The 258,304-nt window shown below is 47.5% G+C and overlaps 5 protein-coding genes across 14 annotated transcripts; 1 reads left to right on the plus strand and 4 right to left on the minus strand.

Annotated features, from left to right (window-relative positions):
- Positions 1-6,204: 6,204 nt before the first annotated feature.
- On the minus strand, positions 6,205-25,229 carry STIP1 (stress induced phosphoprotein 1). The gene is made up of 14 exons (XM_081968196.1): positions 25,080-25,229; positions 18,986-19,195; positions 17,463-17,604; positions 15,890-16,031; positions 15,206-15,374; positions 14,458-14,584; positions 13,432-13,534; positions 12,642-12,762; positions 11,818-11,914; positions 10,788-10,912; positions 9,972-10,008; positions 9,611-9,714; positions 8,310-8,482; positions 6,205-6,765 (listed from the first exon to the last, which is right to left on the minus strand). Exons 1-14 carry the CDS (start codon positions 25,086-25,088, stop codon positions 6,693-6,695), a joined length of 1,632 nt encoding a protein of 543 aa, XP_081824322.1. The 5' UTR covers positions 25,089-25,229; the 3' UTR covers positions 6,205-6,692.
- Positions 25,230-27,083: 1,854 nt separating this feature from the next.
- MACROD1 (mono-ADP ribosylhydrolase 1) lies at positions 27,084-209,765 on the plus strand. Of its 3 annotated transcripts, none has more exons than XM_081968252.1 (11): positions 27,084-27,170; positions 27,427-27,514; positions 30,373-30,474; positions 30,591-30,710; positions 160,606-160,635; positions 196,624-196,740; positions 203,845-203,966; positions 205,600-205,630; positions 205,714-205,787; positions 206,714-206,795; positions 209,599-209,765. In XM_081968252.1, exons 2-11 carry the CDS (start codon positions 27,463-27,465, stop codon positions 209,631-209,633), a joined length of 765 nt encoding a protein of 254 aa, XP_081824378.1. In that variant the 5' UTR covers positions 27,084-27,170; positions 27,427-27,462; the 3' UTR covers positions 209,634-209,765. The 3 variants fall into 3 exon arrangements, with proteins under 3 accessions (XP_081824378.1, XP_081824377.1, XP_081824376.1); XM_081968251.1 differs by lacking the exon at positions 27,084-27,170 and adding an exon at positions 207,520-207,551 and having other exon boundaries at positions 27,177-27,514; XM_081968250.1 differs by lacking the exon at positions 27,084-27,170 and having other exon boundaries at positions 27,177-27,514.
- On the minus strand, positions 48,012-73,475 carry FLRT1 (fibronectin leucine rich transmembrane protein 1). Of its 3 annotated transcripts, XM_081968178.1 has the most exons (5): positions 73,224-73,475; positions 69,744-70,169; positions 66,704-67,097; positions 56,929-57,278; positions 48,012-55,909 (listed from the first exon to the last, which is right to left on the minus strand). In XM_081968178.1, exons 4-5 carry the CDS (start codon positions 57,232-57,234, stop codon positions 54,227-54,229), a joined length of 1,989 nt encoding a protein of 662 aa, XP_081824304.1. In that variant the 5' UTR covers positions 57,235-57,278; positions 66,704-67,097; positions 69,744-70,169; positions 73,224-73,475; the 3' UTR covers positions 48,012-54,226. The 3 variants fall into 3 exon arrangements, with proteins under 3 accessions (XP_081824304.1, XP_081824302.1, XP_081824303.1); XM_081968176.1 differs by lacking the exons at positions 66,704-67,097; positions 69,744-70,169; XM_081968177.1 differs by lacking the exons at positions 69,744-70,169; positions 73,224-73,475 and having other exon boundaries at positions 66,704-67,438.
- Positions 209,766-212,337: 2,572 nt separating the features above from the next.
- On the minus strand, positions 212,338-223,177 carry OTUB1 (OTU deubiquitinase, ubiquitin aldehyde binding 1). The gene is made up of 7 exons (XM_081968255.1): positions 222,981-223,177; positions 216,339-216,400; positions 215,188-215,286; positions 214,419-214,537; positions 214,244-214,328; positions 213,333-213,527; positions 212,338-212,845 (listed from the first exon to the last, which is right to left on the minus strand). The coding sequence occupies exons 1-7, from the start codon at positions 223,120-223,122 to the stop codon at positions 212,648-212,650; spliced, it is 900 nt and encodes a 299-aa protein (XP_081824381.1). The 5' UTR covers positions 223,123-223,177; the 3' UTR covers positions 212,338-212,647.
- A 1,622-nt stretch (positions 223,178-224,799) lies between these two features.
- Positions 224,800-241,271, minus strand: NAA40 (N-alpha-acetyltransferase 40, NatD catalytic subunit). 6 transcript variants are annotated; one of them, XM_081968278.1, is made up of 9 exons: positions 241,253-241,271; positions 236,937-237,032; positions 235,348-235,400; positions 234,637-234,732; positions 233,672-233,830; positions 232,123-232,206; positions 231,140-231,217; positions 230,191-230,849; positions 224,800-230,160 (listed from the first exon to the last, which is right to left on the minus strand). In XM_081968278.1, the coding sequence occupies exons 2-8, from the start codon at positions 236,973-236,975 to the stop codon at positions 230,708-230,710; spliced, it is 651 nt and encodes a 216-aa protein (XP_081824404.1). In that variant the 5' UTR covers positions 236,976-237,032; positions 241,253-241,271; the 3' UTR covers positions 224,800-230,160; positions 230,191-230,707. The 6 variants fall into 6 exon arrangements, with proteins under 6 accessions (XP_081824404.1, XP_081824403.1, XP_081824401.1 ...); XM_081968277.1 differs by having other exon boundaries at positions 236,937-237,055; XM_081968275.1 differs by lacking the exon at positions 241,253-241,271 and adding an exon at positions 240,831-241,003.
- Between the last annotated feature and the right edge of the window lie 17,033 nt (positions 241,272-258,304).

The raw sequence follows: 258,304 nt of genomic DNA on the forward strand, positions 1-258,304 counted from the left end.
GTTTGGAGGTTCAGTGGCACTGGAAAAAAACGGACTTATGACCTGTCCTTGCACTTACAACTGGTTCTCGCACTTACAACCATCATAGGCGATCAAAATCCAAACAATTTGTTTCGTGCCCGTTCAAACTTACAACGGCACTTAGGATAGTTTTTCACACTTACGACCGTTGCGCCATCCCTACGTTCAGGCACTTGGCAACTGACTCATATTTATGACGGTCGCAGTGTCCCCCGGGGGGGGTCACGTGATTTCCTTTTTGCGACCTTCCGGCAAGCGAAGTCAACAGGGAAGCAGGATTCCCTTAACGACCGTGTGTCTTTTTTTTTTTTAAATTGAAAAAGTTTTATACAGACAGATTTTCCCCCTTTTTACCCCCCCCCGCCATATAATGTAAATCACATACAAATACTGTACCCCCTCCCCTCCCCCCATCTTAAAATAGACTTCTCATTCAAATATTGTGCCCCCTCCCCTCCCAACAATCATAGTATAAGTTTCTCTTAAAGTAACAATAGCCCAATAACCCCATCATCTAAATTAATTAAACATATATAAATCATAATATAGGTTTCTCTTAAAGTAGCAATATCACATTAATCCCATCTTCTAAATTTATTGTGCATATATTGTGTCTATCTTAACGTCTGCAAGGATTCACTCCGCAACTGCGACGAGAAAGGTTGTAAAACGGGGGCCGAACTCACTTGGCAAATGTCTCGCTTAGCCACCTACGTGTTGGGCTCGATTGGGGTCGCTAAGTCGAGGACTTGTACTGCTTTGTATCCTCTGCAGTCTAGGTTAAAAAAGGAAGCTTTTCAGGAGATTGTCAGAAAGAGATCGACTTCCGAATTTGTTCAGAGGAGGGGGAAAAAATAGCTCATGGTTTTCACCTCCTCTGACACGTCATTTTGCCTTCCGTTCTCCCAGCCCTCCTCAGCCTTTTTCATCTAAACAGCGGTAGAAACCACCTATTTATTTAAAGGTAAAGGTTCCCCTTGCACATATGTGCTAGCAGTTCCTGACTCTAGGGGGCGGTGTTCATCTCCGTTTCAAAGCCGAAGAGCCAGCGCTGTCCAAAGACGTCTCCGGGGTCATGTGGCCGGCATGACTCAACGCCGAAGGCGCATGGAACGCTGTTCCCTTCCCACCAAAGGTGGTTCCTATTTTTCTCCTTGCATTTTTTACCTGCTTTCGAACTGCTAGGTTGGCAGAAGCTGGGACAAGTAACAGGAGCTCACTCCATTACGCGGTGCTAGGGATTCAAACTGCCCAGTTGCCGACCTTTCTGATCGACAAGCTCAGCGTCTTAGCCACTGAGCCACCATGTCCCTATTATTTATTTATTTTCCCCTTTTTTGCATATAGCAAAAGCGAAACACAACCGAGTTAGCTTTGGATGTGCGATAGGATGCCGAAGTTTGAAAAAAAACCCACAAGATAAACAGAGCTGGAAGGGACCTTGTAGGTCATCTAGTCCAACCCCCTGTCCAAGCAGGAGATCCTTCACCATTTCTGACAGAGGGCAGTCAAATCTCTTCTTGAAAGCCTCCAGGGATGAAGCTCCCACAACTTCCAAAGTCAACTTCTGTTCCATGGGTTGATTGTTCTCCCTGTCAGGAAATTTCTCCTTATTTCCAGGTTGAATCTCTCCTTGGTCAGTTTCCATCCATTATTCCTTGTCTGGCCTTCGGGTGCTTTGGAGAATAGCTTGACCCCCTTCCTCCTCTCTGTGGAAGCCCCTCAAATATTGGAAGATGCTCTCCTGTCTCCCCGGGTCCTTCTCTTCGCTAGACTAGCCAGGCCCAGTTCCTGCAACCGTCCATTGTCTGTTTTAGTCTCCAGTCCCCTAATCCTCTTTGTTGCTCTTCTCTGCACTCTTTCTAGAGTCTCTGCATCTTTTCTACATCACCAAGCTATACTTGAAAGGCCCAGGAGAAACACGATGTATTCCTTGACTTATGGCCACCATTGACGTGGCTAAGTGAAACGTTGGGCCAAGTGAGTTTTTTTTGCCTCATTTCACGACCTTTCCTGGCACAGTTGTTAAGCGAATCGCTACAGCTGTTAATCTAGTGACACGGTTGTTCAGTGAATCCAACTTCCCGATTGACTTGGCTTGTCGGAAGGTCACAAAAGGGGGATCACTTGATCCCCGGGGCAACCGTCATAAATAGGAACCGGTGGCCAAACGCCTGAATTTGAAATCCTGTGTGACTATGGTGATGGTCGTTAAGTTGTGAGAAACAGTGCTGCGTCACTTTTTTTCAGGGCCGTTGCAACTTTGAACGGTCACTAAATGAACTCTTGTGTGCCACTTTTAAGAAAGGAGGACTTCATTTCCCAGAATTCCCCAGCTACTACGGAGTTCGAACGGCACCATTCTTTAAAAAACATGCTGGCTTGGGGGGATTCTGGGAGTTGAAGTCCACCCTTCTTAAAGCTGCCAAGCAGTTCGTGCCATCATGGTCCTAGAGACTAAGAAGTCCCAAATAGTCACATACTGTATAAAAATGGGCTCCTTTGTGTTACAGATTCGTGCAATTCCTTTTGCACAAATCCTTTTGCACGGATCCTTTTGCAATCCGTTTCATGTGTCTGTCATAGGTCACCCGGTCCTCTACTTCTGTGCTGCAAGGGAGGGGGTCCAAGTATGAATTGGCACCGTCGGTCTTTGTGTGGGCTGTGTGTTCCCTCGCTCGACTTCCTTCTTTTCAAACACAAAAACATTTTGACTATTTACAAGTTTAGTTCGTTCCCCGAGACCCTGGATAGGAATATATATATATATATATATAGGCTAGCTGATGAGAGCTAAATAGCTTGAAATAGATCTATACTAGTCTCCCTTTATTTATATATATATATATATATATATATATATATATATATATATATATATATATATATATATATATATATATATATATATATATATATATATATATATATATATATATATATATATATATATATATATATAAATATATCCAAATTTTTCCTCCATCTCTAGCGCCCTAGTCTTTTCCTTAAATTAAACCAAGACCTGTAGCTTGTTCCCTCTATCCCTGTTACTTTTAGCCTTTTGATTATATCTTTGTAACTTAGCCAGCATTGTTAGTTCACTCCTACTGAAAGCGGGCAAAGATGGGTTGAACTTTGTTTGAGCCAACTTCTCTTGACAAAGTTCACACGTCCGAGTTTTGGATAGGTTTCTTTTGCTCCTCCTCAAAAGTTTTCTGTACAAAAACAACGTTTTTTGAGTTAAAAACGTTGAACCCCGTCCACCGAACTACCGGTTTATAATGTGAGTAAGCTAGACGGTTTTCTTCCGTTTCCTCTTTTTTTAGGAGGGGGGGGGGAGGAAAAGGGTCACACAGTTGCTGCATGCTCGCTCGGTCACAGGATGGGTGGATCTGGCCCTCGCCTTCACCCGCCCTGTCGCAACTGGGATTTCTTTGTGGCGGGAGGAGTGGGAGATAGAAGTGGTGCAAAAAAAAAAGAGAGAGTGTCTATAAATGCTTCTGACGGGAGCGTGGGTAGACGTGGAACATGTGAACTTTCCTGGGTCAAGATTGCCCCATTTCGGTTGTGTCAGCCAGGCGCCTCTCCCTCGCCCTGGCCTCGTGTAGTGCAAGGAAAAATATTTCTTAAGAGGGGAGACGTGCGACAGCAAAATGAGCCCAGTTTGGTCTAGCAGCTAATAAGGCACGAGGTTGGAAACTGGGCACCAGTGAGTTCTAGTTCCGCGTTTGCCATGAAACCCGGCGGGGCGACTTTGGGCCAATCACCAGGAGACGGTGAAATCTAGTCCCGCCTTAGGTATGAAACCCGTCTGGGTGACTTTGGGCCAACCACCGGGTGATGGCGAGTTCTAGTCCTGCCTTAGACATGAAAGCCAATTGGTTGACTTTGAGCTGATCAGGAGGAGACGGTGAGTTCTAGTCCCACTTTAGGCATAAAAGCCAATGGGTGACTTTGCCCCAACCACCAGGAGACGGTGAATTCTAGTCCTTTCTTAGTCATGAAAGCCAATAGGAAACTTTGGGCCAATCACCAGGAGACGGTGAATTCTAGTCGCCTTAGACATGAAAGCCAGCTGGGTGACTTTGAGCCAATCACCAGGAGTTTGTGAGTTCTAGTCCTGCCTTTGGCACAAAAATCCACTTGGGTGACTTTGGGCCAGTTCCTCTCTCTCAGCCCAACCCACCTCACAGGATCGTTGTGGGGAAAATAGGAAGAGGTCTTATGTTCAAGTGATCAAAATTCAGACGCTCGGCAACTGACTTGTATTTATGACGGCGGCAGTGTCCCGAGGTCCACTTCGGCGACCTCCTGACAAGCAGGGAAGCCACGTTCACTTAACAGCCAGGTTACTAAACTTAACACCTGCAGCGATTCCCTTAACAGCAGCGGCAAGAAACGTCGTAAAATGTGGCCAAACTCACTTGACAAATGTTTCGCTTAGCCACACAAATGTTGGGCTCCATTGTGGTCATAAGGGCGAGTAGGCGGCGATATAAATTCAATCTCTCTCTATAATAATGGCTCTGTGTGTGTGTGTGTGTGTACCAGCATAACTCTGGAACGCCTGGCGCAATTTCAACTAAACTTGGTACACAGAGGATTTTACTCTCTGGAAACAAATACGGTGGGGGGTAAGACACCCCTAACACCCCTCGGGGTGTGTGTTCTGTTAAGATACAGCCTGTTGTGCCTTAAAATGGCTTCTATTGTACTGCCATAAAATGGCTTCTACTGTGCAGCGCAGTGAAGTTGCCATGGTAATGGCTTCACAGTACTCCACAAGGGGGCTCCCTCTGGTAAGGGGGAAAATCCAGAAATTACGCTTGGTCCGGATATTTCCCCCTATAAATAAATAATAAACCAGGCGATGCCAGGTTATCGGCTAGTAAATAAAATAAAATAAAATAAATAAATAAGGACTGCCTGTATTTCACTCTCCAGCCAAAAATGGCTCAGTGCAAATGAAACCAGGACTGTTATCAGCCACTGTCAGAAAAAAAGCAAATCTCCCAATTTATTGATTTCAAACCGTTGGCCGAGAATCAAGGATGCGAGAGAAACAAACAAACAAACAGGGCGGGGGGGGGGGATAAAAAAAATAAACAAAATCTGATTTAAGCAGCCTGAAAAACCAAGCCGCCATCTGAACCTACAAAGCCTTACCTCAAAAGGGCAAGAAACTCAAGCTGTTCAAGAGAGGAATATAAAATTGTGACATCTTGGCTGCAAATTCCCCAGAAATGGAAGATGTTCCTCGGTGCGTCAAGATTGCGCCAATCCGGAAAAATCTGATGCAACGTTTCCAGATTGCACAATTCCTCCCCAAACTCTTTTTTTTTTTAAAAATCACCCTCTGACGAAGCCTTAGGAACTTTTTAAAAAGATGATTAAAATCTTCCAGGAGTCCAGCGGGACAGAAAGGCTTCAGAATAATGGCAGTTGTTTTCACATAAAGCAGATGAGCAGGGGGGCGGGGCGGGGGGATGTGCTTTGCTCACACATGCGGCGTACACATACGCGCCTGGGTGCAAAAAGTCCCTAAATAGGACAACATAGAGCCTGGGCAGGTGGGCCGTCCCACCTGCAATTTCTAAACTGGCTGAATCCCTCTGATCCCTGCAACTTTTTTCTGAACGTGCCGATTTTTCAGCCCACCTTAGCGGGATTTTGATCCTTTAGACCCCACCCAAAACTTTTCCTTTCTCAAGGTGCTATTCGGGTAGTCCTCAAGTTACGGCAACTTGTTCAGTAACCGTTCGAAGTTACGACGGCATGGAAAAAGAGTGACCCGTGGCCGTTTTTCAGAGTTATGACCGTGGTTCACGCCATCAAAATCCAGACGCTTAGCAACTCATATTTATGACGGTTGCAGCGTCCTGCGGGGGGGTGGGGGGTGTCACGTGATCCCCTTGTGCGACCGTCTGCTCCAAGCAAACTCACACGGGGAAGATGGATTCGTTTAACAACCCGGGTGATTCTTTGAAACGACCGCGGCAGGAAAGGCCGTAAAATGGGGCAAAAACTCAACGGCCTCGCTTAGCGATGGACATTTGGGGCTCCGCTGCGGTCGACTTAAGTCGAGGACTACATGTAACAAACCGGCCTGATCTGTTTATTCGTCTGCCGAACAGAAGGAAGGAAACTTCCGCTGAAAAGAGGAGACTTGGAAAGACTTAATTTTGCTCCTTTCTGCTTTTTTATTGGATGCGCTGGAGACCAAGGTGAACCGCAGCCTCACGGCCAAACGAAAGAAACCGGAAAAACAATTGACGAGGATCGCCGGGGCCACAAGTTGCTGGCCGAGAGAATTGAAAACCGCAAAAGTGGGGGTGGAAGAGGAGGGGAACAATCCCACCCCCCGCTACCCCAAAAAAGGAAAAAATGGCAGCTCACAACAAGGGGTATAATAACCGAGACAGAGCAACAGGCCGGGACGATGGAGAAAGCCCCTTTTTTTTTCGGTGCCGAAACAGGTTGGATGGTTGGTGACAAGCACGCATAAATGTGCAAGAGGCCGACATGTGTCTCAAATGTGTGAGTCTCTGCCTTGTGCCGAGGAGATGGCCTCGAGGCTGGACCCATTTCATGGAGAAAGACCCATCAAGGCTGGCTTTTTTTTTTTCTTCAACTGGGGGAATTTCTTTGTGAAGGATGGGTCAGAATTATCACCGGATGGCAATCAAGCCAACATCCATGAGCTTCTGGATCTTCTGAGCAATGACAGGATTTTTCAAGTGTCTGTGGGGGAAAAGAGAGGGAATGCGGTCAGGAAGATCCCTAAAAATATTTTGTAACCCATGTTTGGCCAACATTTAGCATTATTGTGGCCCGGTGAGGAAGTTGGGGAGGAGGAACCTGGGCCAGTCCTGGAGTGTGGGGAAGGCTCGGATGAGGGCTCTGTGTCGGAGGCAGAGAGGGGGCCAGGGCCGTCCGACAGTTATCAACTGCCTTCGGAGTCGGAGATCAGTGGGGCAGAAGAACAGCTGGAGCCTGTTCCCAGTGTGCGCATGGGCAGAGTTACCAGAAGAAAAGAACATCAAAGAAACTAGGGTCGACGTGGAACTAAAGCCACAGGTGGACGGTGAATGGCCCCTCCCACAGGACATAAAAGAGGAGCGAAAGGGGACGGGGCTTTTGCAGGAAACAATTCCTTCGTTCGTTCGTTCGTTTCAGGAGTGTGAAGATCTGTCTGTGAATCTCAGAGATTCTGTGCCCAGAGTCTTTCCTTGCACAGCACCTCATTTGGGAAAATATTGACATGGCCGCTTTCCAAGATAGATAAAGGGGTCTGTGGTCATAAATACACCTTTGAAAGACTGTTTGACAGGCATGAATATGAATGAGAGCAATTCACATTCGCTTAATAAAAGGGGTTTTGTCGGGACCAGGACTCTGCCCCATGTTTTTTGGGGAAGCCTCGGTCAGAACAAGCACATCTCAAAGGCTTCAAAAACTCCAAAGCTTAATCTAGAAGGCATTGTTCAACAATTATATCTAAATAAAAAAAAAACCATGTTGGAGAATGGATCATTTTAACAGCCTCTAAGCTCAGGGTTTCTCAACTTGACAATGTGCGAGTTTCAACTCCCAGAATTCTCCACCACGCATTGCTTTGCTTGTCATGGTCGACTGGGGAATTCTGGGAGTTGAAATCCACGCATTGTCCATATGGCCCAGCATGAGAAACACTGCTGTTAACTCACACGTGGGCGTTTTATGGGCCTTTGGCCACATCTGTCCCCGTCTGGCCCACGTGAGGTTGATTGGGAATTAAAAAAAAAAAATCAAACATAAGTTAAGTCTGTGCCCTGCATGCAATACAACTGCAATGCTTTCATTTCGAAGGTGACTCCTTTTTCTTCAGTATGTGCATTTTATGAGCGGAGTGGTGGCCTAGAGGTGGCGCTCTCATCTCACAATCCGGAGGCTGTATGTTTGACCCTAGGTAGAGGCAGATATTTCTCTCTCTGGGCACGATGAGAATGTATCTGCTAAACAAAACTCCGCTCTGGTGACAGGGACGGCATCAGGCCAGTAAACACTCAGCTCCGTTCAGCTGCCCAGACTCCACCCCCGCAAGGGATTATGGGCTCATTAAACGACTATATATATATATATGCGCCTTCCCAGCCCTATTGGCTTGGCCTCTACAACAGTGGCCAAGGGAAAATGAATTGCCCAACCCTGCTCTAGCTACACCCCTTAAGAGAACAACGAGGTGATGACCAAGTCTCAAGGTCATCTAACTTTATCTCTTACGCATTCCCCCAGCCCTGACTCACTCGCTTAGCGCCTGTGGATCTTTCTGCATCTGTTCCAGGATCAGCCGCATGGCTGGATCACTCATGATCTGCTGCACCTCGGGATCGGCCATGGCCCGGCGCTTCACGTCCTCGGGGTTGTCATTGCGATTGTACTGGGACATCAGGCAGCGCTGGTAACCTTCGGCAGCCTCCTGTAGTATTGGCACCCGGGAGAAAAAAAAAGGACAATCGTTGTACGAGGCTCGTTGGAAGACGTAACTTTCCCCAATTAATGGCCTTTAATTATCATTTCTTCCCGTAGTTTCGGTGTGTTGGGGCACATACAAGTAATCCTCGACTTTCGACCACCACGTCTCCGTGGCTTAAGCGAGACGTTTGTTGAGTTTTGCCCCGTTTAATGACCTTTCTCGTTCCAGTTGGTTCGGTGAATCACGGGCGGTTGTTAAAAATTAATAACCCTTGTTCAGATTAGAAACAGACGCTAAGCGAATTCGGCCTCCCCCATCGACTTTGCTTGTCAGATGGTTGCAAAACCGGGTCATGTGACACACATACACACATCTCAGGGACACTGCAACCATCAAAAATACAAGTCAGTTGCCAAGCGTCCAAATTTTGATCACGGGGATGTGGCAACGGTTGTTAAGTGTGAAAACGGTTCTGTCACTTTTTTCAGTACTGTTGTAACTTTGAAGTCACTAAATGAACTGTTGTACATCAAGGACTACCTGTAAATGCTTATCCTTTGGGACTACAGAGGATAAACAGGCCACCCCTTGCCCCGCAATCTCTGCCCTCCTCCTCCCTGCCAGGGGAGTTGTTGTGGCCTGTCGGCCACTGGCCCCGCCAACAGCCGAATTAGAGGAGGAGGGGGCGGAGGCGTGGGAGTCAGGGGATGGGGAAGAAGGAATGGAGCTGGCAGAGAGAGAGAGACCCAGAGGAGGAGCCTGGGCCGTCCATCAGCCGTCAGACGGAGAATCAACAGCCCCCAAGTCTGGAGATGGCTGATGAGGAAGAGGAGGAACAGCTGGGTTCAGTGCCTGACACATGGATTCACAGAAAGGAGAGGAGAGCAGTGGAAATCTATGGGCCGGTCCTTGGGACTGAAGAGCCACCGCTGCTAGCGAAGCCCCACCCTAACTCTGGGGATAAAAGATAGGGGGCGGAGATGAATAGACAACGAGTCATCTCCCTGCCGGATGGACTTCTTAGCCTGCGGCGAGAGAGAATGCCGGGGCTGCAGGCATTCCTAAAGGAATCTCAAGAGGGTTTGTGGTGAACAGCTGGGTCAGAACAGGTGTGCCTGGCCGAGTCCTCACCTTGCAATTTGAGTCCAGCTCCAGCGCTTTCTGATAGACGTCCATCGCTTTGGTGTAATCCTTCATGGCTTCTAAAGCCGCCGCTTTGCGCGTGTAACCTTTGACTGCAAAAGCGAAGAGGAACTCCCATCAGCTTCAGAAAGCGGGACGGCACTGGCTCCAGATTTTGCTTCCCCCCTCCAACCCACCCACCCCCTTTCGTTCAAGAGTTTTTCTCAAGGGAAGAGGGGCCTTACGAACTCAGTGGAGGCTTCTGAACCTTGGCGGAGTTGGGAGATGGGTGGACTTCAACTCCCAGAATTCCCCAGCCAGCCCCCACAGATAACCCAGAGTGTGGAGAGGTTCAAATCCATCTACTTACTGAACGCGGGTTCTAAACGGATGCATTCTTCGCAGTCCTGCGGAACGAAGAAAGCGTCTTAAGGTCACTTTCTCAGAAATAAAACACCTTTTCCTTCCTCTTGGTTCAGCCTTTCACTAATCTACCTCATTCGACCTCGCTAGCCCAATCTTGGGAAGAGCCCGTTTTGACTACCGTATTTTGCAGAGTATAAGACACACTTCCCCCCCCCCCCTAAAAGAGGGTGAAAATTTGGGTGCGTCTTATACACCGAATGTACCACCCCCCTCTCACCCTTCGGCCTCTGCATGCCCCGGTTTTGGCCTCTGCACGGCGTGTTTTCAGGTGCCGATCGGCGCCGATGTGCTTTGGCGATCCCGGCAGCCTTGAACGGGTCTCAAATGGAGCGTTCGGAGGCTGGAAACACGAGTCGCAGAGGCCAAAATGGCAACCCGGAACAGCTGCTGCCTTGTCTCGACCGGTTCCACGATTCGCCTGCTCTACTCCCTGGCGCGCCCTGCGACAATCAACTGCGTTTCTGAAGGTCGGTATGAGCCCCAACGTGCGCGTGCTCACAACCAGCGAACTTCCTAACAGGGAGGACAATCAGCTAATGGAACGGGCTTGCCTTAAGAAGTTGTGGGAGCTCCGTCATTGGAGGTTTTTAAGAAGACTGTCTGAAATGCTAGAGTCTCCTGCTTGAGCAGGGGCTGGACTAGAAGACCTCCAAGGTCCCTTCCAGCTCTATTCTATTCTACATCTCCTGAGTCTTCTTGGCATGCTGATTTCAAAAGACACCAGAGGTCGTTACGGCTTCTCTACAGGCGAGAGGCTCACCTTAAGCGCCAACGGGAACTCCAAGAGCTTGGTGTAGCAGGCTGCTCGGTTGCTGTACAGTTTGGCATCGCTGGGGTTGCGTTTGATCGCTTCCGTGTAGTGCTTCATGGCTTGCGGATAAGCCCCTGGGGGAGACAAAGACGGTCACTGGGCGGACGGAGCTTCCCGATTCCAAGGCAGTATATCTCCGAATAACGAATGCCGGGGACAAAAAATAATTTGGGATTTTCTGACTGCGCCTGCAGGCTTCCTGAAGGAAGCAGATTGGAGAAAAGAACTGGATTCGGGGCGTAATTCAGACATGTTTGTTTCTCCAGCAATGAATCACTCCACTGTTAGAAACGGCATCTGCTCACAGTGTGGTAAGTATAAAGGTAAAGGTTCCCTTCACACGTATGTGCTAGTCGTTCCTGACTCTGGGGGGCGGTGCTCATCTGTGTTTCAAAGCCGAAGAGCCAGCGCTGTCCGAAGACGTCTCCGTGGTCATGTGACCGGCATGACTCAACGCTGAAGGCGCACAGAACGCTGTTCCCTTCCCACCAAAAGTGGTCCCTATTTTCCTACTTGCATTTTTTACGTGCTTTCGAACTGCTTAGTTGGCAGAAGCTGGGACAAGTCATAAGAGCTCACTCTGTTACGTGGCGCTTGGGATTCGAACTGCCAAATGCCGACCTTTCTGAACGACAAGCTCAGCGTTTTAGCCACTGAGCCACCATGTCCCACAGCGTGGAGGGAAGCCCAATTCTGCCCGGCTTCTGCAGAAGCCGCAGTTTTAAGCTGCTGGCAAGGAAGCATGTGGCCGAATGCAGCGTTAGCAGTGTGGACTTCAACTCCCAGAATTCCCCAGCCGGCATGGGAGCTGAAATCCAAGCAGCTTAGAAGTTGCTGTGCTTGAAAAACACTGGCCTAAGGGGGCCAGTTGTGGGGAGCGCTGTTCCTCCAGTGGGGAGACATGGAAGGAGGTCCAGTAAGGTTTTTACCCTGACGCGGCATGCAAACAACCACCAAACCCAAGTGCAAACCCATTCACCTTTCTGGAAACATTCGTTGCCCTTGTTCTTCTCTTCCAAAGCCAGCTCAGGATTGATGTAGGCCTCTCTCTCTTGTTCTTTTAAGATCTTCTCAGCCTGGGGAGAAAGGAAGTTTAAACGTTATCCACGCAGGAAGAAGCTCCGGTGTGAAGAAGCAACGGGACGGTGAGTTCTAGTCTCGCCTTAGGCATGAAAGATGGCTGGGTGACTTTGAGCCAATCACCAGGAGACGGTGAGTTCTAGTCCCGCCTTAGACATGAAAGATGGCTGGGTGACTTTGAGCCAATCACCAGGAGACGGTGAGTTCTAGTCCCGCCTTAGACATGAAAGATGGCTGGGTGACTTTGAGCCAATCACCAGGAGACGGTGAGTTCTAGTCCCGCCTTAGACATGAAAGATGGCTGGGTGACTCTGAGCCAATCACCAGGAGACGGTGAGTTCTAGTCCCGCCTTAGACATGAAAGATGGCTGGGTGACTTTGAGCCAACCACCAGGAGACGGTGATTTCTAGTCCCACCTTAGACATAATGAAGGCTGGGTGATTCAGGGCCAATCACCAGGAGACAGTGAGTTCTAGTCTCGCCTTAAGCATGAAAAGATGGCTAGGTGACTTTGGGCTAGGAGACGGTGAGTTCTAGTCCCACCTTAGACATGAAAGACAGCTGGGTGACTTTGGGCCAATCACCAGGAGACGGTGAGTTCTAGTTCAAACTTAGGCCCCCTCTGGACCACTTCCTCTCTCAGTCCAACCCACTCCATGGGGTAGTTGTTATTGTGGAGAAAAGAAAGCACCCTTCCCATCAAAACTCTCGGAGTTCCTTGCCTGCTGACACTTCTTCAGCACTTCCGGAGTCCGGTGTTCAGCCAGGGACTTGTTGAAAAACTGAATGGCTTCCTTGTACTTTTCTTCCTTGAAGTAGGAGTTCCCAATTCTGGCGTAAGCTCTAGACGCAACGACAATCACAACAACAACAGTCATCACACAGCTATCGAGGACCGAGTGCAGAGAAAGTCCTCGGGCAAGCGAATAAGGCCTGCCCGATCTGCTGAGGGACAGGCCTGGAAGGCAGCATTATGGATGGCCAATTCCATTACGTGCTTTCAAACTGCTAGGTTGGCAGAAGCTGGGACAAGTCACGGGAGCTCACTCCGTTACGTGGCGCTAGGGATTCGAGCCGCCGAACTGCCAACCTTTCTGATCAACAAGCTCAGCGTCTTACCCACTGAGCCCCCGCGTCCCTCTTCTTTCCAGTTTAGGCAAAAACAACAACAACAAAACACTGCAATGGATTCCCTTATTGACGTTCAATTGAGAACCACTGGAAAAAAGTTACTCGCTTAACAACTGCTGCAAAAGAAAAAAAAAAAGACCAAAAAGTCAGCTGGGGTCATCGATTTAATGACTGGCATGACTTCTTATGACTGTAATTCCAGGCTCAACCCTGTCGTAAATCGAGGCAGATTGTGATGTAAATTTTCAAAGCCCATATATCTTTTCATCCCAAAATGGCAACTAAGCCAATTCTGGTGCAAATCCAACTAAGATGAAAAAGAACAAAAATCAAACTGTGATCCCTCCTGAGAAAACCATCCCAGGAATGTTGGCCACCTACTTGGCAATTTGTCGGTAATCTTCCCGGTTCTCACGCCCCACCTCGATGGCTCGTTCACAGAGTTCTCGGCACTCGTTGTACTCCGCTTTTTCAAAATGCACCGCTGAAAGCCAAGGGAGAATCACACAGACACACACGAAGACAGGTGTGTGAGAACTGCAGATGCCTTCCCCACCCAGTTGGTAAACAAAAGTGTTGTCTTCTCTCCGCTAGCTGGATAAGGCTGATGGGCTTTGTTGTGGCCCGCCAGCAGCCAGTGAAGCTGGCAGTAGATTCAGAGAGTGAGGAGGTCGGGGAGGAAGATGGGCCAATCCTGGAGTCTGGGGAAGGCTCTGGGGAGGGCTCTGTGTCGGAGGCAGAGAGGGGGTCAGTGCCATATGCCAGTTATCAGCTGCCTTCGGAGTCAGACATCAGTGAGGCAGAAGAACAGCTGGAGCCTGTTCCCAGTGTGCGCATGCACAGAGCTGCCAGATGAAGGGAACAGCTAAAGAACAGGGGTCGACTTGGGAGTAAGGCCACAGGTGGACGGTGAATGGCTCCTCCCAGGGGAAATAAAAGAGGAGCAACAGGGGAGTGGAGCTTGCAGGAGACCATTAGTTGGTTTGTGATTCTCCGATCGACAAGCTCAGTGTCTTAAGCCACTGGGCCACACCACGTCTGCAAAAATAGGCCTACCTAGAAACAAGCAAAGCCCAGATTATTCAATTTTAATAAATTCCAGGGCTCAGCTCCTCTTTCCTTGGTTTTCAACAGCTTAAACCGTGTATTACGCAAACTGTTTCATTTTGTAAAGGGACAGAGCAGAATTCCCTAACTTCCCCCCGTTTGTGCTGTTTTAAACCTACGGAAGAGAATATTTGTAGCTCAGGAACCGTGGAGTCCTCGGAATTGGGTTTTTTTCCTTGCAGACGTTCCATGACCCAACTAGGGAACATCACCAGTGCTAGAAGGGCATGGGGAGTTTGGTCTCTTTTTAAGCCTGTAGGCTTGCCCCCCCCCCCCCCACTCTTCCGCCGCCCACCTCACCTGCTTGATTAGTAATGTAAGTCATGTTGGTAGGATCCAAATCTTTGGCTTTGTTGTAATGCTCCAGGGCTCTTTCGAAGTCTTTCTTCTTATAGGCCTCATTGCCCAATTCCTTCTCCTTCAGGGCCTGAAAATCAGCAGATCCACCTTGATTAGGGAGATTTTAAGGCTGCCTTCGCAGCAGATCCAACACAAATTGTTCGGCCCAGTAAGGATTTGTCAGCTTATCCTGTTGGCCACCCACTGTTTTAAGAATCAGAATAGATACACCTGAAAGCTTTCCTTCCTTCCTTCCCTTTCATTTCTTCTTTTTCCTTCCCTTCCTCTCTAATTTTCCTCGTTGCTTCTTTCCTTCCTCTAATTTTCTTCCCTTTCATTTGATTTCTTCTCTTTCCTTCCCTTCCTAATTTTCCTCGTTGTCTTCTTCCTCTAATTTTCTTCCTTCCCTTCCCTTCCCTTCATTTCTTTCCTTTGATTACTTCTTCCCTCCCTAATTTTCCTCACTGTTTCCTTCCTTACTCCATCCAATCTTCTTCCCTTCCCTGCATTTCTCTTCCCTTCCTAATTGTCCTTCCTTCCTTCCTTCCTCTAATTTTCTTCCTTTCCTTTTCTCACTAAATTTCTTCCTTCTTCCCTTCCCTTTCTCTCTAATTTTCCTCGTTGCTTCCTTCTTTCCTTCCTCTAATTTTCATCCTTTTCTTTTCTTTTCTTCCCTTCCCTATGCTACCAAATTGCCAGAGTCTAATACCTGCTTCTTGTTTTCTGGCAAGTCTTCCTCCATGGGTTCTGCCTTGGGCTCTTTCTTGGGGGGCGGAGGAGGCGGGGGAGACATGGCTTCGTCGTCATCATCAGTGCCGGCTAAGTCGACTCCGAGCAGCACCCCAAGTGTCGTCATCACCCGGGGGTCCTTCAGTTTTCTGTCACAGACCAGGGAGGCAAGCAGGTGAGAAGGCCAGCCTAAGCACCTCAGATACACCTCTTTGGTAGGCTGACCCAGTGCAGGAAGCTAAGGTTTAACTCCACTCCCCGTTCACTGTCCTCCTGTGGCCTTATTCCCAAGTCGACCCCTGTTCCTTAGCTGTTCCCTTCGTGTTTAGTCACTTTGCACACTGGGAACAGGCTCCAGCTGTTCCTCTGCCTCACTAATGTCTGACTCTGAAGGCAGCTGATAACTGGCATACAGCTCTGGCCCCCTCTCTGCCTCCGACACAGAGCCCTCCTCAGAGCCTTCCCCAGACTCCAGGACTGGCCCAGGTTCCTCCTTAACCTCCGCACTGTCTGAATCGGCTGCCAGCTCCATTGGCCGCTGGTGGGCCACAACGGATTCCTGAGCTAGGAGACTCTGGCTCTGGTCGAGGAAGGGTACAACCTTGACTGGGAGGGATCAGCCCCCCCCCCCCCCCATTCTGCAATACCCATCGAGGACACTCACGTTCCCAGCTCCGACGGTTTGTTGCGGAGTTGCTCAATCAGCTCTCTGTAACTCGGATCGCTGAGGAGGTTTCTGGTGCGGGGATCACTCTCCAGCTTCTGGTAGAGGTTGGGCATGTTGAAAGGATTCATGAGATTCCGTTCTGGAAGAGGGGGGAGGAGGAGGAGAGAAGAGAGAGAGGAGTCATGGTCTTAAGGGGATTTCCTTTGGGGTGGGGGGCTGCAAAACTCCTGCCGTTTTCAGCTTTAACTTCTCACCCATCTGACTCCTATTGTTCGGACTCAGCTCCCCAAGCACAACAAACCCTCAGAAACACAGTGGCTCTTCCGTCCCAAGGACCAGCCCATAGATTTCCACTGCTCTCCTCTCCTCTGCCTTCTGTGCAGCCGCGTGTCAGGCACTGGACCCAGCCGTTCCTCCTCTTCCTCATCAGCCACCACCAGACCTGGGAGCTGTGGACTCTCTGTCTGAGGGCTGACGGACGGCCCAGGCTCCGCCTCTGTCTCTCTCTCTCTTTGCCAGCTCCATTCCCTCTTCCCCCTCAGAGCTCCCAGGTTGCCCAGATGCTGACCCTGACTCTCACGCTGCCTCCTTCTCTGATTGGGTTGCTGGAGGGGCCAGCGGCTGATGGCCATATCTATTTATGAGGGTCGCAGGGTCCTGGGATGGTGGGATCTCCTTTGGCGACCACTTGACAAGCAAAGTCAACACTTAGCAACCGTGTTACAGACCGTAACTGTACTTTACTGTAACGAAGTTACAACCGCCCCGAAAGTGACTTACGACCTTTTTTCCCCCACACTCACAACCAAATGCAACACAACCACGTGGTCAAAATTCAGATGCTTGGCAACTGACTCGTATTTACGACGGTTACAGTGTCCTGGGATCACGTCCTCCCTTTCTGCCACGCGAAGTCGGTAAGAAGCCAGGTTCGCTTAACAACCATGTTACTAACTGAACGACTGCAGCAATTCCCTTAACAACGGTGGCAAGAAAGGTCGTAAAATGGGGCAAAGCTCACACTTAAAACTTCACAGAAATTTTGGGCTCAATTGTGGTCGTAAGTCGAGCACTTCCATGTACCAGATCTTTCCATAACTATCTACCACATCATCCTTATCATTTAACAACCCCATAATCCCTTGTGGGGGTGGAGTTGGGGCAACTGAACGGAACTGAGTGCTTACTGGCCGGATGCCATACCTGTTGCCAGGGCGGAGTTTCGTTCAGCAGGTCTATTCTCAATGTGCCCAGAGAGAGAAATATCTGCCTCTACCTAGGATCAAACTCACAGCCTCCTGATTGTGAGGCGAGAGCTCCACCTCTAGGCCACCGCACCAACCATGGCTATTTCCCACGTGGTTTTTTTTATTCAATCCTTTACGTGGACCCCAGACAGTTTTGGGGATCAATAATGTGTACCCCCCTCCTTCCTTCTTCATGGAAAGGTTGCACGGCCCTCAGTTTGGCCTGCTTTTCAGAGACAGGCGCTATCTATTCCAGATTGCTGCAACGGAAGCGTAACACTACCCAAGTCAGGGGGAAAACCCTCCTCCCCCCTTCCCCTCACCTGCTAGCCTGGACTCCATATTTTGCAGGCCTTCCTTCAGCTGGGCGTTACCCGGCTCGTGTTTCAGCCCTTCCGCGTACGTCTTCTTCGCTTCCTCAAAACGGTTCAGGAATTCCAAGGCAGCTGCTTTCCGGGAGTAGCCCTGCAAAGAGAACCAACAACGGATCAGAGATAGACGACACCCTCCACCCCCCCGGTCGTTAAAACGAATCCACAGCTGTGGTGCAAACATAAAGTATTCTTTAACCCCGGGGACTTTTGGCTAGCATCGGAAATAAATGCCGCTTCGCAGCAAAAATTACATTGTAAATGTACTTAAGTGCAGTTGTGTGACCAAAGGTGTGTGTGTGTGTGTCAGAACTTTAGACTTGGGTTGTAAGTACAGGTAGTCCTTGACTTATGACTGCTATCGAGCCCAATGTTTTTTTTGTTGCTAAGTGAGACGAGTTTTGCCCAGTCTATCAAGTTTCCCCGAAAATAAGACAGCGTCTTATTTTCCTTTTTTTTCCTCCTTTACATTTTCTTTTATGCAGAAAAGAGGCTGAAAATTTGGGTGCGTCTTATACACTGACTACAGCATATACAATACAATATACAATACAATAGCAGAGTTGGAAGGGACCTTGGAGGCCTTCTAGTCCAACCCCCTGCTTAGGCAGGAAACCCTACACCGCTTCAGACAAATGGTTATCCAATCTCTTCTTAGAAACTCCCAGTGTTGGAACATTCACAACTTCCCGGAGGTAATTTCTCCAGTGATTAATTGTTCTCATTATCAGGAAATGTCTCCTTAGTTTTAAGTTGCTTCTCTCCTTGATTAGTTTCCACCCATTGCTTCTTGTTCTACCCTCAGGTGCCTTGGAGAATAGTTTGACTCCCTCTTCTTTGTGGCAGCCCCTGAGATATTGGAAGACTGCATTCATTTTACATCATATTTTCATTTTACATTTCAGTCATCTTATTTTCGTTCCATATTCTTCCGCTTATTTTTAATTTGTTCTTAATATATAAAGAATATCATTATTTGCCTCTCTAAGCAAATCAAATTTAACGTATTATTCTGTTTTACTATTAATAAAATATATCCTCAAATTTAATTTTATATAGCAAACATTTCATTTAATTATCTACAAGTAATACTATTAATCTATTTCCACCACATTATACTGAATATATACTGTTGGCTATATTTACCAAATTTCATTCTAGTCCACTAGTAAATCCTTTTCTTTCTTTCCTCCTTTCAACCATTTAGTCTCTCAGGAACTTCACTTCTTTCATATTCTCTTCTCTCCACCCGTTTACCTAGTTTTTTTCCCCGTTTTCTTGATCTTAACATTTCTCTCTCTTTTCTTTTCCATCTTTTTTCTGCCTTTTGAATTCTGGTGCTTTAGTATCTCTCCTCAGTTTTTTCCCCTTCATCTTTCCCCATTCATCCCACCTTGGCTATTTAACTTTCCCTTTTTGGGGGGTGAAAGGGAAGAGGCTTCGAAAGCACCTGGCGACCCTCTGTATTTTCTCACCTTGCCCCATTCGGGCTTCAGTTCGATGGTCTTGCAAGCGTCTTCAAGGGCCTTGTGGTACTCCCCCTTTTTGGCATAGGCAGCAGAGCGGTTGCTGTAAAGCACATGGTTGGTGGAGTCCAATTTGATGGCCTCGGAGTAGTGCTTGATGGCTTCGGCGGTGTTGCCGGAGCTGAGAGCCTTGTTACCTTTCTCCTTCAGTTCGTTCACCTGGAGAGAGAGAGAGAGAGAGAGAGAAAGAAGAGCAGTGAGACATTAAATCTGGGGGGGGGGGGGGGGAGTCCAGTTGCTTCCTGCAAAAAAGCACCTTTCAACCATGGCTCGAATAACGGAGAATCTCTACAGACTTCTAGCTATACAATTTGGGATGGTGTGTTCCAACATAACAACTGGCAACTGACTCGTATTTACGACGTTCGCAGCGCCCTGGGGTCAGGCGACCACCTCTTTAAGGGCCTTCCGACAAACCAAGTCCATGGGGAAGCCAGATTCGCTTAACAACCGTGTGACTAATTTAACAGCTGCGGGGATTCGCTTAACAACGGTGCCAAGAAAGGTGGTCAAATGGGAGGGAGGGGGGGCTTAACAATTGTCTCACCTAGCAGCATAAAGTTTGGGCTCCATTTTGGGTCGCAAGTCAAGGACAACCTTGACTAGCTAATTTCTCTCCTGCCGTTTTGTGTGTGTTTGTGTTCCAGTGTAACTCTGGAACACCTCGAGCAATTTCAACCAAACCTGGAACACAGATGACTTGCCCTCTGGAAACAAATACTGTGGGGGTAAGACACCCCTAACACCCCTCGGGGTGTGTGTTCTGTTAAGATACAGCCTGTTGTGCCTTAAAATGGCCCTAGGACTACTTTCCACACTTATGACCGTTGCAACATCATCATCTTCTTTTAATGACCCCATGATCCCTTGTGGGGTGGAGTCTGGGCAACTGAATGAAGCTGGCAGAGTGTTTACTGGCCGGATGCCTTTCGTGTCGCCAGTGTGGAGTTTTGTTCAGCAGATACATTTTCATCGTGCCCAGAGAAATATCTGCCTCTACCTAGGATTGAACTCACAGCCTCCGGATTGTGAGGCGAGAGCTACACTTGTAGGCCACCGCACCACTCCTATGACCATTGCAACATCCCGTGATCAAAATTCAGACGCTTGGCAACTGGCTCATATTTACAACGGTTGCAGCCCTCCCGGGGTCATGTTGACCCCCCTTTTGCAACCTTCTGACAAACAAAGTCCACGGGGAAAGCCAGATTCACTTAACAACCTTGCAACCATCTTAACAACTGCAGCGACTCCCTTAAACACTGTGGTAAGAAGGGCTGTAAAACAAGGCAAAATTCACTGAACCGTCTCATTTAACAATAGAAACATGGCTCAATTGTGGTCGTAAGCCGAGGACTACTGTTAATGGAAGAAAAATGACATTCCGGTATCCGTATGCTCTGACCGATGGTTCCTGAGAGCATGAAGCCAACTCCTTGTTGTCCCGACAAAAAACCCTTTTCTTAACTGACTGTGGATTCTGCTCCTTCACATCCAGCAAAGTCTTTCAAGGGAGGATTTATGGTCACAGACCTTATCTGGCTTGGAGAGCTGCCAGGCTGATCTCTGCAGAACTTGGCCAGGAGTCTCGGAGAGTCATGAACCAATTAAGCGAACTAATTGTCTCCTGCAAACTCCACTCCCCTTTCGCTCCTCTTTTATGTCCTCTGGGAGGGGCCATTCATCATCCACCTGTGGCCTTCCTCCCAAGTCGACCCGTTCTTTAGCTGTTCCCTTCGTCTGGCAACTCTGTGCCTGCGCACACTGGGAACAGGCTCCAGCTGTTCTTCTGCCTCACTGATGTCTGACTCTGAAGGCAGCTGATAACTGGCATACGGCCCTGGCCCCCTCTCTACCTTCGAAACAGAGCCTTCCTCAGACTCCAGGACTGGCCCAGGTTCCTCCCCAACCCTCCTCACTCTCCGAATCTGCTGCTACCTCTGCTGGCGGGCCACAACACTTTATCTATGTGCAATAGTCACGTTCATTTCTTCCCTCCAGGAAGAGAACCCAGGGAGATGGAAGGGCCAACCTGCACCCAACTCGGGGTGCCCGTCCATCACCTTGTTCACGGACACCAAAGGACCCCGAAAGCGAGCATCTGCAGCTCACCTGTGTCCGGAACAACCGTGACGTTAAGTCATAGGACGAGGTCCCCACCACATTCTCACCTTCTTCCCCAGAGGAAACGGCAAACCAGAGGTCGCTTCCTCTGAGTCACAGCTCCCGGGGACCAGCAGCTGAAATTACAGATGGCCAAGAATAACCATCCTTTTCGAGCGGCGACAAAATGTCACCGAGGCTCTTTCTGGAACAATCCCCGGTGGTGTTTCACCTCCGCGCTTCAGCTATGCGGGAAAACGAGTTTATTTTTTTTTTCATCCATAAAAGCGAAGGAGGGCAAGACGATACAAGCGTCACCCCGGCGGCCCGTTTGGGATGGCAGGAACAAAAAAAAAAAAAAAAGGCCGAAAGCCTCAGCCATGGAAGTTGGAGCCCGGCCAGGTTGCTATGGTGTAAAAACCCTGACACAATCTCACACCCACCCGGGCTGCCTTACATTACAGGTCTGTTCTGGTTCCCCCCCCCCCTTCCTTTTTCTGCTCGCTCCCGGTTTCTGGCACCTTGATTTAAAAAGGCCAACTGGCTTCCTCCGTTCATTTTCACACCCGGGCAACAAGTGCCATTAGGATGATGGGTGGCAGGAAAGTTTTAATTAGTGGCCAAAGGTCAGAGTGGGGAGGGGGAGGGCACAGCTCTGAGTCAAGCTTGAGCCCCCCAAAAGGGAGACACTTTTTTTTTTTTTGCAGGAGGCCAAAGGTCTACAGGATTAGACATGTGTCTTTCAATAGGGGGGAATCCCTGCAGAAAGAGCGACCCGCTGTTTTCAATGTCCCTGGTTCGCGCACGGTGCTGAGTCAGAGTTTAAAAAGAATAAACCGCGGCTGGCTTAGTGCACCACAAACTAGGATGATGAAGTGATAGTTGCTTCTGTCATTTGAAGGGGAATATTTGTAGCTCAGGGTTGAAATGAGGGGTCCTTATTTTTCTTGCAAACGTTTCGTGACCCAACTAGGTAACATCATCAGTGCTAGTAGAGTGTGGGTTTGTTCTCATTTTATATTCTAATCTAGTGGCTTGCCCTGTCAGTGTTGGGGGTGGCCAACAGCCCAAGCAAAAGAACCTCTTAAGACCACCCTCCCCCAATACTGGCAGGGCAAGCCAGTAGAATATAAAATGAGAGCAAACCCCACTCCCTTTCTAGAGCTGATGATATTACCTAGTTGGGTCATGAAATGCCTGCAAGAAAACAACCAAGTTCAGAGAGCGCCAAGGAGCCCTCATTTCAACCCTGAGCTACAAATATTCTATCCAATTCACTTGTATATAAACAGAGAAAAAGTCACACTCCCTTCTAGCACTGATGAGGTTACCAAGCTGGATCATGAAACGTCTGCAAGAAAACCACCAAGTTCAGAGAGCACCAAGGACTCTACATTCCTCTTCCTCCTCCTCCATTCCACAATCCCCACTCCCTTCTAGCACTGATGATGTGACCTAGCTGGATCATGAAACGTCTGCGAGAAAGCAATCAAGCTCAGAGGGCACCAAGGACCCCGCAGTCCTCCTCTTCCTCCTCCTCCCCACTCCCTTCTAGCACTGATGTTCCCTAGCTGGGTCACCAATCGTCTGCAAGAAACCCACCAAGCTCAGAGCGCGCCAAGGACCCCTCACTTAGGCTACTGTTAAACCCAAGCCAGATGTGCAAACCCAACACATCTATTGGAGGGTCGCTTGGGGAAAGGTCTCTGCACATTTCCGGAAGCAGCCCTACCAAAATAATCCAGAGCAGTGAGAGGCCACGTGTGCCTCCCAAACAGCTGAAGACGAAATCCTTATCCCTGATCCAGGAAGAGTTAGACAGCAAGGTCTTCCCTCCATCGATGCGAACATGCTGCGACGTGCAAAGTTAGGCTTGGCCCCTCTTCTTCTTTTCGTAAACAGCTTCAAAGAGCCGAGAGGTTGCGCTAAGCTCTGTTCAAGCGGCTTCCAGTGCTTTGCTGGAGAGGCAGCATTTACATGCAAAGGCACCTTCGTGTCCAAATGGCACCAGCTCCCACAAGCCGTCTTTGCAGATCAGCAAAGCGATAGCGTAGCGAGACGGGAACTGTGACGTGTGGCAGAAAACTGCTTTGGATGGCATCAGTGTGCCTAAAAGCAATCCATGTCCCTAATATTATCAATATTATGACTATATATAAAGGTAAAGGTTCCCCTCGCACATATGTGCTAGTTGTTCCTGACTCTAGGGAGCGGTGCTCATCTCCGTTTCAAAGCCGAAGAGCCAGCGCTGTCCGAAGACGTCTCCGTGGTCATGTGGCCGGCATGACTCAACGCCGAAGGCGCACGGAACGCAGTTCCCTTCCCACCAAAGGTGGTTCCTATTTTTCTACTTGCATTTTTTACATGCTTTTGAACGGCTCAATTGGCAGAAGCAGGGACAAGGAACGGGAGCTCACTCCGTTACGCGGCGCTGGGGATTCGAACCGCCTACCTTTCTGATCGACAAGCTCAGTGTCTTAGCCACTGAGCCACCACGTCCCATATACATACATGTATGTATGTATGTTCCTAAAAGTATCCTATTGACTTGAAAAAATTGGAAAGTTCCCGCAAAAAAGGTAGGCTCCCAGAATAGAGAGGACTCCCATTAATCTGAGCAAATTTGTCCACTCTGAGATGCCGTCAGCGCAGTAAACATCCCCCAAGCAGAATCAATTCACACACAATTTGTCTTCATTCAGAACCCACAACATCCATAGGTCAAAGGCCCCAGCAATGATAAAGCAAATCACCTGTAAACACACTACTCGTAAAACTAAACCTGTTCTAGGACAGCTCCTGCAGCCAATCTGGGGCTTGTGCCTGCCCTCAAGTCTGAGAATAGCCCGGCAGGGGATGATTGGAGCTGTAGCCCGGTCTACAAAAGCATGGCTGGCTCCCCCTGGACCTCAGCTCAACATTGTGGTTGCCGAGCTCTTAAGAGCAGACAAGATAAAAGCCATGGAAATCCCTAAGAAGGATCAAAAGTGATTCTTCTCTGTATCAACACAATTAGTAGTGTTAATAACAACGGTTAATAAGTTCTCAACACCCATTAGTGTGGACAGCTGGGAAGCCACGTGGCCTGGGGATGATGGGTAAGGTCATTCCTGTGAAGGGGGCAAGTGGGCCATGCAGGCTGGGGATGATGGGTAAAGGTTATTATTTTGAAGGAGGCAGGTGGGCCATGCAGGCTGGGGATGATGGATAAGGGTATTATTTGGAAGGAGGTGGGTGAGTCATGCAGGCTGGGGATGATGGGTATGGTCATTACTTTGAAGGAGGCAGGTGGACCTTGCAGGCTGTGTATGATGGGTAAGGCCATCACTTTGAAGGAGGCAGGCTGGGGATGATGGGTATAGCAATTACTTTGAAGGAAGTCGGTTGTACAGGCAGGGGATGATGGGTATGGTCATTACTTTGAAGGAGGCAGGTGGACCTTGCAGGCTTTGTATGATGGGTAAGCCCATCACTTTGAAGGAGGCAGGTGGGCCATGCAGGATGGGGATGATGGGTATAGCAATTACTTTGAAGGAAGTCGGTTATACAGGCAGGGGATGATGGGTAAGGCCATTACTTTGAAGGAAGCAGGTGAACCACACAGGCTGGGGATGATGGGAACCCACCCCATCCAAGGGCAGCACGTGGGGGGGGGGAGACTGTCGGTCCCCTTCCCTCCCTTCCCAAGATGCACTGCGAGCTCCCCCTTCCTTCCTTCCTTCCCCACGAGGCTTCCTCCCCCCCCCCCACTCAGCCTTGGACTCCTCTCCTTTCCCTCCCCATGGTGCACACCCATGGAGCCTCCCCCCCAAGATCCTGGGGACGAGCCCCTCCCCCCTTCAACGTGCATTTCCCAGAATCCTTTGCAAAAGGAACAGCCCTCCCTCCCCAGGTTGAACCCCCCAGCCCTTTCCCTTCCCACCCCCCCCAGCCCTCCCACCTTCTCCATGGCGCCGGGGAAATCTCAGTTCCTCCGCTCGCCTCTCCTTCGGCTTTTTCCCGTCTGGCTCTCCGGCTCCTTCCTGCGCCCGCCTTTCCCTTTTCCCACCCCGCCTTCTGGAACCTGCTAGAATGCTCCCGCCCCGCCCCCGGGGCCCGATTGGCTCCCGCTCGCGCGCGTGGGCCCGACCCCCCACCGCGCCTCGTTGGTGGAAAGCTAAAATGAGGGCGGGCTTTCCCCCTCTCCGCCTTTCTCCCTCCCCACCTCCCCCTGCGACGCGCGGATTGGTTCGCCGCCGCGGGCTGCCGTCCGACTATTGGCCGTTTGACAGGCTTATGGAGAAAGAGGGGGCGGGGTTTTGGGAAAGTCCTCTCTCGGCTTCCATTGGGACGGAATCCAGACGTCATCGGAGCTCCTGACCAATAGCTAGAGGCTTTGATTTTTCTCCCCTCCCTCCTTCCTTTGATGATTCTTATTGGTTTTCCGGGTTTCTCCCTGCCTAACCGCTTTAAATGGCTTTTCAAGGGTGACGTCATTTCCGCTTTTTCCTTTTATTGGGAAAGCCGGAAGTTTCCCCCCCCGTCCTCTAGTTTGGGAAGTTTTGATTTATTGCATTGCAGTTTTGACATTTATTTCTTTTCTCCCTGTTTTAAATTTTAATTTAATCTTAAACCCCCCCCCCCTCCAAGCTTTGTAAAACATTTTCTTCCTTTACAGTCTTTTTTCAGATTGCATATGTAAATTTGTATACATTCCTATCTGGTATATGTGTAATATCACAAAATATGTAATAATTTCACCAACAGCTGCAAAGACGTCACTAAAAAAGTCGAATCCTTTCCTGGCTTTTCTCAAACGACTCTCCTCTAAAAATTTAAATGTAACGCAGATCCTGCTTCCCCCATTGACTTTGCTTGTTGGAAGCCAGATGGGAAGGTCACAAATGGTGACCATAGGATGCTGGAACTGTCATAAATATATGCGCCTGGATTTTGATCACATCACTGTGGGGACGCTGATCAATTAATGTAGAAAGGCTGGAAAGACAACAGGAAGCTGGAAAAACATCAGGAAGCTGAAAGATTTAAATGAAATTAACCTTTTCTTTTCTAATATCTTTTGAATCTTATTTCAATATAGCACATTGCAATTTATTGGTGGGGTGGGGTGGGGGGTTACAAAGCAACACTGGCCAAATTGATGCTGCTCCGAGCATCGTGTAGACTAGAGAGAAAGCAGCATGATTAGTTTTTCAGCTATATTTAGAAGCTTAGCTTCTGTCAACATCCTTTCTAAAATTAGCTGCCAACAAATGGAAACTCAGCCCAGCAGGGAATAGGCAATGCTATATCTCTTTTCTCAAAGCATTATTTTGGAGTAAGACTGGCAAACTGGGTCTGCTCTCTACCATCTTCTACACCACTGTTTCTCAAACTTGGCCACTTGAAGATGGGTGGACTTCAATGCTCTCAATTCCCTATCCAGCTGAGGAATTCTGGGCGTTGAAGTCCACCCACTGCCCCCACCCCAATTTTGCCTGGAAGGCCTCCTGAACCAACTTGGAAACCCAAAATTGCCAAAGGGGGGAGGGGGCAAGCGCATGCATGTAGGGGGGAGGCGGGAAACACAGGGGTCACAGGTGCATGAATGTGGGGTGGGGCACATGTGCGGGGCCAGGGTGTCACACAGGCATTGCATTATGGGTGTTGGAGTAGGGGCCTGCTTTCAGCACGCAACGACGGAAAGGTTAGCCATCACTGATACAGTGCAATACTGGGTTTTCAATTTCAACTGTACAGAATGTGAAGGATGCGTTTTTGTGTTTTTATTTTTATTGTTATAATGTACACTGACGATGGCACTTAATCCCGTTGTGCAATGACAATAAAGTTAGCTAAATTCCCAGAATCCTCAGCAAGAGCTGAAGAAGTCTGGAAGTGGTTAGGGAGCGTGGCAAAGACTACATTTCCCAGGAGCCCTTGGATCCGAGCGCGGGGGGCGGGGCCTCGGAGGCTGGGCTCGTGCGTTGAGCAGCAGCAGCTGCTGTTCTTGCAACTCGCTTGATTCCGCTGCTTGCCCAAGGAGGACCAGGTGTTTTATATATAGAAGGGAGAAAAATCCCTTTGCCCTTTCCCGGGACCAACCAGAGCGGCCCGTTGGAGCCTTTGCAACCATGCCAGGCGCTTTTCTGCCCCTCCAGCAGCAGAGGTTGCTTGGCAGTCTAGGGAGGCTGTGGAGGGAGTGGGGCGGTCTCCCCATCGCTGTCCAGGCGGGTAGAGGGAGGCAAGGGGACGGGGCCAGGCTCCCCTCGTTTGGCAAAGCTGTTAGCCGCTGGGTGTTTGCACAGGGCATCCGGAGCTTGGTTGTAGCTGCCCCCTTTGCCATGGCTGCTAAGGTGGATTTGACCACGTCCACTGACTGGAAGGAGGCTAAATGTAAGTGAGTAAGGGCAGAGTGTGTAGTTGTGAGTGTGTGTCTTTGCAAGCCCTTGCCCTTCCAGGAGTCCCTCGCTAAGCTCCTGCAAGCCTCTCCGTCCTTCGCTGGCTTGCAACTGGGCACCCCCTTTAATTTCCCGCCTCCTCTTCCAACCTCCCACGCTTGATCTTAACTTCAATAGACTATATAGTTTGTTTAACTTTTAAGGCAACTTAGTGGGACTTCCACAAGAAAGGCTGCTGAGAACTTTGCTTCACATCCTCCGATGTAGTTTGCACTCCCTTGAGATCCTGCCCTGAAGTTAAGGAACCTTAAAGTGGGACAGTTTAGTATTATTTTTTAAAATGATGCTTCAGAGGAAAAGGGGTGTTGAGTCCGGATATCTCCACTTGGAAGTTTGATGCTTCTGCAAGAGGTTTTCTGCAGTTAACTGTAACTGCATTGCATTCCGGGAACCTTCCTAAGGCTGCTTGCTTGCAGATAAATATCTTGCAAAACATGGTAGGAAATTGGAAGGATATCCTAGGAAGTCAGCTGCAAGCCGTAGTTTCTCCCCCCACCCCCACCCCCCATGCATAGGCCAACCTGTGTGAATTTATTTTCCAACATGTGTATACAACACTTTTTAGATGAAGTTGGGGGCTTTGATGAGATGCTGATGGGAACATTGATCCAGAGGTCTCAAAAGAGAAATTGCAGCTTTTGCAAGAGGCGTGTTGTACTGCTGCTTGATCAAAAAGAACACTTTATTTTGTACTTTAAAATACAACATCAACCAGAATGAACCCGGAACCATTTCTTCAGTCCTTGTTTATGTATTTCTGGCTTTGGTAAATTCTGCAGAATGGGACTTTTCTTCCTTTTAACATACCTGCCAGTTCTTCTCGGTCGTGGGAAAGCAAGTTTCCGCCCCCTTTTTATTAAATTTCCAAAGTTCTGTTGTAACTTTGGTCCCTAAATGAACATTTGTAAGTTTTAGGACTGCCTGCACTTAATTTCTATTTAATGTTTGCGCCTCTCCTTTATGAAGTTTGTAAGCCACCCAAAGTCACTGAGCTGACAGAGTCGCTAAGAGAGTATTAAATTTAATTAATAAATAAAAGAGGTTTAAATTTGCAGTGAGCAGGCAATGGAGTGGTCAGGGCCTCGGTTGCCTAGCAACCGGCCTGGGCCGGTCCCTTCTCCTGGACTAGGCCTGCATCCATCCTTTAAGGAAAATGTCCTCAAGAGATATCTTTTTTGGGGTTTTTTTTGGCAAAAAGCGGGGCTTTTCAAAAACCTTGAAACTAGGGTTTGAGGATCAGCAGTTGAGAAGGACCCCCAGACTCTGAAGGGCCTTGGGAGAGGGCTTCGTTTGCCTCCCCGCTGAGGAAAAACGGCTCCCTCAGAGCAATGGCGGCCGGCCTAAGAAAATAGGCCCCTCTCCAAGGCTGTTTTTTCTTCCCCGAAGGAGACTTTTCTGTCTGTTTCTGAGCTGATTAGGGACTCAGAAATGGCCCTGGCTCTGGGGACAAGGCACAGGGATATCCCTGGGGGAGGTCTGGAAGGGGTTTGGTGCCCAAGGTTGGCCTTGAGGAAGGGGTTTGGAAGTAAGCCCCTGAATTGCAATTTCCAATTTCTGACAAGAGTTGATTAAAATCAGTTCAGTGGGTGACACACTGCAGTGAGATATGCGCACTGAGCAAGTTAACTCCTCAGTTCTTGCACGTCCATGTTGCAAAACCTCTCTGCTTAGGTTAGCATAAGAATTATTCCCTTATTTAATTCCTCCTCGTTCCTGAAACTTGGATGTGTTGTATTGTACTAGCTGTCTAAGAGGTATTATTACATTTTCTTTTTCTTTCTTTCTTTCTTTCTTTCTTTCTTTCTTTCTTTCTTTCTTTCTTTCTTTCTCTCTCTCTCTCTCTCTCTCTCTCTCTCTCTCTCTCTCTTCCTTCCTTCCCTCCCTCCCTTCTTCCTTTACTTCTTCCTTTCTTTCCTTCCCTTTCCTTCTCTTCCCTTTCCTTTCCTTTCTTTTTAAGAAAGGAAATTAAGAAGATAAAACTTTACAAAACCTATACACAATAGCAACTAAATAATACAATAGATAACACACAATCCTAACCTGTTTTTTTTTTAAGTTTATAGGTAACTATAACATGAACTTCATAGTACTATTCCCTTATTTAATTCCTCCTCATTCCTGAAACTTGGATGTGTTGTATTGTACTGGCTGTGTAAGGATATTATTACATTTTTTTCTTACAAAAGCTACCTCTGGGCAGTTTACAAAATTAAGCAGATAAAACTTTACAAAACCTATACACAATAGGAACTAAATAATACAATAGATAACACACAATCCTAATTGGTTTTTTTTTAGTTTATAGGTAATTATAATGTGAACGTCATAGTATAAAAACGATAAAGGGTATTCTTTAATTCATAGGTACCTCAAGGAGGTGAACATATATAATATTCCTTTTTCCTCTTGATTTCCCCACAACAACAGCCCTGTGAGGTAGGTTGGGTTGAGAGAGAGGGACTGGGCCAAAGTCACCAGCTGACTTTCATGGCTAAGGTGAGACTAGAACTCACCGCCACCCACTTTCTAGGCTGGCACCTTAACCACTACACCAAACTGGCTCTACCTACCATTGGTAGTCCTCATTCAGTGACTGCCTTCTTTAGTTCACGCCGTTCTAGCTAAAATGAAAACATTTTCTCTTTTGAAGGTGCAATACAGTTGCTTAAAAGTGATTCTTTTTTTTTTAATATACAGTAAAATGTTGCAGATTCCTTCTCCCCCCCCCCCCTTCCTGCAATTTGGATCACTAACCATTCCTTTCTTTCTCCTTTGCTTTATCTTCCCATTCAGCATTTCTGAAAGGACTGAACAATAAGCAGAGGCGTGCCCATTACTTCACCAAAGATTTCGTCAAACTGAAGCAGATCCCAACATGGAAAGAAATGGCCAAAAGTGAGTTGTCTTTAAAAAAGAAAAAGCTGTTTTGAAGTTAATGACAAAGAAATACCTCCTCCCCCCTCCATCATTTTCATCTCTTTCCCACCCACCCCTCACCCCGATTACACCAGGCACTCGGATCCAGCAACCCGAAGAAAACAATTACCCCAAGGATAATAATCTGAACGGGAAAATCTCCCTCTTCCGAGGAGACATTACCAAGCTAGAGGTCGACGCGATCGTCAATGCTGGTGAGTGAACGGCGGACTGGATCCCCTTTGGCTTTGTGTGGATCGTGGCAGATGTGATTTTTGCATTCCTCATTTGGGTTTAAGAACGGAAGAAAAGGAACGGACGTGCTGCTGGCCAGGGGTCTCCAAACTTGGCAACTTTAAGGCTTGTGGACTTTAACTCCTAGAATTTTCCAGCCAGAATTGAAGTCCGTAAGTCTTAAAGTTGCCAAGTTTGAAGACCTGCTCTTGAAAAGCTTTTTGCAATTTCCACAGTATTTGATTCTTATTAAAAAGTCAAGTAGTGGATACATCTGTATAGTATGCATCTGTACATGTTGTAGGAAAAAAACTTTACAGTGTCTTGAAGTAGTTAGATCTGTTTCCCACCCTTGGCAATGTTAAGATGTGTGGCCTTGAATTCCCAGAATTCTCTCATCAGTGGCTGGGGAATTCTGGGAGTTGAAGTTCACCTAGCTAGAAATTGCTGTGGCTGGGAATTGATAAATTACACAACGTCCGAAGAGGTCAAAATCAGTCTGCTTGAAAATGTATATACGTACAGTAGAAACTTTTGAAGCCTTTAGAAGACAGAATATCTATAGAAAAGAAGCTAAGAGGATAAAGAAGTGGGGAAAAATGTAGTCATAAATAACAGGAAAAAAATACATGTGATTGCATTGTCTCCTTCCCAAAGTTAATAAATAAATGACCAATTTTGAATTCTTCTATTCTTCGGAATTGGATGGTCGAGCCAAAAGGTAAGTGACCAGGTTTTTTAATTCAATGTGGTGGATTGGTTTGTATTTTAAACAGGGGCATTTTAAAAATTGATCTATCTATTTTTTTCGTGCTTCAGACTCTTTAAAAAAAAACAGATTTGCTGTGCTGGGTTGTATGCCTTAAAATTTGGGTGATTGGCGTCAAAGGTCAAGGTGCAGTGAGATTATCGTGAAACTTGGAAGTTCTGCAAAAAATTGATAAATGTTTGGGGAATTGGATTATGGCAAGACTAATATTTCTCCATCTTCAGGAGCACCACCTTTGAGTGAGTGTCAATATTTGTGTCAATAGTTTGGAAATAGACAATGAAACAATGGTGTGTATGTTAGAGGCATTTCTTTAAAACGAACTCTGCTTATACGGATGGCCAATATCCAGCCCATATGAAGAACAGCAGCGTGTGGGGAGAGGAGATGGAAAAATAATTGATTCTATTAGTGCCCCAAGAGTATCTCTCTCGCACATTTTCTGAAAGAGCAGTCAACGAAGCCTTTGCGACTGCCTTGTTTAACGGCCATTCGCGGCCACAACAGTGAGGACAAAGTAACTTTGCAGCCAGGCCTCACATTTACGACCTTTGCAGGTCTGAAAAGCAAAAGAAAGCCGAAGGAAGATTTGCAAGCACAGTTGTGGTTTAAGTAGGAAAAAAAAAACATGCGTAGTTCTTATCAGCCTCAGGTTTTACCACTGATTTTTAATTTCTGCCTGAAATAACGATAAACAGCTGTTGACTCAGCAACACCTGTGGCCATTGCTTGCCGCGAACACTGGAGGGCGCCGAAGAATCAGAATTCAGCATTGGATTCTGGTTTGAATTTCACCCTAGCAAATAAATCAGTCCGTTTTATTAGCCTTGTTTATACGTCTTTGCGGATACTTCAACACTCTTTCCTTGTACATCATAATGTCCATATGTCCTTAATTCAGTTGAATGTCAATTAAGGTTACCGACGATCCGATTTTATTCCTAGCTGTAAAAAAACAACAACAACCTACCAGCAAAAGTGATGTATTTCCTGGCTTTGATGCAATCCAATTTGTAGGTTTGCAGGAGACTCATCATGCAGGGTGGCCCGTGGCAGCTTAAGCAAGCAGGGTGTTTATTTCCTCTTGAGCCTTGTCTCCATGACAGAAATCTAACACAATCACGGTCTCAAAGCTCTTACAGATACCAGATGTGTTGTTAACACCTCCCGAGGTGCCAGTATCTATAGCCAGCAACGCCACCCAAATGCTTCAATATTATACTTCTAAAAATTGTAAATAATATTTTTATTTCTACAGTATGGATGATTAAAAGAAAACATATAGGGGAGCAATTGGAAAGTTTTGCGCACAGGTTTTGTTGTTAATTGTGTCTAACCCATCGCGACCCCTTGGACGACGTTCCTCCAGGCCTTCCTGTCCTCTCCCATCCTCTTGAGTCCATTGAAGCTCAGGCCGACTGCTTCGGTGACTGCATCCAGCCACCTCCTTCTCTGCCGTCCCCTTCTTCTTCTGCCCTCCATCGTTGTTCCCAGCATGAGGCTCTTCTCCAGGAAGTCCTTCTTCCTTCTCCTTAGGTTGAAATTGAATTGAAATTGAATTTGTTAGCCGCACCCTCTCCAAACGGACTCGGGGCGGCGTACAATAAAACACATACAATATACATATACAATACATATACAAATACAAATAAACACATACACATAAATGTACCTGGAGGAGGTAACACTCATAAAATATATATAAAAATACAATTAAAATAGCTATTTAAAACATCCTCAGTTAAATTACAAAATTTAAAAAACCCGTCAGGTGGCCAAAGTCTTTGAGTTTCCTCTTCAGGATCTAACCTCCTAAAGAGCAGTCAGGGTAGACTGACCAGTTGGATGGCCTTGCTCTCCTTCTCTTCCTTAGACTGGACACACGGTACCTAGCTCCCTCAACTCTTCATTGATGGTCTAGCCTCCAGATTGCAAGACCAGGACTGGAATTCTGCTTGGTGCTTCTCCATTCATCCCCTGGCATCTTTGTTATTGGGTCACCTGAGTAGCTTTTAACCTGATGTGGTCCTTGTAGGACCAGCCATCTCTCTCTCCCTCTCCCTCCCTCCCTCCCTCCCCCCCCCTCTCTCTCTCTCAACCTGATGTGGTCCTTGTTGGAGTAGTCATCTCTCTCTTTCTCTCTCTCTCTCTCTCTCCCTCTCTTAACCTGATGTAGTTCTGGTAGGACTAGTCATCCCTCTCTCTCTTTCTCTCTCTCTCTCTCTCTCAACTTCAACAGCGAAGGCGCTGTGGGAGACCGGCTGGTGGGAAGATTGGCGCCATGTTCTCCCAGCTGGGTGTTTTATGGAGAGATGGATGGATTGAGTGCCTGCGTTACTTTGGCATTGCCAATCGCCCGGCCACGGTGATCAGCCTGCCAAGTGCGGGAGGCAAAAGCTCCAGGCAGCTATTAGAGTGGCAAATTGTCAACACAAATCGACGCGTCTGTCACTCCAGCGGTCCAATTGCTGGCGGATGTTTGCCGCCAGCGGAATCGTCGGAGGAGCTGGAGAAACAGACCCAGCTGCTGCTTAGGAGGCAGCCCTGGGTGGGCTGGCCTTGTTTGGTTTCCCTGACCCCTCTTTCCAGCAGCTGGCCTCACACGAAAAAAGGCTAGTCTCTTACAAGGGGAACTTCTCGACGGGCTTCGTGCGTCGCCCTAAAAAACCCTGGTTTGTTTATCGCTGGTCAGTTGACAACCCTGTAGTCGGCAGGATTCGGAGAACTGGCGGAGCAGAGAGCCTTTGATTGGCGGCTTCCCCTGAATTTCTTTTGAGATGGAGCCACCTGTAATTACCGTGGCTGAAAACTGGAAGGCTGCTTCCCTGCATTTGGCAAAAGGGAGCGATGGCAATGCATTGGCTTTAAGGGAGGAGAAAGAAAAGAGGGAGGGAGAGAGAAAGAAAAGAAAAAGAAAGAAGGAAAGAAAGAAAGAAAAGGGGGAGGGAAGGGAGGGAAGGATTAGAGGGAAGGGAAAGGGAAGGAAGCAAGGAAGGAAAAGGGGAGAGAAGGGATTGAGGGAAGGATTAGAGGGAAGGGATGGAAGGAAGGCAGGAAGGAGAAAGAGGGAGAGAGAGAAAGGGAAAAAAGAAGGAAGGAAGGAAAAGGGGAGAGAAGGGAGGGAGGCTGGGAAGGATTAGAGGGAAGGGAAGGGGATGGAAGGAAGGAAAGGAAGGGAGGGAGAAAGGAGGGAGGGGGAGAGAGAAAGGAAGAAAGGAAAGAAAAAGAAAGAAAAGAAAGAAAGAAAGAAAGAAAGAAAAGGGGAGAGAAGCAAGGGAAGGATTAGAGGGAAGGGAAGGGGAAGGAAGGAAGGAAAGAGAAAAAAAATCTGGGATTTGAGAAAGAATTTTGTAATCTCATTGCTCAGTAATTTCCACGGAGAACTGTTTCTTTATAGCCTGTTGTTGTTATTATTATTATTATAAATAACTCAAGGTGACAATCATACCAAATATTTTATTTTGTACAATGACAATAAAGACTATACTATAAAATACTCCTCCCTCCCTTCTATTTTCCCCACAACCTCATGAAGGAGTTTCGGCTGAGGGAGAGGGGACGGTCTCAAAGTCATCCGGCTGGCTTTCATGCCTACGGCGGGACTAGAACTCCTCACCTCCTGGTGATTAACTCAAGGTCACCCAGCCGATTTCCTTGCCTTAAATCACCCAAATCCGGAATTCCCCATCCTGACTCCTGACACGCAACCCCCCCCCCAAAAAAAAACCCCCCGGAGAAGTCGATTCTGCCTCCGTGGCTTTTGGTGCAGGGAGCCAATTTCCACCGGTCCAAGGACTGACAGAATGAAATAGGGCTTAATTACCTGACATTAATTAACTGCCTAATGAATCGCAGGGCCTGATTAACCTCCAGAATTCGTCCCAGGGAATGTCCCAGCGATACGGTCGCTGGAGCGGAGAGGCAATTGGCCAAGTCCGTGGAGACAGCGAGGTCTCCGGTAGCTAATGTGGTTATTCTTAGAAGCAAAAAAAAATAAAAATAAAAATGAACCTGTTTGGAGGAAGAGTTTGAGACTTTCGCTGTTGCTGCAGAAGAGATCACGTCAGATCTCAGAGGTGTCTTCTTCCTTGCCGGTTGTTGCATCAGAACCCCCCTCCCCAAAAAAGGGGTGGGGAGAAAAGATGAGAGATGCCACCCATCTTTTGCTGAGGTCCATCCTCCAGTCAGTTCCCCCCAAAGACGGATCAGCAGGGAATAACCCTTGAGTTGATTTATCTCGGTTGCCTTACGGTAACCACTTAACTCTGGTGGTTAAGGCACCAGGATAAAAACCAGGAGACGGTGAGTTCTAGTCCACTCTTAGGCATGAAAGTTGGCTGGGTGGTTTTGGGCCAATCACCAGGAGACAGTGAGTTCTAGTCCCACTTTAGGCATGAAAGTCGGTTGAGTGACTTTGGACCAATCACCAGGAGACGGTGAATTCTAGTCCCACCTTAGGCATGAAAGTTGGCTGAGTGACTTTGGACCAATCACCAGGAGACAGTGAGTTCTAGTCCCAATTTAGGCATGAAAGTTGCTGGGTGACTTTGGGCCAATCACCAGGAGACGGTGAGTTCTAGTCCCACCTTAGACATGAAAGCCGGCTGGGTGACTTTGGGCCAATCACCAGGCGACGGTGAGTTCTAGTCCTGCTTTAGCTGTGAATGCTGGTTGGGTGAATTTGAGGCCACTCCTTCTCTCTCAGCCCAATTCACCTCACAGCTTTGTAGTTGTGAAGAAAACAGGAAGAGGAAGATGTTCACCACCTTAAGTTACTTGCAAAAAAACAATAAAAGGGACACTAATTTATAGATAGATAGATGGATAGCTCCTTCTTCCCCTCAAAGAGAGCTCCTGCAATGGCCATAAACGGCCCTTTTTTAGAGCAATAAGTGTGAGTTATTCCTTCTTTCTTTTCTCCCCCCCCCACCTCCCCTCTTCCCCTCCCCTCTTGTCTCGTTCCACCTTTTGGTCTATAAAAATCGCCATAAAAAGAGAGATTTGCAGCAGCCTTAAATGGGGAGCGCTTCCCCAATCAGACGGCTCCTGTCTCTGCTCTGTTTTTACGGTCGCTGCCAGGCGATATTTCACAGGGAGGTTGGGAGTGCATTAAGCAACCCTCACAAGGCAGGTTTTTTTGGGGGGGGAGCAAGGGGGGGCAGGCCCCGCTAATGGGGCCTGAGGATTGGAGGTACTGATCATGCAGTTACCAAATTTACATGCTATTTACATGTAAATAGCAATAGCCTTTAGGATTACATACCGCTTTACAGTGCTTTTATAGCCCTCTAAGAGGTTTACAGAGTCAGCATATTGCCCCCCCAACAATCTGGGTCCTCATTTTGCTTCATCTTATCAGCTGCCTTCAGAGTCAGGCAGCAGTGAGGCAGAGGAACAGCTGGAGCCTGTTCCCAGGGTGCGCCTGCGCAGAGCTGCCAGAATAAAAGAACAACTCAGAAATCCCAAGGGTCGCCTTGGGAGTAAAGCCACAGGTGGACGGTGAACGGCCCCTCCCATAGGACGTAAAAGAGGAGCAAAAGGGGAGTGGGCTTTTGCAGGAAACGATTCGTTCATTCGTTCGTTTCAGGAGTGTGAAGATCTGTCCCTGAATCCCAGAAACTCTGTGCCCAGAGTCTTTCCTTGCATTTGGGCAATATTGACATGGCAGCTTTCCAAGCTAGATAAGGTTTGTGGTCATAAATACGCCTTTGAAAGACTGTTGGCCAGGCCTTGGCTGAATGTGAATGAGAGAATTTCACCTTTGTTTCATAAAAGGGGTTTTGTAGGGACCAGGACTCTGCCTCGGGCTTTTTTGGGGAACCTAGGTAAGAAGAGCCCTCTAAATCTTCTCATTGATTAAATCAAATTTTGCAAGATTTCTGGGGAGCTGCAAGTCATGTATGTGGGGGCCACAGGCAACCTGGAGCCCCCCCCTGGAGGCTTTAGCTCTACCAGCATATTAACTCCCTGCCCCCCCCCCCGCTCCTTCCACACACTTTTCCCCCCCAAGGGATGGCTCTGATGTGAATTTAACGTAATGTCTCCCTCTGTTCCCGGCTGGGTGTTTTTGGGGGGGCTTCCCCGAGGCAAAGAAATAAGTGATAGCCTCCCTAAATCAAGGCCTGTGTTCCCTAAGGCGAGAGGAATTATTTTGACCCCTGGGGCAGAAAATCCAACCGACGGCAGTGAAAGTGCAGCCGCCGCACATTAAGTGGATATGTGCTGATAACCCTCTTTCCGGGCTGCCCACATCTATTATGGGTTGTTGTTTTTTGAGATTGCTAGCTACAGCGGTTGGCAAGATTTCTCCGGTGTTTTCTTGTCCCATCCAGGTTTTTTCCTCTCTTGCCATCAACTCCTCCTCCTCCTTCTCCCCTTCTCCTTCTTTTTTCTTCTTCCTCCTCCTCCTCCAATTCTCCTTCTTTCCTTCCTCCTTCTCCTCCTCCTCTCCTCCTCCTCCTCTTCTCCTTCTTCTCCTTTCCTTTCCTTTTTCTTCTTTCTCCTCCTCCTCCCATTCTCTTTTCCTTCCTCCTCCTCCTCTCCTCCTCTTCTCCTTCTCGTTCTTCTCCTTTTCTTTTTCTTCTTCCTCCTCCCCCATTCTCCTTCTTTCCTTCCTCCTTCTCCTCCCCCTCTTCTCCTCCTCCTTCTCCCCTTCTCCTCTTCTCCTTTTTCTCGTTCTTCGCCTTCTTTTCTTTTTCTTCTTCCTCCTCCTTCTCCCCTTCTCCTTCTTCTTTTTTCTCCTTCTTCTTCCTCCCCTTCCTCCTCCTCCTCCTCCTCCTCCTCCTCCTCCTCCTCCTCCTCCTCCTCCTCCTCCTCCTTTGTTTATTTTCCTGTAGCTGGGGGCTCCGCAGCGTATTTTAAGGGCCATCGCGGAGAAGATGATCATCCAAACAATTAGATTACTCAGTTAGTTCTAGACTTGGGACCCCCATTGAGGCCAAAATTTTATGTCGTTAAGTGAGACATTTGTTAAGTGAGTTTTGCCCCCTTTTACGACCTTCCTTGCCACAGCCGTTAAACGAACCACCGCAAGTATTCAGTTAGCAACATACGGTCGTTAAGTGAACCTGGCTTCCCCGTGGATTTTCCTTGTCAGAAGGTCCCAAAAGAGATCACGTGGCAACCCCCACACACCCCCGGGACATGACTGCGACCGTCACAACTATGAGTCAGTTCCCAAGCGCCTGAATTTTGATCCCTGAATGTTGATGTTGTTGCACGGGCCCGTAAGTTACGACCCAAGTCACTTTTCCCCCCCTTGCTGTGTTGCAACTTTGGTCGCTAAACGAATGGTTGCAAGTCGAGGACCACCAGTACGCAGACCATAGCTTACCTTTAAGCTGCCCAGAACCTGACTGATAAACAGGGTTTGTTGGCAAATAACCAGTTCCTTGAATTGCATCCAGAGAAAATGGGGCTAACCAACAAGGCTCCTGTAATAATGCAGGATAATGTATGATGCCTTAATTATAGGGGGTTTTCTCCTTCCCTTTACAAGGGGCAGCCGATTCAGGAGCAGCTGTCCTCAGAATCTGCTCGTCTCTTCAAATGCCTGCTTGGTTTATTTGGCATTATATTATTATAGGATTTGCACGCTGCCTAATTGGGGGGGGGGGGACCGACTTTATTGGCCAGCCTGGAAATAAGATTCTAGCTGGACTGGGCCCCCAAAGTCTGCCATTTCCTTATATTTATCCATTTAGCTCCCCCGGAGAATGCAAGGACTACCTGATCGGATTTGCGGAAAGAGTTCAAGCAGATATGGAAGACTCTTAAAAAAACCAGACGTGTTTTTATTTCCCTCCCACCCCCCCAAAATCCCACCCGTTTGGAAAGCTTCGTGTAGCCTGTTTTACAGGGTTATACGATTGCCTGTTCGCCCACCGGCTCTGGGCCTCTAACAACATCCAACAACGGTTTAAACACGCGCCCCTAATCAAAATCCAGTACAGTCGCATACGGTATATATTACCCACCCTAACACCGATAGCGTTGAGCCCAGTAATTCACACGAGATTAATCGATGCTTACCGACACCTCGCCCTAGGGGCCAAAGGGATATATCCAGCCAGATCGGGCAGGTTTACTTCCTCTGCTTTTCCATGGTTTAATTCCTTAATTTTTCTCCCTCTCTTGCCACGAATGCCTGGGTTATAAGGGGGGGGAAAGTTCTGTGCGCGCGCACAGTGCAATATTTGTATTTTTAGCATACTTTTTTGTATTTAGAGTTATATGTATTATGTTTGTATTATTTGTATGTGAAATAAAATAATATATATATGAGCTGTGAGGGCACAGTGGTTAAAGTGCAGTATTGCAGGCTTCCCCCTCTCCGTGGAAGCCCCTCAAGTATTAGAAGATGCTCTCCTGTCTCCCCTGCTCCTTCTCTTCCCTAGACTAGCCAGGCCCAGAATTGAGGGAAGGCCTTTTTCCCCCAGCTGCTTTCTTTTTCTTTTCTTTTTTAAACCAACGCTTCCTCCTGACGGATATCGTCCAAGGCAGGCACCATATGCAAAGAGCAGCAGGGGTCCCTCTCCATTGCTGCCAGCAAACGTGTTGGGCCTGCTCTGGCAGTGCTAAACGGAGCCACTCCTGACAGCTGTTGTAGCAGGGTGCGAACCCCACTTAGCAAGTCTTGGTTTGTAGCTGGTGGCTGCAGCAGCCTTTGCCACTGCAGGCACCTCCCGGCCATAAAGAGACCGGGTGACGATGGTGCCAGCATTACCGATGTTAGGCAAGGGTGCTTTAAGATGGGTGGACTTCAACTCCCAGAATCCCTCAGCCAGCATGCTTTAAGATGGGTGGACTTTAATTCCCAGAATCCCTCAGTCAGCATGCTTTAAGATGGTGGACTTCAACTCCCAGAATCCCCCAGCCTCCATGCTTTAAGATGGGTGGACTTCAACTCCAAGAATTCCCCAGCCTCCATGCTTGAAGATGGGTGGACTTCAACTCCCAGAATCCCTCAGTCAGCATGCTTTAAGTTGGGTGGACTTCATCTCCCAGAATCCCTCAGTCCCCATGCTTTAAGATGGGTGGACTTCAACTCCCAGAATCCCTCAGTCAGCATGCTTTAAGTTGGGTGGACTTCATCTCCCAGAATCCCTCAGTCCCCATGCTTTAAGATGGGTGGACTTCAACTCCCAGAATCCCTCAGTCCCCATGCTTTAAGATGGGTGGGCTTCAAACCCGAGAATCCCCCACCAGACATGGCACGGCGTGTTACTTTATTAGGACCCCTTGGTTTAAAACGATGAAAATCTCTGGTTCTGGTTAGTCCGTTTCGTTTTTCCTATGTTTGTGCTTTTAGGATTGTTACTTTCTTTAAAATAAAAACGCAAAACAGCTCCATGCACCCTCTCCCCCTTTTAAGAAACACTTTGTTATTTAAAAAAAAAACAACCTGTCACCTTTTTGGCAATTTGACGCAGCGCTGGCCGAGCGGCACATAAAAACCTCACCCTTGATCCGTGCTGAATGCTCAGCCATATGCTCAACATATGGCCGGTGTCCTCCCTGGAGCCAGAGCTGGGTTGTAGGCTGTGCGCCATGCTTCATGTTTTCAGCCATGGGGCTGAAAGGAAGCCAGGATTTGGGCCTCTTTTATTATTATTATTATCATTATATTTTCTTTGAAAGAAAGGGGGAGACCAGAGGCGGTTGAAATACTCGGGGGGGGGCTCCTCCTCCCGCCGTCGAGATCTGATAATGTGGCTTTACCGCTGTGATTAAAGAGCAGAGCTGTGCTATCCGTCAAATTCTGCTTCAGAACGGGATTAGCGGCACAAATCCTGAATTAGCCTCCCTTCGGTACACCGTCCTCGGTTTACAATTCCTTTCGCGAGCGTCGGAAGTTGCGACGTCACTGAAAAGAGTGGCCTAGCTGAGCTGTAGTCCCCCCCGCCCTCTTCAAGTACCCCAAGGTTGAGGAGACCCCCCCCCCCATGCCAGAGAGGAACCCCGTCTCACTTTGCCGCCTGCTCCCAAGCGCCGCCTCCCGCCTCCATCTGGGTCAGGCCATGAGATGTTTTAGCAGCCCTGGTTTAACTAGGGATGTTTTGTGCTCCCTGAGCAGAGCATGAATTAGGGCTCTTAAGAAGATGCGCTTGCCGTCCATTTGGGGGCCGTGGGAGGCCCAGGAGCATTTTTTTTCCAGCTGTGCCTCACGGTATGAGGCGCCTGTCTTCTCTCCGCGCTGGCACTCTGGGTTATTAATAGAGCCAGGCCTCCCGACTGCCTTTGCCTTCTCCTGTTAAATCAAAAGTCCAAATCTAACCCAGGAAGGCGTCGGTTTTTTGGGGGGGTTGTTCTCTAAATCTGGTGCACACCCCCTCCTCCCCAATCTCTACGTTTTCCCTCTTGCTCCCCTTGACCTCTTTCCCAAATTAATATCCATCTTTCTTCCTCCTTCCCTCCCTCTCTCTCTCTATCTCTCCCCTCCCTCCCAATTTTTCTGTCCTTGGGTTTTATTTTTAAGATTTAAAAATAAAAGAAGAAGGCGGCAGCTCTCCATCTCTCCCCCTTCAACCCCGGGAAGAGTTGATGTAGGTCAATAAATGGGGGCTTAGAGAAGAATAAAAGCAGCGTTTATAAAAAGCAAATGGTAAGATGCCCTCCGGTAAGGAGAAGAAAAAATGGTTAAAAAAAAAAACGGAAGAAGAGAGAGACTCAGGTCCTGATGGATTCGGGTGGGGTGGGGTGGAAGTTGGCCAGGGTTTGGCCTGGCGTGAAAACAAGGTGCAATGATGCATTTGGTGTTAAACTGCAATGCTACACTAGGCTTTGGAACAAGCTGCAGTGTTGCATTGGGCGTTAAAACAAGCTGCAGTGTTGCATTGGGCATTAAAACAAGCTGCAGTGTCGTATTGGGTGTTTAAAAGAAGCTGCAGTGTTGCATTGGGCGTTAAAACAAGCTGCAGTGTTGCATTGGGTGTTAAAACAAGCTACAATTTTGCATTGGGCATTTAGAAGAAGCTGCAACGTTGCATTGGGCATTAAAACAAGCTGCAGTGTTGCATGGATGTTAGAACAAGCTGCAATGTTGCATTGGGCGTTACAACAAGCTGCAATGTTGCGTTGGGAGTTAAAAGAAGCTGCAGTGTTGCATTGGGCTTAAAATGAGCTGCGTTGTTGCACGAGGTATGTTCATGTGGACAAACACACCGACTAACTCGGATGTTGCATAACACACTGTCGCTGAGATGCAGGTTGTGTTTGACGAATTATTTTTGTAACACACTTCCCCCCCCCCCCCGGAGCAAAATGCGGAGGATTAAAAAGCTCGCCATTGGTTTCAGAGCCTCAACCTATTTTATGCGCATGCACATACGGTGTTCGTTTTGGGGTTGGAGGGAGGATTCTGTGCCCCCCCCCCCCCGGCCCTAATTCTCCAACTTCTCCTATTGCTCTAAGCAGCCACAAAATTCGTTTCGGTTTGGGATGTCAATCAACCCTGGCACAGATGTCCAAGCTGTAACCTCACATCTCTAGGGGGTTGCTTCCCAAATATTGGTGTGTGTGTGTGTGTGTGTGTGTCTCCCAACCCCTTCAAAAGTTATGCCTATATTATTGTGTTTTTTTGACATGGTAGGACCCTCAACCACAGGAAACTAGAAGGGTCATTTCAGATCTGGACTTTAAACTGATCCAGGTTACTTGATAGTTAACGCTGGCTGGTTTTTATGGGGGAGGGGGAAATTCTGCAAGTTGCAGGAACTGGGTATGTCTCGTTTGAGGAAAAGAAGGACTAGGGGAGACAGGATAGCAGGGTTCCAATATCTCAGGGGTTGCCCCAAAGAAGAAGGAGTCAAGCTGTTCTCCAAAGCACCTGAAGGTAAAACAAGAAGCAATGGGTGGAAATTAATCAAGGAGAGAAGCAACTTAGAACTAAGAAGAAATTTCCTGACAGTGAGAACAATCAGTGGAACAACTTGCCTCCAGAAGTTGTGAATGCACCAACATTGGAGGATTTAAAGACGATGTTGGATAACCCTTTGTCTGAAGTGGTGTAGGGTCTCCTGCCTAAGCAGGGGGCTGGACTAGAAGACCTCCAAAGTCCCTCCCAACTCTGTTATTCTATTCTATTCTGTTCTGTTCTAAGTTTTGGGCCAGGAATCTGAGAGGCAGCCGTATGTTTTAGGAGCCCACCAAAGATCTAGTTTTTCATCCAGTCCTTTTGCGTGTCAACTTATCTGAATTTCCCTTTTCTTTCTGCGTCTTTTTCCAATTAATGGTTGTGTATTGTTTAAATATAAGGCGATGTCATCATGCTTTCCATAAACCAGCACACAAGCAGCTTGTAGAGCATGGAGAATTTTTTTTTTTAAAGAAAGCCTTAACATTCTCCAGGGGATACGGATGATTTTTGTTTTGCTGTTGTCTTCTTGTTGGCTTAGTGCCTTCACCCCCCAACTTAGCACCCCCCCTCACCCCCTCCCAAAGACCTCCATCTCCACAGGAGTGGCATCACCCTTTGCCCTGCTTGCTGTCGCTTCCCGCTGAAAAATAGCACTTTCCATCCCCCGGAGAAATCCATTAACCTGCGGGCAAATCCTGGAGCCCGTTTAATGCCGAAGTAATGAACTCTTGAGTTTTATGTTAAATTTAGCAGAAACCCACCATTACAAAGTGACAGAAAATAATTTCCCCCCCGGGGGATATTACAGTCCAAGAGGCAGGCTGGAGAAGTCAAGTTTTGTCTCCTCTGGGGCTCCGTGACTGGAGATCCTGGTTCCAATCCTCCCTCTGTCACGTTTAAAATAAAAATAATAATTCAGCTGTTCAACATCCTGAAAATGGGGACTCAGCCCAAATGACAAGAAAATAATCGGAGCATGAGGCTTGTCAGTGACTAAGGTCGGAGTTTAAAAAGACACGGAAAGGACCAGGGTAGATTTTTTTTTCCTGGTTCTTGCTGACATAAGCAATCGTCGTACAGTAGCGCCCAAAATTGTGGAAACCTTTTGGGGAAAGTGTCTTTTTGAGGTTTGATGGCTAATAACACCACTTTGTTTTGAAATAGCACCCTAAAATTATATATCGATGGAGAGATAATTTAATCAAGAAGGTAATGCCATAAAGCCCGTTCAATTATCTGTATTCTGTGAAAAGCTATAGCCAAATAACCAGAAAAAGAAAGCACAATGTACTTAGGTTGATCTCAGGTAGCTTTCCTTCATTTTCTTCAGATTATAACAGCTGCAGAACTAAAAGACTTGGTTCACTCCATGGGAAGACGTCGTAAGGCCCGTAATTCATTCTAAAGGTTAATAGAATAGAATAAGGAATAGAATAGAATAGAATAACAGAGTTGGAAGGGACCTTGGAGGTCTTCTAGTCCAACCCCCTGCTTAGGCAGGAACCAAGGCAATATGATTTACAGATTCAAGTTTGTGGCTTAGCGTATTGTGTCATCCCAACCAATCGTGGCTTACATAACAAATCTTGATGGACGGGCTGTTTTGATGTGATCCCTGTCTAAAATAATCACGGATGAATCTAGCAAAATTTGGGTGCTTACAATTCCCACTCAAAAAAACCCCACCTGAGTTTGTATCGTGAAGCTGGCTATCGAAATTAAACATTTTCCTCCGTTTTATCCCCTCCTACTACCCCACCGGCCAAATGAGGAAAAAAAAACTCTTTGCTTTTTTTTTTGTTTTGTTTCTTTATTTTTAATAATTAATTTTTTAAACTTGTACTTTTTTTTTTCTATGAAAAACGGAGGGGAGGAAAAAAGGACTAAGAGAATTTTGCGAGACATTCATTATTATTATTTTTTTAAACATTTGAAAATTTTCAAGGCACCTAAAACGAGGAGGAGGAGGAGGAGGAGGAGGAGGCCAAAGGTTGCGCCAAAGAGAGCACTTTGGTTTCTCTGAAGTCAAGAAAAGAGAAAGGGTGTGTGGGGGGGGGAAGGATTCCAAAATAAAAATAAAACAAAATAAACACCCTTAGTTTTGGCTGTAGACAGTTCAAGATGGAGACTCAGCTTGGAAACTGGTGCGAGAAGAACTGGACTGAGAGGCAGTGGTGAGCGGGACGAGGCTTCTGCGTCCCCAAATTGTCTTTTTTTTAAAAAATGAGGCTAGCCACTGTGATCCCGGACAGTTTTTCAGAAGGCTATTTTTTTTAAAAAAAACACCTTTTGATTAAATCCCATGTGGCCATCAATGTCCTCTCCCTTTTCAACAGCAGTTCCTCATTATCGCCGTTTCCCACCGCTCCTTGGGGCCAAGTCTCCCCTTTTTGCCGAAAACCTTTAGCTGTTCTCAAATCAGGGATGATGAATGGGGAAAAGACGGTTCTCTTTTTCCCAGTTTCTTGGAAGTTAGGGCCCCTGCCTTGACTCCCGTCAGTTTCATTCCATCAGGAGGAACCGAAAGTCGCGACTCGCTGCATCTCATCCTCAGAACGTTCTTCGTTTGGCTTCCGAAGGCTCATCTGTGGTTTCTAGGGAAGGACTGATGGCCCAAGGAACCTCCGTTTGGGCAAGGATTTTCACCAGCCAGAACGTGCCGCGGGGTGTGTGTGCATGCACCGTTCACCGTGTTGTCTAGGGTGGATGAGGAGACGGCTGAAGATATTAAGGTGGAGATTGCCCCTTTGGAGTTGAGGCCCTATCCAGAGAATTCTTTGAGCGGTCCTCTCTCGGGGACGTTGGTTTTCGGCCACCGTCCAATAACCTCCCAGAAGGGTGGATAGAATTCAGCAAACCAGCAACCGGGAGTGTCCTGTGCAGATATTCTGGACAAAACTGAGTAGCGTTGGAGAACATCTCCAGCTGTTGATGTTCCTCAGCATTCTCCCCCCCCCTCCTTTTTTTTTTTCTCAACCTGACCCTGGAGCTCTGGGAACGGAGGTCCCACCCAACGGAAGGTCAGCTTTTGGCTTGACAGATGACATCAACCACGCCTGGATGGGCCCCTATGTGGTCAAGAGAAGTTGCTTTGAAGTGGAAGCCAAAGATCTGCAACACATCAACCTTGGCTTCCCCACCATATCACTGGTCCCTTCACCTGTAACCCCCCCATGTTGGCTGTTGGCTTTGCATGGTTGCTCCCTCGGAAGGTGGTTTCCATCCTCAGAGGCACCAAGATGGACCCCTGGTCTGAGTCACACAGGTCAGCCTGACCTTTTGAATCTCCTCAATTATCCAGGAGCGTCCTGGGGGAAGATCCTGCTACGGGGAACAGTAAGGGAGGCTTGGACATTCTGAACCTGATGAACTTGGGGAGAGGTTATTCCATCAAACCAGATGACCGCAGGCTAAATGGGAGGGTTGATCTATACAACATGTTATACGTGCTACAAGACAAGACTCCAGTGTTTCTCAATTTTGCAAAACTTTTTAAGATCGGCGGGTTTCAACTCCCAGAATTCCCCAGCTGGTATGCTTCAGTAGGTCTGGACTTCAACTCCCAGAATTCCACAACCAGCAATGGTGCCTGGGGAATTCTGGGAGTTGGCCCACCCATCTTAAAAGTTCCCAAGGTTGAGAAACGCTGGGCTTAGAAGCTTGTGTCCATCCAGATGTGACCACTTCCAATAAATCCATCAAGGAAGGCCCATAGAGAGGGATGCTGGGAACTGTAGTTCACTCACAGTGGAAAGGACACGCCTCCCCTTCCCGCCTGGCCAAATCAAAACTCAGCCATCCTAATGGAACATTGTAGGGCGGCAAGACCGAATTTCGCTACCTGCCACGCTTCGTGCAAGGATTGGAGACTGGCAGCAGCGTTCCTATGCGTCTCTGCGCCTTTTTCTAGACAGGTTTCTAGTCCTGTGGGTCGCAGCCCTTGCTATTTTAAGAACTCGCCCTTCCTGCTTTTCCCTGATCGGCAAATGCCACCTTTGTGCTCCTCCTGAACCTCAAAAAATAAATTAACAATTGCAAACAGCTCCTGAATTCTCTTTCGTGTCTGGAGGTAAGCTGACTGGAGCCCTTGCTTGCCAAGAAGGATGTGCTGGAAAAGCCAAAAGTGGCATTTTGTTTTATATATATATAAATATATAAATATATAAATAAAGGCCATTTGTCAAGCAGACCATCCACCCCGTGCCAAAGGCTGATGCCGCAGGACTTGAAACCCCATTTGAACAAAGACATTTTAGCCTGCCTGTCGAGTACCGATAAGACCCTTGCCAAGGACGAACCGAAGCGCATCGGAGGCTGGGACGGGCTTTCCCCAACCTGTGGCCCTCCAGCGACTGGAGTCTAGTTTCCATAATCCCCAGCCGTCAGAGGGTGTTTGGGAGGATCGCAAACTGAGCTGACCTAAATTATTATTATTATTATTTAATTGGCAAGTCATCAATCACAACCTAACTCGTCACCATCCATCAGGGATCACATTATTGGATTATAGTGTGTGTGTGTGTGTGTGTGTGTGTGTGTGTGTGTGTGTGTGTGTGTGTATTGAGGTATTGAATAATGAAAGAAAGAAAGGATGGAACTTTAAACAGATGCGAAGAGCTAAATAATGGAAACACGAATAACAAAACAGACGGAGGATGGGAAGCAGAAAAGAAATGTTATTATCACGTCTTTGAACATAACGGCGATCTGAGGGTCAAAATCAATTTAAGCTTAAAAAGTTAAAATAGAGTTAGAAATAAAAGGGGAAATATAGCATATGTATATCAATATATTAAAATATGTGAAAGAGTAAGGAGGAGGTCCAGAACTGACGGGCGGTAATAAAAGACATGGGTAAATAATATGAAATAATGAAAATGAAATGGAATAACTATGAGTAATAATACTATGGCTACTTGTATTGAAATGTATGATACTCAGGTATCACACCATTCATGCAGCGATATGTACAGTATAAACAATATAAAATAAAAAACTTGATTTTATATATATATATATGTGTGTTTGTGTGGGTGTGTGGGTGTTTCCATACATACAGACATATATATATACTGTATGTATGTATGTATGTATGTATGTATGTATATACTGTATATATATGTGTGTGTTGTATTTGTGCTGATAAATAAATGAAGGGAGACTAGTATAGATCTATTTCAAGCTATTTAGCTCTCATCAGCTAGCCATACCATTACTGGGATTCAAACCCAGTAAGAGAGCTGATGAGAGCTAAATAGCTTGAAATAGATCTCCCTTCATTTATTTATCAGCACAAATACAACACAAATATAAAAAGGCAACATTAAAAATATGGTTTTCTGCCTGGATGGTCTCCTGTAGTGAGCCGATAGACAGAAAGGGGGAGTGCTGTCCTATTTTTGGAGCATCGACAGTCCTTGGGTGGAATGACATTGCGGGGAAGGTGGGGGAGTGCGTTTATAGCTATGAGCTGGACCCTCAATGTCCTTTTAAAACTTCCAGAAGGGATTTGGGGTGCTGTCCAAGAAGATGGAAGAGAGCGGGGAAGCGAATTGCTTGGGCGCAGAAGTCCGAATGGAAGGCGGGGGGGGGGAAGCGAAACGGGAGGCGTTTCCCAGCTTTGTCTCTTCCCAAAAAATGTTATCTTAGACAAGCAGGTGGAAAGAGAGCCCATTGTACGCCCTTTCCCTCCCCCTCCCCAACTAAGCCAACAGGAAGCCCGAAACGGCTGCTCACGTTGATGGGGACGGACAGGGCAAATGGTGAGCGTCAGCCAGCGTTAACTGGGGATTTTGGAAATATTCAGATTGCAAAAAAAAAAAGGGGGGGACTTTTTAATAAGGACACCCCCCCTCCCATCCTACTGCCCTCCCTCTCCTTTGGCTTTCCTGCCTCCCCGTCTGGGTCCTCCCAACCCCGCTATGAAACCACTAGTTCAGTTTTGCTTCTCGACTTAGGACCACAACTGAGCCCAAAGTTCCTGTCGCTAAGCAAGACAGTTGTTTGGCGAGTTTCCTCCCCCTCCCACCCATTTTACGAACTTTCTTGCCACGGTTGTTAAGTGAATCCCTGCAACTGTTAAGTTAACAACACACGGTTGTTAAGCGAATCTGTCTTCCCCTATTTGACTTTGCTTGTCGGAAGGTCGCAAAAGGGGATCGCGTGACCCTCCGGGACAATGCGACTGTCATAACTATGGGCCGGTTGCCGAGCGTCTGAATTTTGATCACATTGACAGGCACGGAGATGCTGCAACGGTCATAAGTGTGGGAAACGGCTATAAGTCACTTTTTTTGTTTTAGTGCTGTTGTAACTAAACGAATAGTTGTAAGTTAAGGACCACCGGTATCTTGCTCAGCCATTTAAAGTCCTGAAATAAGGAACCATTGCATATTTTGCCTGATCTGTGACCCCCTCCCAATTTCGGCTCCAGCTAACTTAGCCAATGAACAAGGATGCTGGGAGCAGTAGTCCTGATAAATTGGTTGACAAATAATGTCAACATCTTAATGCAACTGATCCCTGAAAGGTTGGGCACAAAGGCACGTTTTCATTCCTCTGGGTGCCCCAGGCCTCTTTCTCTCGCTTGCTTTGTTTTCAAAACAAAATAAATCAAAACCTTCTTCTAAAATACAAACTTAGAATAAGAGAGTTGGAAGGGACCTTGGAGGTCTTCTAGTCCAACCCCTGCTTAGGCAGGGAACCCTATACCGTTTCAGACAGATGGCTATCCAACATCTTCTTAAAGACTTCCAGTGTTGGGGCATTCACAACTTCCGGAGGCAACTTCTGTTCCACTGATTAATTGTTCTCACTGTCAGGAAATTCCTCCTCAGTTCTAAGTTGCTTCTCTCTTTGATTAGTTTCCACCCATTGCTTCTTGTTCTACCCTCAGGTGTCCTGGAGAATAGTTTGACTCCCTCTTCTTTGTGGCAACCCCTGAGATATTGGAAGACTGCTACCCTGTCTCCCCTAGTCCTTCTTTCTATTAAACTAGACATCCCCAGTTCCTGCAACCGTTCTTCATATGTTTTAGCCTCCAGTCCCCTAATCCTCTTGGTTGCTCTTCTCTGCACTCTTTCCAGAGTCTCCACATCTTTTTTTATATCGTGGTAACCAAAACTGGATGTAGTATTCCATCTATGGCCTTACCAAGGCATTACAAGCCGAGTTGCAAATCGCTTGTGAAGACCAACGCCAGCATATACCGGCACCCGTCAAATCACCTGAATTAATGATAAGGAGTGGCATTATTTCGGGGGTGGGGGTGGGGTGGAGGGGAGCATGGGTTGTGTGTTGTTGTTGTTGTTTTTTTAAAAAAATTATTTCGACTTTGCCTTGTGCTAAACGCCAGCTCCCCGAGAGCCTGCTCACATTATCTCGGTCTGTGAAGTGCTGGGTACGGGAGCTAAGCACTGATTAAAATTACACTTTGCAGGAGGTGAGAGCAGCACCTTGGGTCCCAGGCCCTGATTATGCAAAGCGCTGTTTAGCGGAAAAATATTAGCTAGCCTGCAGCCATTTCTTCTCCCTTCCTCCTCCTCCCAGCTTATCTGTGTGTTTTCCTCACTGTTTAAAGCAAGGCGCGCGTCAACCGAGCCTCCTCTCGTCTTCCGATAGACCTCCCTGGATTCCCTCCTCTTCACCCACATTATCTTGGGGTGCTGCTTACATCTTGAAAACCAAAATCGTGGGCTTGGCAAGGAAGGCAGCGAATGGACACCTGTCTTCAGAGCAGTATTTCTCAAACCTTCCCCCCCCCCTAAGATGGGTGGACTTCAATCCCCAGAATTCCCCAGCCAGAGGAATTCTGGGAGTTGAAGTCCACATGAAGCAACGGGTGGAAACTAACCCAGGAGAGAAGCAACTTAGAGCTAAGGAGGAATTTCCTGACGGTGAAACAATTAATCAATGGAACAACTTTCCTCCAGAAGTTGTGAATGCTCCAACGCTGGAAGTTTTTAAGAAGAGGTTGGATAACCATTTGTCTGAAGTGGTGTAGGGTTTCCTGCCTAAGCGGGGGTTGGACTAGAAGACCTCCAAGGTCCCTTCCAACTCTGTTATTCTATTCTATTCTAAGTCTTTAAAGTGGACAAGTTTGGAGGCCGCCCCTCCTGATTCAGGTCAAAGGTGCTTTTACCAAAAGGCAACTGAACTTTCTTGGGGTTTTTTTCTCCTTTGAAAACATTCGTCTTCTCATCCAAGATTGCAGTCATCGCGTCATTCGCACGCCAAAGGTTGATGGATAAGCTCCCTGGGAGCTAACAAGAGCTAACGACCAAAGATGAGATGACTGCCAAGAATATACATCCTTCCGTTTCCCACCAGCCGGTTAGAACTGAAGGAGCTTCTTGGATGAGAAGCGAAATATTTTCAATATTTGTGACTCAGACCAGCAGTCCATCGGCCAGTTTCAGCCTTGGCTTTCCATGCGCTTCTTCATTGTCCGCCAACTGAAAATCTTCCCCAGCGATGCTGGAAGACCAAACTCAAGAAACTGGCACATGGCGCGCAGCCCATTCTCGGAGGTCAGCCCGTCAACGGTGCACAAAATCTCAACAGGTCGAGCCCTGTGTTCAAGTACATTGTCCTACTTCAGTGGCCCACTTTGTCTGAAGTGGCCTAGGGTTTCCTGCTCGAGCAGGGGAAATTGGCCGAGAAGACCTCCAAGGTCCCTTCCGTTGAGCGTTGATGGACAGCCCTGAATCTTAGATTGTTCTCTAATCAATTGCTCTCAACTCCAGTAATTTCAGCCTGATCCTCCTCACTGCAACCACGTTATAAAGCCATCCGTCCCCCTCCCCAAAGATAACCAGTTGTTTTGCATCTAACCGGCTTTTCAACCTCCTGTTTTTTTTTTGCTACAGTAAATCCTGCATTTTTTTTTTTTTTGAGCCTCTGGATTCGCTCTGGAGAAAAACAAGCCCCTGCCCTGCATCCACGAGAGGTCCAAACTGGGGGTGGCACAATTGAAAAGATGGCAGCCGCATGTGGGTTGCCCCAGGGGTGAAATCCAGCAGGTTCTGATAGGTTCTGGAGAACCGGTAGAAGAAATTTTGAGCAGTTCGGAGAACTGGCAAATGCCACCTCTGGCTGGCCCTAGAGTGGGGGGGGGTGGGAATGGAGATTTTGCAGTATCTTTCCCCCAGGAATGGGGTTTTTGCAGTATCCTCCCCATTCCTGGGGAATGGAGATTTTGCACTTTCCTTCCCCCAAGAGTAGGGAGGATTTTGTAGTATCCTTCCCCTGCCACACCCACCAAGCCACGCCCGCAGAACCGGTAGTAAAAAAAAAAATCACCACTGGGTAAGCCCCTTGCTCGAAGCTCATCTTTCTAAGGTGAGAACCTCCAAGCCAGGAAGTCCTTCAATGAGTCCCAAATTGGATTGAAGAGACCCTTGCCGTTGAGGTGGCCTGGATATCACGGCCCCTCTGGGGATCCCTAGATCTACAATTAGGACTTTTTTTAAAAAACAAATTCTCCCCAAGTTAGCGAATACTGAGGTTAAGAGAGGGATAGATCTTTTGAGCTGATGCCAAAGGCTTTGGACTACAAAAAAAAAAAAACCCATCCTTTCTCTTCTCCTCCCTTAACATCTTAAAAACCATTCACCTGTGAACCTGAGATTCGTTGGGGAAAATTCAGAGCCCCTCCTCCCCTCCCCCCCCAACCATGGAAGGTTTGATTATCTTGCTGGTTGGAAGACGCTGCTGGAACTGTTCCATCTTCACACACCTTTCTTTCTTTCTTTCTTTCTTTCTTTCTTTCTTTCTTTCTTTCTTTCTTTCTTTCTTTCTTTCTTTCTTTCTTTTTTGCTAAAAACTCAAGAGCTACACGGTGAGTTTATCCCTACGAAGGGAATCGTCTGGAGTGACTGTCCCGAGAGATAGCTGGGTGAGAAGGTGGCGATGATGGAGAGAAGATTCTCTCATCAGCGAGAAGATTCTCCCGTGGTGACAAAGAGCGACTTTTCAGGACACCCCCCCCCAAAGAAAAGGGGGTGGGGGACAGAGAACCTCCCCCGAACCGTATATTGTTTCTCGATTTTGCACAACAAATCCAGAACCTGTAAGGAAAGCAGAATTATGGGGTGCAAAAACAAAGAATGATCTTTCCCACGCATCCTCTAAGACAGTTGACTGTTTAGCCATCACGACAAGAGTGTCGATTTCTCTTTCTTTTCTTATTTTTTTTTTATAATCTAACCCCTGAACAAAATAGAAGATTTATACAGGAAGAAAGATAAACAGGTAGCATTTCCCCCCCCGTTTTTGATCCTCAAGTGTCATTTCTGCCTTCCTCCAATTCTTCCCCTCTTCTACCCCCCCTCGCAGGGGGGAAAAAAAGCCCACCGCAAACCCCCATAAAACCCGAAAGTTCGTTCACGATTGTTCCTCCCGATCGCTCCTTTTTTCGTTTTTTTTTTTTAAATCTGGCATATTAAATATAAATTAGGTCTTTTTGTCCCCTCCGTATCTACTTTTCAAAACTTGCTTTTGTGTATGCTGTGTGTGGGTTTTGTTTTTTTTTTACTTCCCCTCTCCCCTACAAAATAAGGTCGGTTTGTAAAATTCGCTTCCCTTCCCCTCCCCTTTCGGTTCCAGCGGGTTTTGCTCGGGAAAATATAAGTCCGCGTTTCGCTGTTTTTCTTTTTTTCCTTCTCGGCAAAAATAATAATAATAATAACATGAAAATGAAACCACCCAACCGAAAAACCGATCCAAGCTCAAACCTGTGTGCGTGTGCATCTGTGTGTGTGTGAGAGAGAGAGAGAGAGAGATTGGGGAAGGGGTAAAAACGGGGGAGTGTGGGCGCGGGGTGGGGGAGGCGACACGATGCATCTGGAAGGAGGGAGGGGAAAACCTCTGCATCATGTATAGGCGTAGTCTACATCTGGGATGCCCCCTTCTCTGTATCCCCGAGTTGTGCCGTAGCCAATTGTGTGGGTACTTTTGTAAAGGCTGGTTCCGTTGGAAGGGAATATGGTGTGGATGACGTACTCTTCCTTCGCCCGGTGAGGGTTGATGGGGATCATTTGCAAGCCGGGCCCTCGGATCTCCAAGATGGAGTTGTCTTTCTTGGTGCCCGACTCCATGTAATCGTCCTTCTTCCGGTTGCCTCGCTCGCGCGTCAGCAGCTCCCCGGTCCGGTGGACGTACCAGCAAATGGCAGCCATGACCAGGAAGAGAAAAACCAAGGCCACCGCCCCGCCGATGATCCCCGCCAGGGGCAGCCCAGCCATGGGGTCCAGGTTTTGTTCATGGTTGAGGGTGGTGGTGGGACTGTACATGTCGGCGGTCTCGGCTTTGGCGCACACGGGACTCTCATCGGGTATGTAGGTGTTGCCCGTCTCCATGGTGACCATGCAGATGATGTAGGTGGACTTGGGCTCCAGGGCGGTCAGGAGGTACTCGGTCTTGTCGCCTTGCACCAGCGTCTCAGTGATGGAGCCGACGGCCGGGCTGTGGCCCAGGCGCAACCAGCTGAGGCGGAAGGAGGCCGCCGGGAGGGATGCCTTCCAGCTGATGCGGATGCTGTCGGCGGTCAGCGGCTTAACGTTCAGCACCAGCGTTTTGGCTCCTGACCCCGTGGCCATCGGATAGTCGATGTTGGAATCGGGCAGCTGGATGCCCGGCCGTTTGGCTTTGAGGGTGAAGAGGGAGCCCTGCGGGGTGGTGATGGCAGCGTTGCTGGCTGTTGTTTTGGCTGCCACTGCTGCCGCGTTGCTCTGCTGGCCGGCTTCAAAGCACTCGTCCATCTCATTGGTGATGTCTTTGATGGCCATCCCTCTGACCCGGTCAGGCCCTTGACACATCAGTCCTCTGACGTTAACCACCGCTGCTCGGGCCTTGACCCAGTCCCTCAGCCACATGAGGTTACAGCTGCAGTACCACGGGTTGTTCCTCAGCAAGAGCTGGGAGAGGCTGTCCAGATCGTCAAAGAGACCCTTGGGCAGGGTGGTCAGGTTGTTGTTGGACAGGTCCAGCTTCTCCAGCTCCCTCATCTTGGACAGGGTGTTGTATGGGATGTGGCTGATGGCATTGTCCTGCAGGTACAGCTTCTGCAGGTGGGTGCTGGGCAGGTTGAGCGGCGGGGCTGCCAGGGAGTTGCGCACCAGCGAGAGCTCACTCAGGTTCTGCAGGCGGCTGAACGTGTCGTCCGCGATACGCTGGTTGGCGAGCAGGTTGCCGTCCAGCACCAAGCGCCGCAAGCTGTTGAGGCCTTTAAAGGCGTGGAGGGGAATGGTGGAGATGCGGTTGTCGTCCAAGCGGAGTTCCTCTAGAGTGCGCGGCAGCCCGGAAGGGATGCTGCTGAGGTGGTTGCGGGAGAGGAAGAGCAGCTTGAGGCGGGTGCTGTCGGCGAAGGCGTCGTCTTCGATGCTGACGGTGGAGACCGAATTGTCGTCCAAGTGCAGCTTCTCCAGCAGAGGGATCCTAGCCAGGGAGTCCCGGGCGATAGTCCTCACGTTGTTGTCCTGCAGGTGGAGCTCCTTCAGCGAGCGGGGCAGATTGATGGGGAACTCGTCCAGATCATTTTCGTAGAGGTAGATGACCTGCCGGGAATCAGAGGAATCGGACAGTCAGCATGCAGAGAGGGAGAAGATTATATATACGGTACCCAATTGAGAAAACTTGACTGTAGTGTTCCTGAGCTAGAAATAAGCAGGATTCTAGACCGTCCTAAGCTAACCTTGTTTTTAGAAGTAAAATCTGCGGAAGGACGGAGCGGAGGGACTCTAGCGTTTTGTCTAGCTATGGATAGATAATTGATAATGATATAATGTATACATAGGTATTGGTTTGACAAGAGAAAATTTGGCATCAATTTTTAAATGATGACCATGAAAGGAAGTTTAGACATTTTGTTATGTATGAAAGCCTATAATATCGAAATTGGATTGATCATGGATACACTTAGATAAATAATTGATAATGATATAATGTATACATATATATTGGTTCGACAAGAGGAAATTTGGTATAAATTTTAAATGGTGACCAGGAAAGGAAGTTTTGAACCTTAGTTATGTACGAAAGCCTACAATATTGCAATTGGATATAAACTGTAAACCGTGGTTAAGAAAGGAGGTTTAGAAACTTTTGTTATCATGCATAATTAATTTTTATTTAGAACGTTTCACAAAGATAGAATGTTGTTGGGTGATATTGAAAATAGACAATGGAATGCCGTTATGTGGTTTTGCTTTGAATTTTGGAATATTTGTCATAAAGGGATGTTAAAACAACTATAGTCATATGAAGGATGATGATAGTAATATATATAAGTATATTTGATGTAAAATATATAATTTGATATGGATTATAGGTGGTGACTGTGGAAGGGATGCATGAAAGTTCTTTGCAACCAATTGACACACTTTTTATAATTTGTCATGGAATATGTTTTTATGGTGTTTGTTGTGTCTTGTTTGTGTCTATTCAAAAAATAAACATTAAAAATTAAAAAAAGAAAAAACCACCAAGCTCAGAGAGCACCAGCGCCATCTCAGAAACTGAACCATGATTGCCCCCCCACCTCCTTCTCCATTTCGTCCCCCCTCGTCCGTCTCACCTGAACGTTGAGTTTCTTCTTCAAACTAGAAGGGATGCCCGCGTTATTGATCTGGTTATTCTGCAGATAGAGGGTGGTGGCATCGTCTGGGATGTCAGCCGGGATGGAGGTGAGACCCCGGTCGTTGCAGTAGATGAAACCGTTGTCGCACCGGCAGACGGAGGGGCAGGTCGTGCTGTCGATCACCTCGCTCAAAAAGGCCACCAGCCCGTAGCAGAGGAAGATCCAGTCGCGCAAGTCCATGGCGGCCGCCGTGGTCACCACGGTGGCGGTCACCACGGCGGCTGTTGGCGACGCCGTCGCCATGGCGCCCGGTGACTTTGGCCGTCCCAGGGTGAAGCCTTTTGGACCTGCGGGAAGAGTCAAGTTTCTATGTTTAGCCTAGATCAGTGGTGGGCAACCTTTTTTTCCAACTGAGCCAAATCTCGCCAAAACCACGATTGAAATTTATTTTGAGAGCCACATTTTTAAAACCGAAAATACATAGGATGGTACACTGTTTTTAGTTTCAATAAACTCTGGCATTTGAAGCACGCAAGTCTTAAAGCTGTCAAGTTACAAGATCCTTGCATCCCTAACCCTTTAGGAAAAAAACCCCAAGGGGGTCTTCAAACCTGACAGCTTGAAGACTTGTGGACTTCAACTCCCAGAATTCTGAGAATTGAAGTCCACCAAGGGCATCAATCATATTAGCCCAGGGATCTGCAAAATTGGCTCTTAAGACTGGTGGACTTCAACTCCCAGAATTCTGAGAATTGAAGTCCACCAGTCTTAAAACAGCCAACTTTGCAGACCTCTGTGTTAGCCCAAAGCCTGGCGCTGGGCGGGCCTTGCTCCCCCATTGGTGGAGGCCCAAGAAGCGAGGAGGGAGAAAAAGAGACGGAGGCCAAGGAGCTTCTCCCCCCCCCCCCGCAAAAATCTTATCAGCTGCGGCCGAACCGGTAGTGGAATTTAGGTCTGGGTCGCACAACCGGCTTAAAGAGCTTCCTGTCGCTTTAACGCCTTGAACGCAGCTCCAGTGGCCTCTTGATACCCTTGTAGTTTATATTAGGGAGTTTATGTAGCCGATCAAATTAAGACCAGTAAATGCGTCTGGTTTTATGGCCCGGTTTTATTCTCGAACACGAAGAGAAGGCGACGAAGGAACGAGCTGTAGGTCCTGGCTGATGAGAGCGGGGAAATGGAAAGGAAGAAAGTCTTTTTTGGAAGGACACATTGCCATTTTCCTCTCCGGAAAAGCAGCCCAAACTTCCAGATTTCTATTTTTCTACTTGCATTTTTTTTTTACGTGCTCTGGAACTGCTCGGTTGGCAGAAGCTGGCACGTCCCTTTTTCATAGGATTTAAGGTTGCCTAATTCTCCCATTCTATCACCTATAAGTCTTTTCCAAATCCCCCATCCCCCGTCCCTCTTTTTTCTTAAAAATCTGGATGCCAGGGCAGGAAAAAAAAAAACCACCACCCTTCATTGGTGCCACTTTTTTTTTTGCAAGTTCAAAACCCCAAATGCAAGAAGCAGGAGCCCCCCGAGCAGCTGTCAGGCCCCGGGCACAAGTTTCTAAGCATTAAAAAAAATCCATCGGTCACCTTGGCTCGCCCCATCTGGCTGACTGCACCCCAGAGGGGGGACAGGGCTTGGTGCCCAAACAGCTGGACGTCCTTCAAATATTCTTGAGGGTCTTTGGTTCACAAATATTAGGGCAGGTGGCATTTGATGGAAACCAAAAAAAAAAGCAAGTTTTTTTCTTTAAACCTTAGGAACTTAAAAAAAAAAAAAGTCTGGACTTCAGCTGCCAAAATTCCCCAGCCAGCAGAGAATTCTGGGAGTCGAAGTCCACAAAGTTGCGTTAACACTTGATAGTTCTGTATTGGGTGTTTTAACAAACACGCAAGGAGCCAGGTCATCATGCCTAGAATGAAGGCTTCTTCTCCCCTCTTCTAACCAAGATCTTAACAATGTTGGTTTAATGGGAAAAACAACCGGAAGTAGCCTTACGCCATCCAAGGAAGCGGTTTGTTGTTTTATCGCACCTCTTTTGCACCTTTCTCCCACCTCCGTGGGGCTAATAAGCTGTTGATTGTGACTTTTGATCCCGTAACCACAAGGTTTAAGGAATGAATACCGGCGTCTTAAAAATGTCTCTCCCAGTGAGAAATGCAGAATGAAATCTCCCAGCCTTCTCTGGTTCTAGCTCCTTGGGATCAGATTCATAAGCAGCAGCTTTGCTAGGATAGTCCTCGGCTTACGACCACCATTGAGTCCAACATTTCTGTTGCTAAGCAAGACAGTTGTTGTGCAAGCTTTGCCCCATTTCGCAACCTTGCTTGCCCCCGTCATGAAGGGAAATCCTTGCCGTACTTAATCACACGCTTGTTAAGTGGCTTCCCCATCGCTGGTCAGAAGGTCACAAGGTCACGTAATCCCGAGATGCTGCAACGGACATAAGCATGAATCCGCTGCCAAGCGCCCGAATTTTGATCGCACGACCGTGGGGATGCTGCAACGGTTGTAAGTGTGGGAAACGGCCCTAAGTCACTTTCTTCAGTGCCTTGGTAATTTCGAACGGTCGCTAAACCAACTGTTGTAAGCCGAGAACTACCTGCATTTAGAGTTTTACCCTCGTTCCTTAATTTCAGCCGTTTTCCCAAGCTTTTCTCTGCTTCATCCTCCCAGCGTTAACAGGGGCGGCGGTGCTCATCTCCGTTTCAAAGCCGAAGAGCCAGCGCTGTCCGAAGACGTCTTCGTGGTCATGTGGCCGGCATGACTCAACCCCGAAGGCGCACGGAACGCTGTTCCCTTCCCACCAAAGGTGGTTCCTATTTTTCTACTTGCATTTTTTACCTGCTTTCGAACTGCTAGGTTGGCAGAAGCTGGGACAAGTCACGGGAGCTCACTCCGTTACGCGGTGCTAGGGATTCGAACCGCCGACCTTTCTGATCGACAAGCTCACCGTCTTAGCGGTTTTTTAAAAAAGTGGTGGTGGGAGGCGAGCGACTTTATCCATCCCTACAAATTCTTTTAGGGCACAATGTTTTGCAACGTCCGATGGAAAAAAAAGGGAGCCAACCGAGACACGGTTTGTTCCATCTCTGCGTAAGCATCTCTGCGGCGTATCTGCCAACAATCAGCCCCCCTGCGAGATCACAGCGCCTGCTTCAAAACTTCCCAAATTGCCGCAAATCAGTCTTGTTTCCCCCCCTCCCTCCATTTTTTTAAAAAAATGCACAGCCGTTCCAATGGCATCTTCCAGAGAACGTCAGATGCTCAGGAGAGTCTGACAGGCCTCAGTTCCCCAGGCAGGTTGAGAATGATTGCAATTATTCAGGGATTGTCAGGTTGAATAATAAATATGGAAGCAGGCTGCATTCGACATTAAACACCCCCTCCCCAATCCTCTGTTTCAACCCCAACCACTTTAAAACTAACCCAGCTTTGCATATCGTTCGCAACGGCGCTTCTTAAGTCTTGCGACTGACCTCGTTTAGAGTGATGTACGAACGGCGCTTCTTTGGGGGTTTCTATGTGGAGCGTTTTCCCAAAGTCAAAGCCGAGGCGCTTTTAAATCACTATTTTAAATTTTAAATTCCCCTGCCGCGCTCCCTGTTTTTTTTCACCTCAAAACAACGGGCTCTCCACAATTGTACGCAGGTCGTTTACTGATGCACAGAGTTGGAAGGGACCTTGGAGGTCATCTAGTCCAACCTCCCCCCCCCCAAGCAGGAGACCCTACGCCATATCTGACCGAGGGCAAATCCAATGTCTTCTTGAACCACCTCCAAACGCCAGACTGGCTGTAAGTTTCTTTTTTCCCCCGGTGCCGCTGTAATTTCGAACAGGCCTACCTGTTCAAGATAGTTATCTGTTTAAAGAAAATAATACAGGTAGTCCTCGACTTACGTCAGGAAATTTCTCCTCAGTTCTAAGTTGCTTCTCTCCTTGATTAATTTCCACCCATTGCTTCTTGTTCTACCCTCAGGTGCCTTGGAGAATAGCTTGACTCCCTCTTCTTTGGGGCAGCCCCTGAAGATAATCTGAACACATCTATCCTGTCTCCCCTAGTCCTTCTTTTCATTGAAGTAGACCTACCCAGTTCCTGCAACCGTTCTTCGTATGTTTTAGTCTCCAGTCCCCTAATCATCTTTGTTGCTCTTCTCTGCCCTCTTTCCAGAGTCTCCACATCCGTTTTTTACATCGTGGCGATTAAAATTATTAAAGAGGGAATGGAAGGGGAAAACGCGTGCACTCCACCGCTCTCACCCCCGTGCCCCTCCATCCACCTCTGGGGAATTAATCGGTACTAGCTTCTCTTCCACGCGGGCGCCAATTATGCAGCGAGAGTTTTCGAGATGATTAAAACTAGCAAACTGCCTGTTGCTAAGGCGGTGGGGGGAAATGTGTGATGGCAGCCCGCAGCCCGCACGAGAGATGTGTCTTCGGTTGTAGCCGCTTTCGGGGGGGGGCGCTAACATCTCAGGTGTGGCCCTTGAAGCGCCTCAGTTGCGCCTCTGAATGTGATCTCCCCCCATCAAAGGGTCCCGAATCCAATCCATGGACCTGTAAGCTATAAAACCTGAGTGCACAGGAATGACCAGTCAAATGCAAAAAGGTCTCCCAAATAGTGTTTATTTAGGACACTGTTTCTCAACCTGGCCAATTGCAGGTGGGTGGACTTCAACTCCCCCTGGCTGGGGAATTGTGGGAGTTGAGGTCCACCCACCTTCAAGTGGCCAGTGCTAAGAGACATGGATTTAGCATGACTTTCCCACTGTGGCCCCTTTCAGTTGTCTTGGGTAAAAGACCCCATCGCTCCAGGATCTGTGCCCCCCCCCTGAAACCAAACGCAATTGCTGGTTGGATAACTCAGCGCATTAAGCCTTGGTTTAACCGTGGTTAAATGAGATGGCACGCCCAGCTTTGTTGTTGTTAGTTGCAAAGTCGTGTCCGACCCATCGCGACCCCATGGACCACGTTCCTCCAGGCCTTCCTATCCTCTACCGTCCTCTGGAGTCCATTGAAGCTCAGGCCGACTGCTTTGGTGACTCCATCCAGCCCCCTCCTTCTCTGCCGTCCCCTTCTTCTTCTTTTGCCCTCCATCCTTCCCAGCATGAGGCTCTTCTCCAGGGAGTCCTTCTTCCTTCTCCTTAGGTGGCCAAAGTCTTTGAGTCTCCCCTTCAGGATCTGGCCTTCTAAAGAGCAGTCAGGGTGGATCTCCTCTAGGACTGACCGGTTGGATGGCCTTGCAGTCCAAGGGACTCAATGCAGGAGTCTTCTTCTCCAGCACCATCATTCAAAGGCCTCCATTCTTTGGCCCTCAGCCTTCCTTAGGGTCCAACCTTCACAGCCATCCATTGCAACTGGGAAAACCATCGCCTTGACTAGACGCCCTTTTGTAAACCATACAAAAACGACCATGGTTTGCCTTGGTGCAAGATCCTCCCTTCAGCCTTCCCTTCTTCCCTTTTTTGCTCGCCTGATCTGAAAAACAGCCCGATTTCAATTCCGTGTTTGCTTCCCCTCATCACGGCAGCCAGCGTTGAGTCAGATCTGGCATCTCCCGAAATGCAAGGCAGGCTACCCACTTTGCAAGTCAAATCATCATCAAAACGTAGCTGGAGCCATTCGGCTCCAACTGAGCTCCTAAGCTAGCAGGTGCGAGGGGCGGGGGGGGGGGGGAACAAAAAAAAGCCCTGATGCACGAATCTGGTTTATTCCAAATTTATTGACAGGGTAAGGGGCTCCAGTGTGAGAACCGGCTGTCCCGCCCCTCTCATCTGCATATCCCCGCCCCTTTGCATTCTGCCTCGGTGGGGTGATGTCAGACGTGTGATTGGCACCCAATTCGGTGGGGAGCAGGAGGGTGGGGGCGAAGGGGCGGCGGCGAAGAGACGGGATTTATTTCAGATGAGTCTATTCTGAATGTTTAAAATAACACATTTCTGGCAAGTTATTCCTTTGGGTCTCAATTGGTATGCATTAATTCACTTCTGTCTACTATCGTTGCCTGCTCCTGTTATCTGATCCTCGACTTTGGCTGGCTCACAACGCCAAAATTAGAAATGCGTGGCGCGTCCCGGCTTCGGTGGGTTGCTACCGATCGGTCCCCTTTTCAATTCCCTTTGCCCCGTTGATTCCCTCTTCTCCGCCCCGCAACACCGGGTTTTCCTTTGGAAGCTAGCTTGATAAAACTTACCCTGTTTCCCTGAAAATAAGACCTATCCAGATAATACGCTTTTGAGCACATGGGCTAAAATAAGCCCTTCCCCAAAAATAGGCCCTCCCCCAAAATATTGCAACACTGCACCAGCCACGAGGTGACCACGCTTGCTGCCTCCTGCACCCCAAAAGTAATAAGACCTCCCCGAAAATAAGGCCAAGCGCTTATTTCGGGGGTCAAAAGATAATAAGGCCCTGTCTTATTTTCGGGGAAACATGGTAGAAAGCTGTGCCTAATAGAATTAAAAATGCCATTCAAAACAGGTTACTTACAACCCCTTTAGTGACCGTCTGAAATTGCAACGGCACAGAAAAAGCGCCGCTTGACTCAAGAGAACACTTGTTGCTCAGGGTTGAAGGTTTGCAGACGTTTCACGACCCAACTAGGCAACATCATCCATGCTAGAAGGGAGGGGGGGTTTGCTCTCTGTTTATATGTGGCGATTGCCCTCTCAGGGCTGAATCTGGAAGCTGTAAACAAGGAACGACCAACTTAGACATGCAATAAAAGAGAAACGGCCTAATCCAGGAACCCCCAACACAGATAGGGCAAGCCACTAGTCCAGGGGTGTCAAATTGGATTTCATTTGTTACGTCTGCAACAAAACCACCAAGCTCAGAGAGCACCAAGGACCCCACATTCCTCCTCCTCCTCCTCTACTCTGCAAATCCTACTCCCTTCTAGCACTGAGGATGTTCCCTAGTTGGGTCATGAAATGTCTCCAAGAAGACCACCAAGCTCAGAGAGCTCCAAGGACCCCACATTATTATTATTCCTCCTCCTCCTCCTCCTCCTCCTCCTCCTCCTCCTCCTCCTCCTCCTCCTCCTCCTTTCTGCAAATCCTACTCCCTTCTAGCACTGAGGATGTTCCCTAGTTGGGTCATGAAATGTCTCCAAGAAGACCACCAAGCTCAGAGAGCTCCAAAGACCCCACATTATTCTTCCGGGGCCAGAACACCCGAAGGCAGGGCAAGAAACAACGGATGGAAATTAACCGAGGAGAGAAGCAACCTGGAATTAAGGAGAAACTTCCTAACAGTAAGGACATTTAACCGCGGAACAGCTTGCCACCAGAAGTTGTGAGTGCTCCCTCACCGGAGGCTTTTAAAAAGAGTCTGGACAGCTATTTGTCTGAGATGGTATAAGGTCTCCTGCTTGAAGAGGGTGTTGGACTAGAAGACCTCCATGGTCCCTTCCAGCTTTATTCTGTATTCTATTCTGTGTTTGTTAGCAGCAGAGGCCGTCTGTGATTTTGGAAAGCGGTTTTAGGGAAGGCTCAAACTTCTGATTAGGGGACGAGAGAGTAAAACATATGAAGAACGGTTGCAGGAATTGGGCCTGGCTGGTCTAGTGAAGAGAAGGACCAGGGGAGACAGGAGAGCATCTTCCAATATTTGAGGGGCTTCCACAGAGAGGAGGGGGGGACACAAGCTATTCTCCAAAGCCACTGAAGGCCAGACAAGGAAGAATGGATGGAAACTGAACAAGGAGAGATTCAACCTGGAAATAAGGAGGAATTTTCTGAACAATCAACCCATGGAACTTGCCTTCGGAGGTTGTGGGAGCTTCATCACTTGAGACTTTCAAGAAGAGACTGGACTGCCCTCTGTCAGAAACGGTGTAGGGTCTCCTTATTGGGTGGGTGGTTGGGTGGTTGGACTAGATGACCTACAAGATCCCTTCCAACTCTCTTCATCGAATATTCCCATGAACGTATCCACGGCTGGACCAAAGAGAGATTCCACCCCATGCTCTGGAAGCCACATTTTTGTGGCTGCTGCTCTGTGCGCAAAGAGGAGGATCACTACCTCTGGCAACAAGACAGGCAGGCCAGATGTGCGCAGAGGCACGGCTGTTTAGCTGGACCAATCAGGCCCTCCAATGAGCAAAGATGGATGTCATCCCAGGGATGCATCTGACAGCCTCCGAGCCTTGGCATTGCCATGCGAGGGCGGGGGGGTGGGAAACGATACCCAAGGGTGAGAGGCCCCAGCGAGAACAGGCAAATCCTGGCGTGATGTAAGATCTTTCACCATCTTTCATCATTAGCCCAGCTGGCTGAAGGACACCCGCCAGGGCCTGGCATCCTTTCTCTCCCTCCCCTTGTTTGGCCTGCTTCTTGTGCCGTACAGATGCGAGCGGAAGATCCCCAGCGTGCGTGGATTGCATCAGGAGGGGGGGAAGGGGCTGGATTTTGGCCTTAAAAGCATTGGCAGGGGAGCCTAAGAGTTGGCAACAACTGCCAGGCAGCCGGGAGGTCTCCGATAAACGTGCAGGCAGGGCACAGGTGTGCTGGTCTCGCACGAGGCTCAGAGGCCGACCAGAAATGGCCAGGAGAGCAGAGAAGACGGTCGTCCAAATTTTGCACTCTCTGGTTTGGGCTCACATTAGCAGTGGGCAACTGAATAACCTTGGAGGTCTTCTAGACCAACCCCCTGCTTCAGCAGGAGACCCTATAATTATTCTGGACAAATGGCTGCCCAATCTCTTCTTAAAAGTCTCCAGTGTCGGAGTACCCACAACTTCTGAAGGCAAAACCATTCCATGGATATATTTTTGTCATTGTCAGGAAATTTCTCCTTAGTTCCAGGTTGCTTCTCTCCTTGATTAATTTCCACCCATTGCTTCTTGTTCTGCCCTCAGGTGCTTTGGAGAATTGCTTGACTCCCTCTTCTTTGGGGCAACCCCTGAGATATTGAAACACTGCTATCATGTCTCCTCTGGTCCTTCTTTTCATTAAACTAGACATACCCAGTTCCTGCAACCGTTCTTCCTATGTTTTAGCCTCCAGTCCCCTAATCCTCTCTGTTGCTCTTCTCTGCACTCTTTCTAGAGTCTCTGCATCTTTTCTACATTGTGGCGAACAAAACTGGACGCTGTATTCCAAGTGTGTTTTGGAAAGCAAAAACAGTCTTATAGAGCTGCCTGTTTTTTGAACTATTCAGGCAGGGAATTCAGGCACCGTGAAGGGGCAGGAGACGCAACCTGGCACGAAGGGGGAATTTCCCGCCTAAGCAGAGGGTTGGACTAGAAGACCTCCAAGGTCCCTTCCAACTCTGTATTTTCTGTATTTCTGACACTGAGAAACCAAACTGAATAAAAAGATGTAATAGGCCCAGCCCTGAAGCAACCCCATTTTCCACCTGCACGTGTACACAAGCAGTCCTTGATATACGATGTTTCATTTTAGCGACCGTTTGAAGTTATGACAGCACTGAAAAAAAGTGACTTACGGGCATTTTTTCACACTGACAACGGTCGCGGCATCCCCATGGTCACTGGATCAAATTGGGACAACTTGACAGCTGATTTGTATTAAAGATGGCCGCATGGTCCCCCGGGGGGGGGTGTAACGTGATCCCCTTTTGCGATTTTCTGAGCAGCAAAGTTAACAGCGGAAGCCAGATTCGTTTAACGACCACGTGACTAACTTGGCAACTGCAGTGATTCACTTAAGGGGGGCAAGAAAGGTGGTAAAAGTGGGGCAAAGCTCACTGAACAACTGCCTCGCTTAGCAGCAGAAACTTTGGTCTCAATTGTGGTCGTAAGTTGAGGACTAACCTGTATAAGATTGGGCGGTGTTTTCTCTTTCTTTCTTTCCTTCTTTCCTTGTCTTTCTTTTTCTTTCTTTCTTTCTTTCTTTCTTTCTTTCTTTTTTTCTTTCTTCTTTTTCTTCCTTCCTTCCCCTTCCTTCCTTCCTTCCTTCCTTCCTTTTCTTTTAAACACTCTTAAAAAAAAACAAGGGGTGATGAAATCTCCCTCTCTAGCAATTCCTTTTTCTTTCTTTTTCTTTCATCCTGGGAAAACGGGCGTTGCGCTGATGCCCAGCTGTTGCCACTGCAAAAGAGGCCCGATCGGTTGTAAACGACTAATGTTATTTTTCCCATAAGGAATCGCCTTCCATCTGCTTCCAGGAGTGGCAGTGAACTGCGGGTGTCATTGTTGGTGTTTGCTTCTGTGCAGAGAGCCAAACAAACGGCCCATCCTCTGGTTAGTTTTTTCCTTTTTCAAAAAAATTGCCCCATTTCCCATCCAGATTTTGCTAATCCCTCTGCCCCCCCCCCCTTGGATTCCAGAGTGCAATAAGGCCATTTAATTAAGATATTTGACAGCATGGCATCAAACGGGCCAAGGACGCATGGAATTAATACGACGGGGGAAACCCCTTGACACATGATCTGGCCCCTTAGCTGGAGGGAAAAGGCCTGGGTTATGTTTAGACAGATGCTATTCATCGGGCAATCTGACACAGAGCAAGTGTAGGAAGATCGCCTACCCCCCTACCCTCCCCCCCGACTCCACAGTCTTACGGACAGTGAATTTAATGAGGACTAGCTCTGCTGGATCTCAGCAAAGCAGATTGATGGCTGAGAAAAGCCGTTGATTGAGTGATCATCTTGGATGGATGGCGACCATTAGCGTCTTTTAAAACGTGGCTGCTTTAAGAGGGGGGGTGGACTTCAACTCCCAGAATTCCCCAGCCAGCATGGGTGGCTGGGGAATTCTGGGAGTTGAAGTCCTCCCCCCCTCTTAAAGCAGCCACGTTTTAAAAAAAACAGACCTAGGTAGACTGATTTAAGGGGGCAACTTGTACCTATCTATCCTTGGCTTATCAGACTATTTATCTATCTTCTATCCTTGGGCTGTCAGACTCTTAAACACAACCACAATCACTCCATGCACAAGCGGAAACATATGACTAGTTTTTTCTTTTCTTTTTCCTTTTCCCCTAATCACTTGCATTGGGATTATTCTTTATACTATCTATGTTGTTTGTATTTGTTGTCATGAATTGCACCAATGGGCATGAATTGTTGTCATTTTGTACAATGACAATAAGGGCTCTACTCCTCCTCTACTCTACTTCTACTCTACTCTAATTCTACTCCTACTCTACTCTGCTCTAATTCTACTCTACTCTACTTCTACTCTACTCTACTTCTATTCTACTTCTACATTACTTCTACTTCTACTCTACTCTAATTCTACTCCTACTCTACTCTATTCCTACTCTACTCCTACTCTACTCTAATTCTACTCCTACTCTATTCTAATTCTACTCTACTCTAATTCTACTCCTACTCTACTCTACTCTAATTCTACTCTACTCTAATTCTACTCTACTCTAATTCTACTCCTACTCTACTCTAATTCTACTCCTACTCTACTTCTACTCTACTCAAATTCTACTCCTACTCCTACTCTACTCTAATTCTACTCTATTTCTACTCTACTCTAATTCTACTCCTACACTACTTCTACTCTACTCTAATTCTACTCTACTCTACTCTACTCTACTCTACTCTACCTCCTCCTGCAGGAGAAGTCTACCTGTAGTGATGGTAGAGCAGGACTTGGTATAGCTCCAGGTATTTGTGGCGAAAGCACCCAAAAAAAGCAATTAAAGTTACTGTTTTCCTACCCAATAACAACAGCTTACAAGAATTACGGAGGGGCCTGGACGGATCTTTGGATAGACAGATGGAGCAAAGTATATTTTGGCTTTCTGAGGACCCTGTTTACAACCCCCCCCCCTCCCAAATACATAAATAGCTCACAAAAAACAGGCCGGCAAAATTCAGCCGGCTCCAATGCTCGAAGGAGTAATTTAGCAATGCTAGGGAAGCGAAGCAAACTGAACTTCTTCAATCTATCCTCCCTTAACAAAATCTTGGCCACGCTCTTTAATCTGGCCAATAAATTCATAACGCTGTATCCACAGCCCCCTCCCCCCCATTGTTAAACTGGGAAGGGGGAGAAACTGAACTGGGAGACTCTAGTCCTGCCTTAGCCAGCTGGGTGACTTTGGACCACTCGTTCTCTCTCTCTCTCTCTCTCTCTCTCTCTCCCTCTCTCCCTCTCTCTCTCCCTCTCTCCCTCTCTCTCTCTGCCCAACCCACCTCACAGGGTTATTGTGGGGAAAATAGGAGGAGGAAGAAGGCATGTTGGGCATATTCCCCACCTTGAATTCTCTGTAAAAATAATAAAGGTGACATGCAAATAAATAAAAAATTAATTTATGGCTGGCTGGGAAATTCTGGGAGTTGAAGTCCATCCTACCAAACGTTGCTGATATTGAGATATGCTACTTTTGGAAGCTCCAGGGCCAATCGTCACAACACCGTAGGGAATTCTGGGGTAGGGAACGTGAGATTAAAAACCCCGCCTAATCAGCAGGATGCCAAGTTCAGTTCCCTCCCTCCCCGCAAGCTGGATGGCCCCGAGTGCGAGAGCAAAACTGACCTTCAGCGCAACTCTGCGTAACCGCTCTCTGCAAAACGGGGGAGTGCAATTGTTTTTAAATTTATCTGTGCTCAGCGGCTGGCCTTAAAACTGCTGTGGTAGAAAAGCAGGGATATAAATAACGGCCCTTTTTTCACCCCTTGGGGATCCCACCTGCTTTGCATGCTAAAGGTTCCACCTCTTCCTAATATGACCTCAGCCATCCTTAAGGATTGTTGTTGTTGTTAGCTGTGAAGTCATGTCCGATCCATCGCAACCCCATGGACAACGTTCCTCCAGGCCTTCCTGTCCTCTACCATCCCCTGGAGTCCACTGAAGCTCAGGCCGGCTGCTTCAGTGACTCCATCCAGCCACCTACTTCTCTGCCGTCCCCTTCTTCTTCTTTTGCCCTCCATCGTTCCCAGCATGAGGCTCTTCTCCAGGGAGTCCTTCTTCCTTCTCATCAGGTGGCCAAAGTCTTTGAGTTTCCTCTTCAGGATCCGGCCTTCTAAACAGCAGCCAGGGTTGATCTCCTCTAGGACTGACCGGTTGGATGGCCTTGCAGTCCAAGGGACTCACAGGAGTCTTCTCCAGCACCAGAGTTCAAAGGCCTCCGTTCTTTGGCACTCAGCCTTCCTTATGGTCCAACCTTCACAGCCATCCATGGCAACTGGGAAAACCACCGCCTTGACTAGACGCACTTTTGATTGGCAGGGGGATGTCTCTGCTTTTTAGGACGCTCTCTAGATTTGCCATAGCGGTTGTCGCCCAACCACCAATTCCAATTCTATAAAATGGACCTGTCCTTTGGCCCAAAGCAACATGGATTAGATTAGTCAAGTCAAAACAAATAATGCTTGCAGCCACAACAGACAATCGAAGCATTAACGTTACAAGAGATAATCATCAACACCTTTGATAGCAACACCTTTGATTACTTAAGAACAAGGCAATGGCACACTTTCACAACAACCGCAAACTCGGGTGTGTGCGTGGACACAAAGCCGTTGCATTAATAGAATAGGCACCATACAATATACATAATGACTGCATAAAGATGGATGTCATATACATCGCTTGGGGGAGGGAGGGGGGGGCTAAAAGATAAAAAGTAAATCTACCAAAGAAACTTAACAGAATGCCAGAGTTGGGAAGGGACCTTGGAGGTCTTCTAGCCCAACCCCTTGCTCAAGCAGGAAATGTGTGTGCCAGCTTTGCTGGGTGGTTTGCTTATATCAGGGGTGTCCAAACTTGGGAACTTTAAGACTTGTGGACTTCAACTCCCAGAATTCCCCAGCCAGCATGGCTTGTGGACTTCAACTCCCAGAATTCCCCAGCCAGCCATGCTGGCTAGGGAATTCTGGGAGTTGAAGTCCACAAGTCTTAAAGTTCCCAAGTTTGGACACCCCTGGCTTATATAATCGAACAGTAAAAATATAAGAATTTCTAGTCATTCTGAGCATCCTTTTCATTAAAAGGGGCCCGTCTTTGTTCAGCTGAATAAACGCGCAATCTTAAAAGGCAATCTCTGGGGGTTTTTTCTGTGTTTTTATCAAGCCATCCCTATAATCCGGCATAACATAACCCTATACCCATGGTGAACGAGCACGTCGTCGAGGTAGCATTGGGGACGGATCGGAGGTGAGCTGCCAATGCTGCCAGGACCTTCGTGTGAAGGTGCGAGGGGCTTAGGCTAGGCCGAATGGGAGGGTTTTGATACTGAAGCCTGTTGTGAGAGAACCTGCGATGGGAGTGCAGAATTGGGATGTGGAGGTAGGCCTTCATTAAGTCCACTGATGCCAGTGGCATGACCCCCTGGAGTATGGACCTGAGGGAGGACTCTCTGTGGGCACATGTGCCGTTGCCAGCTGATCTTCATGCGCAATGACCGGCTGGTCTTCACAGCCTGAAAACAGCCCCCAAAACGGCCGTTTTCCAGGCTGTTTTGGGATTGTTTTTCAGGCCTGAAAAATGACCGAAAACACCCCGGAAAATGTCCCGAAAAATGTCCTGAAAAGCAGCCAAAAAAGAAGCATGCGCGCACTGGCCATTTGGTCTTCAGTTTTCTGGTGCTCCGGCGTGCAGATATGCTCGTGTGTTTCGGTTTGGCCACTCGGCGCTGAAAAGGTTCGCCATCCCTTCCCGATACCATTCTGGACAAATGGCAGTCCAATCTTTTCTTAAAAAGCACCCACGACTTTTGGTGGCAAGTCGTTCCACTGATTAATCAGTCTCACTGTCAGGAAATTTCTCCTCAGTTCCAGGTTGCTTCTCTCCTTCATTAGTTTCCACCCATTGCTTCTTGTCCTTCCCTCAGGTGCCTTGGGGAATAGCTTGACTCCCTCTTCTTTGGGGCAACCCCTGAGTTATTGGAAGACTGCTATCCTGTCTCCCCTAGTCCTTCTTTTTCATTAAACTAGACATAACCCAACTTAAGTTTCTCCAACCTTGGGGCAGGCTTCTGAAATCCAGCTTTCTCCAGATGGCTCAGGATTAGGGAAAAACGTGGCTTGGCAAGGCCTCCTAGAACAAGTTTGCAAATGAAAGACCTGTTGCAACTAGAAGAGGAGCCTTCTTTGTTTAAATATATATATATATAGTTATTTGAATTCATGCCGGGGGAAGATGTCAAAAACTTCAGGTTCGTTCTAGCAAAATGCTCCCCAAAGGATAAACATGGACGTTCTCTTCGCATTCTCAGTTCTCTGGTTATGCACACTTCCCCTTTTGGCAGCATTCGGTCAGGAATTCCTAAAAATCCCCTTTTACACACTTTCCTATGTTGTGTCACACAAGATCCCCGAATCCTCACCCCCCCAAACCCCACTCCACAAGGGTGTCTGAATGGACACCTGTTCTTTTCACAGAAGTCCAACCCCCCCCCCCCATATCCCCTTCCAAAAGGGACTACTGTAAAATGGAGTTTGGTCCCCCCCCCCCCAACTTAGACACCTTTGTTTTCCCTATATGCTAAATTAGGTGGAGTAATATTGTTATTGCCAAGAAAGAAAGGGGGGGGGGAGTGGTATGTTATTGCCAAGAAACCTGGAGACACTCAGCCCTCCCCCCAAATGGAATTCCTGCCTGCTCTCCCAATCAGAAGAAAGTTTGGGTGGAGGGTTTTTGTTTTGGATTCTTTTTTCCTTCTTCTTCTTCCAAGCAAGATGTGAATCACCTTTTCTTGAAATGCGCCCAAAGGATTTCTCCCGACCTCGTTTTTTTTGGGAAACAGTCCCAGGTGTGTCTTCGGCCAAGGCGTTTGCAAACCTGCCCCTTTTTCTCCCTCTTGCAACCTCCCCACCTGCCCTCCCTCCCCCCTCAAAACGGCTCGATCCCCATCCACAACCGGGCAGGGACCCTGACCACCCCCCAATCACTTCCCTCTTCTTTCCCTCTCTCCTAACTCAAATGATGGAGAAGCCCTGTGCTGCTCTCCCGGGAACAATCCAAGCACCTGATTCAAGAGCCCTTTTTTGAAGAGGTAGACTGCCTCCAGCTGAGGAAGCTCTCTCTCTCTCTCAATTTCTCTCCCTCTCATTCTCTCTCTCTCTTCCTCTCCCTCCCTCTCCTCCTCTCGTCTAGTTCTAGCAAAAGAAGGAGCCAAGTGCCCCAAACCTCCCCCCACCCCCTTGCCTTGAGTTAAGCCTTCAATCGGCGGTCCAGCCTGCTCCAAGGTTGGATGCCCCGTGTCTGTGGATGGAGGGGGGGGACGGGTCCCGGGTGGGAGCCCAAGGCCTGGAACCCCTGCGCCCCATCCTCTGCCTTGCCTTGCAAACTTTCCCCCCCTCCTGGCCTTACGGAGCATTGCGTCACAGCATCTCTCCCGGGGAGGGGGGGGCGGCGGGTATGTGTGACTTACCCCGCTTGGGCATCGCCGCCTCCGGCTCCCCGGGACGGCCCAGCGCTTGCCCGGAGCTCGCTTGTCCAGCGCCCGGCGGCAGGGGCCGCGGTGGTCGTCTTCCTTCCCTCTCTGCCTCCGGGCTCCAGGGCCGAGAAGAGACAGCCAAGCAGGCGGCGAACGATGCGCTCCGATCTCCCCTAGCGCCGTTTCCCCGGGCATGGCCAGGCCATTCCTCCTCCTCCTCCTCTTCCTCCTCCCTCCTGGCCGCTGCTTCGGATTCGCCCCTTCTCACCGGGAGGGGCCGCGGCGCAACGGGGGTCGGCGGAGCAGCGAGGGCTGCGCGCACGCCGTGCAAAAAAAAAACACACACACACACAAAACGGGCGGAGGGCAGCAGCGGCGGGGCTGGAGGAGGAGGAGGAGGAGGAGGAAGAGGAGGAGGAGGCGCTACCGAGCAACCCCTGGCGGCGGGGGAGCGCCTCTTTCTCCACTCCCCCCCCCCCCTTTCCCCAAAGTCTTTAAGTCTTGCGGTGCTGGTACGATCCTAAGTTGGTGGTTGAGGTTTATCCGACAGGAAACCTCTTAGACACTGGGGTTGGCTTGATTTGGGACATAAGGGTAGGACGCTAAATTGTCTGTTACAACAATCCTACCTGTCAAGGACTACTTCAGCTTCAACGGGGCAAACAATAAGATGCAAACTCAAGGTTAACCGCTCCAAACTCTCCTTGCAGAAAATATGACTTCAGCGGGAGTGGTCAACGCCTTGAATGCTCTACCTGACAGCCTCAAACCCCCTTAAACTGTCCAGCATGGAGCTCACCCCATTCCTAAGAGGTCCCTAAACCATCCCTGTCCTACTGTCCCCATTTATTCGTACCCATTTCCTGTGTCCATGTCCATGTTTATACTTATACCTGTCGTCTTGTACATGTTTGATAAACTAAGCAAACAAGCAAGCAAATAAATAAATAAACCTTGCCCAAGAGAAATCTCCGAATCCATCCTAAATGGTTCTGCAAGATCCCGGGCCTATCAACAGGTAATCCCCCCTGAAGATGGCACATATTCGCTTGATTTTCCCTACTCACAAGTAAGGCTGAAATCTGCCCCTCCTCCTCCCCTCACTTTTAAAGTTTTGACCTCCAATTCTGCATCCCAAATGGGAAAAGCACATTTTTTTCAAGTCCCAAAGGCTGCTTTTTCAAGAGGCAACTGGACGCTTCTTGGATGAGAAGCGAAAGGTCTTCAGAGACAAGCCGGAAAGTCCAGTTAACAGATGAACAGAGTTGGAAGGGACCTTGGAGGTCATCTAGTCCAAAGCAGGAGACCCTACGCCATTTCTGACAGAGGGCAGTCCAGTCTCTTCTTGAAAGCTTCCAGGGATGAAGCTCCCACAACTTCTGAAGGCAACTTCTATTCCATGGGTTGACGGTTCTCACTGTTAGAAGATTTCTCCTTATTTCCAGGTTGAATCTCTCCTTGGTTAGTTTCCATCCATTATTCCTAGCCTGGCCTTCAGTTGCCTCTTGAAAAAACACCATTGGGACAACCATGCCCTGGATTCCTGAGAATGTCCATCGATATATTTTTCAAGCCAACTCAAGGTCCTAGCTTGTAAATTCTCAGGAAGACTTGGGTAGGAAGACTGGCACTCACAATCTCCTGGTTTCTAGCTTTTCGCCTTCACCGCTTACAGCTCCCCTAATCCTCAACCAAGGTGGCCAACGGCAGCATGAAGCCATGCTGCTTCAATTGCAATTTTAGATCAATTGAAGTTATTTGCAGCAGGTGTGTCCAACCTTGGCAACTTCCAAGACCTGTGGACTTCAACTCCCAGAATTCCCCAGCCAGCATGGCTGCCTGGGGAATTCTGAGAGTTGAGGTCCACAGATATTAAAGTCGCCAAGGTTGGAAACCCCTGATTTAAGAGTGTATATGCAGGCTCTATGGGAATGTTTTTTGCAAATAAAGTTAAAAACATACAGTGGCTACAATGACAAACAGCGAAGTATAAACATACACAATGCTACATTTGCTCACAGTTTATCTTGGCATTGCAACAGCCTTCTCTCTTCAGGCTTGGCTCTTCTTCTGCATCGTGGCTTGCAAATCTCAGTGACTTGGGAAGATCTAACCAAATTATGGCTTAGCTCAATAGATGAATCAAGTAGGAACCACATTTAAGCCACCTTCCTTTCCAACACTAACCTGCTCTAGAAAAGTTGATTTTCGGGTGTGGGTGTGATCAAACCTATCATTTCTCTGCCCGCAGTCTTGAATTTTCAGTGGGGGGGAAAAAGTTTCAAAGGCTCAAAAGAAGATTTCAGGCCTCTGCTTGAACTGAAAATGGAAAACTTAGCTTTAAATATATATATATATATTGTAAAGGTACAAAGCAACGCATGCTAAGCTTTTTTTTAAAAAAAGCCTTTACGACAGTCTCTTTAAAATTATTATTATTATTATTAAAAAGAATGACAAATAGGGAGGTGTTTAATTTACAGGGGCTGGGCCGTATTTATGATGGCTCTCCCCTTTTTTTAATTTCCAAAGGAATTAATAGCTGGCATCCCAAGACAAACCTGGCTGAAAATCTATTTGTTTTTGCCTCCCCTCCGAGGCAAGATACGGTGATAGGATCAGCCATCTGTCAGATCTGTGCGTTGTCCCAAACAGCAGACACCGGGGAGGCAGCTGTGTGGAGCCAGGCTGAGTGGGTGGCACCTCACAGCCCCTGGCACAATCCGAAAAGGAGTAGTTACTTCCTTAATTTCCTGGCAATGGAGAAAAGTATCATCCCTCCCCTCCTTTTTTTTTTTTTTAATTAAAACCTGCCTGCTCGGTGCGCTAAGGGGCCTTAAAATGAGATGAACAGACGTGTTAGAAGAGGGAGCTCTGCCCCCCCGTCGGAGGAGGCACAGCGGCGGGACTGGGGTGGGGGTGGGAGTTTGCTTAGTTTGATTTCCCAAATCGGTATGCTACCCCGACTGCCGTGGGGAAGTGCTGGCACCCTGGCCTTTTGGGATCCGCGTGCCTTTTGGGCCTGTTCGAGAGATAAGAGCCCCCTCCTTCTCTCCTGCTTTCCCACAGTTGCAGAAGGGGGGGGGATGTGTGCGAGACGATGGTTTTATGAGTAAGGGATACTGGCAATCTCTCTCACAGTAGGCATCGGGCTTGGATGGATGCCCAGTTTGTTTTCCACCACAAAGCGGTCGGCGTGGTTTTGTGTCTTAATTCAGCTGGCCGCGGTTGGGGCTGGTGCTTGGACTCAACCTGGCTTTAGCTGAGCGTGTGAATCCGACATTTTGAGCTTTATAGGTTGAGGATTCTGAGAGTTTTTTTCCCCTTGAGTTTGCAAACTTAGTAGTAGCCACTTGCTTCCCAACAAGCTGATGGTGATTCTGGATCACATCCATAGAAACATCTCCATCATTTTTTCAGCAATAAGATGGAAGTTTTCCTTCCTTCCTTCCTTCCTTCCTTCCTTCCTTCCTTCCTTCCTTCCTTCCTCCCCCTTCGTTCCTCCTTCCTTCCTTCCCTTCTTTCCTTCCCACTCCCTTCTTCCCAAACATTCGGTTCTTGGATTTCCCATCCAACTGCTAATCATTTTGGCTGTGCAGAGGTTCAAATTGATAAAATTAAATGGTTGCAGGAACTGGGCATGGCTAGACTAGTGAAGAGAAGGACCAGGGGAGACAGGAGAGCATCTTCCAATATTTGAGGGGCTGCCCCAGAGAGGAGGAAGGGGGTCAAGCTATTCTCCAAAGCACCCGAAGGCCAGAGAAGGAAGAATGGATGGAAACTGAACAAGGAGAAATTCAACTCGGAAATAAGGAGACATTTTCTAACAGTGAGAACAATCAACAGAAGTTGCCTTTGGAAGTTGTGGGAGCTTCATCCCTGGAGGCTTTCAAGAAGAGACTGGACTGCCCTCTGTCAGAAATGGTGTCGAGTCTCCTGCTTGGGTGGGGGGTTGGACTAGATGACCTTCAAGGTCCCTTTCCAACTCTATTAATCTGTTAACAAACATCTATAGATACAATGCTCTGTCTTTTTCTGGGCCATGCAACTCATGTTGCATTTTGCCCTTCAAATCTGGATTGCTTAAACCAGGTCAGGTTTTGCATAGCTTTTCTGAGATCAGGCAAGACTTCACTAGGGGCTCTACAGACACACACACACATATACACACACACACACACGCACACATATGCACGAAGCCCAGTTTGGCAGTTTCTAGGTCAATGTTTCAACTTTGGCCGCTTTAAGTTCTGTGGACTTCAACTCCCAGAATTCCCTAGCTAGCTATTGTGTGTTCTGTATCTTTTATCTTCTTATCTATTCTGTATCTATATATAAAAGCCAAATGCCATTCACTCATCACAAAATATCCAGAACTGTAAAGGCAACAAACTTGAAATTGGGCACATACGTTCCTCTTGGCTTCTAGGTGCTCGCTAAAAAGGATTTTTTTCAAAACGCCCATCAGTATTTCTTATACAGTAATTAACACGCATCAATGCTAAGGAGTTAGATGTTCTACTCCCCCTCCCCACCTGAAAGGAACTCTGTTCCAACTGCCAGTTGCCTTATATGAGCGTGGCCAGCGCGTGACTCGTCTGGCCTAAGGGGCTGGCCCGATCACATGGTTTCATAGTGAAGCACAGCTGGTATATTACAAACCACCGTATTGATCGTCATTTCCATCATGTCTTCCACACTATAGGAGGAGATTTAGGCTAGTGTACAAAACGTTGGTTAGGGGCTCTACAGTATACACACCACACTGTACTACACACTACATACAGTGGTGGGATTCAGCCGGTTTGTACCACTTCAAGAGAAGCGGTTGTTAACTTTCTGGGCAGCTTGGTGAACTGGTTGTCGGAAGAAATCATTCCACCGGTTGTTAAATTATTTGAATCCCACCACTGATTACATATATGCAGTACACATATGTACATTTCATATACATATGCCTATACACTACGCTAAAACCTAACCTCTTATTCCCCACCCCCCTAATTAAAATCACCCCCACCATTTCTAAAATCTCAAATAAACCTCTTATAAAAAGAGCTTATTTTCTCTCTCTCTCTCTCTCTCTCTCTCTCTTTTTTGGAGACAAGTTCTTCTTTTTCTCCTCTTCCAAAATGCTGAGAATTCGGGAAAGTACGTCGTCATTTCCACCACCCCCGCCCCTCTGCCTTTAGCAGAAGTACCAGACTTCCAATCAAATTAATACCAGTGGAGCTGTTCTAAGTAAATAATAATAATATTTTTCCTTGGGGGTGGTAGGGAGTCTGCCCTTTTTGTCTCTCCAGAACAGGTCAGATGGCAGATCATAATTATCCGCTTGCTTGGGGCTTTTATACCGGAGCTGTTATTAAAAGGATCCACTGACTTTCGGAAGGGGGGGGAAAAACAAAACCATTGTTGTGCTGAGTCTTCTTTTAATCCAGAAACTCAAAATGCCCCTTAGTCTCTTCTCTTTTTTTTCCTGCTGGGCTCAGCAGTCTTCTCGTCTGAGAGCACGGCTCGGCGGATGGGTCAGTGAATTCAATTCAGCTGTTTATCCTCCACTCCGCCACCTTATCTTTAAAAAAAAATCAAGTTTCTAGGCCTCATGGACCCCCTTACCTAGGTAGCATTAACCTGACGACGTAAGGTGTGTTGTTTGTGCTTGTGACTTGAGCTTTTGAAATAGGGGCGTGCATAAGCGCACCAGCGTGCCTAACGCCCCTGTCCTACTGTCCCCCATTTCTCTGTCCCCGTTTCCCGCGTTCTTACCCATGTTTATTCTTGTTCCTCTTATCTTGTACATGAGTGGCAAGCCAAGCAACGAAATAAATACAAATAAATAAATAAAGGTAGCAAAAGGACGGTCGCCTGACACCGGGACAGATGCAACATCACACATGCCGGTTGCCGAGAGCCCCGAAGGTTTTGACCACGTTAACCGTGGGGGATGCTGCGACGGTCATAAGCGCAAGGACCAATCGCAGGTCACTTTTTCCCAGTGCCTTTGTAAATTTGGTTGCTAAACAAACGGCTGTAAGTTGAGGACTGCCTGTACAGAGGTTTTAAAGAGGTTTCAGGACTTTAAGGTGTGTGTGTGTGTGTGTTTGTGTGTGTGTGTTTGTGTGGGCGTGCGCACGCACGTGGTTCCTAATTCTGCACGCAGCGAAACAGGATTTTTGCATTGTTTTGGAAACCTGCATGATCTCTTTGGCCATGGGAGTTTCCATGGAGGTCTCTTCTGTTATTGTGTCCCTTTGGAGGGCCTTAACCTGACCGCCTTCAGTCCTCCGGACCAGGGGTCACCAACCTTTCGGACTTCAGGGACCACTAAATTCATCATTTTAAATCCCGCGGACCACTAATACGATCTGCCTAAGGATCGGTTGGGTGGGCGTGGCTAGGCGGTCATGTGACTGAGTGGGCGTGGCCAGCTCAATGTCACTCACGATGGCCTCTATTCACCCCTCCTCTCCCAGCCCCTCCTCGCCTTCCCTCCCGGGCTCCTTAGTGACCCAACAGGAGGCAGTTGTTGGAGCTAAGCAGCCCCCATGAGAAAGAGTTGGCAAAAGAGCTCAGTTCAAATTGGGTTTGACCGAGAAGGAGGCTCAGCAGAAGCACCTCACTGAGGACTAGGAGCATAGGCTTTCCAAGCAGAGTGGGAGTGCAAGGCCAGGTCCCGGCGCCTGGAGGCTCAGTGGGCTGAGATGGTCAGCCAGTTCCAGGCCAGGAAGCAGTCCCATTGGAACGAGGCCCTCCGGCTCTTGGCCACCAGTGGCCCTTCCCTCCAGCCTTCACCCAAAGCCCCCCACCAGGAGGCTGAAGCAGACCCTGAGTCAGAATTTCTGCTCCCTTCCGACCCCCACAAAAAGACCCCGAAGGGGGAGACTCTCTGCAGCAACACAAGCGTTCATTGCACTGTATCCGTCCCAGGGGACGTAGTTTGAGGACCCCTGATTGAGTGCAATATAAAAAATGCAAATAATTTTTCTGGGGACCAGCAGCTTTTTCTCGTGCACCACCAGTGGTCCAAGGACCACCAATTGGTGACAAAGTTTACTGAACAAAGCCACAAACCGGGGTTTATACCAGCCCTTGTGAAGCCCAAATCAAACAAATCACGTTATCCCCTTAGCAGACGGAGCATTCCAAGTTCATTCTGGGACATTTAGCCAGGAAACGCCTCTCCGCTCTACGCTCCGAAATCATTCATTAATAATTAAATCGCTATCGACATCTACCTTATTTATTATTAATTAAATTATTAATTAACATCGGAAAACAACAGTCCAGGCCCTCCAGCCTGGCAAACAAGCTGGGCATGGCAGATATTGTACTCTTTAGAAAAGCACTAATCTCATTGTATCCTCTGAATTGACAAGCCCAGAATGGCGATGATAAAGAAGAGGAGGGAGGAGACATAAAACATAGAAATAACGATGGAGGCGGGGGGGGGGGGGTAATGGAAGGAGGACCTTGGTTGGAAAGCTATTTCAGTCTCCCTTGGATTTAGTTATTTTTAATTCCAATTTCTGCCTCTCCCTTAAACAAACATTTGTGTGTGTGTGTGTGTGGGGAGCAGAAAAGTGATGAATCGACCACAATAATTTAGGGGACTTAGTGACCAATGTTAGATAACAGGTTATCCTCAACTTCATAGGCTGGCTCCGGGGCTAAGATGCTGAGCTTGTCGATCAAAAGGTCGGCAGTTTGGCGGTTCGAATCCCCAGCGCCACGTAACGGAGTGAGCTCCCATTCCTTGTCCCAGCTTCTGCCAACCTAGCAGTTCGAGAGCAATGTGTCGGACTTCACAAATAACAACAAACCAAATCTGGACTGCAAATCTCCAGATCACCACTAGGAGGCGCCTGGAGGACATTTTAAAACATCTACTTACTGCCATCTTGTGGTCGTTTAGAGCAGGGGCTCCCCAACTACCAGGCTGTGGTCTATTTGGAATCGAGCTGCGCAAGGGGCTGGTTGAAGCGGGTGGACGTGCAACTCAACTTGCGTGCGCGGCGGGGCCGGTGGGCACATGCCTGTTGAGCTGCCACTCGCTCACTTGTGCACGGGCTGTGTGAAGACGCATGTGAGTGTGCACCATCAGTTTCCCCTCTCCCTCCCCCATTGGGAATCTGGTTCGTTCCAAGAATGCGTGCGTGGTAGTGATTTCAAAGCCACACACTTCCATCATCCACACCTCCAACTTCCCTGATTTGGACGCGGCGGTGCTTACGCAGGGCGGCATTGTCTTTGTGGTGGGTGAGGCTTAGCCCCGGGCGCGTGGTGTGTGTCAGGGCGTGTGCGGGCAGGGAAAAGTTGAGTGTAGACAAAGCAGGGAAATGAGTCCAGAGTAAAAACAAACAGAAAACCTGAATCTTAATTTCATTGCTTTCCGATTCTCCCATCCATCCTTTTCTACGTTATCGATTCCTCAAAGAATAATTTTAATGTATGCGGTGAAAATTGGCAGCCGCTCTGGAGGGAGCTGGGGGACCACAGTGTGGGAGGACGTGATATGCACCCACCCCTGTAATAATTGAGGAGCTCAAGGCAATGAAACATGTTTGGCTAGTTTGTCCATCACCGGCTCCAGAATCCTTAGCTACGTGGAATTCTGGGAGTCCAATGTCTGCGCATCTATGGCATCTATGGGTTGGGAACGGGCGTGCTAGGATTCCACCCCTCTCTTTTTGTTGCAAGGGGAGAGGAGATGCTTAGGAAGCAGGCTGCATTATCTGCAGTGATTTCCCACTAAATTCAACCTAGGTTAGCCATCGTCTGTATGCTTCTAAAACGCTTGTTCCTGTAACCTTTAACTGGGCGAAACGGTGCATCGTAGAGCAACAATTCTTGAACCAAGGTACCTCAAATGGGCTAACTTACAGAACGCATCCAAAATCGGGGTCTCCTGACTCCCCTGACATTTGGGGGCATTGTGGCTGTTTCAGCACTATTGGCTGCTCTTCATTTTTGACCTTCCGTGAAAGTTTCCCAGCCACTCTTGCAATCCCTCGCTCCATCCTCCACCCAGCAGAGCTTACTTATCTGCTTGCTGGGAAGGGGAAGGGAAGGAAGGGAGGTTTTTAATCCTTCCAGCCCGATTCTCCCATGGAAACTCAATGGGGAAGCCAGCGGGAAGTCGAAAATCTGGGCAAAAAGCTCCCACTGGGTGTTTTTTTGTTTTTTTGCCCATCTTTGCCCGTTCTATTTCTCCGTTTAGGGAAGGAAATATCTCTGAAACGATGATACAGGCTGTCTGGTGCTTGTTAAAAGCAGGGTGTTTGCTGAAATACGAGCTGTAATCCCAGATCAACCTGCTCCCATGAGGTCACCGTGATTCAGCCGGCTCCTCTGATGGAGACCTGGGCTAGTCCAAAGCCAGGCACTGCTTTCCCACACTGCTTCAGCTGGTTGTAAGGACGACAAAGGGAAAAAACACCTGCAGTAGAACCTCTGGTCAAGACCATAATTCATTCCATAACTTTGGTCGGAAACTGATTTTGATCGTGACCGCAAACCTAATTTTGGAAATTTGGCACTTATGCAAAAAAATATATAAAATGGTGCAGAAGGGGAAATTGGATGAGGAAAAAAAGCACCTTAAAAAAATCAGATTTGGTCGTGGTCAGAAACGTTCGCGACCAGAGGTTCTACTGGATCACCCTTCTGGATCACCTTCTTGACATATCTTCAGGACAGACATGAAATCTATATATATATATATATATAAACATGGCCGTGTGTGTATGTGTGTATTCCGGCATAACTCTGGAACGCCTGGAGCAATTTCAACCAAACTTGGTTACACAGCTGACTTGCCCTCTGGAGACAAATAATGTGGGGGGTAAGACACCCCTAAGACCTCTCATGGTGTGTGTGTTCTGTTAAGATACAGCCTGTTGTGCCTTTAAATGGCTTCTACCGTACTGCCGTAAAATGGCTTCTACTGTACGGCACAGTGGAGTTGCCATGGTAACGGCTTCGCAGTACTCCACAAGGGGGCTCCCTCTGGTAAGGGGGGAAAATCCAACATTAGAAATTACATTTGGTCCGGACATTTCCCCCCGATAAATAAATACCCGGGCAACGCCATGTTATCAGCTAATAGATCAATAAATAGGATTGTATCCCAATCTGGATGACCCTGGGTTGCTGCTGCCCTTTAAGGTGTCCTTTAAGTCAGCTTTCCCAAACTCAGGGAACACCAGAGGTGTTGCGACACCATGTGCCATCACAGGCAGAGGCAATCCTCGACTTACAGCCATTCATTTAGTGAAAGTTACGATGGCGCTGCATAAGTGTCTTGTGACCGTTTCTCACGCGGATGACCGTCGCAACATCCCCGCAGTCACCTGATCAAAATTTGGACGCTTGGCCACCGGCTCCAATCGCAGTGTCCCGAGATCGTGCGACGACCTCTTGGCGACCTCCTTAGCAGCAAAATCAAGGGGGATTTTGCTAACTTTAACAACGGCAGCGACGTTAACCAACGTGACCAGAAATGTCACACAAGGGGTCAAAACTCTCTTCGCCCTTGTCTCGTTCAGCAACGGAAATTTTGTGGGTCGTGAGTCGCGGACTACCTGTAATACACATTCAGCAGCTTGGCATTTAAAAAAAACAAAAAACCACTAGCCAGAAACGAACATGGGTGGCATTATACGAAAACTGGGACGGGCAGACCGGTTGCGCCTAGGAACAGGCTTGTGTGCGTTTGATCGTTTTAGCGCCTTCTCGGAACCTGGCTTGTTTCGTTAGCCTGCGGCGTGTGTGCAAAATGTGCGTGCCAGCGAGAGGGGAGGGAAGTTAGTTAATAAACTGGTAATCAATGGTGGGAGGGGCAAGGGGGCGGAGTAGGTACATCGCTGGCCAATTTATTACCGTGCCCGCAAATGAAACCTTCTGATTAATAAGGCTTTTGATTTATCGGCGTGTTCAGCCAGGAGCATTATTCACGACATCGCAATTGACAAGAGCTCGGTTCTCCCACCTACCCCTTATCCATGCAAAGGCAGGGTGGGGAGGGGGATTATTGAGGAGGGGCAGCAGATGCCAGGACCAGTCTGGATGAAGCCCTAAAGACCTGCTTTGTCGAAGCATTAATGGCTTTGATGCAGGCCCCACGGCTGTGCGAGGTTCCCTCCGGACGGAGGTAATTGTTATTGATTATGAAAGCAGATAAATCCAGCAGGAGGCAAAGCCGCTGCCGCCGCCGCTGGCAAGGAAGCCTGCTTGCTGGTCCTGCAACTCGGCTTTAGTCCCACGTGCCGGTTTAACCCAGGGGGTCCTCGATCTGCGACCGTTTATTTAGTGACCGTGTGACGTTACGACGGCAGTGAAAAACAGGACCTAGGGCAGTGATGGCTAACCTTTTTGTGGTCGCGTGCTTAAAGTGTGCGCACAATCCAGTGGTGGGTTCCGGGCAGGCTCCGATATGCCCAGCCTCTCAGCTTCTCCAGCTCGTCGAAAGACGCAACAGAGGGGGGGAAACCCTAATCGTTATTTTGACGTTTTGGGACAGCTAAATTATAGTTACTTCCTGGAATTCTCTGCTGAAATGAAGAGCAATGACTCAGTGTCAGTCTTGCATTTATTCTTAGAAAGAGTTTGCCCTGCTCAAAACTCCCTTTTGCAGCGAAGAGAAATGAGGAGAAACTCCTTTTCTTTGAAAGAGAAGATAAAGACGGGTGGGGAAATCCGGGAAGTTAAAAGTTACAGCTGGGGCCCATCATAACAATTTGCAAATTATTGCTCGACATCAAATTGTGATGGGTGTCTAAATCTTTATGCTTGCCTTTAGCGTAGCAGGCTCCGAAATGCCCACAGCTGAGCACTGGGCGCATGATGCCTTTTTTGGTACACTGAATATTGTGCCTTAGGCGAAATGGGCGGCCTTCAACTTGGACTAATAAATAAAACAATGGCTGCAAATTGGCTCATGGGCACCAAGGGCAGATTGCAACCTGCCTTGTGTTAGCAAAGTAGGCCTTTAAAGAAAAATGGAGTTTCCTGATTCTTAACTGCCAACCTAGCAGTTCGAAAGCACGTAAAAATGCAAGTAGAAAAATAGGAACCACCTCTGAAGCGAATTAATGGTCTCCTGCAAACTCCACTCCCCTTTTGCTCCTCTTTTATTTCCTCTGGGAGGGGCCATTCACGGTCCACTTTTGGCCTCACTCCCAAGTTGACCCCTGTTCTTTAGCTGTTCCCTTCATCTGGCAACTCCGCAAATGAGCACACTGGGAACAGGCTCCAGCTGTTCTTCTGCCCCACTGAAGGCAGCTGATAATTGTCAGATGGCCCTGGCCCCCTCTCTGCCTCCGACACAGACCCCTCCTCAGAGCCTTCCCCAGACTCCAGGACTGGCCCAGGTTCCTCCCCAACCCTCCTCACTCTCCGACTCTGCTGCCAGCTCTGCTGGCCTCTGGCGGGCCACAACACTGCATGCATCAGAGAAGCGACGGAGGTGTAGCGCGAGCTACATTTCAGGTAGGGGTTTCTAAGGATTGGCCATGACTTTGGCTGCCTGGCTCTTGTTATCAGATTCATTTTTCAGGGATGAAGATGTGGCCTCATTTGAAAGCCGAGGTTTACCGCCCTTCATACAACCAGGAGCGGAAACAGTGAAATATCTGGCCTGGGTTGGTCATGTGATTTCCCTTTCCCGCGAAGCAAGCAAGCGTTATTGTAAGTCTTGTCTATACGCAGCAAGGAAGCAAACCTTCTCAAGCCCTCTCCACTAGCCACACAGTTACAACCAAAACACAACCCAGAAAAAGCTTTAAGCACACACACACACACACACACACACACACACACACACCGAAATCAAAGTTTCTCCCTCCTCAGCCCTCCCGTTTTACAGGTAATCCTTGACTTACGACCAGAGTGGAGGCCAAAGTTCTCCCACTTGCTAAACGAGATGGGGGAGTTAAGTGAGCTTTGCCCCATTCCGTCCCCTTTCTTGCCGCCGTTGTTAAGCGGATCGCTGCAATGATTAAGCTAGTCACACAGTCGTGACGTGACGCTGGCTGTCCCCATTGACTTGGCCGGTCGGAAGGTCGCCCAGAGGGGTCAGGGTGTGTGTGTGTGTGTCACGCGACCTCCAGTGCAACCGTCATAAATATGAGCCAGTGGCCAAGCGCCTGAATTTTAATCACATGATTAATGCTTCAACCGTCAGTGGTTCATAAATCCTCTTTTTTTCAGTGCCAGTTTAACGGCTTTAACAGATGAACGGAGTTGGAAGGGACCTTATAGGCCATCTAGTCCAAACCCCCCTCTCCCCCCCCCGCTCAAGAAGGAAGCCCTCACCATTTCTGACAAACGGCAGTCCAATCTCTTCTTGAAAGTCTCACATGATGAAGCCTTCAATTATAAAACTTTGGATGGTTCCCTAAATGAACGGTTGTAAGTCGAGGAGTACCAATGTTGTTCTTTCCCCTGCCTTGCCCAAGCACCGTTTCTCCTTTTCTCCTGTTGCCCCCCCCCCTTTTTTATAGAAAAGGTAGAATTCTACCCCGTAGCTGGAGCGCAAAGGCAGCCCGTTCGTTTGAGACGATGGGCCCAGCCGTTTTTACAGTACCTGTGTCTCAGGTGCAGAAAAAGAGAGGCCGACAGGTGGAGGTGAGGCTCCCTCCTCCTCCTCTTCCTCCAATCCGGCTGATTCTTTCACGGGCCTGTCTGTCTCCTCTCCTTCCTCTGGATCATCCAGGACAGCTCGACCTCCTTTCGCCGAAGCCTCAAACCATCCGCTTTCCTATGCTCCAAAGTGCCACCAACCTCCTGGCCGGGGGGTTAAACTCCAAATCTCCCCCTGGGGGCGCCACCCTAAAGACGGGTCGAGAAGGGGGCAGTGGGGTGACACCCTCAACAGTCTCTCTCTCTCTCTCTGCTGCCTTCTCTGTCGCCGGGATCTGCTTTCAGAGCTCTCGATCCGAGCAGGAAGGCCGCTTTGCTCCCATCTTAGCTAAACGTCCTCGGCCACCATCCTGCGGCATCGAGCAGCAGCGTAAGCCCAGATGCAAACAGATCCTGGTTTGATCTCGGCCAGGCCCTTCGTTTCTCCCTCCCTGCCTTTTCCTCCCCAAAGGCTTCAGCACTTTCATCCGGCAGGGGATTAGCAACAGTCGGCCACTTCCAAACGAGCTTTGAAAAGATCCCAGAGAGGCCTTTCCTTTGCCTCCGTTTTCATCCAAGAGGTTGGGCAAAGTCCGCAAAGGCCCTCCAAGAACCCCCTCCCCAGAGCTGGCTTGTCAAGGCTGGGTGGGCCTGTTGTTCACGGCGGGCGATGAAAAGAAAATGTCTTTCTCCTTTTTTTATAAAAAAATTCTCACCCACCAAACTGATCCATCGAACGATCAAAGGATTCCCTCTGGGTGCCGGCTGTAGGATAGATCCTTTCTCGCGGCTTCGACGTCGGAAACCTGCAAAAGCCATTGGGACAAAGTGGTTAGAGGCGAAGGGAGGGGTTGGTAGAAGCAGGGGTGAGATTCAGCAGGTTCTGACAGGTTCTGGAGAACCGGTAGAGGAAATGTTAAGTAGTTTGGAGAACCAGCAAATGCCACCTCTGGGCTGGCCCCAGATTGGGGTGGGAAGGGAGATTTTGCAATTTTGCACTTTCCTACATGAGACTTAACACGGCTTTCTCTGATTTAGTAACCACTCTATGATGCTTAAGAGGGAGGCAGTGGCTCAGTGGCTAAGATGCTGAGCTTGTCGATCAGAAAGGTTGGCAGTTCAGCAGTTCGAATCCCTAGCGCCGCGTAACAGAGTGAGTTCCCGTTACTTGTCCCAGCTTCTGCCAACCTAGCAGTTCGAAAGCAGGTAAAAAATGCAAGTAGAAAAATAGGAACCACCTTTGATGGGAAGGGAACAGCGTTCCGTGCGCCTTTGGCATTGAGTCATGCCGGCCACATGACCACGGAGACGTCTTCGGACAGCGCTGGCTCTTCGGCTGTGAAATGGAGATGAGCACCGTCCCCTAGAGTCGGGAACAACTAGCACATATATGCGAGTGGAACCTTTACCTTACCTATGGTGCTCAAACAGGGGGAGGTTTCTCCACCAAAAGATACAGGGCAATCTGCCTCTTTGGGGACTCTCAATCCCACCTCCCCTATTCCAGCTTTCAGGGGGTGACTTGTCCCCAGAACATCAGAAAACCTCCTTATCTCTCTTTCTTACGCATGAAAAATACCTTGATGCTGACCCTCAGTTCTGGGTGCACCTTGATGGGTCTTAGTTGGAATCCTGAATGTGTGTAGCACCATGTGTGTGTAGGGCTGGTGTGTCAGGGGAATGTAACTCTGACGCAGAGCTATGTGTGAACTGAGCTTCTGCAAACCGCTGCACATTCTCCTTTTCTGGGGTTGAGCGTCTGGTACCATTTGAGCGATACGGGGGTCTAACAGGTAGCGAGTGAGCTTGTGAATAATAGATGGAAAGAAGCGAAGAGAACGCAAGACCAGCATTTTTATCAGCAACCCCTTGTCCTTGGTTAATAGCTAAGTTTGTTCCCGGATGCTTCACTTAGAAGCCAGCAGGAGGGGGAGGCAAAAAAGGGAGAATTTAACACCCACATTGCTCTCGTCATTCATTTTTTTGTAGGAGAAAAGGAGGCAGAGCTGGGGAGGGCGGGGTTAAGCACGTCACCAGCTTAGAATTGTTGCGTTGCAACAAACAGCCCAAGTCCAACCCCTCTTAACCCTTATATGGACTAGAAGAGTCGTGGTGAACCTGGAATGCACATGCCTGGTTTTTGGCTGTTTCAGGCTGGTTTTCGGCCCCCAAAATGGCCTGAAAAACAGTCCGAAAAACGGCCTGGAAAAAACAGATTGGTTTTTGCCGATTTTCAGGCCATTTTCCAGTACACCCGCAAAGACCAGTGTGCCAGAAACCAGAACAGCAGCTGGCGACGGCGTCCTGTGAGATGCATGCCATGGCTTTGCCATCGCGGGACTAGAAGACCTCCAAGGTCCCTTCCAACTCTGTTATTCTGTACAGGTAGCCCTCTACTTAACGACCGTCGTAAATACAGACATACATTTTGATCAGGTGACCGTGGGGAATGCAGCGACGGTCGTTCCGTTTGTAAGTCAGTAATTTTGAGTGGTCTCTAAACGAAGGCTCGCCCGTCGAGAACTTCCCCCTATTCTCCTTCTGAGCGGGATCCTGGCTGCCTCTGCGTTGCTCACAATTTGTTGCGTCATCAAATTGGGGAGAGGTTTTCCAGATAAGTTGGCAGGATGACCTTAGTCCCATTTTTTAAAAAAAAAACAATTTCTGGGAGCATTTACCCATCTCTGGTTTCTAAGAATCTCTTGCTGATCTATAATTCTTGCTCGCCTACGAAGGAAAGTCACAAGCATGGCAGCAACTTCTTTTCACAGCCCGAAGCCCAATTCCGGTCAAGCGTGAGCGTGCGTGCACATATTGGCAGTGCGCGCGCAACCCAGCTCTCGCGTCCGCCACCGAAACAATTGGAAGCAGGCCTTCCATTAATTACGAACGGTCTACAAGAACTTCCCCGCTGCTTGCAAATTAGCTGTGTTCACTCCCCTCCCCTCCTTTTCATCCTTCCTTTCCTTTCCCTTTCTTTCCAAAAGGGGCTTTTGAGAAACGAGGCCAGGCAGGGAGGGGAAGCTGCATGCTTTTTCTCCGTGCCTGGAAAAGAGAGAGACGCACAAATAAGAGGTGCAGATAAGGAGCTGTTGCTGAGATAGCGTTCTGCCTCTGGGGGGACATGGGAAGATTGCAGCGAGTTGCTCAGAAAATGAGAGGGTCTCGGTGGGCTTATCTTGCTGGAGCTAAGCAATGCAGGCTGTCTCGGCTTGGGAAATTTCTAGACGGGTTGTGATATATCTGAAAAGGGTCAAGCTGAGCTCGCGGCGTGAGATAGCAGCAAAAATGGCTGATACGATCGCCTAAACTAGCAGTGGGGAACCTTGGTCATTATGACTTGGAGACTTCAACTCCCAGAATCCCTGAGCCAGCCAGCACAACGAAGTCCACAAGTGGTATAAGAATCATCATTTCCCACCCACCTCGGCCTAAGCTATGTATGATATACATGCATCCAGTTTTGGTCACCACACTATAAAAAAGATGTGGAGACTCTAGAAAGAGTGCAGAGAAGAGCAAGAAAGAGGATGAGGGGGACTGGAGGTTAAAACATGTGAAGAACGGTTGCAAGAACTGGGTTTGTCTAGTTTTATGAAAAGAAGGACATGGGGAGACATGATAGCAGTCTTCCGATATCTCAGGGGTTGCCCCAAAGAAGAGGGAGTCAAGCTATTCTCCAAGGCACCTGAGGGTAGAACAAGAAGCAATGGGTGGAAACTAATCAAGGAGAGAAGCAACTTAGAACTAAGGAGGAATTTCCTGACAGTTAGAACAATTAACCAGTGGAACAGAAATTGCCTCCTGAAGTTATGAATGCCCCAACATTGGAAGTTTTTAAGAAGAGACTGGATAACCATTTGTCTGAAGTGGTGTAGGGTTTCCTGCCTGAGCAGGGGGTTGGACTAGAAGACCTCCAAGGTTCCTTCCAACTCTGTTATTCTATTCTATTCTATCCTATCCTATCCTATCCTATCCTATCCTATCCTATCCTATCCTATCCTATCCTATCCTATCCTATGGACCTGTGACTGATAGGTCTGTTTTTACCTCAATTGCTGTTTCTATGCGAGCTTTTGGGTTTGTCTACATTTTTCTTTTCTTTTTTTTCTATATTTTTATCGCTTTGACATTTTCTTTGAGCGGCCGCCCAGGGTCACGGATTCGAGACGGGCGGCCACATACATCTAATTAAGGAATTAATTTTGCACTTGCCTCGGTAAGAATCCCAGTTTCCAAATCAGAAATGATGGGTAATAGCCGTTCTGTGTTAGTTCGATCTCAGAGGTAAGACTCTGACCCAAATCACACCATCAGATGGCCAGTTTCAAATGATCATCCTGAATTCCTCCCCCCCCCCCCCCAATTGGAAGAAGGTCCGGCACCTTTGATCATCAGCAGATTGTAACAAATGGACTTTTCGCCCAACCCATGAAAAAGAATTCAAAGACCCCCAAGAGAATCTACCTTGACGCACACACTAATAAAGGAGAGATGCAGAATTCCTGCCTCAAATTCTGCTCCTGTTTGTGAATCTTGCTTCCTCCACTGTGCGCTCGCTCTCTCGCTCTCTCTCCCTCCCTCCCTCCCTCCCTCCCTCCCTCTCTCTCTCTCTCTCTCTCTCTCTCTAGGATGCACCTATTTGGCTTCCCGCATTGAGATGGGACTAGTCCCCAACATTTCAGACCTCGGGGACCACTAAATTCATCATTTGAAATCCCGCGGACCACTAATAAGATCTGCCTAATGACCGGCTGGGTGGGCGTGGCCCAGTGATCATGTGACTGGGTGGGCGTGGCCAACTCAATGTCCCTCACGTCGAGGGGCGCCTCGCCAGCCTCTACTTGCTATTCCTCGCCTGCCCGCCTGGGCTCCTTAGGGCCCCAACAGGAAGCAGTTGCTGGAGCTAAGCAGCTGCCAGGAGAAAGAGTTGGCAAAACAGCTCAGTTCAAATTGGATCTGACCGAGAAGGAGGCTCAGCAGAGGCACCTCACTGAGGACTAGGAGCATGGGCTTTCCAAGCAGAGGGAAGACCTGCGGGAGTGCAAGGCCAGGGACCGGCGCCTGGAGGCTCAGAGGGCTGAGATGGTCAGCCAGTTCCAGGCCATGATGCAGTCCCACTGGAACGAGGCCCTCTGGCTCTTCCCCACCAGCGGCGCTTCCCTCCAGCCTTCGCCCAAAGCCCCCCACCAGGAGGCTGAAGCAGACCCCAAATCAGAATTTCTGCCCCCCTCCGACCCCCACAAAGAGACCCCGAAGGGGGAGACTCTCTGCAGCAACACAAGCGTTCATTGCACTGTATCCATCCCAGGGGCCGTAGTTTGAGGACCCCTGATTGAGTGCAATATAAAAAAGGCAAATAATTTTTCTGCAGACCACCAACATTTTCTTGCGGATGTGACCGCTGCTCTAGGGGACTCTCCCTGCTGTAGCATTCGGTGAAACGCTAGAGGACTTTTGCATCATGCATCCTGGCTAAAACGATGCTCCAGGGATTTGATTCTCCTCTGGGACTCCAGCATGAACTGACCTACTCCGATCCTCTCAGATTAACGCTAAGGACGCAAATGAATTCACCCTCCAGATTTTGCCTTTTCTCGGTGCTTTGCAAGACTGATTGAAACCAGCCAACACCGACCAAAATAAACGGAACCTTCCATGCGAACCTCCGTAGATAAATCGACGTCGAAATGTGCACGGCGCAAGAAACCATATTTTCGCCGAAAACAAGCCTGTGCAAACATCGTTTTTTTCATCTCCGGGTAGACACTTCTGAACGTTAGCATTTATAAGGCAGCGGTGCCTAATTGCATCGGAGAGAGCACGCATCCCCCAATATGGATTTAAACGCGTATTAATACACATGGATTTTTCATGCAATGGAAATAACCCAGCAACACATAAATAATGAAGGCGGCAGAGGAAACAAGCATCTGTAACTTTCAGCAAGGGGGCGGAAGGCTCAGCAATCTGCAAGCTGGCAGAGAGGAGCCAATGAGAGGCGATCTAAACATCTCGGGACCATCAGGCTGGAACTGCACCGCAGCTCCATCCCTGCAGGTGGGACGGCACGTGAGCAGAACTTGAGATGAGGGGCAGGCGATCCTCGACTTACAACCACAATTGAGGCCAACATTTCGGTGGTTGCGAGGCATTCGTCAAGTAAGCTTTGCCCTGTTTTATGACCATTCTCGTCAAGCAAATCACTGCCGTTGTTAACGTTAGTCACACAGTTGTTAAATGACTCTGGCTTCCCGGTTGACTTTGCTGGTCAGAAGTTCGCAAAAGAGGATCACATGACTCCCTGGACAATGCAATAGCACTTTTAGACTTATATACCGCTTCTCTGTGCTTTTCCAGCCCTCTCTAAGCGGTTTACAGAGTCGGTCTCTTGTCCCCCAACAATCTGGGTCCTCCTTTGACCCACCTCGGAAGGATGGAAGGCTGAGTCAACCTTGAGCCTGGTGAGTTTCAAACTGACAAATTGTAGGCAGCTGGCAGGGAGCAGAAGTAGCCTGAAGTACTTCATTCTAACCACTGCACATCATGGAAGGAAGGAAGGAAGGAAGGAAGGAAGGAAGGAAGGAAGGAAGGAAGGAAGGAAGGAAGGAAGGAAGGAAGGAGAGAGAAGAGGAACAATAGCAGTAGCACTTAGACTTATATACCACTTCTCTGTGCTTTTACAGTCCTCTCTAAATGGTTTACAGAGTCAGCCTCTTGCCCCCAACAATCTGGGTCCTCCTTTGACCCACCTCGGAAGGATGGAAGGCTGAGTCAACCTTGAGCCTGGTGAGTTTCAAACTGACAAATTGTAGGCAGCTGGCAGGGAGCAGAAGTAGCCTGAAGTACTTCATTCTAACCACTGCACATCATGGAAGGAAGGAAGGAAGGAAGGAAGGAAGGAAGGAAGGAAGGAAGGAAGGAAGGAAGGAAGGAAGGAAGGAAGGAAGGAAGGAAGGAGAGAGAAGAGGAACAATAGCAGTAGCACTTAGACTTATATACCACTTCTCTGTGCTTTTACAGTCCTCTCTAAATGGTTTACAGAGTCAGCCTCTTGCCCCCAACAATCTGGGTCCTCCTTTGACCCACCTCGGAAGGATGGAAGGCTGAGTCAACCTTGAGCCTGGTGAGATTCGAACTGCCAAATTTCAGGCAGCTGGCACAGAGGAGAAGTCGCCTGCAGTACTTTATTCTAACCACTGCACACCATGGAAGGAAGGAAGGAAAGAAAGGAAGGAAGGAAGATAGCAATAGCACTTAGACATATCCCACTACACAATGTTTCACAGCCCTTTCTAAGCAGTTTACAGAGTCAGCCTCTTGCCCCCAACCATCTGGGTCCAGGCCTTTTACAATAGCAGCAGTCGACAAATCTTTTCCCTTTCACAATGCTGGTTTGGGAATTCTGGGAGCTGAAGTCCACCGTGCTTAAAGTTGTTGAGCTGGACAAACGCCGTCCTAGAGCATGCCCAGTGGGCGCAGGGTCAAACCTGTGTGTGCTTTTGGCCGGAAGAACTTTCTAACCATCTTCCTGGGCAGCCGGAGAGAAGAAACAATTGGTCGATTGGCCTTTGGAACTGTCCAAGGTCCTGAATTGGGCCTAGGACCACAAAGAGGAGCCAGCCTCTAGCAAAGCCTCTCCAAGCAAGCAATCTTTGCGCCGGCGTGCAGAGCAGGGCGCCTGGTTAATTTCATGCACAGAATACTCCCCCTCCATTGTTAGCTCGCTACAGTGGCCAATCCATGTCCCCAAATGTCTGTGGAGATTCTAAGTCAACCAAGTCTCCCAAAAGTTCTTCCAGGGGGCGGGGGGCGGGGGGTGTTAGCCCCAGGTCGCTTGGACAGAAAGCGGACAAGGTTTTCAACCTCCTGATTAAACTTTTCCTCTCGCCCCTCCAGAGAGTGCCAAGCAGGCAATAAATCCACTTTGTGCCACTGCAGCGAAGAGCTTGAGATAATTGCATCGGTGCAATAAAGCAAGCAGCTGCATATTTTGGTGTCCTCACCTTTACACCTCTTCCCCTCCCCAAATATCCCTTAGGACCCACCATTCCCTTAGGACCACCAATGCACCATCCTTCCTTCCTTCCTTCCTTCCTCTGTCCTCTTCTTCCTTCCTTCCCCCTCTCTCCTTTCCCTTCCTTCCTTCACTCCCTCCATTCTTCCCTCCTGTCTCCTCCCTTCTTTCCTTCCTCCTTTCCTCTTTTCTCCTTCCTTCCTTCTCCATCTCTCCTTCCTTCCTTTCTTTCCCCCTCTCTCATTCATTCCCTCCTGTATCCTTCCTTCCTGCTTTCTTTCTTTCCTCCTTTCCTCTTTCTCCCTTCCTCTTCTCTCCTTCCTTTCCCCTCCTTCCTTCCTTCCTTCCTTCCTTCCTTCCTTCCTTCCTTCCTCTGTCCTCTTCTTCCTTCCTTCCCCCTCTCTCCTTTCCCTTCCTTCCTTCACTCCCTCCATTCTTCCCTCCTGTCTCCTCCCTTCTTTCCTTCCTCCTTTCCTCTTTTCTCCTTCCTTCCTTCTCCATCTCTCCTTCCTTCCTTTCTTTCCCCCTCTCTCATTCATTCCCTCCTGTATCCTTCCTTCCTGCTTTCTTTCTTTCCTCCTTTCCTCTTTCTCCCTTCCTCTTCTCTCCTTCCTTTCCCCTCCTTCCTTCCTTCCTTCCTTCCTTCCTTCCTTCCTTCCTTCGTCCTCTTCTCTCCTTCCTTCCTTCCTTCCCTCCCTACTACCTTCCTTCCTTCCTTCCTTCCTTCCCTCCCTCCCTCCCTCCCTCCCAGTGGCTAGAATGCAACATTGCAGGCTAACTGACTGCTCACTGTCAGGAGTTCAATCCTGACAGGCTCAAGGTTGACTCAGCCTTCCGTCCTTCCGAGGTGGGTCAAATGAAGAGCCAAATTGTTGGGAACAATATGCTGACTCTGTAAACCGCTTAGAGACGGCTGCAAAGCACTGTGAAGCAGTATGAAAGTCTAAGAGTGCGATTGCTATTTCATGTTCTTACCTTTAGGCAAGCCAGAATCTCAAATCTAGTGCGATTTTCCCCCCTCTGCTTTTCCTACACGCACAGAGGAAGGGCAGCTGAGAATTGCCCTCCGCCTGTTCCCGGCTGCTGTAGTTACGTCTTTGATGGATCCCCAAATACGCCATCCCCCCTCCCCCCAAGCCAAATAGTTAACGTTGCAATTGAGTCGTTTTGAGCAACCGTCCCCAATTTGGCCTCTTAAACGAACTTTCGGTCCTGTCCTCCGGAAAAACCACCATTCATCCTGCCTTCTTCCACCTTTCAAGCATCAGACAGCCATTTGATTAGGACAGGGGTCAGCAACCCGCAGCTCTGGGGCCGCTTGTGGCTCTTTCATCTCTCTGCTGCGGCTCCCTGTCATTCAAAACACGCCTCACAACCACCAGCGTGCGACACCCACGAGCACGAGATTATGTGAGCGTTTCAACCCCCCTGTAGGCCAACCACAGATAAATCCAAGAAAAATTTCAGAAGAAAACAGAACGTTTAATTCAACTACATAGGCTAGTACTGTGGCCGCTCAGGAAATAGTCAGGCACCCGGTGTTTTCTTTTGCGTGGGAAATGGGTCCAAAATGATCATCAAATCAGGCATGGTTCATTTGACAACCGCCTCGCTTAAGCCCTGGGCATTGTGCTCTCGATTGTGGCCGTAAGCCGAGGACTCCTTGTGCAGCTGTGCCCGCGGCTGCCCTCTCCCTTGTCAAAGCTCAACGCCTTTGAGTCGGAGGCAGGAATTATACACGGAGCCCGTGCGTAAAACGAGATCCGAGAGGCTTAAGTTAAATCAAAGAGGATTTTTATGGCCTGGTGGGTGACTGGCCAGCTTCCAACAGCTGCAGTTGGCGTTGCTGTCAAAATGCAAATGTGGCCTCGGATCTTTAACGGCCAGAATAATTTATTTTAATGCCTCGGTGGGTAGGTATTGTTTCTGCCACCACTCTCTCTTTTTCCCCATTAAAAACCAGCCTTGTGCCATCACAGACTAATCGTGTGCCACCAGCTGGGGGGAGGGCCCCCATCGGGGCGGGGCATGGCCGGACGGCCACTTTTGGCAGGTGGATGGAAGGGGGGGAAAATCCTAATAAATCCCTCTTAATGAAGGGAGGCGGTGGCTCAGTGGCTAAGACGCTGAGCTTGTCGATCAGAAAGGTCGGCAGTTTGGCGGTTCGAATCCCTAGCACCGCGTAAGGGAGTGAGCTCCAGTGACTTGTCCCAGTTTCTGCCAACCTAGCAGTTCGAAAGTTCGTAAAAAATGCAAGTAGAAAAATAGGAACCACCTTTGATGGGAAGGGAACAGCGTTCCGTGCGCCTTTGGCATTGAGTCATGCCGGCCACATGACCACGGAGACGTCTTCGGACAGCGCTGGCTCTTCGGCTTTGAAACGGAGATGAGCACCGCCCCCTAGAGTCGGGAACGACTAGCATGTATGTGCAAGGGGAACCTTCCCCCTTTTCCCCAACGAAGGAGCGGGTATGGGCTGAGTCTTTGCGGGAGGTGGGGGAGGCAGAAACAGGCCTCTGGCATGCTGGGAAATGGGTCGTCCTGGGTTGGACACAAACCGTGTTGAGTTCATGCCGAGATTTGGGAAGATTGGTCCAATTTGCACCTTAACGCGAACCAAACGAATTTCTGCTTTATCCATGTTTGGGGACTGGTTTTTATTTTTTTTATTTTGGGGGGGAGGGGGAAGGGCCACGTCTGTTTGATTTCAGATTTAATGGGTTTTTCTGTCTAAAAGCGGAATGACGGATTGCAAACTTACACACCAACCTCAGAGTCTGCGTGGCCGGGCATGCAAATTAACAATGAAATTACGAAAGTTGCCAGACTAGATTTAATCGTCAGTTCCCACGCTTAATCTGAAAGCCATTCCCGGCAAAAACGAGTTTCTTGGAATGCAAATTCGGCTTGCTCGGATGATCTGAAGGCACGAGGGATTAAAGCAGGCTGGCTGGGGAATTCTGGGAGTCGAAGTCCACCTGTCTTAAAGTCACCTTTAAGGCTGAAAAACGCTGGCATAGATATTCTGAAGCCGGACTTCTCTTTCCAAGCTCCATTTAGCCTTGCAGGTCTCAGGAACTGACCTCCTGTGCCTCTGCCTTGCCTTCTCGCTGCACTGTTACGACTTGGCCCGTGCATTTTCCTTCCAGCCCCGGCACGTCCCTTGTGCAAGGGCTGAGTCACAGGGGCCTCATCAGCTCCAGGCAACTTTTCCCTCTGGAAAGGAAACCCGTGTTAGGATGGGCCGGTCCTGGGCACGTCGGGTTCCCACACAGACTTTGCCACGCTCCTGGGCTGGGTCTGTTCCAGCTTTCAAGGTCCTTGGACCCGCAAGGCAGAGCAGAGTCCTTCGACCTTCATCGGAACATCTCTAAGCTGTTGTGGCCTAGAAGTGGTGGCAAAAACTGTGGGGCAGGAATTATAAATTGACTACGGCATACAAAGGAAATCTTTACAAAAATGTTTTACAGGTGGCATTTACCGTGTGTGTGTGTGTGTTTGTGTGTGTGTGTGTAAACAAATACACATTTTGCCAGCTTTCTCTCTCTCTTTTTTTTCCCCTAACAGCCTTTGCAGAGTTTAGCTCCTCAAATTCCAGTGGTGGGATTCAGCCTCCTGCACCTCAAAAATAATAAGACCACCCCAAAAATAAGGCCAAGGGCTTATTTTTGGGGGGGGTCCAAAAGAAAATAAGACCCTGTCTTATTTTTGGGGAAACACGGTATTATATTAACACGTGTCAATGCTGAGGAGTTAGATGTTCTACTCCCCCTCCCCACCTGAAAGGAACTCTGTTCCAACTGCCAGTTGCCTTGTATGAGCCTGGCCAGCGCATGACTCGTCTGGCCTGCGGGCTGGCCCGATCACATGGTTTCATAGTGAAGCACAGCTGGTATATTACAAACCCCCGTACTGATCGTCATTTCCATCACGTCTTCCACACTATGGGAGGAGATCTAGGCTAGTGTACAAAACGTTGGTTAGGGGTTCTACAGTATACACACCGCACTGTGTACTACACGCTACATACAGTGGTGGGATTCAGCCGCTTTGTACCACTTTGAGAGCCGTTTGATGAACTGGCTGTCGGAAGAGCGTCATTCGGTCAGAGAACCCGTTGCTGAAATTACTTGAATCCCACCGCTGCCAAATTCCCAGCAGCAAAGGAGCTAGGGTGGGCTGAATGAAATCCCCCCTCCCCACCTCTCCCAGCAGCATCTGATGCCTCTGTAGCAGAGGGGAAATTTAAGCTCTCCTTTTATCACAGGGACGAGGAGGAGCGAGCCAGCTCGCCCTGCTACCTGAGCCCCGCCAGGAACCGTCGGAGGTGCTCAGAAATGAAAGGCGCCAGATTTTAATTACCTGATTTGGACACCGTCCAGCTTGCAGGGAGTTAGCAGCTGGATGGGGGGCAATGATTACAACCCAAGTCAGCCTCTCCTCCACATCCCTCCTTCCCAGCTGGCCGTCCGATGTCCATCCTCACCTTTTGGCCCTGCCCAGAGGAATGCCCCGTCCCAGGAGGGGGGGCTCCTAGATTCACAACCATCCTGGGTCTTTCCCCCCCACTCCTCTTCCCATCAAGGACGCTTTGGGCTTGTCTGCTTGGTTGTGGGAAGGGGAGTTTTCCGGAGATTTACGAGAGAAGTTAAAATGCAATCTGGGTGACGGGGGATTTGCGTAGTGGCAGCCCTGCTCTTCCACAAGATTAATGGCTCTCTCTCTCTCTTTTTTTTTTTTTAATACTGCCCTCGCCCTGCACTCCCCTCTTGCAAACACTTGGCATTGGAAAATGGGGAGGGGGAGGCTTCATTAAGAAGCCACAGTCCTCTAAAGGTTAACACACTTTGGATTAGGCCACCGAGCCAGGCAAACTTTGGGAACAAGCGTCTAGTCCTCAGTGTACTTATTTTATGCCACGGTTTCGTTCCAGGGCTTGGTAGTGCCCAGAGGGCTGTTCCAACCCGCCATTTCTAATCGCTCAAGAAAAAAAAGGGGTAAAGTCTGAGATATTCCCCTGAAGGACTCCTTCCTGTAGTCTTTAATTCATGCTTTTAGCACTTAGCGGCGTGAAATCGTGTAACCGTCAGAGCAGGTTTGACAAAGGTTTTTAGGCCAACTTGCGGGGATATGAAGGGGATCTATGCCTCCCTTTTAAGTTCTTGCAAGTTTTGTTGTAGGGCGAAAGATTACAGCGAAGGCACCCTTGCAGCTCCAATGCATTCCATGACAACAGTATAACAGAATAACAGAAGGGACCTTGGAGGTCTTCTAGTCCAACCCCCTGTTCAAGCACGACACCCCTATACCATTTTGGACAAATGTTGCCCAGTCTCTTCTTTAAAAACCCCTTGCGTTTGGCAGTAATATTAATTTTGTTATTCGTGTTGGTTTACTTCCGTGGTCACTCCAAAATGGAAGTAAACTTTTTTTTAAAGTCATATTGATAGAATAAAGTTTGAAATAAAATTATTAACGTAAAACTATGAAGTCCGGGGATTAAAACCTGGGAAAAGACTTCTAAAATTGCAATCAATAGTCTGTACGATATAGATAGCCAAGAATTATAGATAAAAGAATAAGAAGCCCTCGATTTTGTAAAGTACTAGGAGAAGGTTCAACTATGCTAACTTACATTGAGTTTAGTACTTGCTGGAGCTCATCTGTCAAAGGGGTTGTGGAGATTAGGGCAGTTAGGATCCCATCAACTAGAACAAAGAAATAGCAAAATAAAATACATTGATACCCAGATAGTCCTTAACATATGACCAAGGTGGCATAGTGCAGTACTACAGGCTACTTCAGCAGAAGGCTAGCTGCAGTTCGGTAGGCTCAAGGTTGACTCAGCCTTCCATCCTTCCGAGGAGGGTAAAATGAGGACCCAGATTGTTAGGGGCAAGAGGCTGACTCTGCAAACCACTTAGAGAGGGCTGTAAAGCAATATATGTCTAAGGGCTATTGCTATTTTCCTTCCTTCCTTCCTTCCTTCCTTCCTTCCTTCCTTCCTTCCTTCCTTCCTTCCTTCCTTCCTTCCTCCCTCCCTCCCTCCTAAAGGTTGACACAGCCTTCCATCATTCCAAAGTGGGTCAAATGAGGACCCAGATTGTTGGGGGCAAGAGGCCGACTCTAAACCACTTAGAGAGGGCTCTAAAAGCACTGTAAAGCAGTATATAAGTCTAAGTGCTATTGCTATAAAGGATCCTACCCATTGCTGTGACATATCATGATGACTGTTAAGCCACCTCTTCCTTTTGTGGGCTCCCCCGTAACTTAGAATGGCCATTAAGTGACCTGTTGTAAATCAAGGACTACTGGAGCTGGGAATATTTATGATTAAGGCATTCATAATTTGAACTCTGGGTGAGTAGAAAAAAAATGAATCCAAGAGCATAAGACAAAAACAGATTTTTGTCTTACGGAAACAGTAGTAACCACCCAAGTAATATGGTACTATTAAGAAGCATTTATAGACCTCACTGGTGCTCATCAAACCAACCTAATCCTGTTTAAATGCACATTGGAGCAAAACTGGCATTACTTGTTTACTGAAAACTAGGAGGGATTGAAGTCATCTCTACCTACGGGGAAAGGAAATGCGTACAAAGGAACCAGGAGCATCTTAATCTTGTATTAAGTCTTCCCCAATGTATTTTATCATTATTAGTTGAGTTTAGATTAGGATTAGATGAACAGAGTCAGAAGGGACCTTGTAGGTCATCTAGTCCAACCCCCCCTCCACTCAAGCAGGAGACCCTACACCATTTCTGACAGAGGGCAGCCCAGTCTCTTCTTGAAAGCCTCCAGGGATGAAGCTCCCACAACTTCTGATTATCTCAATCCCACCCCAGTGTTGGTTCGCCAACACTGGGTATAGGGTCTCCTGCTTGAGCAAGGGGTTGGTCTAGAAGACCTCCAAGGTCCCTTCCAACTCTACTATTCTGTGAAATAATGGTGAGTGACGCAACCAATGTTTGGAGTGGGTTTCAAGGGCCGGAGAAAAAGATGCTGCCCAAAATAAGCGATCAAATTGTCGGTACGTTTCTCCTGATGTTCCGTTCAGCAGAAATCTCTGCCTTCCTGTCTCATGCCAGTTATTTTGATTCTCTTAATGAGCTTGCCGGCACCGTCTACATTTCATCCTTAATCTCTTTTTTACCTCTCTTTACAGCAGCATGGATGCTATTCCGTCCCCCACCCCTCATTTCATTTTAGGGGGAGGGGGAAATGCCCACGCAGGATGATATAAAGCCCAAATAATAATACGGGGCCCAAATAAACAAATAACAAAATACTCCAGTAAACACACTCCTCAATGCAGGAATAGTGGAAAATGCCAAATGCTTCTAGGTTTTAAACCTACTTCCTAAACCTGAATTACCGGACCCCTCATGGAAGGAAGGAAGGAAGGAAGGAAGGAAGGAAGGAAGGAAGGAAGGAAGGAAGGAAGGCAGGCAGGCAGGCAGGCAGGCAGGCAGGCAGGCAGGCAGGCAGGCAGGCAGGCAAGCAGAATATCAGAGTTGGAAGTAGGAGACTCTATTTCAAACAAATGATGTTCAATCTCTTTTTTAAAAACACCAGTGTCAGAGAAGGAAGGAGGGAGGGCGGAAGGAAGGCCTGAAGAGTTGGAAGAGACCTTGGAGGTCTTCTAGTCCCACCCCCTGCTCAAATAGGAGACCCTACACCACTTCTGACAGGTGGCAGTCCAGTCCCTTCTTGAAAACTTCCAATGATGAAGCTCCCACAACCTCTGAAGGCAACTTCTGTTCCATGGGTTGATTGCTCTCACTCCTAACCATACCGACCTGCTCCGAATCCAATGGCGACATCCGTTTCATTCTGAAAATTCGTGGAGAGCTAACCCATATCCCTAAGTGGAATTTTCCCCAATGGGATTTTCCCATGTATTTTGCCGGGAAATGTACATAAGGGCAGCTCAAAAGATTTGCTCCCGTCCAACTCTGTTATTCTATTCTATTCCCCACCTTGGGAAGGTCTGGCATAATCCTCCTCTTAAACCCGCCCTTTAAAGTCCGAGGCCTTTCTTCCTCTTCCTCTTCCTCTATTTTTTCCCCCTTCTTCTTATCTTCTCTGCGTTTGTTTTTTCTACCTGCACGGGTCAGCTTCAAGACCCACTCCGTCTGCCCCCAGGTGGTAGCTTATAAATCAAGCCAGTCTATCAATGCCAAGGCTGCCTGCGGGGCTAACGGGGGGACACGGATCAATTCAGATCAATTTGCCCGAGAAGCTTTTCCCTCCGGTTTGGCTTTCATTTCGTCTCTACCTCACGTCCTGCCATGCCAGGAGAGCGGGACCTGGGTACCACTCTTCTTTACCACGGCGCCGTTCTGATGTGCCGCGCAGAGTTGGCAGGCACGCTGACCTTATTCCCTCTGGCTGATGGATGCGGAATCCGTAAAGGTCCCCTCTCAAAATGCAAAGCCAGGCGCTGGGAATCGTTTCCCCCCGCCTATCTCCAGATTAGATTTCAAGTGTAGTTGACAGATAAGGCCACAGAGGCAAGGCGGGACAGACTCTAAGAGCTGCCACTTCAAAGGGCCTCCTCCGCGTTCGGCTTCGGTTACCTTCTCGAAAGCAGAGATGCAAGTTTTTAAAAAAATTAAATTAGTTTTTTTATTATTCTATTGTTTTGTACTGTACTGTATTTATCTATGTATATCTATCTTTATTTACCTATATTCTACCTATCTCTGTCATCTATCTATCCATCCATCCATCCATCCATCCATCCATCCATCCATTTAATCAATATCATCTATCTTTCTCTCATCAATATATCTATCTATCTATCTATCTATCTATCTATCTATCTATCTTTATTTACCTATATTCTATCTATCTCTGTCATTTGTCTGTCTGTCCGTCCTTCCGTCTGTCTGTCCGTCCATCCATCCATTTAATCAATATCATCTCGCTCGCTTACCAATATCATGTCTATCATCTATCTATCTATCTATCTATCTATCTATCTATCTATCTATCTATCTATCTATCTATCATCTATCTATCTATCTATCTATCTATCTATCTATCTATCTATCTATCATCTATCTTTATTTACCAATATTCTATCTATCTCTGTCATCTATCTATCCACCCACCCACCCATCCATCCATCCATCCATTTAATCAATATCATCTCTCTCTCTCTCTCATCAATATCATCTGTCTATCTCTGTCTGTCTGTCTATCTACCTACGTACCTATCTACCTACCAACCTACCCACCCACCTCCAAGGTCCCTTCCAACCCTGTTATTCTGCTGTTCTGCTATTTTGAGGTTAGGAAACAGAAGAGCGCATCAATCTTTTAAAATTTTTTTTAGAAATGGAGCATGGCAATGTTGTCATTGCCGTCCCTTTTGCCTGCAACACATTTTCCCTGCTGATCCTGTCTCCCCTCCCCCCGCACACACACACGTACAGCAGCATGGCACACACAAGCTTTCACACTCTCTGAAAACGCACACACCGCTTCCTTCCCATCCCCTGTTCTAATTTCTGGGGGGGCTTCCAAATTTGAAGAGGCGACTTCTGAGCACCCTTGGCTGCCTCCGCCATCCTCATCTCCTCCTTTTCCCGGGGTCTCTGGCTTGGCCTGTTGAGGACTGTCTCGTTTTGGGGGCGGGGGTGGGGGAGCATGTAAAAACCCCAGAAGGGACTTGCTCCACGCTGTTGGGAACCACGCAAGCTTTCCACTTGTGTGTTGTGGGGTGTTTCCCCCCTCCCCATCATCCTATTCCTAGCGCCACCTTAGGAAGGAAGGATGGGGGGGGGTCTAACAGACCGCCGTTTCCCACCCCTCACCCAGAGGCCTTTGCTTTGCAAGCGAGATGTTTCAGATTCTGCCAGCTGCGGGGATGCGCGCGCGCGCGCGCGCACACACACACACACACACACACACACACAGAGTGTCTCTTGGCGCTGCCTGTTTACCATTCGAGGCAGGGAGATGGTAGCTCCACTGGGAATGGGGAAGGAAATCGGCGCTCCGTTACGCAGAACGGCGGTCTCGCCAAGAGCCCCCCTCCCCCTGGCTGGCGCAAGGGAGACGTTGTGATGCCGAGCGAGATTTGGGAGCTGGTGCAAGGGCTGCCCAAATGATGAGGGAATAGAAGGGGAGCTTACCAAATTTGCAGAGGATGCTAAGCTGGCAGGAATAGCCAACACCCTAAAAGATAGGCTCAAGATTCAGAAGGATCTTGACAGACGTGAACCCTGGGCCTTATCTAACAAAATGAAATTCAATGTAGAGAAAAGTAGATTCTTACACTTAGGTAAGAAAAACCAAAAGTATACATATAAACTGAGTGAAACCAGGCTGAATAGCAGTGACTGGGAGAGGGATCTTGGAGTCTTAGTGGACAACCAGCTAAATAGGAGCCAGCAGTCAAAAAAGCCAATGCAATGCTCAGTTGCATTAACAGAGGGATATGATCAAGATCAAGGGAGGCACTAATAACACTCTATAAAGCTCTATTAAGGCCACACCTAGAATCCTTCATCCAGTTTTGGTCACCACACTATACAAAAGAGGTTGAGACTCTAGAAAGAGTGCAGAGAAGAGCAACCAGGAGGATGAGGGGACGGGAGGCTAAAACAGATGATGAATGGTTGCAGGAACTGGGCATGGCTGTTCTAGGGAAGAGAAGGACCAGGGGAGACATGAGAGCAGTACTCCAATATTTGAGGGGCTGCCAGAGAGAGGAGGAAGGGGGTCGAGCTATTTTCCAAAGCCCCTGAAGGCCAGAGAAGGAAGAATGGATGGAAACTGACCAAGGAGAGATTCAACCTAGAAATTTCTGACAGTGGCAACAATCAACCAACGGAACAGAAGTTGCCTTCAGAAATTGTGGGAGCTTCATCGCTGGAGACTTTCAAGAAGAGACTGGACTGCCATTTCTCAAAAATGGTGTAGTGTCTCCTGCTTGGGTGGCGGGGTTGGACTAGATGACCTATAAGGTCCCTTTCAACTCTGTTAATCTGTTAATCGAGAACCCGGAGCCCTCCCACCCCACCCACCCATGCCCTGCGTCAATCGATTGATCGCCTGCCAGACTTGCCAACAGAGACAAGACAAGTTTCAAACTTTCCCCAAATTAGCCCCGTGTGGACCTCCCCCCAAAAGACCTCTTGAAGTCTTCGCCACCCTTACAGGGTTGTTGTTGTTGTGGGGTGCCCAGCTTCCCCCCCCTCCCCACATTGACTCTGCTCACAAGGTCCGCAATGACGATCACACGGCCCTGTCATAAATTCAGGGGCATAAAAGGCCCAAATTTTGATCACCTACCATCGGAGGATGCTGCGACAGACAGTTATAAGTCATCTCTCCCCGCCCCAAGTGCTGTTACAATGTACGACACTCACTGAACGAAAGGATGTAAATCGAGGACCGCCTGCAGTAGGATTTGTAAACGGAGTCATCGTTTCGTGCGGTTTTCCGACCGTCTGGATTAAAAACGGCGGAGGAATTGATTTGCTTCGCTTCGTAAGGCACGCTGCATTTTCAGCATGAAACAAAAGAAAACAAGCCAGGAGATAATCACGGTTTGATTGTTACAGTGCCGTTTTTCTGGACGCATAAGCGAAGGGAAACGGTGTCCCCAAAGGCACACAAAAAAGGGAAACAGCCACATTGTCGATAGGAGAAAAAAAATGCTTGTGAAAAATCTGCTCCCATAAGAGGAAAACGCAGGAGGTGCAGCTGCCTTTTACGTGCCTTCCTTTCCACACACATCTGTACACTGGTTAACATGAGCACATCTGTACCCTGATAACAGGTGGGGGGGGGCGTAGGATTTTGGACAGGTGGGCATTGCAGATGCACGGTGGTTCGGCTACGCGGCAGGAACAAAGCCACCGAAGTGAGGATGTGCACGCAGATGAGAGACGAGATAACGTCTCAACGAACGAATGGATTCGCCAGGCTCACGAGCACCTATCACAGCGGGGGATGCCGTTTCCCCGTGCCAAGCCTCAGGAGATCACTAAAAGACGAACGCAAAAGCATCCATGCATATTTTTAATCGCCCACTCACCTACCCCTTTCAAATCTCATTTTCTTCGGCATCTCTTTAGAACGGGGGCGAGGTTCCCTAATGAATAACGTCGGATGTTTTCTCCACCATATCCAGAACGCAGAGTCTTATTTGGACACCCCTGCCTGTACGCCTTTAAATCAATGCATACAAAACAACAGTTGGAAGAGTTGGAAGGGAGCATGGAGGTCATCTAGTCCAACCCTCTGCTCGGGCAGGAGACCCCATCCCATTCCAGACAAATGGTTGCCCAATCCCCTTCTTAAAATCCTCCAGGGTTGGAGCACCCACAGCTTCTGGAGGCAAGTCGTTCCACTGGTTAATTATTCCCATGATCAGGAAATTTCTCCTTATAATTCCAGGTTGCTTAGTTTCCATCCGTTGGTTCTTCTCCTGCCCTCAGGTGCTTTGGGGAATAGCTTGATTCCCTCTTCTTTGGGGCAGCCCCTGAGTTGAAGGTTCCTTGTTTTGTGGTGCTAGCATCTCACCTGAGCGCCACATTAGTACGGCATCCCCTGCTATCCTCATGGTTGACCCCATGCAAAAGGGACCAGGATTTGAACTATCACGCCAGGAATGGACAACCCTGACTGTCAGGTTTCCTAAAAATGCCCTAATTGATTCATGAGTATCGAGCCAAGTTTCAATACAAAACTAGTCATTTATTAGGAGTCAACTCCTAAGGTTGTCACTGAATAGGATTCGCACCTCGCACGGCGTCTGCCAGGATTCACTCCATAAAGCTTCTGAATATCTGCCCCGTGACCATGCCAATGGTCATAAATGTGAAAAATGGTCCTAAGTCATTTTTTAAAGTGCTGTTGTAACTTCAGACGGTCACTAAATGAGCGGTTGTAAGTCTTCTTTGTATGGTAACCCCTTGAATATCGGAACTCTGCTATTGCAACTCTGCGGCAGCTGACAATGCACCACAACAAAAATATGAGCGGACTCAAAAGCCAACAGTGATTGCCAAGCAGCCGTGGGTGTCACATTTTGTTACCACTGGTTCGTGGGCTCACGCACCCCTTCCGCGCCTCAAAAACGTATGCAAATAAGACAGCATAGAGCCAGCGCGGGTGTGCCAGAGACGGTATTCAGTAGGTTCTGACTAGTTATGGAGAACCGGTAGCGGGAATGTTGAGTAGTTCGGAGAACTGGCTGGCCACGCCCCCATCTATTCTCTGCCTCCCGAGTCCCAGCTGATCGGGAGGAAATGGGGATTTTTCAGTAACCTTCCCTTGCCACGCCCACCAAGCCATGTCACGCCCACCAAGCCACGCCCACAGAACTGGTAGTAAAAAAAATTGAATCCCGCCACTGGGGTGGGTGAGTCCATCTGTGATTTCCGCTACTGGTCCAGACGGGCTGAATACCACCTCTGTTGCCAACCATGAATCCGTTAAGACTGATGACACAGTCCTCTCCCCAGCCTCCCTGACCCTTGGTCTCTGCAGCATATTTGAAGGAGAGTCGCTCACAAACTCAGAAGATGCAATTGTCTAGTCTGCGAGGGATCTGAAAGTGGTTTTCAGGCCAGGGCAAGGTGGAAAACCTTGCGGGCGAAATATCAACAACTTTTAATAGCTGCCTTCTTTTGAAAAACAATGGCTAATTGATCCCCTTGTGGCGGGCACTCGGCTTCCTTCACTTCTCCAGATACAGAAGGGAAGATTGGGAGGAAAAGAACACAACAGGACGACAGGAGAAGGAGAAGAAGGGGAGGAGGAGGAGAGGAGGAAGAAGAGGAGGAGGAAAAAGAAGAAGGAGAAGGGGAGAAGGAGGAGGAGAAGAATAAGATTTGTGATATATGTTTAAATCTTCAGTTGAATGAGTTCATGTTTAATGAATAAAAGTTTATAATAATAATAATAATAATAAAAATGACTAAGGCTATAAAATGCAGAAGACATTTGCTAAAGCCTGAGCACAGAGTGCTTAAAATCTCAGCCAGATTCACTCTCAAACCGATGGATAATTTTGAATGAGTTCGGAGAAGATCAGTTCAGGCCAAATGGCAGAATTATGGTCTCTTGCGGGACCCATTATTGATAATGGGTTACCGAACAATGATGGATAGCTTAAAACAATGTGTGTGTGTGTGTGTGTGTGTGTGTGTGTGTGTGTGTGTGTGTGTGTGACAGACTCGGATAGAGAAAAGCCGTGAGATTTGTCATCATCTTTCCAAAAGGTCTTTTTTTTCCCGACTCGCCTGATCTTCTTTTAGAGCAACTGATTTATCTATTTAACCGCTTTCTAAATTTAGGAGAGCATTAAGTTGAGCTTGTTTCAATAGCCCCATCCACAGCTGTTCTCGATGCAAGGAAAATGCCCCCTTTTTCAAGATTCTGCCCAGGAGGTACACAGGGTAAGTGGGGGGAAAACACAGACACCTGTTACTTGATTGTTCATTTTATTAAGGGGCACAATTCCTCCTTTATTAACTTCATTTCCAGGTCAAACAAATGAACTTAAATGTCCAGTAACTGTGAGCTGGCCAGAATTAATCTGCTTCTTTGAACCTGGTCCAAAGTTGCTTTGCTGTTTGTAAAAATTTACAGTTCAACTGATGGTTTAGCCCTGGCTGTTTATTTGAGTATTTTATTGCCACCCTTTTGGTTCAAAAAGGCTGCGTCGAATAACCTATTCTATTCTATTCTATTCTATTCTATTCTATTCTATTCTATTCTATTCTATTGGACAGACTCAGCAACATGGTAAAACAAAAATAACATTTGCGGATCCCCAGTTCCCCCCCAAACCAAACAAAGCCTCTTTAGATAGGCCGTTTGAGAAGGCGCTACATTCCACAACCCGAGATCACATCGTTTTCGGGTTTTTTTTTTCACCCGGGGCACGAGACTCCCCGTCCAATCTCTGACAAGTTTGCACAGATCCCAGGCGGGGCAGGCAGTTGGCAAGGCGATCCGAAACTCATCTCGGGGCCACAGCCAAGCCGGGGCAAAAGAACAAGCAACAAACATCAGCTTTCCTGCTTATCAGTCTGTCTGCCGGAGCAGGTTATGTGACCTCAAACTGGGCAGGCAGTTCGACCTCTGGGTTTTTGCAAGGATAGGTTAAAAAAACAAAATCAAAATAGTAGCCACAATGGTGTTAAATTGCTAAAGCTTACCCCCAGATTGATTATATATATATATATTCTTATTTTACTACTACTACTTAAAACTTCACATATCTATTATTATAACATTTCTCTTCTTAATTTAACTTTATGATATACTATTTTCATATTTATTCTCTAACAAGTTGATGGGTGTGTAAACGTGGTTTATCTCTACGCGTCCGTTGATGGCTAGTATTATTTAACATTTTATTGGGTAGATCCGTATCCAATCTGTATTACTTTATAGGTAAACTCAAGGTGGTGAACATAACTAATCCTGCTCCTTCCCACTTATCTTTTCCCCATCACAACAACCCTGTGAGGTAAGCTGGGCTGAAAGGAACTGGCCCAGTTACCCAGCTATGTTCCCTTCTACCATCCTGATTCAACAGATCACGACTTCTGGCCTTGCCCCCAGGATCGATTGAGGCTAAGCCCAGGGAATTTAAACCCAGTCTAATCCAGAAATTAGTCCAGTGGATGCAGTGGCTCAGTGGCTAAGGCGCTGAGCTTGTTGATCAGAAAGGTGGGCAACTGGGCGGTTCGAATCCCTAGTGCCACGTAACGGAGTGAGCTCCCGTGACTTGCCTCAGCTTCTGCCAACCTAGTAGTTCGAAAGCAGGTAAAAAATGCAAGGAGAAAAATAGGAACCACCTTTGGTGGGAAGGGAACAGCGTTCCATGCGCCTCCGGCATTGAGTCATACTGGCCACATGACCACGGAGACTCGCTGGCTCTTTGGCCTTGAAACGGAGATGAGCAGCGCCCCCTAGAGTCGGGAATAACTAGCACCTATATACAAGGAAAATCTTTACCTTTACCTTAATTCAGAAATCCCTCATTTTGTTCCCATTGTCTGCAAAACATTCACCTCCCTCCCTCAGTGCGCAGTGTCTTCATCCGATGGTCCTATTCTTAACCAAGCCCACTCCCCCTTTTTTTTCCTATGGGGTTTCTCTCCCTCCCCCCTCCTCGCTTTTAACTGCCTGATTAAGTTCCCTAGACGTGCCAAGCCGGGGAATGTAATCAGATCAAAATGTCATTTTGGTAATCGCCCTGGCTGTGTCAGTCAGCTTCCTCCACACGCAGGAGGTTAATGGGGAGTATAAATTTTCCCTTCACCATTATTATTATTATTATCATTAATATTAGCAGGGTTTTTGTTACGGGGGGCTCCTGCCTGCCGAAGGAAGTATTGGCAAACAGCTCCATTGGGTGGGCGGGCGGGTGCGGAATTCCTACACACACACACACACACACACACACACACACACACACGGAAATGGGAATGTTATTAAGATTTGCTCCTGGCTGTTTTTGCCGCACAATTAGTGTTGGCTGGCTGGGACAGAGAATTGCGCACAAGCACGCCTTCTCTTAAGGCAGTTGTGTTTATAGATATGTTGATAGTATAAACATGACCTGGTTGTTTATTGGCTGTGTCAGTAGGGCACTCTTCTGACTAAGGAGATCCTCCCTCCCTCCCTCCCTCCCTCCCTTTTTCCTTTCCTTTCCTTCCCTTCCTTTCCTTTCCATCCCTTCCTTCTTCCCTCCCTCCTCCTTTCCTTTTTTTCTTTCCTCTTTCCTTTCCTTCCTCCCTCCCTCTCTCCCTCCCTTCCCCTTTCCTTCTTTCCTCTTTCCTTTCCTTCCTTCTTCCCTCCCTCCTCCTTTCCTTTCTTTCTTTCCTCTTTCCTTTCCTTCCTCCCTCCCTTCCCCTTCCCCCTTTCCTTTCCTTTCCATCCTTTCCTTTCCTTCCTTCCTTCCCTCCCTCCTCCTTTCCTTTCTTTCTTTCCTCTTTCCTTTCCTTCCTCCCTCCCTTCCCCTTTCCTTTCCATCCCTTCCTTTCCTTTCCTTCCTTCTTCCCTCCCTCCTCCTTTCCTTTTTTTCTTTCCTCTTTCCTTTCCTTCCTCCCTCCCTCTCTCCCTCCCTTCCCCTTTCCTTCTTTCCTCTTTCCTTTCCTTCCTTCTTCCCTCCCTCCTCCTTTCCTTTCTTTCTTTCCTCTTTCCTTTCCTTCCTCCCTCCCTTCCCCTTCCCCCTTTCCTTTCCTTTCCTTTCCATCCCTTCCTTTCCTTTTCATTCCTTCCTTCCTTCCCTCCCTCCTCCTTTCCTTTCTTTCTTTCCTCTTTCCTTTCCTTCCTCCCTCCCTCCCTCTCTCCCTCCCTTCCCCTTTCTTTCTTTCCTCTTTCCTTTCCTTCCTTCCTTCCTCCCTCCCCCTTCCCTTTCCTTCTTTCCCCTTTCCTTCCATTCCTTCCTTCCTTCTTTCCTCCCTTCCCCTTTCCTTTCCTTCTTTCCTCTTTCCCTTCCTTTCCATCCCTTCCTTTCCTTTCCCCTTCTCCTCCCTCCCTCCCCTCCCTCCCGCTTCCCTTCCTCTTTCCTTTCCTTTCCTTCTTTCCTCTTTCCTCTCCCCTTCTCCCTCCCTCCCTTGGCCAATAAAGAATATTCTCTTTTCATTTCCAACCCGCTCTTAAGAGACAGGGCTGTTCTGCGGGGGGGGGGGGGTCTTCAGGATACCTGCCTGACCTCAAGGGTTACGATGGGTGGGTCAGGAGAACGGATGGGCTGTGTGCGGCTGTGAGGAGCATTCAACCCCCCCCACACACAATAAACCCATGAAAGGAATATGAGCCCCTGACGGTTGAGATGCTGCCCCAGCCCTAAGTGTGAGGCCTGGTCCTGTTTTTTTTCAACGCTGTTGTAATTCCCAGTGTCCACTAAAGAAATAGTTGTCAGCCGTGGCGTGCAGCCATTTCATCCTCCCCTCTTTAATGCATGTTTGTGGTTAATAAGAAGGGGGGGAAAAGACAATAAAGAACCGATGGAGAAATGACATCTCCGCTCCTCGCGGCTCCGTTTTGGCAGCAGTACAACCTCCCCCCTCCCCCCCCCAATGGAAGGAAACCTTAGCGATCCTATCGATCGATCTCAATTTTCCTGAAGGATGATAATTCTGCCTGCGGCCGGCATCCTTGGGGACTTTCTTTCGAGTTCCCACCAACCATTCAGGGACTTGAGTTAGGTAAAATTTATAAAACAGTGGCTCTCTCTCTCTCTCTTTCTTATTCTCTCTCTCATTCCCTCATTCCCTCTTTCCTTCTCTTGTTCTCATTCTCTCTCTCAATCTCTGTCTTTCTTTCTCTCATTCGCTCATTCTCATTCTTATTTGCTCTCTCTCATTCTCTCTCTCATTTCTCTTATTCTCTCATTCGCTCTCTCCTTTTCTTTTTCTCATTCTCTCATTCTCTCTCTCTCATTCTCTTTCTTTCTCTCATTCTCTCTCTCATTCTCTTTCTTTCTCTCATTCTCTCTTTCTCATTCTTATTCTCTCTCACCTTTGCGTAAAGCAGCTGCGACAACCTTGTTGCTCTAGGCCAGCCCGCGGCGGCTGGGGAATTCTGGGAGTTGAAGTCCACACGGGTTTTTTAAATGTCTCCTGCTTTCAGGAAAGGCTGCTCTAGTCCAGGAAGATAGAAATACTGTCCGCCCTACAAAAGTATTTAATTCAGTGCTCTGTGCCTGGGAGTTAATGCACCTCATAATTTATAGATGAAGTAAGAGAACGGGAAGAAAATCCTGCATTTGAAGACGCCGAGTGCGAAACCTCTCGTCCTGGGCAAGTCCGTAGGATTAATTGCGTGTTCCCCAGGGAGCATTTTCAATGTGCTTCTGCATTTCAGCCTCTCTCTCTCTCTCTCTCTCTTCCTCATGTTTACGTTGCTAAATTTCTCTCCCTTTCTCATTGAGCTGAGCTGATTTTGTCCAATATTTCTTCCAATATTTAATTTTCTTAAAAATATGCTCAGATTGGGTACTTTTGATCCAACTTGTGCCTTTTCATGTGTTATGGTCCCTATCCTGAATCACCCATATTCGGTACAAGGGCATAACCGTCTCCATCTCAATTTTGGGTCATCCCCCCCCCCCCCAAAAAAAACACTGCAGGCAGTCCTTGACTTACGACCACAGTTGCTAAGATAGATGTGTGTTAAGTGGATTTTGACTCCTTTTACGATGTTTCCTGCCACGGTTGTTCTGTATGTGTTAAGTTAAGCAACATGTTTGTAAAGGGAACCCTTCCTTCCCCAGGTTGTAAGTAGAGGACTATCTGTGTTCAAATACAGTTGGTCCTCGACTTACAACAGCTCGTTTAGTGACTGTTCGAAGTTACAACGTCACTTAGAAAAGTGACTTAGGATCATTTTTCACATTTATGACCGTTGCATGGTGACGGGAATGATTCTGTTCTGTTCTGTTCTATTCCTAATTTCTAATTCTATTCCATTCCTAAGTCCTAATTCTATTTCTATTATTTCTATTTCTATTTATTTCTATTTCTATTTCTATTCTGTTCTATTCCTAATTCTATTTCTATTCTATTCCTAATTCTATTTCTATTCTATTCTATTCTATTCTATTCCTAATTCCCAATTCTATTCTATTCTACTTTCTATTCGTATTCCGCATTCTATTCTAATTCTAATTCCGTTCCATTCCATTCCATTCTATTCTATTCTATTCTATTCCTTTATTCCTATTCCTTTTCCATTCCATTCTATTGTTAAGCACCCGTTGCTGATGGTAGCGAACAGACCGGCTTCTGAACGGCAGGGACGAGGGGTGGAAAAGACACGCTCCCAGTCACAGCCGGCCACTTCCTGGGAGAATAAAAAGCCAGTTAGCAAGGATATTGATGTGAAAATGAGTTATGGACATAAACAGCTGGGGTCTTTTGGCCTCGTGCCGGGGGGGGGAAAAGATGACGGTTGTTTGCTCAGGTGAGAAGGCTAGCCGGAGGGGGAGAAAGAATGAGAGGGAGGGGAGCAGAGTATTGAAGACGTCTTCCGGATTTGGAGGCGAGGGGGGAGGCAGTGAGGAACAATGATTAGAAGGTGATGATGATGTTATCCATTCAGTCGTGTTGTTAGTTGCAAAGTTATGTCCGACCCATCGCGACCCCATGGACCACGTTCCTCCAGGCCTTCCTGTCTTCTCCCATCCTCTGGAGTCCATTTAAGCTCATGCTTACTGCTTCCAGGACTCCATCCAGCCCCCTCCTTCTCTGCCGTCCCCTTCTTCTTCTTTTGCCCTCTATCGTTCCCAGCATGAGGCTCTTCTCCAGGGAGTCCTTCTTCCTTCTCATCAGGTGGCCAAAGTCTTTGAGTTTCCTCTTCAGGATCTGGCCTTCTAAAGAGCAGTCGGGGTTGACCTCCTCTAGGACTGACCGGTTGGATGGCCTTGCAGTCCAAGGGACTCAGTGCAGGAGTCTCCTCCAGCACCAGAGTTCAAAGGCCTCCATTCTTTGGCGCTCAGCCTTCCTTATGGTCCCACCTTCACAGCCATCCATTGCAACTGGGAAAACCACAGCCTTGACTAGACAAAGCCTTGATTGGCAGGGTGATGTCTCCGCTTTTTAGGATGCGGTCTAGATTTGCCATAGCTTTCCTCCCCAGCAGCAAGCGTAGTATGCACTCCCAATACTTGCTTGTTAATCACCTTTGCTACTCCAAGGAATACGCAGGAACCTAGTTAGAAGTCAGGAATTGTGGTTTCCTCTCTGAAGAGGAGTTCAAAGGAGAATCGATTGTTTGATCTCCCCCCTCCTCCCATCTTCTCAACAACCCTGCAAGGTATGTTATTATGTCTAGCATGAGCCAAGAACTGGCCTAACCCCCCCCCCCCCCAAATGAAGTCAGGATCTTAACCCAGGTCTTTTTCAGCACCAGCAAGCTGGCTGTTCAGCCCAGACTCCCCCGTTTAACACTGGCAAAGATTTCTGTTTAAGCTGACATCATTTTTTTTTTCTGATCAGAAGAGAAAGAAATGACTGAGCAGAGATCAAATGAGCACCCGGATCAATAGCAATTTTGAGGACAAATAAAAGTGAGATGAAGAAGCTGCCATTTGTTCCGCTCAGCTGGGGCTGCATTTGCCCATCTGAGAAAAGGAGCAGAGTTAGAATTACAGTTAACCGAGGTCTCCAGCCTAGGTGGGGAAGCGGGCCGCACAAGCAGCAGGCGAGCGAGCGAAACAGAGCCGAAGAGCCAGCGCTGTCCGAAGACATCTCCGTGGTCATGTGGCCGGCATGACTCAACAATGAAGGCGCATGGAACGCTGTTCCCTTCCCACCAAAGGTGGTCCCTATTTTTCTACTTGCATTTTTATGTGCTTTCGAACTGCTAGGTTGGCAAAAGCTGGAACAAGTCACGGGAGCTCACTCCGTTATGCGGCGCTAGGGCTTCGAACTGCTGAAATGCCTACCTTTCCCATCAACAAGCTCAGCTTCTTAGCCACTGAGCCACCTCCAAAGGTCCCTTCCAAGTCTCTTACTCCTTCCTTCCTTCATTCCAAAAAAAGAAAGCAATAGTGGTGATGGGGATTTTTTTTTTGAAGTCGGGGGGTTAAATTCATTTCTTGCCCTGTTTTCTAGACGGCTGGGATTAAGGAAGGAGGGAAGATTTAAAAGGTAAGGGCTCCCTCCAGTCCAGCTCTCTTCTGCTGGCCTTCCTAGAATTAACGATTGGGCTCACCCCCAGTGCCTCTAAATCTTTAAATCTTCAAAATAAATCTTGGAAGCTGCATCTTTAACCAAAATACAGCAGTCCCTGGCAGACTTTTAAAAAACCCCACTTGCTTCTCTTTGCATCCCAAAATAGCAAAATTGTCCTTGTTTTGGTTCATCCTCCTCGGCAAGCAGAGGCGGGTAGCGAAGCCCAAATCCCGAAATTCAATTTTTGCTAGTCCCAAAGAAAGACAACTGGACTTTTGTTTTCCTTCAAAGATGTTTCCCTTCCCATCCAAGAAGCTTGTGGCATCCAGATTAGGCTTTCTGGATAGCAATGCAGTGGCTCAGTGGCCAAGACGCTGAGCTTGTCGATCAGAAAGGTTGGCAGTTCGGCGGTTCAAATCCCGAACGCCGCTTAACGGAGTGAGCTCCCGTGACTTGTCCCAGCTTCTGCCAACCGAGCAGTTCAAAAGCACATAAAAAATGCAAGTAGAAAAACAGGAACCACCTTTGCTGGGAAGGGAACAGCGTTCCGTGCGCCTTCAGCGTCAAGTCATGCTGTCCACTTGCCCACGGAGACGTCTTCAGACAGCACTGGCTCTTTGGCTTTGAAACGGAGATGAGCAGCGCCCCCTAGAGTCAGGAACGACTAGCACCTATGTGCAAGGGGAACCTTTACCTGCTTTCTGGACGGCGAGATTTTTTTGGCTGCTCAGAGGCCCAGGACAATCCGGTGGTTTGGGGAGAGGGCACGAAACAGAGCCCCTCCCTTTGTGCCCATCCCCGTGCGTGCCCAAGAGCGGGCGCAAGAACCGCAGCGTGAAGGAAGGGCACGCCGCAGCAGCCGAGCCAGGGCCGGCCGCATCAATTTGGGCTGACAGCTAGCAATTACCCTGCTGGATCGTCAGATTACTGCAAATTCATTTATTACAGAGCTGAAAAGCGACGGGACTTATTTACTGGCAAATCCATACTCATTACAAGGCTCACCCTCTGCCTGGCCACAAAACAGCTCAAGTGAAGCAAACAATTATCCCCAGCCCTTTGGGGGGGGGGAAGCGGGATGTGGTGCGGGGGTGTGTGTCGAGGGCCGGGGGATGGAAGGAAAGCACACGCCCTTTCTCCTTGCCACCCTCCCCATCCTACCTGCCAAGGTTGTCGTGCAGAGGATAAGAGAGGGGAATCTCGCACATCACACAGGACTGAGTCACAGTGTGAGTTAAATCAATGGAACGCGTACGGGTACCAGGTTCGAGATGGCTTAACTCCCCCCACCCCACCCACCCCCAACTCCGGGGTACCTTCTTGCACTCATCCACAACGGTGCCTTTGCCTCCTTTGTGCCTCGACGGTCCTAATTGCCTGGCAAATGGCAATCAACACACGCACACGCACACACACACACACACACACACACACACACGGGGAGGCTGTCAGTTTAATTGAAATGTGGCAGTCAATTTCGTCCGCCTGCCTGCCTTCCGGGGACCAGCCCTGGCATGGGATCCCCCCAGGCTTGCCTTCGAAATATCCCTCCGCTTGTCAAAACTCTAATTAAACAAAGTAAGGTGCATTATCGCTTGATTAAAAAAAAGAAATTATGGGCAGTTTAATTGGTCTGTTAGTTGTTCCCACGGGGAACCGCCCAACCTCTGCTTGGGATGGGGGTCTCTGTCCATTGAGAGATTGGGATGGGTCTTTGGAAGGTCATCGTACAGAACACAGAATAACAGACTTGGAAGGGACATTTGGAGGTCATCTAGTCCAACCCCCTGCTCAAGCAGGAGACAAAATGGCTGCCCAATCTCTTCTTAAAACACCTTCTTTTTTTGGAAGGAAGGAAGGAGTTCTGTCTCTCCTACATTATCTTCAGAGGTGGGATTCAGCCAGTACGGACCAATTCGCCCGAACCGGCAGTGGAAATCGCCCCCCTGCCCCCCCCGCCTCTATGCCAAACTATTTAAGCACATTTTCAAGCTGTGTGCATGGGTGTGCAAGCCATGCGCACGATCAAAGCGCATACGCGGAAGGCCGAGTGCATGCATGGATGGGGCCCATGCACTCACATTTGCAAACCGGTTGGGAAAGTAAATGTATAAGGGAAAGGCTCCCCTCGCATATACGTGCTGGTTGTTCCTGACTCTAGGGGGCGGTTCTCATCTCCGTTTCAAAGCCGAAGAGCCAGCGCTGTCCGAAGACGTCTCCGCGGTCATGTGGCCGGCATGACTCAACGCCGAAGGCGCCCGGAACGCTGTTCCCTTCCCACCAAAGGTGGTTCCTATTTTTCTACTTGCATTTTTTACATGCTTTCGATTGGCTAGGTTGGCAGAAGCTGGGACAAGTCACGGGAGCTCACTCCATTACGCGGTGCTAGGGATTTAAACCACCAACCTTTCTGATCGACAAGCTCAGCATCTAAGCCCCCGAGCCACCGCATCCCTTCCTAAGTGGATACCACCCCTGATTATCTTCAATATTTAGTTATTTAAGAGGTTTGGGTTTTTTGGCCGCCTTTTCCTTCTTCCAAGGCAAAGAAGAGGGGGAGGCAGGCAGAATTCTGGATTATTGCCTCTTGCTGGCAGGAGAGTTTATGTGCTGCAGTCCAGGGAGCCCAGCTTCCACGGCCAAACACACTCTTGGTCACTCCCGAGCAGTAATTAAGCGCCACAAGGTCGAGCACGGCAGGAAAAGAGAAGTGCTCAAGGATAAGAGGATTACCCGCTTAAACCCTTCCTTTCATCAGATAAAAGGCAAGGGAGCAGTTTCCTCTCCACATCTGGAGCACCTGGGGGAGGGGTCTGGAAGGGGGGAGTGGGTTGGCGAGGGCAGGGGACAGGAGGGTCTCTCTTTCGGAGGGTCCCATGCAGGGCTGTTACTCGCACACCACATCCAGGTATGCGCTCAGACTTCCACACAAGCGCTTTGGCTAAAAAACCCACGGCCATGGACCCAGGGCGGTTGGGCAGGGCCATCCACGACTTCCACTACCGGTTCGGACGAACCACTCCAAACTGGCCGAATGCCACCTCTGGTCCCATGCAGATCCCTGGGCTTTCCATGCCGTCTTCAGCCCGAGCAAGCAGCATTGCATTGGGACCCGAGAGGAATGGACGACAACTTGAGTGCCCACTTAAAGAAAGGGACAAATAAAATCCATGTTTTTTTGACCGCCGCGCACCATTTCTTGAAAAAAAAAAAACTCTCCGGGACGCCGGCGAAATCAATATTATTTGCAAAATAATATAATCTCCAAAAGTGTTTTCTTGTTTGCTTCCCCTCCCGCCCCCACTTTGAAACCGTTTCGCTTCTCATCCAAGAAGTTCCGATGAAGCGAAGAAGCTTCTTAGACGAGAAGCGAAACGTTTGCGAGAAAAGCCGAACCGGAACCTGGATGATTTGAGAACCTCCAGAGACAAAATAATATAATATTTAACCTCCTCCTCCAACCAGCTGAGAAGCCGTAGCAAATGCAGGCCTCGAGGGATGAAAACGCAGCTTTGCCCATTATTGTCGGGCATTGCGACCGGGAGTGATATTCACTTCCCTTTCCTATCAGTTTGCAAATGTGAGCCTGTGCAGGCACAAAGCCTTCCGCGCATGCGCTTTTGGCGAAAAAGGGCCTCAATGGGATGCCGTAGAGCCGTAGATTTCCGCTGCAGCTCTACCGCATCCCATTTGCTGTAGATTTCCGCTATCGTTTCGGGCGAACTGGTCCGAAGTGGTAGAATACCACCTCTGATTGCAACGGTCGTAAAATGGCTCATCCTTTGACTGACTCGGTTTGAGGACCTCTTTTTTTGGGCTTGTGTGGCCGTCGTTAAGTGAATGTCACAGTCACGAACAGGGGTCGCAAAGCGAGGACTGCCCGCGCCTCGCAGGGCCAATGCCTTTTTCCTCAATCTCTTTGCTTGCACCACGCTTCCCCTTGTACATGCAATTCCTCTCCAATTTACACACCCTTCCCAGCACCCCTCCTGAGTCCAGAGGGCCGGAGTGGCATTTACGGTGTACACAATTCACACAACCAGCTCCCCAGGCAACCCCAAGCCAATTCTCTCGTGTGTGGGACAAACCAAACGGCAAGGTTTTTAGTTGGCAAGACAGACAGAAGAATCTGGGGAAGAAAAAAGTATTTACAGAAAAATGAGAGTCTTTTTTTTTTAAAGCGAGAAATATGGCCCTGGCACCCTTCTCCTTTCTAACTCAGCTTTGCGTCCCAGGAGAGGCGGAGCATCACATGGTCACACGCCCAAAGGCGTGCAACCACACAGAGGAGGCACACTTCCCCCCCCCCCCCGTTTCTGCAAATCCGCCCCTCCATTGTAGCAGCCGGATCGGCAGCGACTGAATTTGCACCTCTTCACACATGCACACCAGCCTGCCACCCACCCACCCACCTACCCCCACCCACCCAAGGACGCTGGCTCGCACTCTTTGCGAGCTGTTAAATGTGTTTTCACGTAAGAGGCTTTAAAAACGTGTCAGAGGCCCCTGGCACGGGATTTGTTGATGCGGGAGAAGAATGGGGGGGGGGGGGAAGGAGCATCGTTATATGCGCTGTCTCCGGCATGCGCGCCACGGCGGGAAGCCAAGGGTCACCTGCGAAGGGACAACCAACCGGATGGCTGCTGGCCTCTAGATCCCAGATTTGGGGAGCCTATAGGTAGTCCTCGACTTACAACAATTCATTTAACGGCCACCCAACTGAATCTCCTGCGATCACACATGATCCACTTTTTTGCAAGCAAGGTCAAAGGGGAAGCCACATCGCAGCGGAAGTGGTTCCCTTAGCAACCGTAGCGGGAAAGGTCGTAAAATGGGGCAAAGCTGACTTAATGAATGTCTCGCAGAAATTTTGGCCTCAGTTGTGGTCGTACGTCGAGGACTACCTGTACTGGTAGTCCTCGACTTACAGCCATCCGTTTAGTGACCATTCAAAAGTAACAACGGCACTGAAAAAGGGACTGTTTTTCACACTTATGGCCATTGTGCCTTGCCGATGGTCACGTGGTCCAAATTCAGACCTTTGGCCACTGACTCGCATTTATGACTCTGGCCATGTCCTAGTGCCATGCAATCTCCTTGCCACCTTCTGACAGCAATGGGGGGCGGGTGGGGGGGGAGAATCCAGATTCACTTAACAACTCTGTGACTGACTTCAACACCTGCCCTGGTTCGCTTAACAACTGTGGCGAGAAAGGTCTCCAAAAACAGAAGGAAAATCCGCTTAACAAATGTCTCACTTAGCAACAGAAATTTGGGGGGTGGTTGTCCCTTGCGGTGTCATAAGTCGAGGACTCCCTGTATTCTGGCTCCGCTTGGGATCGAAGGAACGTTGCCTCCTCTTTTTGACCTGTCTGTATTTTCTCTCTGTGTGTAGGGACGAGGAGTGGGAGTAAAAAAAAGGGGGGATTGTAGGAAGGAAGAGAGACCCCAATTAGGGTGCCTGCCCGCTTTTCTCCTTTTTAATCCAGGGCCCTGGAGACGGAGAGAAGCTGTGGGCTGCTCCTTTCATCGCCTTTTCAAGGTTGCCCAAGCAATGTTCCTTCTCTATGCAAATCCAAAAGAGGCCGAAGCGAACGGGCGTCTGTGCAAATAGGCGTGAAGGAGATCGGAAGTTGCCAGAAAATCAAACCAGATTTACGGTTGGGGGCTGTTGTCACTGTTGTTATTTACGCACCTTCCACCCCCTCGCTGCTTTTGATTATCGGATCCTTTCCCAAGGATGTCGGGCGGCTGAAGACACCGGCAGAATAGATGCCACTTTGATGTCCCGCGACTTTGCGCAATCGACGTTTTCATTCCAATGGCGTTAGAAGGGTTTCCCATCATTCTGGCTGGTTTCGAGGGGTGGGGAGGGAGAAGCAAAATATCCGTTTTCTCCCCCTAATCAAAGCATCACAGATAAAATTCTATCCATTCAGTCGTTAGGAGTTTTTTTAAAAAATGACTTGATGGCGCGTAATTAGTCAATCGGTCAATCAGTCAAATCGGTCCCAGGGAATTGCTTGCAATTTTAGCTTTAATTTGAAGATTAAGGTAAAGGTTCCCCTCGCACGTATGTGCTGGTCGTTCCCGACTCTAGCGGGCGTTACTCATCTCCGTTTCAAAGCCGAAGAGCAAGCGCTGTCTGAAGACGTCTCCGTGGTCATGTGGCCGGCATGACTCAACGCCGAAGGCGCACAGGACGCTGTTCCCTTCCCACCAAAGGTGGCTCCTATTTTTCTACTTGCATTTTTTACATGCTTTCGAACGGCTAGGTTGGCAGAAGCTGAGACAAGGAACGGGAGCTCACTCTGTTATGCGGCGCTAGGGATTTGAACTGCCGAACTGCCAACCTTTCTGATCAACAAGCTCAGCATCTTAGCCAGTCCTGCTTTTTAAATCAGGGCTGGCTGAGTTACAGTGAATTAAATGATGATGGCATCCAGCTGATGAGGTTCCCCAGGCAGCAAACTATTAGGGGATTCTGGGAGTTGAAGTCCACCCATCTTAAAGTTTTCAAGAATCACTTAAAGACAAGATGGATTAAAGTTACAGTTGAAAGTTAACTGCAAAAGTGAATCAGAATCATACCGACACATCTACATCCAAACAAAGCAATATCTACTTAGCCCACCTCCCAGACTTCTCACTCATAATTCAGCCACTAGAAAATCTCAGTAACCAAGTTAGCGAACAAGCCAGTAGGATTTTGAAGCCGGTAGCATGCCCCTTTAATCTCTGTATGTGGCTTAAAAAGCAGGAAGAAAAGAAGCTGTGCTTTGAATCATGGGGGGGGGGGGGGGGATTTTCCTACCTAACCATTGATGTCTGTTTTAGACTAACCTCCGATGTAAAACAACTTAGGAGCAAAACCAGATAAACGCCCCTCACCTGCGAAGTTCAACACGCGTGTGCGTGCGTTGAAGGCTGTCACGCCACCCGAAGGAGAAGGCGCGTTTTGTTTTAACTCCAAGTTAATAAAATGATCCACAGTTTATTTAAACGGCCAAGCCGGGGACGGTAGCAAAACCCTGCTAACGTTTTGTTTATTTTGCAAACCGAGCATCTTAGCAGCCCCTTCAGGCTGCCAATAAAACACATTGGAACGACGGGAAAAGCCGACCCATTCAGATGATGCCCGAGATGACGCCTTTCTAAGGAGGAAACGTCAAAAGAGAAAGAAAAAACGCCACAGTTTTCAGGAAACTGTGTTTCTGTTGCGAAGCGAGGCAGTTGTCAGGTGAATTTTGCCCCATTTTACGACCCTTCTTGCCACTGCAGTTGTTAAGTTAGTCTCACGGTTGTTAAGTGAATCTGGCTTCCCCATTTGACTTTGCTTGTTGGAAGGTCACAAGAAGGGATCACGTGACCCTGGGACCCTGCAACCGTCGTAAATATGAGGCAGTTGCCAAGCGTCAGAATCTTCGAGGAAATGACAGGTTTACGGAGAAGGCTACAATAGGGTATCTATCTATCTATCTATCTATCTATCTATCTATCTATCTATCTATCTATCTATCATCTATCTATCATCTATCAATCTATCTATCATCTATCTATCATCTATCTATCCATCGATCCATCCATCCATCCATCCATCCATCCATCCATCTATCTATCTATCTATCTATCTATATCTATCATCTCTCTCTCTCTCTCTCTCTCTCTCTCTCTCTCTCTAACATCTATCTATCTATCTATCTATCATCTATCTCTATCTATCTATCTATCTATCTATCTATCTATCTATCTATCTAAGGGACACGGTGGCTCAGTGGCTGAGCTTGTCGATCAGAAAGGTCGGCAGTTCAGCGGTTCGAATCCCTAGCACCTCGTCACGGAGTGAGCTCCCATGACTTGTCCCAGCTTCTGCCCAGCCTAGCAGTTCGAAAGCACGTACAAAATGCAAGTAGAAAAAGAGGTACCCCCTTTGGTGGGAAAGTAACAGCGTTCCGTGCGCCTTTGCCGTTGAGTCATGCCGGCCACATGACCACGGAGACGTCTTCGGAGAGCGTTGGCTTTGAAACTGAGATGAGCACCGCCCCTCCCCCCCTAGAGCTGGGAACGGCTAGCACATATGCGCGAGGATAACCTTTACCTTTAACCATGAATTTATATCTTAATATACTTCTCCTGCATTGCCCTCTGCTGGCACCTACTGGCTGCCAGATCAAGACCTGCATTGGAAATCCAGAGGGAGGGTTAGAAAAAGGTATTCGTTCCTCTCCCCCGTGCCCTTCCACTCCTAAATCTCTAGCCTAAAACCACAGTTTCTGGTGTCCTTCCCATCCTATAGCAAACATTTCTTGCATCACATCTTGCATTGCCCTCTGCATTCAAATCTGCGTGCGAAACCTGCCCTGCACTCACCCCCAAAGTGCTGGCCAACCATGAGCATCATTTCATTTATTTTTACACACACACACACACACACACACACACACACACACACACACATGGAGGCACACCCTTGTGCGTTGCTCGAACCTGATTGCAGAGCAGTGGTCTTCTCTTATCATCCTTTCATCACTGCCGCCCGTCTCCCCTCCCCACCTGGTCCTCTCAGCTGTAATATATTTGTGCGATTGCCGAAGGGGGTTGTTATCTTTCACGGGCATTCCCGAAGGCAGAAGGAGAGGCTGCTTCGTAAACAGAAAGGCTCCAGCGGGATTTTCCAAAAGCTTGTAAATGAGTTGACAGGCTAACAATTTGGAAGATTGGGTTTCTTGGTCTGTTAGAAGCTCCCCTCTGCTGGGAAAACCTGGTTGGAGAGGATTAGCATAATTGAACTGTCCTGCCTGCTTGTCTGTCCGTCCGCCTGTCTTTTTATCCATCCATCTTCTACCTGTCTAGCTATTCCTCCATCTATCCATCAGCCTTCAGGCTACCAAATCTTTTTATTTACTTGCGCTGAGACAGAGACAGAAAGACAGAGAGAAACAGAGAGAGACAGAGAGGAAGAGACGCACACAATTTTTATTACAGCTGTTTTAAAAAGGGAGATAAAAAAACGAATGCTAACACAAGGTAAGAAAAAGAGAAATCAGAGAGCTAAAATTGCAAGAAAGGTAAAAGAGATAAAAGAAAAACAGAAAAGAAAGGAGAAAGAAATAGAAAGAGAGAAAGAAAAAGAAAAAAGAAGGAAGGAAGGAAAAAAGAAAGAAAGAGACAAAGGAGTTACAGCACTATTGACTTCTTTTCACAGCCTAGCTTGTCTAATCGTCAAAACCATAAATCACACGTCCATTTTTTGAACAGGACAGAATAACAGAGTTGGAAGGGACCTTAGAGGTCTTCTAAACCAACCCCCCTGCTCAGGAGAGAAACCCTACACCTTTGCAGAGAAATTGTTGTCCAATCTCTTAAAACCCCGCAGTGTTGGAGCGCTCACAATTTCTGGAAGTAAGCCATTCCACTGATCGATTGTTCTCCGTGTCAGGAAATTTCTCTTTAGTTTTAGGTTGGGTCTCTCCTCGATAAGATTTTCCCATTTCATACAAAAAAGTTCATGAAGGACATTTTCCAACTCAACAATAAAGATAGATGTTCTCTTTTCTCTGATCAAAAAAAATATATATCAGTGAAGGCCTCTCGGCAAGTTTCATCTTTTTCACCAAGCATCATTCCTTCGTTGTGGGTATTATTTACACCTTTCTGAAGACAATAATCTCACTGAAGGTATCATCTTACCAAATCTGAGATGCAAAAGATCAGAATGACCACAAGGCACAGCCAAGCCCCTGTTCTGATGGCCACAGCAGGAGGAGGGCTAACACACAGATGTGTGCTCCAAAATTCCTTTCTGGATAAAGGGAAGGACCTGGGATCGCCCATAAGTGCTCCATACAGAGGTCACAAAACAGCCAATCTTTGATGGGTTTTAAAGCTGTGGTAAGCCTGTGTTAGAAAGACAGGACTAGACAAAGCAAAAGTTGGAATTAAGATTGCCAGGAGAAATATCAACGACCTCAGAGACGCAGAGGATATCATCCAAATGGCAGAAACTGAAGAGGAACTAAAGAGCCCCTTGATGAGGGTAAAGAAGGAGAGTGCAAAAATTGGCTTAGATCACGGCATCCGACCCTCTCAATTCCTGGCAAATAGATGGGGAAGAATTGGAGGTAGGGACACTTTATTTTCCTGGGCTCCAAGATCACCGCAGATGGAGACTGCAGCCAAGAAATTAAAAGGAGCTTGCTCCTGGGGAGGAAAGCGATGGCAAATCTAGAGAGCATCCTAAAAAGCAGAGACATCACCCTGCCAATCAAAAGTGTGTCTAGCCAAGTCAATGGTTTTCCCAGTTGCAATGGATGGCTGTGAAGGTTGGACCATAAGGAAGGCTGAGCGCCAAAGAACGGAGGCCTTTGAACTCTGGTGCTGGAGAAGACTCCTGCATTGAGTCCCTTGGACTGCAAGGCCATCCAACCGGTCAGTCCTAGAGGAGGTCAACCCTGGCTGCTCTTTAGAAGGCCAGATCTTGAAGAGGAAACTCAAATGCTTTAGCCACCTGATGAGAAGGAAGGACTCCCTGGAGAAGAGCCTCATGCTGGGAACGATAGAGGGCAAAAGAAGAAGAAGGGGACGGCAGAGAAGGAGGGGACTGGATGGAGTCACCGAAGCAGTCGGCCTGAGCTTCAATGGACTCCAGAGGACGGTAGAGGATAGGAAGGCCTGGAGGAACGTTGTCCATGGGGTTGGACACGACTTCGCAACTAACAACAAGAGCTGTGGGAACCAAAGAAAGGTCCTTTGCCCAAGCTCTGCAGTTTGGAGCCTTCAAACAGATAATGGGTTCTTAATCACTTCTGGAAATGGCTTGTTAACTGCTTTTTGGATATTAAGAACCTTCAGAACGAGACAAGTTTCATTACACCGGTTGATGTCTCCTTCAATCCTCAGTGAAATAAATTTCATGTAAATTTAAGAACTTTTTTGAAAAGAAAGAAACAAACAGCAAACGGCTGATTAAAACGTTGATTTTGGAATTATAAACGGACTAAGAGGCCTGAAGGATGGGGGAATAAGATTTTGAAATTAATTACAAGAATCCTTCCCGTGGGTTGTTTAAAATCCTATTAAAAATATATGGAGATTTTTTTGAATCCGAGTGTAAGAAATCTTCCCGTGGGAAAATGTTATGGATTAGAGAGAGAGAGAGAGAAAAAAAAAAAAACCATGATAAGAAGAGACTTTGAAGGGTGGACACTAGAGGCAAAACAGCAAGAGCTAAAAAGCCTGATAATTAAAGGAGAAAAGGCCCAGCATTACAGAAGGGAGAAAAAAAAAAAGCATTTTAACTTTGGAAAAAGTCAAGGATATTGGGAAACAATGCTCCCAGACGTTTATCTCGAGATTGTCTTGTGACCATAAAAATGGATTTAAAAGAGGAAATAGAAAGGGATACAATGGGGGAATCAAACTGTTTGGGATTCGAATTTTAAAAATTTCTCCCAAGTCGACCTCTGTTCTTTAGCTGTTCCCTTTGTCTGGCAACTCTGCGCATGCACACACTGGGAATAGGCTCCAGCTGTTCTTCTGCCTCACTGATGTCTGACTCTGAAGGCAGCTGATAACTGTCAGACGGCCCTGGCCTCCTCTCTGCCTCCGACGCAGAGCCCTCACCAGAGCCTTCCCCAGACTCCAGGACTGGCAAAGCTCGCTTAACAAAGGAAGTTAGTCATTAATAACAATACAATACAATACAATACAATACAATACAATAGCAGAGTTGGAAGGGACCTTGGAGGTCTTCTAGTCCAACCCCCTGCCTAGGCAGGAAACCCTACACCACTTCAGACAAGTGCCTATCCAACATCTTCTTAAAGACTTCCAGTGTTGGAGCATTCACAACTTCTGGAGGCAACTTCTGTTCCACTGATTAATTGTTCTCACTGTCAGGAAATTCCTCCTCAGTTTTAAGTTGCTTCTCTCCTTGATTAGTTTCCACCCATTGCTTCTTGTTCTACCCTCCGGTGCCTTGGAGAATAGTTTAACTCCCTCTTCTTTGGGGCAACCCCTGAGATACTGGAAGACTGCTATCCTGTCTCCCCTGGTCCTTCTTTCTCTTAAGCTAAACATACCCAGTTCCTGCAACCGTTCTTCCTATGTTTTAGCCTCCAGTCCCCTAATCCTCTTTGTTGCTCTTCTCTGCACTCTTTCCAGAGTCTCCACATTGTTTTTACATTGTGGTGATCAAAACTGAATGCAGTATTGATGTCTGTTTTAGTGTGTCCTTACCAAGGCCTTATAAAGTGATATTAACATTTCATGTGATCTTGATTAATAACAATAATGACAATAACCATAGCTTGTTGCACATGTGTGCCACCTAATCTTTCTTTTGTTTTTAGAAAATGTGTTTATTTGTTTCTTATTAAAATATCGGACACAGTGCAACCATCCTGGCATTATCTCCACCATACATACTAAAGGGTGTAACCGAAACTATACAAACACTATCATACATTGTCCTCTTACGATGCATTACTAATGATACCTATATAAATATATTCTAGTTAATATACTCATTTGTGTTTACATTGTATGTACCTATATTACATTCATTGCCTTACTTTCCATATTCGCAAATCCAAATTACTTCTTGTTCCAACGCCTGCCTCTCATTTCCAACCAACAGTAAAATCTATCCCATCTGATATTCTGATTCTCCTTTGTATTTAATTTCTAGTGTCAAGTTTGTCCATTTCTGCACATGCAAATATTTTATTTATTAATCCCCCCTCTGAAGGAATATGTAGACTTTTCCATTGTTGGGCATAGACCATTCTTGCTGCTGTTATAATATTATTACTATGTTATAACATAGGATGCCACCCAATCTCGAATAACTGTGGGTGGCGACTCGCAGCCATCAAAAAAATGGCAATCAGATCAAAGAAAGATAAAAGATGGCTAGGACCCTCAACTGGGGAGGGGGTCTCTCTCTTCCCCCCCCTCTCTCCCTCCCTCCCTCCCCTTCCCCAAACATGAAGAGCCAAGTCTTCCCAGCAATTCTAAACAAGAGTATCAACCAGATCTCAGAGGAAACCTCATTCTAGAGGGCAGGGGTTGCTACAGAGATGGGGCACTTCCGGGGTCCTGATAGATGACCTTGCTTAATTGACGGAACTCAGAAGGCACCAACTCTGCAGGATCAAATCAGAATGGTTTCCAAGACCAACCAAGAAACTGGGGTTTAGGAGAGGCTACAGACTGGGAGGGGGGGGGATAATATGAATTCAGGTTAATTTCATGGTTCCAAATAGCACCCAAAATAAAATAAGAATCCGAGGCAAGAGATTCCTCAGAGTTCCAATTTATGAAGAGAGACATGTTGGCACATCTGGGAAATCCCGAATCTTGACAGCTTCCAGGTTTTCCCCACCCAGCTGAAAGTTCAAGATCCTGCCCCAAACACCCACATGTCCATTCCATGGTCCAATCTCCCACTGCCACGAAGAGAGATTTCCCCCCACTCATCCAGAGACAAAGGATGACCTTGAGTTTCCAAGAAGAATGTTATTATGGCTACACATCACCCAACTCCACATAATCCCCATTCCCAGTTTCCCAAGATAGAAAGTGTGGCAGCCCTTGAATCCACAAAAAAGGAGATGGCTTGCAGGTTCTGAGACAAAGTGGAGGGCAGCTCCCCGATGATTCGATCCAAAGCCTCCCTCTTCTTCCAGCCGCCATCTTTGGCACCCAGCTTCGCACCCGCTTGCCAACAGCTCCTGCGATTTTTTTTTGTCATTTGAAATACGTCACATTCACCCCACCTCCCAGCTCCCCACCGCCCATTGCAGCTCGGATAAATCAAGCAAGGAGCTAGGTTGCTAATGAGCTGTTTTTGCAATTCCTTGCAAAAATTGACACATTGAAAAAGCTGGGGGGGTGGAAGAGAAAGAAAGGAAGAGAGAGAGAGAAAGAAAGAAAGGCTTAATTGGGGAAGAGATGAAGCAGTTAATTAGAGTCAGGCACAAAGGGGGTGTCGGTATCGGCCCCTATTTCAACTGTAAGCTGTCTCAACGCCATTTCCAGGCAAGGGCTGCTAGTCTGGGATTCTGACAAGCCACTTTGGGGGTGCCAAGCCCTTCGTGTTCACTTTCTCCCCACCCTTCTTCTGGGGAGGGGGGGGGGTCTCGTCTCCAGGGAGGGTCTTAATTCTCTCCCTTGAGAAGGTGATTTTTCTATGGAGATTCTCACTCAACCGGGTCCCAAAAGTGCTTTTTCAAAAGGCAATTGGACTGTCAGGCCTGCAGCCATCTTTCCTTTTGGGTCTTTGGCCTGCCACACTTTCTATTATTGCCCTATGCCTTTCCTATGGTGGGAAAATGGGAGGTGGGGATTGTACGGAGTTAGATGCTATGTAGCCATAACAACATTCTTTCTAGAAAGCCAAGGTCATCCTTTGTCTTTGCACCTCTGCACCTGACCGGAAGTGGATGGGTGGAACTGCCAATAGTGCAGTGGGAGATTGGACCATGGGGTGGACTTGTGGGTCTGGGGGGGGGGGCAAGATTGTGATCTTTCAGCTGGGTGGGGAAAACCCGGGAAGCTTTCAGATTCGGGTTTTCCCAGATGTACATGGATGGAACTTTGCGCAATACTTTGCCTTGGACTCTGATTTAATTTTGGATGCTGTTTGGAACCTTGACACAGCCTTCTTGTTTTTCGTTGAAGAGGTATCGCTTCTCATCCAAGAAGCTTCTTCCGTTCTGACCAGAGCTGAAAAGAAAGGAACTCCAGTTGCCCTTTCAAAAGCGCCTTTGGGAAAAGGTGATCTCTGACCCTTTACTCCATCGCTTCTCCTGGGCTTGTCAATTATACCCAACGGGAGGCTCGCAAACCACAGATTGGTTACAAGGGACTAAGGCAGCGATGGCGAACCTTTTCTGCACCGAGTGTCCAAACCAAAACATGTGTGCATGTACGGTTCCCCTCGCACATACGTGCTACTCGTTCCCGACTCTAGGGGACGGTGCTCATCTCCGTTTCAAAGCCGAAGAGCCAGCGCTGTCCGAAGACGTCTCCGTGGTCATGTGGCCGGCATGACTCAACGCCGAAGGCGCACGGAACGCTCTTCCCTTCCCACCAAAGGTGGTTCCTATTTTTTAATGTGCTTTCGAACTGCTAGGTTGGCAGAAGCTGGGACAAGTCACGGGGACTCACTCCGTTACGCGGCGCTAGGAATTCGAACCGCCCAACCTCCTCCGACCTTTCTGATCGACAAGCTCAGCATCATAGCCCCTGAGCCTAATATTAAACCAAGATCACAGCAAAAGTATCCGAAACGCCAGAGCCGTGAACATCAATGCGGCCCACAAAGGCAAAAGTTGTATTCTGCTGTGTCCAATTACGCGATAAATTCCCAACGATAAGCCCAAAGCGTCGGTAATCTCCGTCCCCTCTGAAAAGATTCCCACATCCATCCAACCCCCCCCCCCCGGTCCTCCTGTTCCTAAATGCTATTTACTCAGATCTTTACCGCCTTACATTCCCCCACTGAAGGGCTCCCAGCTACGCTCCTTGCATTTTGTTTTGTTCTTTTGTTATACATATTCCAGCAGCTGTTATTAAATTCCCAACACGCACAAGGTGTGTGTTATCTTTTAACAAACCCAATAAGCAACACGTAGCTGGCTGCGGTGCAGAATGCCCCGTTGCCTTTGTAATAATTCCCGGTATTGATTTCCAATAGGTCCTTTTTCTTCTTTTTCCTTCTCTCTTTCCTGCCATGGAGAAGGCCTGGAAAAACCACCGTGTCAAAGAAGCTAATTGCACTCCGCCCTCGGTGTCGTCTATTTCTGCAGTGCGTTGGAAATTACGAAAAACCTTTGCGTTAACAGGGCAGTTCCGTACGCCGAGGCCGTTAGCATTCGGAGGGGTTCACCGATGTGCCGGCCAAATATGGTTTCCCCAAGCTGCCTTGAACTCCCATCAGGCCCCAGTCAAGCACAGGTAATCCTCGACTTAACGTCCAGGCAATTGAGATCAAAATTTCCATTGCTAGTCCTTGACTTATGGCCCCAAACTTTATGTGGCTCGACAAGACATTGGTTGAGTGTGTTTTGCCCCATTTTGCGACTTTTCTTGCCCATGTTGTTAAGTGAATCGCTGCGGTGGGTAAGTTAGAAACCCGGTTGTTAAGCGAATCTGCTTTCCCAGTCAGGTGGTCGCAAAAAGGGATCAGGTGACTCCCGAGATGCTGAAACCATCATAAATATGAGCCAGTTGCCAAGCATCAAATATAAGTCATGTGACCACAAGAATCGTGGTTGTAAGTGTGAAAAATGGTCCTAAGTCTTTTTTTTTCAGTGCTGTTGTGACACTGAAGAGACCCTAAATGAACTGTTGTAAATTGAGGACTCTCTGTACACCCGCAATGCTCCAGTCGACGTCCCATATCTGATGAAATTTACAGCAGAGGTGTCAAAAGTTGGCAACTTTTAAGACCTGTGGACTTCAACTCCCAGAATTCCCAGGCCAGCCATTTTGCCACAGTTGTTAAGTAAACAGTAACAGAGTTGGAAGGGACCTTGGAGGTCATCTAGTCCAATCCCCTGCTCACGCAGGAGACCTGTACTAGGGATTTGAACCGACGACCTGCTGACCTTTCTGATCATCAAGCTCAGGGTTGTAGCCACTGAGCCACCTAAGCGAACCCCTGTAGCTGTTAAACGAATCCCGTGGTCGTTAAGTGAATCCGACTTCCCCCATCGACTTTGCTTGTTGGAAGCCGATTGGGAAGGTCACTAGCGGTGATAACCTGGACCTCGGGATGCGGCAACCGTTATAAATCCATGCTGTTCGCCCAGCAACAAATTTTGATCCCGTGACTGGGGGGGGAACGCTACGGCGGTCATAAGTCTGAGGACCGGCCTTAAGTCATTATTTTTGGGTCTGTGACTTCAAACGGGCGCTCAACAAGTAGTTGTAAGCTGAGGACCAGACTATTATTTTGCTCTTTTTGTAGTTCTGCCCAGAATGTAGACAGAAATCTCAACGCTTGGGTAGGTCTGGATGATCTCACGGGTGTCTCATTCTAACGGTACGATCAAAGACAAGACCCAGCAATCTCTCTTTGCCAACTTGGCTGGGGTTATTTTGGCTCAGCCTCTCTTTGCCAACTTGGCTCTCTTTGCCCCCCCCCTCTTTTCTCCCCTTAAGAGCGGAGGGGGCGGAAATGCCAAAATAAGCATTTTTGACAGGCCCCTTCTTGTCTCCATCTCTCCCCTCGTCTTCCATCACGGAAACGTCGCACAAAAGAGCCAAGTGTGATAGTGTCGGAAGCTACAATAAGCAACCGAGGAGGAAAAACAACTTTTCACTCTCAAAAGAAGCGATTTTGGTACGAGGCCAAACGTGTGACGGGAGGCGAAATTCGTTCTTTGTTTCAAGGTGTTTTTTCTTCTTCTTTTCCTTCCTGAACCAAACAATTTGAGTTAAAAACAGAGGAGCCTGGGGGGAAAACATAGTGCCCCCACCCCCAACACAGGCAGTCCTTGATTTATGACCACAATTGAGCCCCGGATTTATGTTGCTAAGAGAGACGTCGGTCAGGTGAATTTTGCCCCATTTTACGACCTTTGTTGCCACCGTCGTTGAGCAAATCACTGCCGTGGTAGAGTTACAAACACGGTCGTTAAGTGAATCAGGCTTCCCCCGTTGACTTCGCTAGTCAGAGGGTCACCAAAAAGGGGATCACAGGGCCCCAAGACCCTGCAACCGTCATAAATGTGAAGCAAATGTCTGTATGCTTGCCATGGGAACGGTGCAATGGTCATAAGTGTGAAAAAACGATCCTGTTGCTTTTCTTTCAGTGCTGTGACTTGGAATGGTCACTAAGCAAATGGTCGTAAGTTGAGGACTACCTGCATTCTCCATCCAGTTCTGCCCAGGTAAAATCCCCAAAAATAGATTTACCTGGAGGAGGGAAGGAGAATCACAATGGCCTCTTCTGGTTTAAGGAAACAGGTGGCCCATAACTAATCTTGAAACAGAGGGATAGAACCAAGATCACGTGAAGGGTTAATACCACTCTATAAGGCCTTGGTAAGGCCACACTTGGAATACGGCATCCAGTTTTGGTCACCACGATGTAGAAAAGATGTGGAGACTCTAGAAAGAGTGCAGAGAAGAGCAACAAAGAGGATTAGGGGACTGGAGGCTAAAACATGGGAAGAACGGTTGCAGGAATTGAGTATGTCTAGTTTAATGAAAAGAAGGACCAGGGGAGACAGGATAGATGTGTTCAGATATCTTCAGGGACTGCCCCAAAGAAGAGGGAGTCAAGCTATTCTCCAAGGCACCTGAGGGTAGAACAAGAAGCAATGGGTGGAAATTAATCAAGGAGAGAAGCAATTTAGGAGAAATTTCCTGACAGTGAGAACAATTAACCAGTAGAACAGTTTGCCTCCAGAGGTTGTAAATGCTCCAACACTGGACGTTTTTAAGATGATGTTGGATAACCATTTTTCTGAAGTGGTGTAGGGTTTCCTGCCTAGGCAAGGGGTTGGACTAGAAGACCTCCAAGGTCCCTTCCAACTCTGTTATTCTAAATCTATTCTATTCTAATAATGGACCAAGAAGTCAGAAACCAATAGACAGTTTCTGAATCACGTCAAGGATGCCGTTATTAACCCAGCAATTATTTATTTTATTTCACTTTATTTCATCTCCATAGCCAACCAACTCCATCCAATGACTCCGGATGGCTTAACATTCTAAAAACAATTTAAAACAATATTAAAACAGTAAAAGCCATCTACGAAATGAATAAATGCATTTGCAGAAATGCTTGTTTTGGGTTCCCACCCCACATTTCAATGTACAACCCGCTTCTTTGTTTATAAATGCCAATTTATAAGAAACCCCCCCCCCTGAACTCAACCCTGCCTCTTTTTTAGAGAGTCTGACACTTTTTTTTTTTTTTGCAAAAGGAAATGAGTCAGAACTCCTGATTTTGCTCAGATGCCGATCCGATCGGGAAAATAATGTTCAAAAACCCCAAACAAATGCCTCTTGCAGGCTTAGAACTCCCACACACAACAGGGGGAAAGTTCCTTTAATCAAGTTGCCAGCCTAATAAGCAATTAAATCCGTAAGTGAAGAAATGAATTGTGAGCCTGGAGAATGGGGAGTTGCAGTTTCAATGAAGGCTGCATGGATCTCGGGACTAAATGAGCAGGAATTGGGTATCCAAGAATCTATGAAATGCACAAGGCAGGGAGCCAGGCAGGCTAAATGGTTTTGCTCCTGATCTTGCCCCTGTTAGAAGGAAGGAAGGAAGGAAGGAAGGAAGGAAGGAAGGAAGGAAGGAAGGAAGGAAGGAAGGAAGGAAGGAAGGAAGGGAAGGAATTGCACAATGGAGGAAGTCAGCCAAGCTAAATGGTTTTGCTTTTGATCTTGCCTCTGCTAGAACAGAAATAAAACAGAACAGAAGGAAGGAAGGAAGGAGAAAGGGAGGCAGGGAGAGAAAGAAAGAAAGAAAGAAAGAAAGAAAGAAAGAAAGAAAGAAAGGGGGAGAGAAGAGAGGGAAGGATTAGAGGGACGGGAAGGGGGAGAAGGAAGGAAGGAAGGAAGGAAGGGAACAGGTAGTCCTCAACTTACGACCACAACTGAGTCCAAAATTTATGTTGCTAAGCAAGGCAGTTAAGTGGGTTTTGCCCCATTTTACAACCTTGCTTGCCCCATTTATTAAGTAAAATCACTGTAGTTTTTAAGTTATTAACATGGTTATTCAGTAAATATGGCTTCCCCATTGACTCTGCTTGCTTTGGTTAAAGTCCACCCATCTTAAACCATGTCGACTGGGGAATTCTGGGAATTGAAGTCCACTCATCTCAAAGTAGCCCAGGCTGAAAAAAACCACCAATTCAACCTCCTTCCACCATCCAAAAATAGGTGAAATGGGACACATGGACGGACGGACGGACACACACACACACACACACACACACACACACACACACACACACACAAGCTTATGATGGGAAAACCAGAGTAGCAGCTGCAGATATTTGTTGACATTCCTGGCCTGGGGGGGGGGGAGGCAGAAGCCCTCCCCATTATCAGCGACATTTGCTTTGGGACGCCTCCCCTCCTCCTCTGGCAGCCCTTTTCCCTGGCACTTGGTACCCAGTCCTTTTCCTTCCTGCCTGCCTGTCTTTCTTCCTAACAGTAATGATCGTTCTGGAGCCCGGGGAGGGCTGGGCTCACGCTTTGACGTGCCAATTTATGCAAAGTGCGCCCATTATGCAAATGTTATTAGGATTATTTGATCTTGCAAATCTCGCCACCTGATTTATTAGCCGCAAATTGCAGTCGGTGTCAGCAGACGGCAGGTCCGTGGCAGTTCTTGGCAGGTAGCTGGAAGAGGGGCTCTGCCCGCCGTGCCAGCGGGGAGGGGAGGGCAAAAAAACCCAGAAAATGGGGCTCAGAGAATGAACCGAAGAAGCTCGGTTGCGGGTACGACAAGCCGAGGATGAGATGACGGATACGCTGCTGCCTTGTGTGAGCTGAGAGCCGGAGGCTAGATGAGCAATTAAAGGGGATTTGCTGGTCTTGCCAGGCTGGGCTTCTAACCGTGGCTTCTTGGCACAGCCACCGTTGCCTGGCTTAGCCCAGGATGGGAGCACAAATGAAACAAAGGCCGTTTTGACATGTGGGCCCCAGAGCAGCCCCATCAGATCAGATTGGATGGAGGAGGGATGCTCATTGGTAAAACTCATGCCTTTGGGTGGGGTGTCTGTCTGTCTGTCTATGTTTATCTTCCCCCTCCCTTCTTTCTTCCCTCTTCTCTCCTTCCTTCCTCCCTCCCTCCCTTGCTTGCATCTACCTACCTACCTACCTACCTATCTTTATTGTTTCCTTCCACCTCCCTTCTTCCTTCCTTCCTTCTTTCCTTCCATCTATCTATCCCTCCATCCATTAATCATCATGCCATCTATCTATCTATCTATCTATCTATCTATCTATCTATCTATCTATCTATCTATCTATCTATCTATCTATCTATATTGTTTCCTTCCTCCTCCCTTCTTCCATCCAACCATCCATCCATTGATATATATGTCTGTCTGTCTGTCTGTCTGTCTGTCTGTCTGTCTGTCTGTCTGTCTGTCTGTCTGTCTATCTATCTATCTATCTATCTATCTATCTATCTATCTATCTATCTATCTTTATTGTTTCCTTCCTCCTCCCTTCTTCCATCCAACCATCCATCCATTGATATATGTCTGTCTGTCTGTCTGTCTGTCTGTCTGTCTGTCTGTCTGTCTGTCTATCTATCTATCATCTATCTATCTATCTATCTATCTATCTATCTATCTATCTATCTATCTATCTATCTATCATCTATCTATCTTCCTTCCTTCTCCCTTCTTCCTTCCTTCCTTCCTTCCTTCCATCCATCCATCCAACAATCAATCATCATGTCTATTATCTATCTACCTCTTTATTGTTTCCTTTCTCCTCCCTTCTTCTTTCCTTCCATCCATCCATCCATCCATCCATCATCATGTCTTCTACCTACCTACCTATCTCTTTATTGTTTCCTTTCTCCTCCCTTCTTCCTTCCTTCTTTCCATCCATCAATCATCATGTCTGTCTGTTCGTCTATCTATCTCTAATTTATATGTCTCCCATCTCAACGTTCAAAGAGACTCTAGCCTTAGCCATGTGGGTGGCCTTCACTCTTGACCAAACAACGGCTTATCTTGAGGACTAGAACTGATCATAAAAAGGGCCCCAGTTTCCCAGTCACCTTGAGGTAGGCTGCTCCTGGACCTGGAGGTTCCGTGCTGCTCTCATGTGCTAAGAGCTTCCTGATTGGCCAATTGTGAATCTTTGAGTGTTTTTTTTTTATTTTAATCTTATCCAGCAGCAATCACAGCATCTTCCGGTGCCGACTTCCCTTAAGGATTTTGCATTGAGCAAAGTGATATTTCATCGCCTCTCCTCCACTCTTACTGACACTCCACTTTCACTCAAGTTGACTATTACCAGAGAGCGAAGGAGAGGGTCTTTTTATCAAATCAATCCCCTTCCCTGGCATGCAAAGCGAGACCCGAGGCCCAGCCCCAAGACCGTCTGCTCACCAACACATGCCCCTGTATAGCTTGCCCTGTCCTTGCCAAGCATAGGAGGCTGGGCACCGTTTTCCAAGCGTCCCGGCTCCGCCAGAGGGGTGGAAGGGCTGGGAGTTGGGGGCAAGGAGACTCTCCCCACCTCCCACCCTCCCGCTTTCTGTCCAGTGTCCCACCGCAGCAGAAGTGGGACCGCAGCTTCACCGAGGGCCTGATGCCAACCCACCAGGCCATTACATCAGCTGCAAACTCCCAACGGTGGAGAGAACAGAAGTAAACACCCTCCAATCCGTCGCTTGCAAGCTCCCCCCTGCGGCCCTTTCGCTCTTCCCCGTCTCTGCTTCTCCTCAGGTTGGAGAGAAGAGCTTCCTCCTCCCCCAAGATGCTGGCAGGATTGGCTCCAGATTAGGAAGGAGGGGGATGGAAAAAGATGACTGGGGGATGGAGGCTAAAACATATGAAGGACGGTTGCAGGAACTGGGTATGTCTACTTTAATGAAAAGAAGGACTAGGGGAGACATGATAGCAGTCTTCCAATATCTCAGAGGTTGCCACAAAGAAGAGGGAGTCAAGCTATTCTCCAAGGCACCTGAGGGTAGAACAAGAAGCAATGGGTGGAAACTAATCAAGGAGAGAAGCAACTTAGAACTGAGGAGAAACTTCCTGACAGTGAGAACAATCAATCTGTGGAACAGAAGTTGCCTCCAGAAGTTGTGAATGCCCCAACACTGGAAGTCTTTAAGAAGATGTTGGATAGCCATCTGTCTGAAAAGGTATAGGGTTTCCTGCCTAGGCAGGGGGTTGGACTAGAAGACCTCCAAGGTCCCTTCCAACTGTGTTATTCTAAATCTATTCTATTCTAATAATGGACCAAGAAGTCAGAAACCAATAGACAGTTTCTGAATCACGTCAAGGATGCCGTTATTAACCCAGCAATTATTTATTTTATTTCACTTTATTCTATTAAATTTATGTTATTCTATTCTAAATAAGACTCATACACACACACACGGCACGGACTTCCTCAATATACTTTGCTTTTTGTGGCTGACCACAGCTGTCCCGGCTATTTTGACTCTCTGACCAACATGCCAGGATGCCTCTGGTGGGTTTTGAATGATGGATCCAGGCATCCCTCACCATTGCTCATCCCTGCTTGGGTTAGGGAGGGTAGTGTGGCAGCCCCCATACAAGGCTCTGGATAAGATCAATTGAAAGCCCCCTCCAACAGGAAGCAAGCTCCTGGCTGGAAGCACCAATGCGCCTTCCATCAATGGTGTAATATACCAGAAACCTAATGGGTGGACTTCCACTCCCAGAATTCTCTACCCAGCGTCCTTTAAGGTAGGTGGACTTCAACTCCCAGAATCCCCCAGTCAGAAGTCCCTACATCTTAAAGCTGCTGAGGTTGAGGGACAGTTCACGATGCGTTGAAGCAGCAGAAGGCTGGACCGCAAAAAGCAAAGGGGAAAAAGAAGAAAACCTAGGCTAAAAGTCCTCCCGGCCTCCACTTGGGCTCAGTCAAACGTCTCCGGATGGGCTGTTGCTGGAGCCTGCCAGATTAGAAGCCTGCACATCAAGTGCGCCCGCTAGCCTGAATCGGTTTAATAAGCGGATTATCCTGGCTTTCGTCGGTGAATCCCACGGGGAAAGGAGCCCACCGAGTTGCAGTGATTGAGTTTAGCGGCAAGTTCCCCTCCGTCGATTTGTGGGAACAAGAAATACCTGTTCCCCTCCCCCACTTCCAGTCATCTTTCCAGAGGATGGGAATAAGGGTCAGCCTTGCATCGCGAAGTCACAGGTAGACTGCTCCTAACCAAGGAGGTTCCTTAGAGCAACTGGGGTTGCGCGAGAAAATTTGGGTGGTCCACAGAAAAATTATTTGCCTGTTTTATATTGCACTCAATCAGGGGTCCTCAAACTACGGCCCCTGGACGGATACGTGCAATGAACGCTTGTGTTGCTGCAGAGAGTCTCCCCCTTTCGGGGTCTTTTAGTGGGGATCAAAAGGGGGCAGAAATTTCCACTTGGGGTCTGCTTCAGCCTCCTGGTGAGGGGCTTTGGGCGAAGGCTGGAGGGAAGCGCCGCTGGTGGCAAAGAGCCAGAGGGCCTTGTTCCAGTGGGACTGCATCATGGCCTGGAACTGGCTGACCATCTCAGCCCTCTGAGCCTCCAGGCGCCGGTCCCTGGCCTTGCACTCCCGCAGGTCTTCCCTCTGCTTAGAAAGCCCATGCTCCTAGTCCTCAGTGAGGTGCTTCTGCTGTTTTGCCAACTCTTTCTCCTGGTGGCTGCTTAGCTCCAGCAACTGCTTCCTTTTGGGGACCTAAGAAGCTCGGGCGGGCAAGCAAGGAGGGGATGGGAGGGGAGGGGCGAGTAGAGGCCGGCGAGGTGCCCCTCGATGTGAGTGACATCGAGTTGGCCATGCCTACCCAGTCGGTCATTAGGCAGATCATATTAGTGGTCCGTGGGATTTAAAATTATGAATTTAGTGGTCCCTGAGATCCGAAAGGTTGGGGACTCCTGCCTTCAAGACGTCAGGGCCATAGTTGACGTGGCCTCCCCAGTTCCCTCTTAACATCAGGAGTTTCCCCAGCAAGACTTGGCCAGAAAAGGTTGCCTTCTAGCTGTCTGTCGGGGTGGATCCCAAATCTTGCAATCCTCTCTGCCAAGGCTGGATAAAAGACGAACAGGCACATATTCCTTTGCCCCATCTCAGTCTCTTGATCAGCACAGCTTAGAGTTATAACACATTCTAGCCCAAATACTCAACTCCTCAACTATGGCAACCATATTCCAACACTGGATGTTTTTAAATAGAGATTGGACAACCCATTTGTCTGAAATAGTGTAGGATTTCCTGCCTAAGCAGAGAGTTGGACAAGAAGACCTCCAAGGTCCCTATCAACTCTGTTATTCTATTCTGTTCTCTGTTCTATTCTCTGTTCTATTCTCTGTTCTATTCTATTCTACTCTATCCTCTATTTCTAGTCTAGTCTGTCTTTTTCTTTGGTTTATGGATGACCAGCATTCTGGTTGGGGAATTCTGGGAGTTGAAGTCCTCATACCTAAAGCCTGCTGGTTGGGGAATTATGGGAGTTGAAGTCCACCCATCTTAAAATGGCCAAGATTGAAAAACACTGTTCCATAAAGGAGTTACATTTTTTGAGTTGAGTCTGAGCTAGAAATTTTAGTTTCATGATAAAACTTAGTAGAGTGGCTTCTTTGTTTGATTTTTTTTTCTGAATGTTTCTATATTGGAGGCAGAGACCTTCTCCCATTAAACAAACAAACAAACAAACGACACACAAGCATCAAAGTTACAAACGATGCTATAAACATTCGCCCAGAAAATGTATTGGGCGGATCAGAAAAACACAACGATGCCAATAATACCAGTAATACAGATGTTACTAATAATACAGACAAAAGTGGTTGCTTTTCCCTGCTGCAGAAACAGATGTGCCCAAGGCTATTCCCATTGATATGTAATTGACTAACGGACAAGGAAAAAAAAGGAATATTTAGACTGCAATCATCTAATCCTCTTGCCTCAAAATAAACATACATATGAAGAACGGTTGCAGGAACTGGGTATGTTTAGCTTAAGAGAAAGAAGGACTAGGGGAGACATGATAGCAGTGTTCCAATATCTCAGGGGTTGCCCCAAAGAAGAGGGAGTCAAGCTATTCTCCAAAGCACCTGAGGGCAGGACAAGAAGTAATGGGTGGAAACTAATCAAGGAGAGAAGCAACTTAGAACTAAGGAGAAATGTCCTGAGTGAGAACAATTAATCAGTGGAACAGAAGTTGCCTCCAGAAGTTGTGAATGCCCCAACACTGGAAGTCTTTAAGAAGAGATTGGACAACCATTTGTCTGAAAAGGTATAGGGTTTCCTGTCTAGTCAGGGGGTTGGACTAGAAGACCTCCAAGGTCCCTTCCAACTCAGTTCTTCTTTAAATCCCAATGATGCATCGGTATCCATTCCACAGAAAGTGGTTCTGGTTGAACTATCCAAACCCGGTTATCAATGGAGCTGCGCTCCATACACAAAACTCCAGCGCACTTTCTTGCCTTCTACTTCTACACACACACACACACACACACACACAACACACACACACAACACACACACACACACACAGAGACGCTGTCTCCCAGCACCAAATCTCTTGAAAATTTCCTCTGCTCCTTCCATCGATGATGACAGATGATGAAATACCCAAGAGCAGAGCAAGGCACACACAAACACACCCGCGGCAACAACCCTCCGGGGTGTTCCCCACCCTCCTGTTTTACTCCTTGAGCTGCTGTGTTTACTTGGAGGCCGCTGCCAAAGGCTGGCGAGGTTGAAAAACCTTTGCCAGTTTGTACGTCGGTATGTGGATTGTGAAAAGCGAGCCATGGCTCCCTTTTTTTTGTTGTTGTTAAAATGACATCACATTGGGAAATTATTTGGAAATCATTCTCCTGCTTTTTATTTTTTTTTTGTTAGTGAGGAGTTCAAGGAACGAGTCCCCAATTTTTAGACCGAAGAAAGGAAGGACGGAAGGAGGGAGGAAGGGAAGGAAGGAAGGAAAAGGAAGGAAGGAGAAAGAAGGGAGGGAGGGAGGGAAGGAAGGAAGGAAAAGGAAGGAAGGAAGGAGAAAGAAGAGAGGGAGGGAAGGAAGGAAAAGAAGGAAGGAGGAAGAAAGAGAAAGAAAGAAGGAAAAGAAGGAGGAAGAAAGGAAGGAAGTAGAAAGGAGGGAGGGAGAAAGGAAAGGAAGGAAAGAAAGAAAATAAGTAAGTTTTGTTTATTACCCTTTGGGATTGTTATAAACTTCTAAACTAGGGCCCCATTTTCAGGTGATAACTCCACCAGCAGCTTCAGAGTTCATATTTTACCTAAATTGTAGGCTGAGATTTATGCGCCCTAATAACTCGGTGCATAAAGGGAATCTCGAGGAGAGGAAATTCTCACTAAATCTCCTCCTCTCTGATTTTCCTTTTTGTGTGTGCCCCTCTGCAGCCAGTTTCCACAGGTTCCTCCTCCAGAACGGCCTTTGCATTAAGCCTCTAGTTTTCAGCATCCCTTACAAGGCCAAACATTTGCACAAGTCAACTTTCTCCACCAGCCTCTTCTCCCTTGACACCATCCATTCCAGATCCTATCAGGCTGAAAAAATATTGATACTGTCCGCCACATAAAACTCCAAACCTCGACTTCTTGGAGAGGTGAGAAGAACAGAGCAAAATGAGAAAGAGAGAGAAAGAGAAAAATTTGAAAATGATCAAGCTGCAGACGTAATATTCAAAGCTTGCTTCTTAAAAATGTCACACTTGGGTTGTGGGGTCAGAGTTGGGGTGAAGCAAGGAACAAGACCCAGTGTAGTGGATGGGGGGTGGGGGGTTACAGGCCAGAGACACACTCAGAAGGGTTGTGTGAAGCTTAATCGTGATCAAAACCGTCTCCTTTCTCATCTCTATTGGCTATTTCCCCTGCGGTGGCCTTGAGGTTGGTGCTTGGTGGCCAACCATTTCATAACCAGGACCCGCCACTCTCTGTTCTCTAATTCTGTGATATCCTGTGAAATCTGATGAGTTTGTTGATTTAAACGGAGGCTCTGCCCTCTTGGGGAAACTGGGGGCGGGGGTGAGGAAGGGAGGTGGAACGAGGTAGCAGGGATGGAAGGCTGAGATTAAAAACTGGGCTAATCCAATAATCTGCCTCCGCTTTCCCCCCACCCCTCCTCCCCCAAACTCTTTGCAAGATCCCCTTTCGTTAAACCTTGCCAACTTTCACTTTTGCTGCGTGGCCCCTTATGAAAGCAAATTTAATCTCCCCAAAGATTTGAGTCAGGAGAGAGAGAAAAACGAGTCACTCACCCGCCCTTCCCCCTTGCCCCAAATTTGCCCGGCGGAGTGTCAAAAATCCCCCCCTCCCCCGGTGTAATCCGCCAATCCTCCTCGCTTGCTAACTCGGAGCATGGAAAATCCCAGATTTGCACACCCGAAGCGTATTTAGAAAGGTGGGGAGAGGCTGGCGTACCGGCTGTGTACGTTGAGGGCGGTTTGGGCCCCCTTCTCGCCGCAAAGAAGAGCTCGAAGGGAAGGCTGCAACGGGCCCTGAGGGCAGAACACGGGCTCCTGTTTGCCACCACCCAATCTTTAAAAAAATTAAAACCTAGATCAGATCTCGGTTATATGCTCTCAGCTACCCGCGGAAGGCTTCGTATTTTTCAAGGCGTGGGAGAAGGAGCACCTGCATATCACTCAACCAATCTCAACTACAAGGGGTTGAATTTTGCAGCCAGTTGCTCCCGCACACCCGACAAAGACCAATGGGTAGCATCCTTTGAGCAGGTTGCTCGACACGGCGTCTTCTCTACGTTTCCTTCGCAGCCAACCTTACAGACGCGAGCATCTCTGCATTCATATGCCAGTCCTGCCCAAGAACTGCCGTGCCAGCCACAGGGTGCAGGAAAATTCCCTGCTCAGTTTGCCACTCTGCTCCTGGCCAGGTGTGAACTCAACGCCCAAAGATGCACGCCTGGCCAAACTAACTCCCTCTTCCTCCTGCTGGACCATCCAGCAGCCTTCCCTTCTATCTCCACGGAGGAGGAAGAGCAGGAGTCGAGTCCGAGCATCTCAGCACAGCGCCACGCTCCCCCCCCACAAAAAAAACCCTCACAATTTTTGCACGCCGCGGGTGGGAGGGTTGGGGGGAAAGGATAAAGACGCCGTAAAAATACACCGCAAGATATATCAATCTCTCGTCCCTGCCTTGATGTCTTCAAACCACCGGCAGGGCCAATCCCAAGTCCCAAGATTTCTCCCCAAATCAAAACAACCCCCTCCCCCACCAAAGAAGTATCAGATGCCAGTTTGATGCCCTCCAGAAATTCCCCAGGAGCAAACATTTCTCTCCTTCTCCGGTTCATTCCGATCAGCCATCCGTTGTGTGCCATCGTTTGCAAGCTCATCTCTTCCTTCGCCCCCCACCCGTCCACCCTTGGAAGACCAAATGCTGCCGGCTCACTTGCCCCGAAGCCTCTCCCGTTTGCTGCCCGAGCCGTGCCAGGGGGATAAAATTGACCTTGCCTTACCTGGTCAGGAGATTAGTCCAGTTGAGAGCGGATGGGCCGAGCCCCCCCTTCTTCTTTTTTTTTTCCTTCCTCCCCCGTCGGTAAAGTTTATGACGCCAGCCAGCTGCTTAGTCCAGTGGCGAGAAGCAAATAACCAGGAGGGAAGGGAATTGGTGATGACACGGTGGGAGGGAGGGAGAGAAGGGGAGAGCAGGGCAGGCGAGGGAAGGAGGGAAAGCTGGGATGTGAAAGGGGGAGAGAGAGGAAGAGGAAGAGGAAGAGAGAGAGAGAGAGAGAGGAAGGGAGGAAAACACCTCCTCCCCCCTAAATGGAGAGCAGAGATTAGCCAGACATTATTCATGCAGCGAGCAGAAAGCAGCGAGATGTACAGGGCTCGGTGTCTGTGTTTGTGTGTCTCTCTCTGTGTGTGTGTAAGCGTGTGTCTGCATGCCACACTCCGGAAGAGAGGATGCGGTGACACACAAACGCCAGATGAGACGAAGAGCGCTGTTGGTTTGTGCTCAGCACCGCTGTTTTTTCGCCGGTGCCTGGGCGCCGGCTGGCTCGGTCCAAGCGAGACCTCCTACGCCTTCAGCATCTCCTCTTCTTCGCTTTGAAGTGCATCCTTTGGCGGCGGGCGGTGGAGGGGGTGGCTGCTCTTCCCTCTCCTCTCTCTCTCTCCCTCCCCCCCCCCATGTGCCAGGGGCGATTGGAAAGCCAGGAGATAAGGGAGGGGCGGGTTTGCCAAAGAATGGGAAAGCCCATTTGGACCAGGAAGGGAATTTTGCATCCCTGCAGCTCTGAATTCTTCCAGGGGCCGAACAGGGAGAATTTGGGGAGGGGGGGAGGTGGCGGCCTTTTGAAGTCGGCCCACCCTGATTCAATTGAGCCTTAGATGGGCACCCAATGGCCTGCTGAGATCCAGAGGAGACCCTGACCCAGGGTTACAGATAGTCCTCGACTTACGGCCACAAAAGAGCCCAAAATTTATCTGGCTCCACGAGACAATGGGCTAAGTGAGGTTCCCCCCCTCCCCCCATTTTACGACTCTTCTTGCCGTCGTTGTTAAATGAATCTCCGCAGTTCTTAAGCCAGGCACACACCATCGTCAAGTGAACCTGGCTTCCCCGTTTGACTTTGCTTGTAGGAAGGTTGCCAAAGAGGGTCACTCAGACCGTCACTAATATGAGGACCCTGGGGGATGCTACGACTATCGTAAGTGTGGAAAAACGGTCATGAGTCACTTCCCCCCCCAATGCCGTTATAACTTTGAAAGGCCACTAAGTGAACTGTCATAAGTCGAGGACTGCTTATTATATTAACCCACAACTATAACAACAACAAAAAAAAATACAGGGATGTGAGTGAGAATTTTGATTGTACTGGGGGAGGGGGGGAGAGGAGTGTTTCGCACACACAACCCACCCCAAATTCTGCTCGGTAACAACAACATCTGTTGTTCCCATTTTAGAGAAGGAGGAACTGAGGCTGGGAAAGAATGCCGTCCCGTAACCCAAGCATTCTTGGCTGGGAGATTCTGGGAGTTGAAGTCCACCCATCTTAAAATCCCCAAGGTTGAGAGACGCTGTCCTGCAGAAATTTGGAAGAGAGCTTTAAACATCGATCCATGCCCTGGTCTCTTTTTCTTCCCATATTCTGAATTTATTTCATTTATTTGTCACACCTAAAATAACCCTGTCTTCCAAATAACTCATGTTTTTTAGATTAGATTAGATGAACAGGGTTGGAAGAGACCTTGTAGGTCATCTAGTCCAACCCCCCCACCTAAGCAGGAGACCCTCCACCATTTCTGACAGAGGGCAGTCCAGTCTCTTCTTGAAAGCCTCCAGGGATGAAGCTCCCACAACTTCCAAAGGCAACTTCTGTTCCATGGGTTGATTGTTCAGAAAATTCCTCCTTATTTCCAGGTTGAATCCCTCCTGGATCAGTTTCCATCCATTCTCTGGCCTTCAGATGCTTTGGAGGATAGCTTGACCCCCTTCCTCCTCTCTGTGGCACCCCTCAAATATTGGAAGATGCTCTCCTGTCTCCTCTTCGCTAGACTAGCCAGGCCCAGTTCCTGCAACCGTTCATCGTAGGTTTTACCCTCCAGTCCCCTCATCATCCTGGTTGCTCTTCTCTGCACTCTTTCTAGAGTCTCCACCTCCTTTTTATAATATTTTCTTTCTCTCATTCTTAAGAACTGAAATCAAATGGCTTTGGATATTATTTTAACCCTGAGGGACAACAGAGGTCAGCAGTCAGTGAATTTCAGCATGATTATTTAATGAGAAAATTTGTGTATTTGGTGCCCCAGAGTTTCAACACAGCTCAGGTGCCCCCAAATGTGCAGGATTTACAAGAGCTGCGGTGGCGCAGTGCTTAGAGTGCAGTACTGCAGGCTGCTTCTGCTGACTGCCTGCAATTTGGCAGTTTGAATCTCACCAGGCTCAAGGTTGACTCAGCCTTCCGTCCTTCCGAGGTCGGTAAAATGAGGACCCAGGTCTAAGTGCTGTTGTCCGTCCTTCCTTCCTTCCTTCCTTCCTTCCTTCCTTCCTTCCTTCCTTCCTTCCTTCCTTCCCTCCCTCCCTCCCTCCCTCCCTCCCTCCCAGTGGTTAGAATGCAGTATTGCAGGCTGCCCACTGCCAGCAGTTCGATCCTGACCAACTCAAGATTGACTCAGCCTTCCGTCCTTCCGAGGTCGGTAAAATGAGGACCCAGATTGTTGGGAGCAACCACTTAGTGAGGACTGTAAAAGCACCATGAAGTGGTATATAAGTCTAAGTGCTATTGCTCTTGCTATTTACAGCCCATTGACCTTAGCTAGGGTGAGAAGATGGGTATTGTAGTCCAGGCAGAACATGGCTGAGGGAGGCTGGTCTGGTCTGAAGTTGATTTAGCATCACTCTCACAGAGAGATTTAAAAAGTTGCTCCTTCAAGCTTCTCCCCGCTAACGACTGTCTTCCAGGAGAGAAAATGACAAGCTTTGTCAATATTTATCCATTCCTCATCGTTGCTCTGCTCTGCCCTGCTAATGAAGCAGCCTTATGAGAATCTTTGCTCCTGCTTGCCAATTTTTATTTTATTTTATTTATTTATTTTGCATTCGGCTGAACGATTCCTTCTTAGCTCCATTCCTAAGCATGCTTCGAGATGGGCGGACTTTAACTCCCCGAATTCCCCAACCAGCGGACTTTGATGGATGGACTTCAACCCAGAATTCCACAGCCGGCCTGCTTTCCGAGGGCTGGGGAATTCTGGGAAGTCTTGCCAACTTTGAGAAACACTTGCAAAGATTCGGGAAGCAAGAACCTGAAGTCAGCTCTGTTGTTTTCAGCAGGAGAACCTGTCAGTTTTCTGCTTGACAGGAAGATAGTTAAATAGGAAATAAATACTGCCTTTCCCTGATCTATTTCCAGATAGATCAATTGCAGATGGGCCATCCTGCAGTTGCAAAAAAATGTGGGACAGGATTCTGCCCCTTCCAAGAAATCTTGTTAAAGACCCCGAAAATTACATGGGGAGGGTCACTTTTTACTTAGAAGCAGGTATCCCAAATCCTGATGTTTCTTTTCCAGAAATTGGGACTAGCTGGGAAGGGGGCTAAAGGGCCAAACACTCAGCTTCCATGCTGGCTGGGGAATTCTGGGAGTTGAAGCCCACTTAAAGCATGCTGCTTGGTTTTCATTGTTGTTGTTAGTTGCAAAGTCGTGTCCGACCCATTGTGACCCCATGGACAATTCAGGCCTTCCTATCCTCTGCCATCCCCTGGAGTCCGTTTAAGAGCTTAAGTGGACTCCATCCAGCCACCTCAATGCAGCCAACGCTGTTCCCTGCCCACCAAAGGTGGTTCCTATTTTTCTCCTTGCATTTTTATACGCTTCTGAACTGCTAGGTTGGCAGAAACTGGGACAAGCAACGGGAGCTCACCCCGTTATACGGCGCCAGGGATTCAAACCGCTGAACTGCCCACCTTTCTGATCGACAAGCTCTGCGTCTTAACCACTGAGCCACCTTAATTAAAGTAGACAGACCCAATCCCTGCAACCGTTCGTCGTATGGGGAAGATACGTGACGATGGTCAGTGCGAGATCATAAGTCGCTTGCAACCTTGTCGCTAAACAAATGGTCGTAAGTCGAGGACGACCTGCAAATCACGCCCCCCCCAGGCATATCAAGGTTAACACCACTAAGCCTTTGGCGTGCCTGCTGGCGCTGGGTCTCTAACCGATTTGTGTTCATTCCGGAGGCGGATTTGCCCTCCTCGATATCATATCAAAAGCACAATTACCCGCCGATAATCCAGAAACAATCCTCGCGTTCACTGGGACGCAAAACCTCATCCGTCAATCATTCAAAAATGGTAGGCATTGATTTTTTCCCCCCCTTTCTTCTTTGGTTTAAAAAAAAAAAGAAGAAGCCTCCGAAACGGGATGTCAGGAGAATAGCCCACCAATTGCCGGTGACGAAAAACTGGAATTTTCGGGTGACTCGAGAAGCGCGAGGCGTCAGCTTAGCTCTTTGCAGAACGATGTCATGTGGTGACAAGGCTGAGATGTTTCCCCCTTTCTTCTTCTCTGTAAGCGGATTAAACTAATCTGGGGGTTTATATATATATATATATCCGAGTTACTTTATTTCTTGCTGAAGCCGCACCTCGATACAACTGCAGTTTTGCCACCAAATTTGGAGAACACCCATCTCGGGCAGCGCTTAGGGGGGTACAAACAAAAGCAAAAACCAGGACTGTGAGCACGTGTGCATGTGTGCCTTGGACTATTGAGGTTTCCACCCATGGCTTTGAGTCTCAGGGTTGAACTGTGAGGTCCGTGGCACTCTCTGTCCTTCGTTGTTGTCTTGCAGGCATTTCATGACCCAGCTAGGTAGCATCCTCAGAGGTAGGACGGAGTGGGATTTGCAAGGAGGAGGAGGAAAGGGAAAGAGAAGGAGGAGGAGGAGGACCATGAGGTCCTGGTTGCTCTCTAAGCTTGGTGGTTTTCTTGCAGACGTTTCATGACCCAACTAGGTAGCATCATCAATGCTAGAAGGGAATGGGGCTTGCAAAATAGAGGAGGGGGAGGACAGTGAGACCCTCTCTAAGCTTGGAGGTTTTCTTGCTGACGTTTCATGACCCGACTAGATAGCATCATCAGTGCTAGAAAGGAATGGGGTTTGGAGAAGAGGAGGAAGAGGAGGAGGAAGAGGAGGAGGAGGAGGAGGAAGGGGAAGTCTGGGACCCTTGGTGGTCTCTGAGCTTGGTTGCTTTCTTGCAGACCTCTCATGACCCAACTAGATAACATTATCAGCTCCAGAAGGGAGTGGGGCTTGCAAAGTAGAGGAGGTGGAGGATTGTGGGGTCCTTGCTGCTCTTTAACCATTACCCAACGTAGGGGGCCGCTTTAAGACCTGTGGACTTCAAGTCCCAGAATCACCCAGCCGGCATATGCTCCTCGTTGGATTGTAAAAGGGAACGAAACGCACGAGACTAGTCCTCATTGTTGCAAAGCCAGCCTCTCAGTGTAGGTGTGGGGAGTATCAAGGCATTTGGGGGGGGGGCGTGCGTCGATGCCTCATATCCCACCCCCGACTCTATTCAGGGCAGCGATCCACAAGCCCCACAATCCAAAGCTCACAGCTGCGTGACGGACAAGCCAATATCTCGTCTCTGCATATTTTGCCAACGCCTCCTGCTGAAATTCGGCCTCCGTGTTTCGCGACCCGGTGCATGCACGAAGCGAGCAGGCGCACATGGGGCGAACGGGCAGTAACAAAAATGTGGAAACCCCCCCCCCCGGCTGCTTCCCATCTGCAGGCATCACCGGCCATCACATTTCAAAAAGCCACTCGTGCTTTGCACGGGATGTGTGTGTGTGTGTGTGTGTGTGGGTCACTGTTGCATTTCCCTGGCTGACCTTTTTTTTTGGGGGGGGGGGGGGAAGAGATGAACCGAAGGATGCGCAGGTGAGCCTCCGTCTGAGCAAGCGTCTGCCGGAATTGATCAGCCGTGGCAGAGCGGCGAAGGGGAAGGAGGGGGGGCAGAGGAGGTTGCCCAGCAACTGAAGCGCATGATGCGAAAGAAGGGGAGAAGCCAGAGGGGGGCCGTGACTGGTTCTGGCCCAGCCTCTGGAGCATGAACGGGGCCCTTGGGAGGCCTCCCAGCGGCCCCACCCACCCCCTGCGAACGCAAGTGGCTGAGGCAGGGCTTCTCCTCCCACCTGTGCCCCTTTTGGGGTCTGGAAAGGGTCCTGTGACAGCCTGGAAGCCAAAAATGGGTGAGGGGGAGACCGCATGTGCAGGGGATGGAGGCACATGCATGGGGGGGGCACTCCTGCTCCCCCTGCATCTCCCTCCCTTCTCCTCCTTCATCGCCATCCCTTCTTCACCTCCTCCTTCTCCTCCATCCATTCTCCTCCTCCTCCTCCATCTCTTCTTCTCCTTCTCCTCCATCCCTCCTTCTCCTATTCCTTGTCCTCCTCCTCCTCCATCTCCATCCCTCCTTCTCCTCCTCCTCCATCCTTTCTCCTCCTCCAACTCCATCTCTTCTTCTCCTTCTCCTCCTCTTTCTCCTCCATCCTTTCTCCTCCTCCATCTCTTCTCCTTCTCCTCCATCCCTCCTTTTCTTACTCCTCCTCCTCCTCCATCTCTTCTTCTCCTTCTCCTCCTCCTTCTCCATCCTTTCTTCTCCTCCTCCATCTCTTCTCCTTCTCTTCCTTCTCCTCCATCCCTCCTTCTCTTACTCCTCCTCCTCCATCTCCATCCCTTCTTCTCCTTCTCCTCCATCCTTTCTTCTCCTCCATTTCCGTCCCTTCTTCTCCTCCTTCTCCTTCTCCTACTCCTTTTCCTCCCCATTAACCCCACTCCCTTCTAGCACTGATGGCATTACCTAGTTGGGTCATGAAACGTCTGCAAGAAAACCACCCAGCTCAGAGAGCACCAAGGAGCCCTGATTTCAGAATCACTTGCCCATCTTTTGAAAAGCTCCTCATGCAAACAGCTTCCTCCTCCTCCTCCTCCCCTAAGCTTCCCGCGTCCTGCTGGAAGCCTGGCATGGAGAAGGGGGGAGTCCATATCGCTTTCCGGAAGACGGTCATCCATCCAGCCCCAGAGGCCCCCCCCCCCATCCTTCTCCTCCTCTGCAGCTGCCTGCAGGCCCTGGAACTGAGTAAGAATTGACAACTTCAATTAGATCGGTGGGTCCACCCGAGCCTGCTTGGGGAGGCCGGCGCTGAAGCCTTTGCAGGCATGATTGACAGCAGCCTGCTTGTCTGTAGAGAGATTGGCAGGGTGGGGGGAGGAGGGAGAGTGACCCGGAGCAGCAGCAACTGGGTGGGCTGGTGCGTTGAGACAGCTGGCAAACTAGCAAACACCGCGGATTTCGACAAGCCCCCTTCTCAAATTCCAGGGTTCCATAACATTCGACGATATTCTCCTTTGTTGTTGTATAACCCCCCAGTGGTGTTGTAACTTTGAACCGTCATTAAACGAACTGCTGTAAGTTGAAGTTGTTGTTGTTAGTTGCGAAGTCGTGTCTGACACATCGCGACCCCATGGACGACATTCCTCCAGGCCATCCTGTCCTCTCCCATCCCCTGGAGTCCATCTAAGCTCAGGCCGACTGCTTTGGTGACTCCATCCAGCCCCCTCCTTCTCTGCCGTCCCCTTCTTCTTCTTTTGCCCTCCATCGTTCCCAGCATGAGGCTCTTCTCCAGGGAGTCCTTCTTCCTTCTCCTTAGGTGGCCAAAGCATTAGAGTTTCCTCTTCAGGATCTGGCCTTCTAAAGAGCAGTCAGGGTGGATCCCCTCTAGGACTGACTGGTTGGATGGCCTTGCAGTCCAAGGGACTCAGTGCAGGAGTCTTCTTCTCCAGCACCAGAGTTCAAAGGCCTCCATTCTTTGGCACTCAGCCATCCTTCTGGTCCCACCTTCACAGCCATCCGTTGCAACTGGGAAAACCACAGCCTTGACTAGACGCACTTTTCTTTTTCTCCTTTTAGATTCTATATAAAAGGCAACTTTGTTCCTTCTACCCATCGCCTTCCTGAAGCGAAGGCCGGGGAAACTGGTCGGTGTGTTCCTTCTTCCTGCCCCCCCCCCGCCCCCTTTTCCATTTTTATTTTTTTGCAATTTGGCTTCTCTTTTCTGCCTTGTCAAAATTTTGATTGCGCCTTCCTCCTGGGAGCAAAGCTCTTCTTGGGTTGTCTAATTCTTGAAAGGCGGGGGGAAAAAATCAGCTTTCCGTAGAGTCAAAACCGGCATCCTAACCGTCCTAATTCCCCGGGCAGGAGAAAGCGCCGTTCGAAAAGGCTTCAAGCTTCAGCATCTAGGAAGCAAAAAGAGTGATGTTGGGGGGGAGGGTTTCAAGGAAGAGGGAAGACCCCCCCCCCATTTGAGGTGCCACAGGATAAGGATATAACCCCAACCCTGATCTAATTCCTTTTTTCAGTCCTTCTTAGAGCTGCTGAAAAGTCCTGCCTGGTAAAAAAAAAAAAAAATCTGCTACAGAGAGAACTAATAGAACGAAGGGGAAATTTCCTGACAGTGGGAAGAATTAACCAGTGGAACGACTTGCCACCAGAAGTTGTGAATGCTCCAACACTGGACGTTTTTAAGAAGATGCTGGATAGCCTTTTGTCTTAAATGGTTGTAGGCTTTCCTACCTAAGCAGGGGGTTGGACTAGAAGACCTCCAAGGTCCCTTCCAACTCTCTTATTCTGTTTGCTGTTCTGCTGTACAGCATCCAAACATTTGGCTTTTCTCTGGATTTAGATTTTTTTTTCCAGGGTGACCTTCGAAAGCTCTGGAGCGCAGAGGAATTAACTTGGAGGGCACAAGTTGGCCGAAGACTTTATGGCTCCCCCCTTAAACGAGCTCGGAATTGTGATTTGAACGTGTTTCAGTCGGCAACGTTTAGCAGGGAAGGACAGAACTGTGAATTTGCTCCACTGATAAATATTAGTTAATCAGTTAAAGAGCCAGTTTGGTCTAGTGGTTGAAGCACCAGGTTAGAAAGTAAGAGACCACGAGTTCTAGTCCTGCCTTAGACATAGAAACCAATTTGGTGACTTTGGGCCAATCACCCAGTGACAGTGCGTTCTAGTACTGCTTTAGGCATGAAAGCCAGCTGGGTGACTTTGGACCAATCACTAGGTGATGGTGAGTTCTCGTCCCGCCTTAGACATGAAAGCTGACCGGGTGACTTTGGGCCAATCACCCGGTGACAGGGAGTTCTAGTCCCTCCTAAGCCATGAAAGCTGGAAGTGTGATTTTGGACCAATTCACCAGGAGGTGGTGAATTCTAGTCCTGCCTTCCTGCATGAAAGCCAGCTAGGTGACTTTGGGCCTGTGACTCTCTCCCTCTCAGCCCAAACCCACCTCACAGGGTTGTTGTGGTTGTGTGTGTTTGGGGGGTGGGGAGATAGGAGGAGGAAGGAGTATTAGCTCTCTTTGTCGCCTTGAGTTATTTGCAAAAATAACGAAGGCGGGAATGCAAGCAAACGAATGAAAAACCAAACCAGCAAGGAGACAAAATGCGCAGTGATGCAACAACCAGATTTCTAAGAGCTTCATTCTTAAACCTTTTCTTTCCACTCCCCCTTCTAGAAAAAAATGTGTTTTTTTTCAGCTGCTTCTCCTTAAAAAAAAAAAAAGAAACCAGAAGCCCAAACAGATGTCTTCCCGCCTCTGCCTGAAGCCCACCTGTCTATCGGCACTTTCGTTCAGTCGCCTGGCGCAAAAAATTTCCCCCCGGCGAACGGGATGTAACTTTTATGGTCTGGCGTGAAATCGATAGGCAATTCACTTATTGATTTTATGAGTGTAGTTTTATTTTATTCCTCCCTCTCTCCCCCTCCCCTCCCCTCCGTCCGCCCTACACACCGGATTACAAGTTGCTTGGGGCAAATGCCATATCTACATATTTTAAAAATAAAACAATAGGGATATCGCTGCAGAGAGTCTGGTAGCCTTCCGCCATGTCAGATTCCTCCCGCTATTTGATATTCCTGCTGAAGACAGTTGCAGGTTTGCGGCACAGAGAGTCCTCGTCCTTACGACCTGCATTTAGTGACCGTTGGAAGTTACGGCGGCACTGGAGAAAAGCGGCTTGTGGCCGTTTTTCCAGACTTACGACTGCTGCAGCATCCCCGCGGCCACCTGGTCAAAACTCTTGGCAACTGGCATGCATTTAAGGCAGTTGCAGTGTCCCGAGGTCACTGGGGAGGGGGGCAGTTGACAATCTTAACACCCTGATCGCATTTGGTTGGGGAATTCGAAACAGAATAGAGCTGGAAGGGACCTTGGAGGTCAACTAGTCCAACCCCTGCTCAAGCAGGGAAAGCGAACTCATGTGCTGGAGCACTAAAGACCAGGTGGCCACTCGAGGCTAGAAGGCCGTAGGACCAGGGGGGGAGGGGGGAAGCCAGCAGCCCACTCCAAAGTGCCTTTTAAACAAGGGGTCCTCCAAAGTGAAAAAGTGGGAGCACTCCCTACTCCTGATAGCAGGACCTACAGGGAGAATGTGGGATCTTCGGTTGCCTGGATAAAAGTCTCACATTACTCCATCCTTGAGTAACCTGCAGGGCAAAGCTTCAGTGTAGGACCCTCTTCAGATTTTTTAAGGTATATTAAAAGTTTAAAAATACAGTCATATCCCTCCAGATAGATAGATAGATAGATGATACATACATACATACATACATACATACATTCAATAGATGGATGGATGGATGGATGGATGGATGGATGGATGGATGGATACGATAGATGGATGGATAGATACGATAGATGAATAGATAGATAGATAGATAGATAGATAGATAGATAGATAGATAGATACATAAATACATACATACATACATAATATCATCTATCATCTCTCTATCTATCTATCTCACCATCCATCCATCCATCCTACATCTTAATCCATCCTCTCCCCGCAGATAGATAGATATCACTATCTATCTATCCATCTATCCATCTATCCATCTATCTCTATCTATCATCTATCTATCTATCTATCTATCTATCTATCTATCTATCTATCTATCTATCTATCTATCTATCTATCTATCTATCTATCATCTATCTATCTATCTATCTATCTATCTATCTATCATCTATCTATCTATCTATATCTATCTATCTATCTATCTATCTATCTATCTATCTATCTATCTATCTATCTATCTATCATCTATCTATCTATCTCTCTCCATCCATCCATCCACCCATCTATATCTAGCTACCCTGAAAAGTTAATGCCAGCCCACCCTTGTCTGCAGCCTGGCTGAGTGACATCCCCTAACCCCCCCCCCAGTCTCTGGTGGGTCAGCCAACGCTCTCCCTCCCAGGCCCGTCCCATTCCCACAAACTCCCTTCTCCTCTCAGCTCAGCCTCCGGGAGCAGCTGGCCGATTTCCCAGGGCGCCTGGGACCCATTCCGCGGTGGGGTGTTTCCGAGGTGAGCGCATCCTTGCATGCTTGCTCCTGTTGCCAAGGCAACCTCCTGAAACAGGTGCAAAGCGCTTAGGGCATGGGTGGGCGTGGGGAGGCTGTGATTGCTAGCTTGCTGGGGGGGGGGGGGGGGCAACTGAGCGGGAAATGGGTGCCACTCTTGAAAGCTGCACCCAGAGGCATTTATGTGCTTGGCACCAGCCTGGGGCTGCGAATGGCCCCAATTCTCACAACATTGACGCATGTACATGATAGCAGCAAGATACATCAGTGGCTAAGACGCTGAGCTTGTCGATCAGAAAGGTTGGCAGTTCGGCGGTTCGAATCCCTACTGCCGCGTAACGGAGTGAGCTCCCGTGACTTGTCTCAGCTTCTGCCAACCTAGCCGTTCGAAAGCAGGTAAAAAATGCGAGTAGAAAAAATAGGAGCCACCTTTGGTGGGAAGGGAACAGCGTTCCATGGGCCTTCGGCGTTGAGTCATGCCGGCCACATGACCACAGAGACGTCTTCGGGCAGCGCTGGCTCTTCGGCTTTGAAACGGAGACGAGCACCGCCCCCTGGAGTCAAGAACGACTGGCACAGATGTGCGAGGGGAAGCTTTCCGTTATATTTTAGTGCAGGGGTCTCCATCCGGGGGGATTTTGAGACGTGCGGATTTCAATTCCCAGTATTCCCCAGGCAGCAACTGCAGTGGTTCTCTTTAACAAGAAAAAATAAAGGTTATACAAGTGGTTGCAACTCACTCACAATAGCGTTTTAAACTGCAGTAGCAATCCTAGCGCCAAATGCGATCCCAAATCAAGTATAACCTGAAGATTTTGGACATACCGTTTCAGTGAACTTGGGATCCTGCCAGCTTTGTTTTTTTTTAAAAAAAAGAAATTATTTAATAATTAGGTTTTCATCCCAAGCAGAGGGGCTGCAATGAAAAACGTAAAATAAAACGCAGACAGCAAGTCAAATGCAGAAAAACAAGAGAGGGGATGGTGCAAATCCCCTTAAACGAAGACCCCAGAATAACAGTGCAGCTGGGCGCGTAGATCTCCGCTCAGAATTAAATCCCTTGGTGTTAATTGGAGAATATCGACCCAGGTTTGCTTTGTTGGCTGTTTCTAAAAATGTAGCTAAGCTCATCTTTTGCAGGAGAAACAGCAAAGGGTCCTTTTGAGCCTCTGAGAGCATTGCACAAAAAAATGGGTGTGACAATCAGGAGAGGTTGTGGGTTTATTTTTTTTCTCAAGAAGGTTGCAAGTTCCTTCTGCAATTTTACATTCTTCCCTCCCCCCCCCCCTCAAGTTAAGATTAGCCAAGTTGCCCTGGACTTACCACAGTTCGTTTAATGACTGTTCTGTTCTGACCGAGGCTTCCCAAGAGCATGAAGCAAACTCCTGGCCCTGACAAAAAACCCTTTTATGAATTTCCTGTGAATTCTGCTCCTTCACATCCAGCAAAGTCTTTCAAGGGAGGATTTACAGTCACAGACCTTCTCTGGCTTGGAGAGCTGCCAGGCCGATCTCTGCAAAACTTGGCCAGGAGTCTCGGAGAGTCACGAACCAATGAAGCGAACTAATGGTCTCCTGCAAACTCCACTCCCCAGTTGCTCCTCTTTTGTTTCCTCTGGGAGGGGCCTTTCATCCTTCACCTCTGACCTTACTCCCAAATTGACCCCTGTTCTTTAGCTGTTCCCTTCGTCTGGCAACTCTGCGCATGCACACACTGGGAACAGGCTCCAGCTGTTCTTCTGCCTCACTGATGTCTGACTCTGAAGGCAGCTGATAACTGTCAGACAGCCCTGGCCCCCCTCTCTGCCTCCGACACAGAGCCCTCATCAGAGCCTTCCCCAGATTCCAGGACTGGCCCAGGTTCCTCCTTAACCTCCTCACTGTCCGAATCTGCTGCCAGCTCTGCTGGCCACTGGTGGGCCACAACACATTCAAAGTTACAACGGAGGTAAAAAAAAAGTGACTCACGGCAGATGTTAAATTAGTCATACGGTTGTTAAGTGAATCCGACTTCCACATTGACTTTGCAATCAGAAAGTCGCAAAAGGAGATCACGAGACCACACACACACACACCGCGACACTGCAACCGTCGTAAATACGAATCAGTTGCCAAGGGTCTGAATTTTGATCACGTGACTTGTGACCTAAGTGTGAAAAATGGTCTTAAATCAACTTTTCCCAATGCCGTTGAAACTTCAAACTGCGTCATTCCATGTCAAGGTAGTCGGAGTTCAGAAAAGTGCCCAGTTCGACGAATCACAGATTTCGATGACACACACACTAATTCCCAATGAACCTTGGTAAAAGTGTCATGTTTGCCGATGCAAAACTTGCGAAGATATAGTCATTTTTTGACAACACCCCCCCCCCCCAATACTGCAGCCTTCGACAGTGTGACTCTGAGATTTCAGCAACTTTGAGAGATAATATCCCCGGCAATATTTTGTTGAGAGACACAAAACTTGGTCATTTTGTACAACTTGTTGTGCTCTATTAAACAAAATAATAAAAAAGAGTTATCGCCATCTAGATAAGTTGGAGCAAAGTTGGCCGAAAATGACTGCGGCTCGAAAAAAGGTTAAAGTTTGGCTTTTTGTATCTCCGGAAGGAAAAGCATAAGAAACGCGAAATTTTGTGCGCAATAACTTAGCAACGCAAGGTTGTCGAGTGTAAAATTTCATCCTCCTCCTGCTTTCCAATAGTTCACTATTCACAAGTGGAGTGTAAAGAATAGGGTGGAGAGATATTAGTAGAAAATTAAATACGTTAATATTATTTATGATATATAGTTAAATAAGATAATATTGTTAAGTGTGGATAAACAATTAAGTAAAATGCTTGTTATATTAACATTTAACTTGATGATATATGCCACCTGTAGAAATCAGAATAACAAATGGAAAACGAAACGATAAAGTTGGTGTATGTTTTCTGAAAGGGCAAAAAATGATTTTAAAAATTTAAATTTAAGATGGAAACATGGGAAGAAAATAATGGGGCCGAAATTGGAAATGATAATGTGATGTAAACTAATTATGCATAAGAGAGAATGTAAAAAGGTGGGGGGAATGAAGAACACTTTGTTTGTACAGAGGTTTTAAAATTTGTAACAAAAAAATAAAAAACTTTATTGGGACAAAAATAGGGTAATTTTCAGCCCGCTTTTACAGAAAAAAAGACCCTCTGGAAACTCTGTTAAATCATTCTCATTAGAAAGAGCATGTTCCAACCCCCCTAAAAAAGTAGGGTTGGTTTTTCAAATGGGGACAAGGTTTGAACAGGACTCGGGGGGATAAACCAACATTCCAATTTCTGGATGCTCCTTTCAGGTTCAGCAAGATTGTGGGTCCAATCAGAGACGGGTTGCAGATTGCAAAATTGTGCAACAACTCTTGAGTGTGTGAATCAACCGAAATAGCTCTTAACCAGACAGCAATTTAACAACAGCTTTTTCTCTCTCTGTTTTCCTTTTAGCTAACAGTTCCCTGTTGGGAGGCGGCGGCGGTAAGTTTTCTAATTGATAGCTTTTTTCCCCCCCTCCATGTCTTTGCAATTAATATCTCGGCTGATTGGGAAGGGAAGGAAAATAGGATCTGGGCACACAGCTGGTGGCTGGGCCAGCAGATGTTTGGGGTGCAAGGAAGGCCCAGCTGGATTGGACCTAGTTTACATCTTGGCCAGCTGTGATAAAGCAGATGTTCCCCGCCAGCTGACCGTTATGGTCATCCAGAACATGTGGGGCTACGCAACCCACAACCTATCCTCTTTGATTACTGGCTGTGATGGGAACTAGAGTACAATTACTTCCAGAGGACTGTGCGTCTTTATTTTACTTTACCTTATTTCACTTCCACGTTCACCTTCCACTTTCACTTTCGCTTTCACCTCACTTCACTTCCGCCTTCGCTTCCACTTTGACTTAACCCCAATTTCACCTCACTTCACTTTAATCTTTGCTCTCCCTTTCACTTTACTTCCCCCTTCAGTTTTTCCTTCCCTTCCGCTTTCGGCCTCAGTTTCACTTTCGCTTTCACTTTGTTTCACTTTCACTTTATTCCCTTCACTTTTTTGCTTCGTTCTCTTTTCTTTCTTTTAATATTTTTAAAAGTCCCTCCTGCTGCTAAAGTGACTATTTCTCTCCGTCCTGTGGTTTATTTCTCTGTCTGCTTACTTAAGAACTCCTATTAATTTTGCCCCCATGTCGTCGGCCCAGTGAATAGCTGTTGCAAAGCCAGTTGTGAATTTATTTCTTTTTTTGGGGGGGATGTGGTGGGAAGAATCTTTTTTTTTTAATTCAAAGCCATCTGCCATGAAACTCTTCAATGTCTCTCTTCAATGCTGTGTCATGAAAAGAATGTATTTTGGAATTGTGCATACTGTGGGATGTGTTCTTCGTACATGTTATGTAAACAGGTGTTATGTGAGCCTCCATTGCTGGAGGACTTTAAGAGGAGATTAAAGGTAAAGGTTCCCCTCGCACATATGTGCTAGTTGTTCCTGGCTCTAGGGGGCGGTGCTCATCTCCGTTTTAAAGCCGAAGAGCCAGCGCTGTCCGAAGACGCCTCCGTGGTCATGTGACCGGCATGACTCTACACCAAAGGCGCATGGAACGCTGTTCCCTTCCCACCAAAGGTGGCTCCTATTTTTCTACTTGCACTTTTTACGTGCTTTCGAACTGCTCGGTTGGCAGAAGCTGGGACAAGTCACGGGGGCTCACCCCGTTATGTAGTGCTAGGGATTTGAACCACCGAACCATCGACATTTCTAATCGACAAGCTCAGCGTCTTAGCTACTGAGCCACCACACCCCCAGGAGGAGATTGGACAGCTATTTCTTTGAAATGGTGTAATGGGTTGGGCTAGAAGACCTCCGAGGTCCCTTCCAACTCTGTTGTTCTCTTCCCTGTCATTTCTAGACCCCATTTAAGAATTTATGGATTGTTTTCCAAATTCAGCCGGTGGCGGATTCTTCCATAAACCACTGCTTGGGGAAATCTGCATTTTAGCATTTCATGCGATCCGTATCGCTTTTTCCTCTGGTTATTTTCCTGGGATGCAGCGTTAGGAGGCCTCTTGCTAGCACATTTCTATTCTGCTTCTTAGGGCGAGAGAAAAATTCAGAGTGAAAATTTCTCCGGACTGTCCCTGAAATCCAAAAAAAAATGCTTGTGATAGCAGTTCATTTACATCATCAATTCAGCGAGGCCATTAAAAAAATGAATTTTTTCGATCAGGCAGATGTTTGGCCGAATAGAACACAAACTTTGGCATATAGTTTAAAAAAGGAAAAGAAATTTAGAAAGAAATGACTGCTCCTTTCTTCTCAACAAGTACAAACAATTTTAGTAATTTATCACTTTCTCTTAATGTTTTCTTTTTCCCATATCTCCCATATTTATCTATTACCACATCTTTAAAATCTCATTCGTCAATCCTAATCAGCAAAAATCCATTAAGAAATACCAAAGATAACAACAGTTTTAACTTTGATCAAATAAACTACCTTTATATTCCTTCCTTTTACAATCTTGATCTTAAGTCCCTCCAAATGATGTCCTGGATTTTTATTTCTTTTCTTTTTTCTTTGTCCCTTCTCACAAAATCCTTCAAAGCTTTAGCAATTCTCTTTTGGAGACACAATACAGGGAAGTTATTCCTCTTTTGATTTATTTTATTTTATTTGTATACCCCTTTTAATTATTAAGACACCTGTGGTTACCTTGGTATGTCCAGTGCAATGCTTTCAGAATAGAGATCCTTTTTATTTTAGTTTTCAAATCAGGGTTTTGCCCTGACCCACTTCCTCCTAAGCTCTTCAGTATGATCACCCGCTTCAAAGGCCTAAAAGTATCCCCTACCCCTGAATTGAATGCTTCCTGCTCCTCCAATTGTTCTTACTGGAGCTGGCAGCACATTCGGACAGTGAAGGAAGAACCTGGGCCAGTCCTGGAGTCTGGGGAAGGCTCGGATGAGGGCTCTGTGTCGGAGGCAGAGAGGGGGCCAGGGCCGTATGCCAGTTATCAGCTGCCTTCGGAGTCAGACATCAGTGAGGCAGAAGAACAGCTGGAGCCTGTTCCCAGTGTGCGCAGGCGCAGAGTTGCCAGACGAAGGGAGCAGCTAAAGAACAGGGGTCGACTTGGGAGTAAGGCCACAGGTGAAGGATGAATGGCCCCTCCCAGAGGAAATAAAAGAGGAGCAAAGGGGAGTGGAGTTTGCAGGAGACCATTAGTTCGCTTAATTCGTTCGTGACTCTCCGAGACTCCTGGCCAAGTTCTGCAGAGATCGGCCTGGCATCTCTCCAAGCCAGATAAGGTCTGTGACTGTAAATCCTCCCTCGAAAGACTTTGCTGGAGGTGAAGGAGCAGAATTCACAGTCAATTAACAAAAGGGTTTTTTTTCGGGACAAAGAGTTGGCTTCATGCCCTTGGGAAGCCTCGGTCAGAATATTTACCACAAATGTAAGGCGTATTTTTGTATTGTGTACAAAGGAAGGACTTTCACAAGTTTTCATCTTCCTATGGATTCTCTGTTCTGCCCACAAACAACAAGTTGTGTCTAGTTTCTGACACATGTCCTGTAATGATAGGTGGGAAGACCTTAGATAAGAGACAGCTGAACCCTGAGCTAAATGCAGGTAATCCTTGACACACTTCCACTCACTTAGTGACTGTTTAAAGTTTCAAGGGCGCTGAAAAAAGTGACTTATGCCTGTTTTTCACACTTAGAACTGTTGCAGCTTCCCCTTGGTCACATGATCAAAATTCAGACGCTTGGCAAGTGACTCATATTTATGACGGTTGCAGATCCTGCGATCCCCTTTTGACAAGCAGAGTCAAATGGGGAAACCAGATTCACTTCTCTGTTATTAATTTAACAGCTGCAGTGATATTCACTTTAACAAATGCGGCAAGAAAAGTGGGGCAGAACTCACCTTACCGCTGTCTCGTTTAGCAGCTGAGATTTGGGACTCCATCGTGGTCGTAAGTCGAGGACTACCGATAGCAATGGGCCTCCTCTAAGTGTCTCAGCCTGTAAAAATGGAGAGCGGGAGAGTTGTATTTTCAGACCGGCCGGATTCTGTCAGGGTAGCTTTACAATAAAACAGAATTAAGTTTATCCAGTCGTGATTCCCATCTGGATTCTCCCGCGAGGCCGACACATTTTGGAAGACCAAAGACTCATGGGATTTAGCTGTCACCAATCCCCGTCTCCTGCCTAGTATTAAAGCTTTCGGTGCCGCAGGAGAGAGGGTCTCCTTCAACTTCTCAAGCTGCCCCCAAGTCCCTCACAGCTCAAGCGGAGGTCCCTCTCACGCCTTGTCAACCGACGTGTCGGATTTCCGCGCCTTTTAAGTCCGAGTTTTTATTTATTTGTGCCCTAAATTTGTTTACTGCCCCCTGCACAAGAACAGGAGGCATCAGGAAACATCAGAATTGAAAAGGTCCCTGAGTAAAAGGCAGCGTTCCTCGCTGCTCACCAAAAATAAAAATGAAGTCGAACAAAAAATAAACCAAGAATATATATTTATTCAAGGAATATATCTCATCAAACGTGTGTGTGTGTGTGTGTGTGTATCTGTAGGTATGTAGGTAGGTATGTATATGTATCTTTACAATTCATAGTGTTTTATTTGTTTTCTTGTATGATTCGATTGCTTTTTAGTAACCTATGTGTTGTATCTTATGATTCTTGATGAATGTATTTTATTTTTCTTTATGTACACTGAGAGCATATGTGCCGAAGACAAATTCCTTGTGTGTCCAATCACACTTGGACAATAAATAATTCTGTCTGTCTGTCTGTCTGTCTGTCTGCCTACCTACCTACTTACCTACCTACCTACCTCCATCCATCCATCTACCGACACACCCACCTACATCTATCTATCTATCTATCCATCCATCCATCCATCCATCCATCCATCCATCCACCCACCCACCCACCTACCTATGTTTGTCTGTCTATCTGTCTGTCTGTCTGTCTACCAGTATCTATCTATCTATCTATCTATCTATCTATCCATCCATCCATCCATCCATCCATCCACCCACCCACCCACCCACCCACCCACCCACCCACCTACCTACCTACCTATCATATGTCTGTCTGACTGTCTGACTGACTGTCTATCCTTTTCAAGTAATATATCTCATCATCAGGTGTTTCCATCTTTTCAGCAACCAGAAAACGTGGATGTAAAAAAAATGCATATTTTTATGATAAGAAGCATAAAAAAACGTATTTGAGAATGTGCTCAGAGGAGAGAAATATATATATATTAAACGACGCAAGCTTTCCTATAATTTTTTTCTTCTTTTAATCTACGGCTTAGTTCTTAAATGCCACGGAATGGATTTTTAAATAAGCATATTTAAAGCTAACCTGGGCTAGAAGGAGATTAAGTCTCCCACCCCTCTATGGGGGGGGGGGAGAAAATCCCCTCGCCCCCCTCCCACCACTTGCCCTCATTTTCAAGAAAGTTAGTAGAAAAGATCAGCCGAGAACAGTTACTCCTACAGGGCAACACTGGGCAGCCTCCCCCGATAACCAGTGACTTTGCAAGCAGCAGGCAGAGGCTAGTGGAATACAAATAGTCCTCAACTTACAGCAATTCATTTAGTGACCGTTCAAAGTTACAGAAGCACTAAAAAAAGGACTTATGACCGTTTTTCACACTTACGACAGTTGCAGGATCCCTATACTTGATCCAAATTCAGACGCTTGCTAACTGATTCATACTTACGATGGTCACAGTGTCCTGGTCACATGTGACCCCCTTTTGCGACCTTCTGACATGCCAAGTCAAGGGGGGGGGAAGCCGGGTTCACTTAACAACCGTGTCCCTAACTTAACAATTGCAGCGGTGGACTTAACAACGGTGGCGCGGAAGGTCATAGGACGGGGCAAAAACTCACTTAACAAATGTCTCACTTAGCAGCAGAAATGTTGGGCTGTGTTCATAGGTCAAGGACAACCTGCATTTGTGAACGGCGCTGGGGTCATTGGTGCTCACCGAGTTTGGCGGTTTTCTTGCAGATGTTTCAAGACCCAACTAGGGAATGTCATCAGTGCTCGGAGGGAGGGAGGGAGGGAGAGGAGGAGGAGGAGGAGGAGGAGGAGGAGGAGGAGGAGGAGAACAAGAACAAGAAGGGGAGGAGGAGGAGGAGGAAGAGGAGGAGGAGGAAGAGGAGAGCTGTATGGTTCTTGGTAGTTTTCTTGCAGACATTTCATGACCCAACTAGGTAACATCATCAGGCTAGAAGGGAGGGAGAGAAGAAGAAGAGGAGGAGGAGGAGGACAGTATGGTCATTGATGCTCTCTGAGCTTGGTGGTTTTCTTGCAGACATTTCATGACCCAACTAGGGAATATCATCTGTGCTAGTAGGGAGTAGGGTTTGTGGAGAGGAGGAGGAACATCTGTGGGCTCCTTGGGGCTCTCTGAGCTTGGTGCTTCTCTTACAGACTTTTCATGACCTAACCACGTAACGTGCAACAGCAAAGGGGGCTGTTTACAATTCTGCAATCTCCCCCCTCCCCACCCGCCCCAATAAAGAGTGCAGCCCAGCCCTTGCTCAGCCAAAATGCTGCCCTCCACCCTGCCAGCAAGCAAATTGCAAAGAGATGAAGGGATCCAGCAAACAAAGCCCCCCCCTCCCACCCCTCCCCTCCTTTCCTCCAGGCTGCCCCCTCCCAGCAACCTCGTTGCCAGCATTAATGGGTCTCTTATTTATGCCTGAACCCCCGGTGATCCCATTCGGTTTCACTCGTTAAAGCCCCGAACTTGTCAACTCTCTTTTTTTTGTTGCTTTTGGCACGTTGATAAACAAGACTCAACTTGGTCTTGGGAGGGGGGGGGGATTTATTCTCCCGTCCATTAACCTGTGCTCCCCCTGCTCGCAAATAAACCCTGGAGCTGCAGACTTAACAATGACCCTCCTTTCGCCCCTCCCCTTTCCTCTCTCTCTCTCTCTCTCTCCCCTCTCCCCAGCTAGCGGTCACCAACTGGGGGTCCAGGAGAAAATGTTGCTGGTCCGCAGAAAAATTATTTGCATTTTTTAATATTGCACTCAATCAGGGGTCCTCAAATTACAGCCCCTGGGATGGATACAGTGCAATGGACGCTTGTGTTGCTGCAGAGAGTTGGGGTCTTTTAGGGGGGTCGGAGGGGGGCAGAAATTCCGACTTGGGGTCTGCTTCAGCCTCCTGCTGGGGTGCTTTGGGCGAAGGCTGGAGGGAAGTGCCGCTGGTGGCAAAGAGCCGGAGGGCCTCGTTCCAGTGGGACTGTATCAAGGCCTGGAACTGGCTGACCATCTCAGCCGGCTGAGCCTCCAGATGTGATGAGACTCTGCTTGGAAAGCCTATGCTGGTAGTCCTCAGTGAGGTGCTTCTGCTGAGCCTCCTTCTCGGTCAAACCCAATTTGAACTGAGCTCTTTTGCCAACTCTTTCTCCTGGTGGCTGCTTCCTGTTGGGGCCCTAAGGAGCCCAGGCGGGCAGGCGAGGAGGGGAGGGGCAAGTAGAGGCTGGCAAGGTGGCCCTCAACATGAGTGGCATTGAGTTGGCCACACCCGCCCAGTCACATGACCACCTAGCCACGCCCACCCAGGCGGACATTAGGCAGATATTAGTGGTCCGTAGGATTTAAAATGATGAATTTAGTAGTCCCTGAAGTCCAAAAGGTTAGTGACCCCTGCCTTATGGGGAGGAATTGACCAAGATTGGCGCAGAAGGCCTGGGTAGTCTGCCCTCCGGATAGTCCACACGCTTGGAAGAAATGTTTTTTCTTAAGCATCTAGTCCTCAAGGTTTTTGAGCGAAGGGGAATTCAGCCAGCTGTGCTGACTTGTGGAAACCTGAATCCTTGACTGAGTCGTCTTGGGGAACAATGGGTGGCAAACAAATTCAATCCATCAATCCATCCATCCATCCATTCACCCATCAATCCACAACTGGAATCCTGGCTAAGCCATTTCAGTTGCTCCTTGCTTGTTCCTTCCGTCATAAATTGGTTTAGAATTTAATTTAATTTAATTTAATTTAATGCTTCTAGACCGCCCCCTCTCCCGAAAGGGACTCGGGGCGGTGTACAGTTCATACAAAATATATCAGATACAATAAAATTAAGTATGTACAATTGACAGTTGACATGGAGGAGGTAAGAATGACATTAAAAGAACTGTACAAAGCAGATTAAAATAAGTTCAAACCCCTAAAAACAAATACAGTGAATTAAAAAACCCCTAAAATAACCAGATATAGTGCGTTTGCCAGGAGGGACAGTTGAATTATGCCAGGCCTGCTAATCGGAACAGGTGGGTCTTCAGTTTTTGCCGGAAGGAGCAGGTCACCGAAGGTCACCGAAGGGGATCAGTGAGCCCAGAAGGGGGCAATGCCCTTTGCCAAGTTGCATGACCACAGGGAAGCTGCAACGGTCGTAGGTGTGAGACACGCTCGCAACCTGTCACGTTTTTTCAGTGCCGTTGCAACTTCGAACAGTCAACTTTGAGCGGTCGCTTAAATGTAAATTGAGGACTTCCTCTAAGCCGTTTTTTTGCAAGTGGAAGGGATGTTTTCTCTTGGAGTGCCTGAAATAACTAAAATGAAATTACATTCCTAATCAGCAAAAAAAACCTCACAAAAACATAAAGCTCCAAAGTGGAAGGAGGGAGGGAGTGAGTTTTACAAATCCCAGATTCTGCAGACACACAAATGCACACACAAATGTGTCAAATCCTGCCCAGTGTGCAGGTTGAGTATATGAGGAAGGGAGGGAGGGAGGGAGGGATAAAGGGAGGAAGGAAGGAAAAAGAAAAAACATAAAGAAAGAAAAAAGAAAAAGAGAGAGGGAGGGAGGAAGAAAGGAAGGGGAGAAGGAGGGAGAAAGGAAAACACAAGGAAGGGGGAGGGAGGGATGGTGAAGGGAGGAAGGAAGGAAAAAGAAAAAAAAAAGAAAAAAAGAGGAAGGAAGGAAGAAGGAGGAAAGGAAAACAGAAGGAAGGAAGGGGGAAGGGGGGATGGATGAAAAGAGGAAAGGAAGAAAAAAGAAAAACTAAAAAGAAGGAAAAAACAGAGAGAGAGAGGGAAGAAGGAAGGAAGGAGAAAGGAGGAGGGAGGAAAGGAAAACAGAAGGAAGGATGGGGAGAGAGAGAAGGGAAGGATGGGTAAAGGGAGGAAGGAAGATAAAAGAAAAAGAAAGGGAGGGAGGGACCAAAGAAGGAGAGGAGGAGGAGGAAGTAAAGGAAAAGAGAAGGAAGGAAAGGGGGAGGGATGGAGAAGAGAGGAAGGAAGGAAAACAAACAAAGAAAGAAAGAGACAGGGGGAAGGAAGAAGGAAGAAAGGAAGGAAGGAGATAAACAAACCCCAAAGAAACCACCAGAGGGATCGAGATCACTTTCTCCCTCTCGGGGAGGACAGGCATATCCCCCCCCCCCCCAGCCTTGAGATGTGACGAGACTCCCTTAAAACCTGCTTAAGATTGATGCCACCGAAAACAATAATCCCGACAACTGGGAGCCTTTTTTTCACCGCTTCCGGAGGGGCTAAAAATAGTTCTCCTGAAAAATGCTCCTGTCGAAGCACATCTGGACGGAGGCACCCTCCAGATGTTGCCTGAACACCTGGTAGCAGAGCGTACCTAAAGATTTGGCTTGGCCTGGGGGAGGGGGTGGTTTTTCTGAAGGAGAACCCCCCCCCAAAACACGGGGTGGGTGTAATCCAAGAAACCAAGGAGAGCCGACGATTAAAAATACCCCAAACGGCTTGCAAAAACAGCTACATTTCCTTCTTCCCATAAAGCAGCCATTGCACAAAACGCAACCCAACAAAGTAAAAAAAATATAATAATACAGTATTTAGTAGTAGTGCAATGAAACTTTTGCCTCCAACGCTGCAGGTGGTCCTCGACCTACGACCACAGTTGGGGGCCAGAGTTTTCCTTTGCTCAAGAAGGCAGCTGTTCAGTGAGTCGCGCTTGATTTTTCGACCTATTGCGAAGCAAATCACAGGGGGGTTGTTAAGCGGGTCACATGGTCCTTAAGTGAGTCTGCCTCCCCCCCCCTCCACATTGAGTTCGCCGGCTGGGAGGGCCGTCATGTCACTCCGGGATACTACAACGACCGCCCTAAATCCATGCCAAGCCCCTGAATTTTGCCCACATGACCATACGGATGCCGCAATGGTCATAAATGCGAGGACTGGTCCTAAGTCACTTTTTTCAGTGCCCAGACGAGTGGCCGTACCATTGGAAGAAATGTCCACCTGGGTTCAGTTCCAAGTGGGGGAAAAGACATGGGGATTCATGGAAGTTGCTTGGAAAGATGGTTTAATGGTAGACAGGATCACATGCCTTGAAGACGTCGGGCGAAGGGAGAGAAAAGAAGGGAAGAGATGCTGAAAGACCCTAGTTTTATGCCCTCTCTGGGCTTTTGAATTTGAGCTTGTGTGCTGATTGGTTGTCAGACTCCACGCAGGGGCAATTCTGTAGGCTGTCCTGAGTCCCAAGCTTGGTTGACTCTTGCTGAGTGATGATGTAATGAAAGGGCTTTGGGATTCCTATTATGGCTCTGCCTGGAGGAGGTAGATCTTTGTTATGTAGAATAGTCTCACTCAGGCCTTTAAGGGCCCACTGACAAAGGTGTGGGGGGAGCCAGGAAACTGCAGGGACCTGCATTGTCTTTAAAACACGTTTCTCCTTTTCTCATCCAGAGAAATAGAATATTCTGCCTTTTTAAAATATTTCCTAAAATATTTTCTAAGAGAGCGTTGTTGCTTTTTTTTTGCTAACTTCCTACTGTACGCTGAGGACTCCCGGTAGCCTGCATGCCTAGCTTATGATGGCCGATATTCATCGCACATTGCTAGCAATAACTCTGTGCAGTGTGTAGTTTTGCTTTTCGGCTACGTCATTTTATCCACGAGTTAAATCCAATAAATAAATAAATAAATACTGCATATGCATTTTTGAAGTGCGTGTCTACGCAGCCGTCGTCCTCACCCCTGAAGCAGTTTTGGTCAAGCCTTTTTAAAAATTTCATTTATTATGGGGCGAAACCTCTCAAGAAAGGCATTCACCCTCCCCAACCAAATTGAATATGCCAACAAAAGCTCGTCCGAAAAGGACCATTTCTGAGATTAAACGGGGCGAATTTTCTCTCCCGTCCTTTTCAGATTCTCCAAGCCAAGATTGGCGGATAGACTCCGTTTGACAGGTCCTTCTTTCTCTCCCCCCCCTCCTTCCTCCTCCCTTTCCACTCTTCGGCTGCCACTTCGCCAGTGTCCTTGTCCAGAACTACAATTTCAGTCCATTACTTTGGGGCGGGTTTTTTATTTTATTTTATTTCCCGGCCTTTAAAAGTTGTTTTGCAATCAAATTAAAAAGGAGAGGAAGAAAAAGATCGAGCGTTTTGCTTGGAGGAGGGATGAGGGGGGGCTGGAAGAGACTGATGCCCTTCCGCTAATGCACTTTCCTGCGACTAAGTGCCATAAATCTCGGCGTGGTGTTAAAAAGCTGGACCTCGGAACTGGGCTATTCGTTTAAAAAAAACCCCATAAATCTCCGTTGAGCTGAGCTAATGAAGAAAACAACAAACTGTCAATCAGAGAAGCTTCCACGGGCTTCCTCTTCCTGATCCCCCCCAAAATGCTGCTTACACAAGATGTCAAAAGGTAGTTTCCTTTAAAACAACAACATTATATTCAAGGTAAGGTACAGAAAAGCTGGGTTTTTACCCTGTTGTTGCAATCAATCATTTGTGCCCCTTTCATTTGATTTATTTAGCGTGTGGCATCTACAGAGGTCATGCAATATACAAGCTATAAGTTTAAATGTGCCCATTTGCCAGGAGAAGGGAAGGGGGAAAGGGAAGGAAAAGGAGAGCGGGAGGGGAGGAAGGAAGGAAGGGGAAAGGAAGGGGAGGAGAAAGAGAGAAAAGAGGAAGGAAAGTAGAAAAGAAAGGAAACAGGAAAGAAGAAAAGGAAAGGGAAAAGGAGGGAGGGAGGAAGGAAAAGAAGAAAGGAGAAGAGAAGGTGATGGAAAGGAAACGGAAAGGAAAAGGAAAGAGGGAGGGAAGGAAGGAAGGGGAAAGGAAGAGGAGGAAAAGGAGAGAAAAGAGGAAGGAAAGTAGAAAAGAAAGGAAAGAGGAAATCAAAGCAAAGGGAAGGGGAGTGAGGAAGGGAAGGAAGGAGAAGGGAAGAGAGAGAAGGAGATGGAAAGGAAAAGAAAGGAAAAAGAAGAAGGAGAGAAAAGAGGAGGGAAAGTAGAAAAGACAGGAAAGAGGAAAGGAAAGAAAAAGAAAGGAAAGGGAAAAGGATTGAGGAAGGAAAGGAAGGAAGGAAGGAGAAAGAAAGGGGAAGGGAAGAGAAAGACAAGGAAATTGAAAGGAAAGGAAAGGAGGGAGTGATGGAAGAAGGCAGACAGAAAGCAAGGAAGGGTGCAATTTTTAATTTTATTTTTTAAAAAATTGGGGTGTGCAATTCTGCATCTTGCCAACTTAATCATCAATCGGAACAGAGCTGGAAGGGACCTTGGAGGTCTTCTAGTCCAACCCCCTGCTTAGGCAGGAAACCCTACACTGTCCGGTTGGGTTGCAGAGCCAAAACAGGCAGTGATGGAGGTGCAGAGGACAGACTCAATCCTTCCTCCGTAGAACAGAATCAGCCGCTCCTTGGGCTGTTTGAGCTTCCTGAGTTGGCGCAGAAAGAACATTCTTTGTGGTGCTTTTTGGATGACGTTTTTGATGTTGGGTGCCCATTTTAAGTCTTGAGATGTGAGAAAGGAATTCCTTTCTCCTTTTCTTTGCTTTTTATACCAGACTTTTAAGCTTTTCCCTCGGCACCCGGTCCCCAACCAGCCCCTCTTGGGGGGAAAATAATCAATTTCTGCTCCTCTACATTCCTTCCCTAGAGTTGGAAAGGTGGGTGTCTGGGGAAGAGATTAGTGGGGAGGGTTTTTTCCCCCCAGGAATAAAATAACCCCCAATTCCTTCCCTTAAAAGATCTGCTAAAAGCTGAACAGGTAGTCCTCCATTTACGGCTACAATGGAGCCCAGAATTTATGTTGCTAAGCAAGACATTTGTTAGGTGTTTTGCCTCCTTTGACGACCTGTCTTGCCACCATTGCTAAGTGAATCCCTGCAGTTGTTAAGTGAGTCAGGTGGTTGTTAAGCGAATCCAGCTTTGCTCGTCAGAAGGCGACTCTGGCACACCGCGCCCGTCATAAATACGAGCCAGTTGCCAAACATCTTCAGAGGTTGTGGGAGCTTCATCCCTGGAGGCTTTCAAGAAGAGACTGGGCTGCCGTCTGTCAAAAATGGCGTGTATGGTCTCCTGCTTTGAGGGGGGTTGGACTAGATGACCTCCAAGGTCCCTTCCAACTCTTGTTAAATCTGTTAAATCTTAATTTTGAACACATGCTGCAATGGTTGCAACTGTGCAAAAGGTCCTGAGTTTTTTTCAGTACCACTTTGTAACTATGAACGGTCACTAAACAGACTGTCGTAAGTGGAGCATTAACTCTTAGGTGGCTGTAGTTTGCCCCAGTGTGTGTGTGTGTGTGTGTGTGTGTGTATGAGATGAGACCTAAATAGGTTGAAATAGATCTATACTAGTCTCCCTTTATTTATTTATCAGTACAAATACAACACACACACACACACATACACACATACATACATACATATATATATGTTGTATTTGTGCTGATAAATAAATAAAGGGAGACTAGTATAGATCTATTTCAACCTATTTAGGTCTCATCAGCTAGCCATACCCTTACTGGGAATCGAACCAGAGCTGTATTGCATATTAGGCCAATGTAATTGCCACTAAGCCACAGGCTTTCTTCCTTATATTTGGGCATACCAAGGGTTGTAACACAAATACATACATACATACATACATACATACATATATACACACATATATGTATGTATGTATGTATATGTATCTATGTATCTATCTATATGTATGTATGTATGTATGTACACTATATTGCCAAAGGTATTCGCTCACCCATCCACATAATCAGAAGCAATTGTGAGCGAATATTTTTGGCAATATAGTGTACATACATACATAGTTACATACATACACACAGAGTATGTGACTTTAGTGTGTCTTCCGTTGCACTTCCATTGTCTTCTTTTCAAAATTTTGGAAACTGCCCCTGAAAATGGCTGCAGTTCTGCTCTGCTTATCAAGCCTCTCATCTTTAACAGATGCACAAAAATAATCTGAATTTCAGATCATCGGGTGCAGCTGACGTGTTCCTTTTTCCAAACTGCCCTTCGTCCACATACATTTTTAAAAACTCCCCGTCTCCTGGGGGCGGGGAAACGTTTTGGCAGCTCTGCAGAGTTATTTCGCCACTGCTGGGTGTGTGTGTGTGGGGGTACAGCATGACACATTCAGAGGCTGGGGCAGATTTGGAGACCCTCACTCCAATTCGGTGAGGTGCAAATGCCTTTATTGGGGAGGGTCTTCTCACCCCCTTGTCCATAGCCCAACCCGTCACTCATCCTCCAAAGTGGTTTGTTTGCCTCCTGGCCCGTGAGGGAGCCGTGCCAAGCTTCAATTGGGCCCGTTTTGCCATCCCTGTGCCAAACATCTTGCTTCTTTCCAGCCAATTGAAAAGAGGGGGGGGGGAGAGAGAGAGACAGAGAAAGAGAGAGATAGACAGAGAGAGAGAGATTGAGAGACAGAGAGACAGAGAAAGAGACAGACAGAGAGAGAAACAGAGAGAGACAGAGACAGAGACAGAGAAAGAGGGAGACAGAGGGAGACACAGAAACACAGAGAGAGAGAGAGACAGACAGAGACAGAAAGGGAAAGAGAGAGACACAGACAGAGACAGAGAGACAGAAAGAGAGAGACAGAGAGAGAGAGATTGAGAGACAGAGAGACAGAGAAAGAGACAGACAGAGAGACAGAGAAAGACAGAGAAAGACACACACAGACAGACAGAGACAGAGAAGGAAGAGACAGAGAGACACAGAGAGAGAGAAAGAGAGAGAGAGAGAGAGAGACAGAAAGAGAGAGACAGAGAGAAAGAGAGAGACAGAGAGAAAAAAGAGAGAGAATGACATTTTATCGGGTGGATAGAAGCCCAGAGGGCAGAGAAGGGGAGGGGGGAAAGCAAACCACCTTCCTTGTTTTAATTAATACGATGATGATGATCAATCCCTTAAAACCTTTCAAAGAAAAAGAAAAAAAAAGGAAGACACCCTACTGGACCCTTTTCTCTTTGGCGAACGGGGACCCGGCTTCTCAATCGGGGGCGAAATCAACGGCCAGGCCTGGGTGCCCCTCTCGCCTCTTCCTCTCCTTGGTTTATTAGGCCTGACATGTTTACTCTGCGATAAGGAACAGGCCTTTCAGCGAGAGATTTGTGTTCTATTTTTCAATTACCACCAGTCTTTCTGTGCCACTTTGGCACTAAAGGGATAAAAAATGTATTGGAGCATTTCAATTATTCATCGAGAAATCGTGGATGGGCCACGGTCACGGCAGGGCCACCGATGCTGCACCAGGCAGGAGAGTGGGCGGTTTAATTCGAGCATCGCTTTCCGGTGTGTGTGTGTGTGTGTGTGTGTGTGTGTGTGTGTCTGTCTGTCTGTCTGTCTTCTGACCTCTTTGCTCTCCGTCACCATTTCCTTTCTTAAATTTTGTTTTGTTGTATTGTGTTGTGTTTTGTTATGTTTTGTTATGGTATTATATTGTATTTTATTATTTTATTATTTTATTTTATTATTTTATTATTTTATTATTTTATTATTTTATTATTTTATTTTATCATTTTATCATTTTTTATTTTTTAATCATTTTATCATTTTATCATCATTTTATCATTTTATCATTTTATTATTTTATTTTCTATTCTATTCTATTCTATCCTTATTTTATTTTATTTTTGTATTATATTATTTTATATTATATTCTATATTATAATATAGCTTTATTTTATATTTTATTTTATTTTATTATTTTATTAAATTTCTCTTCCTTCCCACCCCCATCCCCTCCAACAGATATCCCTCAGCTTTTGAGCCCAACATTTCTGTTGCTAAGCCAGAGTGGGGTTCAGTAACTTTTGCCCCATTTGATAATCTTTCTTGCCACTGTTGTTAAGTGAATCACTGCAGTTGATAATAAGCTAGTCAACAAGTCGTTAAGTGAATCTGGCTTCCCCCGTTGTCTTGGCTTGACAGGAGGTCACAAAAGGGGATTGCGTGACCCAGGGACTCTGCAACCGTCATGAGTCAGTTGCCAAGCGCCCGAATTTTGATCACTTGCTCCAAACTGGTGTCTTTGGGTTGCTTGGAACTACAATTCCCATGGTCCTTGGCTATTGGCTGGGGAAGCTTTAGATGCCGTTCAGAAAATCCTCCATCCATCACTGCATTAATTTTCCATTGTCGTCTTTATCAGACTTAGAATGAACTTTACAGGCAGTCCTGGACTTACGACCACAATTGGAACCAGAATTCCCAACTGCTAAGCAAAGAGGTTGTTAAATGAGTCGCTCCTGATTTTACAGCCTTTGATGCCACTGGTCTTAAGCGAAACTCTGCAGCTGTTAAGTGAATTGCATGGTCTTTAAGCGAATCCCCCACGGTTGTTAAGCGAATCGCATGGTCTTTAAGCAAATCCAGCTTCTCCATTGACTTTGATTGTCAGAAGCCAGGTGGGAGGGTCACAAATGGTCAACAAGTGACCTCAGAACGTGGCAAACGTCGTAAATCCATGCGGGTGGCCCAACGCCCGAATTTCGATCATCCGATCATGGGGAGGCTGCGACGGTCATAAGTGTGAGGATCAGTTGTAAGTCGCTTTTTTCGGTGCTGTTGAATCTTCGAATGGTCACTCAACAAGCAGTTGTATGTCAGAATTCATTGCAGGTCACAATTTCATGGTATGATTTATACTGCGCTGTCTGTGGTTCTGATATTTTATACCTCGCTTTGACCGTCCTAGGGTGAAATGTTCCAATATATTCAACTAGTAGCTGGATACCCATGGTTTGCTATGAAACTATGTGATCGGGCTTGATAAATTGACAGTTAATGTTTGAACATTAATGAGTAGTTACAATTGGCCTCTCCTCTCCCCTTCTCTCCCTCAGGCTTCCCTCCACAAAGGCCTCTCCTATCTTGTCCCCTTCTTTCCCTTTCAGGTGCGGAGGGGGAGGAGAATATCTAAAGTCCCAGCCCACAGGCTGGATGAGTCATGCACTGGCCACACCCACGCCCAAGTGGCAGTTGCAACAGAGTTCTTTTCAGGTGGGGAGGAGGAGTAGAACGTCTTAACTTCTTAGCAACAGAGCATGTTAATAATAATATAAGAAATACTAATGATCTGATGGTCATCTCGAAAAATCCTTTCTTTGCGAGCACCTAGAAGCCAAGAGGAACATAGGTGCCAAATTTCAAGTTTGTAGGCTTTACGGTTCTGGAGATTTTGTGATGATGCGTGAGTGGTATTTCGCTTTTATATATATATAGTTTATTCCAATCCATTCACACCATCCTGACAAATTATACTCTCCACTTCCTTTTGTAAAATCCCTTATTTACTCATTTGCATGTATTCATCCGTCCTGTTCTTTCGTTCCACTCCCTTCCCTTTCTTAATTGATCGTTCTACTTCATCATGTTCCCTCAAAACGTCTAATTAAAAAATGCAACCCATTAATTAAAACTGGCCCACTTCCCTCCGGCGGCAGAGGGAATATTCTCAACCTCAGCAATTTTAAGAGGTCTGGGCTTCAACTCCCAGAATCCCCCAGCCAGAATCCCCTGGGGAGTTGTAGTCCAGACGGTTGCCATTGGAGTGCAGCCTACCAGTTAGCAGTTGTTTTTTTTCAACCTCCGAAACTTTAAGCGAACTGGACTTCAACTCCCAGAATTCCCCAGACAGCATGCTGCCAGGGGAATTCTGGGCGTTGTAGTCCAGACTTTTTTTTTAAATGCAGGAATTGAGGAACCTGAATTAAATGCATCTAAACCAGTGTTTCTCAACCTTGGCGACTTCTGGGAGTTGAAGTCCACAGGACTTAAAAGTCGCCAAGGTTGAGAAACGCTGCTCTAAACGGATCTGGGTTTGATCCTGCAGGGAGCAGAGCACTCCCGCCCCCCCCAGCACTGGGTGTCCTTAATATCTGGGAATCTCTCTCCGGGTGACCTCTGCAGCCGACATTGGTCTGCCAAAGGCATATTCCCCCCTCTGCGTCCGCCGGATAAGCCTGCTCGAAGCAGTGGGGACAAGGGAAGGATTCATCCTACCCCCCCCCCCCTGCACTGACAACGGCGCCTCTTTTGACTGCGTGGTGGGTGGGGGGTGGAGACTTCAATGGGGACCCTGTTGACGCTTCCTCCAAGGCTTTCAGACAACCCCGATCCCCCTTTGTTTTGTCACACACAACCCCCTCAAAAGAAAAGAGGGATTGTATGCTAAAGTTCACCCCAACGGACGATCAATAGGCATTGTCAAAAAAACGGAGGTGGGGCAGACAGAGAATGCTGGGTCTTGTCTCCCCACCTCTCTGCTCCCAGCCCCCTCCCCCAGGGCCAGAGGCTAGACACTTGACGGCCCAGGGAACATGGCCCCCCGTTGTCGTCCCAACGTGAAAGCCACAAACACGTTGGCAAAGTCACAAGAAGCTTTTTTCCTCTTGGTGATCTGGTTTTTGTAACCACGATGGGAAAGGGTGGATGGATGAGCTTTGGAAGCAAAGATGAGGGTTCCTTGGTGCTCTCTTAGCTTGGGGGTTTTCTTGCAGATGTTTCATGACCCAACTAGGGAATGTCATCAGTGGTAGAAGGGAGTGGGGCTTGGAGGAGGAGGAAGAGGAGGAATATAGAGTCCTTGTTATTCTCTGAGCTTCATTGTTTTCTTGCAGCTGTTTCATGACCCAACTAGGTAATGTCATCAGTGCTGGAAAGAAATGGGGCTTGGAGGAGGGGGAGGGGGAGGGGAGGAGGAGGAGGAGGAGGAGGAAGAGGACCGTGGGGTCCTTGGTGCTCTCTGAGCTTGGTGGTTTTCTTGCAGACGTTTCATGACCCAACTAGGTAACGTCATCAAGGCTAGAAAGGAATGGGGCTTGGAGGAGGTGGAGGAAGAGGAGGAATATAGAGTCCTTGTGCTAGAAGGAACGTTTGCAGCAAACCCCCCCTCTCTTTTAGCACTGATGATATTACCTAGATAGGTCACGAAATGTCCACAAGAAAACAAGCAACCCAACTCTGAGAGCACGAAGGCGCCCTCATTTCAACTCCCAGCTTCAAATATTCTCTTTTCTTCGTTTCGGACTTTGCTTTTTCCCTCTTCCACAAATGCCAAAGTGTCACCCACCCACCCTTTTTCCTGGCTGGCACCCAGCAGATTCCTGGGAAGAAGAAAAAATTCGGCACGCCGGCTCCTCATTCGTCCCACCCTCGGGTGTTACAACACAGAGATTCCCACGCCTTCAAGGGCCGTTCAAGTTCTATACTGAACTTTCTGGGCTTGGAGATCGGGGCAGGTTTGGGGGGGGCGGGGGGGCAGGGGCGGCGATGCGACAGAAACACATCCCTTTTTTTCCATAAAGGAAATGACGGGGGCTGTGATGAATGAGCTCCATTGTGCCTGAGCCCGTTAGGAAAGCTTGATTTGTTTCCCCTGATCCTCCCAGAAATCTGATTGATCTTCTTAAGGATTGTGAGACCACAATTGAAAAAGCAGCGGCTTCCTCTATGAGCACCAGGGCACTGGCTTGTGTGTGTGTGTGTGTGTGTGTGTGTGTGTGTGTGTGAAGCCCACTCACCTTTTCAACGCTAGAATTCTTTGTCATCCAAATGCCCAAACTTGGCTTAAATTTTGCGCCGGTTCAGTTCAGCCTGGTTTTTGCTTTGTACCGTTTGCAACAAAAATGCTGAGCTTTGGGTACTGCATCCGGATACGACAATATTTTTTGTTATTGTGGCTAGAATAGAATAGGAAAAGGAAAAGGAATAGAATAGAATAGAATAGAATAGAATAGGAGAAGGAAGAATAGAATAGAATATGAGAAAGAATAGAATAGAATAGAATAGAATAGAATAGAATAGAATAGAATAGGAGGAATAGAATAGAATAGAATAGAATAAAATAGGAGAAGGAATAGGATAGAATAGAATAGAATAGAATAGAATAGAATAGAATAGAATAGGAGGAATAGAATAGAATAGAATAAAATAGAATAGGAGGAATAGAATAGAATAGAATAAAATAGAATAGGAGAAGGAATAGGATAGAATAGAATAGAATAGAATAGAATAGAATAGAAGAAGGAAGAATAGAATAGAATATGAGAAAGAATAGAATAGAATAGAATAGAATAGGAGGAATAGAATAGAATAGAATAAAATAGAATAGGAGAAGGAATAGGATAGAATAGAATAGAATAGAATAGAATAGGAGAAGGAATAGAATAGAATAGGAGAAGGAATGGAACAGAATAGAATAGAATAGAATAGGAGAAGGAACAGAATAGAATAGAATAGAACAGAATAGAATAGAATAGAATAGGAGAAGGAATAGAATAGAATAGAATAGAATAGAATAGAACAGAATAGAGAATAGGGCAGAGATAGGAAATTTTACATGAACGAGGAAGAACATCAAGATAATTTTCCCTGTTTAAAAGCAAAAAAATCAAGGCTTCCAAATAGATTTCCTTTTAACAATCTTGTCAGATACGAAAATCACCCTCCGAGCTCCATTGGTAAGTGAACGTTTGAAAATTAACTAATAAAATGAGATGGGTCTTTTTTATTAGGGGCTGGTTTGAAGCCAAGTCAGTTGAAGGGATTTTTTTTTTAAGGAAGGGAGGGAGGGAGGAAGAAAAGAAAGAGGAAGGAAGGAAGGAAAGAATAGCCCTTAGACTTATATACCGCTTTCCATTGCTTTCCAGCCCTGTCTAAGCAGTTTACCGAGTCAGCCTCTTTCCCCCAATAATCTGGTTCATTTTACCCCCAACAAGTTGAACCGGTCAGGAAAGAAAGGAAGGAAGGAAGGAAGGAAGGAAGGAAAGAAAGAAAGAAAGAAAGAAAGAAAGAAAGAAAGAAAGAAAGAAAGAAAGAAAGAAAGAAGGAAAGAGGATTCTGGATTTAGAGGGAGAAGGAATTAAGGGCCAAGCGTGCAATTCTAAAGACGACAGAGTAAAGGAACTCTTCTTCAAAGAAAGGAGGGGAAAAGGCCAGTGGCAAACGGGGCTTGGTAGATTTGAATCGCCCTGCAGGGGAGGGAAGAGGTTTCATTCGGATACAATCAATAAAAGCAATTTTAATTTTCATCAGCGCCTGGCTTCCCTCCCTCCCTCCTTCCTGGCTGCCTGCAGCAAGTGATTCATGGACCCCCCCCAGCCACCGGAGGCTGCCATTAGGAGCACGGTCCTGGCTGTAAAACTTCCTTCCTTCCTTTATCGGTCCTGGCTGTAAAATTTCCTTCCTTCCTTTATCATCTATTTTCCTTCTTTTCCTTCCATCGTCCTTCTATCACCTTCTTTCCTCCCCCCTCCCTCCTTCATTCCTCCATCACTCACCCTTCCTTCCTCCCTCCTTCCCCAATCACTCACCTTTCCTCCCTTCCTTTATCACTCACCCCTGTTCCCTTCCCTCCCTCTCTCCTTCCTTCCGCCCTCCCTCCCTCCCTTCTCTTCCCTTTCTTCCTTCCCTCTCTCCTCCCTCCCTCTTCTTCCCTTTCTTTGCTCTCTCTCCTTCCTCCCTCCCTCCTTCCCTCCCTTCCCTCTGCAGGGGAGAGAAGCTGGGCAGCCTGGGCTGAAAGCAAACCTCCACCACTATTCAGAAGTGTTGGAAATTGCTTTCCATCTCCTTCCCCCCTCCCAACCCCTCAGGCCCTGCTGGGAGTAGTTGAAAAGAGGGAGGGGGGAAAGGAGGAATCTCTCCCCCTGGGCTGAACCCTGGCATCCTCCTTAAAGGTCTTGCAAGGAATGTGTTATGCTCTCTCCTCTAACAGCAGAGGGAGGGGCCCGATGATGAAACCTCCCAGCTTCCAGATTTACCTTCAGGCCGCTGGAGAGGTCTTGCCCTCCCCCCCCCCCACAAGACATTACACAATGCAAGGAGAAGGATGTGCAATTGGGGCGGTGGGGGGGGGGTTGTCTCCAGGCTGCCCTTGGGCCCCCAGGGGGGATGCTGAGATCAGGACCGGGCATTTCCCTCCCTTGCAAAAGAAGCAGTGAAATGAATCTCCCCCTCTAGGCTGGCTTTCCAGAGCCACTCAAAATGCCCATTTGCAAGGCCTGGAGGAGGCAGGGAGGGAGGGAGGGGCAGGCGGTCTCTCTCTTAAGTGGGGGGAGGGGGGCTCACAGACTGTGTCCTCACAAATAGAGGCAAGAGCCGGAGGGGCACGAAGAGGTGATGCAATCCAGCCCCATGGGGACAGCGGAGCTAAATGTAGCTCTGTCGATTGTGCCAGAGAGAGAGAAACACACACACACACACACACACACACACACACACACACACACACAGAGAGCTTTCCAGGTGGCTCAGAACTACAAGTCCCAGCAGCCCCAGAGGGCGTGGCGGGAGGTGGGAGATGGACCACTGGACCCTCGTTTATGCAGCCATGAAAAACCGCAAACCCCCCCCCCCCAATGCCTTGGGGCTGGGTCAATGTGTCCCTGCTGGGCTTCCCCCCCCCCCCCAAGCAACACATCTTCTGGCTTTCTAACTTTCTAGCTTCCTAACTAGCCAGTCCTCGATTTACGACCATTCATTTAGTGACCGTCCCAAGTTACCATGGCACTGGGGAAAAGGGACTTTAGAGCCGTTTTTCACACTTAGTCAAAATCCAGACACTTGACAACGGTCTCATGTTTGTGACGGTTGCAGTGTCCCCTTGTTATGTGATCCCCTTTGGGCACGCAAAGTCAACGGAAAATTCTGATTCACTTAACAACCACATCACTAGCTTAAGACCCGCCGTGAGTCACTTTAACAGCCGTGACAAAGAAGGTTGTAAAATGGGAGCGGGGGGGGGGGAGAACTCACTGAACAAACCTTTCATTTAGCAAGAGAAATGCTGGGCTCAATTGTGGTCGTAGGGTGAGGATTAAGCTGTACACAGAAATGGAGCAAGGGTGGACAGCCACAGAGGGCATCAGCTTTGGTGGCATGCAGTCAAATTCCAAAGATTCAGAATCCAGGCATTCTACGGTGATTGAAATGGTACAGGTTCTCCTGCTTGAGCTGGGGGCTGGACTAGAAGACCTCCAAGATCCCCTCCAGCTTCTATTCTATTCTATTCTACTCTACTCTCGACTGTATTGCTCTGTTTTATTCTAATTCTCAATTTGCATTCTATTCTATTCTATATTCTGTTCTATATTCTATTCTATATTCTATTCTATATTCTATTCTATATTCTGTTCTATATTCTGTTCTATATTCTATTCTATATTCTATTCTATATTCTATTCTATATTCTATTCTATTCTAATTCTCTATTCTCTGATGTTTTTAGGATTAGAATATATTTATTTCTTAGTACAGCCTATCCCCCCCTCCAAATGTATCTTAAATGTATTTTATTATTATGACTGATTTTATTTGTATTGACTGTACACCGCCCCGAGTCCCTTTCTGGGAGAGGGGCGGTCTAAAAATCTAAGAAATAAATAAAAATAAATAAATAAATATTTCTATTCTATTCTAATTCTTATTCTCTCTTGTATTCTAATTGTATTGTATTCTACTCTATTCTATTCCTCTATTCTAATTCTCTATTTCTATTTCTATTTCTATTTCTATTCTATTCTATTCTACTCTACTCTACTCTATTCTGAAGAAAGGAGATTATTGCTGATTTTCACTGGACAGGAGAGGTGATTATTCTTACCCTGTGCTCCGTCTTGAAGTTTTCTTAGGGACTAGTAGATTGCATTAAAATTTTTGAGGAGCCTGTCATAATCCACCCACTCCAGCAGTTACAACCAGGAGTGTGAATTTCCCGGAAGGAAGACGGGGTTCCCCTCCCCTCCCTTCTCTTCCTCCCCCTCCTCCCTTCAGGAAAACCCCAATTCAAAGCCCAGTTTTCCCCTTCCAGGAGTTTAGCTTAATCCCTTTACAAACTGGGTTAATCGTAATTGGGAAGGGAGAAGAATTCCATTTAATCCACCAGAGTTAATCCTCGGGGCTTGGTCACAGGGAGATTCACAGCCTCTGCAGATTGTGAGCGGGGAATTCAACACACCCCGCTTTCCAACCACGTCAGGTGCCAGCCTAGGACCCTGGCAGCCATTTTGTGAGTGCTCCCGCAAGTCAGAACTTGAATCCTGCCCACTGGCCTTCAAAGCTCTCCTGCACTTGCTCTTCTAGGCCGCAAGACTTGGGGGACTGCTTTCATTAGGACCATCCCATAATACAGGCCGTCCTCGACTTACGACCAGAGTTGAGCCCCTCAAATTTCCATCGCTAAGACGAGAAGCTTATAATAAGCGAGCTTTTTGCTCCACTGGACGAGTTTTCTGGCCGCCGCTGTTAAGCGAATCGCCGCAAGTGGTTCCGTCAGGAAGATGGTCACTAAGTGAATCCGGCTTCCCCATCAAGTTCGCTGGTCAGCCAAAGGGAAATCACGTGACCTTCTGCAGCTGTCATAAATATGAGTCAGTTGCCAAGCGTCCGGATTTTGATGTCCTGACCCTGGGGACGCTGGGTCAGGAAGGAAGGAAAGACGTCGTAAGTGTGAAAAACGACCATAAGTCACTTTTCTCAGTGCCGTTGTGACTTCAGTGACTAAGGTCGTAAGTCGAGGACTACGTATAAAATCTGGATGAAGCCCAGAGATCCGGCTCTCTTAATGTGGCACAGGAGCCCTCTGGTTCTGGAAGCCCATTTATCACCGCTCCTTAATGGTTACGAACAGCCGAGCCGAACATCCATGTGCTCGTTTGCCAAAACCAACAGCTTTCTTGTCTCACACACACACGCGCGCATCCCCTCCGCTGCCTTAATATATATTTCCTATTATTATTATTATTGGCATAAATCTCAATATTTAATCTCCCCCTTCATGAATATTACAAGGCACCTAAATATCTCCGGAAGAGGTTTTGCTGAAAGGGGTTTTATTAAAGTCCCTCCCAACGGAGGCTGACGCAGTACAAGCCCCTTCTCTCAGTCGCTAGGTAGATGAAGGAGAAAGAGATTGCGGAGGGGGTGTGTGTTTGTGTGTGTCCCCATATATACTGCTGGAGGGGTTAGCGGGGGATGGTCTTGTTTGGAGAAGACCCCCCCCCCCACTCCTTTGCAGGAAGGCAACTCTTGAGTCTGCTGAAGAGGGGGATGAACGGTTTATTTCTCTGTGACAGCTATAGTGAACCAGCCATTAAAGCAGGCTGGCTGGGGGATTCTGGGAGTTGAAATCCATCCATCTTAAAGCATGCTGGCTGGGGGATTCTGGGAGTGGAAGCCCACCCTTCTTAAAATAGCCAAGGTGGAGAAACCCCGATCGAGCTACTTGTAAAGAAGTCGTTCAACTCCCATCTTGGAGCGAAATAATCTGGCACAGCCTGCTTTGCAATTACTTAGCCAGTTTGATGTTGCTTTTATATAAGAAGCGAAGGCTGAAACGACAATTTGGAAGCAGATTGCCCTCGGCGTCCCTCTCAGCTGTCTTTGCTCGAAAACCCCCCCGCGATAAAAGCCTATCGAAGGAGGGAAGAGAGCTCTTCTTCTTTTTTCCCCCCTTTTTCTCCCAAGAGAAAAATAGCATTAGCAGGAAAAGCTGGGTGGCGAAGCATCTGCTTAGCTCTCCCATTGAAAAGATGAAACGACAAGCCAGCTGTTGAAACCTCCCTCACGTTGCCGGTGTTTACGAAACTGTTGTATCATCTCTAACCCCTCTCCTGAGTTTGCGGAGTGTGTGTTTGTGTGTGTGTTAGTGTCCAAACATTCCCAGGGTCTACACACACACACACACACACGCACAAATGTGTCAAATCCTGCCCAATGAGAAGGATGAGTCTATGAGGATGGATGGATGCATGGATGCATGGATGGAAGGAACGAAGGAAGGAAGGAAGGAAAAGACAGAAGGAAAGGAAGCGAGAAGGGGACACAGAAAGAGTACAGGAAGGAAGAAAAGAGGGAGGAGGGAGAAGGAAGGAAGGAGAGAAAAGATAAAGGGAAAGGAAAGGAAGAGAGCAAGAGAGAGACACAGAGAAAGTACAGGAAAGAAGGAAGGAAGGAAAAGAAAGAAGGAAAGGAAGCGAGAAAGAGACACCGAAAGAATGCAGGAAGGAAGAAAAGAGGGAGGAGGGAGAAGGAAGGAAGGAAAGGGAAAGGGAAAGGAAAGGAAGAGAGCAAGAGAGAGATACAGAGAGAGTACACGAAAGAAGAAAGAGAAAGAAAAGACAGAGGGAAAAGAAAGGGAGAAAGAGAGACACACAGAAAATACAGGAAGGAAGGAAGAAGGAGGGAAAAGAAAGGAAGAGAGAAGGAGAGAGACACAGAGTACAGGAGGGAGGGAGGAAAGAAGAAGAAAAGGAAAGAAGGAAAGAGGGAGGAAGGGAAAGAAAGAAAGAAAACGGAGTAGAAAAGTAAAGGTGAGGAGAAGGAGAGTTGTTTTGTAGCATCTCGGCTTCCCCAGAGCCTTCCAGATTGGCCTCCCGGCCTCCCAAAGGGCCGATCAGAGGTTGGGGATAAACAAGCTTTAATTAAACCGTAGCTGAGATAACAAGTCCCTAACTAAGCTGGGTAGGGCCAGTGCTGCAGCTGAGGCCCTTGGCGTGGCCGTGGCTGCAGGAAGAACAAGGAGACAGAGTTGAAAGCAAACCCAGAACTACAGGGAGCCCTCGACTTACGACCGTTCATTTAGTGACCGTCCCAAAATAACAACAGCACTGAAAAAAAGTGACTTGTGACCATTTTCCACACTTGCGGCCATTGCAGCAACCCCGGGAGTCACGGGGTCAAAATTCAGATGCGGCTGGCTCACATGTATGATGGTCCCGGGATCGCGCGTTTCCCTTCTTGCGACCTTCCAAAAAAGCCGAGTCAAATCTGGGGAAAGCCGGATTCACTCAACAACCGGAGCCATTCACTTAACAACCGCGATGGGAAAGACAGGGCAAAACTCAACGGAACCATGGAAACGACGTTCTCCATGGTGGTGTTAAGTCGATGGGTCCCTGTAGGAATGCATGTCCCCCCCTACTGGGAGACTTAATTCACAAATGGGGCCTTGGAGGTCATCTTATCCATCCCCTCCCCACCGGGATGGAGAATTCGCAGGGCCAGAAGCCAAAGACGGCAGCCAGGATGGACACCTTTCCCCTCGTGCTATTTCAATCATCTCTGCTTAAAAGGCTCTCATTTCGGGGAGGGGGGTGGTGAGCAAATTAAACGATCCTCTCCTCTATCCAGCCCCCTCCCCAATCTAATCCCCCCCCCCCGCCGTTCCCGTGTCGTGGTTTCAATCCTGCGCTTTCAAAGCTTCCAATTTCTTGGTTAGCCACCAGCCCGGCAGCCCCTGTAATATTCCCTAGTCTGGTTCCTTCTGACACCCCCCCCACTCCTCCTTTCCTCCCCTCCGCAACCCCCACCCCCTCCCCCAGCCCTGACACAAGATTGGTATGGAAGCTTGGAATCAATTTGCACTTTGAAATTGATTTTATGGAGACCCCAGAAGAAGCGTGAATAAGAAGCCGGCTTAAGCGGCAATGAGCGAGGGAGGGAGACGAATGCAGGCGAAATGGGGGGCAGGGGGCTGCTTGTTGCAATATAGAGGCCTGGCCTCGTTTCTCTCCCGGAAGATGCCAGGGGCCTTGGCCTTGGTGTCTTGCTTGGCACGGACCAAGGTTTACCATTTAGACATGGTGTATGTCAGGCCTACCAGGTCCCTGCATCCTCCCATCAAGAGCTGGAGGATTGGGGGGGTGGGGTGTCACACAAACCAGCAATAACTGTGCGTATACGTGATGGGAAACAGGGGAGGGAATGACAGATGATAAGGACCAGAAGCAGTTTGTACCAGTGGGCACCAAGGCCAAGTGCCTTGAGAAAGAATGTGAATTGCCCCCAAACATCTCAGCGTTCTCAAAACATCTTGGCAAACTCTGATTGGTGAAATACAGACTGGTCACGGGGGAAGGGAAGGGGATTTTTTTCTGTATTGTTTTCGCAGAAGGGGGAGGGGAATCTTAGATCTAGCCTGATTTTACTACAGCCAACTTCCTTTAGTAAAAGAAACTTTTGCTTCAGTCTCGTGGAGTCAAGGGTCTTTCCTTCCTGAGGGATCCGTTTGGGGCAGGACTGACAGCGTGGCTCTCATCCAGAAGTAACCCAGGCTGAAATCCATTGGGGGATAAAGCTAACAGGCTGGGATTTGCCGTAAAAATAAACCAACCATGGTTAGCAGTGAATAGGCGCAGGCGAGGCTTTTCCCACCCTGCAAATGTGTGCTCCCATCCAATGCTCCCATCCTGGCTTTGATGCCCCAATCCGGTGTTTTTGAGCCACGGTGGGGCAGTGGTATATAAATCTAAGTGCTATATTGCTTTCTTTCTCGCTCCCTCCTTCCTTCCTTTCTTTCCTCCCTCCCTCTTTTCCTTCTCTTTCTTTTCCTTTCCTTTCTTCCTGTTAGAATGCAGTATTGCAGGTTAATTCTGCCCACTGCCAGCAGTTCGATCCTGACCGGTTCAAGGTTGACTCAGCCTTCCATCCTTCTGAGGTCGATAAAATGAGGACCCATATTGCTGGGGGCAAGAGGCTGACTCTGTAAACCGCTTGGAGTGAGCTGGAATAGCCCTATGAAGCTGTATATAAGTCTAAGTGCTATTGCTATTTGTGATTGCTTTTGTAAAATCAGTGTAAAAGCTAGAGAGAGAGAGACAGACAGAGAGAGAGAGAGACAGAGAGAGAGAGAGAGAGAGACAGACACACAGAGAGACAGAGACAGAGAGAGAAATAATAAATCAATAAATAAAAATAGTCTTCTCTTTACTTTGTGCCTATGATTTAAAAAAAACCCCTAGAATAAGAGATTCAGCAAAGATAGTTGGCTAACTTGAGAAATGTATCATCCCCTTTGTTGGCTGGGTTCAGGAATTTTTTAATCGGGATATTTTGGAGGTGAACGGCGATCCTGAAGGGCCCGGGATCCTATCAACCTCCGATTTGGCATCTTGAGAACCATTTTGCTCCCTCAATCTGTCTTTCTCCCTGCGACTGAAGCACAAAGCTCTCTGCGTATGTTCATAAAACTTCGGTGCCGTATTTGCTCATTAGGCCCACCCTGTTGAATGCATTACCCCCCCCTTTGTGCAAAATTCCTGCAATAATGTCCCCCACTCCCCATCTCCAATTTCTCTGTTTCCTCTCTCCGCCGGGTTCCTTTTGTGTGCAATGCAGAATATGATGTCAACCTCCACCTAATCTATTTATTGACGGTTATTTATGATCTGTGGTTGAAATCTCTTACCCAAGCAGGACAGGGGGCATAACGGAGGCCTCCCTCCCATAATTCTGATTTCTTTGGCATCGGGGCTCCCTTGCAAAGAGCGGAGGAGGGGGAGAATTGCTTTAGGTCCAAAAAGGCAAAAACTTCAGGGAAAATTCAAGGTCCTTCCGCTCTGTAAAATTATCCAGGGAGCTGGGTTCGTGTCACAGAAGCCCCCAAAATGAATCACAGCTTTCTCTTTTTTTGCGGTGGTCTTTTTTTTTAAAAAAAAAAATGCTGAATTTGTCATTCTACGGGCGGAGAAAGTACATCGGAAAGCAGAAGGCAGAACGTTTTAGCGTCTTAGCAAAAAATTCAAAACCGGGCACCCCACATTGGCACAAAAGTCTTGCAAAACCTTCGCGAGAAACGAAAGTTGGATAACCAGCTTCCGATTTGTCCATCAATCACTTCGCTTTCTCCCCTACCTGTGCCAATTCTTTAAAAAGATAAAGAAGGAAAACTCGGGGGGGGGGGAAGCCTGCATTTGAGAGAGAGAGAAAGAGAGAGAAAGAGAGAGAGAGAGAAAGAAAGAGAGAGAGAGAGAAAGAGAGAGAAAGAAAGAGAAAGAGAAAGAGAGAGAGAGAAAGAGAAAAAGAGAGAGAAAGAGAGAGAAAGAGAAAGAGAGAGAGATTGATTCTGTCTTTGCAACAGTTTGTTTACTGACAATTCCAAAAAAGTGACTTATACCCTTTTCCCCACTGACGACCCTTTCAGCCTCCTCAGGATTGTGGTCGTAAGTTGAGCACTGCCTGCTGCAATATCTCAATAGGAGGCAGCTGCACCTAACACCCGGGCCTTGAGCTTTAATTGGAGCCCAGGGCCCAGACAACAGCATCAGGGGATGTAGGTCTGTCCGTCCGTCCGTCCCAAAGGTGCTTTTTGCAGGAGGCAACTGGACTTCCTTGTTTTTTTTCTTTTGAAGACGTTTCGCTTCTCATCCAAGAAGCTTCTTCAAGTCTGGGGGAAGGATAGTGGGGGAATAAAAAGATGCTGATGACCAGCTGTCTGCCAGGCGTATCAACCCCTTCCCTTCCCCACCATTCAGTCAGAGCTGAAGAAGCTTCCTGGATGAGAAGCGAAACCTCTTCAAAATAAAATAAAATAAAAACCAGAAAGTCCAGTTGCTCCTGGGAAGAAAAAAAAAAAAGCACCTTTGGGACAAGCATGACCAGGATGGCTGAGAATCTCTACAGTGTGTGTGTGTGTGTGTGTGTCCTTGTTTGTACAAAGACTCCAGACCCACAAACACTTCCCCACAAAAGTGGGGAAAGTTTTGCCTGTGAATTGTGCATTCCAATCAGTTCCCCCTCCCCTCTTTTTTTTTCATTTCCCCAAGCTTTGCCCTCTGAAACTGCTTCCTTCTGCTGACTCATAATTCAGAAGGAAAAAGCAAGCAGATTTGAGATTTGTGCCTGGGCCGGGCACGTTTTAATATCATCGGAGAAACAAATTAAAAAAAGAAGAAAGGATGCACCAGAGACATTGCAAGGGGAAAATATATAAATATATATATATATATATAAAAATGCCTTGCGGGTGATTCAAATAAACTAAAATGCAAAAAGACTGAAAAGAAAAAAAAGATCCTTGTGAAATTAATGCCGAGCTAGTGCAATGCTTCGATGTTAAAACTCTACTAATGCCTCATGTTTAGACTATCAAGAGAATTCAATAATTCAAGTGCTTAACGTTAGCAATTTTGAGAGGTGGGGAAAAGGCTGTTAGAAAAGAACGTTTCTTTCTAGATCGGCTCGCCCGGGGAGGTGATTTCTCTGGCGAGTCGTAGAAAAGGATCTCCTGGTGGTGCCGTTTCCCCACTCGGCTTCTCAATGAGTTCGGGGACAGCACAAGGCTTTTGGGAGCAGCAAGAGACACACACGCAGCCCTTCTCCCATTCTCTCTGTCTCCCAATCCCACCTTAGAGGGAACATGGCTGCCTTCAAAAGCCTTTCACTCAAAGGCAAAGAGAAATCAAACAAACAGTTTGCAGCGGCAGTCAAAAAAAGCCAACGCAATCCTACATTGCATTAACAGAGGGATACAATCAAGATCAAGTGAGGCACTAATACTACTCTATAAAGCCCTAGTAAGACCACACCTAGAGTATTGCTTCCAGTTTTGGTCCCCACACTATAAAAAAGAGGTGGAGACTCTAGAAAGAGTGCAGAGAAGAGCAACCAGGATGATGAGGGGACTGGAGGCTAAAACAGACAATGGACGGTTGCAGGAACTGGGCATGGCTGGTCTAGGGAAGAGAAGGACCAGGGGAGACAGGAGAGCATCTTCCAATATTTGAGGGGCTTCCCCAGAGAAGATGAAGGCGGTCAAGCTATTTTCCAAAGCACCCAAAGGCCAGACAAGGAAGACTGAATGGAAACTGACCAAGGAGAGATTCAACCTGGAAATAAGGAGGAATTTCCCGACAGAGACAGAGGGAGGGAGGGAGAGAGGCCAACTTCCATCAGGATTGCCCTACGAGAAAGACACCATCATTTGCCGACCACTGGAGAGTCCTCCACTTACGACCACAATTGAGTCCAACATTTCTGTAGTTTAAGCGAGACAGTTGTCATGTGAGGTTTGCCCCTGTTGGATGGCCTTTCTTGCCACAGTTGTTAAAGAGAATCCCTGCAGTTGTTTGATTAGTAATTCAGTTGTTAAACTGAAGTCCATCCATCTTAAAGCATGTTGACTGGGGAATTCTGGGAGTTGAAGTCCATCCATCTTAAAGCATGTTGACTGGGGAATTCTGGGAGTTGATGCCCACATACTTAAAGTTACCAAATTTAAGAAACCCTGTGAGGAGATCCCGATCAAAGCCATGCCCTTGGGATTTGAGGAGCAGGAATCTCCCCCAGCCGATTATGCTTCCTTGTAAATATTATTACATCATCATCATCATCATCTTAATATTATTAATACCCCTCATTGGCTTTATCCATCTGGCTGCTTTTCAGAAAGGAGTGGGGTGTTTGGAGGGGGGGAGAATTACAGCCTGGATCCGTAGCTGAAAGGTTCTGGAAGTTAAAAACAATTCTGTCAAAACAGACCAAAATATATATATATATATATAAATTCTCAGGTGTAACAACAACAGTGCTGTTTCTAATGCCAAATGTGTTAAGGCAACTGTGACAAACATGGGAGTGGGGAGAAGCGTTGATGCTTCCCGCTGGGTTTCTATTTCCCTCGGGGGGGGGGGCCTCGGGATATCCCCTCCTCCCCCCTCCGCCCCACTTTCCTTGAAGGCCTGCGGCTCAAGGGGATCCCCCCCCCCCAATTTCCTGATTGGGCTGGGTGGGAATGGAAGCCAAGCACTGGGAAGGCCTCCGTTGGTTGTTGGGGAGTGGGAGGGGGGAAGGGATGGAAAGGGAAGGCGATCCAGTCGGTCTCTCCAGATTCCCTCAGATGGAATCTCTTTTTTGGGATGCTTCTTTCATGTCGGTTTGTCCTGTTACGGATCAGGGACAGGAAATAATCCTGTGGATCTCTTCATTTCTGCAAGGAGCTTCTCGTCTTCCCCAGGCCAGCTCTCGGAAGCAGCTTCCTCCTCTTCCTCCTTCCTCATCTTCTTCCTCTCTCCTCTCTTTTCATCTTCCTCTCCTTTTCTTCCTTTTTTCTCTCCTTCGTTTCCTATTCCTTTTCCTCCATTCCTTCTCCTCCTCCTCTTGTTCTTTCTTCTTTCTTTTTCTTTTTTTATTCTTCTTCATCCTCCTCCTCTTCTTCTTCTTTCTCTCCTCTCCCTTCTCCTCCTCTTCTTCTCTTCCTTACTTCCTTTTTCTTCTTCCTCCTCCTCTTTTTCCTCTCCTCCTCCTCCCTCATCTTCTCTTTCTTCTCTTATTTTCTTTTCTTCTTCTTCCTCCTCCTCCTCCTTCTTCCTCTCCTCCTCCATCTCTTCTTCCTTCCTTCTTTTTCCTCTCCTCCTCCCTCTCCTCCTCCCTTCTTTTTTCTTTCTTTCTTTCTTTCTTTCTTTCTTTCTTTCTTTCTTTCTTTCTTTCCTCTAGTCTTCTTTTTCTTTTTATTCCTCTTTCTTCCCTGCTCTGCCTTCCTGCACTTACAAACCCTAAACCATTTTGCTGTTTGTGCTACACAGCATCACGAAACCTGGCAATAAATTTCAGTGCTCTGTGCAACAAGCTTATAAATTATTTTTCCCCTTTTTCAGCAAGTGCATCCAGTTTACCACCAGGTTTTGTATTCCTCCCCTCACTTTTATGGGCCTCGTAAAATAAAGTAAAAAATAAAAGTGAAATGCATGCATAATAGATGCGTGAGGAAATGGGGACAGACTTCCAGATCTTGGCTCCTTGGCCATCCTGTTAATTTTTTTTTTTTAGGGTCTTGTTCAGAGCCATCAGCTGGGAAGGAGAAGCGTCAGCAGGTGGGCAAGGATGGTGGGATGAAAGGAGAAGGAGAAGAGGGGGAGGGGGAGAGGAGAAGGAGGAAAAGAGGGAGGAGGAGAGGAAAAGAGGGAGAAAGAGAAATAGGAGGAGGGAGAGGGAGAAAGAGGAGAAGAAGGAGAAAGAGAAAAAGAAATAGGAGCGGGAGAGGGAAAAAAGAAGAGAAGAGGGAGGAGAAGAGGGAGAAAAAGAAAGAGGAGCAGAAAACGGAGAGGGAGAAAGAGGAAGAGTAGAAGGAGAAATAAGAGGAGAAGAGGGAGAAGGATTAGGAGGGAGAGGGAGGAGGAGAAAGAGGAAGAGAAGAGGGAGAAGGAGAAATAAGAGGAGAAGAGGGAGAAGGATAGGAGGGAGAGGGAGGAGGAGAAAGAGGAAGAGAAGAGGGAGAAGGAGAAATAAGAGGAGAAGAGGGAGAAAGATTACGGGAGGAGAAATAGAAGGCAAGAAAAAATCAAACCACGCATACCCCCTTCTGCAATCTTGGGGCACTTTGCTTTTCTCTGCCCCCCCTCCCCGGTCAATCCCAACTCTCACCTCCCTTTGCCCCTTTGCTCCAGCCCAACTCCTGGCATTAATGCAGACATGCTCCAACTGTCATGCTCGGTTTCTCATCGCAAAGCACCCTGGGGTTTTTTTGTGCGTGTGTTTTTCTTTTTGCTTGCTCTTCCCTCCTGAAACTGCAAAAAAATGGTTTAAAGTAACCAAAATGCAACCCTCTCAAAGGGTTTTGGGTGCCGGTGGGTATAATCGGGCCGAGCCACGCACAATCTTAATGTCCCGGCACATTGTGTTAAGAGTCTTCCGTGACAAGGGCACCTTTCTCCTTGCAGCCGGATGAGGGGGGCACGCAGGAATTGTGATCCTCAGCAAATCCTTCCCGAAGAATTGGCGAATAATATTTCCAGTTTTGTCACGGGTTAGAGAGAGAGACAGAAAGACAGAGAGAGAGAGAGAAAGAGAGAGAGAGAGAAAGAGAGAGAAAGAAAGAGAGAAAGAGAGAGAGAGAAAGAGAGAGAGAAACACGTAAAGGGGTTTTAAAATAAAATATTCACAGGGCGATGTTCCCCTCTTCACCCAAACGAGGGCAATTTTGATGCGATGGTGGATAAAAAAAGATTCCGGCATTTTTCAGAAAGCAAAAAAATAAATAAAATAAACGCAACATTTCCAGCAGCACCTTGGAGAGCACCAGATGCCCAAAATGCTTTATCCTTTTTACCCTTGAGGGAGCTGACCCCTTCAAGAACACCCTTCAAGATAAGCTCTTGCCCATCATTTCAAAAATAATAAGAAGTATTGTTGCAGTTGATTGTTTGAAAAAACTTTGTTTTTATTGGCCCCCCTAATCTATGATTTGGGTAAGCCACAGGGAGTCAAGGTGAAATGAAATCAATATTCATCGAAATATAAAACATTATTTAAATATGACTTAAACTTGTTTAAATAGAAAGATTTACTGATTTAAACGTCACTTAAACATTGTTTAAATGCTGACATAGAAAGGTTTACTATTCAAATTCTACTTAAACATTGTTTAAATAGAAATATTTACTTAAAGTCCTCAAATGCTCGACTTGCAGGCACAATTGAGCTCAAAATTTCCATTTGCGAAGCAGGGCAGCTGTTAAGTGAGTTTTGCCCACCTTACGACCTTTCTTTGTTACAGTCGTTAAGGCGAACCATGCAGCCGTTAAGCGAATCTGGCTTCTCTCATTGACTTTGCTTGTCAGGAGCTGCCTGGGAAGGTCACAGGTGACAATCAGACGACCGCAACTGACATAAATACGTTTGTTAGGATGCCGAAGAGCCCCGGGGTCAGATTTGAGGTCGAACCCCAATCTGCTCTGCCCCGTTTTCCACGGGAAGCCCTCCAATCGACCCCCTTTTTCTCTTTATAATGGTAGGGGGCTAAGCCAACACGGACGGTCTCCCTACCTCTTTATCGACTCCCCTCGGAAGGCAACTGGTAAAATATTGTTTTATGGATTAGCAGATGGACTGCGAATGAGCTAATAATGGACTTTCCTGATCAATGAGGCTCTGTGATGGCTGGAGAGCAGAGAGCAAATCAGACCAGCAGTTCCACATCAGCTTCCCTTCCTTCCTTCCTTCCCTTCTTCCTTCCTTCCTCTTCTCCTTCCTTTCTTCTTTCCTTGCTTTCCTCCCTTTTTCCTTTCCTTTCCTTCCTTCCCCTTCTTCCTTTCTTCTTTTTCCTTTCCTTCCTTCCCTTCTTCCGTTCCTTCCCTCTTCCTCTCCTTCCTTTCTTCTCTCCTTGTTTTCTTCCTTTTCCTTCCCTTTCTTCCCTTCCCTTCTTCTCTCTTCCTCTCCTTCCTTTCTTCTCCTCCCTTTCCTCCCTTTTTTCTTTCATTCGTTCCTTCCCTTCTTCCCTCTTCTTCCTTTCCTCTCTTCTTCCCTTTTTCCTTCCCTTCCCTTCCTTCCCTTCTTCCCTCTTCCTCTCCTTCCTTTCTTCTCCTCCCTTTCCTCCCTTTTTTCTTTCATTCGTTCCTTCCCTTAGCTGTTTCTCCATTTGTGCATCACCTGATTATTGCAATATTATGATTGCTATTATTTTGACGATGTGTGCATTTGTGTTTTTTTTTTTCTTCTCATTCCTTTCACAGTGGACGGATGCATCCACCGTGCCGCGGGACCTTTGCTGAAAGAGGAATGCCGGAGCCTGAACGGTTGCGAGACCGGGAAAGCGAAGATCTCCTGTGGGTACCGTCTCCCAGCTAGATGTGAGTAAAAGCAGCTTGCCAGCTGAAGGGACGAGTAGCCGAGTGTAGAACAAGAAGCAGTGGGTGGAAACTAATCAAGGAGAGAAGCAACTTAGAACTAAGGAGAAAGTTCTTGATAGTGAGAACCAGTGGAACTGCTTGCCACCAGAAGTTGTGAATGCCCCAACACTGGAAGTCTTTAAGAAGATGTGGGATAGCCATTTGTCTGAAATGATGTAGTGTTTCCTGCCTAGGCAGGGGGTTGGACTAGAAGACCTCCAAGGTCCCTTCCAACTCTGCTATTGTATATTGCATAGATCCGTTCAAGGAGGGAATCAAGAAACGGTAAGGTTTAACCTTGAAAACAGCGGCTACAATTTTTTTTTTTTAACTCTTGAACTCAGGACCCTGAATCAGGGCTCTGTATCAGAGGAGGGCAAATCCTGGCTAAAAGTTCAGAACTGGCTAACTCTGACAGGTGTTTGACATCGTAAACCAGGCTTTCGGATATTGTTTCTCAACCCCAGGCGTCTTTAAGATGGGTGAACTTCAACTCCCAGAATTCCCCCGTCAGCAATCTTTTCCTCCTCCCAGAATTCCCCAGTCAGCAATCTTTCCCTCCTCCCACCATTAGGCAACCGAGGGCTGGGGCATCTAAGGCTATTTTGCAGCGTCCCACCGTCATGTGACCACATTTTAGCAAAAAAAAAAAGGTATTTATTTCCACTTTTAGGCAAAAACAGCCCCCATCGCGAACAGGTGACTTGCTTAACAGCTGTGGCATTCACTTAACGGACTACGGACCGTCTCCAAAGAGATGTTATGAAACCGGCTACTCGATGACCTGTTTTATAACCATCATGGCTTACTGGGCAGGGTCCATTACGGTCATAAGTCGAGGACTTCCTGTAGCTCTTAGGCAGTTCGACTGCAAAGAGAATCAGATGAAAGCTCAGTACGGCACTCTGACCACTGCGCCACCGTAGCTCATTGTGGCTTAATGGCTGTTTGCGGCATCTTTACCATCACAAGGACTTCGCTTTAAACCATTTTTGCCGGGGGGGGGGGGCAGTATTTATTTCCAGTTTTCAGCCAACACGGCCCATAGGGAACCCTGCATCCCCTTAACAACAGATACAAACAAACGTTCATGAAATTGGGTTGGTTCAGATGGGCGCCTCGTTTTATGACCATGATGGGCAAGTTCCATTATGGGCATAAGTTGAGGACTCCTTGTGCACGGGAGGATAGCTTCTCCTAGCTGAAAGGCCCTCCCCTCTGAAACAAACTAGCCGTCAGATTTGGCCCCGTGTCCTCCTTTCTGTAGTTGGGAGTTAAAATAACTCCAAAATATTGGAGGTAAAATATTGTCGTGACTCTGGCGAATTGTAAAGTGATCCAAACAAAAGCCCCCTCCCCATGTGGGATGGTACCTGGGGTGCATGCCAGGGTGGGGGCAAAGGAATTAAAAAAAGAAAAAAGGCGAAGGGAATCTTTCCGCCTCCACCGTCCCCTTTGCGGAGAGCAGGGGGGGAAATTGGCCTCCTCCGTGTTCGAAGTCCTTTGCTTAATTCTTAATAAAAAGGAATTAAGCAAATGAGGCGGATGCGTATTAATCAGAGGCTCGTAAACACAGCGCGGAGTTCATCAGCGGCAAAGTGAGCGAGGGAGGGCATCTTTGTTGGGGAAACAAGGAATCTGGCTGGGCGGCCTTGTAGACGGATGTTGCTGTTGTTAGTTGCGAAGTTGTGTCCGATCCATCGAGACCCCATGGACGACATTCCTCCAGGCCATCCTGTCCTCTCCCATCCCCTGGAGTCCATTTAAGCTCAGGCTGACTGCTTTGGTGACTCCATCCAGCCACCTCCTTCTCTGCCGTCCCCTTCTTCTTCTTTTGCCCTCCATCGTTCCCAGCATGAGGCTCTTCTCCAGGGAGTCCTTCTTCCTTCTCATCAGGTGGCCAAAGTCTTTGAGTTTCCTCTTCAGGATCCGGCCTTCTAAAGAGCAGCCAGGGTGGATCTCCTCTAGGACTGACCGGTTGGATGGCCTTGCAGTCCAAGGGACTCAATGCAGGAGTCTCCTCCTCCAGCACCAGAGTTCAAAGGCCTCCATTCTTTGGCCCTCAGCCTTTCTTAGATGGATGAGCCATAGGAAAAAAGATCGGCTTTTGGGTGTGTCATGTTTTGCCAACTGACCGGATGCTCTTCTAGCCAAAGCCAGCCACAAAGTGTCTCCGGACAGGCCTTTCCGGACTCCACGGCAACCTCAAATGGGATAGGGGGGCTTCAGGGATCATCTAGGCCATCCCTTTGCTCAGAGCAGAGTCACGCTGGGATTTTTCTGGGTTAGAAAATTTACCCAAGCAGCCCAAAATGTTTGGAAATGTGGAACCTCGAAGATTTCTGCCAACTTAGCAGTTCGAAAGCAAGTAAAAAATGCAAGTAGAAAAATAGGAACCACCTTTGGTGGGAAGGGAACAGCGTCCTGTGCGCCTTTGGTGTTGAGTCCTGCCGGCCACATGACAACGGAGACATCTTCAGACAGCGCTGGCTCTTCGGCTTTGAAACGGGGATGAGCACCCTAGAGCCAGGAACGACCAACACGACTGAAGCTGTTAAACTGTTCCGAGGCTGCACTTTTTTAGAGAAATAATAATAATAATAAAAAGTACAGAAGGAAAATGACGTTGCTAGAAAGAGCTGTAACACCCCCACCCCAAATGCCAGAGGGGAAGGTCCTGCCTCCGTTTGCATTCGCAAATCCCGCTCAAACCTTTCCTGCCCTCCTCCAGCCAAAAACGGGGGACCCGATGCCATCTCAATGGGAAGGAAGGCCCCCTGCCAAGCTTCAGCTCTCTAAAACGGGCACAGGAAGCCCAATCTTGCCAGGGAGGACCTGCCTGCCCCCTGCCCACCCACCCCCAGCCAAGGTCCTTCTCTGCCTTCCCCCCCACCCCCTCGGTGGCAGCTCCACGCCGGCCTCTCTGGCGGCCTCCGCATTCCAGGCACGTCGCGGAAGGTGCTTAACATGCAACGGAGGCAGGAACTGTTTCCTCTGGCAGCAGCTACGAGTCACCCTGCCCACCCTTGCCTTGCCAGGGAGAGAGAGAAATGGGGGGGGGGGGCTGAAGGAGAAGACAAGAGGAAGGGGGGGCGATATGGGGAACTGAGCACCTGTCTTTCCCAATGGACATCTCTTCTGGCAAGGAGGATGGGTGGGCAGCAGCCAAAGGGGACACACACACCCCGAGACCCTCTCTTTGCCCTTTAAGATTGGGGGGTACTTGACAGGTACAGCAGGAGCCTTGGTGAGTGGGTGGGGGGGATGGCCTGGTTCCCCACCCCTCCCCTTGGGCAATTTTGCTTTACAGGTGAGACGATGGAGGCAGAGATGCTATGCCACACCTGTCGGAAGCCACGCCCCAAGTGGGAGGAACCCACGCCCCCTGGGGAGGGGGATTCTGGGTGGGGAAGGAGCTACCTGGCTTCCCTTGAGCCTGAAGTGCCCCCCTTGGTTCCCACCAGCTCCCCAAACTGACCCCCACCACGGCTAAAATCATGGTTATGCCAAGAGATCATCATAGCTTAAGCAAATCGTGGTTTGCCACCGGGTGGGAACCGGGCTGGGAGGCAGGGCTGGTGGGGGGGGGGCTTTGGGGGGGGCTCTCTCTCTCGCCTCTCAGCTTCCTTGCCCACCTCCCTGCCTTGTAATTGAATTTCACGCCAGGCTGCCTACCTTCTGCCCCCCCCCCTCCAACTGTTTCGGCTGCTAATTTCTTTCCTTCTTTCTTTTTTTCCCTTCTGTCTCTTTCAACAAGAGTGAAGGTTTATTTTTCCTTTCTTCTCCCCCCACAACCTCCCTTCCAGCAGACACAGCAATCCATGAGGTTAAATCGATTCCCTTGCAAATAACCGACTAACAAGGCAGATATTTTTTTTTCTAATTTGGATTCCCCCCCCCCTTAAAAAACACCCGTTTCTTTGAGCAAACATCAGACTCCGCCTGCCAGTGTCCTTCTGAAGCCTTCCCTGCCCCAAAGGCCTTACTTTTTCCAATACAGAACCATCACAGCCCCCCCCCCCGCCCCCCGCCCGTCCCTCGTTTCAATCCTCCCATCACAAAAGAGCTGCAGGCCCAAACTTTTTGAGCGTGGCTTTTTTTTTTTTTTTTGCAAGCACACCACCGAAGCTGACACCTGCCACTCTCCCTTTTCAAAAGTTGGTGCTTGGTGGGAATTCAACCCACGTGGTTTCTTTGAGGGTTTGGGCGAATCCAGCAGGTGGGCTAAATCTATTTATCCATCACAATGGCTGGATTTACGCACTTACCTGGCCTTGTCGCAATCAGCAAGTCAAATCCAGAGGCTTCAAGAGTTTATAAATTAGTTTTTTTTATGGCTTGGAGTGTTAACACATTTATGTGCGTTTATTAATGCACCGGGGTTTGACAAACTGAGCCACCAAACAGGCTAGGTAAAGGTTCCCCTGGCACATGTGTGCTAGTCGTTCCCGACTCTAGGGGGCAGTGCTCATCTCCGTTTGAAAGAGCCAGCTGAAGACGTCTCCGTGGTCATGTGGTCGGCATGACTCAACGTCAAAGGCGCATGGAACGCTGTTCCCTTCCCACCAAAGGTGGTTCCTATTTTTCTACTTGCATTTTTACCTGCTTTCAAACTGCTAGGTTGGCAGAAGCTGGGACAAGTCACGGGAGCTCACTCCATTACGCGGCGCTAGGGATTCGAACTGCCCAGTTGCCGACCTTTCTGATCGACAAGCTCAGCATCTTAGCCCCTGAGCCACTGCGTCCAAGTTCTTGGCAATTCTGCAGGATCCGTGGCAATTCCCGGTGGCTCGACCTGGCTGGCTCTGCTTACCCCCACAAAGCTTTTGCCCCCGGGGCTTCAGGAAAAGTTGGTGGCCTGGTTCCCTTTTACCACTAACGTTTTCCTGTAAATCCCCCCCCCCCCGCATGACATGGCCAAAGTAAGTTAGATGTGGTTTTGTCATTTATTTTGCCTTCCAGTGTTAGGCACGCCAAGGCTTTGCTGTCCAGCACCAACACTCAATGTTTTTTCTCCCAAACCGAGGTTAGGATGCCCCCCACCGCCTCTCAGGTGGGGCAAGGGTGCCTGGAGCTGCGTCTTCCCCTTCTTCCCCTGGGCAAGGGCTTCTCCCGCCCCCATTCAGCCACCCCTGGCTCGGGAGATGGGCAATCACATCAGTGTGCAAACACCGGGCAGCAACTGAGCAGAGGGGTCCGGCTGCTCGGGCAGACACCTGGAGGGGGCCGACCTTCCTGCCCCTTCCCTGATTAGGCCTGGAGGGCATCAGCCTGGCTCCCCACAGCAAAGGCAGGACATGGGCACGAAGCCCCAGCTGCTTCCCTCCCTCCCAGGAAAGGCATTGGTAGCTCAACAGCACCCCCTGGTGGCCCCAGCCGGCCTTCGCACCCTGAGCTTTATCAGCAACCTCTTAGGAGGCAACAAGTAAGGCAGTCAAGTCGGTCTCTCTTCCCCCACCCCCTGCAGGTTGCCTTGTTAACCACCTTCGCCATTTGCAAAGCTGCCTTCGCCTGGGCTCTTTGCTGGGCTACTCTGGGGTCTCTGAAGGGGAGGAATATGCCAATAAGAGGGTTTATATCTATCAATATCTATCTATCTATCTATCATCTATCTATCTATCATCTATCTATCTATCTATCTATCTATCTATCTGTGTCTATCTTATCTATCATCTATCTATCTCTAGCTATCATCTACAGTATCTACATCTCTATGTCTATCTTTATCTATCTATCAGATAGATGAGTGATGATTGATAGACAGAGATGTAGATAAAAGAATCTTCTATCTACATCTCTGTCTATCATTTCTCTTTTATCTATCATCTATCTTAAATCTATCATCTTTATCTTTATCTTATGTATCATCTCTCTCTCTCTCTCTCTCTCTCATCTTTTATTATCATCTCTTTATTTTATCTATCATCTCTCTTATCCATCTATCCATCCATCCATATCTTTACATCTCTCTCTATCCCCTTATCTATATCGTCTCCTTATCTATGTTATCTATCATCTTTATCTTTATCTTATGTATCATCTATGAATCTCTATCTCTTTATATTTCATCTATCTTACTATCATCTAGCTCTTTATCTTATCTATCATATCTCTATCTCTATCTCTTACCTATCATCTAACTATATTATCTATTTTCTCCCTCTCTTATCTATCTCTTTATCTATCATCTATCTCCTATCTATTTATCTGCCTGCCTGCCTATCATCTATCTAATTCTATCCAATGTATATATATTTGCAGATGCTTTCTTAAGCATCTTGCACCAAGAAAGGGGAAGACAATAACTCTTCCTTCCCATGTACAAGATGCGTGAGACATGCATGGCCGAAGCTGACACTGCCAGCTTTCAAACCGTTTATAACAGATTGAGAGAAAGCTTTGCTTTCTTTTTTCCTTCCTAAAATCTATTTAATACAAAGGAACATTCTTTGGGCTTTTTTTTTTTTTTTGTTTTGGTCCTCGGGGGCTCAAGCTACAGAGAGAAAGGGATTGCAGCTTCCAATCAGAAAAGGGAGTTTCCAGAAACTCTTGGGGGGGGAAAGAAAAAAAGAATGAAGCAAAACTTGGAAAAAGGATGGCCGGGGACAAGCCAAGTTTGTAACGATCGGTTCCTTGTTAAGGTTCCTATCTCGCCATGCCAAAGGCGCCCAAAGGGAACGACAAGTCATTCCGAGGCTGGATTTGCTTGCGGGTGTAAACTTCATTTTCACAAAAAGGATACAGCCGCTTGGATAAGTGAGTGGCTAAGTGCAGGCCGGATGAAAGCGAAGTGGAACGGGTCCAAGAACGGCTGCATTAAAGCAGGATGAATGGTTGTGGATTAGGGAGGGGGAAACACACACACACCCTCATAGGATACGGAGCAAATTATTTTAAAGCTCTCATTTGCTAATTTGTAAAAGTATTTGAAAGATACCACAAAGTCAGTTTGGCTCTGCTCCATGAGAGGGGGCGGGGGAGAGTCTGTGCTTCTCTCTCACTCAGATCTGTGAGCAACTTAGGGAGGGGGGCTGCTTCTAGCAACACCCCACTTTTGCCTTCCAGTTGTGATTCACACCGTGGGGCCCATCGCCCAGGGGGAGCCCAGTTCCTCCCAGCAGACCCAACTCGTCGACTGCTACAAGAACAGCTTGAAACTTGCACTGGAGAACAAGCTGCAGACAGTGGTGAGTAGATCAAACAGGGCCCTGAGAGCCTAATGGATCACCTTGTGGTGCCCCCCCCACCTCCCTTCAGCAGCACTCACCAACACCGCTCGTCCCTCGAGCTGGAGGCAATGGGAGCTGGCGTCTGTAACGCGTGGAGGTCGTGAGGATGTCTGTCTCATTGAACGCTACTTAGAAATGGAGGAATCAGATCAGCGTTTCTCGATCTTGGCTACATTGAAGAGAGCTGGACTTCAACCCCCAGAATTCCCCAGCCAGCAGGGGCTTCTGGGAGTTGAACTCCACACAGTAGCAAAACACGGATCTAATTCATCCATTTCTTAAGTATTGCTAAGGAGCTTTTCTGACCGTGAGAGCAATCCACCCATGGAACAGAAGCTGCCTTCTGAAGTTGTGGGAACTTCGTCCCTGGAAGCTTTCAAGAAGAGACTGGAGTGTCCTCTTGTCAGAAACAGTGTAGGGTCTCCTGCTTGGACATTGGGTTGGACTAGATGACCTACAAGGTCCCTTCCAGCTCTGCTTACCTTGGGAGGTAAGCAGCCAATTTCATTTGTTCCCAGTCCCATTGATCTCCTGCTCTATTCAGGTCCGTGGCAGAAACGCAATAAAATTCACTGGCTAAAACAATCGTCTCCAACTCGAGCGGTCTTTGGGGGGGAGGGGAGAGACCAGCGGGAAGGGAAAGGATGTGGGCTCTCCTGCTAACTGTCCAATTGGGGTTTGTACAGAATGAAAGGCCTGAGACATCAGTCCCAGCACGCAAGCCAGGAATGCTCCCAAGTCTTTCCAGATGAGCAGCTGTTAACTATCAGTCCATCTGGCACTGTTGATGGATGGCAGGAGATCCAGGGGTCTTTAGCAAAGGTTTGAGAAGGCCCTGCTTTGCCCCCTTCAGGGGCCCCGACTTATGACCTACGAGACCCTAATCCATACCTGTACTCAAATTGTTTTTGCTTTGCACAGCTCGCCTTCAGGAAGTGAGGGGAACCGAATGTCATCTCGCAAAGTCTCCCTGGCCTGCTCTCGAGTTGTCATAGGAAAGGGGGCGGGGGCGGGGAAACGATTACGATTGGGGCCGTAAATTACATGGGGTCAGAGCTGGCTTCACTTGGGTACCTGCCGACACGGAGCTCCTAATAAAGGACTGGATTTCATTTGAAGCTCGCCTCGAGGCTCATGATTTAACACTGACACGGATGCTGTAGCCCAACGCATTTGCAGAATAACAGAGCTGGAAGGGACCTTTGGAGGTCTTCTAGTCCAGCCCCCTGCTCGAGCAGGAGACCCTGAGGAAAACGCCATCCAAAACGTGGGGGGGGGAGGGGGGGAGATTACAAGGGAAGGACAGAAGAATTTACATTTTACAGCTGATCGAGACCAACTCAACTTCACTGCGATTTCTGATTTGAAGATTTCTGGGTACGTTATCTATCTATTGTCCCTCCTGCACAAGACCTACTTTATCCGCCTTTGGAAATTGATACTTCCCAAGATCCAAAAAAAAAAAAGGGGATTTACTCCTTTTCTCACCTTTGTACGCGAGAGAAAAGTTTTAGCCAAAGTCTGGGATCATTCCGTATTCGAGGGAAGCTCCGTCCTTAACCTTCTCCTTCTTATTTCTCTCTGCCCACAGGCCTTTCCCTGCATTTCCACCGGGGTCTTTGGTAAGTACCAAGGCAGGGAAGAGAGAGAGGCAGGCAGGGTTAACCTCCCCAGATATTCAGCAAACTTCCCATGTTCTCCACAGGCTACCCCAATGACGCTGCGGCGGAGGCTGTTCTCAACACGTTACACAATTGGCTAGAAGACAACAAGGACAAGGTATGGTTGATCTGGCAAAACCAGCAGTTTGGCTCTGCCTGGGGTCTCCTTTCTTCACCAAACACACAATATCCAGTTTTGCATCCAGTTTTGGTCGCTGCGTTGTATAAAAGATGTGGAAACTCTAGAAAGAGTGCAGAGAAGAGCAACCAAGAGGATTAGGGGACTGGAGGCTAAAACATATGAAGAACGGTTGCAGGAACTGGGTATGTTTAGCTTAAGAGAAAGAAGGACTAGGGGAGACATGGTAGCAGTCTTCCAATATCTCAGGGGTTGCCCCAAAGAAGAGAGAGTCAAGCTATTCTCCTAGGCACCTGAGGGTAGGACAAGAAGCAATGGGTGGAAACTAATCAAGGAGAGACGCAACTTAGAACTAAGGAGAAACTTCCTGACAGTTAGAACAATTAACCAGTGGAACAGAAGTTGCCTCCAGAAATGTGAATGCTCCAACACTGGAAGTCTTTAAGAAGATGTTGGATAGCCATTTGTCTGAAGTGGTGTAGGGTTTCTTGCCTAAGCAGGAGGTTGGACTAGACGACCTCCAAGGTTCCTTCCAACTCTCTATTTGCGTGTCAGCCAATTGCTGGTCTTTGCAGGGAGGGCATTGTGTACTAACTATAGGATGGGGGGGAAATTGATTCTTTTAAAGGGATTAGTAAACCCATGCAAAACCCTATCACAGAGTTTGGGGTAGTCCTTTAGATAAACAGAAACAGTCCTCCACTTATAATCCATTTGTTTAGTGACAAACATAAAGCATCAGTGAAAAACATGATTTACCTATGTTAGAAATCCCTTCAACTATAGTATCTTTACACGTGGATTGGAGCCAGTTGCAAACAATGCCTAACACCCCCCCCCCTTTTGAAAACGTCATCCTGAAACCAACTTCCTTCTCCTGCTAATCATGGTTGTATCTTGGCCAGGTTGAGCGACTTATCATCTGTGTTTTCCTGGAAAAGGACGATGAAATTTATAAGGAGAAACTGCCGAAGTTTTTTCCTATCGGTAAGTTACTGGTTGGGGGCCCCCCGTCTAGGGGCAGCGTTTTCCAACCTGGGCAACTTTTAAGACACGTGGACTTCCAATTCCCAGAATTCCCCAGTCAGCATAGCTGACTGAGGCTTCCTGAGAGCATGAGGCCAACTCCTTGTTGTCCCGACAAAAACCCCTTTTATTAATTGACTGTGGATTCTGCTCCTTCACATCCAGCAAAGTCTTTCGAGGGAGGATTTACGGTCACAGACCTTATCTGGCTTGGAGAGATGCCAGGCCGATCTCTGCAAAACTTGGCCAGGAGTCTCAGAGAGTCAGGAACCAATTAAGCGAACTAATTTTCTCCTGCAAACTCCACTCCCCTTTCGCTCCTCTTTTATTTCCTCTGGGAGGGGCCATTCATTGTCCACCTGTGGCTTTACTCCCAAGTCCACCCCTGTCTTTAGCTCTTCCCTTCGTCTGGCAACTCTGCGCATGCGCACACTGGGAACAGGCTCCAGCTGTTCTTCTGCCCCACTGATGTCTGACTCCAAAGGCAGCTGAGAACTGTCAGAGGGCCCTGGTCCCATCTCTGCCTGCGACACAGAGCCCTCCTCAGAGACACAACAGTTGGGGAATTCTGGGAGTTGAAGTCCATGCGTCTTAAAGTTGCCTGGGTTGAGAAAGTTATTTATCTGGGTGGCGAAAGGACAATCAGTCTTTCTGGGAACTTTCCTCTCCCTCCTCTCATTTCCAGCCTGATCCCACACTTCCCATGCTCCGAAGGCGGTAAGCATTTCCCAGCATGGTGTGCAAAAGTGCAATCCTGGGAAAGGCATGTTTGTGATTTGGCCCTAACAGCTTCTTAGCCTGGTTTTTCCTCTCACTAAAACCCGGGTTTCCTCTGCTCCAAGTTGGGAAGAGATACTACAGAAGGCCCCCACAAAAGGGATCTCCTGGCCTGCACAGGTAGCCCTCGGATCTTATTCGTTTAGTGGCCCTTTTTCCCTGGGAAAAAGGGAGTTACCATTGGTCCTCACACTTATGACCATCGCAGCATCCCTATGGTGATGCGAGCAAAATTCGGATGCTTACAACCGGTCTGTATTTATAACGGTTGCAGCATAGGAGTCTCAGACACTTGGCAATTGGTTCGTATTTATGACGGTTGCGGCATCCGGGGTCATTGTGATCCCCCCCCCCTTTTGTGACCTTATGACTAGTAAAGTCAGTGGAGGAAGCCAGATCCGCTTAACAACGGCATGATTTAACGGCTGCAGTGATTTCCTTAACATGGCAAAAAAAGCAGCGTTTGTAAAATCGGACACGGCTTGTTTAACGACCGCCTGGCTTAGCAACGGGCATGCTAGGCCCAATTGTGGTTGTAAGTCAAGACCATACCAAGTCATACAAAAGACCTGTATGTCTGTTCTCCTTTTATTCACAACCAGGGAGGGGGAAATTCCACGGGAGGAGAATAAAACTCCCGAACAGTTTCCGGAGACCGTTTTGGCATCTTCTGGTTTTATGAAAGAGGCGCAATGTTTTAAGCCTTCCTGGCAGGGGTGAAATCCACTTACATTTGCCACTGGTTCAGGAACAATGTGAGCATGCGCAGAGCGTCAAAAGGACGTCTGGGCAGAGACTGCTAGCAAGAGTGCATGGGGAGCAAACTGATAGCATTTCACCCCTGCTTTCTGGGTTTAATTCTCCTCACTTCTCATAAGAATGCAGAATTTTCCCCCTGCTACTTTCACCCTTCACACCGCTGTACAACGAAGCCACCAAGCCAGGCTGTTAGATCCAGAAGGACTCAGCCCCCTCCCTTCCCCACCCCCCTACCCCCAGGGGCAGGAAGGGTTAAAAGAACGGCAAGGAACAGGGAGGGGCAAAGAACAGGAATGAATGAACCAGAATATAAATATAAATAGAATATAAATAATATAAAGGATTAAAAATATAAAGAACGTAACAAAGCATAACATTCCCACAAGTTAAACAGGCCTAGAATCATCTCAACCGGGAAAAAAAAATTTAAGAGGGGGGACAGGAGTGATCAACAGTTGGTCATAATTCTCTCTGCCCTGTGCAAACACAGATAAAGTTTTAACACCAACTTTAAGTTCACACATTGTCTTTCTCCATCGCTGAAGACAGGACGTGTTTCCCCCTTGCCCGCCTCTGTTCCGACGGAGGCTTCCCAAGAACATGAAACAAAAGTCCCGACAAAAACCTCTTTTATTAATTGACTGTGAATTCTGCTCCTTCACATCCAGCAAAGTCTTTCGAGGGAGGATTTACAGTCACAGACCTTCTCTGGCTTGGAGAGCTGCCAGGCCGATCTCTGCAGAACTTGGCAAGGAGTCTCGGAGAGTCACGAACAAATTAAGCGAACTAATTGTCTCCTGCAAACTCCACTCCCCTTTGCTCCTCTTTTATTTCCTCTGGGAGGGGCCATTCATCGTCCACCTGTGGCCTTCCTCCCAAGTCGACCCCTGTGCTTTAGCTCTTCCCTTCGTCTGGAAGCTCTGCGCATGCGCACCCTGGGAACAGGCTCCAGCTGTTCTTCTGTCCCACTGAAGGCAGCTGATAACTGCCAGACGGTCCTGGCCCCCTCTCTGCCTCCGACACAGAGCCCTCCTCAGAGCCTTCCCCAGACTCCAGGACTGGCCCACGTTCCTCCCCAACCCTCCTCACTGTCCGAATCGGCTGCCAGCTCTGCTGCCACTGGCGGCCCACAACACCCATGGTAGCTTTTGGCGACCAGGGCTCACCTGGGGCAGTGCTTTGCCAGAAAACGGACGGCAACTCTTACCCTAAATCCTTCTTCCCGCAGATCCCTCCGAGGAAACTCCATCCTCAAAGCTCTGAAGTGGCTTCCTTGCAAATCCTGCTGGAGACGCCGGATCTTTTCCAAGGGGGAAAGCTAGAAGAAAACACCCACCCTTCTTCCCCAGGCGCTGTTGGCCGCAATTCCAGAATAAAAATGGCAAAGACGATCCAGTTATGTCGCTGGTAAATCCTGGTGGATGGACTGATGGGGGGGGGGGGGAGTGAGTAGAAGCAGGACTCAAAGCAAGACACACAAACAGAAATACACCTGCCTACCTACTTAATAGCAGTAGCAAGAGCCCTTAGACTTATATACCGCTTTCACAGTGCTTTACAGCCCTCTCTGAGCGGTTTACAGAGTCAGCCTCTTGCCCCCAACAATCTGGGTCCTCACTTTACCCACCTCGGAAGGACGGAAGGCTGAGTCAACCTTGAGCCAGTGAGATTCGAACTGCCAATTTGCAGCTAAGAGCCAGCCGAAGCGGTCTGGAGTGCTGCACTTCCCGGCCTACCCTGACTATATTTAAACTACTGAGAGTTTCAAGCCTCTCCTTTTGGCAGACAATTTACTGCGGCGTATCAATTTTCTGCGAAAGTGGCCAAAACAAAAACAAAAACAAAAAAGAGGGGGGGGGGAATAAGAAAGCATTTGCTGTCCTGCGTCTCTTCAGAGAAATCGGGACGAAAGACCCAAAGACCCCAAGTTTTCTCTCATTTTGGCACCGCGGGAAAAACGGGGCAGTGGGTTTTGCTAGATGCCATCGGCCAAGGGATGGCCCCGGGGACACAATGCAGAAAAATCCTACAAAAGCCCAGCTGCAAGTTTGTCTGCCCAGGTGATGGTTCAACAGCAGGGAAGATTTGTTAGGGGAGGGGAGGGGGGCGAGAACAGGGAAGAATGGGATTCCAAGGAGGATCTGAAGAATGGAATGGAATAGAAGAAACAGAATAGAATAGAAAATAGAATAGAATAAGAGCAAAATAGAATGGAATAGAAGAGAAGAGAAGAAATAGAATAGAAAATAATAGAAAATAGATTAAAAGCAGAAGAGAATAGAAGGAGAAATAGAATAGAAAATAATAGAAAATAGAAAATGTAATAGAGTAAGAGCAGAATAGAAGAGAATAGAAAAGGAGAAATAGAATAGAAAATGGAATAGAATAAGAGCAGAATAGAAGGAAATAGAATAGAATTGGAGATAAGAATAGAAAATAATAGAAAATGGAATAGAATAAGAGCAGAATAGAAGAGAATAGGAGATATAGAGTAGAAAATAATAGAAAATAGAATAGAGTAAGAGCAGAATAGAAGAGAATACAAAAGGAGAAATAGAATAGAAAATGGAATAGAATAAGAGCAGAATAGAAGAGAATAGGAGATATAGAGTAGAAAATAATAGAAAATAGAATAGAGTAAGAGCAGAATAGAAGAGAATACAAAAGGAGAAATAGAATAGAAAATGGAATAGAATAAGAGCAGAATAGAATAGAATAGAATTGGAGATAAAATACAAAAGAATAGAAAAAGAATAGAATAAGAGCAGGATAGAAGAGAGCAGGAGAGTTGGAAGGGACTTTGGAGGTCTTGTAGTCCAAAACCAGGAGGAAAAGGGGCTTTAGTGAACATCAGGCAGGGAGTCCCAGGGAAGCTCTTTGGCTTAATCTTTCCCCAACGTAGAGATGGACCCTGGCTTCCTCCGCACGGGAGAAGCCAAGAAACCCCCCACCCTGTGGCTTTTCCGGACCCCCCACAAGCAGGCCTTACCTGTACCAATTTGCACACACACACACAGACAAAACCATCGAGTGGCACCTGAAAGACCCCTCAGAGGACGGGGGCTCCTGGCAAAGGGAAACGTCACTAAATGGACTTTTTTCTACCCGAGCTTCCTGGCCTGCAGCTGCTACGGTGCCGTTTGGGCTTCCCTGCCTTGCCAAGATCTCTTGTCCAAGGTTGGTGGGCCAGCTGTGACCTCCAGCTGCGGCTACGGAAGCTCCCCTCCCAGGTCGAAACTGCCATCCGTTTCCACTTCCTCGCACAAAAAAGTCCTCACGGTACAATAGTCCTTAAGACAACTGAGCCTGAAATTTCTGTCGCTAAGAGAGAAGGTTGAGTTTTGCCCCCTTTTACGACCTTATCACGCCAGAGTTGTTTACTGAATCCCGGGCAGTTGTTAAGTGAGTCACACGGGTGTTCAGTGAATCTGATGTCGCTCGTCAGCAGGTCGCACAACGGGGATGGCGTCATAACTATGAACCGGTTGTCCAAGCATCAGAATGCGAAACCCGTGACTATGGGGACGCTTGAGTGGGTTGGGAAAAACACTCACTATTTTCAGTACGCTTGTAATTCCAAACGGTCACTAAGCGAGTTGTTATAAGTCGAGGACTGCCTGCAGAGGACAGCCTTAATTTAAAAGGAAAACAAAAAAGACACAGAAGGGGTCTGAATTAAATTCAGGAACAGACCGAGGAGGAGTACGGAAGATATAACCGGCTGATCTCCGGAAAGGTGATGGGAGCTCCATCCAAAGTTGACCAGAGCTTGCCCCACACATTTATTCCCCTGCTAAAAAAGGAGCTACAACCTTGAGGACTAGGATCTTGCTGTGTGCAGCCTGCCGAGGGCTACTTTCCCCCCCCCCCCCCAAAAAAACGATTGCCGGTCTGTGCCCAATGTCTTTGGCTTCCTATCCCAGGAAACATGAGAGAACCCACCCACCCACCCTGAAAAGAAAAACCATTGTCTCACCGGCCTCCCTTTTAATAAAACACAGAAGAGTGTAACAACAAAAGCAGGGAAAAATATATAATAATAAACAAACCAAGTGAGCAGCAGGAACGGTCACCATTTACAAGCACAGACGAAGCTGCCCGACGAGGGGGGGAGGTGGGGGGTGGAGGGGAAACACGGGCGAGACGGAGGACGCCGGGATTGGGGGTGGGGGTGGGGTCAGCAAGGGGGAGGGGGAGGAGAACGAGAGAGACGGAAGGGGTGGGGGGGCCTGGCTGAGCAGCCACCTGCTTCGCTCCTACCCCCTTTCCCCCCCCCTCTATTTATACAGGATGTCGTAGTGTCCCGGTCTGTAGAGTAGATACACTTTGGGCTCCGAGCCTTCGGGGAAGACGTGGGGGTTGGTGGCCCCGCCCTCGCCCCGATCCATGTACTCCACCAGGATGGAGACGTTGAGGGCCTGGGCCAGGGCGATGATGTGGATGTGATCGCTCTCCTTGCACATGGGCTCCACCTCCTGGGGGGGGGGGTAAAAAAAGAGAGGGAGGGGGACGGGGGGGTGAGGAACAGAGACAGTTTGAGTCACCAGGCCTGCAACCGAGTCCCCAAACAGAAGGACGCCCCGCCCAGGCCCTGCAATTGAGCTCTTTTGCCTTCAAGAGGACTAGAAACACAGGCCCGAGTTAACCTTGAAGGTAAGAAGAGGGGGGGCTGCACGTTTTGAATGAACCTAATTCAGTCGTTGAAATAAAAAGACAGTTTTGGGGACTAAGCGTGCGCTGTTTACCGTCTCGTGAAGCCTAGGCCAGAAAACTCTATTCCCACTAAAGACAACAGATGAAATCGGAAGACCGTAAGGGCTCTTTTAACGCCGAGAGAGAGAATGCGCTGCTAAGGGGGCCGGCCTTGGCTCAGCCTTCCTGCTCTCCCCTCCAGCCCCAAATGAATCATTTCCCTTTCGCCACACACACACAAACACACACATCCACTCGGCAGCCCCTGACCTGCTGGCAAAACTCCTTTATGCTCCGTCCTCCCTCGATGAAGTGCTCGAAAAACTTGTTCTCCCGTTGCAAGTAGCCGGACGTCAGCAGCCGTAGGTAGACGACAAGGTAATCGGAGACGCTCTGGTCGTTGAAGGAGCCCAGCAGCTCCCCCACCGTGGTCTGTTTCTCCACTTGCTCTATCAGGTCCATGAACTGCAGGGGGTTCAAAGGAGAAATTGTAAAGGGGGGGGGGATGTCCAGGGAAGGAAGAAGGTAGCTCAGTGGCTAAGACTGTGAGCTTGTCAATCAGAAAAGGTCGGCGGTTTGAATCCCTAGCGCCGCGTAACGGAGTGAGCTCCCATGACTTGTCTCAGCTTCTGCCAACCGAGCCGTTCGAAAGCAGGTTAAAAAAAATGCAAGTAGACAAATAGGAACCACCTTTGGTGGGAAGGGAAGAGCGTTCCGTGCCTCTCCTCTGTCCATTTCCAAAACTCCGTACTTTTAAATTCCCTCCGAACATCCTAAACAGGTAGTCCTCGACTTATGACCACAATGGAGCCCCAAATTTCTGTTGCTAAGTGAGACAGTTGTTCAGTGAGCTTTGCCACAGTTAAGTGAAAACGGTTAAGTTAGGAACCTAGTTGTTAATTGAATCATCCTTTTGCTCATTGACTTTGCTCGTCGTCACGTCGCAAAAGGGGGGAAGGGGGAAATCACGTGACACACACACACCCGGGACGCTGCGACCGTCATAAATATGAACCGGTGGCCGATCACCTGAATTTTGATCACGTCGGAGACGAAGTCCGCAAAGTCTTAAAAGTTGCCCAGTTTGGAGACACCTCCACCCTTCCTGGGTTAGACCATAACTCCCATCACCCACAGCCAGCCTGTCTGGCAGTGGCCTTCAAATGCCGGGGCTGCCTTACCGTATTATGGAAGTCCTCAATGGTGAATTCTGTGAAGCCCTGGGAAACGAGCACCTCTTTGCTTTTTGCCGCCACTTCTTTGAAGCTGAAACGAGATCCCCGCAAGCGTGAATTTCTGCGCTGGTCTCCGGGATTCCCCTTCCCATCCTCCCCATCCCGGGATTCCCAAGCCTACCGCTGCAGCTCCTTGCCATCCTCCAGTAGAGCCTCCAGGTGGGAAAAGCCAAACGCTCGGTAGAAGCAGTTCCCATCCGGCCTCGTTTTCCGAATGTATGAATACTTCTTCAGCAGATCCTGGCCGGGAGAAGAGTGGAGAGACAGCTCAGTATCTCTCGGGTTTCCTGCCTAAGCAGGGGGTTGGACTAGAAGACCTCCAAGGCCCCTTTCAACATCCCATTCCATTTCTAATAATTCTAATTCTGTTCTATTATATTCTCTATTCATTTTCTATTCTATTCTATATATTCTATTCTATTCTTCTCTACTCATGCTCTATTGTTCTACATCCTATTCTATTCTATATTCTATTCTATTCTACTTGATAGGATGATATGATATATTGCATTTTACCTTACTCCTATTTTAAATTGTTTGTATAAACAATTCTCGATCAGATCCAATATGAACTGAGCTCTTTTGCCAACTCATTTTCATGGTGGCTGCTTAGCTCCAGCAACTGCTTCCTGTTGGGACCCTAAGGAGCCCGGGCGGGCAAGCGAGGAGTGGCTGGGAGGGGAGGGGCGAGTAGAGGACGGCGTGGTGCCCCTCGACGTTGAGTGACATCGAGTCGGCCACGGCCACCCAGTCACATGACCACCTAGCTTCAGCCACCCAGCCGGTCATTAGGCAGATCAGATTAGTGGTCCGTGGGGTTTAAAATTATAAATGTAGTGGTCCTTGAGGTCCGAAAAGCTGGTGATCCCTGGGCTACAGGTGACTCTCACCTTGATCTTCTGCTGGTATACATGGTCATCGTCAGCATACTCCTTATACAGGACACTCAACTCCATTCTCTCTGAGACTAAAGGGTTCTGGACAGCGATCTGCAAAGGGACAGGTTGAATCGACACCCAGCCACCCAGGGCGACATCTGGAACAGAACCAGTTTCTCCATCTCCGACCAGCAACTCCACCCTAAATGCCCCAGGCCCTTGTTAACGTGCTCACTGCAAACAGAGATCATCCAAACACACCCGCGGGGTCGTCATCTAGATTGAGAAAGGCACCATAAAGGCAGTTCTCAACTTAACACTGGGATTGGTTTGCTTAAGCGGATCACCCTGGCTGCACTCCTTAAACCAACCTCTCCTTCAGCATTTAGACCAAGAAACAGATGTGAACAGAGCAAATAGCTGTAAGGGGGGGGGGGGGGGCTGTTGTAACTGAACTGTTGCTATGAATTCTGCTCCTTCCCATCCAGCAAATGGAGGGAGGATTTACACTGAGAGACCTTCTCTGGCTTGGAGAGCTGCCAGGCCGATCTCTGCAGAACTTGGCCAGGAGTCTCGTAGAGTCACGAACCAATGAAGCAAACTAATGGACTCCTGCAAACTCCACTCCCCTTTCGCTTTTCTTTTACTTCCTCTGGGAGGGGCCATTCATCGTCCACCTGGGGCCTTCCTCCCAAGTTGACCCCTGTTCTTTAGCTCTTCCCTTCGTCTGGCAACTCTGCGCATGCGCACACTGGGAACAGGCTCCAGCTGTTCTTCTGTCCCACTGAAGGCAGCTGATAACTGTCAGACGGCCCTGGCCCCCTCTCTGCCTCCGACACAGAGCTCTCATCAGAGCCTTCCCCAGACTCCAGGACTGGCCCATCTTCCTCCCCAACCCTCCTCACTGTCTGAATCGGCTGCCAGCTCTGATGGCCGATGGCGGGCCACAACAGACTACCCTGTATCTCTTGAGTGGCTCAAGGTGGCAGTGGGGATAATGTTAGGAAATTATGCAGAATATCAAAGAGATTCAAGGAAGTGGCAATGGGCAGGACACAAGGCAGGGGAACCTCTCAACTTTAGCTTGAAGCCTGTCTACGAATAACGTATATAATTTGGGTGAGTCCCTGCCAGGGCCATGAAGCGGAAGACGAGCAACTCACCTCCTGCTGAATGCGGTCCTGTTGGGCCATGATGGCTTCATCGTAGGCCAAGCAATTCACTCCTGAAATCGAAGAGAACAAAACATTTGAGAAACAAAATCTGGGCTTCCAATGATTTACAATCATCCCCCTGAACTTCAGCGCAGGGGGAGAAAAAAAATAAACAGATGTTGTTCCAGAAGCTTTCTCTCTCTCTCTCTAATGTTGGCCCTTGGCCCTTCCAGATGTGGTGGCTTGCAATGCCAATATCCAAGAGGCTAAGCCAGGCCAGAAGCAGCTCTGCCTGAGCTAAAACTGAGTTGTCCAAAAAACAAAGAAAATATTTAAGAAAGTCACAGCAAAAAATGTCAAAAGACAGCAAGGCAATATTTTAATGTATTCATTCATTTTGCAAAAGAAGAAATCGACACGTTCCCTTAATGGGGTGGGTGGGTTGCAAAACAGAATGCTGGACTTTTGTTTTCGTCTCGGGCTACACATCCAAGGCACTATGACACCTTCCCCCCCACCCCTCCAAAAATTAAGCTTTCATAGGCCATTATTTCAAAGATCGGCTTCCAAGGGCCGAGCGAAATTTTTACAAAAGCAATTGCATGCAAAAGATCCACTCCACCTTTTCTACAGCTCCCGAGGCCGCAGCCCCCTCTGCGACACTGGTCTCCCAGCAAGGCACATGTGGCCCATCCTGTGGCAAAGAGGAGGCACTGCCTGGGGTAGAAAGCTCTCCTCGCAGCCCCCCTTCCGGGGCCGGGCACCAGGGTGGGCTCCATCGGGAAGCCCCGAACTCCCGCTGCCCTCGAAAGCCGAGCCTGCCGCTCCCAACCTGCTTGGTGGATGATCTGCTTGGCAAGCCAGTTCTTCTTCCCCCTGCCTGGCACCGTTTAAACGCAGCTGCCAAGGCTGCAGAAAAACCGTGAAACCTGACTCCATGCTGCCAGTGCTGGGATGCTACCGCAGTGAAGAAGCCTCGGACAACTGCGTCTCTTTTTTTTCCTCCCGGGAGCCGAGCGGCATTGCACAAACCCCCTGGGGCAGCCCCTCCCAGATTGTAGCCGGCTGGCCTTGACGCCAAAAACCTTGGAACGAAGGACACTCGATCCAGATTCGTCAGTTAAAGAGTCTTCTTTTTTAAAACAGTAATAATATTTCTCCAAGGAGAGGAGGAACGTGCAAGGCTGAATTAAGAATAAGGGGACGGGGCTGGCTACTCCTGAGCAAAGTAGGGCAGAGAAAACAGAGGGAGGAAAAAATAATGATAAGTGAAGGAAAATGCCCCCCCCCCCAAGGTGCTTTTTCAAAAGGCAAAAAAAGTTTGTCTTCTCATGAGTCACGGGATCAAAAATTCAGACACTTAAACAACTGACTCCTATTTACGACGGTCGCAGTGCCCCTGGGAAATATGTTCCCCTTTTGCAACCTTAGGGACGCAAAAAAATCTTAGTGGCTGAGACGCTGAGCTTGTCGATCAGAAAGGTCGGCGGTTCGAATCCCTAGCGCCGCTTAACGGAGTGAGCTCCCGTGACTTGTCCCAGCTTCTGCCAACCTAGCAGTTCGAAAGCACATAAAAAATGCAAGTAGAAAAATAGGAACCACCTTTGGTGGGAAGGGAACAGCGTTCTGTGCGCCTTCGGCATTGAGTCATGCCAGCCACATGACTACGGAGACGTCTTCGGACAGCGCTGGCTCTTCGGCTTTGAAACGGAGATGAGCACCGCCCCCTAGAGTCTGGAACAACTAGCACAGATGTGCGAGGGGAACCTTTACCTTTGGCAACCTTCTAACAAGCAAATTCAATGGGGAAGCCAGATTCACTTAACAGCCGGGTGATTAACTTATCAACTGCAATGAATCACTTAACAGCGGAGGCCAGAAAGGCTGTGAAATGGAGAAAAACTCACTCCCCAAATGTCTCACTTAACAACAGAAACTTGGGACTTAATTGTGGTCATAAATTGAGGGCTGCTTGTGGTTTTTAGCTATCAACAGAGCCTTCCCGATGATTAGCTCCCGCTTTCTATAATTCATTCTGGAGGAAATCCGATTTGTTCCAGACAAACTGGAACGAAAACAGCTGGGCAGCCATGCAATACGGAATCCTCTGCTCCTTTCTATTAAAGCCAGTTCAAGAGCAGGCAGAGAGATTTCCCCTAACATGGACATTTGCAGAAAACTACTTAATTTCTATTGATTAGATCACTTAAAAACACAATGCAGATGGGGCCGCGTGACCTTGTCTGGACTCAGATTAGTCCTTAAATGAGAGAAAGAGGGGGGGGGGAGAACCTCGTGGAAGGCCACTTCTATCCTATTGCCAAGAAAACAAGATGAGGTCATCCAGAGCCGGACTCACGGCAGACTTTACTTTTTGAACAACTACATTGGCAAATTATCGGGCAGTAGCTGCCAGCCCAGGCAGCTGATACATAAAACTTTAATCGAATACCTACTTCTGGGGCTGAGTAACTTTATGCCTAGCGGAGAAAATCCTGCACTTAGCAGTAAAGAAGAGGGATTGAAAGCCTGAGATAAAGGAAAGAGAGGATCGCGTTTAAATTAGCAGCATCTCCTTGTGCTCCTCAATACTTTTCTGCCCTTGCTAAATATTGCAGTCTCCTCCCTCATTGCATAATTTGCCCTTTTGGTGTGTGTGTGTGTGTGTGTGTGTGTATGTGTATGTGTGTTGCAGCATAACTCTGGAACGCCTGGAGCAATTTCAACCAAACTTGGTACACAGATGACTTACTCTCTGGAAACAAATACCGTGGGGGTAAGACAACCCCTAAAACTCCTTGAAGTGCGTGTTCTGCTAAGATACAGCCTGTTGTGCCTTAAAATGACTTCTACTGTACTGCCGAAAAATATATATAAACTTTATTGTCATTGTACGTATATACACAGTATACACATACAACGAAATTCACAGACACCCAGAGACCAGGCCCATGACAACTGCTCTGGATGTTTCTCCTGACATATGTCAACTCTGATTTCTGGCAAGCAAAGATACACGATGATACCCTTGTATCCTTCAACAAACACTAAAGACAGGAACAGTTTCCCAACATGGCGGCATTAAGTTGTGTGGACTATAACTCCCAGAATTCCCCAGCCAGCATGTCTTTAAGTCCACGCTTTTGCATCATTCATTCATTTTCATTCATTCAATTGGTATAGCCTCCACGAACTCCAGACACCAAACTATCACAAACCATTTTTTGAAATTTTTCTATTTCTCTTTCATAAAATGTCCAAGGCACCCAAATTAATTCATTTCTTCTAGCTTTTCACCACTTATACAATACAATAGCAGAGTTGGAAGGGACCTTGGAGGTCTTCTAGTCCAACCCCCTGCTTAGGCAGGAAACCCTATACCATTTCAGACAGATGGCTATCCAACATCTTCTTAAAGACTTCCAGTGTTGGGGCATTCACAACTTCTGGAGGCAACTTCTGTTCTACTGATGAATTGTTCTAACTGTCAGGAAATTTCTCCTCTGTTCTAAGTTGCTTCTCTCCTTGATTAGTTTCCACCCATTGCTTCTTATTCTACACTCAGGTGCTTTGGAGAATAGTTTGACTCCCTCTTCTTTGTGGCAGCCCCTGAGATATCTGAACACATCTATCCTGTCTCGCCTGGTCCTTCTTTTCATTAAACTAGACATACCCAGTTCCTGCAACCGTTCTTCCTATGTTTTAGTCTCCAGTCCCCTAATTTTCTTTTTTCCCTTCAGACATTGGTTCTTTGTGACTTTGATTTTTCAGTTCCACATTTCTTCTTCGGTTTCACAATCTTACATATCCTGCCAGTTAGCCAACAAGGCAACGTTGCCTCCACACCAAGTAGGACACATTTTTGCACCCCAATCAGCGCTGTTCTCAGACCACAATTTCTTATCCATAGATGTAGTAAAGAGCAGGTCTATTCCTTTTCTTCCCACCCATTTTACTTAATCATCCCCCCCCCAGATCACAGTCATTTGGAATGTGTTACAATTTCCCCCCCAGTGGCATCAATTCATCTGTTTGTTTTTGTTTATTTATTTATATAAAAAAGACATCAATTCATCTGTTTGTTTTTGTTTATTTATTTATATAAAAAAGACATCAATTCATCTGTTTACACGTGTGCCCAAAGGGGCCATAGATTCGCCATCATAGGTATAGAGTATCCTGCTTGAGCAAGGGGCTGGATTAGAAGACCTTTTAGGTCCCCCTAGCTTCCACGTTTTGCATTATTTCATGCTTTTTGCCATTTATTCCCCTTCTATTTCAAGTCATCATTGCCTTCCCAGCACAGTCAGAACCATATTCATGCCCACACTGATCCTTGACTCAAGGTTTCCAAAGAATGGTTTTTATAAATATATGCTATCTGGAGCATTTATAAATAGCATTTGGAGCACCTGACCAGTTTAATGGTGCATTAATAGTAAAGAGAGGAACAGACTACGTACTGCAGGTATCAATAGAAAAGCAGAAACGGACAAGCCTGCCACATTTTGGCCAGGATGTTACAAACAGTCTCACCCCAAGCTTACTCCTATTCTACACAAAACTGCAATCTTATAATATAGAGATTGTCTGATAAGGCAACCTTACGTTGTTTGCAGCCCAACTACTCAAGAGACAAAAGGGATCACTTATACACACTTTGAAAACAATTACATTTTTGAGAAAAATACTTTAACAAAAACTGGGGCCTGTGGGGAAAAAAATAGTAATTTGAAGTGTGAGGAATGAGAAGGGAAAATATAACGAGGAGGATAAAAAGGAAAGGGTGTTCCTGGGATTTTTCACACAGCCTGCTAATCTTCTGGCTCTATTAAGGTAACATGCTATATCTGAGCATATAAAACAAATCCTGATTTAATCAGAGCGCCTAGAACCTGAAATAAACCCAACCGTATTAACCCAGAGTTTTTCAACACGGTGAGACTTGAGTTCAAAACACACGGTCCACAAAACACGCTCCTTCATTCGTTTAACACATTCAAACTTTTAAAAAGTGGATCACGCCATCAAGTGGTGCCCCAAACACAGAACCTGTTACGACAAGCGCAGTTCCCACATCAGACTGATTCATACAATATATCGGACAATGAATGAGCCCCACAGTTTGGGGGGAGGGGGTTAGAATCAGAAGAAAAGAACATTTAGTTTGCAAGTTATTTCAAGGGAGAAAAATCAAACCATGCGCCAAAGTTTTATCTCCTAATATTTGGGGGTAAAGAGCAAGGGAGAATAATGCCAAGCCTCCAAAGGAACAAACCAAGGTTAGATGGCATCAACTTAAGTCAATAGTGTGGATGCAGATAAAGGGATTTTCAAGCAAGTTGCACAGAACTCCTGGAGTTGTGGATGCACTGGAGGTTTTCAAGAAAAGATTGGACATTGGTCCAAAGGGGTATAAGGTCTCCCGCTCAAGCAGGAGGTTGGACTAGAAGACCTCCAAGGTCCCTCCCACAACTCTGTTATTCTGTAGACTCATTCCGTAAGGAAAGGGTTGGGCTAGGGGGACCCACTTAAATCAGAGGCACCCCCCAGCCCACCCCCTGAGCCGGTTTAGGTCTGTAAAGGAGAATATTTGCAGCTCAGGGTTGAAATGAGGCCTCCTTCTGAAACTGGCTTGTTTCCCTATGAAAATGTATGATTCCATCACCTGTTAGCCTTTCTAAAAATGTATAAGTATGAGTACTGATAAGAAAATATTCGTAGCTCAGGGTTGGATTGAGGGATCCTTGGGGCTCCCTGAGCTTGCTTGTTTTCATGCAGACATCTCATTACCAGACTAGGTAACATGAGGAGGAGGAGGAGGGAGGAAGGAAACCATGGTGGCCTTGGGGCTCTCTGAGCTGGGTGGTTTCCTTGCAGACGTCTCATGACCCAACAAGGGAACACCATCAGTGCAAAAAGGGGGGCTTTGCTCTCTTGTATATAAAGTGGATGGGAGAGAATATTTGGACCTCAGGGTTTTACTGGGGAGGGGGGGAAGGGGGGTCTTTGAGGCTCTGAGACGTTTCATTACCAGACTAGATAACCTCATCAGGGAGAGGAGGAGGAGGAAGGAGACTACGGAGGGGGGGGCTTGAGGGCTCTCTGAGGGAGAAGGGGAGGGTGTTCCTTGCAGACGTCTCCTGACCCAACTAGGGAACATCACCAGTACCCCCAGCAGGGTGCAGTCGGGAAGGCGACGACTCCATCTGGGCTCCCGGCCTCCTCCTCCTTCATAAGCCCCCGACACCGCGGCCTTCATCAGCGCCCATCATCCCCAGCGGGGGGCGGCCGGGGCGCATGGGGACCGCAGTCAGCCCTTTCGTGGCCAGGGGCGCCGGGAGGGGCGTTTCCATGGCGACGGAGGGGAGGGGGGCAAAAAAAGCGGCGGGAGGGGCAAAAGGGCGGCCGTTTCCAAGGAGACCGAGGGCGGGCCGAGCGCGCCGTTGCCAAGAAGCGGGGCTGAACGGGCGGGGGGGGGGAGGAGGAGGGGGCCGCGCTGCTCCTGCTGAGGGGAAGAAGCAGCTTCCTCCTAAACTCCCCCCCCCTCAAGGCTAATGGAGCCTCCCAGCCAGGAAGGACCTTTGTCCCAGTTTACGACGCCGGAGCCCTCCCCGCCCGAAGACCACCGGGACCCCCCGCTCCCCTCACCGTCCGTGTCGCCTCCGACGGGCTCCGGCTGTTGTTGAGGCTCCTCCGCCGCCATCTTCGCGCTGGCAACCCTGCAGGGAGGAGGCGCTTCCGGGTCGGAGGCGGGCGCCCCGGAAGCGCTTAGGCCGCCGCTTCTCTCCATGGCAACCGCCGCCCCTCCGGCAACATCGTGAAGCGCACGGGGGTGGGTGGAAGGAGGAGGAAGGGGGCTCTCCCGCCCCTCCCGCCGTCTGACTGCTCCCACCCCCACCCCGCTGCTGCCCCCCTCCTCCCCACAATGGGGGAAGGGGTCGCCGTGCCGGCGCTTTGTGAGGGCATCACAGTGGGCCGCACACGGGCTCAGGCGCTGACGTCACTTCCCGGCCACGCCCCCCACGTGCTCTTCCCCAGCCTAGGCAGATTTGCAAGCAGGGAAAAGCCGCTATTGGAGATCCTGAGTGGTTTTGTTTTGATTTGATTTGATTTGCGAAGCATGTATGAGAAAACAAGTATAAGTTGGAATGTAGCATATAAACACAGAATAGAATAGGAGGAAATAGAAAATATTAGAACAGAATAGGAATAAAAAATACAATATTCATTCCTGCCTTTTAGTTATATAGTTGATCATTGGTATTTTCGTGGTGTTTTGTTTTTATTATGTGCGGTTTTTTTCGTATTCTCTTAATTTTTATCATGGTTAAAGCCGCCTAGAGTCACTTTGTGGTGAGATGGGCGTCGAACAGATTTAATAAATATATTAATAAGCGTTTTGGGTGCCTGTAGGCCTTGAGCAGGAGGAGGGTTGGACTCTTAAGACCTCCAAGGTCCCTTCCAACCCTGTTGTTCAATGTTCAGTGAGGTCATGAAGCCATGTGGGATGGAAATGTGTGTGTCTGTCTTTGTGTAAAATGCTATTTTCCAAACTGCATTCCTCCATTCCTGACATTTCAAACACCACACATCTACAACTTGTTGAGACCTGGGGTCGGCAACCTTAAACACTCAGAATCACAAAAGTCCTAAACGGAAGCCCCCCCCTCCCCCCCCCGTTCAATTCTGGAGCCAACCACAAGTCCGGTTCCCCCCATCATAGAGTCTCTTCCTAGCACTGTGTCCTTTTCCCTCTACCTGTCCTAAGCGAAAGCCCTATCAATTGTGGAGCCGACTGGCAACAGAGGGATGAAAGAGGCTCCAGAGTCGCAGGTTGCCGACCCCTAGCTTAGAACAATGTTTCTAAGCTATAATATGGACTTTGGCACAGTTTACTGCATTACAATTTAGGTTTTAGGATTTTTTAAAAAATCCTGCCTTATTTTCTATCAATAACCCAAGGCAGCAGCAAAGATACAGTACCTAATGCTCCCCCCCCTTCCTTCTATTTTCCCCACAACAATCCTGTGAAGTGGGCTGAGAGGGAAGGACTCACCCAAATTAACCTTAAATTAAGGCTTTTGTGCCTTAAGGCAAGACGTTAAGGATGAAAGCTGATTTTGCTGCATTGGACTATTAATTTTTTAAAAAAGAAAATATAATTTCAGCCATTGAGATCTGTGTTAATTGTTTCTACAACAGATCAGTGCTATCATTAGCACTCATTAAATTTGCTTATTCACACCTAACTGGAAACACTGCAAAAGGTGTAGGTGTTTCCCCCCCCCCATGGTATTACACAGTTAGACAAAACTATTGCAGAATTGTTTATAATTAGGAAGCATTTATTCAGATTGTCAACCAGTATCTCTTTCCTCCTTTTGCAAATTTTGCATATAAAATTGTTTACTAACCATTTCAAACAACACTTTGGTGAAAACAAACAAGAATTAAGGAAACATGGAAATATCATTTAAGAGCTTTTATTAACATGAAACAAATTATTCAATGTTATTATAATTATGCAAATTAATTATTTGAACATCCTGGAAGGCAAATTGGGAGGGGGGAAAACTCTTCCTTAGACAGTTCAAGACAACAAATTTCAAAACAAAACTCAATATAATTATTCTATAGCCTTCTTTGCAACTTGTAAAAAGCAGAAAACAATGTGATCTATAGCTATAAAAGCAAGCTAAAACCAGGTCGCAGTTTATTTCTGGCTTACTCTCATGTCCATTTAGCTATAAAGGTTTGAAAACATGGTTTATGCCACATCGTGTGATAACTAGCCAAATATGGTTGACAGCCACAAAACTGTCATTAAAATAAACCCGATCAGTACTGCATTTTATATTCAGTCTGTAAGAAGCCGTGGTATAGTTTGCTTAAATTTGTTAACACAGCAAACTATATTAACTTCAGAGATTTTACTATAGACCCAATGACCGAAGCTTAATCACTCCATCCTCAAAAAATGAAGGCACTTCACATATCCAGGGGTCACTAAAAGCGAAGCATGAGCCCAACTTTACAGTATTGCTTATTCACAATTATTTGGAAACAATGCAAAATGTTCTCCGCCCAAGTTACACCCCCGATCTCCCTTCTCCACTCAGTTCCCCAAGAGACTCGTGCAGGCTCCCCTCCAGCCGTGCAGGACTACAAACTCCATCATCCTCTGCCAGCAGGGCTACCTGCCACATGTCTATGCCCTTTGGCCCGGGGAGGGGGCTCAAGGATGGGAGTGGCTGGCCCCGAAGCCTCCGGCCTCGGCTTCTCCTTAAACCGCCACCGACGCGGCTGCTGTTGCTGCGAGAAGCGGCTCCCTTCATCCCTCCGCGGCCAAAGCCGGAGGAGGAAACCGGAAGCGGCTCCAGCCAGTACACCATAGAGCAAGCTAGGAAAAGTCGGCACTTCCGCTTAAAAAGAGCTGCGGTTCCTCCATTGGCCCATGCCAAGACTCCATAGAGAACCAGTCAGGTGTAGAACGTATTTCCGGCGAGGCCACCTAACCTTGGACCAAATAGCCATAGAGTAAGGCCGCTCTAGGCGCTAGCAAACCTTTCTCTATATAGAACGCACAATGGAGTCAGTAGCGCATTTTTTCAGACTTTTATGTTTTTAAATTAAGTCCGGATTTTATAACCCTTGGAGAAGATGGCAACCATGCAAAGAGGCTTCAATTGTTTTCTTCCGGAATTGGGGGGATTCAGCCCCCTCTCCAATTTTACAGTTTCTTTTCTGTGACAGTTGTGGTTGGTTTGCTAACTGGCATCCCAACAATTTCTAGCAATTAACGTTGAATCCCAATCTTTCAATGCAACACAAAACACCCACATTGTTTCCTTTCTTGGAAAAGTCACGTGCAGCTAGTCCTTGACTTACGACCGTTCCTTTAGTAACGGTTTGAAAGCATGACACGGAAAAAGGCGACATGACCACGTTTCACACCGAACAACCATTGCAGTATCCCCTGTGGTCGCGTGATCAAAACTCAGATGCTGGGCAACTGATTCATATTTACGACGGTTGCAGTACCTTTTTTGTGACCTTCTGACAAGTAGTCAATTGTGGAAGTCAGACTTGCTTAACAACCGTGTTCCTAAGGTCACAACTGCAGGGATTCACAGCTGTGCCACAGTTAATGGGGTAAAACTCACTTAATAACTCTTTTTTGCTTAGCCATAGAAATGTTGGGCTCAATTGTGGTCGTTGAGTTGAGGACCACCTAAACAGGTTTTTTCCAATCCACTTTCATTGCAATTTTCCCTCCGTTCAGCCAGCATCTCTTCTTCCTTATGTCTTTCAAAACAGCAATAAAGAGGATGTGAAAGATAACACTGTTTGGCTTTGCTTCCGAAAAAGGGAACTGTCACATATCCAAGTGACAAGGGAGAGATCCTTGCCAGCTGGGGCCGCTCCTTGGAGACTGCCCAAAATATCACACGTTGCATTGACTGCTAAAGAAAGCAGCACTTTTGAAAGAGAAAAGAAAGCAAGGTGTGGTGGGTCTTTTTGATTAAAGGTAAAAGGTAAAGGTTCCCCTCGCACACCTGTGCCAGTCGTTCCTGACTCTAGGGGGTGGTGCTTATCTCCGTTTCAAAGCGGAAGAGCCAGCGCTGTCCGAAGACGTCTCCGGAGTCATGTGGCCGGCATGACTCAACGCTGAAGGTTCATGGAACGCCGTTCCCTTCCCACCAAAGGTGGTTCCTATTTTCCTACTTGCATTTTTTACGTGCTTTCGAACGGCTAGGTTGGCAGAAGCTGGGACAAGTCATGGGAGCTCACTCCGTTAAGCGGTGCTCGGGATTCTGCCGACCTTTCTGATCGACAAGCATAGATCTTAGCCACTGAGCAAGCTTTAAACAGAACAGGATCTAGAAGTTTACACCTTGGAGTTGATGACAACTGCGGATCTCACTTCTTACGGAAGGTCCTTTGCCCTTCTGTTTCTACCCAAAATAAGCAAGAATGTTGTAAATTCAAGGCCTGTGGAAGGAGGGCTTCTTCCCAAAGGAAAGGGGGGGAGTGTGATTTTTGTTGGCAGCTGTCATAACCTGAGGACATCCCCCTCCCTTCCTATTCCCTTTGGGAAAAGCTGCTTCACTGTGAGGCCACCGTCCTTGTAGACAGAATGGGCAAAAAGCTTGTTCAACATCGCACTGTCAAATTTGAGAAGATGCATGAAATAACTCGTTCATTTTTTTTTAATTTCCTTGCTGGTGGAGACAGCCCTGCTCGATGGGAATTGTGGAGGAGAAGCTTATTTTTATTTATTTATTTATATCCTGCCTTCATTATTTTTACAAACAACTCAACAGCGGGAAAGCTCACAATTTCCCCGCAACAACCCTGTGAGGCAGGTTAGGGCTGAAAAAGAAGGATTGGCTAAGTGACCCAGCCAGCTTCCATGCCTAAGGCAGGACTAGAACTCCGTCTCCTGGTAATTGGCCCAAAATCACCCAGCCGGCTTTCATGCCTAAAGTGGGACTAGCTTTGTAGCCTGGTGCCTTAACTGCTAGGCCACAAGTTGGAGGAAGCACACTAGTTTACCGTAATCCATAAATCATTAAATTAAAAAGATTGAACATCGTTCTCAACCTGGGGGGGGGGTGACGGAGAATAAGCTGTCAGACCCATAAAGGCTCCTTTGCCAAGCCTTTTCAGCAGCCTGGCTGTATTCAGATAAGAACCGACACTTATATCTGCAAGGCTCTTAACTGATCCTTATCTCTGGCTTTTATTGCTGATATCCATTTACAAGCATTATCTTTATGAAGGCTGTTCGCTCCCTGTTTGGATGAGACAAGGTAATTAATCAAAGTTCTCAGGGACTGTGTTTAAAAAGAAAGAAAGAAAGATGGTTTTCAACGGCCGGGGCAGGGAACAAGACGGTGAAATGTTAAAGTCCTGTTATTGGCAGGGAGCAAGACTGGCCAAGCCTTCCAGATGCTAAGAACCTAGCTTTTTTTTGGGGGGGGGGGTCAGCTAAGGAGCAAGATGGGGCCTCTGGCAGATATATTTTAACTTCCAGACAAAGGAAGCTGCGAGGGTAGAAGATAAAGCCGCAGCTGTGTTTGCACGATACATCTGGCCCTGGTGAAACTAACCATTATTTATGCAATTAGCCCAATTTTCTGGGCTCCTAGCACAAGGTGAGTCATTGCGTAATCATCGGGCTTGCTTAGCCAATCGCCAGGCAAACATAGTTGTGTTGGCCTCTGTGTAGCTTAACGTTTCTATTTTTAGTTTATTCTGGGCAGGTGGCAAGAGAAACCATGCTTTTTGGGCCATCCTGCCCGAAATTAAACCGTCTTTGGATGTAAACCAGGGGTGAAATCCAGCAGGTTCTGGAGAACCGGCAGTGGACATTTTGAGTAGTTTGGAGAACCGGCAAATACCACCTCTGGCTGGCCCCAGAATGGGGTGGGAATGGAGATTTTGCAATATCCTTCCCCCAGGAATGGGGATTTTGCAGTATCCTTCCCCTGCCACGTCCACAGAACCAGTAGTAAAAAAAAAAATGAATTTCACCACTGATGTAAACTATCAATTCAACTAGGGCCTTGCTCTCCACAGCTGCCATCCGCTAAGCCCATGTCTCTCAACCGTGGCTACTTGGGACTTCAACTCCCAGAATTCCCCAAGTGAGCATACGTGTGGAAGCTTCCATATTGATTGATTTATTTTTGGCTTGCCTCTCGTTCGCAAACTCAAATGCCCATTTTTAGGACAGGCCTTGGGAGGATGACCGTCGGCCTCCAATAGAACAAGAAGAAATGAAAACTCTTGAAACGAAGAACAGAACTGGCGATCCTTTGTTTGAAGCTGACTTTTTAAAGTGGCCCGTAGAAAAGTATTCAGACGGGAGAGAAAGTTCTCCAATGGTTCGACGCAAAAGACATTCTTCTTGAATGTTTAGGAAAAGCAGAGCACCCAGTTTTAGCTCTTTAAAAAAAAACCTCAAAGTACATCACAAGGGAAGCTGTACTTGAGAACACATATATACACTTACAGCCCACTGGAGATCAAACCGAATGTTTATTTTAAAAACAGACAAACTGCACCCCCCCCTCCCACCTCCAGTTAACTTTTTCTTTTAAAAATACATCAGGCTGTTCCCTTTGATCCCAGCAAAAGTTACTGGCTTTAATAAGAGTAGTTCTTTTGAAAATTGCTTCTGTTAAACAAAACTATCCCAAAATGCAAAAAAATAAAAAAAAAACGAGGAAACACCCACAATATATACAAAAGTATTATTTCGGCTTCAAAATGTAAAGTATTTTGCATGCCACACTCAACGTGCTTAACCACCTTTCCACTTTTTTTTTAAATTTTCAGGGGAGAAATCCATCGATGAAAAAGTCTAAAAGGAAAATCAAGACCTTGGAATAAACCAATGTTATCATTGTGAGCTCATGTCTGCTGACAATTTTTCATTCCGAAACAAACAGGCTAGAGAGGATTTCCTAAACAATAAGAAGACGCTCCTAGGGGAACTGGGATTATTTGCTCTTGCACAACTGCTTTTACTGGGAGCGTTCGGGCAACGAAAACCACTCCGAGTTGCTTCTTAGCACAGCTCGCTGAGAAAGAAATCATGCCATTTTAGTTAGGCTGAAGGTACAGGCTTGGGGACTAACCGAGAGCAGGCTGCGCGGAATAATCCGTTCGCGCAGATATTGTCCTCCAACACACAAGGAGGGAAATATAACCAGTTGCACCATGTTGTACTTAGGATCCAGTTCTAAAAATCTGTGTGGATCCCCCCCTCCTCCTTTTCCTATAAAAGCCCAGACAACCAGAGTTGATTTGATACACACACCTAAAGAAGATCTTGATTTGATACACACACCTAAAGAAGATCTTCCCAATGATTTGATTCAGAGGAAGTATGTTCTTTTAAAACCTGCTCCAGTTCTCCCACAAAATTATAAGCCCAGAGTTGCAAATTATTCAAAGGCAATAATTTGATCAGCCACCCCCAAAGTCTATCCTTCATCCGCAGAGAAAGGCTCACTAATTCTTGCCAATGCCTTTAGGCAGGAAACCCCGCCAATTTTTCGTGGAAAAAGAAAAAGAGAGGGAGGGGGGAAAAAACACCTCGTAGATTCCCACCTTCGGTTCAAAAGCTGCAGGTAAAGCAAGATCGGTCCTAAAGGTAGGTCTCTTGGCTTTGATTTAAAGGACCTCCGATAGGGAGGAAGATCTCTTGATCCCGGGATCCGGGATGTAACCCCGGGAGTTCTGTTCTTCTTGACTTGAGAATGCAGCAAGAATCGGAGACGCCGGGGGGGAACAGGTCAAGAGGAGCCACGAGGAAGGCACGCTTATGCTGGGAGGGTTATTTCGGAGGGCACGGAAGGAGCACCTCAATGGCAGCAGCCTCCACATGGAGTGCCCAAGTGAGCCTGCTGGCTCTCCCCAAATTTGGTCCTCCGGCTGAGGATCTCGTAGGAGCAGTCTTCCCCACAGCAGCCGGACATGCTCGGTGAGGTATCGTCTATTTCAAATCTAAAGGGTCAGGACAATTGCTTTAAAAAAAAAAAAATAGCAGGCCCACACACACAGACCTTCCAGCTGGTGTTTTCCTCAATAAAATTGATCGCATTTGGGGAAACGGTTTGGTGTTGGTCGAAATAATTTTAACAGGGTGAACGCTCTAATCTAAGCAGGGAGGCGATGTGCTAAAAAGCCATGTTTTTTTTTAAATTAAAAAAAAAACCCACCCAATTATCCAGCGCTCCCCTTGTTCTTCCTGACTTGGAAAGCGAGAATAATGAAATCAAATCATTTTGACTTACTGTAAAGCTTCCCTGAAGAAGTGGTTGGCTCCGTGGTTATGTTTGAAGACTGTTAGCATGACTTTCTTCATCTGTGTGCTGAGGAAAGTCAGGAAGAGCCAAGATCAGAATGGACTGAGAGAAAAACAAGGGGGGGGGGGAGAGGAATGCAGTGTTCCTAAAAAGCTTCATTTGGGGGGGGGGGGTGTCAATTTCTAGTTCTACACAAAAGGAGAAATTAAACACACTTCAATGTATTTGTCCAAAAATGATCCTTTTCTCTTTCCACGTAGCATGGGAAGCATTATTGCCACGGAATTTTAATTTTCACAGCAGTGTAAATCTTAACAAATCTAATCCAGAACTAATCCATCACTCTGCTAAACAAATAATTCCCTCACCACTATATTCACCAAGGTTGCCTTACTCTTACTATTAGTTGTCTCATCGTTCCTATCACCCATCTCCTCCCACTTACGACTGCAGGACTGTAACTTTGCTGCTTGTATCCTTAAGGTTTATATTGATATTGTTTCCCGATTCATAGTATCCTATGACTATCACTAAGTGTTGTACCTTATGATTCTTGACTAATGTATCTTGTCTTTTTATGTACACTGAGAGCATCTGCACCAAAGGCAAATTCCTTGTGTGTCCACTTGGCCAATAAAGAATTCTATTCTATTCTGAATCCTATTCTATTCCATTGCTTATGAGTAACCTATGAGTATCACTAAGTGTTGTATCTTATGATTATTGATGAATGTATTCTATTTTGTTTTTCTTTATGTGCACTGAGAGCATCTGCACCAAAGAAAAATTCCTTGTGTGTCCAATCACATTTGGCCAATAAAGAATTCTATTCTATTCTATGCTATGCTATTCTGTTCTATTCTACGTAGAAGTCAAAATCCTTTGGATTATTGGAAGTTTGGACTCTGCTTCATGCTTTTTAAGGAAGCCTGGATTTGTAGCTCAGAAACAATGGGAAAGCAAAGGCCTACCTGTTTGCCACAAGCTGCAGGATCTGAATGAGGAACTTGCCGAGGCCTTTCCTTCTTGCTTTGCTTTCCAGCTGTATTTCATAGCTAGAGCAAGAAAGAGAGAAAACACGGTAAGCAAATACCAATGCCCCAGCTGTGCCATCTATGATCTTTGTTATTGCCATTTGAAGTACAAAATGCCGAATTTGGAAACACTATTCAGAAGATAGGAGCTTTCAATCGATAGAAGAAAAAAACCCTTTTTTTTTTGTTTCAATTTGAAATCAGTGCTTGCAACTATTTAAACACTTAAAATAAATATTGAAAGCTTGCTCGAGGATTTCGGCATTCGATAAGCTTGAAACAAGGAGACCAACCAGATATGAAAATAACTGATGAAGTGCCAAAGACGGGGGTCGTTTGAAACGCATTTGGGTGTCACATTAAGGAGACATGGTTGGCACACAGCAGATTCTGGATTTGTTTTGCAGGCACAAATGATCCTTTCCATCATAGAGCCCTGGTGGCGCAGTGGCTAGAACGCAGTATTGCAGGCCAACTCTACCCACAGCCTGGAGTTCGATTCTAATGGGGCTCAAGGTTGACTCAGCATTCCACCCTTCCGAGGTGGGTAAAATGAGAACCCAGATTGTTAAGGCATTAGGCTGACTCTGTACACTGCTTAGAGAGGGCTTAAAAGCGCTATGAAGTGGTATATAAGTCTTAGTGCCATCGCTGTTCTGTTCTTGCTTACGCTGCATTTTTCCTGCATTCTCTTCCATGCCATTCTGTATTTTCTATTCCATTCCATATTTTCTATTTCATTTCATTCCATCAATACTATTCTATTATTATTCTATTCTTATTATTCTATTCTATTCTTGTTCTATTCTATTCTATCCCATCCCATATTTTCTATTCTATTCCATTCATTCTTATTCTATTCTATTTCTATTCCATCCCATCTTTTCTATTCCATTCTATTAATTCTATTCTATTCCATCCCATCTTTCTATTCCATTCTATTAATTCTATTCTATTATCATTCTATTCTATTTCTATTGTTCTATTCTATCCCATCCCATCCCATATTTTCTATTCTATTCCATTAATTCTTATTCTATTTCTATTCCATCCCATCCCATATTTTCTATGCTATTCTATTAATTCTATTCTATTATTATTCTATACTATTTCTATTCCATCCCATATTTTCTATTCCATTCTATGAATTCTATTATTATTCTATTCTATTCTTTTTCTATTCTATTCCTTTTCTATTCCTTTTCTGTTCTATTCTATTCTATTCCTTTTCTATTCTATTCTTTTTCTATTCTATTATAATACTATTCCATCCCATCCCATATTTTCTATTCCATTCTATGAATTCTATTATTATTCTATCCTATTCTTTTTCTATTCTATTCTATCCCTTTTCTATTCTATTCTTTTTCTATTCTATTCTAATTCTATTCCATCCCATCCCATATTTTCTATTCCATTCCACTGGACCTTCCTGCCTGGTGAAGACCGCAATCCAGCTGCTGAAATTCCAAGTGAGAAATCCTACCAATAGAGAACCTCCTCTCCGTATTCGACGTCAAAGCGGAAATGCGAGAAGGCCACAGGAAGGGAGCCGTTTTCCAAAGCGATTAAGTACCAAGCCCTGTCGTCGGTCATTTCATCCCGTTTTTCCCGGTCTTTCCATCCCCACTCGCTCTGCTCATACCTTTCGAAGGGGGACAGAAAAAAACCAGAGAGAGAGAAACGAGAAGATCCTTCAGGATGGGATCAACAATCTTCTGTCCAGGGAAGTTGGGAATCCTTATGCAGGGATCATATTCGGAATATGTCTCTCCAGAGCCACTACAGGTAGTCCTTGATTTGCAACCATTCATTTACTGATCGTTAAGTTACAACACTGAAATGTTGTAATTGTTAAAAGTTACAACACATCCCGCGGATCCTCGTACGGGTCGTCCTCTGCTTATAACCACAACAGAGCCCAACATTTCTGTGGCTAAGCGGGACAGTCGTTAAGTGAGTTTTGCCCCATTTTACAACTTTTCTTGCCACAGTTGTTAAGCGAATGCCTGCAGAAGTGAAGTTAGTAACCCGGTTAAGCAAATCGGGCTTCCCCATTGACTTTGCTGGTCAGAAGGTCGCAAAGGGGGATCACATGACACCCACCCACCCACCTCCCTAGGACACTGCAAGCGTCATAAATGTGAGTCAGTTGCCAAGCGGCCAAATTTTTATCACGTTAACCATGGGGATGCTGCAACGGTCGCAAGTGTGAAAAACGGTTATAAGCCGCTTTTTCAGTGCTGTTGTGACTTGAGAACGGTCACTAAACAAGTTGTTGGAAGTGGAGGTTTACCTGTATTTTGGGGGCACTTTTTTCTCTTACAAATCAAATGTTTTGGCTCTTGGACCAGAGAGAGTGAGGTTGGGCCACCTTTTGCTCACACCACAATTATTGGCTACGGCTGCCCACCAGCCTCCCGTTATCCCTGGGTGTCCTTAGGGCCTTACAAGGTCTGCATGTTCGTTTTGGTCAGCTCAAACGCCCAGTCGAGGGTAGCCGGTTCCAAACTGGAGACGCGTTTGCACTCGATGGAAATGTTCAGTCTGTAACAGAAGAACAATACTGTCAGGCCTGCAGCCCTCTTTCCTTTTGGGTCTTTGGCCTGCCACACTTTCTATTAGTCTGCTATGCGTTTTCTATGGTGGGAAAATGGGAGGAGGGGATTGTACGGAGTTCGATGATATGTAGCCATAACAACATTCTTTCTAGAAAGCCAAGGTCATCCTTTGTCTTTGCACCTCTGCACCGGACCGGAAGTGGATGGGTGGAACTGCCAGCAGTGCAGTGGGAGATTGGACCATGTGATGGACTTGTGGGTGGGTGGGGGCAAGATCTTGAACTTTCAACTGGGTGGGGAAAACCGGGAAGCTTTCAGATTCGAGTTTTCCCAGATGTGCCAACATCTCTTAATGAATTGGAACTTTGAGCAATACTTTGCCTTGGACTCTGATTTAATTTTGGATGCTATTTGGAACCCTGAGAAATACGTGATTAGGATTACTTGTGGAAGTGCAATTAAATCTGGGGGTTGCGAGATAGGAAATGTCATGCAGCCCTCAAGCAGGACAAGAGTGAGGCTTTATAATTATTTTAGTGAAGAAAGAGAGGCCTGGATTCGAATCTCTCACCTCAAAAAAGGACACGGGCTTTTTACTCACCCGTTTCTGTCGTATTTCTTGAAGACGGGAAAAGCTTCTAAGGGGTCTCCCAGCTGTACAAAGAAAGGAAGTCATTAGAGAAACTCAAAAGTTGATGTGGGGAGAACGGTGAAACAGTGATTTGTCACTGAGGGGCTGCCACAAGGAAGAGGGAGTCCACCTGTTCTCCAAAGCACCTGAAGGCGAAACAGGAAACAATGGATGGAAAACTAATCAAGGAGAGATCCGGCTTAGAAATAAGGAGAAATGTCCTAACAGTGAGAGCAGTCGGTAGATATTCTGACTAGTGTCTAATAACGATCAGCTCCTCCAAGTGGCATTCCTTCTCTAAACACCAGAACCTTCCTAGAGGACAAAGACTTTCAATATCACCAATTCGTTCGTGTCAGGCAAGAAATAAACTCGCAGATCTGGGTTCTCCCATCTTCAAAACACTGTTTAAAAACAATGCTTCAATCCCCGGGAGTCCAGCTTTTCAAATGAGGTCTGGACAGGTTGCTAAGCAAAAGCTTGGTGATACCAGCAGGAAACCATAAAACACAAGGCAGCGGCTGGATTCAAACAACACCTTAAACCCAGGGCTTCCCTGAAAACTTCCCTAAGTTTTCCCTTCCTTATTCAAAACTGCTTCTCGGAAACTTCCAGGACCCTTTGTTACTTTGAACAGTTGCTTAAATGGTCATAAGTCGTAGTAAAAGTAAAGGTTCCCCCCCTCGTGCATATGTGCTAGTCTTTCTCAACTCTAGGGGGCGGTGCTCCTCTCCGTTTCAAAGCCGAAGAGCCAGTGCTGTCCGAAGACGTCTCCGTGGTCATGTGGCCGGCACGACTCAATGCCGAAGGCGCACGGAATGCCGTTCCCATCCCACCAAAGGTGGTTCCTATTTTCCTACTTGCATTTTTTACGCACTTTCGAACTGCTGGGTTGGTAGAAGCTGGGACAAGTAACAGGAGCTCACTCCGTTAAGCAGCGCTCGGGATTCAAACTGATGAACTGCCGACCTTTCTGATCGACAAGCTCAGCGTCTTAGCCACTGCATCCCTTGGTTATAAGTCGAGGACTATCTATATTATAAAAATAATATCATTGAAGATCAATCAAATCAGGCAGGACTCACTTAACAGCTGCCTTGCTTAGCAACGGAAATTCTACTCCCAGTAAGTCCTGCCTGTATAGGAAAGCTTTATTATTTTCCCCACTTCACGCATCCCTAATTATGCAATTATTGGGGGTAAAACTATTCAGTAACTTTCAGGACAGAGGCAGGGAGTGGAATCAGAAGTTGAGTTGCTTTTCTAACCACTACCATTAAGGGTGTCCAACTTCGGCAACTTTTAAGACTTGTGGACTTCAACTCCCAGAATTCTCCAGCCAGCTTTGGGAATTCTGGGAGTTGAAGTCCACAAGCCTTAAAGCTGCCAAGATTGGATATGGCTGCACTGCACCCTTCTCTAGATTTTAACTGTACTAATTGGGTTTTATACAAGGTGTTTTTTTTTATATATAGCCGTTAAGAAAAAAGCTGGAAGACAAGACCTACTTTGCATGGTAGAATAATAAAGACTTGGAATAAAAAAGGAGAAAAACTCACTTTATTCGCCGCCTCAACCTTGGCACAGACAGCATCCATGGCTGCCCGCTCCTCCAGCCGCTTCTGCTTCTTCTCCTTCCCTTTACTGGACTTCCTCTGCAACCAGGAGGGTTGAAATGCTAAGACACAACACACAAACAAAACTGAACAGTTCCCCATCTATTAAGGCTTCTTCCGCCGCAGGTAGTCCTTGACTTACGACCACAATTGAGCTCAAAATGTATGTTGATGAGCGAGGCAGCTAAGTGAACTTCCCCCCATTTTATGGCCTTTCTTGACACGGTTGTTAAGCAAATCACCGCAGCTGTTAGGGTATTAACAGGGTTGTTAAGTGGATCTGGCTTCTCCATCGACTTGGCTTGTCAGAATGTCGCAAAAAGGGTTAAGTGACCCCAGGACATTGCAACCGTCATAAATATGAGTCAGTTGCAGTGGTGGGTTGCAGGCAGTACGGGCGTACCGGAGCCTGCCCGGAGCACCAGGTACTGTTCCGGTATGGTGCTCCGGAGGGGCCACCTGCCCGCCCGAGCTCCTTACCTGTCCTTTAAAGCCTTCGACGCTTCCGTGCACGGCGCCTGCACGACGCTCCACCAAGCAGCTGGAGCGTCGCAGAGGCTTGCAGAAGTGTCGCTGGCAGGCACGACGCATGCATGCGCCCCCTGCATTTGCGCGCCCATGAGGGCGATGCCGGGCCCATTCCAACTGTACCAGTTGGAACGGGATCTGGAACCAACCATTGGTAGTGGTCTGAATTTTGATCAGGTAACCATAGGGATGCTGCAACGGTAATAAATGTGGGAAAACGGTCATGAAGTTGCTTTTTTCTGGGGTGTTGTAACTGTGAACGGTCACTAAATGAACTGTTGTAACGTCTAGACTGTACTTTCTACAAGGCCTGAAGTATAGGTAGTCCTCAAATTACAACCGTTTGTTTAATGACCAGCTCAAAATTACAACATTGCTAAGAAACAGGGACGGATCTTCAGTGCTTCCACGGATATCACCGTTGCAGCATTCCCGCAGTTAATATGATCCAAATCAAATAAAATAAAACTCGAAATTTGGGACACCTTGACCAACCCATGGATTCTGAGAAACCAATGAAAGCTGTCAATCCAAAGCTTATCTCCATTACAGCAACAAAGAATAAAACCTTCCTGATTGACAACAACGTCCCCAGTTGGTAAAGTAAACTTTTCTGTGGATGAAGCCAATTAAAATATGTAGTTTTTGGTTTTTAAAAAAGTTGTGAATAAACAAGCAAATACTTCAAACTCTACTTCCTTTAATGCATCGTTTTTCAGCTCATGGCGATCGGAAACTCCTCTCTCTCTCTCACATCTATCTATCTATCATCTATCTATGTATCTATGTATCTATCTATCATCTATCTATCTATCTATCATCTATCTATCTATCATCTATCTATCTATATAGATATATATAGATATATTTAATTTGGAGACTGTTCCTTGGAAATTCAAAATGTGCGGTGAGGCAGATTTGAGAACAAAGAAGCAAATCTTACCAGGAATGCAGGCCTCTTGCAGCTTTGATCCTATAGCTTTTCCCCCTCATTTCTACCATTGCAAGCTCGCACAAATGTGTCTTAGAAAGGCTCCTTTTTTTAACCAAAAAATAATAATAAAATAAATCCAAACTTTCTGCCAGGCTGATGAGTCAGCAGCTCTGGGGTTTCAAGCCAGAAACGTATGTTTAACCTCCCTGCAACCCTTCCACCACCTCTCGAAAGTTCAAGCCAGGCCATCTTTTCCAATTTATTCTGTGTGTGTGCTTGGCTAGGAAATGACTTGAGAAAGTGAGAGCAGAGTTGGTAGATGGTGTAAGAGGCTCCGTACCCACTTCAAGGCACACTACACAGGTAGTCCTCACCTTCATTTAGGGACCATTCCAAGTTACAACATGGATGGGAAAAAAAAGGGACTTAGGAGCATTTTTTGGCACTTGGGACCGTTCTCCCTCACTTGTGTAATCAATATTCAGGTGCTTGGCAACGGACTCATATCTACGACCTATGTCTTGAGATCACGCGATCCCATTTTATGACCTTCTGACCAGCGAAGTCAACGGGGAAGCCACATTGACTCAACAGCTGTGCTCTTCATTTAACAACTGCAGTGAATCACTTAACAATTGTGGCAAGAAAGGTCAGAGAAAGGGGCAAAACATCTGTTATCTATTTATCTATGTCTGTCTGTCTGTCTGTCTATCTATCTATCATCTATGTTTGTCTTTCTATCTACATCTACCTATTATCTATATCTGTCTATGACTGTGTCTATCTATCTCTATCTCTTATCTTTTTCTATCTAGGTATTTTCTATCACCTCTTTCTATATATTCTATCATCCATCTATATAATCTATTATTTATATCTATCTATATCTATTATCAATATCTGTCTATGATTATCTGCCTGTCTATCTCTATCTTCTATCACCCATCCATCTATCTACAATCTTTTATCTATAGAGCTTGTCGCTCCATCTACATCTATCTTATCTATATCTGTCTATGACTGTATCTGTCTGTATCTATCTATCTATCTATCTATCTATCTATCTATCTATCTATCATCTATCTATCTATCTCTATATCTATCTATCTCTATTTAGGTATTTTCTCTATCATCTCTTTCTATATATTCTATCAGCCATCTATATAATCTATTATTTATATCTATCTATTATCAATATCTGTCTATGATTGTCTGTCTATCTATCTATCTCTATCTTCTATCATCCATTCATCTATCTACAATCTTTTATTTATAGAGCTTGTCGCTCTTATCTACATCTATCTTATCTATATCTGTCTATAACTGTATCTGCCTGTATCAATCCATCTATCTATCTATCTATCTGTATATCTATCTATCTCTTTCTATTTAGGTATTTTCTCTATCATCTTTCTATATATTCTATCATCCATCTATATAATCTATTATTTATATCTATCTATACCAATTATCAATATCTGTCTATGATTATCTGTCTATCTCTCTCTTTTTCTTCTATCATCCATCTATCTAGCTACAATCTTTTACCTATAGAGCTTGTCACTCTATCTAATCTATATCTGTCTATGACTGTATCTGTCTGTATCAATCCATCTATCTCTATATCTATCTATCTCTTTCTATTTAGGTATTTTCTCTATCATATTTCTATATATTCTATCATCCCTCTATCTACAATCTATTATCTCTATCTCCATCAATTATCAATGTCTGTCTATGATTGTCTGTCTGTCTCTCATCTACCTACCTACCTATCTCTATTATCTATTGTCTGTCTGTCCATCTTCCATCTGTCCAATATCCTCCTTCCACCCCAAAGCAACCCCTTGACTTGGTAAGATCCCCCCCTTTGGCTGTGGAGGATGGGAACTGTAGTTTAGCACCATCTTGGAGAAAAGACTTTAAACAACAACCCCCCCCCCTGCAAACTCTGCTTAATATTTCAAGTATAAGCCCCACCGACCCCCATTTCCCCCCCTCTCTAAGAGATATATACTAAAGCTATCTATGAGGTGGGCAGATGTATACATTAGAATAATAAATACAGAGACCCCATTTCTTCTTCTCCCCCCCCTCTTCTTGATCCTGACAACCTCCCCACCCATGTTTTTCTCTAATTTTATTTTCCCCCCAGCCCCCTCCTCAATTTACAGCCTGGCCCTCCATCCTTAATTTTATTCCCCCTCACAAGCCAGGCTTTTCAACCCATTACCTCAAATTCGCCCCCCCACGACCCCCCCTTATATTCATCTCCTCCCTTTGTAGCCCCCTCCTCAAACATGACCCCGCCGTCGCAGTTCCTGCCCCCCCTCCGACTCCAGCCCTGCCCCCTCCCTCCCTCAACCCCCCCTTACCCCCATGGTGATGGCGACCGCGAGCCCCCCACAGCCTCCCCAATGATGCGTGACCCGAGAGGGCGTAGATAGACTTAAAAAAAAAAAGCTACGAAGCTACTGCGCCTGCGCAGAGACCCCCTCCCCAACGGCCGGGAAGGCAAAGCGCGGCCTAAAGAACCGCCTGACGCGACGGCGCGAGGCCGCCCGCGCCTGCGCAGCGAGGCGTAAGGGCGAAAGAGAGGGCGGAAAAGCAGGGAGCGCTTCTTCTCGGACGCGTGCGCGCGGAGGAGGAGAGAATAGGCGGGAGGAGAAGGGCGGGACTGGAGGGGCAGGAAGGGCGAAAAGAGCGGGAAAGCGCCGAGGGTTTAGCTAGGAGCCCAACAAGAATAGGGATGAAAGGAGAGGAGGAGAAGGAGGAGGAGGCGCGCGTGCGCACTCACGTTCTTGGAACCGCTCCGCCCCTTTCCCTAAACCCCGCCTTTTAACTCGAGTTCCGCGGGCGAGGGGGGGTAGGTGGGGAAATGGAATTTCTTAGCCGCTGATTGGCTAGAGCAAAAAAAAGAAAGAAAGACATTTTAATCTTGATTGATATTAATTCAATATTGATTAATAATGTGAATGAAAGACTTCCTCTGCCAGCAGTTGTGATTAATAAAATAAAATAAATTTTGAAAAATAAAATAACTAAAATAAAATAAAATAATAAAAGATTAAATTAATCAAAATATAAATAAAACAACTAAAATAAAATAATAAAAAATAAATTAAAATAAATTAATGAAATAATGAGTAAAATAATGAAATGAAATAAAAAAATAAAAAATAAGTCAGAAAATTATTTTCCTATGGCAAATGAAGACATGTTTTTATTTAACCATGGTTTAAATCAAACCATGATTGCAGACAGCATTCTAATTAACCTTGCATCCCCAGAAAAGTAGAGGTAAGCGTGATACATGAACTTTGCCTGAGAAAACATTTCTCCTCCCTTCCCCCCCCCCAAAAAAAAACAAGTCTTAAAATTTCTCCTGAATGGCAAAGAGGAAATATAAATAAATCAAATCTTCGGGTGCCCGAAGAATAGAATAGAATAGAAGTGGAGTGGAATGGAATAGAGAATAAAAATAAGAATAAGAATAAGAATAGAATAGAATAGAATAGAATAGGAGTGGAATAGAGAATAAGAATAGAATAGAAATAAGAGTAGAGTAGAGTAGGACAGGACAGGAATAACAATAACAATAGAAATAAGAATAACAATAGAATAGAATAGAATTCTTTATTGGCCAAGTGTGATTGGACACACAAGGAATTTGTCTTTGGTGCAGATGCTCTCCGTGTACATAAGGAGAATAAAATGCATTCATTAAGAATAAAAAGATACAACACTTAGTGATAGTCAAGGTTACTAATAAGCTATCAAATCATACAAGGAAATAAATAATTATCCGCATGCCCTTATAAAGCTTCAGAACGCGATATTGATCAATGAAACTTCCTTCCCCACACCCCCAAGACAGACCTTTCATGGAAAGCTTCTTCAAAATCCTTTCCTTTTGCAATCCTTCCCCCTTCCCCCAAAAATCGGATTTTTTTTTTAAATTAAGTTTTCAGGTTGGAGCGCTCAATTTCCTTCCAAATCCTTCTGGAATCAGATAAATGATAAAAAGGGGGCCCTCGTGCCGGCTAGGAATCTAAAGCAAGCAGCAGAGGGAGCTCGTGTTGAAGATTATCTAACCCCCACCCCAAATAAAAGCTAACTAGTAGAAAGCCCTTAGGGGTTGACCCCTTCCTGCCATTCCTCCAAGCTGTGGGGGTGGGGGGAGAGAAAGACTAGGCTGGCAGACTCTAAATTAAAGTGGCAGATGGCACCGGCTGGACTGTACATCAGGGTCCCAGGCACTCCCCAACAATGGCAGTGTAGGAAGTTAGCACCTACCCCTCTCCTAGAAAAATGAAACATCCTAGAAACATGACGGCGAAACTATAGCACGCAGGCCAGAGGCAGCTCCAAGAATCATCTTTGTGTGCCACCTGAAAAAATGAGTTTTCAGGCTGTTTTTCGGGGCATTTTCAGGTTGTTTTGGGGGCGTTTTTCAGGCCAAAAACAGCCTGGAAACAGTCCCCAAAACGGCCAAAAAATAGGCATTCACAACCCGGCCAGCTTGGATTTCGGGCACTCCGGCGCAAATGTACACATTCATGCGCGCATGTTCCGTTTTGAGCCCTGTGTGGCAAAGAGGTTCACCATCACCGTCCTAGAAAATATTAAAAGGGAGAATATTATATTTCCCCGGATGAGAAATGGAGAAACATGTTTTTAGGCAGGAAACAAGAGTCCCTCTTAATAACCTCCACCATCCTCAATAGCCTCCGGGAGAGATAAAGAGATAGCTAGGTCTATTCATAGGCAAATGCCCTTCCCCAAGAGCCAACAAAGGTAGGATTAGCCCTCTACCCATCTCACCTGGGAAGATTACATCACTCAGCAAGAGTCAACCAAGCTTGGGACTCAGGACAGCCTACAGAATTGCCCCTGCGTGGAGTCTGACAACCTATCAGAACACAAGCTCAAATTCAAAAGCCCAGAGAGGGCATAAAACCAGGCTCTTTCAGCATCTCTTCCCTTCTTTTCTCTCCCTTCACCCGACGTCTTCAAGGCATGTGATCCTGTCCACCATTAAACCATCTTTCCAAGCAACTTCCATGAGTCCCGTGTCTTTTCCCCCCACTTGGAACTGAACCCAGAAGGACATTTCTTCCAACAGCAGTTTGACCCGGAGGAATATATATTTTACAGGGTCCTCCTACACCCCTGCTAAAGACTTGCAACAGTTCATTTAGCGTCCGTTCAAAGTTACAACCGCACTGAAAACAGGTTGGAGCCAGATGGGCGATGACAGGCTAGGTGGATTGCTGCCACCCTGGGCTGCTGGACCGAGGGTGGATCTAGCCATTCCGGGAGATCTTGAGATCTCTGTAGAGCACGGAGCTCGGGATCGGATAAAAATTATTCTGGAGGGAGGTTGATTCCATTTCTCCAGTCTCCGGACTTTGGTTGACCACTGGGCACTTTCTTCTAAGGGGTTTCCCCCCCGCCCTGTTCTCCATCTCTTCCTGCTGCCCTTTGTGATCTGGCATCTCTTCCAAGATCCCTGTAATAGAGGCAATCCCCCCACCCACCCACCCTTCCCCGAGATCTTTACTGCAGATCTGGCTAAATGTGGGACTTGTTCTGACTTGGAAGAAAAAGCTTTCGACTGCATTCGCGGTGAAAGGAATACTTTGACTAAAGCCAAGCAGTTACACAAGATAGGAAAAAGAAGCCAGATCTGAGGTTTCGGGCACGAAAACAGCCTTCTTGCTTTCCCCCTTTTTCCCAGGTCCTTCGCTCCCCTTCCCCTCCCCAATTATCTTCCTGGTGTCCAATTTCAAACCAATTGTTTTGGTAACTCTTCTGCTGCTTGGCGGGATCTCGGGCCCCGGCATTCCATTCCCATGCGGATGGCCTTGGGGTTCGGCCCACTGATGTCTCTGGCGGGCAGTGGGAGTCTTCTTCCCCCACCATCTGTTGGCTGCCCCCCCCTCCCCAACCCAGGATTCCTGGCAGTTTGGCATCATCAGCGAAGCAGCAGTGGGGCAAAGCAGGATGGGAGAACTGACCCCCTGCCTTGCTTTGAAAACAGTCAGACTGCCAAGGAGATCATAAGAGCAGCTATGGATCCTATTGTACAGAAATCACCGTTCCATCTAACCTATCAAGTGATTTTTCTTCTCCTTTCTTTTCCTTCCTTCCTCCCATCCGCACTCTTTCCTTCCTTCCCAGTCCCTCTTTCTCCCTCCATCCCTCTCTTCTTTCCTTCCTTTCTTCCTCTCCATCGTCCGCCCATCCATCCATCCATCCATCCATCCATCCATCCATCCATCCATCTACCTATCATCTCTATATATCAACTATCTACCTATCCTCTCCATCGTCTGTCTGTCGTCTGTCTGTCTGTCTGTCTGTCTGTCTGTCTGTCTATCTATCTATCTATCTATCTATCTATCTATCATCTATCTATCTATCGTATCCTTTATTGCCATCGTACAAAATAAATACAAAATTGGTGGTATCACCCATTTCAATCGCCAAATATCCCCAGTGAAATCCTACATACAAACAATTGAAAACAAAGAGTAGGGTGAACTACAATAGTTATAGGATAAGATACAATATAAATTAATACGTAAGGATGCCAAATAGAATAAAATGACATGCAATGATATTTCGGCGCCACCCTTACAATCTACCCCAATCAGTCCCACGTATGCAGATCTCAACAGAACCGTTTTGTTTTAAGGACTGGGCTGACTTCAATGTCAATTTTCAGGTTTAGCCACGCATAAAGTCCGTTGTTTTGATATGGGGGGATCCCAGTGGGTCATTCGTTGGGAATATGGACCGAGGTCCCTGTCTCTCATCCCATTTTTTCCACTCGCAGGAACTCCGTCTAACCCAGCCAAAAACACAGGGGGGGGGGGGGGAAATAGAATAATCAATGTTTCTTCCCATCACAAGAAATTGAAAAAACCCCCAAAAGACCCGGAAGCTCAGCTCTGCTCAGGTGCTCAGTGCATTATTTTGCACTCTCTCCGGTTTTTACCGTCACCTTGAAACCTTCACCCCCCCAAATTAAAAAACACTAACAACAACACAACCCATCAGCCGGGTGTTCGCTGGAGCGAAACGGTATCTTGATTCCTTCCTCCTGCGAAACGTGGAAAGGATGCTGCCCCCCCCCCTCCCCTTGCTTTTAATCTCTCGGCCCGAATTGGGGGTTGGTGCACAAGCGAAGTTGATCCAAGGATTCTGGCTTGGGCATAAAACAGGCGTTTGTGCGAGAGAGAAATGGACCTGCTGTCATTGGGGAGGGTTTTTTTTTCCTTGGTTCCGGTTCTAATTCTCATTTCCCCCCCACCCCCAAATGATTTCAATGTTCAGGCTCGCCTGGCGGTTTCTGATTTTGATTTTCTCCCCACCCCCACCCCGGAGGACTGTTTTCTGGGTGAGTCCAAAGGGGGAAAAAAACACAATAGAGAGAGTCTTTGACTTTCAACCGTTTGTCGAGGGCTCGCTTGTGAGCAGCCACACTTGTGACCATCACAACATCGTCGTGATCCTGTGGATCAAAATTTGGACCACTTGGCAAGCGAGATGGATTTACAAGGGTGATAGCATCTGTTTGTCTCTCTTTCCTCCTTTTCCTTCCTCTTTCTCTCTTTCTTCCTCTCTCTTTCTTGCTTTCTTTCTCTCTTTTGCTCTTTCTCTCTCATTCTTTTTCTTTCTTTCTCTTTCCTTCTTTTCCATTCTCTTTCTCTCTCTCTTGCTCTCTTTCTCTCTTTTGCTCTTTCTTGTTCTTTTTCTTTCTCTCTCTTTCCCCTTTCTCTCTCTCTCTTGCTCTCTTTCTCTCTTTTCTTTCTCTCTCCCTCTTGGTCTCTCTCTCGTTCTATCTGTTTCCCTCGCTCTTGCTTTTTCTCTTTTTTCTTTCTCTCTCTCTCTTTCTCTGTCCCTCTTCATCTCTCTCTCTCTTACTCTCTCTCCCTCTCTTTCTTTCTCTTTCTCCCTCCCTCTCCATCTCTCTCTGTCTTTCTCTCTCTTTGTCTTTCTCTCTTTCTTTCTTTCTTTCTTTCTTTCTTTCTCTTTCTCCCTCCCTCTCTCCCTCTCTCCCTCCCTCTCTGTCTGTCTGTCTGTCTTTCTCTCTCTCTCTCTCTTGGCCTCTCTGTGCAACAGAGGTTCCTTGCACAGCCAGCTCATGTAACCCGTCTCCAGGGAAAGGCCAACGTGACAGCAAGAGAAGGCAAAGCTCATTTCACCAGCTTGGCTTCTTTCCCAGGCTGCTCCCCTGTCCTTCTTCCGGAGAAGGGGCCCCGACCTGCCTCCTGGCTTCCCGCAAAAGAGGAAAATGACCAGGGTGGAAAAAAACTGGGGGGGGGGGGATAGATCTGATCCCAAAACTGTGCTGGGCTCTCTCTTCCCTGATGCCCTTTGGTTCCACCCGCTTGGTCCTCCTTCTTTTCTGCTCCCTTCCCCCTCTTCCTCCTCTTCTCCTCCTCCTCCCCCTCCTGCTTCCTTCCCTTCCTCCTCCTCCTCTCCTCCCCATCTCTTCCTCACCTTCTTTTCCTTTCTCCTCCTCCTCTCCATTCCCTTCCTCCTCCTCCTCTTCTCCTTTCCCTCCCCTCCTCCTCCTTTCCCTTCCTTTTCCTCCTCTCCTTCCCCCTCTTCTTCCCCTCCTTCCCTCTTCTCCTCCTTCCCCCTCCTCCTCCTTTCCCTTCCTCCTCCTCCTCTCCTTCCCCCTCTTCCTCACCTTCTTTTCCTTTCTCCTCCTCCTCCTCTCCATCCCCTTCCTCCTCCTCCTCTTCTCCTTTCCCTCCCCTCCTCCTCCTTTCCCTTCCTTTTCCTCCTCTCCTTCCCCCTCTTCCTCCCCTCCCCCTCCTCTCCTTCCCCCTCTTCCTCACCTTCTTTTCCTTTCTCCTCCTCCTCCTCTCCATTCCCTTCCTCCTCCTCCTCTTCTTCTCCTCTCCCTCCTCCTTCCTCCTTTCCCTCCTCTCCTTCCCCCTCTTCCTCCTCCATTCCCTTCCTCCTCCTTTCCTCCCCCCCCCCCCAACCATCCAAGGCAGGAGATGGCTTGGCACCCTTTGGCCGGAGGCACAGCTGCCACTTCTAAACAGCTTAACCCCTCCAGCACTGGGGCGGACGGCTTCTTCCCAGCCCCAGGGAGAAGATGGAAGGGATCCTCATGAAGATTTCTGCTCCTCGAAATCACAACTGGAGGGGTGGGGGGGATTCCTTCCCCACCCCTGCAGTCAGCTGGGTGACACCCCTCATGCCCCACCTGATCTGGCAGGCTCCCCCCATACCTTATGAAGCGTGGGGTGGGGGGGCTTCTCTGGTGCTAGGAAAGCTAACCTTGGCAGCTGTTCCAGGGGGCTTTCCCCCCCTCCCCTGCCTCGATTAAAAGATAAAAAGATCGCGCCCCCCCCTCCAAACCACAATCACCCAATCAAACCCTCTAAATTTGGAGCAGGAAAAACTTGCTCTCCATCGTCACTCAGCCCCCCCCCTCCTCCCTTCACAGCATCTTCCCCCCCCCCCGCCCTTGTATTAATTATAATAATTTCCCTTTGGCTTGGAGAGGGGGGGGGTGGGCGGGATGAGAGGGAGGGGGAAAAAAGGGGGGGCTTTCTCTTTAAGAAAGTCAGGTTGCAGAGAGCAGATGGCATCCCTTTCCAGAGTCCTTGTTCTTTGTTTGGCTGCACAAAAGAAGCAGTCTGCCTCTCCTGAATTTATTCTCCCCCCCCCAAGCTCCGTTTACCCCCCCCTGCTCCCCCTTCTCCCCCCCCCACTGCCTTTTGTGCCGGGGTGGGGTTGGGTGAGGGAGAAGGCAGCCAGAAGGCCTGGATGGGAAGATGGAAGAGGAGAAGGAAGCATCTTTGCAGAGAAGGGAGACCGAAGAGAGTGTGGCCTGTTTTGCAAAAGTCAACTTTGCATTGGGAGGAAAAGGAGGGGAGGGGGATCTTTGGAGGAAATGGGGAGGGGGGGAGTTTCCTTTGGAGAAGATGAGGGAGGTTTTTTTCCCCTCATCTTTGGGAAGAGGTGTCTTCCAGGTTTCCCCTCAACAACCAGAGATTCACAGCGAATGGAATCTCCGGCTTGGTTATTTATTTATTTTACGTTTATTTGTACAACAAGACTTGATTTACCGTTTCCGTTACAAAAGAAGGCATGCTTTTTTTTTTAGCCACGGGCCGTTAAGTGAGTCGCAGCGGTCGTTAAGCGGAATCGGGGCCTTCCTCCATTGTGGATTTGCTTGTCGGGAGCCGGCTGGCCAGGTTGCAAATGGGGATCCTGTGTCTCTCTCTCTCTCTCTCACACACACACACACACACAGGGACCCCGCAGGAGCCGTCGTAAATACGTGGCAAGTCTATGCATCTTGATCAGAAAACCTGTGGGGTGGGGGGGAAGGAGGAGGACGCTGCGGTGGTTGTAAGTGCGAGAACTGGGTCGTAAGTCACTTTTTTTCCTCCCAGGGCCGCTGTAACCTTGGAGATGGTGGTAAATCAAGAAGTATTTATCCTTCATCATCAAACGGATGGATTCAATCATGACTAGGTGGCTCAGTGGCTAAGACATTGAGCTTGTTGATCAGAAAGGCCGGCAGTTCGGCAGTTCGAATCCCTAGTACAGGTCTCCTTCCGTGAGCTGGGGGGGGGAGGGAGGGTTGGATTAGATGACCTCCAAGGTCCCTTCCAGCTCTATTACTGTATTTCCCCTAGGAAGCCACAGGGAGAAGTTCAAAGTATTCCACTTAGCTGGGAAAGCTTATATGCCCATTCATCAGGCTTGTTTTGTGTGTCTCTGTGTGTGTGTGTGTTTGTGTGTCTGCACACACCTTGGGGTCATTGTTGACTCCCATTGTTGACTCCCTCAGAAGAGCTTTGGCCTTGTGTCCTCCTCCCTGGGCCTCTGAGGGTGTGACTGGACCAAGGTCACCCACCAGGTGATCTCTGGCCTAAGGCAAGGATTTCTCCTCTCAGCTTAGGGAGGGTGGACTTCAACTCCCAGCATTCCCATTCAGAATTCTTTCAGAATTCTGGGAGTGGGAAATCCATCTGTCTTCAAGTCGCCAAGGCTGAGAAACTTAAAAGCAGGGCTCTCCAAACTTGGCAACTTGTGGACTTCAACTCCCAGAATTCCCCAGCCAACCATAGTGACTAGGCCAGGGAATTCTGGGAGTTGAAATCCACCCATCTTAGAGAATGCTGGCTGGGGAATTCTGGGAGTTGAAGTCCACCCATCTTAAAGCATGCTGGATAGGGGATTCTGGGAGTTGAAGTCCACCCGTCTTAAAGCATGCTGGCTGGGGAATTCTGGGAGTTGAAGCCCACCCCTCTTAAAGTTGCTAAAGTTGAAAAACATCGCCATGAGGTATGAAGAGTGATGAAACAACGAAAGGAATCTGATTTTTGTGCGAACTGAAGAGGGAGCCCAGGACCAGCATTTCTGGATAAAGATGGGGGAATATGATGGGGGAGGGTTGAGTTCACGAAGTACCTTCCTGTCTCCTCCTGCGAGCTGCAGAAAACCACAGAGATGGTCGCGACAAAAGGAGGTGGAGGAGACAGTAAGGAAAACATGGGCTTGCCCCAGGAAAACAGGAAGAGGTGAGAAAGAACCTCAAGATTGACTCTCTTCCAGGATTCTGTCAATAGAACTTTCACCAATAAAACAGAATTCTTGCATTGCTTGTGGTGTGTGTGTGTGTGTGTGTGTGTGTGTGTGTGTTTCCTGACCCAGTCTGCTTTCCGAAAGGCTGACATCCCCTGGTTTGAAAGAGGGCCATCCTAAAGCTTGTAACCTTGACCGGGACAGAAACACAACTCAGTTTTTGCTGACCGCACTTCCTTTGGGGCATCAAAATCTCTCCCTAGCATTTGCAATTCAAGCCCTCCCTCTGGAGGCTTTGGGGTGGTGATAGGAGCAACTCCCCTCACACACACACACACACACACACACACACCGGTGATTCAGAACCAGCCAATCTTCCCAACAGGCAGACCTGGCTTGCATGCACAAACCTCCTTGCCTAAGGCATATGTGTCCCCTGTCATCTGACGGAGGGAAGGAGAAAACCCCCCAGCCTGTGCAGGAAGACAGCTGGAGAAGGTGGGTTTCTCCATGGATCCTTGGCACGGCCTACAGAAACCTCAACCCACAGCCCCGAGGGAGAGGGGGGAGTCGATCAACCAGCCCAGCCAAAGGATGAAGTGTGGCCACCACCGTCGTCGGTGGGTCGCTTCTAAATTTAGGCGCTTTTGATTATAGTTCGAGGCTTGGGGGGGGGGAAAAAAACGGAGGAAAATCCTCAGCGTTGGAGGAATTGGCCTCCCTGCTTGCACACGCACGTTCCAGAAAGGGAGAGAGAAAAGGGAAACACACGCGCCTCTCCTTATCACGCTTGCTTTCGCATCCTTGCGGGCTGCACCAATGCATGCTTCCTCAGCGTTGCTCGGTGTGCTGAACTCCCAACCCTTGCTCCACGTCTCTGCAGTGAACGGAGCTCAGCATGGCCGTTGCAAGTTACAGGTATTCCTTGAGTTACGACCACAATGGCAGCCAGGATTTGCATGGCTAAGCGGGGGTAGGGGGGTGGGCGTTTGTTACGTGAGTGTCATGCCAACAGTATCCCTGTGGTCCCGTGATCAAAATTCAGATAGAATAGAATAGAATAGAATAGAATAGAATTTGTTATTGGCAAGTGTGATTGGACACACAAGGAATTTGTCTTGGGTGCATATGCTCTCAGTGTACATAAAAGAAAAAAAATGTAGGTAGATAGATAGATAGATGAAAGATGATAGATAATAGATGATAGATAGAGAGATAGATGAAAGAAGATAGATAGATAGATGAAATAGATGATGGATGGATAGATAGATGAAAGAGATGATGGATAGATAGATAGATAGATAGATAGATAGATAGATAGATAGATAGATAGATGATATAGATAGATGAAAGAGATGATAGATAGATAGATAGATAGATAGAGATAGATAGATAGATAGACAGATAGATAGACAGATAGATAGATAGATGAAAGATATGTAATAGATATAGATGAAAGAGATAGATAGATGAAAGAGATGATAGATAGAAAGATGAAAGATAGATGATAGATAATAAAGATAGATGAAAGATAGACAGACAGACAGATAGAATTCTTTATTGGCCAAGTGTGATTGGACACAAGGAATTTGTCTGGTGCATATGCTCTCTTTATATACAAAAGAAAAGATACATTCGTCACGCATCATTCGGTACAACACTTAATGATAGTCATAGGAACCTGGAAATAAGGAGAAATACTCTGACTGTGAGAACAATCAACCCATGGAACAGAAGTTGCCGTTGGAAGTTGTGGGAGCTTCATCCCTGGAGACTTTTAAGAAGAGACTGGACTGTCCTCTGTCAGAAATGGTGGAGGGTCTCCTGCTTGGGCAGGGGGTTGGATTAGATGACCTCCAAGGTCCCTTCCAGCTCTGTTATTCTACATTCAATGGGACAGCTTGCCCTTCAGAAGTTGTGGCAGCTTCATCCCTGGAGGCTTTCCAGAAGAGGCTGGACTGCCATCCCTCAAAAATGGTGTAGGCTCTGCTTGGGTGGGGAGGGGGTTGGACTAGATGACCTACAAGGTCCTTTCCGACTCTGTATATCTTGGTTGGTATTCTCTCAAGCACGGCTGCTTGCTTCTCCCCAGGAAGGTTGCCTGGTGCTTGGACTCAACTGGTTCCCCCAGGCTGGCTGGGGTTCGGAGAGACCCAAAGGGTGGCAAAAACAGGGGGGTCAGTCAGAAATCCCCAAGTGTGTGTGTGTGTGTGTGTGTGTGTAAGTAGCAGGCTGGCCTTTGCTTCCGATTTTAGAGCAGCGACGTTTTCTGCTTCAGTCGCCCATTGCAAACCCAGTTGGCTCCATCTCTCGCAAACACGACTCCGATTTGAAGCCCCTTTTCTCCTACAGCAGCTAGTCCTGTTGCTATGGTGTGTGTTTGTGTTTGTGTGTGTGTGTGTGTGTGTGTGTGAGAGAGAGAGAGAGAGAGATTGGGGGGGGGGGATATTGCACACACAGAAGGAGCCAGGCAAGTGAGCAGGTGTCTGCTTGTAGACAATGCAATTTGCTTTCCCTGGCTCCCGTGGGAGGGCAAATGGAAGGAGATTGTTGGTGGTTGGTGGGGAGAGAAGGTCGGGAAAAGCAGAAAAGGAAAGAAAATCAAGGCTGAAGGGGAACGAAAATAAAGAGAGGCAGGTTGGTTCCTGCACTGGACTGAGGCAGCCTTGATTTAGAGAGGGAGGGTCTGGGGAAATGAGGCTGGGGGATGCAAGGGAGGTTTATTTCCTTTCCCCGGCCTTTGTTAGGGGCTAAATTAGCAAGTCGTTCTCCTAATTTCAGCAGGGGTAGAATTTAAAAATAAAAACTAATAATTCCCTGAAGCAGACTTTCAGAGATCCACGTCTCCGATCTCACCTTATTTTTATTTTGCACATTTTCGGGCGGCAGGTACGCTTCCCGCTTTCCCCGAGGTTGTCAAAATTCGGGACACCTTGTTTTCGTAGATTCTCGAGCCGAGAACCAGCTTCGGTCTTTTGAACAGCGTGTGAGAGAAGACAGGAGGAGGATCGCTAAAATGCTAAAGCGGGCTGAGACCCACAAAGAAAATGTGTGCTTTTGACTTGCTTTTCGGTGTCGTTAATCTGGAATTGGTTCTAGGGATTGTTTCCCTTTTGGGGGGGGGGGGAGAAGAGAAGAATCCAGCAATCTATGACCTCTAGAACCAACTACTCTCACTCACGCCTAGAGTAAGGCATCCAGTTTTGGTCACCACACTATAAAAAGGAGGTGGAGGCTCTAGAAAGGGTGCAGAGAAGAGCAACGAAGAGGATTAAAGGCCTGGAGATCTAAAACATAGGAAGAACGGTTGCAGGAACTGGGTAGGTCTAGTTTAATGAAAAGAAGGACCAGGGGAGACATGATAGCAGTCTTCCAATATCTCAGGGGCTGCCACAAAGAAGAGGGAGCCAAGCTATTCTCCAAAGCACCTGAAGGCCAGAGAAGGAACAATGGATGGAAATGAATCAAGGAGAGATTCAACCTGGAAATAAGGAGGAATTTTCTGACAGTGAGAACAATCAACGATGGAACAGAAGTTGTCTTCAGAAGTTGTGGGAGCTTCATCATTGGAGGCTTTCAAGAAGAGATTGGATAGCTACTTGTCCAGAATGGTATAAGGTCTCCTACTTGAGCAGGGGGGTTGGACTGGAAAGTCTCCAAGGTCCCTTCCAACTCTGTTTTCCTTCCTTCCTTCCTTCTCCAACACTGTTTTTTTAAGAGATTGGAGAATAATTTGTCTGAAATGGTATAGGATATCTTATTTGAGCAGGGGGGTTGGACTAGAAGACCTCCAAGGTCCCTTCCAACTCTGTTATCCTTCCTTCCTTCCTTCCCTTCCCTTCCTTCTCCAACACTGGTGGTTTTTTTTAAAGAGATTGGACAATCATTTGTCTGGAATGGTATAGGGTCTTCTACTTGAGCAGGGGGGTTGGACTAGAAGACCTCCAAGGTCCCTTCCAACTCTCCTATTCTTCCTTCCTTCCTCCTTCATCACCTACTCTTCCTTCCTCCTCCTCCCTCTTTCCTTCCTTCCTTCTCCAACACTGGTGTTTTTTTAAGAGATTGAACAATCATTTGCCTGAAATGGTATATAGGGTCTTCTACTTGAGCAGAGGGTTGGACTAGAAGACCTCCAAGGTCCCTTCCAACTCTTTGTTATTCTGCTATTCTATTCTGTATTCCTCCATCACACGTGCTCTCTGGTCCTTACCAGCCACATCTTGCTTCTTCCTGTTCTCCTTCTGCTCACTTTGACCAACTGGCTCTCTTGCAAAATAAGGTGGGGGAAAAGCAGGTGTGTGTGTGTGTGTGTGTTTCCTTTGGCCGTGGCACAAGAGATCTCCGTATTGCCACGCTTAGGCCGGGGGCTCCTGGCACGAGCAATGCCTTGCGTGTCCAGCATACCAGATTCACCATTCGACATAACTCAAACCCACCTTCCCCGTGTCATTTCAAAGCCATTTAGGGGGAGAGCATCCAAGGGGCGTGGAAGGGGCAGACAGCAAGTGAGAAGACCCCCAGGTGGGCCTGGGGGAGGGAGGGGAGACATCTTCCTCCCTCTCTGTTGGGAGGGGGGAGAACTCCCACCCCTCTTCCTCCTCCAATCTCTATGTAGAAATGCCAGAAAGATTAAGATTTAAGATCGCCACCATCCTGAAATGTCTTTCTTTTGTTCCAGAAAAAGGAACTAATCACGCCGAACGAAAGGCCACCCTCAACTTAGTTCATTCAGCGTCCGTTCGGAAATCACAACGTCCCTGCGAAAAAAAAAGGACCGACGGCCATGTTTCACGCTTAACGACCGTCACAGCTTTCCTCATGTCAACATTCAGGCGCTTGGCAACGGGCTCGTGTTTATGACGGTCCCGGCATCCCGCTCGGGGCTGTGGGGGGGGAAGGGTGTCACGCAGTCCCCTTTTGCGACAGCCAAGTCCCTGGGGAGGAAACCGGATCCGTTTAACAATGGTGTTCCTCCTGCAGCGAGTGGCTTGACAACTGCGGGCAAGGAAGGTCGTAAAATAGAGCAAAACGCACTTCGCAAAAAAGGACTCGGTTAGCCAGGGAAATTTGGGGGTCAATTGTGGTCGTAAGTTGAGGACTGCTTGTAATTTGAGGGCTACCTATAGTCCGTGTTGCGGTGGAGAAAATGGGCTAGATTTCTCCTCTTCTCCCCTCCTTCCGCCCAGGGCACGTGGTTGCCCCCTTTCTCCATGGAAAGCCAAGCACTTGGGGAGACCCCCATCTGGGGGGGGGGGAAAACCCCTTTAAATCTAAGCATTTCTCTTTTTTTTGTTCTTCCCCAAAATGACAAAAAAAACCATCCAATCTCTGCATGCCCTTCCAGCCAATTGACCAGGAAACAAATCAAAATTCTTTTCCAAGATTAGCCCCTTCCCCAATTTCACAGCACACGATCCTTTGACATCAAAGTGTGTTTTTTTCCCCAAAACATTTGGGGAAGGGGCAGGATTTCCTCCCCCCACCTCCCCCCACCCCGCTCTCCTTCTCTTTCTCTATGTTTTCTTCTGCTTCTCTTCTGCAGCCATTGTTTGCTTTCTTCTCTCTGGGGCGTGGGGCGTTCTCCCTCAAATTAAGGGCAGGGGCCGTGCGGGGAGGGGGGGAGAGGAAAGTGGGAGGGAGAAAATCTGCAATCTGTTTTCAGGTTTGGATGGAGAGGAAAAGCACAGCAGCCACTCGGAGGGGGATTAGAGGTAGTCCTCGACTTATGATCACAGTGGATTCCCCAAATTTGTTACTAAGCGAGACAACGGTGCAATGAATTTTTACCCTGTTTTACAGCCAGTGAGTTACTGCAGTTGTTCAATTAGTCACAAAGTTGTTAAGCGGGTTTTTCCCATGTCGCAAAAGGGGAAACCTGACCCCGGGGAGGCTACAACCGTCATACATACGAGTCAGTTACCGGGTATCTGAATTTTGATCGGTCATAAGTGATCAAAAACGGTCATTAACCACATTTTTCAGAGCTGTTGTAACTTTTGAATGGTCAATAAGCGAGCCGTTGTAAGTTGAGGGCTACTTATACTGGTTTCCCCCTCTCCCCTCCCCCCAAAAATACTGTTTAGTTGCCAAAAATCTGATTGCAAGAAGGATAACCGGAAATTGGGGAGGGTCATATTTTGTGAAATGAAATCAGAGACCTTCTAAATAAGCATCCCCCACCTGGAAAAAAGAGGAGAAGAAGAAGAGGAAGAAGAGGAGGAGGAGGAGAATAAAAAGAAGGAGAAGATGAAGAAGAGGAGGAGGAGAAAGAGGAGAATGAAAAGGAGGAGGAGGAAGAAGAAGAAGAAGAGGAGGAGGAATGTAGAGTCCTTGATATTCTCTGAACTTGGTTGCTTTCTTGCAGCTGTTTTATGATCCAACTATTGCTAGAAGGGAATCTGGATTGAGGAGGAGGAGGAGGAGGAGGAGGAGGAGGAGGAGGAGGAGGAGGAGGAGGAGGAGGAGGAGGAGGAGGAAGAAGAAGAAGAAGAAGAAGAAGAAGAAGAAGAAGAAGAAGAAGAAGAAGAAGAAGAAAAACAGATCAAAACAAACTGAAGGAGACAGTGATGGTGATTATGGGAACTTCACTGAAGCTTTGAAGGAGATTTTGAGCAGAAAAAGTATCTAATGCTGGAATTTTTTTTATGAAGAACTAGTCTACAGCAAAGAAGGACTAGGTGTCACATGATAGCATCTTCCAGGCTTTGGGGTGGGTGGGGCTGCTACAAAGAAGAGAGGGGTCAAGCTATTCTCTAAAGCCCCTGAAGGCAGGACAAGAAACAATGGGTGGACATTAATCTAGGAGAGAAACAACCTAAAATTAAGGAGAAATTTCCCGACAGTGAGAACAATTAAGCCGTGGAACAGAAGTTGCCTCCAGATGTTGTAGGGCTTTTGTCGCTGGTGGTTTTTAAGAAAAGACTGGATAGCCACCTATCTGAAATGGTAGAGGGTCTCCTGCTTGAGCAGGGGGTTGGACTAGAAGACCTCCAAGGTCCCTTCCAGCTTTATCCCCCAGCCAACTTGCTTTCGGAGGGGTGGACCTCAACTCCCAGAATTCCCCAACCAATATGCTTTAAGATAGGTGGACTTCGACTCCCAGAATTCCTCAGCCACTTCAATTCTGGGAATCGAAGTCCACCCATTTTGAAAGTTGCCAAAAATTTAAAAACACTGCCACAGATTATTAAATCGGCCGCTGTCCTAGATATTCCTGGCTAGGATCTCTTGTTTACTTCTTGGGAAATCAAAAGGAAGAGATTGCTGTTCTAAGAATATCTCAAATGTAATACACAGAAGTCATTTTTATCGGAACAAGTCTGGGTTGAGACCGGCCACGCTCAGAACGCACAGTTTAAACCACCCACAAACCTAGGGTAATGTGTGAATGCTCCATCTTCAGCTAACCAGGTTAAAAATATCCTGCGAACTCTGCAAACCACTCTTCCTGCAAAAATCCCTTCCCCCAATTTTACACACCCAATGAATATACTCTGAAAACATAGGTAGAAAGGTAAAGGTTCCCCTCGCACATATGTGCTAGTCGTTCCCGACTCTAGGGGGCGGTGCTCATCTCCGTTTCAAAGCGGAAGAGCCAGCGCTGTCCGAAGACGTCTCCGTGGTCATGTGACTCAATGCCGAAGGCGCCCGGAACGCTGCTCCCTTCCCTCCAAAGGTGGTTCCTATTTGTCTACTTGCGTTTTTAACCTGCTTTCGAACGGCTAGGTTAGCAGAAGCTGGGACAAGTCACGGGAGCTCACTCCGTTACGTGGCACTGGGGATTCGAACCGCCCAACTGACGACTTTTCTGATCGACAAGCTCAGCGTCTTAGCCCCGGAGCCACCCCAAATATTGTGCCCCAAATCCTTGTGTTGCTGATCCAGGTCCCAAATTTTCACCCTCCCCTTTTTCTTCCCCTCTGCAAATTCCTGCCAGAAAGAATATTTCCTTCACCCCCCAAATTTTTGGAAACTTTGCTGGAGGGCCATCTTAAAATGGAGGGGGGGGTTGATGCTCACGCAGCTGCGCGAGAGAGGCGTTGATTCTTTGGGGGCGGGGAGGGGAAGACCCCTGCCCCTGCTCTAGAGCTCGAGGGGTCCCGCGGTGGGGAAGGAGGGAAGTATGGGCCAGTTTTTGTCTATTGGTCGACGCCCCCTCCCCTGAAAAAGGGGGGGGGGAATCTCAAGCAGGGGGAGGGGGCTGCGGCTGGGAAGGACCGGAGCGCGATTCCCACGTGCCCGGGAAGGGGAGCCCCCCCCCCGCTACCCCGGGGACTGTGAT

The sequence above is a fragment of the Natrix helvetica genome, assembly GCF_964273705.1.
Source record: "Natrix helvetica genome assembly, chromosome: 16".
Lineage (NCBI taxonomy): Eukaryota > Metazoa > Chordata > Lepidosauria > Squamata > Natricidae > Natrix > Natrix helvetica.

What these genes read in the sequence shown, in the direction of transcription:
- FLRT1 (XM_081968176.1), bottom strand. An exon ending in AGAAGAAACTCAACGTTCAG is followed by an intron (nt 55,910 to 56,928) that starts GTGAGACGGACG and finishes GATTCCCGGCAG; the next exon opens with GTCATCTACCTCTACGAAAA.
- OTUB1 (XM_081968255.1), bottom strand. Translation starts at nt 223,122, where the DNA reads ATGGAGAGAAGCGGCGGCCTAAGCGCTTCCGGGGCGCCCGCCTCCGAC. An exon ending in GATGGCAAGGAGCTGCAGCG is followed by an intron (nt 214,329 to 214,418) that starts GTAGGCTTGGGA and finishes ATCTCGTTTCAG; the next exon opens with CTTCAAAGAAGTGGCGGCAA. An exon ending in TAAAGGAGTTTTGCCAGCAG is followed by an intron (nt 212,846 to 213,332) that starts GTCAGGGGCTGC and finishes CCCCCCCCCCAG; the next exon opens with GAGGTGGAGCCCATGTGCAA.
- STIP1 (XM_081968196.1), bottom strand. An exon ending in TGCCAGAAAACAAGAAGCAG is followed by an intron (nt 14,585 to 15,205) that starts GTATTAGACTCT and finishes GCTGATTTTCAG; the next exon opens with GCCCTGAAGGAGAAGGAATT. An exon ending in GATTACCGACAAATTGCCAA is followed by an intron (nt 12,763 to 13,431) that starts GTAGGTGGCCAA and finishes CGTTGCGTCTAG; the next exon opens with AGCTTACGCCAGAATTGGGA.
- MACROD1 (XM_081968250.1), top strand. Translation starts at nt 27,253, where the DNA reads ATGCCAGGCGCTTTTCTGCCCCTCCAGCAGCAGAGGTTGCTTGGCAGT. An exon ending in TGACTGGAAGGAGGCTAAAT is followed by an intron (nt 27,515 to 30,372) that starts GTAAGTGAGTAA and finishes CTTCCCATTCAG; the next exon opens with CATTTCTGAAAGGACTGAAC. An exon ending in AGAACAAGCTGCAGACAGTG is followed by an intron (nt 203,967 to 205,599) that starts GTGAGTAGATCA and finishes CTCTGCCCACAG; the next exon opens with GCCTTTCCCTGCATTTCCAC.
- NAA40 (XM_081968275.1), bottom strand. An exon ending in AGGTTGAGGCGGCGAATAAA is followed by an intron (nt 235,401 to 236,936) that starts GTGAGTTTTTCT and finishes TTCTTTGTACAG; the next exon opens with CTGGGAGACCCCTTAGAAGC. An exon ending in TTCTTCAGGGAAGCTTTACA is followed by an intron (nt 230,850 to 231,139) that starts GTAAGTCAAAAT and finishes CTGACCCTTTAG; the next exon opens with ATTTGAAATAGACGATACCT.